A 252,818-nucleotide genomic window follows, 5' to 3' on the forward strand; every position below is an offset into this window, starting at 1 on the left:
TTATTGGCTTGTAAGCCTTCATTTTGTTTAAATCTCGCATTTTTTTTACAGATGAACATGATGGACGAAGATATAAGTGATGTTGATCTGGGTTTTGATGTTGAGCTTGGGACTGTTCAGGTGATTGAACTAAAGTCGGATGATGTATCTTGTGATGAACAAGAGCTAGACGATGTAGAAATCGATATTGAAAGTAGCAAAGCTGATAAGTTTATGAGCATGAAACAAGTAGGTTTTAGACTCGAATTTAATTTCATCATATTATTGAGAGATTATGTTTAAAGTGGAGTATTTGAGCAACAAGGATAAATCTTTGTGGTGTATAAAAAAGGATGATTTTTTTAAGTTTATAGCGGCAGGAGATCACTTTAATTGTGTGCATCTGAGTCTCCAGACTAGCTAGTAGGTATGGATGTGAGGAATTATTTTGAAGGAGGCACAACTTCAGAAAAACTCAAGCAATCAGAGAATTATATGGAAAATATAAGAAATCATAGGAAAAATCTTTAATATCTGTATTTCTGAGGGGGTTGAAGGCTTGGGTGTTAATCCCCCTTCCCTACTCCTACCCTTAGGCACATTCCTGATGATGTAGTTGTGGTAATATAATAGAACTATATCAAAGGAAAAGGATTGATAGTTTCTTTTTTTTTTTTTTTTTTTTTTTTTTTTTTTTTTTTTTTTTTTTTTTTTTTTTTTTTGCAGAAAGTAGTTTTGTTCTCGGAGAACAAGCAAGACCGATTCATGAATTATCTTGAAAATTCTAGATAGATCCAGGTCTTCGGATTTAGGACAAAAGTAATTTTACTTTATTTAAAGAAACAATTCATTTTAAATACAGCCATGTAGAAACAAAATGAAATTCCTGAAAATTGAGCTAAGTATAATAGAATTATCGAATACCCATGCCTTCAATAGTTACAATTCTGGTTAAAATTGACTTGAGACTTAACTGATTTAAGATGGAAGGGGTCTGAATGCTTCAAGACTATCAACCATTGTTATCTACGGTGCAAGACAGAATATGCAGCTGAATTTGTAACTGATTTTTTTTTTAAATGTCTTCCATCAGTGTTTGTAATAATTTAGTTCATCGCATTAATAGGCATAATAGAGTTCACTTTTTATTCAGAAAAGCCACCATGATATTTGGGAAGAGCATAAAATGTGGAATGTAATGGCTCTAATTTATTTGAATTGCATTTTTTTTAGAAGTGGTGCGCCACTTCTTTATTAGCTTCTATTCAAAATAGAATCTAAGTTCATACTTAGTTGTGTTTCTATCTTTCTATCTTGACTTGTTGCATTTTTTGCAGAACTTGCCTGTTATGTTAGTGCTACTGATCTGTTTAATTTCCTTTTGCCAGCGTGTGATCAAAACCATTTGATTAAAAGTTTTCCACATTTCTCTGTGTGAGTGACACTTTACGTCATAATGAACTACATACGGCATTACGAGTGTGTGCCTCTCTTGTGCTCGTTTGCTTCGTATTCAACCAAAACTAGATCTACGTTGCATGGGCAACGTGAGGTATTGCGGCAACCTTTGTTCGGCTTCGCCGAGAAAAGTGTCGCGAGAGCAACACTTTGGTTTTGTTTCCTCCCTTCGATTAATCGTTGAAGTGGTTAATCTGTAAGGATCTTAAAATAAATACTAGGTACACCAACTCGCAAAAGTTGCAAACCCCTTATTGCAACTAGCAAATGTTGCAAAACCCTCATCGCTGAAGATGATTGAAGCCTAACAGCTGATTATTACATACAAGTCCCCTACATGTCTTACCACTGGAACCAAATTGGTCTTACCATCAAATACACCGGAAACAAATAAAGGTACACTAATTAGCAAAGGTTGCGAAACCCTCATTGCCGAAGATCATTATGAGCTAACAGCCGACTGTTGATTAAAACCCCCATTTATGTCTCACAATTGGTATCGGTCTATTTTTGGTTTCAATGTGTACCTTTCTACTGAAGTTGTCAACCCCTTTGAACTTTCAAACTGGTATATCTCATGAAGGGGTTTTTCTACCAAAAAATGGATGACATATACTTTGACCAGCCCATCAAGAGCAATCGACTACTGTCAAAAAAAAATCCATCTGTCTTAGTTAAAAAGTTGACTTTTTTGCCGTAGGCCAAGTTTCTAACGTCATCACTTAGAAAGGAGCAATGACCATTCTTTAGGAATGAGAGAACTTTTAAAGTTTAAGAGCCACATCTGATACCATTTCTGTATCGGCCTAATTTTGGTTTCAGTGTGTGCCTTACTACTGAAGTTGTCAACCCCTTTGAACTTTCAAACTGATATATCTCATGAAGGAATTTTTCTACCAAAAAATGGATGACATATACTTTGATCAAGAGCCAACGACTGCTGTCGAAAAAAAAACTATCGGTCTCAGTTCAAAAGTTGACTTTTTTGCCGTAGGCCAAGTTTCTAACGTCATCACTTAGTAAAGAACAAAAGATAAACTATAATTTCTTCATCAATGAGAGAACTTTTAAAGTTTAAGAGATCTGATACTATTTCTCTACCGCAATCCCAAGTGCAAAAAAACAAATGATAAAATCAGCTGAAATCACGAACAGAAATGGGTAGAAACAATAGATTTTTGGCCCCAGGCAAGAGTTCTACGAAGCTTTCCAAAATACAAAGTCATATTCATCAATCTGTTCTAAGATCCAAACTTTCCGTAAAAACCACTGAGGTTAGATCCTTACCACTTTCTAGGAATAAGCTGAAATCGGGGTGCTAGAAAAAAAAACCGACAAAACCAAAGTGTTGCTCTTGTTATGAGCCCCTCAACAATGGCTGGGTTTTTCTTTTTTAGTAAATCGTCTTTGTAGTTTAGTCACTTTCCTTGTTTGTTTTTAATATTATTGTTATTAATTGCATGATCTAATGATCAGATTAGTTAATTGATTAAGAAAGTGTGTTGACAAAGTATTTGTTGCTTAAGGGGCGTTTCCACCATCCCAATTCAGCTTAGAAAGTTCTGTTGGCTTATGGAAACACACGACTAACAAATTTCAACGAATATGATTGAATAATAAATATTCGTTACCAACAGTTCACGAAACATATAATTTGCTGCATATTTTACGTATAACACGGTAAAATTATAATATAACTATACAAATTTTAAAATATGTAAATATGACTTTTGAATGCAATAGAAATATTGATTTGCCACTATGGGTATCAAAAAGAAGTATTTAAAACATTAAATGAGCAATGCAAAACTGCTAATCCTACAAGTTATCACCGTCATTTTTTTATGAATAAATGTGCAAGTGTTATTTTTATTCTTCAAATATTTGTAAGAGAAATTTGCCAACAATTGTTGGTGATAATTTTCTATTAATTTGTGGAAGCGAAAAATGTTTGTCGGAATTTTGTGCGAGCTTAACTTCCGCATTGGTTCGCTACTACACCATTGTTATCTGAAGATAATGGTTTGTGTTTGATAGGCTTGAAGTGTTGTGATTATTTAAATTCTACTCTATAGTAGAGACAGGATTGAGCGCCAAGTGCTCAAATGACTATCAATGATGAGCGTCAAATGACTATAATTGAGTCATTTGGTTTAGGAGTGGTTTTGGTTCTATTTTTTGGCATAGAATAAGGTTCTTGGTACCAACCCGAGATATTTTTCGTAAAGAAAGTGGAAATGATGGTGGTACTGAAGATTATGGGATTTCGTAGGTCCAAAGCTAAAGTCAGGATTGCCTAAAAAGATAAATTTTTAAGGGATATCAAAGTTTTCTATAAACTAAATAAAAAGTTTTGGCTAAAATTTTGCAAGAATTTTGCTACTTTCAAATCTCATTTTGATGCTAATATAATTTGCTTGTTTTTAGGCGACGAGTAAACACCAAAAATACAATGATAGTTCCGAAGATGGACAGTCTGCTGAAATTTTTTACCGGGGGAACACAGTTGAATGCGACCTCTGTCAGGCATGTTTCCCGCTGAAACGGGATTTACGGGCTCATATCAAATTATGTCATCCAGAACTACGCTACCGTTGCAATATTTGCGATAAAGAATTCAAGCACGAGGAATCGATGTACAGGCATCGTGTAAATGTTCATCCGGTGAAAGAAGTCGTTGTTGAAAGCAACGTTGAAGTTCGAAGTTCAAGTCAGACAGAAGTCCAAGAAACTACTATTATTGAAACGGAAATAAAATCGCAACAAAGTGGAGTCGATAATGTCTATATCTTTGAATGTTCTCACTGTAAGTTGCAGTTTACTCAGCAAAGTGATATAGAAGAACATTTAAGTTTTGTTCATATGGAGGACTTAGAGAATCCGTCAAAATCAGAAATATCTAGTATTCGACCAGATACTCCCGGCGCTGAAAATATATGTGATATTTGCAAATTGTGCTTTTTGACTCAAGAAGATTTGGCAAAACATAAGTGTAGTCAAAAACAGAAGCAAGTATTTGAATGTGGAGACTGTGGGAAGAGATTTGCAACAGAACGTAAAGTGACTAGGCACTTGGCGGTAAGCTTTCATTGGATTATCTATTTTAAAGGAAAAAGATACTTCTGAAAAATAAGGTAATTGAAAACCTTACGAAGGTTTGTCGATTGATTTAACTAGCTGCATCTTCATTAAAACTTCTGTTTTTGTTTAATAATTTTTAGCTTGAACTTCTTTTTATAATACCCCAATGTTTGATTTAGTAGGATTTTTTTTTTTTTTTGAAAATTTCTAAGATGTTTTTACTATGTACAATTTCTGACACGAGTATTTAAAAACCTGGCTTTTAAAAAAAATTGTGGTATTGCACTGTAAGTAAAGGGGGATCTACGATAATGGTAAACAAAACGCAGAAAATATAGTAAGTAAACTTTATAATAGTATATACATAAAAAGAATGGGCTTCTCATTCAGATTGCATGAAATTTTTATTTAGTGCTTCGTCTTTAATTTACCTATTACAAATTATTGTTATCAATACTTTTAATAATTTTGGCAAAAGGGGGGAAATGCTCCGAAAAGGGTACAATATTGATGAAAATCACACCCTACATTCAACGCTTTTAACTTTTTAAGTGAAAGTCTCTGTCTATAAACATACGAAACCCTGTATTGTTTGGTTTCAGTGCGTGATGCAGGGATGTGTGTTTTATCTTTTTGCAGGGGGATCATAACGAGATAGTTGTCGTAGGATATCGGAAGAGGGTTTATTTTAAATGATATCGAAGGTTTCAGGTCTTCTTAATTTAAAAAAGAAGTTATGCCCGAATAAAATGGCGAAATCTAACGTTTTGTGGAGAAACAAAAAAAAAACAAATTTGTCTTCTAGGTAGCCAAAATGCTATTGAGGGAAAATTACTTGATAGTTAATTAATTTTCTAGTTTAAAAAACTACAATGCCGTACACTAAGGGTTCCGTCCCTAAATATGTATTCCGTTGGTGCAAAACAAACGACTATCATAAATAATTGATTTCAGCTTAATTTTAACTGGGCTCGTTCATTTTCGAACTTCTATAATTTATGTTCTATGCTGCAAAGTCATCGACCAACTAAAGGAATCAGTGAAATTTTCTATGTGTCAGAGTGGGCAACAGGGCTGAAGCCCCACAGCATGAATTTCTAGACCATAATCGTTCAGTTTTAGCAAGTGGCCCTTCATATAAATATGCGGAGTGGGAGGGGGTGAGTGTGCTCCTAAGCTCTCATTATTTGGTAGAATATATTTGGGGTAAAAATTCCTTCAAGTGCTGTGCAATATCTTCAGACTAAGTATGCATTACGAGTCCTCAGGGGTAATAGCTCCTCTCTCATTGTGGAAGTAAGATGAATGTAACATAAATATTACATTCATATACTAACCTTTTCAGAAGAATCTATACTGGAAAATGTGAGACCTGATTATGACCTGAATTTTTCGTTATATTGACCCCTTCCCCCCAATCGTTGAGGAATATTATAAAGGAAGGGCATTTTTTAGCAATGGCTGTCGTTTTCAAAGTATTATTACTTGAAAATTAAACTTTGCATGAAAATGATTTTTCAAAAAAAAAAAAATAGTTATGGACCTAAAAACTTAAAAAAAAGAACATTCATCTTAAGTGTGAGGAGTCTTGCCATCCCCGAAGCCTTCCGCTCGCTAAGCAAATTTTATCTTATGCTTATTTGATGGTAGGGTTAGTTTATATGATATATTTAAACTTAAACCAAAAGAGCTGAGGCTTTGGGGCGTGGCAGTTCCCATAATGTAGAATAATGTTATTCTGTTTAATTTTAATATTCATAATTTCTTTCAATAAGAAAAAAGTCCTTTTTTAAATTAAAAGAAGTTTTCTTTGAATTAAAATTATAAATTTAGTGCAAAAAAATATAGTGAAGCCAAATATAGTTGATGTCTAGTTTTATTCTGTTTTGCCATGTGCTTTTCAAACCGCCCTCTTGTGGGCAACATCTTAAAAAAAAATGTTCATATTTTGGTTACTATAAAAAATAGTCATGTGGTATATTTTGAGAATGCCGATATCCATGCAGAAACGTCCCAATATTTGTGGTATGAGTGTTATTTGGACGAATCCCTGTAAAATCAGTCTGTAGGGCCTCTCCCTGAAAAATTAAATACTAGTATCCTTGAAATTTACTTTTTTATTCTTCAACCACCCATCCCCCCCACAAAGGAATTTTTTGCTGACAAAAAGCCAAAAGATTCAGGATGCATCTGAAAAGGGCATTCATAAGTGTCTTGGCTTGATGAATTTCTACTCAGAAAACAGTTTTATAGCTTTATCTGTTCATGATGCCCAAAAATAAGCCCAAGATGTTTCTCGTCTCTGATGGGCGTGTAATTTAAGTGTCAGGTAAACCTCATTGAAAACAGAAACATTCTGAAGATTGGCTGTATCAATATGTGACATCCAAAATCGGGCAAATAAACTTTGTTTTCTCAGATTAGCTGGGACTTGTAGGCAGAGAAAAGAAAACTTCAATAAATGCAATATATATGAAACATGATTGTCATATTGATTAGTGATGTCCAAAACAGACACAAATTTGTTTTATCTCCGGTCAGCTAGCAACTTCCTGAGCATGTACACTAAGTAAAACGAAGTTAAGAACAGGTTTTATCGATATGTGAAACCCAAAAATTGGCCATATATGTTTCTTTAGATCTTAGTTGAAGTTAGATTAACTTAGGTTAAGTTTTTAACTCATTTTCGGATATTTAAAATTTAATCTAACGTAGCGAAATCTAACCTAAGCTAAATTAATTTAACCTAACTTTAAGTTTTACCATCAGAGCTTGCATAAGACTGAAAAGGGTGACTCGCAAAGCTAATTGAATCCAAGCAGAGAAAGGAATTTCGACCATTCAGTGGTGAATGTTGCAATTAAACAGATTTTGGACATTAACGGTAAAATATTATGACTTAAAATTATATTTTGAAATAATTCAAATTCAAGAGACAAACACTTTCTGGCAATTTACGTATTCCATGGACAATGAAAGCGGTTTTGAACTGTAGTTTTAATTTTTGTCTGCAGTAATGTGTATTTTAGCCTGAGCTACAGTAGTGGACGTCCATCAATCTTCACAAGTTTCCAACCTTCTTTAAATATGAATAAGAATTTACTTTATATTGCCAAGGGAATTGCAAAAATGATGCTAAATTAATATCAGAACTCCATATCTAGTGCTCAGGGTAGCTGAATCCTGCTAGAAGTGGTAGAGTAAATATGCTTAGAGTCTACTGTAGCTTCACTATGGTTAACTGAAGTTCAGTGTCTTGATTGTTCATTGACAGACCAGTAAGCCAAATGACAAGATTTCAGTTCGAAACCTGACAGGTTAGATTAAAAAAAGGCATCTTGTCTTAATTCAGCATTGATTCTAACTGTATTTTGAACAGTTTAAATAGATCTGTTCTGCAATAGTCGCTTGTTTGCTTGTTTTCATGCTGCCACTTTTAGATTATCCCATTTAATTACATTAATATGATAAATATGTTTACTCTTTTAAGTTTATATAATGTCTAAGTTTATTTAATTCAGGGAAGATACCATTAAAGGTTCTTTAATGTAAAAAGTAAAAGTATCACTTTAATGTGATAAAAGTAAGCCTTTTATCTTGTGCATTGTTTTTCACCCGTGGCTTTTTTTCTAGGTTCATCAGCAGTTTTTGTGTCCATTTTGTAATAAGATGTTCAGATATAATCACGTGATGCGACGCCATATTAGAACGTGTCATGCTTCAACAAGTGATACGTTGTATTTGTGTCCTGGCTGTGATAAAACATTTGGCTGTCCGGATCAAATGAAGCGACACATGCTAGTCCACAATACGGAAGACCAGAAGAAATTTGCCTGTGATATGTGCCCTATGAGGTTCAACTATAGTCATACACTTAAACGCCACAAGATGGGGGTCCACAACCTTCTCCCACCTGAGAAACTCTTATCCTGTGAATTTTGTACCAAATTATTTAAATCAAAGGATATGCTCAAGCGGCATTATCGAAGTCACACGAATGAGCGTCCTTATACTTGTCAGCACTGTGAACGGTCTTTTCAGTTTGCCTTTGTTCTCCGTCGGCACATGATGACCACACATTCAGCAGAAATGATTGGGATTGATACTTCAGAAAGCAGCGATTTTGTGTATTGCCAAGAAATAGTACAAACAGAAACTCTTGGTGAAATGGACCACGAGGTTTGTGTAAAAACCGATATAACCTAGAAAATAGATTGTTGGTATATCACCAATCCGAGAAACTCTTGTGCCACTGTTAAATCTGGTAGTGACGCCTTGTCTTAATGAATTGCAGGGTTTAAAACCTTCAGAAGCATGGAGTTTCCATATTTTAAATACACGCTTAGTGATTTGGAACGTTCCTACCAACTTGAGGGAATAAAGGGGGAGAATTGCTTTGTGAATCTGATTTTATGGTTGTAGATAAGTAATTAAAGCTGGCTCTTAATAAATAGTTTCTGCCTAAGAGATTAAACATTCTTCAAAGTGTTTCTTTTGACGGATTAATGCTATCTTTCCTGTTAATCACAATGAATTTCGGTTTAAAAATATTCGTGTGTCCCCTTGCAGTTTCCTAGGAACTTGTGAAATAAGATTATGCAGATTACTTGATTGTCTTAGATTAAAATGTTACCAAAACCAATAATATTTGGAGGTTGCAAGATACTTTAAAAATTATTGCAAATAAGTCTAAAACCCTTAAATTATTCATAAAAGAGGGTGGATTGGTGATGTGTTTAATAAAAGAAAGGTTAAGATGGGAAAGTCATGTTTCGCGAATGAAGGATTTTAGATTGACAAATATTGTGCTTTTTGGCCACCCGCCAGGACCTTCTCAAATGGGATGGGAAGAGACCATAAGAAAAGTATTTAAAGGAAATCGGACCTTCATGGGAGTGGTAAAGGGTGGAGACTTAAACAGATTAAGGTAGAATAGCAGCATGTGCAGCTGTGATTGCCTCAGGTGGCTTGATGCTGCCATACGCTGTTTGTAATAGTATATCATAGAAGGGTATGTCTCGATCGTAGTTCGTATCCCATTTCAAAAATAAATTGTGTGCCACACTCAGCTTCACGTGATTGAGCTAGAAATGGCCTGTTTAACAATAGAAGTTTCTAACTTTTGAAAAATATACTTTGCGAGAATAAACAAAGACATCTGCCTTCATGCAGTCTCGCTCGGTTTGTTTATTTTAACCCCGTTTCCTCCTAAGCAAAGGGGCTGTTTAAAATCAATCCCCCTTAAGGGGTGATCGTCTCGAACCATTTATTATAAAAACTTCAAGTTGAAGACATTCAAACATTTATTTGAAATTTAGTGGCCTTTCCACTTAACTACAGAACATACCACGACAAAGTTCCTTTTTTCACTATTCTGTGCTGCAAAACGACGATGTTCGCTCGAAAATATCTAAATTGGTACTGAAACGGCATTTCCGAGATTTCAGACCAATTTGAAATTACTGAAACTTCTCATATAATCTTTTATGACTTCTGCTGCTGAACACCACAAAATATGAACTAAGAATCGAAACTTAAGTAAAACAGTTCAAAATAGGGATGATACCTTTTTATTGGCAGTGAATAGATATAAAATTATTTAACTGGATATTTTGAACACATATTTCAAACACATATCAGTTTTACTGCTGATGATGAACGCTGTATATGTGTTCGAAATATCCAATTAAATAATTTATATCTATTCACTGTCAATAAAAAGGTATCATCCCTATTTTGAACTGTTTTACTTTCGTCATGGAAAGGCAGTGTGGTCTTCCAAGTCATCTAAATCGAAACTTCAGCTATGAACTGCTGCAAAACCAATGCCCAAGCCCCGCCACAGTCAGACTTTTGCTGCAGAAAATTGGAATGGTCGTAACTTAGCTCATAAAACCTGTAACAACACTCGTTTGTTCCAAACTACTGTCTGCTAATTCTATGGCCTTGCATGTTCTATCGGATTGATGATACGGAAAGGAATACTGTGGTTTGAATCTGACATTTTTCTAATAAAAAAAAAAAAGATCATGTCTTACATGCCTAATCTGACAGGCCAATCGTAAACATTCCTCTTAATAGTGGAATATATCCCACGAATCACGCACAGGTCACATGGCACTGTAGTCGAGCGTAATTCATTCACTATACAGAGTGTAACAATAGTGTGACTCTGGCGTAATAAAAAGGCCGACGGTTTGTAGAATCTAATACTTAACACGCACATGACATCAAACGAATTTGTTTGTTGACCTTTCTGGTATCTATTAACTTTCTTTCAAAAACAGTGATGCAGTTTTTGGTTGGGGTTGAACGAAAGACTAAAGCTTGGAAAATAGCTTTCTATTGCCTGTAGACTTAAAAGTCGGAAACTATATGGACACTACTAATAGGTTGGAAATGACAATTTCTCGACCAGTTTCGAGAAATTACGGAAAAATAAAAATAATCGTGAAATGGATGAAGAGGCGCAGCAATAGACACATGCTAATTGTGATGCTTAAGATTGGACCTGAACAGTCAAAAGTGGTTGTTTTCTTCGTCACTTTGAACTACAGTGTTTCATCGTTTTTTTGGTTCTAAGAGTCCCCAAAATAGCCAAAAGGTCATTGAATTTCCAATGCAAGCCTTTTTTTTAGTCTGAAACAATGGGCTTGCCCCCTCCTCCCGCTTCATCTGAAATTCTGTATGACCTGCGAAATCATCATTGAGTTAAAGATAATTTAAACACTAATTCGAGAATTTACTAATTTCGATTTTTCTATAAATATTGGGTATCCAATTCATGGTTTTGAAATGCTATTTTGTCAATGTCCAACTAAGCCTCGAAGAAAAAAGATTTCGAATCAAAGCGTCCTATTCACGAGTTTCTGATCTGGCTTAAAGACGTCTTGAGAAAGAATGGACACTGTGTGTTACTCTGTTTTTGAGGTTACTTGCTTCTGTTCTGGTCCCCCCCTAAACAAAAAGTATCGATATTGAGCAGCTTAATCTAATTACATTAAATTTTTATGTACTTGTCCTGTTCTGTTTTACAGTGTTTGTTTTTGTTTCCTTCTGTTTCTTACTAAAATACGTTCACTTTTATTCTGAACTTCGTGAGTGTATGAATTGAGAGCGTAGCGCTGCTTAGAATTTAGACAAGTCTGTTTTGGTAACTCTGGTATAATTTTAATTGGAATGACATGGGTTAACACGTTTTGTCTATAGCCTTAGAAGAAAAAAAAACATCTCAAAAACGAATATGTCAGTAGGTAACTAAATTGGTAAACTTGTAGAGAGATATACTTCAGAACAAGGTTAATAATCTCTCAATAATAAAACAAGTTTTGCCCTTTTAATCTGTATTGTTAACTATCTATGCATCCCGCGATAAGACTTTAAAATCCATTCTCACTTAGTTTGCTTACGTCTAATGATATTTCTCGAGAACACCTCGTTACCATTCCTTTTTACCTGTTTACCATTCCTAACTTTAATATTACACTAGTGCACATGACTCAAGGGACCCATTGATAGCGGATGCAACGAAGCTATGCAATTAGCCTCGATTAATCGTCAATGGAGTCGTTGGTCACTGACATAAATAAAAATTGAAGGTAAGACATGTAAAGTTATCACTGTGTCTCTTAATAAGTGAACAATTCATTGTCTATTAATTGGATTACCCAATAATTATAATAGACACAGTGGTTTGACTTTTTAGCTTACATTGAATTGTTTAAATATCACCAAAAGCTATTTCCTTAAGTGCTTCTTTGAACACTCCACTCTGTCTGATGAGGTTGTTAGGTAGAGTTGAGGCAACATACTAGATGTGAGTTATTGACTACTATTTTGCTAACTCTATTATCAATTTAAAAACAGGCAACCGAATAACAAATCTGTTTAATGCAAAACGTGATTTATTTTGCTAGGGTAAAAACTCAGTTATAAGCTCGTGTATTAAAACAACATCCATTAGATTTAGCCCTTAATTACGAAAAAGTGGTAACCAGGTAAAATACAAGACTCGGAAAATTTAAGAGAAAACTACGTTGATGGAATTATTCTCCATAACTATTTATGCTATTGGTGCAAATGCTGCCGAAATAACGTCATGAAACCCCAAAGGAAAAAAACCTGTCAGAAAATTCACGGTGTTGAAGAATGCAGAGCAATAAAAATTTGAGAAAGCACATAAATTGGAAGAGGAAATTTGTTATGAAATATTACCCAATATAACTATATTTTGAAGTCTAATGAGTTTGAACCCGAAGAAGTACCCTGTGACTGCGTCTGAGAAGATATTTGCGTTGTGAAATTGAGGAATCGTACGCTTAGAGGAATTGCAGCATAATAAATTACATCATTCCACTGACGTTTTTGAGTAATGGGTGGTTTATTTGTGATTTTTTTTTGTGCGATGTGTAACCTGTTTTGCCTTTATTTTATTATGCCCCCCGCCCCGCCATTATAGCTTGAAATTTGCAGACATGTATATATAATGAATAAGGGTTAATGTTTTGGAATTTGGTTTTAGAACTAAAAAAAAGCATTCTGCTCGTTGATTGAAGCTTTATGTCAAGAGTTTAAAACCATATGATGACCAAGAGGGGGGGGGGGCAGACTAAAGCAACACTTTAGTCTGTTCGAGAAAGCTTTACCCTAGAAGTTCCTGGGGACTTCTAGCTGTCTGGCCGGAAGCCGGCTAAAGCACTTCTGTGTAGACTTGAATCATATTTATTGGTTCCCGACTTGCAGTGGCTGTTCGCCTTTCTAAAGGCCCGGATGCTCTCGATAATTCCAATAACATAAGCATTGTTACATGGAACATTATAGCATTGAAATAAACTTACCGTATTGATATTTTATCTGATGAGTTTAGGGATTTTAAACTTGACTTGTTAGGAGTTTACCAGGGTTGACTTATCACCTAAAGTTAGGGAAGTTCGTGTTGAAAAAATAGGATGTTTATACTGGGAGTGGAAAATTATGACGATTAAGGCACTTCCAAGTCTTTTCTAGGTTGAGAAAGTGTTCATAGCAGAATTTTAGCTGCACACTTTATGAATAAAAGGTGGAGGCACATGCCATGGTGGTATATGTCCCTGTCAAGCTCACTGACGACGACAATATTCATTCGGATGAATTTTACTCACAGTTGCAGGTAGGTGTGCAGCTAAGAGGGAGAGGGTCCCTCCCTCAAAGTTGCAAAGGGTCGGCGCGCAGCGCTGACGCCTTGGAATATAGCTTGTTTTTTGTTTAGGGTATGTATCAGCATTTGTCGGCACATTGGATGATTTTTTCGGTACATTCTTTATACCCTCCCCCCTCAAACTCAAAACCTAAGCTGCGCCCTTGATTACAGGAATAAATAGACAATATTCCATGTAGAAATATGGTATTGCTATTAGGTAACTTTAACGCTCAGGATGTTACACCTAAGAACAGATAGTATCCTGCCTTAAGGGTACTTAGCGTATGCAAGTAAGTACAATTGAAACAAGGGGACAATTGCTTCACCTCCCTGAGAGCATAAATATTTCCTATCCATTGTAGTAAAAGAAATGCTATCCGTATGGAAGACAATAGAAAAAGTGCACTTTGGGACCTAGGTTGCTGTGTTTTGCCCCCTCCCCCTTTGTCTTCATGTAAAATCGTTTTCATTTTAATGAAGATATTACTATCTATCAGAACGTTTAAGGTACTTTAATTTATTACCATAACTTCAAAGCCATCTATTGATAAACTAATAATAGCGCTGTTATACTTTTCGTACTGGATGCCTTGGGGCAACCAGCTATTTTATATGGTATCCTATAGGCTACCACTCTTTGATCTCTAACGCCACACCAGTGTTGCTGACGGCTTCGTTAGAATATGGTTACGGGATCGAACGGTTAAAAGGACCAAGCTATGTGCCAAGGTTGTCATAATCTGTGTCATCACTTACAATTTACATTTCTAGCTATCTCTTTGGAGGATAAACGGACCCCTCCGTCGATATATTAATAACGGTATCTCTTGCAAACTATCTTCCTACCCTGTCTGGGTTCGGGGAAAATAATCCTACACGGTTGGAGAAAATAAATAATTTTTAATCTCCCAAAGGTCAACTCCAACAAAACATGCATCCACAAACTATGAAAACAGACTATTGTGTCTCCTTGTAAGAAAATGAAGAGAAATCCCTGCCCCTTCCCCCTACATTTGTATTGGTTGGTGTCTCTGTGTAGAAAGAGGTTATGAGATGAAATAAATAGAGCAGGAACTTCAAGGAAGGAGTGAGATTCTAAACAGATTTTGGTGAAGGCAGATTCGTCGTACAATGATTTGTCAGAAGAAATAGCTCATCCATAACTGGAGCCTATCAAAACTAGAAGCTCTGGGGTCTGTGTGTCACGTAGATTTTCAATTCAACCCATTTCAAAATGGTATGTGTCTCCGAGGAACTAGCGCAGAAGTATTTTATACGAGTAGAGAGACAAAACTCTTACAGCTATGATTTGCAGTCAAATTTTGGTGTACTTTTCTTCAATACAGATATTTTTAATACATATTCCAGTTATTTTCAATGAAAACCTAGGCACTCTAACCTAAAAATCCTTGCATTATAAAGATATTCATATAAAAGACATTAAGAAATCACAATTCATTTTTTATTTCAATTTTGTCTTCTCTATCGAAATGCAACAGAAACTCAACAGGAGAAGGTTGAATTGCAACAGCAGCCTTGAATTTGGCAATAAACTCTTTTCCAACATAGAAATGAACTTCCCTATTCGAATCATTGAACTTGACAACTCTGAACTCATTTGTCATACCCAACTAAAAAAAAAGAAAATCAAACATAAAAAGGGTTAGATTTAAGGCATTAGGCTGAAGTATGCTTCATGGAAATGACACTTGAAAATTAATAGAAATACTACTTATATGGAACAAAATGAGAACTGGAGATTCGTGGCCGTTTAGCTATTCGTTGCAAAAAGCCGCTTAAGGGGCATCCTCTCCAAAAATACGATTGGACGCTTGATGCCTTGGCCTGGCCCTTGTGAACAATGGTCTCGGACCTTTGGCCCTCAAAATTGTGCAGACTATTGTTTGAAAAAGGCAACAGTTTTCTGAAACAAAATGGGCTCCTCATAATGGGCCATGAGAGGCCATTGAAAAAGCAACACATTTGGTATTACATTAAATAAGAGATACAGGACCCCTTCATATTGTTTTGATCTATAATAACATTTTGAAAAATGTACATACCATTTAAGTAACTCCGTTTTACAAACCCTTTGGAAAATCAATTACGTGCAGCACTGGGAAAATCACTAAATTCTAGGGAAAATCGAAAATACGTGGCCTACCCCGCCCCCGAAAAAAATGGTCCTTACTATCTAGAATCATACTAATTCAGAAGTGTTGATAATCATATCCAGATGCACAATTCCTATGTATTTTGTTTGTGAAGCAAAGGTTTCAAACCAGTATATATATATAAAAAAAAAACAGAAGAGAATATTTATTTATTAGCTCTGCACTTTCAAAAGAAACTTACCTATTTCTTTTTGTATACGAGTTGAGAAAGTATTTTAACAGATTTAATTACCAAAACAGTTGAAGCAAGTCCAAGTCCAATGAATCTGTTCTAAAAGAAACTAATAATAATAATGATAAAAAATAATAAGGATTAATAGCTCAAACTGACCATACAAATTTTGGCCATTGACTAGGGCTATTTTTAAGGAAATTTTAACCAGGCTCATAGTAAAACTATTTGAACTACTTCTACGGTAGTAGTGACAAAAAATCTACTTTTTTGCTGAGTATTTGGTGTGAAACTTATAGTGACAATAAAAAAAAGAAACATCAATGTGTCCCTTTTTTTCAATTTTTACTGGAAAAGCTATACGAAGTTGACAGGTTTGATGTTATCCTCTCTTCTTGATATTGCAGAAGCACCAGAGTTTTTCCGCCACACCTGGTATTTGAAATTCAGACTTTACTTTGGAATTTGTTTTAACCGTAAGCTACCCAGACTCACGGTTATATATATCAGCTGTTCTATGAAAAAAACAGTTTGTATTGGCAAATTTTCGGAAAAATAGCTATAAAATGAATATAAACAGGTTGAAGCCAGTACGATGATTTTGGATCGCTTAAGCCTTTCATATTTAAACTAAAACTAACCAATAAGATGAAATTTTACTGCTTTAAAAATCCAATAATATTTCCATTGAGTGCCATTCTTTGATCAGAAAAATATCGATTTATCTCTTTCATTAGAATAATAATAAATAATGACTTATCACAGCACAAAGCTGTCAAAGGCAAACATACCAGCGCAAAGAGACTAACCAGAACCATGACTATAAACAGCAGTGGAGGGTGACCTTGAGGAGTGGCAACCCTCGAGGGAACCTTAGCGCAATGCATCGAAGGTAATAGGATTGCGTGTGCAGGATTTAGACTCTTCTTGATGAAGAGCATTGCCAAGTGTGGAAAACCATTCTGTGACAACGATGGGCCCAGGATAGCACAATGCCTCCATTCATACCGGAGGTCGCAGAGATTTCTTGTTGTCCCAATCTAAGCCGGCTTAAGAGCTTCGTATATGCTTGAGAAGATGAGTTGGTTCTTGTTCTGCACTGATATTTGGGATTGTTGCTTTTCCTGGTGCCATAGTAATTTCAATGATTTAAATAATGTGAAATTTGGAATCTCTCAACGTTAAAAAACAACCATCGTATTGACATTCTGTCAATTTAGACGCTTTGAACTGGACTTATTGAAAGTTTCAGAAACTCATATCCCATGGGTAGGAAACATCAAATTAGGCGATATTTAATTTATTTACTCAGACAGGAAAGATGGGGTACATAGGCGGGAAGTAGGGCTCATGATGAATAAGGAAGCTGTTAAGTCTTGCTTAGGTTAGAATAGTTTACATGGCAGTATCACGGTAGGACAGCAAACATTATAGATTTTGTTATAGTAAATTGAAGACTGGCAGAATCGAAACAAGATACTAAAGTATATAGGAGTGCTTTTATCGACGTTAAAAGTAAAGATCAACATCTAGTAGAATCTAGGGTTAATTTAAGCCGAAATTTGGGAAGGATAACCGGAATGAGAGTTTGAGCAAAATTTCTAGGAGCAGTTTAATATAAACTGGAGAGTCTAAGATTTGAAAATGTAGACGACGGATGGAATAATATTAGAAAAATAATTTGGGAAGTTTCAGATGATGTCTCAGCTAATTTAGAAACACAGCTAGGAATATTAGTGAAAATGCTTTATGTTTAACAGAGAGAAAGAGAGACCTGTACAAGGACTATTTGAGTGATAGATCATATGAAAATAATAGGAATGTAAAGGAAGTGGAGAAAGCATTAAAATGTGAATTAAGGAGGTTTAAAGTGGAAGCCATGGATAAAACTACTGAAGATCTGGAAGCCAGGAGGCATAATAGTAAATACTGTACCGGCATGCTAAAAAATTGAGGGGGAACAACTAACATGGCCTTGTCCCAGTTAAAGATGGTAACGGGGCTACAATTAGTGATAAGGAAAGAATTAAAGAGAGGCGGGCAGAATATTTTGAAAATGTGCTAACCCGTAATAAAGTCACAGGAAACGATATAGATAAGAATAAAAACAATTATGACACTTCGGAAGTTAAGGAAGATTTATTTTGGGAGGATGAATTAGTGGAAGTACTAAAAGAATCAAAAAAATAATAAGACTCCAGGTGTTGATTGTTTTGTGACTGAGTTTCTATAAATATGGCGATTCTGAAGTTAGAGATAAATTATCGAAGATATTCTTAATATGATTTTGAAAAAGGGCAAGTACCAAGCGATTTTAGGAAAACTTTAATTAACCCTCTAGAACAAAGTTGATTATAGTGAGTGTGGTAATTACAGAGGCATTAGCTTAGTTTCTGTCGGAAGCAAATTACTTAGCATAATGATACTGATGAGACTTGTAGATGATGTACATAAAAGCTTTAAGAGAAGAACAGTGTGGTTTTAGGAAGCGGAGAGGATGCGTCGGCCAAACTTTCACTCTTAGAATTATAAGTGAGAAGTGTCTGATTCATCAGACCCCTTTAGTCCTTAGTTATGTAGATTATGAGCAAGCGTTTGCTAGATCCGATGGAAGAGCTGTAGCGAAGGTTCTATCCTTGCGTGGCATAACAGATAAATACGTTTAAGTGATAAGTCTTATGTGCGAGAACAACATTATCATGGTTAAGGTAGGAAATGAGATTAGTAGCTGGTTTCGTATTGAATCAGCATTCAAGCAAGGTTGCGTTCTATCCCCATTTTTATGAACCATTTTGATGGAATTTCTCTAAGGAGGACAGGAAAGACTATGGGAGAGCACGGAATCAAGTAGGGGAGTAAAACTCTCCTAGACTTAGATTATGCTAATGACTTGAGCATCCTTGATGTAAATGTCACCAAAATGAATGCATTTTGGAGGTTTTAAGAGTTCAGGGTGCAAGAATACTTCTGTTAATTAATACTAAGAAGACTAAGCCACTAAGACTGGGAATCAGCGAATGTATAGAGGTAATGTTAGGCAACAAAAAGATCGATCATGTAGACAAGTTTACTTACCTAGTTAGTAGTATTAGTAAAGACAGTGCATTCAACAAAGATGTTACAAGTAGAATAACCAGGATCCAGGGTATTTTTTCATAATTGAAAAAAATTTTGGAAGAATAAAAACGTAAGTCTGCAAACCAAGATTGGAATATTGGAGCTACAATAATGACAATCGTCAAGTATGGCTCTGAAGTGCGGGCGCTCTAAAAAACGGAGGAGGATTTGTTAGATGTTTTCCAGAGTAATTGTCTACGATTTGTGTTAGGTACCCGTCTGACTGACCGCATTTAAACAGTAAGCTGTACAAAAATGTAGTTCAATCTCACTTCATAGGGCTATAATGAGAAAAAAGGTTAGAATGGCTAAGACACGTTTTGCACATAAAAGATAACACATTGCAAAAGATCGTTCTTTTTAGCCAACCTTCTAGTTCCAAACGAAAAGCAGGTCGTCCCCAAATGGGTGGGAGGAGATCGTAAGGAAACATTTAAGGGAAGTTTGAACTTCCTAAGAGGATGTAAAGAGCGAGGCTTTGAATAGATTTGAAAAGAGAAGCATGCATAGCTGCGCTGGCCTCAGGAGGCTTTTTGCTGCAGTGAGTTGTTAATAGTAGTAGCAGTAGTATTTTATCAACAGGGTTTCCAATCCTTGAGCCCCTTGTAGCAGGCCGGTTTAAACAACAGCTCATGAGGTTTCCGGGCAATGCTTTATCCATTGTACTGCCCCTTTTATGTTTTAGATGGTTCAATATTTTGTAATTGCTTCTTATAAATGCACCAAACTTTCGGATGATTACTGAGACGTCGTTTACTCTCTATGAAGAATCACAACAAGTAGCTTAAAAATTGATAACATCGAAAGCAGAAATCAAATATTCATACTTGAAGGGAACATCCAAACGTCAGCTGCCCTCCTCCAGATGGAAAAAACACAAACAATTTCCAAAGCTCTTCTAGAAAAAAATTGCTTAACCTCCATCAAAATGGACAAATTTCTGTTCCCTTCCCACGTAGAAATTTGTTTTGTATACACTTGGACAGGAGCGTTTATTGAGCAAAAAAGAGCTAAAGTATAAAAATGCCAGATGGTTGTTCCATAAGAAAAAAAGAAAAGGAATAATTAGAAAAAGACTATGGAAAAGGATTACCGATGGAAAAAGCTTTTCTGCCAAACAAAGCTTAAAAAACAAGGCTTACCTCACCATACAACTGCCTAATGTAGCCATTCACCGCTTTTTCGATGTATTTTTCTGATAAAAGCATCCCATTCTTCAAACACTCTCTAAAATGTATACCATATCAAAATGTAATAATAGACAAATCAAAAGACATAGGGGTGTATGTAAAATAAGCTTCATCCAGAGACCCTCATTACCTGGGGAAATCACTTACAAATATTTACGAAAAATTGTAGACAGGTTTGTATCCGAATTATTTTTACACAAACAAATGTCTGAAGTAAGTTAAAAACGATTTGGATAATTTAATCCAAATAAAGAGGGGAGTAAGAACTCCGCGCTGGGGCCTTCCAGATTGAAAATTCTTGCACAATTGAACAGAGTGTCAAAAAGTCTACCTTTCTTACAAAATTTTATTAACAAGGCCTCTTTTATAAATAGAATATTTACATAATTTTGGCTCTTACTGCATGGTTCCATTACTTGTGTCATCACACAGGCACGTTTTTTAGTCTTTAACCCCCAGTACAACAACACAGCAGCTCACGCTCCTCCTCTACCCTTAAGTATTCAAAGCTCCACTCTTTATCTTCTCCTATAAAGTTTTAATTTCCTTTAACTACTTCTTTATACTTTCTTTATCCTATTCAAGGACTAACTTCTTTTTGTTTGGCCCCAGATGGATGATCAGAAAGCACAATATTTGGCAATCTATCATTCTTCATCTGTAAAACGTATCCTAGCCATCTCAACCTTGCTTTCATTATAGCCCTAAAAAGTGGGACCAAACCACGATTTTCCTCCAGCTTGTTGTTTGACAATTACTCTTGAAAACATTTAACAGATCTTCCTCAGCCTTTTGAAGCACTCACAGTTCAGAACCAGACTTGACCACGCTCACTGTCATAGCTTTTCTAATACTAGTTTACAGACTTGTCTTTCCGTTCTTTCAAACTCTTTTCAATTGTAAAAAAAAACACATACCCTTGGCAGTACTACTTTTGCATCTTCAATGCATCCATCTTTACTAATAATCCTTAATACATCTTATTGTTACCATACATAAAACTTCACCTTAATTTTCTCCTAGTTTAGGTGACTTGGTACTCTTAACATTAATCTCCGACCCTATTCATGCTCATACATCTAGTAGAGTTTAACTTCTCACTTGATTCCCTGTTCTCTCTGATTCCCATAGCCTTTATCATATTCTTTGGGACAAAGTTCATCAAAATAATTCACACAAGCAGTGATTCAACATAAGCCTGCTTAACTACTGAATCAACACCAAACTAGCACTAGCCCCACTTCTTACTTCAAATGCAACAATATTGTTCCTGTACATAGCACTAAACGCCTCAAAATACTTATCTAGTACGCGATATAACATGCAAGGACAGGATCTTCACTAAAGCACTTTTACTGGTTGGTTCAAATGCCTGTTCACAATTTATAAAATAAAGACTAAAGAGGTCTAATGATTCAGACATGTCTTATTTATTAATCAAAGAATTAAAATGAGGCGTACACATCCCTCCCTTCAGAAAATCACACTTTTCTTCTCTTACAACTTTATCTACAGCATCTCTTAGTTTAATAAGCATTACCAGGCTAAATAATTTGTTTCCTAAAGAAATCAAGCTACTTCCTCTGTAATTACCACAATCGCTCTTATCACTTTTCTTATAAAGAGGTTTTTGTTCCTCTGTCATTAGTCACTGAAAAATGTACTAACAAGTTTGTGACTGACATGATTAAAATTGCTATGTTGAAATTTTGATCCAACACTATGTGGGGATTCAGGGGTATAAATTGTTGCAAATGTTTTCCTCCAAGTGTCTTCGGCCCTTAAAAACGGTGGTAGAAAATGAAGGAACTGCGGGTATTCAGTTGTCTATCAACGACATATCGACACTAGCTGAGTCCTTCATGGTACATATTCCCAGCATTTCATGCTATTATACAGCCTTCCAGAAGAAACAGGTGAACTAAAGAATTACTTACAGGATTTAAGACGAAATAACAAAATTTGTAAATCAAGGAGCAGAAATGTAATTAATAGTTGTAGTGGTTCTAGGAAGGTCAGACGAGCTATTTAAGATAATTTTTGTAAGAAAAATAATACCAATTGCTTTACTCATTTTAAATAAATAAAAGATAATAAGTAGCTAAGGAACAAAATCTTACAATAAAACAAGGTCAAATTTGCTTAACTTAAAGGTGGTACAGTATGTTTTTACTTATTCTTTGTAGGCTGTTAGCCAAACAGCTGGTGAGATAACAGACATAAAAAAGAATGCAAAAATATAGTACATACTCATTTGTGAAAATAAGTGAAAAAAGCATCCTGCAATGAAAGAATCAAAGTTGCCCCTCTCCTCCTGAAAAAAAAAGTCCTAGAAAATTTCAACTCAATCTTCTAGCCATGAGACAAAACAAAATACACTTGCTAAAATTGTAACTTGGAAACACTTATACCAAAGAAAACAGGTCCCTACCTCCCTCTTAAATCAAATTCTTTATCCACCTTTGCATAAAACCATGACCCCAAGCTTGAGAGTTTAATGTTCTACAATCTGAGGTGACTTTTTCTAACATTGGCTTTACAACCTTGGTGTACTAGTATATACAAATAACCAGATTTCCCATAAATTTATTGTCTTATCAACACAACCAATTATATATAGTTAGTGTTGTAAAATTACCGTAGAATAAAAATTTCGCAAGTAAAATGTGTCAAATTGGTAAAATAAGTTACTCTCTTAAAAAAAAATATGATAAAATTAGTGTTTTAGAGTTGCCCTGTGGCCAGAAGACCGGTTGAGTGTTTCTTTTGAAGCATCACTTCCAGCTTTAAATAAATATATTTAATGATTCTGATTTTCCTGGGCTTAATAAAGGTAATACTCCTTCATCTAGAATTTCATCAATTTAATTGACTCTCTAGTCTATCCCTTTAGTAGTCTTGTTCCCACGGTAATATCATAGTACTTGGACAGTGCATGATTTTGGATATCCATCTTGTAGAAACAAAAAATCAAATTTACCATATTTGGGATCAAAATCATATTACCGTATCATCTTTGGTTCTACATTTACACCTAAGAAATGCTATCCTAGCAGCCTTGCATATTTAAATAGCCGTATTCAGCCACATTTCTCTTATCATATCCATGTTGTTTTTCATTTATTTATAAAAGCACTGAATACAAGTAAAACAAGAGCTAAGAGCTCATATGGCACTTGTGACGAGGCAAGAAGAGCTAAGAGCCAAGAGATCATATGGTATGAGCTCTAACAAAATTCTATGAATCAATAGATTGATTTGAAAAGGAAAATAAGAGGCTTAATGCCGGTCAAGATTTAAAATAAGAGCTCTGAGTCACAAAGTCCTTCTAAATATCAAAATTCATTAAGATCCGATCACCCACTCGTAAGTTACAAATCCCTAATTTTTTCTAATTTTTCCTCTCCCTTTTGCCCCCCAGATGGTCGAATCTGGGAAAACGACTTTATCAAGTCAAATTGTGCAGCTCCCTGACACGCCTACCAATTTTCATCGCCCTAGCACGTCCAGAAGCACCAAACTCGCCAAATCACTGAACCCCTCCCCCCAACTCCCCCAAAGAGAGCGAATCCAGTACGATTCTGTCAATCACGTATCAAGGACATTTGTTTATTCTATCCACCAAGCTTCATCCCGATTCCTCCACTCCAAGTGTTTTTCCAAGATTTCCCCCTCCAACTACTCCCAATGTCAAAAGATCTGGTCGGGATTTGAAATAAGAGCTCTGAGACATGAATTCCTTCTAAAAATCAAATTTCATTACGATCCGATCATCTATTCGTAATATAAAAATACCCCAATTTTCATATTTTCCAAGAATTCCGGTTTCCCCCTCCAACTCCCCCGAATGTCACAGGATCTGGTCGGAATTTGAAATTACAACTTTAAAGCACAAGATCCTTCTAAATATCAAATTTCATTAAGATCTGGTCACTCTTTCGTAAGTTACAAATACCTCAATTTTCAAAATTACCCCCCCCCCCCAATTCAACCAAAAAGAGCAGATCCGGTCCAGTTATGTCAGTCACGTATCTTAGACAGGTTTCTATTCTTCCCATCCAGTTTCATCCTGATCTCACTGCTTTAAGTATTTTCTAAGATTTCCGCCCCCCCCCAACTGCCCCCCCAATTACGCTTGATCCGGTTGATATTTAAAATAAGATATCTGAGTTACGAGGTCCTTCTAAATATGAAGTTTCATGAAGATCCGATCACTCGTAAGTTAAAAATACGTCATTTTTTCTTATTTTTCAGAACTACCCATCCCCCCCCCCAATTGAGCGGATCCGTTCCAATTATGTAAATCACGTATGCAAGACTTCTGCTTATTTTTCCAAACAAGTTTCATCCCAATCCCTCAAATCTAAGCGTTTTCCATCATTTTAGGTTTCCCCACCCCAAACTTCCCCCAATGTCACCAGATCCGGTCAGGATTCAAAATAAGAGCTTTGAGACACGATATCCTTCTAAATATCAAATTTCATGGAGATCCAATCACCCGTTCGTAAGTTAAAAATACCTCATTTTTTCTAATTTTTCAGAATTAACCCCCCCCCCCCAACTACCCCAAAGAGAGCGGATCCGTTCTGGTTATGTCAATCATGTATCTAGGACTCATGTTTTTTTTTTCCACCAAGTTTCATCCCGATCCCCCCACTCTAAGTGTTTTCCAAGTTTTAGGTTTCCCCCTCCCAACTCCCCCCCAATGTCACCAGATCCGGTCAGGTTGAAAATAAGAGCTCTAAGCCACGATATCCTTCTAAATATCAAATTTCATTGAGATCCAATCACCCGTTCGTAAGTTAAAAATACCTCATTTTTTTAAATTTTTCAGAAATACCCCCCCCCCCCCAACTACCCCAAAGAGAGCGGATCCGTTCCGTTTATGTCAATCATCTATCTAGGACTTGTGTTTATTTTTCTCACCATGTTTCATCCCGATCCCTCCACTGTAAGTGTTTTCCAAGTTTTAGGTTTTCACCTCCCAACTCCCCGCCCCCGTCACCAGATCCGGTCGGGATTTAAAATAAGAGCTCTAAGACACAATATCCTTCTAAACATCAAATTTCATTGAGATCCGATCACCCGTTTGTAAGTTGAAAATACCTCATTTTTTCTAATTTTTAAGAATTACCCCCCCCCCCCCCAACTACCCCAAAGAGAGCGAATCAGTTGCGATTATGTCAATCATGTATCTGGGACTTACGCTTATTTTTCCCATCAAGTTTCATCCTGATCCCTCCACTCTAAGTGTTTTCCAAGATTTTAGGTTTCCCCCTCCAACTCCCCCCAATGTCATCAGATCCGGTCGGGATTTAAAATAAGAGCTCTGAGACACAATATCATTTCAAACATCAAATTTCATTAAGATCCAATCACCTGCTCATAAGTTAAAAATACTTCATTTTTTCTATTTTTTCCGAATTAACTGCCCCCCCCCTCCCCCCTCCAGATGGTCAAATCGGGAAAACGACTATTCCTAATTTAATCTGGTCCGGTCCCTGATACGCTTGCCAAATTTCATCGTCCTAGCTTACCTGGAAGTGCCTAAAGTAGCAAAACTGGGACTTTAGGTTTCCCCCCTCCAACTCCCCCCAATGTCATCAGATCCGGTCGGGATTTAAAATAAGAGCTCTGAGACACAATATCATTCCAAACATCAAATTTCATTAAGATCCAATCACCCGCTCATAAGTTGAAAACACTTCATTTTTTCTATTTTTGCAAATTAACCGGCCCCCCACCCCCCCCCCCCCACCCCCAGATGGTCAAATTGGGAAAACGACTATTTCTAATTTAATCTGGTCCGATCCCTGATACGCTTGCCAAATTTCATTGTCCTAGCTTACCTGGAAGTGCCTAAAGTAGCAAAACCAGGACCGACAGACAGACAGACCGACAGAATTGGAGATTGCTATATGTCACTTGGTTAATACCAAGTGCCATAAAAAAGTGGTTTGTAACACTTGAGATGACTTCGATTAACTAAGCACTGGATCATAACAGCAGAACACTCAGTCACTTTCACAGTCATTAAGACCATCTTAAACAACATATGCTGGCAAATGTAGTTCCTCTCCTTCAGACTCAGATTCAAGTGACTGTGCCTGTTTCAAAGCCCCCCAAATAAAAGTTCTGGATACAGGCCTGACGACTATGTATCAATTTCTACCTACACTCTCCCCTCATCTCTCCCTTAGAACTAATTCCTTATTTATCTGAAGATAAATTTTGTCTTTCAAAACAGCTGAAAAATAAAATAAGAATTCTTAAACAAAATAGTCGTTAAACAAAAATAAGAATTTTTTGAAAACACTGTAGTCAGTAACAAACTCATTCAGCAGCAATTGCTGAAAACAAGGCTAAATTTTAGAAAAGGAGACAGAACTTTTGATATTCAACTGACTAAGCCCCCTCCAAAGTTTATTCAAACTCTGCGTTTACATTTTACAATGGAATATAGGGACAATTTCTGATATCTTCTTTCCTTAATTCCTTTGATTTGTCTTAATTTCCTTTTGGCTGCTCATTTTTAAATTTGAAGATATTTTCCCTGGGGGAAATTTTCGGGGAGTTTTTTAGGGGCTCATTTTTAAATTTGGAGATACTTTCCCTTGGGGAAATTTTCGGGGAGAGTTTTTTAGGGGAAGGATTTTCTGGGGGGAAATATTGCGCCATGGTGATTAACTTTTTAGAGAGTTTAACAGGAGGTATTTTTCGGGGGGAGGGAAAACGACTGCCTCTAAGAAGGGCATCAACTAGCAAGAAAGACATGGTCCAAGCGAACATTTTTGTGTATGACTTTGAAAATGCGGTAGTACAGGCAAAAACAAGCATACAAAAGATATACAGAAGATGAGTGTATAAATATTCATATCCATGTATCCATGTATACAGAATATATTCAGAAGATCCATGTATACTGATCCATATCCATGTATACACGTAAACGGAAGATATTCAGAAGATCCATTTATACAGATCTATATCCATGCATCCATGTATACAGAATATATTCAGAAGATCCATGCATACTGATCCATATCCATGTATACACGTAAACGGAAGATATTCAGAAGATCCATGTATACAGATCCATATCCATGCATCCATGTACACACGTATACAGAAGATATACAGAAGATCCATGTATACTGATCCATATCCATGTATCCATGTATACACATATACAGAAGATATATGTATACAGAGGATCCTAAGTTTCGTCTGAATTATCAAATAAGATTTCTGTTGTTTTTATTGAGACTCCTCATGAAACAATCCTTGCTCTACTACGTCCCTTGACAAGCCAATACATGCTATAAAAGTGGTCATGATTTCGTAATAGATATTATTATAGAAACAGCTCCAGTACAAAAAATATCTTTAAAAATAATTGGTTGAAACTAAATACAGTAAAAAGGTCAAAAAAAGAAATAAAATGAAACATAAGTAAATAATATTTTTTTAATTGTCAATATACAATTAGCTGCATTTAACAAAATTGTTTAACTCATTTTAACAAACAGCTTGAAATTTGAATGTTGAGGAGTGGGTTGGGAGATTTGAATTTTGAGGAGGGGTTGTCCCTCATCAACATCCTTAGGGTGAAATTAAATTTTGCCCCAACTCTTTAAAAACAACTCCTGAAACCCAAGGGTTGTTTTATTACAACAATAATAAACTTTTTAAAAGTACTGAAAACATTTAGCATAAAGAGCAAGATGGTGAGGAGGAGACAATCCCCCTCATATATGTAATAATTTCTACTTGTTTTAAGTCTTAATGTTGCTCCTTACTTTTAGTTGAAAAAAGTTGTTTTATTTTATTTGAGTACAAGACTGAAGCTGTTATTCACCTGTTTCTTATCTGCATAAAATCAATACATTTTGGAACAGAAAGCCCTTTCTCAAATATATAATAGTGTGTCTCTCCTGCATATTCTATATTTGACCCCATTTTGGGACATTTTTACTGAATCTGAAAGGCAAGTGTTGCAAAAATCATATTTTAAGTATGCAAAGTTTTTGCTTCAGGCCCCTTGGTGGTTCAAGAATAGGACCATCACTAACCATTTTGGTGTAGTGGAACTGCTTCAGGCCAGGGATGAACAGTTTTAGAAATTGAGAAACCAGTCCTCTTCTCACCCATGGAAGGATGCAATCTTTTAGATTTTGTATCATTAGTAATTTGTATAAATCACTATGACATGTTTGTTATGTTTTCTATCTTATATTGTACTAATTTGTTTTCTAGTTTTTGTTCATAGATGGACAATAAAGAACATACATTCACTCATTCAAAACTAATATAATTGTATTTAAGCTAATATTTCATCATTTTAAAATTATAATTACTTGAACTATAATACATTTTATGTTTCTGATAACAAGAGACTGAAGTCAGACAGACGGCCTTTCACATCAGGTCATACAGCAATCCAAAAAACAAAATTCTATCCAAACCTGTTTTTGCTAGCCTCTTTGCACTTTTTTTCTGTGAAAATTACAGGGTGTCATAAAACAAGTCATAAAATACTGGTAAAATAGATAAAATACGTAAATTACCGATTTTACAGGGTCTGTAAAATTATGGTAAATACCAATTTTACCAGTTACAACACTATATATAGCAGCTTCTATTTGGTCCATTTAGCCTTTCCCTTTTTCCCTATGGTTTATTTAGCCCCCTCTTTTTGGTCCATTTAGCCCTTTTCTATCCTCCTGTAATTCAGAAAGAATACAGTTTCAAGGATCAAACTTTAATTGGTGCCTATGTTGGTACCAGCTTATGCTAAGATAGCCTTGAATGACGTAAATATCAGGTCATTTTTTATTAAAATTATAAATAATGTCAAATGACTATTTTTTGAATTTATTATGACATCAGTGAAGAAAGCTGCAGCTACAGTAGCTTAAAACAGTAGCATAAATATGTACAAAAATTTGCTAAACTAGCACTGGAAAACACTTGTCTTCCACAATAGTCTGCTATTATTATTTGCAAGGCATGTTTTCTTGAGAAGAGGTGAACCAGTAAATATTTACAAAAATTTGCTAAACTAGCACTGGAAAACACTTGTCTTGTAACTGTTAACTAGCCACTGTTGGTTTTTCTACTGTATACTGTTGACTTTCTAACAACCAGTTTTACATCAACTGAATCTGTCTGGTGAACTGTAATTAGAAGCTGGTAAACACCCATAATGGTTAAATTATTCATGGTAAATGGCTAAAGGTTACTGGAAAAGATAATCAAAATGGTGTAGGGGGCTAGGATTTATTTAAAATTGTTAATAAATATTTACATTTTAATACAATTTAGCTGGGATGAAATTGAATGCTTCATTTGATGCCTTTTCAACTTAAAAAAATTGATTCTGGGGCAAAGTACGTCTTGAGTACAAAACAGCCCATAGTAACCAAAAGTTTTAAAATATATTTCTAAAAATCTGTCTGACAAGAAAAACTGTATTTGCAGCTGATTAGAAATCATAATTATTCTTTTTATTTGTCTTAAACTAAAATGTTATTTTGAGAACAAATTTGCACAAAATTACAAATTTTTAAACAAACATGAAATCCCTTCAGAATGATGTTAAAGCAATAAAAAGAAGTAAGCCAGTAGAATCGCCATTGTTGAAACCTTAAATAGGACACTTACAGTTGTTGCCTTCAATAACAACAAAAACGACACTTTTGCATGGGTGGCATTCATGCATTCTCTTTTTCTTTTTTTGTTCTGTATTTTTATTTATTTTGCAGCGTTCTTTTTTGATAAAAGGGCATTGAAAAACGATAGAGAGTTGTCTAAGGTCTTGTTGACTAATAAAAAACTAAAAAACTAATTCTGAATTGTATATGTGCAATGAATTTTCATTATTTGGATAAAGTGCTAAATCAATCAGAAGAAGAGAGTGACTTACTAAGAATTCAATGGACACATACAACTCAGGGTAAATATTTGCACATTAGGAGAAAGGGGGTTAAGTTTGTCTCTGATTCAAATTAATATTGTAATGAGATTCAGGAGAAAATTTTAATTCTAAAGGTATGTCTGTTTTTAGCTCCCTCACAAGTTACTTAATTGGAAAATTTAAAAAATTTAAAAACTATAGACAAGATGGTCTAATGAGTTACCTTTTATGGCCCTATTAAGGGCTCAAAATTGAATTTGCCCCAGAAGTATTTCTTGAATTTAGAAAAAGCATAAGAAAGGTAGTAAGTAATGTATTCACTTTCATTCAAGCTAAATTATGTGAAGATGTATGTGTTTACCAAATTGTTAATGGTTAATGGTCATGAGAAGGGCAATGGGTGAATGGAGGGTCCCAAAACAATTCTAAAAAAACTTTTCAGGGCATAGTTGAAAATCTGGAACCATCCTGATGGTGTTATTTGCCTACCCCAACTAGATTTGTGAACACCAAAAAGCTCATTTTCAAAAATTTGGTAAAATTCTGTTTAGCTACTTTTGACTATCTTGGAAAGGGGTTATGTTAGGAAAATAAAACTTTCAGTACCATATCCAAGGCATGAAACATACTCTGGGAAGGTATTGACAAGCTTCTATCTTAAACATGTCCTGATTTCTTAATCACAGAAATTTGCCTACTTGACAGGTTGAAGTATTGAAATTTTGACAAAACAATGTTTTACCTTACTTTTCAGTTACCAGTTGCTTTTTCTCAGGCTTTAGTTCTAAAAATCCAATTCCTGTCTTTTGAGTAGAATATTAAGCCATATTGATGTTTTTCTTTAAAATACAAGAAATGTATTAGTAGATCTTTGAAACCTCATAAATTGGGATTAGGCAAAGTTGTAAAGCTAAAAACAGTTTTGCTGTACTTCATTGGGTGTGAATATGTGATCATTTCACTACATAAGGAGACTTGTTAAGAAAACCATTCTTACTTCATAATATACAAAATAATCTTAGTTGACATATTTTACAGTGGGAGAGCCTTTATTGCCACTTCTTTTACTGTTGTACAATTTTTCTAAACAAAATTGTGAAAAATAAACACAGATTTGACTATATTTATCTATTTTCAAGGAGTCTATACATGGAAGTTAAACACTATTACCACCATCTACCAAAAAATACTCATGGGCAAATATTGATAAATTAGGTTATGTTAGATTAGCTGGATGGGCCTTGGGCGTATGTTTTATAAATGATTTTCCAAGACTTGGAGAGCAATACACATTGAAAAACGTGATTGAGAAACTGGAAATACAGCAAAAGAAGTGACAGTAAAGATTTTACTACTAGAAAATATGTTAATCAGGGTTATTATAAATAGTACAAAGTAAGAACTGCTTACTTAACATGTCTCCTTATGTAGCAGAATTACAATACATTTATATCCTTTATTTAAGGAAAAGGTCTATTTTGCAAGGATTCATTTTTATAACACAAGAATTTTTAATAGTCATCAAAGGTCACTGTCCTCTAGGCTAGAGGGAGAAGGAGTGGAGGTAGGTACTTCAAATACCTTCCCAGGACATACTTTAATCTGTAGACCCATAATGAAAAGTTCCATTTTCCTAATGCAGCCCCTTTCCAAGATAGCCAAAGGTAACTAAACTAGAATTTTACCAAAAACCTTTCTTTTTTTCCAGTGTGTGATAAGTCCCAGCCCAAGCATCAAGAAAACATATGATTTGAATCTTAGAAGCACAGTACAAGTATCCAATGATTAAAAAGAAGATAATGCTACACTTTGCAAGTTACATCAAGATTAGCAAATGCCAATATGTGAAATATCCTAATTAAATGATTTAGCAGTGGCTTAATTTCCTCTGGATTTGACATATTTCATATTAATTTGAGATCTAACTAAATTCAGAATGATCTAACCTACTCTTGTATATTTCAACTGATAGGAAGAAGCTAAATTAGAGGAATCTTGGATTAAAATGCTCTGGTAATACTTTGGAAAAAGTTGTATTCATGCTGTAAAAGCAAAATCATCTATAAAAAATTCTAAATGATAAGACTTTGGCTATGTTTAGCCACCCTAAACAGAGAATAAAATTTTAATTTAGCTTTTTTTTTGTTTGGAACAGTGTGGTGGATCAATTTTCAGGTCAAATTCTGGTTTAGCTAGCCTACTTTTGGCTATTTTGGAAAGGGTTTAAGTTAGGAAAACAAAACTTTCAGTAGGTTATTGAATCCAGGGCCATGGTTTCTGTGTTAACCATATCCTGATTTCTGATTCAAAGATAGATGAAAGTTTAATGAATTCTAGTTAATGTTACCTCTACTCTCTCTTCTGCTTGAATAAAGTACAACAAAATTGTTTTCAGCTTTACAACTTAGCTAAATCCCAATTTATAAGGTTTTAAAGATATGGAAATAAATTTCCTAAATTTGAAAAAAAAAACATTGATATGGCTCAGAATTCTACTCAATCAACAGAAATTACATTTTCAGAACTAAAGGCAGGGTAAAATTCTAGTTAAGTGACTTTTTGCTAGGCCCTATCTTGGAAAGGGGTTAGGTTAGGAAAAATGAAATTTTTGGGAAGGGGTGTACAGGCTAAAGTAGGCTATATCCTAGGAAGGTATTTTAAAATACCCACCTCTACTCCTTCTCCCTCTAGAGTGCCCTGAAATTCACCTACATGTCAAGGCTATATCTATTGAAATTATGACAAAACCACATTTTACCTTAATTTTCAGTTACCAGTTGCTTTTTTCTGCCTTTGGTAAAATTCTAGTTTAATGACTTGTTGCTATCTTGGAAAGGGGTTAGGTTAGAAAAATGAAACTTTCAGGAATGGGCCTACAGGCTAAAGTATGTCCCAGGATGGTATTTTGAAGTACCTACCTCTACTCTCTCTCCCTCTAGAGGGCCCTGAACTTTGATGACCTTTAAAAATATGTGTGTTATAAAAGTGAAACCTTGAAAAATAAAATTTTACCCCACTAGAACTTTATCCCAAGATAGCTAAAGGTAACTCAACTAGAATTTTACCAAAAGCTTTTCCCTCGTTTCCAGTGAGTGACAAATCTTAGCCTGAGCATCGAGAAAACACATGAATGGAATCTTAGAAGTACGCAATTGAAGATATAATTAATAAATTTATTCTAATAAGTATCAGATGATTAAAAAGAAGATAACATTACACTTTGCAAGTTATATTCATTTTAGCACATTTCGATATTTGAAATAACTTGCCTTTTTATAAAAATAGTACGAATATAACTCTATACGGACGATTTTGGTTTTAGAAATGATACTTTAATATGTGAATTAAGTTGACATCTTCCATCATTCCATTTAAGTAAATTTTTGATATTTTTCATAGAATCAGTTATTATTGTATATCACAGGTAATTTGTATGGAAGCTTGATTTGTGATTAAAATGCAACTACCCTATTTCGATCAGTTCTTGCTAAACTCTCTTTGGAGTTAAAAAAGAGGGTGTGATTTGTGTTTGTGACACTGATTTAACCTATTGACATTTGGTCAGCGCTCTTTGACCTTATTTTCCTTTCATTGTTGGTGTTTCATCTGAAATTATATTGGCCTAGCCTATAGCCCAAGCAGAGAACTTAGAAGTTTAGTGTGTACTGAATGTCCTCAAAGTCGATGTTTACAAACCTCAAAAGTATTGTAAAGGGACTATCCCAGGTAAGTTATGCTCTCTTCTGTGGCCCAACCCTTTATTTATTTTTGAATTAATGATTCTAGGCCTATCAGGAATAAATTTAGCCTTAGTTATTTACCATATAGGCTAGCAAAAATGCTTGAGGTTTATTATATGGCAAAAATCAAACAAGGAAAATAAATTTGGATAAAGATCTAGAATAGCCTTGCCTACCTAGCCTATTGGCTTCAGAAGGAGGCCTCATGTGTAGATAGATTACTAGTTAGCCTGTTCATTTATAGGGGTTTTCAACAATTCATGCCAAACCCCTCTCCAATAATCTTAGGCTATTTAGCCTTCAGAAAGATAAGGTGGACTGCATCCTCCTGTAGAACATCTTATTGTTGAATTGGTGAGGTGACACAATTAGTGGGTGTGGTGTCCTCCTGCTACTTCCAACCTGTGCTACTCCACTCCAAATTGACTGCATTTTTGAAGTAATTAATCAGTTCACCAGTGATAGTCTCATTAGAAAGACTGTTCTAAGGTGGGACAGTACATGCTGAGAAAAAGTTTGTCCTCTCTCTATGTCTAGAGTGCTCCTGTTGCAGCTTTATTGAGTGGCCTCTTGTTATGGTGGCAAGGGAGGGAGTAAAAATGGAGTTAACCATGTTATTTTGGTGCTTCTTCTTGACAGAAATGACATCTCCTCTGTGTTGCTAGTAAACCAATGTGGGTATCTTCAGGCAATGCAGAGGTTCAGGGTAGGGAAGCTGTTGGTGGTGGGCACAAAGCTTAGTTGCTCTTCTCTGTATGCTCTTTAGGGCTGCCACATTTCCCTTGTATTAAGGATTTGTAATGGGTCAGCCAAATTCTGAATGTGGCCTTACAAGAGCATTATATAATTTTCTTATTATCAGAGGATGGCATGATGATATGGTTCATTTGATTAGTCCCAGGGCTCTGTTGGCTTTAGCAACTTCTTGCATAGTGTGCTCATGAAACTTAAACTTCCTGTCAACAATTTTTGGCGTTTGTTTTTGCAGTAAGGGCTATATTTACTTCGTAATCACTTATGACTTAATGTGTGAGATTTCTCACCTTGTTACAGCATTTCTTGAAATCAGCAAGATGATCCTCCTGTTTTGATTTCTTGTATTTCCTCCATGCCTTTTTCTTACTCTTACTGCCTTCTCTTACCTCTTTAGTGAGGAATGGTAATGTTTTTGTTTTCTCTGTGTTTGTTATGGAAGTAAATTGCTTCTCAACTGCAAGCAACCAAGACTTAAAATTGAACCACAAATCATCCACGTTATCACTAACAATCAGATTGTTAATCAACTTCAGACAAGTGTTCCCAGATTTTATCATAATCTGTATAAGATCTTTTTGTCATATTACTTGACCTAGTGGAAACCAGCACCAAAAACATAACACAATTTTGGTCACTAGAACCAATTGCAGGTAAATATTTTAGAGATATGACTGTGTCAGGGTTATTTTTAAATACCTAGTCAGGTGTATTTAGGTTTTGACTATCTCTATAATGGGCTGGTTGATCAGTTGGTTGAGTGAGGGCAAGATTTGCTACAGAATTCAGAGTGATAGAATTCTACAGTGATAAAAACAGAATTTGAACTAGATGAAGCTATTTTACTCACAAGATCAGCCACAACTTGGTGTGAATCATTAGCATTAGATGCAGAGGGGCTTCAATAAATGTTTCCAACAATTAATGTCTCTTCAGGGATTTGACACTCAACAGCTACACATTCCACCCATGGATAAACATCAACATAAGGGAATAAACTCAGTATTTTCTTTTTAAAAGTATTCTTCACATAAATAGTAATGCCTCTCCTGCACCCTTTCAAACAAAATTAGAAAACACTTCATAACCATCAACTGCAATATGGGAATCCTCAAACATTATAAGAGAATTTTTGGGTCAAACTTTTGTTGCACAAAAATATCAATATGCTGATTAGCTAATAGTGCCTTTACCTCTGGCAGTTTATTTGTACTACAGTCTGGATTTGAATGCATCACTTTCAAGAATCTTCTATTTCTTCCTGGATTACTTATTGCCCTGCTGCACTGGGGGTGTGTTTCATTTCCTTCAATGAGAAACTCTGTTGAACATGATACCGCATCTGCATTTATGGATACTGCAATAACCATGTAAAACCATTATTGTCAGGAGAGACACAAGTTGAATAACTAGATAAACTTACGTCACTGACAACACTAGAACTCTAAGACTTAGAACTATTTACAAGGGCAAAAGTCGAAGCTATTGTTCCATGTCATGGGAAGCCTTGGTTGGGCGTCAAGTGCCCAGGACATAATTTTTTGAAATGACTGACAGATCACAAATAACCAAACCAGTTTCACCAGCCTCACTTCTGTGCTTCACATCTTCAACAAGTCTTTTCCTAATCATCTCTTGAAAAATCACTATGAAACTGGACACTCTCCTTTGTTGTCTAGAGATATGAAGAATCTTCCTCTTGATATCCCATTAAGAGACCAGAAAAAGGAGCAGGGCAGGTCAGGACGTGGTACTGGGTGTACTGGTTGAAGCATTTAGCCTTCTGACGTTTGTGATAGGTCCCTGGGTCCAAATCATAAGATGAGCAAATAATATGTGTAATTGCACAAGTTTCATCATCAGCTGGAACAATGCCATACGTTATGATATTCAGTTGACGTTTCTCCCTGTCCTGTTCAGACCTGATTTCCTTCCTCACTTCTGCAGCAAAACTGGGGTTTGCACTTGATAGAATTTTGTGAGCAATATTATGCACATCTTGGGTACTTCATTTTGAGGATAGCTGAGACTGAATATCCTACATATTGTTGGAGATTTCCACTAACGACTTTGTAAGTCCATTTTTAAATCTTCGAGTAGCTTATGTAGCAATTTGTCAATCACCTTCTCAACACTTGAGCTAGATGCAGACATGACTGGATCACAAACTTAGCAGGGTGTGCATTGCCATTCACAACCAACTTTGTCAGTCATTTTTGTGAGTAGTTCGTGTTCATTGGCTGTCATCTTTAAACACTATGCACAGTCATTGCTTGCACTCCCTGTACTTTAGAGCGGATGAATGTTCATCTAATTCTTGAGAGCAGGCTGCACAAAAGTCAGTCCCCTCAGTAGGGCTAATGTGCTTCCTTTTATTTCGTGGTGGTGGTATTAGTAACTTTCCGACTGCTGGCAACACTCTCCAACAAATTAGTAAGATTCTGGCTGACGTTAACTATCTCGCAAGATTTAGTAAATTCGACACTCTTGGTGTAGCCAAAGTAATAGAAGGGGCTAACAATACTGTTCTTTTTTTTTCTACCAATGACGAAACAAAACGATATTCCACTTCAAATTAAATACTATTTGTTAACAAAGGCATAAATGTAAATGGAATGCTGGATATTCTATCGAATATCCATTTAGTCGGAAATTGACTCTTCCAATATTTTCCAATATATGCCTTAATTCGCCACTGCTATTCCAGCAATGGAACCCGGGGAAATTTATTATATGGAATGAATGCTCAAGATCGTCAAAAAACGAATACTTACAGGCGTGGAAGGTATTAAAATGACCCCCTGGTATCTTCAAGATACAGTGTGTCTTGTATCCCAATATCTTCTAGCTCTAGGCTTCTTCATGGGATGGCTAACGGTATTAAGGTGAACCTCTCAGGATTGGCTTATGATTTTAAGTTGAAACTTTTAGGGTTGCCATTACTATTATAATTAATAAAAAGAATTTGTGGATTCAGGTTATTGAAATGGGATAGATGCAATGCCTCATAAATGAAATCGGGAATTAATTTGAAATTTCCAGGGGAAGTTGCTGATGAAGTAAAACTAAATAAAAAAGGACTGTTTTTATGCAAGTTGCCAAAAGGGAATATCAGCAATGTCGGAGGAACGGCTAAGGTTATTAAATTGAAACTTTCATGGCCACCATTACTACTGTAGCTACTACTACTACTGAACTAAACCAAAAGAGTTTAAGAACATCCAGGTTGTCAAATTGACATATTTGCAATGTCTCAGGAACAGAATTAAGTTGAAACTTTCGGGAAATTTGAGAGGTATGTAAAACAAGTCGAAATGCACTTTGTGTATCAAGATTGTCAAAAAGGTATCCATGTCATATCTCAGGAACAGTTATGGGTAATATGCTGTGACTTTCAGGACATGTTGTTAGGGATTTTGAACTAAATCAAAAGACACTATATGTATCTAAGGTTCTTGAAAGAGTGTATTTAATTTATTTTAGGAAGGGCTAGGGGTATTAAACTGAAAATTTGAGGGCATCTTCAGTAGGATGTTGAACAAAATCAAAAGAAACTATGAATTTATGTTGTAAAATGTGTATCTAATATTTCTGGAATTGATAATGATATTGTGATAAAATGTCAGGGAATGTCGAGGGGCATGATTAACTAAATCAAGACACACTGTGTGCATGTAGGTTGTCAAAAGGGCATATCAGTAATATCTCAGGAACACCTGAGGGGACTATGATTAAACTTTCAGGGTTACTGCTGCCACTACTGCTTTTTTTTCTACTGCCAGTACTCCTGCAACTACTTTCTACATCTGTTATGACTATTTATGACTGCTGCTGGGACAACTTTGCCTTTCATTGTTAGTTTGGGAGGGCCCCTTTTAATTGAGTGATTATTTTTTAGGTTTGTTTTATTTTATCTTTGGGACTTTTGTCCATACACTTTTTGCTTAACGTTTATTTTCGTGCACCAAGGATAGTCGAGTGGAGACGTTGACCAAAATATCTGCGTATTTATTTTTCCTTTTTTTTTATGGCTGGAATTATCCTCGTTTTTTTCTGTGTGCTTTTCTTCATTTTATCATGCATAGCCAGTGTGGTTTTTCTGGTCTTTACCACTGCTGTGACTACTACTACAACTAGTTTTATTATAACTAACTTCGGATTTTTCTCAGGCTTCAACATGGGTACTAGTATAGCTTGTTTCCAAGAGTAGTGCACTGAGCAGTTGCCAGGGATCTCTTAAATAAAATGGAAACGGGCTGGGTTAGCTTATTGCTCACATGTTTCTACATTAGTCGCTTGATGTTGATTGACTAGTAACTGATGTTGTTGCCTGTAAGTTGTCTTTCAATAGTGATTTTAGTTGTGTAGAAAGTTTTAAAATTTGATTAGAAGTAATAGTTGTGGTTTCTAAGTGGGCATCTGTACTTTGCTCCAGGGATATCTGAGTTTTTCCCCTTTTTTGAATTTTTGTGTACCAAAGATGATTTCAGCAGCAGATGCCATTGCTTTAGTGCTCCTTGTATTGAGTTGTTTAAGAGACAATTCCTCAGAGTGGTCTATGTCAGCAAGCATCCTGTCAACTACACCTCTTCATTTTGGTCATAAGTCTTCCTTGAAGTTCCATTAAAATTGATTGCTATTTTCCATCTGTGTTGCTTTCCAAGCATAAGTATTCAGTATAAGTATTTCATAGTACTCAGACGAAAATTTCTGTTGGATAGAGACATGATAATTACTTGCAAGGTGACAAGAATCAAAACAGAGTTGATTTGCAAAGATGTTGGATTCATAATATTGATATATTGATAAAAATAAGTGTTAAGGTAGTAGAAAAACAGGTTAGATTTATCAATCAGCCACTTTTTGCATGACTATGGAACCAAATTTATGTGACCTAAATTTAAAAAAAAAGAAAAGAATTAGGCTAAAAGTTCTTGGTGAATAGTTATTTTCTGTCTTGCAAAGTACTTTTTTGTTCAAATTCAATTGTGTATCAAAGCACAAACCTGGCTCGACTTAACAAAATGAGTTTTTTATATTCCAAAAGGACGTTTTAAATCCAATATTAACTAAATAATTTGTCTATTGCCATTTGCAAAATTTGAATGGCAAGGATTTGATATTTTAGCCAGAACAGATTGCATGCTTTGACTATGAAAGGTTAAAATTCAGTGGCAGGTTTGACAAATAAAATAAGCTCAGGTAATGACTGTAAGTACCTCCTAACAAAAAAAAATACTCCAACTGTTGGGCGATTTTGCTCAACTTTGTTGGTAAAGCAAAATACCCAAATTATGTGTGATTTGGCTAATGTTTGTAGGTAAAATCAACATGAAACCGTTGAACTAAGTCTTGTTGTGCAAACATTCTGTGGGGGGGGGGGTGTATGATTTTTACATTTTTTGGTTCGTCTCAAATGTTTTCTACGCGATTTGCCCTATACTGCTTTTGCTTTGCCTTTTTTTTTCAAATTTGCCCCTCTCTCTCTAGCTCCCAAGATTGATCCTTACATATGTGCCTAGTAAACCTGCATCTGTAGCAATGCCTTGGATTGGATTTTTAGGTTAGGTTTCGTCCTAGGAAATAAAAGAAATATTCAAATAAGATGAACCAATAGTGCCATCATATTTGTTTTTGAGGCGGGACACAATTATTTTTCAGGGGCTAGAGCTCTAAAAAACATTTTTTGCATAAAGAACTTATATTCTTTTGAATATTGAAGATCTGCCAAGGTGCCCTGAAGCCCCCTCCCTCCCCCCCCCCCCCATTAGCACCCTTCAGGTAAAAGTTTTGTATATGGAAAAAACAGCCTGTTTAACCATAAATAAATTTGAAACACTGCCAAAAACCTTACAAAATGAAAATAAAAAATGCAATGAAACCCCACCCTGTATTTCTAACAAATTATTGTGTTATCCTGGGTAACTGATATGTATTTGAGGCTAAGAAAAATTGTGCCTCTATCTCTAAAAAAAAGAAAATAAATTTAAGTATTACATAAGACTTTCAATTAAGGCAGTTAAAAATAAACGAAAAAATCCAGAATGTTTTGTTAATTTGTCCAGAAAGCTTTATCAATAAAAAAGGAAAAAGAAGAAAATACTAGACTCGACAGCCAAAACAGTGAAGAATATTTTTTGGTCGCTTTATGTGGAAAGGGGATCGTAGAATTCGGGAATAGGCTTATTCGAGTTGAAAATAGTAGTTTTTAGCGCCCTTTTGGAGGATCGAAAGTGATTGAAAGCCCCTCCTTCGTTGCTGTTTGTGCTACTCGACCTTCGTTACCTTCCCCACAGATATCTGATCAAAAGTTTGAGATAGCCATTTTGTTCAAAATTGTTGAAAGGTCTAATAAATATACTTCCAGATATGACGTGAACCTCGAAGCCCCTGGCGTAAAGGCTGTAAATTAGGCAAATTTTGCAATTATTTACAAATAGGTTTTGTAGTGGAAAAAGGGGAGACGTGTTTGATCGTGGGTCTCTTATTAGCTTCAAATTTTCAAGGATTGTTCTCTAGGCCAAGGGTAATCGGAGGGGGTTAGGGGTTCTAGGAATGGACCAAAATACATTTTGTCCGTGGTTAGTCTTGAACTTGCAGCCATAAGTCCTTGGGCTTAAAGTAACCCCTAATGAAATAAAACCCCTAAGGATACCTAGTGGGACTGGTATCCTTAAAATGATACCAGAAGACGAGCGAAGGATTTTGTCTAATTAGCTTGAAGCTTATATACTTAAATTCTTTGACTAAGGGAACTCCAATTCAGAAAGGAAAAATAGAAACGACAGCCATTGATTCCTCCAATAACGGGGCCTGACAAAGGGCCAAAAACTATTCTGAATGGACTAAAACTTGAACCATAATTTCTTAGGCCAAGGGAACCCTGGTGTACAAAAATAATTTCGGTTGGGGGCATGTTTCTACCCTTAAAAATGAAACCCCAAAGAGGACCAATGTAGCTTGAAACCTATATTCATGTGTCCTTGACCTATAAAGACCCAATACACAAGAAACAATTGAAAATACAATTGGGTTTCCCCCGAAAACGGAAAAGAACGGAAAACGTTTAATTGGCCTGAAATTTTTCTAGAATCACGACTTTGACCAAGATAACTAAAATTAAGTTGAGGACACAGTCTCTCCAAAACTGGGATCTCATAAGGATTAGGTACTTTTTTCTGATTGTCTCAAAACATTTATCATTGAGTCCTTGAGTCAAGAGCCGCAATGTCCAAGAAAATTATTGAAAAAATTCCCTTCAAAATGGGGCCTGTAAAAGCGCCAATATTTTGTTATTGCTTGGGCATGGGTTCCCAATATAGTAGCCTACTAAAAAGCTGTCCAAGGTTTTGCCCGTTTGTCGGTCCTTGTTTTGGAGGGAATCAACATTTTTTTTCATTTTTTTTCTTCATTAGAAACGCCTTAGCCCAAAAATTTGGATAGGTTTTGAGACGATAAGAACTTTAAGGGAGGGGGCTGAAATTATTTTTTGTGTGTCAGGGTTCATTTTGGTCTAAGGGGTTCTGGCCATAAGTTTGAAACTGATCAGGAAAATACCTTCTCCCAAATCCTTCTCAGTCCTAGTTCACAGCAAATACCAAAAATACCCAAAACCTTCTCCCTCCTTGTTCACAGCAAAATGTGTGAATCTTTTGACCCATTGAACGAATACTGAAAGCTTCGAACTAATAGCACACCCAGCATCAAACAAGAGTCTTTTTTTCTATTATAAAAACGGTGTATAGAAATTTGGTAATTTGCATTACGTATGGTCCGTGCCCCCAGGATTTTGGGGTCATGTCATATCGGGAGACATGTCTATCGGACCTTTTGACTATTCTGAAAAAATGGCAATTTCGGGATTGTGGTTGGATGTCTTGTGGGGTGGATTCAAAAAAGGTAGGCCCTACGGGAAGGTGGACTGATGTCCTCCCATCACTTTCATCTAAAATAAGGCACCAAAAGCTTCAATGTCCAGTCGAATGCGCCCCCGTCAGAAGTTTCTAACCACCCCTTCCACACGAAGCGGCCAGGTGAAAACGAATGATGCAGTGAAGACATGAGACTCTTTACTTAGCCACTGCTACAGCTCTGAACATTCATCTGTCAAAAATGGGTCATTTTATTAATGTGGGAGCCTCTCTTCCGGGTTTACATGGGCTTTTATCGCACTGGAGGTATAGTTTTTGGACTATTCAGCCAGGATCATATTCAATATTTTGTTTTGGAGTGGGGTTTTTAATTGTTTTTTAAAAACAAAAATAATTTGGGGAGAGGGGGTTCAAATCCGGTAACCTTTTACCCCCCCCCCCCCGTCAATGCGGCCCTGCCTTCGGTCATTGTAAGAGAGATGACCATCTAATATCATCCGTTCTGTGCTCAAATCCCTGGGAGGGGGGATTATCCATGGGAGACACATTGGTCTTTACTGTTTAAGAATGTAATCGACGTTTAAGTTGCAAAAAGGTAAATTGAGAACATCACGCTGGAATGTCATCCTAAAATTCTGTTTGCATGCATCTATGATTTAAGAACCAATGTAAGAGCTATTTTGTGAACTGAAGATTGTCTAAGTAGCTGAAAATGGTACTGTAAAATCCCTTCCATAGAAAAACTCACCTCTTATCCTTTAACGTTCTGGTGGTTTGTATCTATGGATTTGTAGTCTATGTAGAATTTTTTTTTTGGGGGGGGGGGGCTAAATAATAAAAATAGTCAAATCAACTAAATTATGGCTAGGGTTGTACCAACTAGCACCAAGTTTTCAAAAAGGGGGTTAGCTCAATTGTGTATTACTCACCCGGGGATATGTCAACTTGGGTTCCTGCTCCCTATTCCGATTTGGTACAGTTCTTATAAATGCTTTGATTGTTGATCAGTGTTTTCTTCGAATATATAGACTATGCGTACTTTTAGCTATATTTAAAATTGTATCTTTTTCTTTATGTTGTATTTCTTTTGTGCCTGCTCTGGGTTTATCTTTCCTTCTTCCAATTCATAAGATAGTACATATTACAGCAAGTGATCTGGTCTATCTGAGAAATATGTTCCTCGTCTCTGAAAAATCTAATTTTATGTTAGCTATCTAATTATAGTTTTTTTTTTGCGCGCAGATCACTAGTTGTAAATACACTAATGCCAGATCAAAGTTGTAATGTGTATTATTTTTTACAGGCATCTATTATTGTGGACCCAGAAAAATGGCCATGAACAGTATTCAAACAACGATTGCCGATCATTGTCACGACGAAAGCTATATTCAATTTGATCAAGAAACCGTAGATGCCACCGATATTGACTTTGACATACAACCAGGGATCATGGCAAGTCAAGCACAATCTGCACGTGAATCAGTTCATGAGGTGTCGACTGAAGAGCTGAGAAGGATTCTTGAGCAGTCGATGAAAGAAACGCCTGCTGATTCAAGGCAAAATGAAGAAATATCTTCCAGTCCGGAACATTTAGACTATGGCACCAATGAGCCAATTTCTCTTCCTGGTGATGATAAAATGAGAAGAAAATTAAAATTCTTTTTTATGAATCCAATCCAGAAATGGCAGGCTCGAAGGAGGTTTCCTTTTAAATTACTTTTACAAATTATAAAAATCATTCTAGTAACAGGTCAAATTTACATGTTTGCAGCATATCGATATGGCCATGTGGATTATGCAAGAAATAGTCAGTTATCATTTTTTCATCTTTTTATGAAAGACTGGGATCCCTCTATGGAAACTCCTACCTATCCTCCGTCCAGTGGTCCAGTTCCTATATATATGATTGATGACTTTTACGACTATATAGACTTTGCTGTGATTTCGTATTCTCAACTGGAAGAAGTTGCTATTGGACAGTATTACCATATAAAAAATGACAAATCTATACTCCCAATCTCATTCTGCCGCAAAATGTTTAATGACACAAAAGGTTGGCAGAATAACACGTTTGTGTTTACTGATACTGTTGATGATAGATGTATCGATATCCGTGTTGAGCCAGGACTAGACCAGAATTTTTCTAGTAAAGATTTTTTTAATGAACATGGCTTTGAGGTGAATCTGCGATCACTTGTCAGTGCAAAATTAGACTTGAAGCTTCGAACAGTGAATCTTCGGCCAGTTGGTCCATTTACTGGTCCTGAATGCTATAGATTTGAAATTTTTCTTTCATTTGAATCTGTCCAAAATGGCGGCCATGTTCTTGTCGACTTATCTTCTGAACCGACTCACGTTCATTGCCGTGAATCCAAGCAATTACAATCTATTTACTCAGATAATCATTATGACCTTTTATTGCGACGCCTTATGAATGTGCTAGTCATAATTATATGTTTCCTGTCCCTAATTCTGTGCTTAAGAGCACTTATCTCGGCACAAATCCTCAGAGGTGAGACAGTGCGATTTTTCCGGAAGCGTTTTCAAAAAGAGCTATCATTTGGTGAAAAAATGGAATTCTTAAATAAGTGGTATTTGACAATACTGTTGAATGATATTCTATTACTAAGTGGGTGTATATTGAAAGACCAGATTGAAAATAAGATCGTTAATGACGCATGGTGGGATTTTTGTAGCGTTCTACTTGGGACGGGTAATTTGTTTGTGTGGTTTGGCGTATTGCGTTACTTGGGATTTTTCCGTACTTACAATATCCTTATTGTAACTCTCCACTTTGCTTTGCCAAACGTCTTTCGTTTTTTGTTATGTGCGGCTCTTATCTATTGCGGTTTTACATTTGCAGGATGGTTAATTTTCGGGCCTTACCACTTCAAATTTGGCTCGCTATCAACAACATCTGAATGCTTGTTTTCCCTTCTTAATGGTGATGATATGTTTGAAACTTTTAGGGAATTAACAGCTACCTCTCCTCTTATTTGGTGGTGTTCAAGGATTTACTTGTACTCCTTTATTTCGCTTTTTATCTACATCGTGCTTTCATTATTTATTGCCTTAATTATGGATTCATACGAAACTATAAAATCGTTTTACAAAGAAGGGGGGCCTAAAAGTGATCTGAGGGATTTTATTACGCGATGTGAGGAGCCTTTGCATTCGGGGTTGTTCCGAGTGGAGTCTGAGGGGACTGTAATAAAATATTTGAGGAGAATGCTTTTCAAGGGTACAAACCATAGGGAGAGGGAGAGCCTTCTCCAGTCGTTAGATACTCGTTAATTTTTTAGTGCCAAATTAAACTGCTTTAGTTTGTTTGTTAATTCATTTCTACAATGAATAATGGCTGTTTTTATTTGGAATAAAAAAATTATTGAGACTACCGTGCTTCTCTTTTATGTTTACTTACGGTAGGCTATTTAAGATGTTTAGATAATTTGAACTTTCTTGGCATGAACTGTTGACTTGCGCTGAGTAGAGCAGAAATTCATTAAGGTGGGTGGAGGCACAGTTTGTCAAAACTGCAAAACAAAGGGAATTGTGGGAAAGTTGTGGTATTTCTGATGGTCACCACTCTGAGTCCGCCTCCCCCTTCTCTCTGGGTCATCCAACATCAAAACATATTCCTCGTAAAACCAAGTTTTTTGTTATTGCAATTTGAAATTACAAATTCTGATCCTACATTAGATTGAAAAAAAAAAGTTCTGCTCCTTGGGAAAATTGAAATATTGTATTGCTAAAAATAGAAGCGCGAAGCAGTTTTGATATTCGCCTTTGAATAGTTGTGAAATGTATTACGACTGCCCTGCGTTTTAATTTTTAGTCTTTAAGGTTTGCGGTAGCAGGAAATATGTCTCTCTTAAACAACCAATAATCATAGCAGTGCTTGTACGTGATTAAAAAAAAGAAAAAAGGTTTCCTCAAATGAAACTAAAGAGTAACATCAAAACTTAAAACGAGCAGACATTGTTCCGTAGATGAGGGAACTGCCCCAACCAAGAACCATAGCTCTTTACGCTAAAGTTCGATTTTCGTCACATTTTTTTTAGAAAGACTGTTCAAACGAACAAGTTGTTGAATTTGAATGAGAAGTATTATTAACGTTCTGCGAAACTTTAAAGTAAAGAACGGGGATTGAGGAGGGGGCAGCTCCCCTATCACACAGAATAATATTTGTTCGTTTTCATATGTGTGACTTTTTTAATTTAATTTCTGTTAGTTTTTCATAGAATATCCCGGGTTACCCTAAATGTTGTGATGGCAACCACCCTATACCCGACTAAGGGAGGGCCACTGCTCCCTCCTTCAACTTCCTTGTTACATTCAAGTTTAATATCTGTAAAACAATGCATGGAGAATGATAAGTATCCATAAAGAAAAATACACCCTTCCTAAATTTGTTAGGAGTGTAGGGACTTGAATGCAAAAAGTATTTATAGAGTCATCAGTTCCATGGTTTTAAAGGCAGATTCTCAAGGCTGGACGAACCTGCCTTTTAAGGATGTTCCTTATGGACGCCAGTAGGGATTCGACGCCCTCCTTGAACAAGAGGAAATTAAATATTGTATATAAAATAAGAAATGAGAGATGTTACCATTTAAACTCGCAGAAAACAAAGGTCTTAATAGCGCTTGCAACCACCTCCCCCCCCCCCCCCGCGTCAAGAAAATTTCGAACGAGGTTCATAAGGCCGCGCCCTAAAGGCGTAGACCAAGAATATTCTCGGGAATCTAGAGGGCTATATATATATATATATATATATATATATATATATATATATATATATATATATATATATATATATATATATATATATATATATATATAGTAACCCCCACCCACGTCTACTTCCCCCAAACTCATTGTATATTTGTCTGAAGGCTCAATGAGAGTTAGGAAATTTGGGCACTAAAAATGCACTCTTTGAGATTAATGTATCTGACGCCCTCTCCCAGCTTCCCTCCTTTATGATATCCGATGTGCGCTTAGACACAACTCATATAATTCTACGAAATATCTGTCGGATCAATGTGGTTAAGCAAAGCTTTATTGTAAATGTGAGAAAAATTTCTTTATAATAGAAAGGAGGTATTAGCTGGTAGCACCTTTATTCAGAATTAGCCTAAATGGAGGGAGATGCGCGATTTATTGAGAGTTAGACAATTTGGCCACTAAGATGTGCTTTTTAGGAATATGCCAGCCCCCCTCTAGACTAAGAACCTCCGTCTCTCATTTGTAATAGCCGACACACAATTGCATATCACTGAATGCAATTTCGTGCTAAATCAAGTGAATCAACATCAAGTATTAAGATGAATTTATGCCAAACATTTATGTCGTATAGACTACGTGATTTTACAAAAATGAAAGTGCCACCGCGCGGCATTACTTCCTCTATATCTGGGACAGGGGCGAATCTAGAGGAAAATCCTGTGACAAGGGTTCCAATAAGAAAAATGTTAGGGGAAGATGACAAGGGTACCATAATTGACCAAATTGGCAGATTTAGTTTTAAAAAGGGCGAAAACAAGGAATGAGAGCGCCATAAAAAATGTTTGGGGGAGGGGCCCACCTTTGAAGTGGAAGGCTCAATGTCTAGTTTTTTTTTCGATTGGCTGTATCAGAATCATCGACCAACGGCAACTCGATCCTCTTTGGGACAAGAAATTCAAGATTCTACATATTTGCATATAGGAGCTTGAAACTTCTACAGCAGTATTCCATAATAGCCTACGCTGAATCTGATATGGTTTTCACTAAGATCACTTGCCTCTTTAGGGATGTTTTCTCCCTTTTCCGAAAATCAGGCAAATTTTCTCAGACTCTTAGCTTTTGATTGACAACATTAAGCTCGAGGAATTTTACATATTTGGAATTTACATAAAATTCCAATTCTTCTGATTCATTAATTGTTATCAAAGTTCCGTTTTTTGGAGATTTGGTTACTATGGGCCCTAAGTTTCGGTTATGTGTTTACTAAGACGCTCCTTGCTTATTGTGCGTTACCGCGAACTATTTGACTACTTAAAGTTCGGTGTCACGATTTTGATATATATATATATATATATATATATATATATATATATATATATATATATATATATATATATATATATATATATATATATATATATATATATATATATATTAACTGTCATTTGAATGTCTCAGGATTGGATCTTCCAATGTTGCATATTTGAACTCTAACCAGCCATAAGTTAATATGTTACCGGGAATGTCCGATATTCGTAAATGTCGACATTGGCAGGTGAATGTCCGAAAACCTTTTTTTTTTTCTCCTTGGATTTAGTCAGCGTTGCCCAGTCAACTTTTTCAGTTTCATGCAAGTTTTGATGATGACAGGCTAGGCTAAGTTAGGTTTATAACTAATTTCTGATATTGATAACCAAATTTAACCTAAATTAACATACCCTAACTTTAACGTTTACCATCATATCTTGCGTAAGACTGAAGAACCTGACTCGCAAAGCTAATTGAATCTCAGCAAAGAAACAAGAATTTTGTACATTCACAGGTGAATGTCGATATTAACCAGATTTCCAACGTACACGGTAACACACACACATATATATCATATATGTATGTTTCATAGCTGATAAGGCCATTTACAAAAGACAAAGAGACCGATACAGCTAAAGAAAAAAACTTTCTAATTACGGCCTCTTGGCTTTTCAAATAAAATCAACTTTTAAAATAAAATAAAATCAGATTTAGGGCTCCCAATACCCAGTAGCAGCTTGTCATTGCCGCTATTAAACAAAACTCCTCTGAAGTTCACCAGCTCATTGCACCTAAAATGAAAATGTTGCAATTCATTCTCGTATACCGCACGGCGAGCTACTTAGCAGTCTATTTGAAAAACTAAAATTCATTTCAATCTGTAACTAGTGGGAGACAGTTGATGCGCATTTGAGTCCCAAGTCTAAAGTAATTAAGTGGTAATTGTAATTTAAAATAGTATTCTTCTCAAAGCCTCTCTTTGATACTTCTGCCGAAAAATACGCTAGTTGATGTAGGCTACTATCCAAATCCCATTGCAGGCAGGGGCGTCAATTAAGGACGTGCATTTTTCCCTCCCTAGTTTTTGAAGAATGCCTTTTTTTTGTATTTCCATTAACAAATGCCTTTCTTGGCGTTTCCATTGAATTAAATGAAAAACAACAAATTGTCTCCCTCTAAATCTTGAAAATACATTTTACCCCCTTCGCACTTTCACCAATTGACAACTAAACGCTGTATTTCTTGGTCTTCTGGTATTTTGTTTAAATCTCCGAGAAAAACATTCTCTCCTTCAGTGTGCCCTTGGCCATCACCTGCTTTTTTTTTTTTTTTTTTTTTTTTTTTTTTTTTTTTTTTTTTTTTTTTGAACGGCCTGAGAAATTTTATACGCAGCACCTACACCTTTGTTTTCAGCGGGGCATACAATTTCTTAAAGTACCGAGGCTGAAAATACACCACTTACTAAGCCGGGTTAGGACCCCATACCTCTGCACCGTAATGAAGAACTGGCATCTTCCTTGGTTTGAATTAAATAAAAAAAAAACTAGTTTTTTTAACTGAAAGTAAGGAGCGACATTAAAACTTAAAACGAACAGAAATTACTCCGTATCACAATTTAATTGCAAGCTTTTAAGACTAGGGTCAGGGGCACCAATTGACGAATATGTAGATACTGGGAGAAATGTGTTTTTAATTCCTTGGAAGGAATTGCCCACTCTATTTTGTATTTTTTCAAACAAATGACAGAAAAAATACCTTTTTTAATAATACTGTTTTGAATATAAGGGTATATTCCAAAAAAATTACCTTGTACTGCATATTCTCATCAGTAATTTAGTACAATTTCGATTCTGATTAATATCTACAGTTTCAATTTGGTTAATTTGGCGTAAATTAATATTTTCTCAATAAAAAAAAAAAATGCACTTTGTCAAATAGCTTTTTGATGTCAATTCAAAGAAAGCTTCTCAGGGGAGTTAAAAGAAATCTGACTTGAAGGTGATAAGGACTAAATTAATTTGGGACACACTGACGAACTTATGGTGTCATGTTTATGGATTCCACCAAAAATTAATCGAAAATAATACATTACCCGCTGGCTATTTACTTAGCCAGCGCTAGAGCGCCGTCACTGAAAAGTAGTTGTACTGGGACTTGTAAAATATCGTTCCAACCAGTTTTTTAGTGGGAGTCGATGTATCAAAAATTAGCATATCCATTTTTTCTTAGTTGCGAGAGATAGAAAAAAAAACATTCGGCGAATCTTTTAGTTGATATAAGTACGGGCAGAAGTGACTGCTAGTAAGGAGCGAATTGCCCCAATAGTAACCAAAGCTAAAAAAAAAGATTTGATTACAGTTATTGCATCAAAACAATTGGCTTTTTATGCCGATTTCAAGTTTATAAAATTCATTAAATTTTATCGTCACCCATCAAAATCTATGAGCCTGAGAGCAATTGCCTACTTTTCGAAAAAGAAGGAAACACCCCCGAAAAGTCAAGCAGTCTTAATGAAATTCACATCGTCAGATTCAACATATCAGAGAATCCTAGCATATAGGTTTCACGCTCCTATATACCAAAATATAGAATTTCGGATTTTTTTTTTGCCAAAAGAACCATCAGGGATGCATGTTTTTTGTTCCCAGAGCCGATGGTCCTAAAAGATTGGGAAAAGGCTAAATTTAACGGAAATTAAAGTCCCTTTAATTTCCCTTTCTAGTGCCCTTTTTAATAATCGAAGAGATTTGAGGGCAACTAGCCCCGTTCCCACGCCCCTTTTTGTCTAAAAGACCTCCAAATAAAATTTACAGAATAGCGAAATCAGTAAACTTACAGTTTGACATAGAACCATTTCAGGGCTTTATGGAAGGAGGGGGGTTGGGATGTGAATAAAATGAGAGCCAATATAAAAATTGACGATCTTAGTAAAAATTTACCCTTTAAAACTGGGCACGACAACAGTTTAGTTCATCACCTCCTCAGAACCTACGACTATAATAATAAACTCTTACTTCATTAAATCCAGAAAATGCTATTTGTTATATTTTTGGAGCTGTTTCCCCTTCTCCTTCCCTTGCAATGCCTGGATAGCCCAAGGTTGTATACAAAACTTTGCTGAGTTAGTTGGTTATTTGTTTTTACTTTGTAAATAGAGAGCCATAAGCCTTCAATGCCTATCTTTTTCGCCTCTTCCCGATCAGAAATAGAAAGTTCTAATGTATGTTTTAGAGGTCAAAAGTGATTTGAAGGTAGGGTAACTAGGTCCTACCGTGTCCTTTTCGTTACTATTCCCTCTTAACCCCAAAAGATATACGATCAAACTTTTTAAAATGTCATTTTGTTAGAAATAGTCGAAAGATTGAAACGTATATACTTTAGTTCTTGGACTAAGAGGACAGGTGGTCATAGGAACTTGCAAAGGGGCTCATTCCATTGAAAATTAAAAGTTTCAATACCCTTTTAAAGAGCCAAAAGTGATTTGAGGGCAATAAGCCTCCCTTCCGTGGCTTTTTGCCGCCCAACCCTCTTCTCTATAAGTCCAATGGCCCTTAATAATTTAACTTAGCCGTTGTTCATACTTAGGTTATAGTAGAAAAACCATTAGGGATCGGTCTCTCGGCCAAGTTTCCCAGAGATTCATAAGGGCACAATCTAAAAATGGCACTTAATTCTTGTTATTGAGGAAAAGAGGTTGCAACTGGGAAAAGATAGTCCTTTCCACGCCAGTAGAAATTCTGCAACGTGCATTCAATTCAGCATTGCCATCACTCATGAAGTGCAGTTGAAAAATTTGTGACGCTCACCTGAGAAGGGTAGAAGGGAGCCTCCTCTATGATAAATTTTCCCTTTTATACTCTGAAAGTCGGCATAAAATTACATTGATCTTCGATTTGGGCACCGAACGACGTCATTTGGAAACACGAATTATATTTCCTTATGTTTGATAATAAAAAAACGACTCGATTCAGACGTATTTCCAGTATGCAAAGTATTCAATGGCTCTGTTGGTGCACCCAGTTGCGGAAGCTTAACTTTTCCTGAGGCACACCACATTCCCATTGTTTCGCCATTAAATTTCAGTGCCTTGCAGTAGGGACAAATTTCAGACATAGTCCCGATTGGAACATCTCGACTCAAACTATAATCATCGAAAGGGCAGTACTTGAATGCCAGGCGATTATACACGCGTTGCTTTTGTAATACATCGACACACATTCTTTTTTTCACTAACTCTGTCAGCCACAAGCCTGGTTTCGTGTTGCTCTGTTGGTTCCTCGACACGCCGTCGTTGACGTAAAGCCATAAGCCCGGTTTCACGTAGCTCTGGTGGTTCCTCGTCACGCCTTCTTTTTTACTACCTCTTTCAGCCGCAAGCCAGGTTTCGCGTTGTTCGTGTAATACCTAGACACACTTTCTTTTGGTAATTTCTCTCTGAGCCAGATATACAACATTCTTCGTTATCCCATTGTCTGTGTATATAAATAGATTGTCCGGTTTACCGACTCTAGAACATGCAACATATAATTGTCCATGGGAAAAACTATCCGCATTAAGATCTATACCGCATTTTTCTAATGATTGCCCTTGAGCTTCGTTGATGGCGATTGCAAATGCTAATTCGCAACAGTATTATTGGTACACCTAATAGTTCATAAAAATTCACCATGCATGGTGAATTATCATTCAGTTCACCGCAATGTCCATGTATCATATTTTTTACCACAATGTCATGTAAGCCCCTATCGACATTTACATCAGATATCCAGCATCGCACTGGCCCCAAAAACATTTTAAGTTTACGCTAAAGCTTTTAATTGTTTTAAAAAGTAGAATTGTGGCAAAGAGTCAAACTTTAGCGTAAAGAGCGAGGGATTGCGGGGGGGACAACCCATTTTATATACGGAGTAATTTCTGTTCGTTTTAAGTTTTAATGTCGCTCCTTACTTTCAGCTAAAAAATTTGTTTTTTTTATTTAATTTCTGAACGTTTTTGAATTAATGCATGTTTGGTTTTGGCTCTCCGCACATAAATTATTAAAAGGAAATTTGTATATTAATTCTTTTTTTTTGGCTAAATAGCTTTCTCTTAGTTTTAATCAGAAGATTTTGAGAAATAAGGGGTGGAGAAGGAGGCCTAGTTGCCCTCCAATTTTTCGGTTGCTTAAAAAGGCAACTAGAACTTTTAATTTTTAACGAACGTTTTTATTAGTAAAAAATATACGTAACTTATAAATTAGCAACTTACGTAACAAACTTTCATAATCTTATATTTTTATTATGTATACAAGGGGGTTTGTATCCTCGTTAATACCTCGCTCTTTACACTAAATCTTAAGCTTTGTCCCAATTCTTTAAGAATGACCCCTGAATCAGAAAGGCCGTAGAATAAATAGTTGAAATTACTAAAAATACTTTAGCATAAAGAGCGAGGTATTTATCTCCTCCTAAATACCTCGCTCTTTATGCTAAAGTATTTTTAGAACCCCTCATATGCGTAATAATCTCTGTTCGTTTTAAGTTTCAATGCTACTCCTTCCTTTCATTTGAAAAAAAAACGTTTTCATGTTTATTTTTCATTGTTTTCTTATAATAATGCTAGAAAATCATTCGCCCTTTTCCTTGAATTTTTCTTCCCCCATGACAGATTCCTCCAAGGAAAGATCCTCAAACATAGCCCCTTCCCCTCAGCCCCACCCCCAAACAAAATAAAATCCCCCTGAAAACGTTTGTACACTTCCCAATAACCATTACTATATGTAAACACTGGTCAAAGTTTGTAACTTGCAGTCCCTCCCCCAGGGATTGTGGGAGAGTAAATCATCCCCAAATACATAATTATTACGGTTTTCGACTATGCTGAACAAAATGGCTATCTCAAAATTTTGATCTGTTGATTTCGGGAAAAAATGAGCGTGGGAGGGGGCCTAGATGCCCTCCAATTTTTTGGTCACTTAAAAAGAGCACTAGAACTTTTCATTTCCGTTAGAATGAGCCCTCTTGCGACATTCTAGGACCACTTGGTCGATACAATGACCCCTGGGAAAAAGAAAAAAAAAAACAAAAAACAAATAAACACGCACCCGTGATTTGTCTTCTGGCAAAAAATACAAAATTCCACATTTTTGTAGATAGAAGCTTGAAACTTCTACAGTAGGGTTTTCTGATACGCTGAATCTGATGGTTTGATTTTCGTTAAGATTCTATGACTTTTAGGGTGTGTTTCCCCCTATTTTCATAAATAAGGCAAATTTTCTCAGGCTCGTAACTTTTGATGGGTAAGACTAAACTTGATGAAACTTATATATTATCAGCATTTAAATGCGATTCTTTTGATGTAGCTATTGATATCAAAATTCAATTTTTTAGAGTTTTGGTTGCTATTGAGCCGGGTCGCTCCTTACTACAGTTCGTTACCACGAACTGTTTGATTGGCTTTTGAGATTAATCTAAAATTTGCAAGGAGTTGTTTTTTGGAAGGAGGAATTTAGACCATGGATTTTAACTTAAGGAGGAACCAGGGAAGTGCTGAACAAGTTTTTTTTATAGTATACCTAAGAATCTTGGCCCTTTAAGCTCATTTGGGACTAAAATCATTCGTGTAATGAAATTAATGAAATGAAATGAAATGAAAATTAAAAGATACTATGTTTACCAAGGTTGAAAAAATGGGAGTGTATCTGCAATTTTTGAGGAAATTTTTGTTGACGTAAAGCCACAAGACCGGTTTCATGTTGCTCTGGTGGTTCCTCGACATGCCTTCTTTTTTTACTACCTCTGTCAGGCGTAAGCCTGGTTTCGCGTTTCTCTGGTGTTTCCTTGACACGCCTTCTTTTTTTACTATCTCTGTCAGCCGCAAGCCTGGTTTCGCGTTGCTCTGGTGATTCCTCGATACGCCTTCTTTTTTACTATCTCTGTCAGCTACAGGCCTGTTTTCGCGTTCCTCTGGTGTTTCCTCGACACGCCTTCGTTGACGTAAAGCCGCAAGCCTGGTTTTGCGTTGCTCTTGTGTTTCCTCCTGGTGTTCCGTTTTTGGGGACATTATAGGATAATTTCTTAAATAGCGACGAAGACCACACTGCCTTTCCATATCAAACACCAAAAAACATTCCCTATTGTTCTTCTTGTTTTTTGGTGTTTGAGGATAATTTGTCTTTGACATTAGTGATACTAATGTATATATATATATATATATATATATATATATATATATATATATATATATATATATATATATATATATATATATATATATTTACTAGCTGGGTCTTGGCGGCTTTGCCGCCGGGCCCCAGCACGGCACGCTGCAAGCTTTTATATATGGATTCTCATTGTCGCTTGTGTTCTATTGCAGTTTTTCAAAGATATTTGATTATTAAAGCAAGTCCAATTTCTAACTATGATATCTACTAAGCTTCAAAGTTTTGATTTCTTTTTAAGGTTTTTGAATTCTTGTAATCGTATCAAAATCCTATATTTGCAAAATCCTATATTTGATTATTAAAGCAAGTCCAATTTCTATCTATGATATCTACTAAGCTTCAAAGTTTTGATTTCTTTTTAAGGTTTTTGAATTCTTGTAATCCCTTGTTTTTTAATTTATTTTTTTAGTTCTTTTTCTTTTTTAGTTTTTCTCTTTTTTTGTTTTTTTTAGTTTTTTCTTTCTTTTCTTTTTAGTTTTTTTTTAGTTGTTTACCTGTTTTAGTTTTTTTTATTATTTTATTGTATTTTTCTTCTTTATTTTTTAATTTTATTTTTCTTCTTTATTTTTTATTTTATTTTTCTTCTTTATTTTTTTAAATTTTTTTCTGGAACGTGCCCCATCAACGCGTCTGCAAGGTACTAATTTTTAACTGCGTAAAACTTGCGGATATACAACTGGTAACTCCTCTGATATACTCTGGTAATTCCTCGCCACGCATTCCTTTTTTACTTTCTCTTTCATCGCACTGGCCCCAAAAATATTTTAAGTTTTACTATGAAATTCGTCAGTGATTTCAAATTTTACCGGAACACACGGGCCGTAATGTCATGTCTATGAACCGGTAATTGTCCAGGAAGTAAAAGTTGGTGTATCTCGGCCCAAGATGGATATAAGTAAATGTAATAAATAAATCTGGACGACCATAGAGACGAACATACGTAATAGCATCTTGAGCCTACTCATGCATATGACGCGGACTACCAGCATATGACGTAGGCAAAATATTTACTCTTCCACTGTTAGTGGTATTATCGTCATTTACAACTGCATCTCGCAAATGAATGTATTTTTCAGAGCGGAGCTTGGTCTGATTCAGAAGGATGAATCGCAAAGTTTCTGATTCAATCTTTACATATATCAACGATGTATTTGGTGAAGCAATTGACGGCATTTCAAAATATAATTATGTTCATTCTGACGAATCATTATTCTGCAAGCATAATATTTCATTGCGCTGAATTTCTTATCCATTTCTTTGTTAGTGGCTGGATTTATCAATTTGATATTAAAGTGATAGCCGTTGATTCCATCCCAAAAATGATAGGATATTCTAGGGCATCGTAACATCGATGGGTTTCAGCAATTCTTGTCAACTGATTGTTTCGCCTATAAATGTAAGAACTGATCACCGACCATAACGATTGCCACTTCGTTCATAGTTGGAGCATTGTATCTACGCAGATGTTCACCAGTAGGCGTTTTGTCAGCGAAAATAATAATTTTATGCGTATCAGCAAGCATCAAATCGATTGCTGTTTTGAAGAGACGCACTTAATTCTTGTTATTGAGGAAAAGAGGTTGCAACTGGGAAAAGATAGTCCTTTCCACGCCACTAGAAATTCTGCAACGTGCATTCAATTCAGCATTGCCATCACTCATGAAGTGCAGTTGCAAAAATTTGTGACGCTCACCTGAGAAGGGTAGAAGGGAGCCTCCTCTATGATAAATTTGCCCTTTTACTCTGAAAGTCGGCATAAAATTACATTTATCTTCGATTTGGGCACCGAACGACGTCATTTGGAAACACGAATTATATTTCCTTATGTTTGATAAAAAAAACGACTCGATTCAGACGTATTTCCAGTATGCAAAGTATTCAATGGCTCTGTTGGTGCACCCAGATAAGGAAGCTTAACTTTTCCTGAGGCACACCACATTCCCATTGTTTCGCCATTAAATTTCAGTGCCTTGCAGTAGGGACAAATTTCAGACATAGTCCCGATTGGAACATCTCGACTCAAACTATAATCATCGAAAGGGCAGTACTTGAATGCCAGGCGATTATACACGCGTTGCTTTTGTAATACATCGACGTACATTCTTTTTTTCACTAACTCTGTCAGCCACAAGCCTGGTTTCGTGTTGCTCTGTTGGTTCCTCGACACGCCGTCGTTGACGTAAAGCCATAAGCCCGGTTTCACGTAGCTCTGGTGGTTCTTCGACACGCCTTCTTTTTTACTACCTCTGTCAGCCGCAAGCCAGGTTTCGCGTTGTTCGTGTAATACCTAGACACACTTTCTTTTGGTAATTTCTCTCTGAGCCGCAAGCCTAACCCCACCCCCCTAAAGCAACACGTATGCAAGGTGCTAATTCTTACCTGCGTAAAATTTACAGATATACAACATTCTTCGTTATCCCATTGTCTGTGCATATAAATAGATTGTCCGGTTTACCGACTCTAGAACATGCAACGTATAATTGTCCATGGGAAAAACTATCCGCATTAAGATCTATACCGCATTTTTCTAATGATTGCCCTTGAGCTTCGTTGATGGCGATTGCAAATGCTAATTCGCAACAGTATTATTGGTACACCTAATAGTTCATAAAAATTCACCATGCATGGTGAATTATCATTCAGTTCACCGCAAGGTCCATGTATCATATTTTTTACCACAATGTCATGTAAGCCCCTATCGACATTTACATCAGATATCCAGCATCGCACTGGCCCCAAAAACATTTTAAGTTTTACTATGAAATTCGTCAGTGAGTTCAAATTTTACCGGAACACACGGGCCGTAATGTCATGTCTATGAACCGGTAATTGTCCAGGAAGTAAAAGTTGCTGTATCTCGTCCCAAGATGGATATAAGTAAATGTAATAAATAAATCTGGACGACCATAGAGACGAACATACGTAATGGCATCTTGAGCCTACTCATGCATATGACACGGACTCCCAGGATATGACGAAGGCAAAATCTTTACTCTTCCACTGCTAGTGGTATTATCGTCATTTACAACTGCATCTCGCAAATGAATGTACTTTTCAGAGCGGAGCTTGGTCTGATTCAGACGGATGAATCGCAAAGGTTCTGATTCAATCTTTGCATATATCAACGATGTATTTAGTGAAGCAATTGACGCCATTTAAAAATATAATTATGTTCATTCTGACGAATCAGTATTCTGTAAGCATAATATTTCATTGCGCTGAATTTCTTATCCATTTCTTTGTTAGTGGCTGGATTTATCAATTTGATATTAAAGTGATAGCCGTCAGTTCTATCCCGAAAATGATAGGATATTGTAGGGCATCGTAACATCGATGGGTTTCAGCAATTCTCGTCAACTGATTGTTTCGCCTATAAATGTAAAAACTGATCACCGGCCATAATGATTGCCACTTCGTTCATAGTTGGAGCATTGTATCTACGCAGATGTTCACCAGTAGGCGTTTTGTCAGCAATAATAATAATTTTATGCGTATCAGCAAGCATCAAATCGATTGCTGTTTTGAAGAGACGCACTAAATTATTATTATTGAGAAAAAGAGGTTGCGACTGGGAAAAGATAGTCCTTTCAACGCCAGTAGAAATTCCGCAACGTGCATTCAATTCAGCATTGCCATCCCTGATGAACTGCAGTTGCAAAAATTTGTGACGCTCACCTGAGAATGGTAGAAGGAAGCCTCCTCTATGATAAATTTGCCCTTTTACTCTGAAAGTTGGCATAAAATTACCTTGATCTTCGATTTGGGCACCGAGCGACGTCATTTGGAAACATGAATTATATTTTCTGATGTTTGGTAAAAAAAACAACTCGATTCAGACGCATTTCCAGTATGCAAAGTATTCAATGACTCTGTTGGTGCACCCAGTTAAGGAAGCTTAACTTTTCCTGAGGCACAACGCATTCCTATTGTTTCGCCATTAAATTTTAATGTCTTGCAATAGGGACAAATTTCAGACATAATCCCGATTTGAACATCTCGACTCAAGCTATAATCATCGGAAGGGTAGTACTTGAATGCCAGGCGATTATACACGCGTTGCTTTTGTAATACATCGACACACATTCTTTTTTTCACTAACTCTGTCAGCCGCAAGCCTGGTTTCGTGTTGCTCTGTTGGTTCCTCGACACGCCGTTGTTGACGTAAAGCCACAAGACCGGTTTCACGTTGCTCTGCTCGTTCCTCGACATGCCTATTTTTTTACTACCTCTGTCAGGCGTAAGCCTGGTTTCGCGTAGCTTTGGTGTTTCCTTGACACGCCTTCTTTTTTACTATCTCTGTCAGCTGCAAGCCTGTTTTCGCGTTCCTCTGGTGTTTCTTCGACACGCCTTCGTTGACGTAAAGCCGCAAGCCTGGTTTTGCGCTGCTCTTGTGTTTCCTCCTGGTGTTCCGTTTTTGGGGACATTATAGGATAATTTTCTTAAATAGCGACGAAGAACACACTGCCTTTCCATATCAAACACCAAAAAACATTCCCTATTGTTCTTCTTGTTTTTTGGTGTTTGAGGATAATTTGTCTTTGACATTAGTGATACTAATGTATATATATATATATATATATATATATATATATATATATATATATATATATATATATATATATATATATATATATATATATATATATATATATATATATATGCATATATGTTTCAGGAAAAAATGTTGGTCCTTTTTCGGAAGAACAAAAAAGGAGACGAAATGTTTTCGTACTCTTATCCCTTTCCCGAACATAGTTTTCTGAATTCCCTTAATTCGAAAATTATCCCTTAAAGTTTTAAATTGATCCCCTAGTCGTTCCCGAGATGTCTTTAACAACCTAGATAACTAAATTTAGTTTTAATAACCAAATTTCTACTTAGTTTGATAGTTCAAAAACTTTCGGGTGGGTCGGAAGCATACGGTCTCCCCATCTCCTCCCTCTAACACAAAACACGAAGACTCCCAACCACCAACCCCCCAACACTACGAAATTTTCGGTTCAATCTTTGTCTGTTGTTCTCGGGATATAACATATATGCCAAATTGATCAAATTGATGCATAGTTTCTTTCGATTTACCTCTACTCCTCCCCCAGTCAACATTTGAGGTCTACTTGCCCCCTCCCCCAACAACCCATCATAATTGTAACTAAATTATCCATGCTATTCCTGAGGTATTGCAGATAATTATTTTGATAACCTATGTTGGATACACATGTTAGTTTCTTTCGTTCTACATCGTTACTTCACTGGACATAGATTCTATTTCAACAGGGACACTAAGTGGCATTTTTTTTTAACAAATTGGAGATCAAGTCTTAGACCCTGTGCCTCTACCCCATCCTCAATTCAAGATTTGAGGTCCAATTGTCCCTCCCCAACACTACATGAAAGTTTTAGTTTGGTCCCTTAAGCCGTTCCAAAGATACTGTATATTTACTGTTTGATCACATGACAACACATATCTTTTTTGGCCCCCGATAGGTTTTTGGCATTCTCATGCCTTGTTTTTGCTTTTTTACTCTTTGTTTAAAATAAATTTGTCAGTTTGGTCAATTATTGGCGCCCTTGTCATATTAGCCTCCTTCCAAGATTTTGCTCTAGATCCGTCCCTGCTTCTAATCGTAAGAACTTAATTCCTCGCATGACTGAATTCAACTGGGCGTAACATGGCCACCTTTATATTGAAATGCATATGATACCAGTCTTAAATGGTCGTTTTGGATAATTTGCAATCATTTTCCTTGGTTCTACATGGATGATGTCAATTCTAGTTGCGTGTTTCTTGGACATTTCGACTGTTCTCAGTTAAAATGACCACCTTAGAAAATTTATCGATGTCATGTGAGGCTACAGATTACTCAATAGCAAAGGGACTGAAAGGGTGGTTTCCTACCCCGGGTCAATACGGTCCCTTGACTAGCACTAGAACTTAATTTGTGTTGAGCTTTCGCTCCATATTCCTACAGTCATATACCCTATAGGAAGAGGCCAGGAAGCAAACATAATGGTTTTGAGACATATCTATCTTTACTGAGACAGGACTATTACTTGCACCATGATTAATGAACCAGAATCTAAGCGGGTATTATAGATCAGTTTGTATTGGGGCTTCAGTTTAGGGAACGAATTAAAAAGAAATAAGTGAGTTACGAAATCATAATTTGCAGGAGAATATTAAGACGCTTTAATCCTGGTCTTAATCCCGCCCCCTTCCTTGGCATGCGCCTAGTGTCTGAGAATTGGTTTTCCAGGTAGGGATGCCTAACATGCCAAGGAACTGTATTTTCAGATCGTATATTTCCAGGGAGGCGTGGTTCTTTAGAGCATGCATGGGATGTTTACACCCCTTCCTCTATGTGCAGGTGTGATCATCCTATCAAAAGCCAACGTGACAACAAGCAATCTATTTAGATAATTCGATAAATAGCCTGACGTAATGGGCACACCGAAATATTTATCTGCCCTACTCTTATCACACTGAAGATAAATAAACTTGACAACTTATTTCAATCTAAGGCACTGTGATGAAACATTATATTTTGAGAGCACGACTATAAAACAGGTCCTATCCCCTCTTCCCTCCACTTTGTCGACCCCAATTGCCCTTTACCTGTGTGTGTATACGTATAGGAAAACAAAACAAAAACATAAGAAAATGTCTTACTACAATTTCGCACCAAAAGAAATATACATGTAATTCTAACAATGATGGGTATGACTAACAACCAGAGGGTTTCTTAAGCTCGTTTCAAGTGTTTACTTTGATTCTATCATTCTAATCCACTATCACTGTCAATAAAAAAAGGGAAGAGATTTTTTTTTATCATGTCCGGCATTTCTGAATTGTAGGATTTACTTCAATAATCATACAACCGGAGATAATTTATTTTAAGATCTTCACGGAAATCACACACATTCACCGGATTTTTCAAACATTCGGGCAAATTATTACATTAAGTCAATAAGAATATCTCTTTTGTGCTGCAGGTGTGTTTGCTTGCATGACCACGAACACTGAGAAATAATACATGAACAACAAACGAATGTTAAATGTGTTTTGCAATGCCCATTGTTCACGCCGTGGCCAGTGCTTACTCCCCCCCGGAAAATATCCCCTCAGAAAATACTTCCCCCTGGACCCCCCTCCTGCGGCTGAATTGGTCTCCAATCATTTTTGACTTATAAAAAAAGGACTAAAACTCTCGATTTTTGATCTATTGAGCACCCTCCGACGTTTCGGCGACCATGAGTTGGAGGTATGGATGAAGACAGAGCAGTCCCCATCCTATAATTAATTAATGCTGTTCATTTTGGTGTTTCATGTTAGTCTTTACTTTCATAATAAAGCGTAGACCAGAAATATTCACAGAAATCATAAGGGAGTATAATATCAACTTCACGTTTTTTTAACATTTCTTTTGTAATCCCCCCCCCCCCCGAAAAAAATACCCTGCCCTCCAAAAAAATCCAAATTACGGCCCTAGGGCTTATACATTGATTTCCATCCCCACCATCCCCTCGTGTCTCCCTTAGAACTAATTCTGTATTTGTCTGATGCCGAATTTTGCATCCAAAGAGGAAGAAAGACAAAGTAAACGCCTAGAATTGTTCACCTACGTAGATTTAAAATCTCGATAATTTCATGTTTTTCCTTTAATTTCTAAAATTCTGTTGTAGGTCACCTATATTTACTCATTTTTAACTTTTTGACTCCTCTCCCCAGAAACATTTTATGGTTATGTATGGGGCTTATTGTTCTATTTTCTTTGTCTTTTCTTTTTTTTTCTCATTTTTAAAATTTATGTTTTACTCCCTTCCGTAAAAGCTAGGTTTTAAGAGCAAATTGGCCATTGTGTAATTTTATGTAAAAAAGGAGATAAGACTTATTATTGAGTGAGCTGAATTTTATATTACTTTTCGTATAAATTTTGAAAGATATGGATTTGCATTTTTAAAATGCATGTTTTTAACTCGTGCTCTTTTGGAAAATATGTCAGATTATAATCGTCTAACTTAAACCGGAAATTTCATCAGATTTGGTATGCAACCCCATTTTAAAGAAATTAATCTGTTAATTGTTTCCTTCATAATTTCGTATCATGGTCTGAAATAAATCCTCTCCTTTTAGATCAATTCCTATTTTTCGTGTGATGAATAAATATTTGGTGGTCCATTTGTAAGTTGGTTAGCCAAGTTCAGGGGTGTCGTTTTTTTGTGTGTCGGGAGGGGTAGTTTCTGGGGATAATTGGGGGGATATTACACAGCCCATGCCCCTTGACTCTCTCGATATGGAGCCATCCTGGCCTCTCCCGAATAAAAATGCTAGAGCTACACCCTCGGCAAGGTGTGGGAGGGGGAATTCCTTTCCAGTATATCTCATGTATGGGCCACTAAGTGTTAAAAAGCCAATTAACCTTGCAAAGAAAAAACTGAAGTAATGATGTTTAAAATACCGACACAATCCCTAAGTCTCATAAATTATTTGTATCACAAACATCTGTCTGAATTTACGGCCACAGTCTACTTTATCCTCTCTTCTGAATAACACTATAATAACAAAATTCTTGCTTCACTCCATTCAGAGAATTTCTATTTATTGGATTTTCAGAGTCACCTCCAGCTTAACTGCGTCCTAGCCCCCCCCCCCTTCTTAATGCCTGTATATAACCCCACGCTAAATACAAAAGCCGTCGTAACCAAGTGGTTGGCACGCTGGACTTCCAATCCTATATTCTTCTTGGCAGGTTTTTCAGTTCTGGTGTCACTGATTACTTAGAGTGGGGCAGGGTCAGCAGTATGACTATGTAAGCTGAGCCAGGGGTGTCGTTTGGGAGGGCAGTTGACCCCCAATAATTTGAAGGAACAAAATATTTTACAGTCCATGCCCCTTAAATCTTCGGGTATGAGCCCCTTTTGTTTCCTTTTATAAAAATGCTGGGGATTCGCCCCTGGATTCAGTTAGAGTTGGCCCAACTCCAAATGAGTGCCTGAAAACATCTAGGGGGTGGGGGGGCATGGAAAGTTTTAGATGATTTTCTTCCAACCATGTTTAGTGCGCCCACTTTATATGTGGCTATAACAAGCATTTATAGTCAGAACAACCTTAGTGCTTACAAGCTAGAAGCTTGTTTAATTTAAACCCAAGTTAAATAAGAGAGGCGTGGGGGTGGATCTTGAACCAAATATTGGGAAGGGGGGCAGTGTGACAAGGGCCCCAATGAGCTAAATCTTTGGGGCCAACATGACAATGATGCCAATAATTGACAAATTTATTCTTAAAAAAAAACAGGGAATGAGGGCGGAAGAAAAATACTGAAGGGCCCAGACCACCCCGCCCCCCTGCATCCTCCAGTGGGGAGACATTAGTACTGTAAATGATTTTGATCATGTTCAAGAGGTTTTTTTTTATCACTAATGATTTGTAAATGTTATCTATTAGTTGTTTTCTTAATTTACTTTACTAAGTAGAAATCGACTATAAACTAATTGGTAATATGAAAGAAAAATCCTGAACTTAACCTGTCGCCAAAGGTTTTTCATATATTTCATAGAAAACTAAAAGTCCGGCTTTTTTTTCTGGCCCACATCATTAAAGAAAAGAAAACACATACAATTTTTAATACCCAACCATAATGCCCAACCATTCTTTTCCTTTTAGGTCAACGTCTTATCACGTTTTTTGGTACTTCAAAACATACGATTCTTGTTGAGAACTATGGTTTCCATAGTGAGAGGGCTAGAAGGGAGTGATCACCCACGCAGCATCCGTATTGCAGGCTTAACTCAATATATTTCTTCAAATAAATTAGGTCAAAGGTTAAATTCCTCTTCTATATTCATCTGAAGCATCTAACAGGAAATATTTGAAAATGTTAGCCTAAAAACTTATTTTTTACCATCATAAGATGTGAGGTCGCAAAGCAGCCGAGTCTATGGTGTAGACCAAAGCGCAATAGAAAGAAGATTATGTGAAAAATGTGGTTAGCTTACTCGCAATTGATCGCCTGAGATTGAACACATCTGTGATAACTTAGAGGAGAAGCGACCGTGAGGTAGAGAGTGCTGAGATTCACATGAAGATGCAAGAACATATAAATTACGGTTGAAATCTCCCATTAAGTAAAGCTCACATGGACAAATTCATATTGTCTCCAAAAGCTCGTCAAGGATCTGGAAAAATGAAGGGATGGATCCACTTGGAAATTGGTATACATTATCAATAATAAGATCCTTTCTAGAGTCAAATTCTTTTGAAATTTGATAAGCAGGCACTGACATCTAAAGGTACTTTCTCCAAGAAATATTGGAAACCTTCACAGTCCCTGGCTTGAAACTTTCTAGTAGCTCCTCTACTAAGAAAACCAATGGTTTAAAATTTCTGGGGGAAGTCTGCTTGACCATAGCTAGGTGTTTATTAAGTTTGGGGTGAATATTTCCTCTGACAAGATACGGACACTTCTGCAGAAAGTAGGAGGAATATGGCAGCTGGCTATGCCTCCTAAAATTCTTCAACTTTGTCTTCTTGTCCCTGAAGTTCTCATGTCCCACAATCTTAAAGTAGTTGCCTAGTCAGTTTAAATCTGATCAGAAAGAGAAATTCTGCTTATATTTATGTGGAAAAGTTTGCTGTGAAAGTATTATCGGAGGGGCCATAGCCCCAGTACGGGCCTCTAATTTTGCAGGTTGAAAATTCTTTTATCATTCTGTTTCGAACGACGGGCAATATGTCTACCTTGCAGCTAAAATTTGGTGTGGGTGGGGGAGTGTGTTGGTGATGGACGGTTTAGTGGGCCCCTTTGGTTTTTCCAATCATGCAGATTGATAGCTCTTGCATCATTTCAGCTCAAATAAGGTGATATCTGCACTTTACTGCTTGAAATTTGATGAGGGAGAGCTGGGAGGATCCACTGGCTCACTTTGTTTCTCAAGTAATACAGATTGTAAATACTTGCTTGATTTCACTTCAAACAAGATGTAACACGCATACCTTTATGTTAAAGGCTTGGTGGTGGGAAGGGTGGCTGGTGCTGTTGGAGGAGGGACTAGCTTACTTCGGTTCTCCAATCATACAGATTAAAATAGGTGCTCGATTCCAGTCCAAACAAGTCCATCTTTATGGTGCCCACCAGTCAGTCAGAACCTTGGACTTGGCTCGTTTTTCCACTGGGTTGGAATTTAAACCATTTTTTAATCATATCATCAAAATTTTACTGTTTGGACTTAAGCGGTCAGAGCTTGAAAGCCATGTGATGGGCTGTTCCCTTTACCAGACAAGATTAATAAAAGAAAAAGTTCTAATAAAGGAAAAAAAGTTAATCTTGTGCTAGAAGTATCTTTTTTGTGCAGCGAGTCTTTTTTATATCTCATGTAAACTTATTTCAGTAATTAGTTTTAAATTTCTTTGGGATTGAGTAATAAGCCTAAACTCGAAACGGTTTTCACTATTTGGAAAATCAAATAACTAAATAACAAAAGAACTACTTTTTGGTGAAAGTTTTTGAAATTACAGCTCTACCTGGAAAACTCTCTCCTAACCCAATAGCGTTCAAACTCGCATTATTTTGGCAGGGGAGGTAGGAATGAGAAAACACTCCGGGGTTATAATTTTAAAAATAACGTTTTTAGACACCGTATTCATAGTATAAATGATATACTAGGGACGTTCATATTCCTAGTATATAAGATTTGACGAATTTTTTAGGATCTAATAGACCTTATTATCATTATCTGAATGATTTTTTTCTAGATATGACTGTTTTTTGTTTTAGTTTGACTTTGTTTTTTTACACTTTTACCCAGTTTGAGGAGGATATAATCTGGAGACAACGCAGGGATCTAAGTAAATGCAGAAACAATGGATGTTCACCCAAGTTTTTTAAAAAATCTGCAAAGGACGAGGATTGGCTTACTTATTCATGCTTGCACTTAAGAAGAGACAGTGGCTATTTAGTCCAATTTGGCACCAGTAATACGCTGGACCATATTCGGCTACTGTCATTGGTTTACTGTTTGGGGGTAGATGATTTTCAACCATGATTTGTCCCGTTTGTACCCGTGCTTCTGCAGTCCACCCAAAGGAACGTGGCCTTTCTTTGTTGCGGCATGCCAGGATTTACATTGCATTCCTTACTTTTTCTTCTACTGGGCAGGAAGTTTCAATTCGAGCCACTGGTGGGTCTTATACTCGCCTGGACAACCTATAACTGCCAAACCATCTGGACTTTCTGCTCTTGATGATAGTGGGTAATGAATGTTTCAGACTGCAGAGGCGCCATTTGAGGGGGGGGGGGTCAGGGGTGGGCAAATGCCCACCCCAGATTTTCCAGGGGGCCCAAGCTTCCACCACAAAGGGCCCTTTTCCGGCCATAATTATCCATTATGTCCAACATAATCCATTCTGTTCAAATGATTTGAATCAACTGCACGCCTATTAGCCAAAGAGCGTAATTACCTGACGACCTTTGGGGTAATTACGCTATTTGCTATTAATCATTGTAAACTTTGAAAGTAGGTTAGGTTCATAATAAAAGTCACAAGTTCTGTCAAATGCCCCATGCCCACCCCAAGATTTGGCCCAAATAGCGCCTCTGTCTGACTGAACATTTGCATTAGGTGCTCGTTAATTATTCTTTGGCTAAGTGCAAATGGCCGCAAATGGCTCGACTCTATGCAACTTCTGGTCAGCCATCTTTTGTATCAAACAGTTCATGGTAACAAACTGTAGTAAGGAGCGACCCGGCCCAATAGTAACCAAAACTCTAAAAAACGGAATTTTGATACCAATAGTTACATCTAAAGAATTGCATTTTAATGCTGACTTTAAATATAAAACTTTCATCAAGTTTAGTGTTACCCATCAAAATTAACGAGCCTGAGAAAATTTGCCTTATTTTAGACAATAAGGGGAAACACCCCTTAAAAGCCATAAAATCCCAACGAAAATCACACCATCACATTCAGCGTATCAGAAAACCCTACTGTAAAAGTTTCCAGCTCTTATCTATGAAAATGGGGAATTTTGTATTTTTTTTCCAGAAGACAGATCACGGATGCTTGTTTATTTGTTTGTTTGTTGTTTTGTTCTTGTTTTTTTTTTCAGGGGTGATCGTATCGACCCAGTGGTCCTAGAATTTCGCGAGAGGGTTCATTCTAACGGAAATTAAAAGCTCTAGTGTCCTTTTTAAGTGACCAAACAACTGGAGGGCACCTAGGCCCCCTCCCACGCTCATTTTTCCCAAAATCACCGGATCAAAATTCTGAGATATTCAGCATATTAAAAAAAACGAATAACTATGTCTTTGGGAACAACTTACTCCCCCACACTCTCCGTGGAAGGGGCTGCAAGTTACAAAGTTTGACCAGTGTTTACATATAGTAAAGATTATTGGGGGAAGTGTACAGACGTTTTCAGGGGATTTTTTGGTTGAGAGAAGGGATTGAGAAGAGGGGGTTATGTGAGGGTAACTTTCCATTGAGGAATTTGCCATGGAGGAAGAGAATTTCCATGAAGGGGGCGCAGGGTTTTCTACCATTATTTAAAAAACAAGAAAAAAAATATGAAAAAGTTTTTCAACTGAAAGTAAGGAGCAGTAATAAAACTTAAAACGAGCAAAAATTATTACGTATATGAGGGGTTCACCTCCTCCTAATACCTCGCTCTTTACGCTAAAGTATTTTTGGTAATTTTAACTATTTCTTCTACGGCGTTTGTGATTCAGGGGTCATTCTTGGGGAATTGGGACAAAATTTGAGCTTTAGTGTAAAGAGCGTAATAAAAACATATGAATATAGAAGTTCGTTACGTAAGTTAGTTCACAAGTTACGTATATCTTTTACTAATAAAACCGTTCGTAAAAAATTAAAAGTTCTAGTTGCTTTTTTTAAGTAACCAAAAAATTGGAGGGCAACTAGGTCTCCTCCCCCGCTCTTTTTTTCTCAAAATCATTCGGTCAAAACTATGAGAAAGCCATATAGCCAAAAAATAAATATACAAATTTCATTTTAATTCATGTGCGGAGAGCCACAATCAAAACGTGCATTAATTCAAAAATGTTCAGAAAAGTAAATAAAAAGACAAGTTTTTTTTTACTAAAGTAAGGATTAACATTAAAATTTAAAACGAACAGGAATTACTCCGTATATGAAAGGGGCTGTTCCCTCCTCAACGCCCCGCTCTTTACGCTTTTAAGTTTTTTACTGTTTTAAAAAGTAGAGTTGAGAGAAAGAGTCAAACTTTAGCGTAAAGAACGCGGGGTGGTGAACAGCTCCTTTCATGTACGGAGTAATTTTAATTCGTTTTAGGTTTTAACGTCGGTCCTTATTTTCAGTTAAAAAAAAAACTTCTTTTTTTTATTTATTTGCTGCAAAGAGCAACAGAGTTTTTCTTAGCATAAGCAATGAACTTTTCCCTTTTTTTTTTTATACCAGCAGTTGGTTAAGATAATTATTTTTCTTGGGTTTAACCTGCTTTTTCACTTACGCTTATTTTAAAGGCAATCCATGTTTTAGGTCCGAGAAGGATCCAATTCACTGTCTTCCCAGGATGACAGCGTTTCAATTAGTAGCCAACTTGCGGTTCCGGCTATTGATCTACCTCAAACTGAAGGGTTCATTTGCCCCACTTGTATGAATTCATATTCAACACCCGAGGATTTGCAAGAGCATTACCAAAGTCAACATGTCGGTAAGATGTGAACAGTCAAAGCTTTTAAACAAAACTTTAAATAGAATTTCTGTTTGATATTTGATAGTGCAGACGATTGTCTTTATAATTTGTTATGAAATTTAATTGGTCTATTTTTTCCTCAATTTCGTCCTACACCCAAAATAAATCCGCGTTTAATGTGTTCGTACAAATGGTCGTCAGCATTCTGTTTTGGGTGAAAAAAATGTGTTGATGACCAAAATTGGTCATCAACATTCTTAGTACACATAATATTTTTGGTATTAAAAATAAAACTAAAAATTTAACTTATGTCGATTCTGATCCTTTTTCGGATAAAACAGGTGAATAGATGAGAAAATATAAAATGGAAGAGAAACGAAATTACAAACATCTCGGAACAGGGGACAGTCGTACTCTCTTGGCCTCACTGGATGTTTTAACCTGATGTATTTTACAGTATAATTCTTACGTTCATTAACAACAAATATTTGATCTGGTCGAGCTCTTTTATTTCATTCCAAGGATTGATAAAATATAAACCCCGGAAAATAGTTTTAAGGGGTGGTGCCTGAAAATATTTTTAATGAGTAATTACAAATTTAAAAGCTCAGTACAAAACTAAATTATCTATGATTCAGGTTATATGACACTTATATCAGTGTTACCAGATGGGACGCATTTGTGCCATTTGGTTGCTCGTTCAATATGATTGAAATTTAATTTTTCAAATCGGCACATTTTCTAAGTAATTTCAATTTGAAAATTGGACCCTTGGCGCATTTCCACATGAAAAAAATGGTCGTTTTGGTTTATTTTTACTTTTATTGTTGTGCTATCTTATACCAGGCATCTGGTAACACTCACGTGCACTTCTGCAGATACTCTGCGGAGAGAGAGAGAGGGAGAGAACGAGAGGAGAAGATGTAAATAGAAGGTGACAGAGAAGCAAAAGAAAGTGCAAACTAGTCGAGAGGCAGAAACCATATTTCAAAGCAAATAAATTAAAATGCTAAAGTAGAAGGAAAGGGCCTCATGAATAAAGTTTTAAAAGTTTATTTAATAACAGCAACAAAAGAATGAGTTAGATTAACGCTGGCTAGGGTGGGTCCAAAGTGAAATAGAGGGCATCCATAGGTACTAAAAGGAAATCTATAAATGTTAGAAGGTAGTAGTCGTTACCGTATTGTAGTTCTGGATAAAGAAAAATATACATTTGCTTTTTTTGTTTTTTTTTTTAATATAACCTTTTTTATTCACCGTATAATTTACCTTTAATTTGTTCTTTATAATAAGATCCTTCTTTTCATTTCCTCCGGAATTTAATTTTATTCAGATATTTGCTCAAGAAATTTTTTATTTGTAAATTTATCAAAATATTTTATTTATATTTAATCTAGCTGTCCATATTTTTTATTGTTTATTTTCATCAAATTTCTATTAAATTCATCGTTAATCTTTTGGAATAACTAATTAGAATATAAAAATTGGACTTGAATCTTAGCACCAAATTTACCCCAGTATAAAGCTGGGTAATTAAAAAAGTAAAAGGGGAAAAAGTAAAATCGTTCGTTTACCGAAATCATAACATGGCTGCACTTTAATTCCATTTTATCTGTGGAACTTGTGATTAATTTACAAGCACACAACTGTAACTTGCAGTGAAGCAACATAATATTCAATCATTGGATTAATTCATTTCAGATCTATTTGTTCACTTAACACATGGCAAAAACATCTTCCTGATGTCCGACCCTTGGGCTAGACGTTCAATTCACTCTGGACGCTGGGTATTCAGGCAGTCAAGTGCCAAGCTTTTCTGCTCAACCCTCACTGATTACCTCCAAAACATTGACCTTAAATATTTGACTTCTAAAAATCCTTTTTTGCTGTTTTGATTTGAAACTGAAATAATACTGAGATTTTGCATTAGTGAAAAAGTAGTTAAGTCTTGTTCCAGCAATGAAGGAAAATAAAACACTAAAACTAACCATACAACACCAAAATAACAATAAAATACCAGCAATCAAGTTTTTAAGCAGAGGGGGTTTTACTAGTCAGTAGTGGTTTGCCAGTGACAACTACTTTGGCGTAGTTAAAGGGCAAATTGCGACATTTCGCAATGGATCAACATTGGTTTAGAGCAGTGGTTCTCGAACTTATTTAGACAATGTTCTCCTTTTTACCCACAAAATATTTTAGGGACCCCTTCTCAGTTACCGGTACTAAGTAAACTGTAGCTGAAATATAAATAAATTGGCAGTTCTAGAGTCAAAGGGTTGTCTTTTATTTTTGTTGGCCGGCTGCACACCCCCTACAAATTTTTGCGGACTCCCAAGGGGTACACCTACCACAGTTTGAGAAGCACTGGTATAGAGGATCGCACCAGCTCTCACGAAAACTAGGATCAGATCCGATCGTGATGCGATATGAGAGTTGTGAGAAGAAATAAATATCCAACAGATAAAATTTATCAACTCTCTTATTAGCATTATCCTTGAAGATGAAGTCGGGATGTTGACGTGGTTATTACACTAATTTTGCCACATTTTGTGTAGTAATGCTTTTTCCTGCATATTTGATAGATGCCACCACTGTAGAACGCAAAAATAACTCTCAAACATCATGTCCTAGAACATAGAATTACACCAGCTCTTTCGAACGAGATGTGTACCCCAAGGGAGGTGTGAGAGAAAAATAAATTCTCAAGAGACGGAATTTGCCAACTCTTCTAGTCGGAATTTTTACGCGGTCATCGCACTTATTTGCAACCTTTTCACCTAGTAACAATTTGTCTAGACGCTCACTAGGTGGAACTGTAGACAACAAAACTACGGTTTTTAAACTTCCGTCGCCTCAAAATTTCTATTTAGAAGCAATTCTTCTATCTAGATGGCGGCACTGTATGATGTACAAATCGTGACTGTTCAACCACGGACTGCTCACGAAATGGCAAATTATGTATTATGCTTTATATTATCGCTTATTCAGTTTACCTGAAAGAATGTTTAACTTTTCCAGTTATTTTCAGTTGTTAGTTTAACGAATCATTGCAAAATCAAAAGAATTTCCAGTTTAGATTGATTCCAAATTTGTAAAATGTTAAATGAACATGTTAAAACGTATGAGATTGATTTTGAATAATTACAGAAAGAAAGGGATACGCTTCGCGAAAGGGATCTTATCCCCATGAAAACATTACCATCAAATTCTGGATGACCAAGAATCAGCCAACATAATTTTCAAGTTGCTAACAACGAAAGTACGAATTTAGTTCTTCTATATCCGAAGTGCGTTTCTTATATATGTATCTGTAAGATCTATTCACTAGTGGCGAACGTATAAAACTGTTAGCTGTTGAATTAAAAAAAAATTTAGCTCTAATAAGAATGGAAAACTCCTATAGTTTTGCTACATTTTCGTATAATTTTCTTATAAATCGCCTGTTAAGCTTTTTCCAAATTTGTCCCCCCCCCTTGAACTTTCGGTCCTCTCTCCCAAACTTATTTATTCTTAATATCATTTTTATTTTGTAGCAGCACCTTTACAGCCCTTAACTGGACTCTAGCCTATATATGTGACTTTATCCAGTGTACACCAATGTACAATTTTCTTTTTCAGTTACGAGTTATTTGTGTCCTGTCTGCAAAGAAAGTTTTGACAGTGCTGTCATCTTGGACAAACATTTCGAGAGTGATCATGCAGTCAAGAAGTCCCAGTCACATGATACCAAAGATTTCCAAGTTCTTCAAAATGAATTGTCAGATTTGAGCGCAAGTTTGAGGGTAAGCTTAATTATTTAACGTATATAGCTGTGGACAATATTTTATTGATCTTACGTCTTTTGTTATTACCTAAAAATCTTGTAGTAAATTTTCTCCTGAGAGATGGGTGGATGTTGGAGGGTGCTGGCCCCTAAGAAGTGAGGTCTTTGGGTTTAAGCTCCCCCCTTCAAATCTAAGGAATTTTATTATATTGCCTATAATCCACTTGTATAATTGACTACGCTGGTAATTTTTAGCCATTCACTGATGAAAATTATTTAAATTCTGACAGACAACTTGGGCCTTCACCTCTATACCATAAAAGGCGATTTTGAAGATTCCATCTTCAAATTATCACTTCTACCAAAGTCCTGCAGAATTTGTCTTCATAAATGGAACCGTGAAGGCTATGGTAACAAACAAGAACACAAAACACAACCCAATAGCGATGAAAATCATTATTACATTATTACAATATTACAATATTACGTTATTATATTATTACAATAGACCACCACAATTTTAAATCCAGACAATAAACCTTACTCAATTGAATTATTTATAACAATATGGCTCAATCAAGAAGTTCTTGAGAATCTTTGCCCATTCAAGAAAAAATTTCCTGTAAAAAGATTTGTTTTTCAATAGGTCTTCCTTATTTAGTAGCCACCCGTTTGTTGATTAACGACGTCTTCAAATTGTCCTATCTTAGTTTTTATTTATTTTGATTTTCATCGCTATTGGGTTGTGTTTGGTGTTCTTGGCATGGAGCCAAGCGAGCATTTCTCTTTATGTACTCAGTTTGTTTAATCAAGATGGTGAATTCTATGCGTATTTTATGAGTCTAACCTGTTTTGTTTCACACTGTGGGATCGAGTGGAAACTTTCTGGAATTTTTGTGTGGGGGTGGGGGAAGGGGGATAAAAGGTCAAATGGGGTAAGTAGACTTTAAAATTCAAGTCGGATGGGGAGAAGAAGTTTATTTCTTTGGTCCTCAGAAAAGATTATACGTTGTGTTTTTCTTCTTTTTTTGTTTGTCGTCAGACTGGCTCTGCTGCAAGTCTCCTATATTTTCTATAAATTGCAGAAGCTTTAAATTGCAGATAAACATCCGACATTAGCACATTTATACCCATACATAAACAGGCAGCTTTATTTATTTTACACGCCATTTTTCAGACTGGTGAAACAAATTAATTAACTTTGATCCGAGACAGAAAAGAACCGAATAAGGCAGATCTCCTATCCTCTGTATTGAAGAAGCTTGAATTCCAAAGAATGTTTCTCTACAATGTTTGTCAATGGGAATGTTTAATCGCGTATCCGTGTTTTATTGTAGAAAGGATATAGTGTACCGAGTAACATGCCATAATCTAGGTCACCTCTTTTTCTTCGGCCCTTTTTCTTATTTTTTTTTTTCCACAGGAAGAGAAATGGTATTCCGAGGAACAAGGACGGGAAATTGAACGCCTCCAAAGCCTATTAAAAACAAATGGTGCTGACGACTCTGATCCAATAAAAGGTCAATTATCTTCTATGGAAGCAGCCAAAAATGCGCGTAAGTTTTCAAAAGCCTACGCCAGAAATTTTCAGTTTAGCCGAAAATTTCGTCTAAGTTTAGCCGAAAAATTTCGTCTTAAAGGTTTTAGACGAAGCAACAACGCTGGTTGCAAAATCAAATGTTTCTGTGAAACTGAGAAAAAGCTAATTGGATTTAATATTAGCAAACTATACAAAAGTTAAAATTTGGGATGAAGATGGACATTTAAGATGTAACGATGGTCTTGCGGTCATTGCAGCAGTAGTTTGTGGTGAAAAGACTGCGCAAAAGGTTTTCTAAAAAAAGTTATTAATTTATCTTCAAAATCTATTAATTGCCCATCCAGCCAGTCCAACTTGTTGCTACTCCATAGTACAAGACAATTTTCGTTATGTAAAATTCAATGTAGAGCTCGAGTCTAATTACCATTGTCTACGTTACGGACGAAATTTTTCTGTAAGATTACGTAACGTAAAGTCGTAAGTTATGGTTGTGCAAAAGATTCTATGTGGTACTGTCAAAGCACCATTGCTCTTCAATATATTAACACTACTATCTTATTTAGAATTCTCATAAATATAAACATTCTCTTTGGCATAATTTTCGTCTTTTCGTAGTTTATCCAAACGACTTCTCGAATTTCAACTTTTTCTTGAAGGCCAGTCGCACTTTCAGTTACGAATCGGAATTTATGGAAAATTTATCGTATACCCACACATATTAACTGTTAGTATGATTAAGGCTACCACATTTACCGCAAAATGATTTTTTTTAACTTAGTCATTTTATGCTAGATATTTCTCAGATATCGTGATATGTCAGATATCCTGAAATAATCATCAAAATCCTCATAAATCAAAAACACAAATCACAATCAAAACCACACAAACACAAATTAAAAAACACAAAATAGAAATATCTAGGATTTAAAGCAAGTTGTGCTTGTCATGTACAATTTCCTTGCATAGAATGCATAGAATAGTGCCACCTAAAAACAAAAGGAATTTGGAAGATTCTGCTGCAAAGACAAAAGCTAAAGCATTAACGCTGCCAGGGAGAGGGCAGGTGAGAGTTCTAGTGAACTTTCTCATAAAAAGAAAGAAAATAGCAGATTCTGTGAAAAAGACCCAAATGAAATTCTCAAATTGAAAAGCCTATTTTTCACGGGGGGAGTATTTTCCAGGGGAGGGATACTGTCCGCGGGAGGGTATTTTCCGCAGAGGAGGGTGTATTTTCCGTGGGAGTTCGAAAACGTATTTACAATATTTTATAGCGTATCTTTCATATATACCTGTTACAGAGATATTGCTTGAAGTTGTCTTTTTCCTTTTCTGGAAATTTGAAATTTTACAAAAAAAAAAACTTGACCGGAAAGGGGGCTTAAAAAGAAACTAAAAAAATGATCAACAATTTGTTGATATGCATTTCTGTTACGTTTTTATGATTCAGAAAAAAATTTGGAGGGTTCACCCCCCCCCCCTGAATATGGCCTTGACAGCCGTGTTTACTACCAGAACTGCTACCACAGTACTGTCGACAAACCTACCAAACCCAACAAACCTAGTTCGACGATTTTCATTTTAACTCATTTTTTTATTTCACTATTTTAAGTGCCAAACTGCTATTTTTTTTATATACATGTCATTTAGAAAATCCTAATAGAATTTTCCTGAGGGAGGACTTTCTCAAAAAACCAAATTGTGCAAAATCGTGGATTTTCCATAGGACATGAATTTCCCTTAAGGGAGTTCGATAGATAAAAGAACATGAGGTAGCAGCTCCGTCGGGCCTCCTACCTGTTCCGCCAATGTCAGTAGTTCAAACTGTGACAGGGATTTTAGTGTTCTCGTAAACTTTGGAATGATCCAAATTTTCGCCACATTTTCTATGAAAACTTTTGAGAAAAGAAATAACTTTTTCAGCTCTTTAATTTAAGTTTTCTGGTTTTCTTGGATTCAACATTCAAATACTTTAACTTCTTTGTAAACCCCACTGAATGGTGATGGAGGCCGGAATGTTTTTCATAACCACAAATTCATGTGGATGTTAACACAGGACTGACATATGTTTCGCAAGGCAATTTATCTGCCAACTTTATCAATCTTATTTGCTTTGGCAAAAAATGAATGGATTTTAAAAATTCGAATTTTATCGACAAAACTGGGAAAACTTGTTCAAATTACAGCTGTTGTTATGGAAAATACGAATCTTTATTTAATTGAATAGCTTAACATTTCTGTAAAAGTTTGACTTTGTTTATTTTGCTGTAAAAGTGTCATGTTTTTCATCTAATATTTTAAACATTTCACTTTTTTTGTCCCTTTGTGGTAGGGATATGTCCTGTCCCCATCACAATATCTAATAATAGTAAAGTCTTTAGCCCAGCAAGGTTTTAGCCCAGTGGTTTCCTCAGAGGACTGTCCTCTTGCTTCTTTGTCACAGAAAAGAATGTTTATCACAGATAGAGGGCAATAGTGCCTATCATTATATAGTTGCGACCTAATAAAGAGGGAACCACAGTCCTTACTAACCAAAAATGAAAACAAAATCGTCTTTAAATAAATTTTAAAATGTAAGAGAATCACCATTTCCTCTGTTCAATCAATAATTAATGACGAAAACAAACTTTAGGATATTTAGAAGAAGAGCTGAGAAGCAATTGAGAACGGTGGCAGTTCGAGATAAAAAGTAGGCTATTCTGTTGGAATTCCCATACCCGAAAACTCTCAACCTGAGTGAATCCTCAAACCCTCGAAAACTCTAGTGACTTGAGCAGATACATCCTCAGAAATTGATATTTTATCGTCATTAAATTCTTAAAACTTAATCCTCTTCAACCCTCTCATTCCTAATAGATCCCGACGCTGTGCCGATTTATCGGTTGTGAGCTGGAATGCCGCCGGTATCGTCATGATGGCAACGCGCCGTCTGTCTGTCTGTATTTAGACTATTTTTTTTTTGCAGTGATTTGTTGATTTTGGTGTGGTTAGCAAGGTAGCGTGCTAAGCAACTTTATAAAAGTTTATAATATTAATTTCCAACCAGAAAATGGGGATAAGGGACAGAGTATAAAAGTTTATAATATTAATTTCCAACCAGAAAATGGGGATAAGGGACAGAGCGTATTGGGGGGGGGGGTCTGAGCTCACAAAAATTTTGCAAGACTTCCTTAAAAAGTGTATTCTCTCACTCACAGCAGTCTTCTTGCAGCATAGTTTGATAATTTATCTGAAGTGGCTCAGAGCAATAAAAATTGTCCTCTTTACAGATCTTATTTACTTCTTTACATCTATCAAGATTGTTGCCTTTTAAGATATACTCCCATCATGATCCGTAATTTGTTATTTCCTCTGCTATTCCATCCCCTGGCTCTAATTTCCAGCATATTTCATTGCAGAATTTTTAAGTTTTAATCTTGGGTTTAAGGATTATCAGTTTCCGCCTTTCAAGTGACTATACATGCCGCTATGCGGTTAGAAATTTGGAATTTATAGGAAAACAAAGTTTTATCTTCTGTAAAAATTTCTCCCTTCATAAAACGACCTCTGAATGTAATCTATTAACAAAAGGTTTAACCTGCTTGGCTCTATGACAATATTGAAAAGGCTATTGTTGGGAGCGATTTCGATTTGTTTGGAATTCTGTATACTGAAGACTGAGGGGGGGGGATAATACATTCAATCATTATTTCTGTTTTAAAACCCAGATCAGAACTTTAGCTCAGATCCATTATTCTAAGTTAAGAATATTTCTAAGAAGCCGTGTGTTGAAAGTATATTCTTAAACTCTTGCAGCCAAGGTCGTATTTTGCTTATTTTATTGCTTGCTATTCAACTTCAGCAAAAAAAAGAAAAATGAAATAGGTAAAACCAATAGGAAAACTGTAAATTCGGTAAAAGAATAAATTATTTTAGGTTATAAACAGATTTTACTTACTTAGTTTAAATTGAGCTGATTTGGTGAAACTGCGAAAATCCAAAGTTAACAAATTTTACATTTTACCATATATGTTTCGAAAGTTCACTTGGATTTCGGAAAGAAGAGTGGAACAAGATTAAAATCTTGTGTGAAATTCAGCCAAATCCTCCACTTTTTTTCAAATTTGCCGAATGATTTTTTATTTTGATTCGGCTTTAACTATATTTAATAACTAGACACATCACTACGAGACTTGCTTCGCAGAATTTACAGAATTTCGGTTTTCGGTACTTTTGGTTTCATGTACAAAATTTAGTACTTCCGAATTTCGGACCTTTTCTACTGGACCTAGGAAATGGTATTGAAATCAGATTGAAATTTTGGACTCTCTGACATTTTGCTGCAAATATTTCGTATTTTTCACGGATTCAGTATGGTTTTGGACTTTTGGTCCAAATTTTACCTAAGCTCAAAAATTTTGGTGTGCTGCTCTTCCCCTCCGTTGTGACGCCCTGCTAGAAGGGAAATATAAAGCAGTATCCACTTTCTTTTACATGCATTGTGGTTTCTATTGTTCAAATTCTGTCCTAGTTAAAGCCCCAAAACCGGGCTACAAATGTTTTTTTTCTTCTCCCCCAAACGAGCGGAGTCCTTAGCTTCTTTTGTGTTATATTGAACAGGAAGAAAAAAAGTTGCTTCTTTATTGTGACACACACTGGGTTGAAATAATTGATTCTCTCATTACTATATTTCTTGTATTTAGGTTGTATTTTAGCTGTTTTACCATGATATTAACTAACTGTATCGATTAATGATCCGATTAACGGGAAAAAATTGAGTTCAACTGACTAATACTATGCTATCTGTGACCCCAGGTATTATTCTCCTATTTTACCTATACTAAAGGCCTAAGGATAGTATTCTGATCAGTGTGAAGCCGTTGAAGCTGCTAATTCAATGTCTTATAGTAGACTGACTGGGTCAAACCAGTTGTATCCACAATTCAAAGGTTGAAGCTGTCATTTCTACGTCTTATTGTAGATGACACTGTTTGCGCAATCGTATCTTATCATTTAACCGAATTCCTTACTAAAAATACACTTATAATCCATTAGTCGACCTCTTCATTTAACAAATTTAATAAAGAATAATAAGTGATGATTTAATTAACTATAAAAAAACAGTTCGGCTGATTGATGCTACACCATTTATCGTGCTGGCAGTTTTTCCTCTTCTTTATCAATGCTCATGTAGCACAATGGACTGATGCTCTGCTAGGCAATACGGGCCCTGGGGTTCGATCCCCCTCCCCATAACAAGGTTGGAGGATAAGCTTGCAGCTTGTCCCTGTAAAAAAGACCCAGGAAATGAAACGTGGATTCGACACCCTATGCGCCAGCAATGGCTCTGGAGGATCCGGAGATTTATCTTTCATCCTTTTTTTGGTAACCTGGATGGAAATGTGATCGATGATTGTTTGAATCTATATAATAGTCTGTTTGAGAAGCCAAACAACCAACTTTAAGTCCGTCTTTGAGTAACAAAAATAACAATCATGAAAACTAAATTTAGAGTTCTAATGGGAAATATTAGTTGTATTGATTTTTCGTATCTCCTTTTGCTACATTTGCTTTACGTTGAGCCGAAGATAAAAGAACCACTTTTACCAAATTGATGCATTAGGTATATTTCTAAATACTAACCCATAATGAGCACACTAATATATCCTTAAATATTTTATAGTCAGTAACAAACTATCTAAGAAACCCCCCATCCAGAAAAAATAGTGGCTTAAAAATCATACTTTTTTGTGTTTGGATTGGGTTAACTTAGGCCTAAATGTCAGGCTTGCTATTTGTCTCTGTAAAAAAAAAAACAGGGACTGAAACGTCGAATCGACACCCTCTGTGCCAGCAATGCCTGTGGGGGATCTTTATTTATCTATTTTTTTTATATAATAAAAAAAGAATTGGCGAAACATAAATGGAAAATATTAGTGTATTGATTTTTCTTATCTTTTTTTGCTACATTGTTTTTATCTTTACTGCTATGTTGGCAATTCGAGGCCCTTTGCGCCAGAAATGGCTCTGGAGGATTTTTATCCTTTATCAATGCTAAAGAACTAAGGATCCGATTCTATTTAGTGTCAAGCGGTTGAACCTGCTGATTATCTGTATTATAGTAGATTGACCCTGTCGGCGCAGTTGTATCCGCCCTTCAACCAAATTTCTTAGCTATAACATTGAAATTTAACTCAGTTATTTATAAATCGATATTTTAATTTAACAAATTCAGCAAACAATGATTTTTGTTTCAATTATGCAAAAAAATGTTTAATTAAATATCGTTGCGCTTAATGGGGTAAATTGTAGAATATTTTGTATTATGTTTGATTAAACACTTCTAATAATGGGTCGCTTTTATGACGGTTGAAAGAAGTTCAAGAGAAAAGGAAATGTAAAAGAAAGAAAAAGGAAACAGAAAAGAAGCATAAGACTGTTGTCTTTTTCAGTGGTTTCAGAAGTGATGCTACTTAAAAGACAGCTTACGGAAGCATTGGATAATGTGGCAACCCTTAAAAGGGAGAAAGAAAAAGCAGAAGAAGAGGCCAAATCCTATGCACTTGAAAGGTTAGTTAAGCAAGCAGTATTTTCTTCAAAATGGAGATTCGGCGAGATCAGTCTGTGTTTTAATTGAATAAAAAGTTTTCTTTTCTTACCAAATTGAAAGTGGTTCAGACACAAAACAATAAACCGCAAAAGTTCGTAAATTTTACTCATTTCCTGATATTAAAGCCCTCACAGTAGCGTTGACTTATTAAAAAGCGACGTGTACCATATGTATTAGGATCTTTTTCTCATTTTTTCAGGGTTATAATAGAGAACGGAATATCATAAAAGGTTAGGGAAAATCCCTTTCAATTTTGTAATCTCTGATTTCTTGTATTCTTTGTAAGGGTTGAAAGTGATTGGGAGGTAGCCTGACGTCCCCTCAACGCTCCATTTGTCCTGGATCTCATCGCAGCCTCGCATTACGTTGGGTTAAAATTTCAAGGTAGCCCTTTTAACCTTAACAAAATGTTCAAAATCTAAAAGTATGTGCTTGGGAGACCAGTACAATAACTGTAGCCCATGATTCAATTATACAAACGCCCATTCATCATAGATTACCGTAATATATGTAAGTTTGGGGGCGCTGCTCCCACCCTCTAAATTCTAGGGTTGAATTCGTGCTTAACTGAAAACAAAATATCTTTTAGACAGATTTTTTTATCATAAGATTTAAAAAAAATAAAAATAACAATCAAGTTCTCGTAATAGCAACCTGTTGTTTTAAGTTATTTGTGTTCCTTTTTAAGTTTGACTTTACTGATCCTTTTAATTACTGTTTGTCTTAGGTTTGCCTACTTTATAATTTTATTTCTGTCTTTTATGCTTTCTTTATTTTCTTTGGAAACCCTATTTTTACGACATTCCTTGTTATAATTTTACTAATCTTTGAAAAAAAGTAAAAAGGACATGTGCAGTTATCAACGCCATCTAGAGAAACGAAATATTTAAGCACCCATATTATCACTCACAGTGAAAGGCAATGTAACATTGATTTTATATAGTTACTATTTGTACTATTTTATATATTACTATACTTAATATAGTTTACTATTACTATTTTTGTGTTAAATAATTATCATTAATTCAAAGATTTTGTAAGAAAAAGCAGCCTAAACTAGCGTTTCAAAAAAACTTTAATACAGTCATATTATAGGCAGTGCAATAGCACTGCCTAAATAAAGAGCGAGATGGGCTCAAGGTTATATTCATTTATTTATGATTATTTTTCTTCATCAAGGTACTTTGTATGGAAGAAATTGTCTCAAAACTTTGGAAGGAGCTCATTCGATTGAAAATTGAAAGTTCTAGTATCCTTTTCACGAGTTAAAAAGCGATTGGAGGGCAACCAGTTCCCCTCCCACGCACGTTTTTTCCTCAAAGATATCCGATTAAAATTTTGAAATAGCCATTTTGTCCAGCATATCTGTATGGTCCATTAACTATATCTCTGGGGATTTTACCCCCTCCCACCTCATTACCCTCGGGGCAAGGACTGTAAGTTATGCAATTGACCCATTGCTTATATATGGTATTTGGTATCAGATAAGGGGCGCATGTTCTACCCTTGGTGTCAAAAAGGCCAAGAGTATTCTGGTAAAACTTTCAGAGAATGCTGCGGGGAGTCTTGAACTAAATCAGAACACATGCATGCAGGTTGTAAAAAGGCCATATCTCAGGAAGGACTTAGCGGGAATGATCACGGGGATAATCAATCGATCAAAAGGCAATTTGTGCACGCTACTACTACTACTATTGCTGCTACTAACAAGTACTGCTTCTATTACGGCTACTACTAAGGTTGAGGATATTAAGGTACAAATTTCAGGATATATTGAGGGGAGGTTCTTACTAAATCAAAACACACCGTGCACATGCGTATTCCAGGGTATGATAAGGTGGATGTTCAACTGACGAAAAGCAATATGTGTGCACTACTACTGTTATTTTTGCTACTGCTACTATTAATACTATTACTATTACTGCTACAACTACTACCACCAATACTCCTGCTACTTCTATGACACTAGTGCTGCTAAGGCGAAGGGTTTGAAGGTGAAAATTTCAGAGAATATTAAGGGTTAGTTGAATTAAATCAAAACGCACTATGTGCATGCAGGTTTTTAAAAGGGGTTATCTCTGGAATGGCTTAGGGTATAAACTTTGAACTGTCAGGGAATGATTATTAGGATGGTCAATTGACTAAAAAGCAGTATATGCATGCTATTACTACTACCACTGCCACTACTCCTACTACTACCTCTATTGCAACTTTTACTAAGGCTAAGAGTATTAAGGTGAAAATTTCAGGAAATGTCAAAAGGAGGACTTAGCGATATCCCACGAAATGCTTAAGGTTTTAAGTTGTAATATCCCGCGTATGCTGAGGGGTATGTTGAAAAAAGCGTAAGCTTCTTTCGAAGCTTTTATTAAGCTTGCTTTTGAACAGCAAGTTCAACAGCGAGTTTGAATTTCTTCAACTGCGATTGAATTTTCAGTTAGTTGCCGAATTTCTATTTAGTTGGAAATTAAACAAGTTTGAATTGCCGTTGAATTTTCCTGAATTTTCCTGAATTGCCGTGAATTTTCCTTTTGATTGAAGAACAAGAAAGTTGGATTTCTCTATCCTTGTTATATCTTCTAAGCAAAGTAGATGAATTTCTAACACCATCCGTTCCTTTACTTTTTTCTGATAAACTTCGATAAATGCTTTATAAATACTCCAGTTACATTTTTATTCCTAAATTCGGGGCACCATGTATAATAAAATATCTGATAGAACAAACACAACTTAGAAACAGTAGGGAATATTACACAGTAGGGAAACGTTCTCCTGAATTCTGCCTGTTAAAAACAAGCTTAGTTGGAAACATTTGATCTTTACACAGAAAATTCAAGAGACTTGAATATAACTCATAAAATAATCAGGAATTCCTTGTGATTAGTTCTCACTTTTAACCCTATGATCATTTAATGAATGTTGATAAAAAAAATTTGAATTGATCATCAGAATAAATCAAACACTTAATGAACATAGCAAAACTGCCCTTCATCTTTCACCACCATCATTACAAATAGCTTCAAGGTACGCTTATTCACCCGATCCCTGTTTTTAACGTTGCTGCATAGGCCAACTGGACATCTGCATTTTATATACCTTCTGTCAGTGCTTTTAACTTAACACCATGGATCAAACATATTTGTTAAAGACATAAATGAAAAGAAAAAGTGCTGTCTCAAACGTAGCTTGTGCAACTTGTTTAGGCTGAATATTGAGTTCGCGTAACTACGTCCACTGGGCATCATTCCGGCTCATTCTGGCAGTCTTTTTTTAATGGGAAACCTATTTTGCTCCAATATATGACTTGAATTACGAAGACAATTAGTTCTTGCAGTTTCAGCTAACGAACCAGTTTGTACATGCTAAAATAAGCTGATGAAAAAGTGTTAGTAAAAATATGGAGACAAAAAATAACATTGTTGATCAATTTATCTTGCGTAGTTCGAGCGTAAAAAAAAGTTAAATAGGCTAGTATGTTTCCTTATTTATTACATGGTTGCAGGCTAATTTTCTGTTCTGTGTTTTAGTCCTTTATGTGCTTTATTTTCTTTTCTTTTTTTACTTCTATCATGTTATCTTCTATTCTGTGTCAAGGTTTGTGTTAACAATTATTAGTAACAGAAAAAGTAGCGTAAATATGAAAGAAATTGCACTTTAAAATGGACTCAGTTACGGACGAGGGTGACAAGTTGAAAGGAATTCTGGCTACGAACTACGAATCAAGAGCGCATTTTGGTTTGATAAGTTTTCTGCCAAGAAAATCAGTTTGCACGACTAGTAATAATAATGGAACTTCTTGGGAGAATTGGAATTCTTCTTGGAACTTCTTAATTGAAATTCTTGGGAGGGTGTAAAAAGGGAGGCTCTGAGTTGATTAGTGATGGAGGAGGAGCGTGCATAGCCGTGCTGGTCTCAGGCGGCTGGATGCTGCAGTGAATTGTTAGAAGTAGTAGTAGTAACTATAACGATTTTGTAACTTGACAGTTGATGAGAAATTATGGAAAATACCTTGTAATATAGTCTTTTTTTTTTTTTTACCATCCTAAAATTGCTGCGTCAGATATTTTTAAGTATCTGATATACTATTATTATTTTACCTTATCTTATCATAATTTTTGTAAATGTCTGTTAAACTCATTTTTGAAGGAGTGGAAAGCGGAGTTTTCGACTGGTCTTCGCTGGGCTTTGTTCTCTGTTAATAAGATTTTCATTCATAATCTTCTGTTATTTCCTCTTCGTCTTTCATTTGTTTAAATTTTATTTTGACTTCTGTTTCTATCGAGTTTGGCCAGGTTTATCTTTTAAGCCGTTTAATCTTACCCTAACAATTCTACTTGCTATTTTGGTTCAGTTATAGGTAGTCATTAATTTCTTTTTTATATTTTATGTTTTTTAATTTTGAGGAAATGATATTAAACTTGTTTCAGTAAGGATAGTGAAGACTCTACACAAATCGTTAAGAAAATTATGGAAGAAAACGAAGAATTGCGCAGTAAATATGAAAATTTAAAGATAGACCATTTGAACCAAATCTCAATCCTGAATGATCAACTAACCATATATGGAAAGCAAAATGACACAGACAAAGCCAGGGTAGAAAGTCTGTCAGCAGAATTAGTCAAATTAAAAATGGAAATTAAAGAGCAGAGTGAAGAAATACAATTCAAAGAACAAAAAGAAATTGAATATATGCAGCAAAATGAGGAATTGTCTGTAAAGGTAGGCTAGTAAGCACAAAAAATTCAAGTATGGGAATTATAGACAAGAGGATAATATATTTTTTTATATGTATTATTTAGATTTTTTTTAAATTACATATGATTGGTCATATGAGGGCATCCCACCAATCGTAATCAGGCTTGTGTTGTTACGAAACATATTATTTATCAGGCCCCCCTCCACCTTTCAAAATATTAATTTTTATTGAAATTCTGGACATTTCTTATTTAAATTGTAAAATGCTTTTTTTTTTGTTATTGTTCTATGTAATTTACGCTTCTTTTCTCTGTTGTTGTTTTAGGAGTTTAATGGATATGAAAACAGAGCAGAAAGAAAATAAGGAAAATTTTGAACGCTTAAATGAACACAGTTGCTTTATCCACATCTCCAATACTCGTGAAATGAAGCTTATTTTAATAAGTTTAATATTTTTAGTTTCCTAAACCAAAGGACAGAGGTTCATTTTTTTTCAAACTTTCAGCAAAAGTTCCATAGAATTTCCGGGGTAAAAAGAAAATAAAATCCTCTGGAAAAATCTTTGGTAATTATTCAGTGAATTTTTTTTTTTATGACAGTTGAAAATGTCTTTTAAATTGCAAACACAAAGTGGACTAACACCAATATTGCCATTGAATTTGTACTCATTTTGGTGAAACCTCGTCAAATAGATGGCAGTTTGGTGGTAATAGTTTTTAAGCTTTTTCTTGTGTTTTCTTAAGAAATGCTACGCTCAGCCTTGTTTCCTTGTCAGGAACTTGTTTACTAATTTAGCTCCTAAAATTTTTATATTGCTTCTCCCAGACCTCGCTTATCTGCAGAACTGACTGTAGAACAGATCGCTTTGACTGCAGAAGGAAGAAGAATTTTGTAGATTTTAAGTGGTATTGAGTCTTCTCTCGGTTATTTATTGTTCTTTAGGGGTTGTATGATCGCACTCATCTCTCCATTTGTTGGAGGATCCACATTCACTCCCTTATATCCCGAAGGGCTCGGGTTGTTTGGTGAAGAAATGGAGGTAATAGGTAATAGGAACGGTTCGGAATGATCTGCTCGGGGGGGTTTGCAGACTCAGCAAAAACTTGAAATCGGTCGCTATCGTTCAATCCTCAACACCTTTTCAGTAACGAGTTCCATATCTATGTCTTCATTTCAGACCCGGGAACTGTTATTGCTTCTTCCCAGTGTATATCCAAATTATGTTCATAAACTTCTTCAGGGACGAAAGCTTGTGTTAATGGACATTCTACTGAAAAAAATATTCCAGCATCCAATTACTTATGTGCAAATTCTTATATCTAGCGATAACAACATACCCCACGGGCTGTATTTGCGTCACTAAGATGCACATATCTTTTGCGAATGTTTAAGGTATGTCAGAAGTGAAACCTTCATTTAATGTCCTTTAAAAAATTATGTTGACTTCTTTAATTTCATCGCTCAGGTGTAACAAATATGTTTTTGTAAGGTTTATTCTGTACATTTAAAAAGAGACCAAAAATTAATTTTAAAAAATAATTGTCTTATGGAGGGAAAGAGCGAAGTTGAAACTTTTAACGATCAAAAATTATTACTTCAAAATTGCGCAAAAAAATCTATTTTTTTCAAGATTGCGCAAAAAAATCAATTTTTTTCAAGATTGCGCAAAAAAATTTATTTTTTTCAAGATTGCGCAAAAAAATCTATTTTTTTTTCAAGATTGCGTAAAAAAATCTATTTTTTTCAAGATTGCGCAAAAAAATCTATTTTTTTCAAGATTGCGCAAAAAAATCTATTAAACTAGTTCAAATAAAAAGACTCGCTCTTTCCAGAATTTTTTTTTCCGATACAAATGATCAAAAATTACCCTTTCTCGGAACTCTTGTCTTATTGGAGTGTATTCATGTTCATTAATATGTTCATACTTAATATAATCAAAGCAAAGCAATGCTTTGACCGAACAAGCAGCTATCCACTTTCTGGGAATGTACCAGAAAACTACACAGTTTATACCAAAATTGGAAATGAATTTACTTTATAAGGAAAGAAGGAGAAATCCAGTAGAGGAAGAAGAAAAATAATTTTATGCGACTAAGAATGTATTCATATTTTTTTTTCTTTTCTTTTTTTTGGCTGCTAGGGTACGGTACTTGACTTGACATTTGGACCTCTTATATTCCTTTCGCAACATTTGGACAGAATGGAGACACAATCTTATCTAAACATTTGATGAAGTGAATTAGATATAAGTGATCAAAATTAACACATGCAATTTTCTAGCGGAGCATTAAGTTTTAGATATAAAAACAAAAAATAATTGTTATCTAATTCATTATTTAGAGGTTACTTTATACAGGGAGTTCTCCTGACTCTATTTTAAATATATTGGAAAAATTTAAATAAAATGTGGGTATTTATGTATTATACCAAACACACCCAAGAAGATAAGTTAGGTTAATCCTAATGAAACAATTCTTACGCTGAATAATTGTAGCTAACACATTTGTTGTGCAGGCCCACTGTACTTTATTTTCATACTTATATATTTATAATATACTTATTATATATATAGTTTATATATATTATATATATTTTGTATTACATATATTCTATATTATGTATATACATATACTTATTGCTGTACTTATTATATATTTTCAATGCATTTTAGCAATCTATATTTTTTTTTTCAGTCTTTGTTTCGCTAAAGTTGATTCAATTCTCTACACGGGTTGAAACAGGAGAGACGTATTGCGAGAATAGCTGGAAAATATATAATTCGGACTATATACTTGTACATTAATGGGAGTGGGGGTTACTTAGGGTAAAGTATAGCGGGCCTGCATGAAAAAATGTGTTAGATACAATTATTCTGCATATTATGAAGTAAGAATAGTTCCATTAGGATTAACCTAACCTCACTTCTTAGATGTGTTTGGCATAAGACGTAAGTAAAGAAACATGTTTAGTGATCGCAGGATAATTAATAACTATTTTAAATGACATAAGAGTGGTCAGAAAAGTGAGAGCGCGTGGGGACTTGCACACTTTTTTAGCAAAAAGATCTCTTTTTTGGCCTTGATTTTCACTCTTTTTACGCGTCGCCAGTTGGCAGCCCTGATCTTCAGTGGACCTACCATATTTACAAATAAACAATTTCGCAAGACTTACAGAATTAATTCACAAGCTTGTCTACCTTTAAATAAATGCTGAATAAAAATTCTGTGCAACCACGACAAGAGGGTCTTGTTCCCTTCCCCCCTCCTTACAAAACTTAACCGTTTTGAACACTGCAAAAGAAATAGCATAAAAATAATGCTACAGATTCCTAAGCCATATGAAAAAAAAGGCACGCGACGATCTACCATGTCATATTATCTATGTTATCCTTATTTACAAAAAAAAAGAGAGAAAAGGGCACAAAAGAAAATAAATGACGTCTTTAATGACATACATTCGCATGCACTATTGATCTACTTCTACACGTGATTTCAAGTCACGTTGTATAATTGATCCTTGTTTAAAACAGGAATGTTTAAGCTTCAAGCTCTTATCAACTGGGAAGTATTGGATAATGCTTTTTTATTGTTTTTCTCGTTCTTTCGATATAACATCTTGGACTTAGAACAGTTCGCTTTAGATTTCACCAAAAACGAAGTAATTTTCGATTCTTTTCACCTGACATTTGTAGGTACAACGAGAGGAAAGCCATTGTTGTAGGAAGATGGTGTTGACTTAACACCCCTTTTCAAAATCGCGTTACTTCTACTATAACAACCTCCATGTAATTATTCTGTCTTTCTGTTTTTGAAGTCTTGGCTTCGTCGTTCCGGCGAGGGGGAAGAGAGAGATGGGAAAGGAGAGAGTAAGTGGGTGAGAACTAAGGTACTGTCGAACACAGGCAGTTTTGAAATTCTAGATAAGGGCTAAGCCCAAAGTTGCTTATGCAACCTTTTTACCAAATGAAGCAAGCCTATTACGTTCTTCTAGGGAATGAAGGCAGCAGTTTTATTTCACATTTTCTTCTGCCACATAAGTGTAATATTTATTCTTGAATCTAAAAACTATGTGCATTATTCTTGTATTTTGTGTCATCCAGGGGACGGGGCTGAAATCTTACCTCTTTTTCCTATAATTACCATTGGCTGAAACATTCATAAATATTTATGTATATTTTTCTAAACATTAGGCGGGTGGCAGTTTGCTGGTTTTTTTTTTCAATTATTCACGGAAAATACCAAAAAAGGATTTCAAATTCTATTGTAGATTTTCCTTTTTTAGTGGTATATACCGGTTGTTAAAATTTATGCGGTAAGATTCATTGGGGAATTAATTCTAGGTAGATGTACGTGTTATTGTATATCAATATACCAAACCACATGATTCAGTATACGGGTGGCATGGTTGCTTCAGAGTATAGGGTGACAAAACATCAAGCGATATTTTCAGTGGAAAATTTGCCATGGCATCAATAACTGCTGTCTACCAGAGTTGCCAACTTTTTGGTGCACGAGTTTGTCCCCCGAGCATCCCAAAATGTGTCATTTTTTGCTAAAATGTGTCTATCCAGAAATCTCAAAAACTAGAGGTTATTTCTTGCCAGTTATATTATTGATCAAAAGACGCTTTATAAACCTCCTTCAAAGCGGCCAGTTAACATCAAACATAATCAAAACGAACAAAATCCATATTAAACATCCATAAAAAGTGACTAAGTGTAAAGTCTCGAAACTCGTATAAGCATGTAAATCCCTTACTTTGGAGAAAATATTTACTTACGACATCAGTGGCAAAACCTGGATGCTCAACAAAAAAAGGAAAAAGAAAGAAAGTGAATGTATATATACGAAATAAATTTTCAGTTTGGGAATGTTTTGTTTCGTGTCGTAAATTTATAAAATGTGTCCCCTTTTCCCTTTACAAGTCCCAAATGTCTTGCCCTTCTATGCCATTGTGTCCCCGGACATAGGAATTTGTCCTTTTGTTATGCAATGCGACCAGTTGGCAATCCTGCTTTATATCAGTGGGTCCCCTCATTTCACCAAAAGAACTTGTCCCCCTGAGGGGTTCAACCGTTAAACCCATTTACTGGTTCTTTCAAACATTAACATAATATTAGAATGGTTTTCATAGTCCAGCTGTCCAGGGCACCATTCCATTGGTTGGCAAGGCTCTTTTCGAATCCTTATAGGGCAAAAAATCATTAGAATATAAAGGTTCCCTGAGAAAAAAAAAACACCTTTAAGAAAAAGAAATTCGGAAGAAAAAACGCCTTGAAAGAAAAAGAAATCTAAAAGAAAAACGCATTGAAAGAAAAAGAAATCCTGATGAAAAAAAAACTCTTTAAGTATTACGTAACACCGATGTCTGTACCATCATTATGTAGCATCCCAGTGTGTGATGTCACTATGCAACATTTAAAGTATGCGCTGTCATTCCGTAACACCCACGTGTTCGCTGCCATTACGTAAGACCCACATGTTACCCCTGTCATTAGGTAACATGTTACGTGTCATGTACAAGTACATGACATTTCACGTGTGCGCCCGCAATTACGTAACATGCACGTGTGTACTGTGATTACGTAATATCCGCGTGTGCACCACCATTATGTAATTCCCACGTGTGTGCCCCTCAGTTACAAGCGGGGATTCCCAACGGACCTCTAGTCTAGCATGTTACGTGTGAATGCGTCATCCTTAACATAAGTAAAATATACTTCTGTTACATAAGAACTAAAGAAATCGTGAAGAAAAATGCCTTGAAGATAAAATGTCTAAAAAAAACCCTCTTGAAACGTCTTGAAGGAAAATGTCTTGAAGAAAAAGGTCCTAAAACGTCTTGAAATGTTTTGAAAAGTCTTGAAAAACATCTTGAAGAAAATGTCTTAAAAAACATCTTCAAATGTCTTGAAACGTCATGAAAAAACCCCCTGAAGAAAAACATCTTTAAAAAACTTCGCTTAACTAGTGGACTCTATTATGTAACATGCCTAACCTATTACGTAACATTCGAAGAAATACTGAAGCAAAGTCACGTAAGATTGCGTCACCCTCAACCCCAGTTACGTAACACGCACCTGCATATCTTAGTTCCCTATGACGTAACAAACACCTGCTGGCTCTCATGGAACGACGTGGTAGGGATGCTGTTAAAAGCAGGGCTCCTCTTAAAACTAGGGCACCCTTTAGAACTAGGGATAGGGATGGGATGTGTTCAAAATTATTATGCTGTCACTACTTGTATTTTATGCCCTGTATTTGTTTATAGGTTAAGTGCTTTTTCGTTGTTTTGGTGTAATAACATTATATTGGTGGATATGGTCACTTTTAAATGCCCGTGCCCTACGGAAAAAGAATTTTGCCCCGAAACTAAACAACTTATTATTTTGATTTGCCAAAAGGTTAGAAATGTAGAGTGTACATAAATTTAGAATGTGATTGCTTTTGACTTTGTTAAGACAAAACCTACAGCTGGAGTTTCAGAATGATGATTGGAAACAATTTACCACTGCTGGAAATTATCTTTTGTCGTATATTTTACTGGAAGCCTTAAAATCATGTTCTAAGCAATTATAAAATCGGTATTTCAGGCTAAGAATTCCGCAATTTTAATACAAAGTCACCAAGAAGACTTAGACAAAAAGAAAACTGAGCTAGGCCACTTGGAGCAGCTGTATTTGGAGTCTAAGAGGGCATTAGAGGAGAAGAACATAGCTTTTGAGACTCTCAATTCAAAGTTCCGGGAGGCAGAAGGATCTCTTATCAAGGAAAGTGAAGAAAAGGACATCTTGTAAGTTTCTATATCTTAATGTCTCTTACCGTATTTTCATTTTTACCGAAAAAGAAATAAACGTATTTCTTCTCCGACCCTGTTTTCTGAGTACATTTGCAGTTTGCAACACTCTTTCTAATTCAGTATTCGCTTCTGGAGGAAATTCCATTTTGAGCCCTTAAAGGGATAAAAGAAGTCAAAACAGCCCATAGTGACCAAAATTTAAAAATCTTTTTCTAATAAAAATTGGCTAGTGAGAAAAAATTGCCATTTGTAGCTGATTGAGGAATGATAATTTTATTTTCTTTAGTCTGAATAATAAAATGTTATTTGGAAAACAAATTTGCAGGAATTTTCGAAAAGAGCTAGAAGCCTTTCAAAATTACGTCAGTTTCACTGTGAGATCATTAAAGAATTCCTACAAATTTCTTTTCAAAATATCATTCTACTGTTAGGACTAAGGAAAAAATAATTATGGTTCTTATAACAGCTGCAAAGGGTCATTTTTGCCAACTAGCCAGTTTTTTTAGAAACATGTTTTTAAACTTTTGGTTACTATGGGTTGTCTTACTTTTTGTGGCACCATTAAGGACTCGAAATGGAATTCCCCCTCGAAAGATTATTGAACAATGAAAGAACATGAGAAAAGGTAACATGTGATCTATTCACTTTCTTTCCAGCTAAATTATGTTGAAAACTGCAAATTTACCATTTTCCGAATCATCATTTCTTTTCTCAGTTGCACGTTTGTATCATATAAGACCTACCTAAACAGTGTTGTCAATTCCTGAAAATTTAGGGAGGGGGTCTTGTTCAATATCTACAGGGGGCCATCTTTTTGTTTTAATGAAAATACCAAAAAAGGCATTTTTGAATGAAAATGTCCCTCCCTAAGGGTATTTTCCAAAATATAGTAGGGAAACATAAGGGGCATAGACGCCTTACCCCCTTTCCTCCCCCAAAAAGGACATTAGCCTAAGCTTTGTTTTTAGGTCTCAAATGAAATGAAGCATTTAATAAATATTTTGGGTATGTTTCGATGGTAATTTTCAATGATAAATCGACTTTATCAGTGACTGCAGGAAACGAAAGATCTAGACAGTGACGACAGTCACAATTCCATTTCATATAATGTCCAGCTTGAACTGATAATCAACCCTAGATCTCCAATTTCTAGTTCAGAAGCCGACTCAACCCGGTGAACAGAAACAATGTTCATGCCAAGAGACTGAAACAGAGTAAGATTACATTGAGGTGAAATTAAAATAGAAAGAATTCTACCAAAGTAATAGGAAGTAATAGTCATCATAGCTTCGTTGGTATCATAAGGTATTAGAGGGTATGGATAATCAGGCATGTACGCATCGCGAGTTTCGATCCGTGCCATTACCTCGGTTTTTTTTGGATTTGTCCTATATTATTTCTTATCTTCCGTACACATTTAATTTACTTATTCTTTGTGTTTTTTTTTGTCGAAACCGTGCCTCTATCAAAATGGCCTCTCTTGTGCCCGACGCAAAATCTTGATTAGCGCTCCCTCCTTGTTCCTAAAAAAATTTCATGCCAAATTTCAACAAAATTTTCATTTATTAACGGAACTACTTTCAATTTATTACTTGGTTAATAATTTATGTTTTAATTTATTATTTAATTATTATCAATTGTTTCAGTTTAATTATTTTAGTAATTATTATTTAATTATTTTTAATCTATTTTACTAATTGATTAATAATTTATTAATTATTTCTATTTATTGACTGTGTCCTCAACGCAATTTTAATAAAGGTACAATTTCAAAATTACTAAACGATTATAAGCGTAAGATAATTCATTTGAAATTTTGCGCCCCGAAATTTTCTACGCCCAGGGGAAGTGCCCCCCGTTCCATACCTAAAACCACTTCTACTTGATCAAAACCGTTTCCTTTATTCGTGCCTGATGAGGGGTTTATTTTTAATATTAATATATATAGATTACATAATGTTTATTGACAGACTTTTACCTTGGCTTATCCAACCGTTCGTGATAACGAACACTAATTTCAAAATATGACGTAAAATTTTAATTGAAAATCTTCCAAAATAACACTTAATGATCAGTAAAATTCACATTGCATTAAAAATCGTATTTATATTTCGCAATGTATCCATACTGGTAAAAGATCTGTTCCGTCGTCCTGAAAAAAAAATTTATAAAGTACAATTTTACTGTTGCTCCGAGTCAAAAGAAAACTAATATTAACAGTTGTTACTTGTTAGTAAGATTCTTTTACAATTCCAAATCCATTAACGAAATCGTTCTTGGGCTTTTAACTTGAAATTCCAAAAAACAAATAAAATTACAAATTTCATCGGTACTTGTTAATCATTCGGGAAATCCTCAAGAAGTGAAGTACGGTTAATCTTGATGAAATATACCGAAATATGATGAAGATGTAATACTTTAGAAACAAAATTATGGAAACTACGACAAATAATTATGGAAAGCAGGCCGCGCAGAACGCATTATATCAACTTAACTCCTAACCATCTCAAATATTAATTATTTAATTAAAATACACCTATACCGTAGTTTTTTTTCACTCAATTAAGCAAAATTGTAACCAACTGCTGAGAGGCAAACCGGTTTTCTCAGATCTTACAGAGCAAAATTCTTGAGTGTGTTCCGAATAATTAACAAGTACCATTTCACCATTTAAGAAATGCTTATGTTAAAGGTTTGTATATTATTTCTTATCTTCCGTACACATTTGATTTACTTATTCTTTGTGTTGTTTTTTTTTTGTCGAAACTGTGCCTCTATCAAAATGGCCTCTCTTGTGCCCGACGCAAAATCTTGATTAGCGCTCCCTCCTTGTTCCTAAAAAAATTTCATGCCAAATTTCAACAAAATTTTCATTTATTAACAGAACTACTTTCAATTTATTATTTGGTTAATAATTTATATTTTAATTTATTATTTAATTATTATCAATTATTTCAGTTTAATTATTTTAGTTATTATTATTTAATTATTTTTAATCTATTTTACTAATTGATTAATAATTTATTAATTATTTCTATTTATTGACTGTGTCCTCAACGCAATTTTAATAAAGGTACAATTTCAAAATTACTAAACGATTATAAGCGTAAGATAATTCATTTGAAATTTTGCGCCCCAAAATTTTCTACGCCCAGGGGAAGTACCCCCCGTTCCATACCTAAAACCACTTCTACTTGATCAAAACCGTTTCCTTTATTCGTGCCTGATGAAGGGGTTTATTATTAATATTATTACATAATGTTTATTGACAGACTTTTACCTTGGCTTATCCAAGGTACAATTACACTTAAGGTACAATTTCAAAATTGCTAAACGATTATAAGCGTAAGATAATTCATTTGAAATTTTGCGCCCCAAAATTTTCTACGCCCAGGGGAAGTGCCCCCCGTTCCATACCAAAAACCACTTCTACTTGATCAAAACTTGTTTCCTTTATTCGTGCCTGATGAGGGGGTTTATTATTAATATTATTACATAATGTTTATTGACAGACTTTCACCTTGGCTTATCCAACCGTTCCTGATAACGAACACTAATTTCAAAATATGACGTAAAATTTTAATTGAAAATCTTCCAAAATAACACTTAATGATCAGTAAAATTCACAGTGCATTAAAAATCGTATTTATATTTCGCAATGTATCCATACTGGTAAAAGATCTGTTCCGTTTCCTGAAAAAAAATTTATTAAGTACAATTTTACTGTTGCTCCGAGCCAAAAGAAAACTAATATTAACAGTTGTTACTTGTTAGTAAGATTCTTTTACAATTCCAAATCCATTAACGAAATCGTTCATGGGCTTTTAACTTGAAATTCCAAAATTCCAAAAAACAAATAAAATTACAAATTTCATCGGTACTTGTTAATTATTCGGGAAATCCTCAAGAAGTGAAGTACGGTTAATCCTGATGAAATATACCGAAATATGATGAAGACATAATACTTTAGAAACAAAATTATGGAAACTACGACTAATAATTATGGAAAGCAGGCCGCGGAGAACGCATTATATTAACTTAACCCCTAACCATCTCAAATATTAATTATTTAATTAAAATACACCTATACCGTAGTTTTTTTTCACTAAATTAAGCAAAATTGTAACCAACTGCTGAGAGGCAAACCGGTTTTCTCAGATCTTATAGAGCAAAATTCTTGTGTGTGTTCCGAATAATTAACAAGTACCATTTCATCATTTAAGAAATACTTATGTTAAAGGTTTGTATGTAATTGCGTTTTTGTACTTGTTCTGAGTTTTGAAATATTGTTCCAAATTTCTTGTTGACGATGATGCGTAACGTCCTCCCATCTCTGTAGACTCACAACATTAATTCTTTGTTTACATTGCCTGCCCAAATGTTTCCGCGAATTGTTAATGAAAATGCCCCCCCCCCACAAGGGTATTTTCCAAAATCTAGTAGTGAAACATAGGGGGCATAGACCCTCTATGAACCCTATCCCCCCCTAAAAAGGACATTAGCTTAAGCTTTGTTTTTAGGTCTTAAATGAAATGAAGCATTTTATCAACATTTTGTACATTACGGTCCAAAGATACATAATGAGGCCTTTTGGGTTGACACAACCATCCAGAATGTGATGGTAAGGATTGTAAGTTGTGCTCTGTGGTCTTTGGGCATATAAACTTTTTATGGAAGGGATGGTTGTCTCAACTCTAGAGGATAAGATATTTGAGAGGATATATATTGGCTTATTTGCTTGGAATTATAAAGTTCTAGTTCTCTTTTAAGTGTCAAAAGTGATAGAGGGCAACTAGCGCTTTAACAAATATTTGTTAGTTAACAACGAGTCAAATTACAAATTACTACCCTGCGACGTAATTAACCCGAAACTTAAAAAGAAAAAGGAAATTCTGATTTGTGCTGCATTGAATACTAAAAATTCGATGGAAAATTCAAATTCTTCTTCCAAAAATGTACTTGTGATCCTTACAACTTGTAATTTACGGCATTCTGACTCCACGGGCTAGCAAAGCTTTTTTTTTCGGGGCTAGCGGGTCAACAGAACATGATAGAGATATGCTTAAAGCTCATTCCTCATATCTACGTGCTTTTTATAAATTAATTTAAAGGCTTTTTCCATAAAATAAGTTTTTCAAAGAAAAGTAAAGAACTCCATTAAACAAAAAATGAGCAAAGACAAAATCAAATAACCTACCAAGCGTAAAATTACAACAAACCAGTATCGGTAAATAAATGAAACCCCAAACGAGCAGAAATTGCAATAAAAAACCGAGTCAAACTCAAAACAAGCAGAAATCAACATGATTAGGGCTCAAAACCATTATGCCTTCCAAAGGCCAGAATATAATTTGCTGAAAAATACAATTGAATGTGCATTGTCAGTTTTAAGTTATTAAAAGTGATTGCAGTTATAAAATTGAAAACATTAAAAAAAAATTTCAGGAAGGTGTAAATTATGTTCGTTTTATATTGACAGTCCTTCCAAATATCATCGCTATTTACATAGACTTTTCAGGGGGGGGGGGAATAATAGTTTAAATCTTTTCGGTTTTTCTTTAAGAGTTTATAGTTTGGCCAGCTATTTTTATGCTGGAGAAAAATTTTCAATAATTTTTAACTGCATACACCTTTTTAAAAATCTGGAAACAAATGGCAGTGTTTAATTTAGTTTCATACCTCCTCTAGTTGACCTGAAACATAGAACTTGATACCATACGTGAAAAAATCTATCCATACTCTTTGACAGCTTGGATACACTTACACTCTTTTGATATAGTTTAATTTTAAGAGCAGAAGTAGTAATAGAAGTAGCCCCGAAAGTTTGGACATAATACACTCTGTCATTCTTGGGATACTGCTGAAATGCCTTATTGGTAATCAGCATGCACACAGTGCTTTTTGATTTAATCTTAAGGCAACATTTAGTTTTTAAACATAAAAGGCAAATTGCATAACTATGGGGGGTTGACCTACGGAGTAGCCCTAGAGATACAGTTACAAGAACGTTCAGCTATGCTAAATAATATGGCTATCTTAAATTTTTTTTTTGGAAGTGCTTGGAAAATTATGACCTAAAGAGAAGATTGCCCTCCAATCACTTTTGAATCTTAAAAAGGGTACTAGAACTTTGAACTTTCCACTCAAATTAGCTCCTTTAAAATATCAATGATATTACTTACTATGATAGAGCAGCGCTGCCTATAATATTGCTTATATGCCCTTTTAATACTTGCATGCGTATAGTTTTTTCCGTTTAATTGAAACTCCCCTTTAACGTTTCAAGTTAATGCCCTTAGTGTCATTAGTTACAGTAGCCGTAAAAGTAGTATCAAAAATATACACATAGTGTCTTCTCTGTAAAATCTGTCACACTTACCCTGAAAGGTCTAACTTAATAATGTAAGCTATTACTGTGATATTTTTCGTCACCCTGTTGAAAATCTACATGATCATAGTTCTTTGTGATTTAGTTCAGCATCCGCCTCAATATTCCTTAAAAGCTTCACCTTAATACCCTTAGCTCGTATAGTAGTAATAGTTGTAGTACCAGTAGTAGCTGTATGAGAGAGAGAGAGGGGGGGGAGAGAGAGAGAGAGAGCTGTATATTTAAAAACTATCGTAGCATAGCTAAACTCAGTTTTTTACAAATTCTTACGTTTAAACAAAAATCACACACCACGGCTCAGCATTGAAAATCGATATGAAGAAAGGCACAAATGAGTTGGCGTAACGATTTGTTCGTACTTTAGGGGGTTAGAAGTTTATTTTGTAACTGAGTTCGATTCCGAGTTTCCAAATTGCAGAAACATGTGTTCAAGCCTGACTTTAAGTGGAGGTAAATTCAGTTTCGCGAGGGCTGGATCATAGGGTATGTCGCGGCTTCGGAGTTTAATCCTTGTTGCTCTTTTCTGGACGGACTCTATGTCGCGTAACACGTACGCCTTGCGTATAGCAGATGGACCCCACACCGGGCACGCGTACTCGAGCAGCGGGCGAACACAACACATGTAGGCATGGAGAAGATTTTCAGTATCACACCCAAAACGCCTCATTTTGATAAGTGTCTGAAGGCTTGCATTGGCCTTGTGGACGGTTGAATTAATATGGGCACTGAAACTACAGTCGCTAGTGAAAGTTACTCCTTAGATTTTCATTTCGTTCACAATCGGAAAAGGGACTAGAGGTATATCTATATTCCGCTTCAGAGGGTTGAAAGGAAATGCACCTTGCACCTTTTTTCAACATTCCCTTCAACACACGATGGAATTTTTAACTTAATACCGTCAACCGGTCCTGAAGCATTGCTGATATGTCCTCTTGACAATCTATGTGGGCATAATGTTTCGATTTATTTCAAAACAGTTACAATATTGCCCAAAATTTTTGCCTTAATGCCCTTAGATTTATTAGTAGTAGAGCCCGCAGTTATAGTAGTAGCAGTAGGAGTAGAGTAGAGTGAATAGTAGTAGTCTTAGCTCTAGTAGCAGTAGTAGTAGTTGCAATAATAATAAGCATAGCAGTAGTAGCAGTTGTAGGAGTAGAAGCAGTAGTATTAAGATTTAAATATTGTCCTTCGGTTAGTTCAACGACAACAATTGTTGAAAGTTTTGATTTCACACACGAAACTGCTCCTAAGACATTGCTGATATGCCCTTTTGACAACCTGCATACGCATGGCAGGTTGTTATCCGTACAACAGCAATTTCCATAAATATTATTTGAAAATTTCACCTTCATGCCCTTAAATATAGTTGTAATAGTAGTCACAGCAGTAGTATAACTACTCAACTTAATACAATTAACCATTGTTATGATATTGTTGATTTGCTCTTTCAATAACCTGTTTATTCATATACTTCTTAAAATTTGTATTTTAATGCTCATAATGTTACAAATAATTGCGATAGAAGTAGTAAATGTAGCAATAGTAATAGTTGTAGTACAACTAGTAAATTTTGCAGTAGCAGTAGCATTAGTAGTAGTGTGGACATATTGCCTTTTGGTCAATTCATCCTCCCCTTAAAGTATTCTGTGAGAGTTTCAACTTAATGTACAAATCAATTCTTAAGATACGCTATTTTGACAATCTAAATGCACATAATGCCTTTTGTTAGTTCGAATTTGCTGTCAATATTCTCACAAATTATACCTTCCTAGACTTACGGTATTTTTGGTGGTAGTAAAAGTAATTGCAATGTTAGTGTTGTATTAGCAATAGCAGTAGAAGCAGCAGTATTAATAGCAGTAGCATGTGCATATTACTTTTTGGTCAGTTGAACGTCGCTGTCATGATGCCCCGGAAGTTTCACCTTGACGCGTTAAGCCGTTCCAAAAATATTGTTAATGTGCGCTTTTGAGACGCTTTTGACGCCCTTTTCACCTTAATACTCTAAGCCTTACAATTTGTTGCAATTGAGGTAGTAGTTTGAGTAGGTTAGTAGCAGTAGTAGCATAAGGAAAAGTAGCAATGGTGTTAATATTAGTAGTGACATAGATATATTACCTTTTTGTCAATTGATCTTCCCCTTTCAGTACTCTCCGAAAGTTTCAACTTAATACCCAATTCAATTCGTGAGATACGCCCCTTTGCCAATCCGCATGCGCATAGTGTGTTTTCACTTAGTTCAAAATCCCCTCAATATTCTGTCAAATTTTCACCTTCATCCGTGTAGCCTTAATTGTACTGTTACAGGTTCATTTTGCCTGTTGGTCAACTGAACATCCCACTTATAATGCTCCTGAAGTTTCCTCTTGATATAATAAGCCGTTCCTGAAATAATGCTGATATGACCGTATTAGCAATCTCTATACACATAGTATATTTTTATTTAGTTCAATTTTCCCCTCAACGTTTCCTCAGATATTTTTTTTCAATATCCTGAGCCTTAGTAGTAATCGGTATAGAAGTCGTAGTTTTACTGATAGTAGTGGTAGTAGTAATAGTACTTGTAGTATCAGTAGAAGCAGCAGTAGTTGTTGTAGTAGCGTGCAAATATTGCCTTTCTGGTTAATTGATCATCTCCCTTATTATTTCCTGAAAATTCCAAGTTAATATATTCAGTCATTCCTGAGTTCCACCCTTTTGACAACCTATATGCGAATAACATGTTATGATTTAGTTCAACACTCCCCTCACCATTCCCTGAAAGACTCATCTTAATTACCTTCGTATTTTGGGAAAGTAGAAGTCAAACATGCATACCTTTTTTCAATAACGTATACTACATTTAAAGAATGAACAAACTGCATAACTTGCAGCCCTTGCCCTGAGGCCTCTGGCGGGGGGGGGGGGGTCCCAGTGCATAATTACTAAACCTTTCAACAATGCTAAAAAAAATTGATTTCGTAAAACTTTGTTTGGATGTTTGTTATGGATAATGATGGGGGGGGGTACCCTCAGATCACTTTGACTCTTAAAAAGGGCTCTAGAATTTCCAATTTAAAATCAAATGAGACTCATCTGAATTTAGTACAACCGCCCATTCCATAAAACTTTATATGCCCCAGGGCATAACTTAAAGCCCTTGCCCCAGGGTTATGGGGGGTCTTGCCGACACTGGAGGCATTGTTATATGAAATTGCCATCGCACAATTTCAATCAGATACATTAAGGCAAAAGAGGGGTAGTTGGAGGGGGATTAGTAGACCTTCATCACTATTGACTCTCAAAAGAGAACTAGAACTTTCAATTTCCACCAAATGATCCACCTCTAAAGTTTATACAACCATCCCTTCCATAAGATCCTTAGATGCCTCAGGACTATAACTTATAACCCTCGCCCTCATGTTCCGATGATTTGCATCAACCCCAAAAGCCTTTTTCTATGATCTTCGGTCTATTTTGAATAAAATGACTGTCTAAAAATATTTTATTTAATGTATTTCGGGAAGACACGACGTGTTGGGGAGGGGGATAGCTAGCCTCTGATCACTTTGACTCTTAAAAAGGGCACTAGAAATTCAGATTACCAATCCAATGAGTCCTCTCCGAATTATATACGACCACCCTTTCTATGAAAACCTTATATACCCCAGGGGCATAACTTACAACCCTTGCTCTGATAGCTCTGGGATAGGGGATGTCTTCCTCAAAGACATAATTTCCGGACCTTTTAGCTGTAGCGAACAAAATAACTATCTCCAAATTTTGATTGGATGTCTTTGGGGAAATAATGAGCATGGGGGGGGGGCTGGTTGCTCTCAAATCGCTTTTGACTCTTAAAAAGGGCACTATAACTTCCAATTTCCAATCAAACGAGCCCCATCTGAAGTTTATATGACCACCCATTCTATAAAATCTTTTATACCCCCTAGAGAATCACTTACAACCTTATCCCCAGGGTGCTGGGGGGTTTTGCCAACCTTAAAGACATTGTTATATGTTGAGCAAGATCACTATCTCATAATTTTAATCAGATTCATTTGGTGAAGAGAGGTAATGGAGGAGGCAGGAGTAGCTGCCCTAAATCACTTTTGACTCTTAAAAGAGAACTAGAACTTCCAATTTCCAGCCTAATGAGCCTCCTCTAAAGATTATACAATCATCCCATCCATGAAAACTTTAAGCGTCCCCAGGACATAACTTACAACTCTTGCCCCCAGGCTCTAGGGGCTTGTTTCAACCCAAAAGCCTTGTTATAATGATATTTAGACTATTTTGAATAAAATGCCTATCTCAAAATTTCTATTAGATGCATTTCGGTAAAATACGACGTGTGTGCGTGTGGGGGGGGATGGTAGCTGCCCTCCAATCACTTTTGACGAAAATTGGCACTAGAGCTTCTGAATGCCAATCCAATGAGCCCCCTCCGAAGTTTATACGGACGAACTTTTTATTAAAACCTTATATACCATAGGACATACATTTCAACCCCTGCCTTGAGGGCTGGGGGGATTGGTCATCTTCAAAGACATAATTTCCGGACATTTCAACTACGTTGAACAAAATGACTATCTCAAAATTTTGATTGGAAGTGTTCGGGGAAATGATGGTTCTAGGAGGGGGGGGGGGAATTACGTAAAGCAAGAGAGAAAGGATATAATAAATGAAAAATGAAATAAAATTGGTGAGAAAACGAGGATTTCGGCATTTGCCCTCCGATCACTTCTGACTAATAAAAAAGGGCACCAGTCCTCTCAATCCCCAATCGAATGATCCCTTTTAAAAGTTTTCTGCGACAACGCTTTTTATAAATACTCCAAGGGCATAACTTACAACCCTGTTCCTGCGGGATGTGAGGGGGTGGGGGGGGGGCTTGTCACCTTCAAAGACATAGTTTTCAGACCTTTCAACTACGTTGAACAAAATGGGTACATCAAAATTTTGATCGGAAGTTTGGGGAAATGATGGCTGGGGGCATTTGCCCTCCGACCAGTTTTGACTATTAAAAAGGGCAATAGCCCTCTCAATTTCCAACCGAATAAGCCCTTTTTGATGTTTCTACGACAACGCTTTCTATAGAAGACTTTATATACCCCCATGGGCATAGCTTACAACCTTTACCCTGAGGGCTGTGGGGGGGGGGTTGTCATCTTCGAACACGAAATTTCCGGACCTTCCAACTACGTTGAGCAAAACAAATGTCTCAAAATTTTAATTGGATGCGTTTGGGGAAATGGTGGGCGCGGGAGGGTGGTTTGTTGCTCTTAGATCACTTCTTAATAATCTAAAATCGGATGAGACCTTTTAAAGTTTCTACAACTCCTTCGGTACGAAGTGCCTTGGTCTAAGACAAACAAACAAACCAAAAGAAATTACAATGCGCCAATATCGTTCTTTGCTTAGGCTGCGCTATTTTGCTGCCTATGATTCTACCATCTGCAAGTGCCATATGGCACTATTGGATCATGTCTCAAGGGCTAGCGGGCTACCAGAATATCGTAGACAGATTTGTAATAGCTTATATAAAAGATATTACACATATGTACGTTCTTCCTAAAAGTTCCACCATCTGCAAGTTCCAAATGGCACTAAATACGGCATTTTTTGGATCCAAGTCTTTACTTTTTGATTTGTGGTAGTTTTAAGCTTGGAAGATTATTTGACTTTGTTTCTGCTCATTTCTGGTTTAACAGAGCTCTTTACTATTCTTTGAAAAAACGTGTCTTGTAGAAGGTTTTTTTTAATTAATTCTAAAAATAAAGTATGACTAGCAGTTAACAGCGAAAATTAACAGCGAAACTTTGCAGAATCTAGCCTCAATATAGCATGGGCATATTGTCTATAGGTACAAATCAGGTACAATAGCTTCCTAGCATACGGGAGATATCACGCGGAGCTAGCGAAATAATTGAATAATTAAAAAACAGGCTAGTTCCTTGCAACTTATCATTCCCATTATTCTCATCTTTTGTTTTTAAGGAGAGTCCATTAACTGTAATGAAAATAGGAAAAATTCTTTGCAGCTGTTTAAAGTACAGATTTATCTTGTTTCCAAATAAATTCAAGTAACGTAAACAACTCATTTATCCCTTGTTTCTTGTTAACATACTCTCTGCCAAGACTGTTACCTATTGCACAGACGAAAGTATTGATCTGTTTATATGAGAAAAAGTTGGCAAAGCTCTCTTGGCAACATGTTTAATCACGTTTTCGTTTTAACGAAATAGAAACCTTTGGTTTTACGAATGATCTAATTGTTTAATTTTTGGTTAGCCTTAGCCTTGTATTTGGCTGTTAAATTAAATATTGGGTTTTAAGATAATTTATTTTTTTGGTGCTTTCGTGTTAAACGAAATACCCTCAGGAAGTGAAGTTACGTTAATTCCAATAAAATATACTAAAACATGATGATAATACAACACTTAAGAAACAAAATTATGGAAACTATGACAAAGAATTGTGGGAAGCAGGCTGCACAGAATGTATTATATAAAATACCTAGCCTAACCCTTTACCACCTCTAAATATTATATATTTAATTAAATATACCTACATCGCAGATTTCTCACTGAAATTCAGCAAATCATAACCGCTTTAAACCGGTTGTGTCAGATCTTTTACAGCGCAATTCTTGAGGATGTTCTGTTTAATAGAGAGTAACTTATTTTTTTATTTTGTTGCCTTTAACTTGAGAAAATGAGCCTTTCAGAAACGAATTTTGCTTTACATTTTTTAGCTCTAATATTAGAATATATTAATATATAAAAATATTAATATATGAAAATATATTAATATATAAAAATTATGAAAATTATTATTAATTATTATATATTAATTATATATTATTATATAAAAATTAAAAAAAATATATAAAAATTATTAATATATAAAAATATTAATATATTTTTTACCTCTAAATATTATATATTTAATTAAATGTACCTACATCGTAGTTTTCTCACTGAAATTAAGCAAATCATAACCGCTTTAAACCGGTTGTGTCAGATCTTTTACAGCGTAATTCTAGGATGTTCTGTTTAATAAAGAGAACTTTTTTTTTTTGTTGCCTTTGACTTGAGGAAATGAGCCTTTCAGATGCGAATTTTGCTTTACATTTTTTTTAGATTTAATTTGACGCAAACTGAATTAGCTACTTTGCGTTCAGAATGATATTCTCTTAAAAAAAAGTTATATGAGGGGGTGAACCCCCTCATATACGTAATAAAACATGAGAATACAGAAGTTCGTTACGTAAGCTAATTTGTAAGTTACGTATATCTTTTAATAATAAAAACATTCGTAAAAAATTAAAAGTTCTAGTTGCCTTTTTAAGTAACCAAAAAATGTGAGGGCAACTAAGCCTCCTCCTCCGCTCCTTTTTTTCTCAAAATCATTCTATCAAAACTATGAGAAAGCCATTTAGCCAAAAAAAATGCAAATCTCGTTTTAATTATTCATCTGCGGAGAGCCAAAATCAAAACATGCATTGATTCAAAAAGGTTCTGAAATCAAATAAAGAAAAACAAGTTTTTTTAGCGGAAAGTAAGGAGCGGCATGAAAACTTAAAACGAACAGAAATTACTTCGTATATGAAAGGGGCTGCCTCCTCATCAACGCCCCGGTCTTTACACTAAAGTTTTTTACTATTTTAAAAAGTAGAGTTAAGAGAAAGAGTCAAACCAAACTTTAGTGCAAAGAGCGGGGCATTGAGGAGGAAAAGCCCTTTTCATATACGGAGTAATTTCTGTTCGTTTTAAGTTTTAATGCCGCTTAAAAAAACTTGTTTTTTTTATTTTCTTCCTCAACGCCCCGCTCTTTACGCTAAAGTTTCTTACTGTTTTAAAAAGTAGAGTTAAGAGAAAGAGTCAAACTTTAGCGTAAAGAGTGGGGCGTTGAGGAGGAAAATCCCCTTTCATATACGGAGTAATTTTTGTTCGTTTTAAGTTTTAATGTTGCTCCTTACTTTCATTTAAAACAAGAGCTAAGAGATCATATGGCACTTGTGACGAGGCAAGAAGAGCTAAGAGCCAAGAGATCATATGGTATGAGCTCTAACAAAATTCTATGAATCAATAGATTGATTTGAAAGGAAAATAAGAGACTTAATGCCTGTCAGGATTTAAAATAAGAGCTCTGAGTCACGATGTCCTTCTAAATATCAAAATTCATTAAGATCCGATCACCTACTCGTAAGTTATAAATACCTAATTTTTAATTAATTAAAAAAAATTAAAATTGTTTAAAAATTTAAACAATAGGATTTTGGCCTTATTTTGGATAGAATTGTTGTTTTGTATCACAAAATGGCTGAAAACGCCGCTTTGCTCTGGAACAGTCATTTTGGCTAAAATAAATGTCTATGTTAACCGTTATTTTGTAGGACTGCCTGATGGCTGAAAACGCCACTTACTCTAGGACAGTGTTTTTTGGCAAAAATAAATATTTGTGTTGGCCGTCTATTTTGTATGACAACGTGCAACTTCAAAAACGAATCTGCCACCGCATGGCATTACTGCCTCTAAAACTCGAGGCTCAATATGCGTATAGATTTCCGATAGTTCTAAATCAATTAACTATGTCAGAATTTTCAAACAGTAGCATTTTGGCCATCTTTTGGCTAGAATTGTCGTTTTGCCCCACAAAATGGCTGAAAAAGTCTTTGCTCGGGCACAGTTTTTTTTTTTTTTTTTTGTTAATAAAATAAATGTCTATGTTAGCCCTTTATTTCGTAGGACTATCTGCAACTTTAAAAAACAATGCGCCACTGTACGGTATTACTGCCTCTGAAACTCGAGGCTCAATATGTGTAAAGATTTTCGATAGTTCTAAATCAATTGACCTTTTAGAATTTTCACACAAGAGATTTTTTGGAATTCTTTTTGCTAGAGTTGTTGTTTTGCATTACAAAATGGCTGAAACAATGGTTTACTCTGGCACAGGCTTTTTGACTGAAATAAATATCTATGTTAGCCCTTAGTTTATTGGGCTGCTTGCACATTTTGAAACCAATGCGCTAGTGTGCTTTATTGCTGCGTCTTAAACTGGAGGTCCAGTATTCGTTTATTTTTTGATAATTTTGAATCAGATGACTATTTTGGAATTTTAATACAATAGTATTTTGGCCTTCTTTTTGTTAGAATTGTTCTTTACATCACAAAATGGCTGAAAACGCCACTTTGCTGTCGGACAGTCATTTTGGTTAAAATAAATGTCTATGTTAGTCATTAATTTTGTAGGACTACCTACAGCCTTAGGAGTGAATACAACCCCGTACAGGGTTACTGCCTCTGAAACTGGACACTCAATTTGCGTATAGATTTTCGATAATTCTAAATCAATCAACTATCTCAGAATTTCCACACATTAGCTGTTTTGGAATTCTTTTAGCTAGAATTACTGTTTTCACTACTAGATGGTAGGAAACGCCGCTTTGCTGTGGGACAGTCTTATAGGCTAAAATAAATGTCTGTCTTAACCGTTTATTTTATATTACTACCTGCACCTTTAGAAAATAATACCCCACAATACGACATAATTGCCTCTGAAACTGGAAGCTCAATGTGCATATAGTTTTTCGAATCAATTGACTTTCTCAGAACTTTCAAGCAAGGTCAATTTTGGCAATTATTTTTCTTCGTAAAACTTATTGTATGCTAATTTTTCTTATGAAGCTTGTTGTATTTTTGTTTTATCTTCATGAAAGTTGTTTTATGTTGATTTTTTCTTCTTGAAACATGTTGCATATTACTTTTTACTTTTTCTTCGCGAAACTTGTTCTACTTCTTTTGTTCTTTTTCTCTTCGTGAAACTCGCATTTTTTTTTGTTCATGGAACAAGTTAGGTTGATTATTTCTTGGAGATACCTGTTGAATGTCAATTTTTTCCTCGTGAAACTTGTTGCACTTTTAGGTTTTCGTCGTGAAAATTTGTTGTACGTTGGTTTTTCTTTCATGAAACTTATTTTATGTGATATTTTTCTTCGTGAAAAATGTTGCATATTGTATGTTGATTTTTCTTTGTGAAACTTGTTGGATGCTGATTTATTTGAAACTTGTTGCATATTTGTTTTTTCTTCTTGAAATATGATGCGTGTTGATTTTTTTTCGTGAAACTCGTTGTGTGTGCATTATTTCTGCAGAAAACTTAATGCATCGTGATTTATGTATTCGAGAAACCTGTTAAATTTTTTTTCTTCTTCATGAAACTTGTTTCATGTAGATTTTTCTCTTCATGAGACTTGCACATTGATTTTTCTCCTCGTGAAACCGGTTATTTTGCATCACAAAATGGCAGAAAAGTTTGACGAACTTGACAAAATGGAATAAAGTTTGACGAACAATAATCAGCAGGCAACAAGTTCGACGAACAAAACCGATTTCATGAGGAGATAAATCAATGTACAAGTTGCAAGAAGAGAAAAATCATCATTCAACAAGCTTGGTGAAGAAGGAATAAAAATATAGCAGGTTTCTCGAAGACATAAACCAAGATGCATTAAGTTTCTTGAAGAAATAATCCACATGCAGCAAGTTTCACGAACACAAATCAGCATACATAATTTTTCACGAAGAAAAAGCCAACCTGCAACAAGTTTCACGAAGAAAAAATATTATGTTAAATTAAGTTTCACAAAAGAATAAATCAACATACAATAAGTTTCACGAAGAAAATATAAAGTTAAACCAAGAACAAAAAAAGCACGCAGCAAGTTCCACGATCAAAACCTGTTTCATGAGGAGATAAGTCAATGTACAAGTTGCATGAAGACATAAATCAATGCACAAGTTGCACGAAGAGAAAAATCATCATTCAGCAAGCTTGATGAAGAAGGAATAAAAATATAGCAGGTTTCTCGAAGACATAAACCAAGATGCATAACGTTTCTTGAGGAAATAATCCACATGCAGCAAGTTTCACGAACATAAACCAGCATACATAATTTTTCACGAAGAAAAAGCCAACCTGCAACAAGTTTCACGAAAAAAAATATTATGTTAAATTAAGTTTCACAAAAGAATAAATCAACCTACAATAAGTTTCACGAAGAAAATATAAAGTTAAACCAAGAACAAAAAAAGCACGCAGCAAGTTCCACGAACTTGCTTTATTCCATTTTGTCAAGTTCGTCAAACTTTTTGTGATGCAAAATAACAATTCTAACCAAACGAAGGCCAAAGTTTATTGTGTAAAAATTCGGAGATAGTTTACTGATTCACAACTATCGCTAATTTATACGCATACTGAGCCCCGAGTTTCATAGGCAGTAATGGTTTACAGTGGCGCAATCGTTTTTAAAGTTGCATGTAGTCCTACAAAATAAACGGCTAGCATTGACACTTATTTTAGCAAAGAAGACTGTCCCACAGCAAAGCAGTGTTTTCAGCCAGTTTGTGGTGTTAACCACCAATGTCAGCCAAAAGAAGTCCAAAGTGCTATTGTGTTATAATTTGGAGATAGTCAATTGATTTAGAATTATCGCAAAATTATAGGCATATTGACCCTCGAGCTTCAGAGGCAGCAATGCCGTGAATAGCGAGTTTGCGTCTAATGGTGCCGGTAGTCCTACAAAATACCTGTTAATATAGACATTTATTTTAGACAAAATGACTGCTCCCCAGCAAAGCTGCGTCTTCAGCCATTTTGTGATACAAAACAACAATTTTAGCCGAAATATGGCCAAAATGCTATTGTTTGAAAACTCTGAGATAGTTAACTGATTTAGAATTGTTGAAAATCTATATTCGTATTGAGCGTCCAGTTACAAAGACAGTAATACCGTACGGTGGCGTATTCGTTTTAAAGTTGCAGGTAGTCTAACAAAATAAACGGTTAACATAGATTTCTATTTTAGCCAAAAAGATTATCCCACCGCACACGCGTATCCGTGGTCTTTCTTCTAGTTTCTAGTAAAAAATGCAAAATTCTTGATTTTTGATGAATGGAGCTTTGTAAAATGTGAACTAAATCGTAAATAAAACTTCACTTCTAATAACAACGCTCCTGTCTCTGGAATTGATTGCTAGGGTTGAGCTAACCACATACTGTCATGTTGGGGTGAATATGCATAGTCTTGGCTCAAAGAAACTATGTATTTTCATTAAAACCTCCCAGAAATAACCGAATGCAAAAACGGGTTGCCTTTTCTTGCAGGTGCGTCTAATAGAGCGATAGAAACGATGCATTTACATTAAGACCTCTTAGAAGTATTTCTTAGTATTGCTTAAATTAACCTCTAATTATAATCCACCTCCCTGTAAATGATTGTTAAGGCTCCCACCTTTCTTTAATTCATGATTCTTTTTGCTTATGCTTTAGCCTTTATAAGCTTTTTTACGTTTTGTTTTTTCGCTTGTTGTGTTTTAATTTCTTAGTTGTTTTTTAATAATAATTGTAGAGAAGTTTTTTTAATGTGTATGTACAAAAGCCTCCATTCTTTAGATTTCTTGTTCCATGATAAACTTCAATACGTAATATTCACGTTATGAAATATCTAAAGCTAATGCTATGTAATATCTGCTATATAACTTAACCTGTCTAGGTCACTTTAGAAAATTAATAATACTTCAATATGCAGGTGTATCTACTAGAGCAAAAATCAAAAGCATTGGGATGCTTTGCTCTCCTCAATCATTTCGTTTAGAAATGATCGGAAACTTGTGAACCATTTAATCGTTCTAGAAGGCGGGCAGGGAATTCCCCTGTCCTTGCAGTAGGTTATCACATAGAAAGTATCCCTCGAATCAAAATACGATGAATAGTTTGCTGGTCCAGATGTTTAACGGCTCGTGTCTAGTCATTGGGGGAATCTCTGGTCCTATACTAGATTCCTAAAGCGGACAAAATCTTCAGATAATAAAGTTTTCACAAAAAACGCCTCGAAAGAAAATGACATCTAAAAAAAACTAGAAGAAACGCCTTGAAAGAAACAGAAAATCTCTTAAAGTATTATGTAACACCAGTGTGTGCATTATCATTATGTAACAACCTACGCGTGCCCTATGCAGTTACAAGGGGGGGGGGGGTCCCCCGCGTGACTAACGGACTCTAAGACGTCATATTGCGTAGCAACTAAAAGTAAACAAAATACATTACGTAACAACCAAAAAACAACCTATGATGTAACAAGCATATGCATCTCTGCATCCTGTTACGTAGGTGTACTATACCGTTACAGTTGTGCTATGGTATCGGGCAAGACCCAGGTGCGCGTAGTAACGTCTGGAGGGACTAGTAGCTCCTTTTATGCAACCCCAACGAATGTCTTTAAAAGCAGGGGGCATATTTTCTAGGGAAATTGACTACGGATTGTTCTTAGTACCTGGCTGAGTGACTGTACCATTAGGTTGTACGAAAAAAGTGGTTCAATCCCGCCCTTTTAGGTTATAATGAGAGAAAGGTTGAGATGGCTAGGGCACGTTCTGCGGATGACATTCTGCCGAATATTGTACTTTTTGTCAACCGCCTAGGACTAAATAGAAAGCATGTAGTCTGCGGTGTGGGCGGGAGGATGTCATAAGGAAATATTTAAGGGAAACGGGAACTTCCTGGGAGGTGTAAAGAGGGGGGTTTTGAATAGACTGGGACGGAGGAGGAGCTTGCGTACTTGTGTTGGCCTCAGGTGGCTTGGTGCTGCGGTGAGTTGTTAGTTGCCCTGTTTTAACGAAAAGTTATACTGACTTCTGTAATTTCTTTACCTAACTTTGACAAAGATTTTTTTAACGTTTATAGTGTATTTCATTAAAACCTAAGCACGAACAAAAATTTATTAAAACAACAACAATATACCTATAATAAACAATACAAGCATTCTTGATGCAAGTAAAGAGAGAGGTTGAATCTTAAAACGAACAAAATTTCTGCTTCGCGTTTTATGTGACACATTTTTGAAATACTGGTTCGAATACACTTGCTTATGACATTTCTCTAAATTTGTAAAATTCTTGTAAAAACTGGCACTCTTCTGAAAATTAAGCTTTCGTGAGTTTTTAGATAATTAAAGTTTTACGGAAAAATTTATTGATTTCATGGCCGTTAAGACTATTTGGGCTTTATAAATTAGTCTTTTATTGTCTAATGGCTTCTTAAGGAATTTAACTGCTCCTAAATCTGTTGTGTTGTGTCGGATTTTTGTTTTCAGTAAAGCACTAGTTTTTTAGAATTTTCCGAATGTTGAGAAATGTGACCATCCAGTTCATTTGTAACATTGTTTCAAGGATATGTTGCGTAAACCGCGAAGCAGAAATTTTTGTTCGTTTTAAGTTTTAACTTCGCTTTTTCCTTTTATCAGAAAAAAAAATGTTTTTAAAATTAATGCTTTATAAAATTTATGTGGAATGCAAAATAAAAATAGTATCTAAGCCTGTTATTCAGAATGTTGCATAATATGTTTTGTCGCTAAATAAGTTAAATCGTAAGGCCAAAGTTATAAATAAATGTGTGAGGAACTGCAACAACAACAATAACAAGAAAAATACGTTTTACATCATTGATAAATATCAGCGGACCGAGTTTCGCTTGGCAAAGCAAATTTTATACATTAAAATGTTGTTTGGCATAATCTCCTTTTAATACCAGATGGTAAAGCTGGTAAAAATATTTCGACCCAGATATCAAAGGCTTGGCGAGTCTTTATCAGTCTGAAAAAGGCGCTATGGGCCAGACGTGAGATCTTGACAAAAAACCAAGGTCCAAGTCTACATAGCATCCTTGAGAGTTTTACTACTGTACGCCTGCAAGACATAGCCGCTCAAGGCTGAAGATGCTCTGGACGCGTTTGTTCACCGCTGCCTTCGCTATATGTTTCAAATCCACAGAGGGTGTAGAGTTTCCATATGGCGAAGTAAAAGGCCGCTATGGCCAGTCTGAAGAGCTATCCTTCACTATCAAAAGACGCCACCTAAAACTCATTGGCCACACCATCTGTCGCCCCAAAGTTAGGATATGTCGAGACGCCTCATCTGCGAGCCAGCACCATCCTGGAGACGATATTGGGGAGAACAGATAAAAAGTCTTTATACAAATTCAAAGAGGACTGTGAACTCTCAGCAGGCTTCCGGAGGCATGACAGGACATGGGACAGAGACTACATTTGACAGATTTAAGTGGTTGTCGGAAGCAATTCCAAAGTTCATTGGTGCCGGGCAGGAAACTTCTCCATCTAGTTCCCGCCATAAGTAAATTAAGTATTCCACCCTTCCGAAGAAAATTCCCTCCGAGAAATTCTGCGTAATACTCCCCCAGGAGATTCCTCCCCTTTCAAAATTTCCCCAGGAAAATTGCCTTAGGGAAATACTCCCGGGAAGATTACCCACAGAAAATTTTCCCCTGGAAATGTTCCCTACATCTTGAATTGAGAAGCCAAAGAGAAAGTAAGGCAAATAAAAAGAATATAGGAAAGAAAGTATTGTAGAATATTCAACCTGTATTCCAAAATACAGGTAGGATATATGGTATCCTACCTGTTATTTAACCTTATATTTCTGGTATCCTACCTCCTACCTCATATTTCTTTTAATTCTTTTTTTTTGTGTTTTTTAGCGGCTGAAGTTGAGTTGCCATAGTAGGGTAAATAAAGACTATGAAAATAAGTTTTCTTTCTTATCGAAAGTACTAGGGGACTTAGCATCGCTCGCTGAAAAGAAAACGTTTTTCTTATGTTTTTTAAGAGCTTTAATTTCATTTTGTTTTATTCGGCACATATTTTTGCATATTATGCCTACAAATTATTCCATAGTATCGGTAATCAAATGAAATTGTAATGTGGTTTAAAAATGATTAGCACAGACGCTCATCTTCAGCAAAATTTATTATAACTATTCCAAGTACTCGTGATATCATTCATATGAAAAGCTTGGAAAAATGCTGCTTCAGTAAAGGTCGATCAAACAGTTCGTGGTAACGAACTGTAGTAAGGAGCTACTACTACTACTACTACTAATAACTCACTGCAGCACCAAGCCGCCTGAGGCCATACAGCTACGCACGCTACTCCTCCAACCTAATCTATTTAAAGCCTCCCTCTTTACACCCTCCCAGGAAGTTCCCATTTCCTTTAAATCTTTATTTATGACATCCTCCCAACCCAGACAAGGACGACCTGCTTTCCGTGTAGCCCCAGACGGTTGGCCAAAAAGGACAATCTTCGGTAATCTGTCATCCTTCATCCGTAGAACGTGGCCTAGCCATCTCAACTTTTCTTTCATTATAACCCCAGAAAGCGGGATTGAACCACACTTTTCGTACAACCTACTGTTTGAAATACGGTCAGTCAGCCGGGTACCCAGAACAATCCGTAGGCAATTTCTCTGGAAAACAACTAGTAAATTTTCATCTGCTTTTCGGAGTGCCCATGCTTCAGAGCCATATTTGACCACTGTCATCACTGTAGCTTCCAATATTCTAATCTTGGTTTGTAGGCTTATCTTTCTATTCTTCCAAACTTTTTTTAACTGTGAAAAAAACACCCTGAGCTTTAGCTGTTCTACTTTTAACATCTTCACTGCTCCCACCATCTTTACTAATAATACTACCAAGGTAACTGAAGCTCCCAACCTGATCAATCTTTTCGTTACCTAATGTCACCTGTTCATCTTCCCGGCTCAATAGTAACCAAAACTCTAAAAAACGGAATTTTGGTACCAATAGCTACATCAAAAGAATCGTATTTTAATGCTGATTTTAAATATATAAGTTTCATCAAGTTTAGTCTCACCCATCAAAAGTTACGAGCCTGGGAAAAATTGCGTTATTTTAGAAAATAGGGGGAACACCCCCTAAAAGTCATAGAACCTTAACGAAAATTACACCATCAGATTCAAGCTCCTATCTACAAAAATGTGGAATTTTATATTTTTTGCCAGAAGGCAGATCACGGATGCGTGTTTATTTGTTTGTTTGTTTTTTTTGTTTTTTTTCCCAGGGGTGATCGTATCGACCCAGTTGTCCTAGAATGTTGCGAGAGGGCTCATTCTAACGGAAATGAAAAGTTCCAGTGCCCTTTTTAAGTGACCAAAAAATTGGAGGGCACCTAGACCCCTCCCACGCTGATTATTTTACCAAAGTCAACGGATCAAAATTCTGAGATAGCCCATTTTATTCAGCGTAGTCGAAAAACCTTATAACTATGTCTTTGGGGACGACTTACTCCCCCGCAGTCCCCGTGGGAGGGGTTACAAGTTCAAAACTTCGACCAGTGCTTACATATAGTAATGGTTATTGGGAAGTGTACAGGCGTTTTCAGGAGGATTTTTTGGTTGGAGGCAGGGTTTGAGAAGAGGGGGATATGCTGGGGTAACTTTCCATCGAGGAATTTGTCATGGGGGAAGAAAATTTCCATGAATGGAGCGCAGGATTTACTAGCATTACTTAAAAAAAAAAAAACAATGAAAAAATAAATATGAAAAAGTTTTTTTTCAGCTGGAAGTAAGCAGTAGCATTAAACTTAAAACGAACAGAAATTATTACCCATATGAGGGTCTCACCTCCTTCTAATACCTCGCTCTTTACGCTAAAGTATTTTTAGTAATTTCAACTATTTATTCTGCGGCTTTTGTGATTCACGGGTCATTCTTAATGAATTGGGACAAAATTTAAGCTTTAAATTCATTCTTAATGAATTGCGAACCCCCTCATATATGTAATAAAAACATGAGAATACAAAAGTTCTTTACGTAAGCTAATTTATAAGTTACGTATATCTTTTACTTATAAAAAGATTCGTAAAAAAATAAAAGTTCTAGTTGCCTTTTTAATTAACCGAAAATCGGAGGGCAACTAGGCTTCCTCTCTCGCTCTTTTTTTCTCAAAATCATTCGATCAAAATCATGATAAAGCCATTTAGCCAAAAAAAAAAATATATACAAATTTCGTTTTAATTATTCCTCCGCGGAGAGCCAAAATCAAAACATGCATTGATTCAAAAACGTTCAGAAATTAAGTAAAAAAAAAACAAGTTCTTTACACTAAAGTTTTTTACTGTTTTAAACTGTAGAGTTAAGAGAAAAAGACAAACTTTAGTGTAAAGAGCGGGGCTTTGAGAAGGAAAAGCCCCTTTCATATACGGAGTAATTTCTGTTCGTTTTAAGTCTTAATTTCGCTGCTTACTTTCATTTAAAAAACTTGTTTTTTTTATTTAATCGCATTAAGTATCTAAACGAATTTCTATTATTCTATAGAGACTTTGGAGTTGTTAGATATCTGAGAAAAAACGTCCCGCCTGCCAAACTGAGTTTTTAAAAAGCTTCAAGAATAAATGCTATCTATATCCTTGCTTCTCATGCCCTGGCATTAACTGAGATCATTTTGTTTTTGCAGCCTTTTCGTAATAGGGAAAATTGATAATAGCGGATCTTACTAATGGAGGAGGGTTCCAAGGAAATTTTGGACGATAATGTCTGAATTTTCACTGTGCTTGGTCTTCCGCCAACGCAAATATTATTTGTCGTAAAACCCATTAAATAGTAAAACACCGGACTTGACGGAAAACAGAGAACAAAAAAAGAAAACCAATGGACTTCATAACAAATAAATAGAAACGCCACTTAAATAAATAACAAATAATATCAAGTTGTCTTCAAGTCTTATTCAAATTATCAACTCTCAACTATATACGACGCACTAGCACAGGATACCAACCAAGGAAGATCCACTATTTTTCTCTTATCTTTTTCATTCAGTGAAGTTGTAGCCTCCTTGGTGTCCACAACGCTTGACCTCCAACTATCCATGGATTTCAGTACAGTTGAGGGACTTAAGCAATTTTACCCGAGATGGGGTCAGGATTTGACTGATTTGGATGGAATTGAGCTGGCTGGAGAATCCATTTGGTTGGAGAGCCCATTTTTATATCTCACGAATGATAAATGTTTTTTCAACAGGAAGTAAATCGTGTTTCTGCTTTTTATTCTGTATTTGGCCAATTTTACTGAAAGTCTTCAAATAGTCGCTAAAAAAATTAAATATAAATAAAAGGAATTGAAATTTATGAACATTATTATTTCCCCTCCGTGAAAAATGCGTAGTTGGCAAGTTTATAGATGAAAATCACATATCTGTTTTGGTTATAGCCCTCCAAAATCTGTTCTGATAGCTATTGGCCTATTACTCTTGTCTGTTTCTTTTTCAAATAATCCTAGTTCAAGGCTTTCTGACTTCTTGAAAACTGGGGAGCCATGGCTCCACCCTCAATTACCGCCTCCTTTCCAGTTGCTAAATTTAAAATTCCTTTTTTTACTTTCAGAGAAAAGAAAGCTCAACAAATATCTCAAGAGCTAATAGAAGCTAGAGACACTATAACACGCTTAGAAGGCGAACGGAAGGAGCTTCTGAGTCAAATTCAGGATGGTGAAGGAGCATCGACTGCTATCCAACAGCTTCAACAGGAATCCGTGAGCTCCTCTTCTTTTGCTCAAAATTACCCATTAAAGTATTCCAATCTAATTGCTAACAAATGCTGATAGTGTCTAATTGCGGACAAAGTTAGATGCAGAAAATCTAGTTCTCGCGTTATTAAAAAGAAACTTCCTCATAGTCTAAATCAATTCTTAACGTGTTTGCTACTATAATTTTGCAATGATTATTACTCAATTAAGACTGACTTTTTTTCTATCTTTTTAATAGAATCTCTAACTTCTTCTTACTAAATAAATGCTCCTTCAGAACTAAATCATTAGATATTAAGGAAGTTTCTGAAATACCGTTATACGCTATAGTGCTCACCATATTCTTTTACGCTAACCTTAAATGATGACAGTGATGTAAAAAAAGGTAAAAATTCCCCATTTAGATTTTTGTTCTCGGATCTTTTACGCTATTCTGTGTGCTCATGATGTATTGCCCACCTGCAACTTAATGCGTAAGCTCAGTGATCTTACATAAACTATGAAACTGCAAAATCTAAAGACAATTTTTTCCGAATAAAGCTGTCAGGCCGATTAAATGAAACTATTTAATGGACCAGTTAGACTTGCAAGTTTTGGACTCATGTTCAGGATTTACGTTTACAATGGAACATATTCCAAATAATCATGGTAATAATTTCATGGTGGCGCTTAAATCACTTTTTATGTTTATGAAATTCCATATTCTATTTAGCTAAACATTGTAAAGCCTTTCATTTTTTCATAGAAAATTTTGGTATTTCAGCCTAAATCTAACACTTGTCCAAAGTCTTACTCAAATAATTTAATCACAGGTCAAGAATTCCAATTCCTAATTCTTGACTGTATATTAGTTCTGAAACTAAAAAACAAAACAAGAAGAACATATCATGTACAACTTCACCGAAAACTAGGTTAAGTTACGAAACTAGGTCACTAATTGATAGTAAGTTTCTTTTTATTTAAATATACCAAGTCGATTAGATCTCTTCTAAATTTATTCTGGTATTTATAATGAACAAAATAATAATAAAATGAATAAAATAACAATCAGAGAAATAGAACTTTGTTATTGACTTTGAAAGTTGCTGTGTTATTTAGAGTAAGAGGGAGATGAGCACAAAATAAATTCAGAAACCCCAACTTCTGTACGCTATTTTGTATATTGTTTTACCTTATTAGTGTTCTGCAAATTTGATTTCAGAAATCTCCCTATTGCTTCATTATTTTCTGTATCATTTCTTACAACCCGTCCGAATACAACTTAAGTTGAGGCAACCGCAACTTAATACATTCTCGAAATGCCCTGCCAATCTCTTCTTAGCGCTCTCTTTAGCATTAACTCTTCACCTCGAAATACTTGAGATTTGAGCTTTTCCCTCATAACTCCCCATATTTTCCATCGACGTATAATGTGTGTATTTTTGCGTTTTTTGGATTTACGTAGGCGTGTAGCTCCCTAGTATGGAGAAATTTTGCAATTTTTGTTTTTAAAATGGTCTTAGAACCACGTTTTAGACTTACATTCAAATCGTATCAACAATTTGACTTATTCGTCTCATACACTAGGTTTTATTGGATTTTTTGCTTTAGTTGACCAAAACGACATGCTTGATTTTACCCAAAAAACAAAGGCATTTTATGTAAAAGTGATCAGTATAATCTGTACAACCGATCCTGGATGGACGAAATTTTCTCCTAAAAAGGTAAGGCATCATAAAACTTGGGAGAAACTGTTGATTTTTCGATTGTATTTTTTTTCCACTTTTCGCTTAAGCTTTTATGCACCAAATATAATTGAAGGCAACAGATCGCATGTGCAATGAAATTCAGGTGAGTGATTATATTTTTTTTTATCAAACAGTTCGTGCCAATGAACTATAAGTAAGGAGTGATGTGTCTCAATAGTAACCGAAACTCTAAGAGACAGAATCTAGATAACAATAGATGCATCAAAAGAATCGAATTTTAATATTTATTCAAAATTTTTAAAAATTCACCAAACTTAATGGCACCCATTAAAAGTTACTAGTCTAGGAAAACTTGCCAAATTTTTGAAAAAGGGGGGAAAACCCCCCAAAACACCAGGCGATTTTAATGAAAATCACTCTATCATATTCAACATACCAGAGAATTGTATTGTAGAGTTTTCAAGCTCCTATGTACAAAAATGTGGAATTTTGCATTTTTGTCAGAAGAGAGATCACGGATGCGTGTTTATTTTTTATGGGGGGGGGGGCATTGGGGGGACCGGAAATCTTAGAAAATACTTAAAGCGGAGAGATCAGGATGAAACGGGATGGGAAGAATAAAAGCATGTCTAATGATACGTGACTGACATAACCGGACCGGATCTGCTCTCTTTGGTGGAGGTGAGGGGGGGGGGGGTAATTTGGAAAAATGAGGTATTTGTAACTTACGAAAGGGTGACCAGATCTTAATGAAATTTGATATTTAGAAGGATCTTGTGCTTTAAAGCTCCAATTTCAAATTCCGACCAGATCCTGTGACATTGGGGGGAGTTGGAGGGGGAAACTGGAATTCTTGGAAAACGTGAAAATTGGGGTATTTTTATTTTACGAATAGGTGATCGGATCTTAATGAAATTTGATATTTAGAAGGAATTCATGTCTCAGAGCTCTAATTTCAAATCCCGACCAGACCTTTTGCCATTGGGGGGAGTTGGAGGGGTGAATCTTGGAAAACACTTGGAGTGGAGGAATCGGGATGAAGCTTGGTGGATATTATAAGCAAATGTCCTTGATACGTGATTGACGTAACCGTACCAGATTCGCTCTCTTTGGGGTAGTTGGGGGTAGGGTTCAGTGATTTGGCGAGTTTGGTGCTTCTGGACGTACTTGGACGATGAAAATTGGTAGGCGTGTCAGGGAGCTGCACAAATTGACTTGATAAAGTCGTTTTCCCAGATTCGACCATCTGGGGGGTGAAAGGGAGAGGAAAAAATTAGAAAAAATTAGGTATTTATAACTTACGAGTGGGTGATCGGATCTTAATGAATTTTTATATTTAGAAGGACATCGTGACTCAGAGCTCTTATTTTAAATCCTGAACGGCATTAAGCCTCTGATTTTCATTTTAAATCAATCTATTGATTTTTAGAATTTTGTTAGAGCTCATACCATATAAGCTATTGGCTCTTAGCTCTTCTTGCTTCGTCACAAGTGCCATATCAGCTCTTAGCTCTTGTTTTTGTTCCTTTTCGGGGTGATTATATTGAACCAGTGATCGTAGAAGATCGAGAGAGGGCTCATTCGATCGAAAATCAGAAGTTCTAGTGCCTTTTTTAAGTGAACAAAAATATTGGAGGGAAGCTAGGGCCCCTCCCATACTCATTTTCCGCCAAGTCACCGATCAAAATTTTGTGATAGCTATTTTTTCAGCATAGTTGAAAAGTATAATTACTATGTATTTGAGAATGACTTAACCCCCACAGTCCCTGGGGAAAGGGCTGCAAGCTATGAACTTTGTCCATTACATTCTATAGTATTGGTTATTGGACTGAGATGCTTTATGGGGGATTTTTCTTTTGGAGCTACACAGGAGGATCTTTCCATGGAGAAATTTTTCATGGAGGAAGGGAATTTTCCATAGAGGGTGAGCTGGACTTCCCAGCATTATTAAAAAAAGGATCAGAAATTAAATAAAAAAACAAGTTTTTTTCAGCTGAAAGTAAGGAGCAACATTAAAACGACCAGAAATTGTTGCGTATATGAGCGGGTTCGTCTTCTTTTTAATGCATTACTCTTTACGCTAAAGTTTTTTTAGAACTTTAAAACAGCATATTGTTCTAATTAAACGGCCTTTAGTACTCCAGTAGGTCCACTATTTCAATAGTAGACCTATATTTATCAGTGATGTTGCAGTTGCAATCACTCATTCTGCCTTCTATCCCGATGAGATCAAAACCTAGATCTGGAATTTTCCATAGAGGAGGGAGTGCTGAATAACTGGAACAAAAATCAAACTTAAGTTATTATAAGGTTATTATTAGTTAAAAAAAAGTAAAATTAATATGCAAGTTTCATTGTAATTATTCATGTACGGTGAGCAATCATCAAAACCTGCGTTAATTCAAAAACGTTAAGAAACTAAATAGAAAAAACTAACTTTTTAACTGAAAGTAAGGAGCGACATTAAAACTGAAACAAACAGAAATTAATCCGTATATGAAAGGGGTTTTACCCTGCTCAACGCCCCGCTCAGTACGATGAAGTTGTTTTATTGTTTAAAAAAATAGAGTTGTGAGAAAGAGTCAAACGTAGTGAACTAAGTTTTGGATTTACTGTGCTCATGAGGTGAAAATTTTTCTATATATGTTCACTATAATCAGTGGCGTCAATTCACGAAAATGTAGAGGGGGATGTAGGCTGTTTTTCAGCACCAATAGAAGATTTGTTATTTCTTCAATTGTTCATTTGAAATATCCCCCTAAAAGGTATTTTTCAAAATATATAGGAGACCATAAAGTATAGGGGGCACAGAACAACATCTTCCCCCTCCCCCAATTGACGCCACTAAGTGTGATTCTTTCACCAGAGAAGGATTCACTCCGCTATTCACTTTTTTTTTTTTTTTTTTTTTTTACCTTAATGTCGTCAGACCTTAAGAATCTGGCAAAATATCTAAAGAAGTCTTACTTTACTTGGAATGAATATTTCCCATTCTTGTTGTGGATTTTCTCAGCTTCACGATCAATAAAATTATTTCTGTCTGACAAATTTCGTACGATGGTGATTAAGGGGTTATTTACTAAGACTTGGGGTGTCTATCTTAGTTTTACTCGGACAGTCTTGCATTGTTATGAACTGATGATGCGTGTAACGTAACCAAACTGTGTCAACCCTAATTTCATTATTATTTCACCTTTTTTTTTATAATCAATAGTTTTTTCTGCTTACCATAACATTGACAGTTCAGTATTTTATTGTGGTCTCTTTTGTGAAGGTAAATATATAAAAGAGTCAATATGCGATTTTTTTTTTCTGTATCTACCCTTCTCTGTATCCTTGTTAAAGAACAAGGAATCTTGCCTTCCCAAGAAATACTGGAGACCTTGTTAGAGCTGAGCTACCACTAAAGAAAAAGAAAGAAGAAAAAAGAAAAAATAATTTTGAAAGGACTCTCAATAAGCCTATCAATGTTCATTTTTATGGTACTGAGGTCGGATCACATTCAAAATCTTCAACCGTATACGACAATGATAGATCCCTTGGTCAATCGCTTTAATCCCCCTCCCTCATTTAAAGTGTTTGAAAGGGCTCTAAATGATCAATGCTAGTTCACTTATAATGCACTGAATCATGAATTGGCTTGATTCAATATGACAAGCTCAAGTCCGATCTGTTAAAATTAAAAACTGTGTTTCCGTGTTTACTGGCTTTCAACTCTAGAGAGAGAAAAAAGAATTGAGACCAGACTGTGACAAATTTTGCTTAACCTGGAGCTACGCAATATTTTAAAGATAAAAGTAATAGCGAAACTTTCGAAAGTCTGGCCACCGTTCTTTTTGTAATCTCTGAGACCGTATTCTGCCAAGTTTTACAGTCAGAGTTCCTTGTAAATGGAGTCGTGCAATATGGACTACGGACTAGCCAAATTGACTACGGAATAAGTAGTGAAAACTAGCGAGAATCTGGTCTCTGCTCTTTGTATTATCCCTCAAGGTATCCAGGGGGCAGGCTCAAGAGGTCGTAAAAACGTAACAACATACAAACACATTTTTGTGTTTGTATTGTGTATGTAAAAACCCCGAAAAAATACCTCCCACCAAAAATCCTGGATACGCCCTTACTATCTCTGTATTTTCGACAGACTATCAGTCAAACTTGATTTGTACAGAAAAGTTACCAACAATTATGAAGAATTACCATCTGAAAGAAACAAGCACTACAATATCTTGGGTTATATAACAAAACTGTATTTAAAATTCCAAGAACTATTGCATTTGCATACATATAAGCTTCATTGGGACCAGAGACAATGGGGTCGTTTGGGGAGGGTGCAGTCCCCTCCCCGAAAATTGGGATAAAAAATGACCTATACCCCATGTCCCTTGACTCTCTAGATGTGAACCCTCTTATCCCCTACCCCCCAATAAAAATGCTGGAGCTATGCCTTAGGCCAGAGACAAGACGACCCGAAATAATAGGCTTCTAAGTTCTCCAATGAATTCGTAAGTTTTCGTTTCTGTAGATTAGGATTCAGTCAAACTCAGTGTGAAAGTCCCAACAAAAATTTCAATCGGTGGAGTCATTTTCTTCCTCCAAAATTTGGAAAATACCTTTTGGTTATTTTCACTAAAAATGCTCTTTTCTGGCATTTTCACTGAAAAAAACAATATTTCTCTTTCTTAGATTTTGAAAAATATATTGTGCATCCCCTTCATTTTCGTGGATTGACGCCATTAATCCAGAGCTCCTCTGAAAAAAATAAAAACTTATGTGGTCATTAGCTCTCAACAAAAACTAGCAATAAATTGGATTTGCACTGGAAAGGATTTGTATCTAAATTGCCATAAGAACAAAAATTCGCTATTTTTAACAATATGATTACTAGATGACAAAACAAACACTTTCCTTATAAAAGTTGGAAATATTAAATATCCAAAAATTCTAGTTGCAATCATTGTTTTGTTGTTTGTTATCGAAGTTTTGCAATATATGACGCAAAATAATAACCAATAGAAAGATTGGGAACATTCTGGAAATCCAATGAAAAGTGGTCTTACAAATACGTCAGAAAAATATTTTTGCTATAAATACCGCCATTTTGAAAAGTAGATCATTGTTTGGAAAACTGTTAGACTGTTGAAACTTACTGATAGTGAAACATATTTTGTGCTTCAGAGGTATTTTTTATTCTTTTACATAGAATGATTTATAAATCTGTTCAGTACGCTTTTAGTTTTCTGTAGGCTATCTTATGGACTAGGCTCTTCTTTGGTTTCCACTGATGCAGCCTGGCTAGTCTTACTTGAAAACAGGTGAAAATTATTTTTTCCTAATAGGCTATGCTAATCTTGAACGGGTAAAATGCTAGTTAGGAGTCTTGGAACGTGGCTGGGCTATGAACAAGAGGTATTCAGGGACATAGGCTAGTCTATATACAGACTAAAGTAGGCTTGGCCTTTGTCTAGGGAAGGTGTTTCTGTCTTTAGCCTCACCCTCCCCCTATATAGGCTATAATGCTCACATTTGATCATCTATAGCCTGCTGCACAGTTTATACTATTTGCTTGTTTGTAGTCTATAGGCCTATAAAACTAAATAGGTTATTACCAATTTGAGTATGCCTAGGCTGGCTAAGGACTCAAGCATTAGCTGCATTTGTTTCCATTTGCTGTTCTTATTTTTAGGAAGATGTTCTGTAAAATTCTAGTTAATTGACTTCTTGCTATCTCAGAAAGGGTTTAGGTTAGGAAAATGAAACTTTCAGGGATGAATCTGCAGGATAAAGTATATCCCGGGAAGGTATTTTGAAGCAACTACCTCCACTCCTTCTCCCTCTAGAGGATCCTGACCTTTGATGACCTTTAAAAATATGTGTTCTATAAAAATGAAACCTTGCAAAATCGATCTTCTGCTTAATTGAAGTACAACAAAATTGTTTTCAGCTTCATAACTTTGCTCAATTCCATTTTATAAGGTTTTAAAAATATGCAAATATATTTCCTAAATTTTGAAAAAACATGTTGATATGGCTCAGAATTCTACTCAAATAACAGGAATTGTATTTTCAGAACTACAGGTAGAGAAAAAGCAGCTAGTAACTGAAAATTAAGGTAAAATGTTGTTCTGTCACAATTTCAATAGGTATAGACTTGTCATGTAGGCAAATTTCAGGACCCTCTAAAGGGAGAAGGAGTGGAGGTGGGTACTTTAAAATACCTTCCCCGGACATACTTTAGCCTGTAGACCCATCCCTGAAAGTTTCATTTTCCTAACCTAAACCCTTTCTGAGATAGCAAGAAGTCAATTAACTAGAATTTTACCAGATGTTCTTAGTGTAACTCTTAGGCTATAGACTATTGTGTTTTACTTAGACTCTTAAAAAACGTTGTTTTAGCTGAGAAAAGCTAATAAGAGTATCCTTAATTTCAAACCTCATAGAATTTCTATCAGCCAGATAGAATGTAAACCACAAAGAAATTGGAAAGGATAGTTCCAAATGCAGCTAAACGAGTATTAGGGTTGCAAGAGCAGGATAGTGATTCTGACAAAGAAATCTAGCTAGAAACTGTAGGCCTAGTAGCCAATGTGGTAAAATTCTGGTTAATTAAGACTTCTTGCTATCTTGAAAAAGGTTTAGGTTAGGAAAATGAAACTTTCAGGGATGGGTCTGGAGGCTAAAGTATGTCCTGGGAAGGTATTTTGAATTACCTACCTCCACTCCTTCTCCCTCTAGAGGGCCCTGGCCTTTGATGACCTTTAAAAATATCTGTGTTATAAAAGTGAAACCTTGTAAAATAGATCTTCTGCTTAATTGAAGTATAACAAAATTGTTTTCAGCTTCATAACTTTGCTCAATCCCATTTTATAAGGTTTCAAAGATGCACAAATATGTTTCCTACATTTTGAAGAAAAAAACCATTGATATGGCTCAAAATTCTACTCAAATAACAGGAATTGCATTTTCAGAATAAAAGGAGAGAAAAATCAACTAGTAACTGAAAATTAAGGTAAAATGTTGTTTTGTCAAAATTTCAATTGGTATAGACATGTCATGCAGGCAAATGTCAGGGCCCTCTAGAGGGAGAAGGAGTGGAGGTGGGTACTTTAAAATAGCTTCCTGGGACATACTTTAGCCTTTAGAACCATCCCTGGAAGTTTCATTTTCCTAACCTAAACCCTTTCCAAGATAGCAAGAAGTCAATCAACTAGAATTTTACTACCAATGTGATGGCAGGAACTTCACAGTTGGGCTATGTTTTGTTCTTGCTGGGGAATTTTTTAGAACTGACAAAGGCTAGAATTAAATTGAAGTTGTGATCATGCTATGCTGAAAATTTTTCTGAAAGAGTATTAAGTATAGAAAATTATGTAATTTTTTGTATTGCTGATTCAGTGAACTTAGTTTTTAAATTCCCTGTTTCAAAGCATTCAGAAGATCTAAACCAACCATGGGCATATTGCTGTTACAAATGGTTTTATGAGATACTTGAATACCAACTTCAATTTAAATCAAGCCATGGCTAATTGGAGGGCAAATCTGGCATGAGTTTTTTTATTGTAAAAAAAGATGTAATTTCACTTGTGAATAAAAAGGCATCAAGTGAAGCATTCACTTTCATCCTGCTACTTGGTAACTTAGACCAAATTTTTATCAAACCAATTGCACTAGCTAAGAAATAGATATAGCCTATGCTATTTTTAGAATCAGATTTCCACCATGAATCTAAATCTGAACATTTCCATTTTAAAATATCTTTACCCTTCCCTCTCTTATAGAAATATGTGCCTTGAATTGTTTAAATGAGATTGAACTCTCTCTTATTTTGACATACTGTTAAATCAATTTAAAGAAAAGTGATTTGTAGAGAATTCAGTGCATATCCTATATACTATTTAGGGTAAATATATCACAGTTCATATCATTGACTTACCATTGAAGTGAACATACCACTCAATGCCTTTTTTATGATCTTTACAAATATAATTGACTATTGCAATTCAACAAGCACTTTTTAACCTAAACTAATCTTATTATAAATGATTGGCACTGAGAAAATATAGTATTATCTTGCCAAAAACAACTAAGAAAATGGTACTGAGAAAACATGGTATTATTTTGTTAAAAAAGACCAATAACTCATACTTTGGCAAAATTCTAGTTTATTGACTCTTGGCTATCTTGGAAAGGGGTTAGGTTAGGAAAATGAAACTTCCAGGAATGGGTCTAAAGGTTTAAGTATGTCCTGGGAAGGTATTTTGAAGTACCCACCGTCACTCCTCCCTCTAGAGGGCCCTGAAATCATGACAAGTCTTTACCTAAAGTTGCAAAGCTGAAAACAATTTTGTTGTACTTCATTTAAGCAGGAGGTCTATTTTGCAAGATTTCACTTATAACACACATATTTTTAAAGGTCGTCAAAGGTCAGGGCTCTCTAGAGGGAAAAGATGTGGAGATGGGTACTTCAAAATACCTTCCCTGGACATATTTTAGCCTGCAGATTCATCCCTGAAAGTTTCATTTTCCTAACCTAAACCCTTTCCAAGAGTGTCAAAATTCAATCAACTAGAATTTACCCATACTTTAGTTAAAAAATTTGTCATTTTTAAGAGCTCAAAAAGTGCTTAAATTTGAATTTGTGATAGAAGTGATAATTATATTTGTAGAGCATAAAACAAGGCACCAAGTGGTATGTTCACTCTATTGGCAAGTCAGTAATATGAACTGTGATGTTTACCCTATTCAGGGTATACATTTGCACATTAGGGGTGGGTGTGCTGGTAATGATCATTTATGATCAAAGTGAACATTGTTTTTGGGTTCAGGATGCAATTTTCATTCTGAAGATATGCCTAGTTCTTAGCTATCTTAATATGAATATTTGCTGTCAACTTTAAAAATTTCCTCAGGATGTACAAGTGTTTTTCATGGAAAAATTTTTGATTTTTTTTTTAGAAGTTAATTTTACACAATGGTGTAGGTTATGTTTTGTTCCACTTACCTTTTGTGAGGTGTTTCAGCCCCTTAAGAAAATTTCTGCAATTTTTTCAAAATAACATTGTACTGTTAGGACTAATGAAAATAATGCTTAACATCCTGAATCAGCTACAAATGGCAATTATTTCTCAACTTTATTTTTTGGAAACACGTTTTTAAACTTAGTTATTATGAGCTGGGAGAGTTTTTATGGTACTTGGTGTCTAAAAGTGATATATAGAGATAGTACATTCTGTTGGTTGGTCTGTCTGTCCTGGTTTTGCTAGTTTAGGCACTTCCAGGTAAGCTAGGACACTGAAATTTGGCAGGCATATCAGTAACCAGACCAGGTTAAATTAGAAATTTGTTTCCCTGATTTGACCATTTGAGGGGGGACAGTTAAAATCAGAAAAATGAGGTTTTTTTAACTTACGAATGGGTGATCAGATCTTAATGAAATTGGATATTTAGAAGGATATTGTGTCTCACAGCTCTTTTTAAATCCTGACCGGATCCAGTGACATTGGGGGAGTTGGGTGGGACCTAAAATCTTAAAAAATGCTTAAGAGTTGAGGGATTGGGGTTAAACTTGGTGGGGAAAATAAGCAGGAGTCCTAGATACATGATTGACATAACCGGAACGAATCCGCTCTATTAGGGGAGTTGGGGGGAGGGTTAACTCTGAAAAATTATAAAAATGAGATATTTTAACTTACAAAGGAGTCACTGGACCTTCATGAAATTTCATATTTAATTTGACCTCGTAACTCAGATCGCTATTTTTAATCCTGACTGGATCCAGCATGATTTGGGGGGGGGACTGGAAATATTGGAAAATGCTTAAAGCAGAGATCAGGATGAAACTAGGTGGGAAGAATAAGCACCAAGTCCAAGATATATGACTGATATAACTGGACTGGATGCACTCTTTAGTTGAGTGGGGGGGGGGGAGTAATTTGGAAGAATTAGAAAAAATGAGGTATTTGTAACTTACGAATGGGTGATCAGATTTTAATGAAATTTAATGTAAAGAAGGACCTTGTGCTTTAGAGCCCTCGTTTTAAATCCCGACCAGATCTGGTGACATTGGGGGAGTTGGATGGGGAAACCAGAATTCTTGGAAAACGTGAAAATTGACGTATCTTTATGTTACGAGTGGGTGATCGGATCTTGAAACTTAATATATAGAAGAATCTTATTTCTGATGCTCTATTTCAATTCGAATTGGATCCAGGGACATAGGGGGTTGGAGGGGGAAACAGAATTCTTGGAAAATCAGGATGAAACTTAATTGGCAGAATAAGCACAAGTTATAGATACGTGATTGGCATAATAAGCACAAGTTATAGATACGTGATTGACATAATTGGAACGGATCCGTTCTCTTTGGGTGAGCTGGGGATGTTAATTTGGAAAAATCAGATAAACTGATGTATTTTTAACTTACAAACGGGTGACCGGATCTTAATGAAATTTGATATTTAGAAGAAACTCATGTTTCATAGAGCTCTTATTCCAAATCCCGACCAGATCTGTTGACATTGGGGGGAGTTAGGGGGAGAAACCGGAAATTTTGGAAAATGCTTAGAGTGGAGAAATCGGGATGAAACTTGGTGGGTAGAATAAGGAAATGTGGTAGATACTTGATTGACGTAACCTTACTGGATCCGCTCTTTTTGGGGGAGTTTGGGGTGTGGTTCAGTGCTTTGGCAAGTTTGGTGCTTCTGGATGTGCTAGGACAATGAAAATTGATAGGTGTGTCAGGGAGCTGCACAAATTGACTTTATGAAGTCGTTTTCTCTGATTCGACCATCTGGGGGGCTGAAGAGAGAGGAAAAAATTAGAAAAAACGAGGTATTTATAACTTACGAGTGGGCGATCGGATCTTAATGAATTTTGATGTTTAGAAGGAGCTCGTGACTCAGAGCATTTATTTTAAATCCTGACCGGCATTAAGCCTCTGATTTTCCTTCTAAATCAATCTATTGATTTTTAAAATTTTGCTAGAGCTCATACCATAGGAGCTCTTAGCTCATCCAGTCTCATCACAAGTGCCATATCTCTTAGCTCTTTTTTCTTGGGGTTGGAGGCAAATGTAGACTACTGGTTTCTGCCACACTATCAATTCCATAAATATTGCAATTCTTGCTCAACAATGTTACAATTTAAGCTAATTTTGCTGCATTGGGTGCTTGTCCCCTTTATTCTGATAGATAACCCTGCAGTTACTATGGGTTGTTTTGAGTCTCTTAATGGCTATTTTTTTTGTAGCTAGATAATGGTAATGTGTAATTTCACTAAAAACGGTATTAGCCTTGCAAAACTATTAGAATCACACATTTTACAATAGCTACTTAACAGTTGTAGACTAGGCTTTGTGATCTATCTGCATCTTATTCAGGTATTATATGCTAGCTATTTGGTGGGGTTTACAAAGGTATTAGGCTACTATGGGATGACAAATTTTTCAAAATGGTGGAACTGCAGTTCAGGCTGAATCTGTGATTAGGGGGTGGTTTACATCAGAAAAATGATTGCAATATTAGAATATAGTATACGGAATCTTGTGGTACTAATTTTTTTTCATGTTTCCTTCAGAAGTGGTCAACCTCTATACATTACCCTGATTCCGAATGTCATTATTACTGCCCCTTCAAATATGCCTTGTCCCCTTAATACAGCCAAATACATCTGAAAGCTATACGCAGAACAGCTGATCTTGTCAATTTTTTAAAATTATATAATCATTCCACTTGTAAATGCAAGTGTACTAATAAACATGTAGCATGTTTTTATTAATCTATATTCACTTTCATTTTCATCTATTCTCAAATTGTAAGTAATATCCCAGACCTGAAATTCTCATAAATACACTAGGGTTATGTACCTGATTAGTGTGATCTTGAATAAAACAGGTGATTTGGGCTAGCCTATTTCTGAAGATGCTAGTAGTTTTAAAAAAGCAACAAACAAAATTGTTAGTTTAAATTAATACCATTCATAGATTTTCTATTGATTGATCTATTTTTTGGCTTGGTTTTCCCTTCGTCTTCTGTCAACAGTGGTAAAGACAGACTTGGACATCAACAAAGGCAATGTCCACATTTCTTTTATATTCTAGACTTTTGTGCACCTGCTGTCGAATTGTATGAATTTGTCCAGTAGTTGACTGTCCTGGTGATAACTTGCTGGGGGGCAGATAACTTGCTCCCTGCTCGTGGAGTAACATGGCTTAAGTTTTCTGGATACAATGAGCAGTTGTGCCATGATTGTTAGATTTTTGCTTTGCTTCCTTCTCTCTTATAAACTTGTGCACAAGTATGCCGTTCTTCAAATGCAACAGCAACATTTCAGTCTTATTACAATAGTGTAGTCAGAAGATCAGATGATGGACAACCTTGTTTCTGGATTGCTTATTTAAGACTACACGTCCCGATTTTGTTATTGTTCTTCAGCTTTTGGATTGCAGCTGAAATTCTTTTTTTCAACTACTACCATTAGGGGTGCGTGTATGATTAGCTGCAGTAGCAACAAATTGGTCTTCAATTTGATTGGACAGATCTGTATTTAGTAGTTCTTGAAGCTTGTAAGTGATACTGGGGCATCTATGTCATTTTTTTCAAGAACTTGGTATGTCATTTTTTTTGTCAAGATCCCTAAGTCTATCAGTAGCATGGTGTTGCACCTTTCTAGTTGCTTATATGCTGTCATGTCTGGTCAGCCTTCTTGTCTGGTTAATTAAGGTAAGGAGCCAAATGCTAATCCAGTCTTCCCTCTTGTCCTGCTATATTCTAGCAATCTTAGTTGCAGCCAGTGGTGTAAGTAGCCAGTGTCCAGGGGGGGGGGCAGTGAATTTTACTGGCTGGTTTGGATGATTTTGTTATTCCGATTTTTTTATATACTGACTGATCTTCCATGTTGCTGTGCCATAACTTGTTTCGATCGACCTTTTTACCTAGTAAAATAAGAGTCATGAAAGTAGTCATTCTTTGCGCCACAATTTTACCGACTTTTTTTTTTACCTACTCACAGAAAACATTGGGGGGTGTCTCCTCATGCGATGTAAATGCAACTGGTTGCAACTGCAAGACCGTTTCTTTCTGAAGACCCTCCGTGCACACTCACTATCATCAAGCTTCTCACGGGTATTGAATCTGTAGTGTATCTTGACCTAAAACCGCTTAGCAAGAATAGGCTCATGCTGAATGCAGTTGTTTCAATTTTCTCAGGTGATAGGCTATTCTTTGTAGCATTAAAGCAAAGCGTGGTTTTAGCTACAAACAAGCCCATGGCTTTTCCAGAGTTCTGCAGCTTTCAACTTCTGCTTGTTTGAAAAATTCAAATAGAACATGAGGTTCTCAGCCAGAAGTTCTCAAGCAATAGTAGGGAACAGTTTAGATCTCAAAATGGTGACACCAGCTTCTATCAAAACTGGATACATTTACAATAGAAAATAACAATTTATCAGACCAAAATAGCTCACCAACAAGTTTTCAACTGAAAATACGGTGCAAAATTAAGGCTTTAAAACGATCAGAAATTATTGTGTAAATGATGGATCTACCCCTTCCTCCACCCTTGCTCTTAATGCTAAAATCATGATGTTACTTTATAAATTTATTGTAAAATTCAATGGCCCTTGTGTGAAAGTAGTCTTTCCTAAAGAATCAAGACAAAAAGTCTTAACTTTATTGTAATGAGCCAAGGGGACGAGGAAGATTATTGTCCCTCCTATACGAAATGATATCTGTTTTTGTTCAATTTTTTGACTGTTTTCATGCCATAAATTTCCCCCCTTCTTTTCGTGTCTCCTGGAAAATTATCCAGAAAAATTTTGATTAAACTAATGAATTTATATGCATATGTGGAATCAGCATAAAGTCATTTGGGTAAATGTTTACTTTTGTTCCAAGTGCTCTAAAGTGCGTATTACTGCATATAGCAAAGATTTTGACAATCCCATATTGTTTCCTTGTCATTATTAGAGAAGCGAATCCATTTCTGGTTGACCCTCCTCCTCCATAGGGCAAACTAAAAATGCATATGATGATGTGTATGTCCTTATATTTTATGTGTTCACCATCAAAACGTGATCGTTAAGATTATTTATATAACGTGATCGTTAAGATTATTTATATAACGTGATCGTTAATATTATGTATAAGTTATAGTACTGACATTTTCAGGGAGAAAATAACTAGTAGCAAATGAACAAGATTGATCACGTTTTGATGGTGAACGCGTAAAATGTAAGGACGTACTCATCACGAAATGATGAAATTCACCATAATTCCAAATTTGTATCCCTTATAGTGGATTCAAAATTATATTTTAAGCCTTTCACTCCAAGAAGTGATAACACAATGGTTTTTTGTGCACATAAAACATATTTTATATATAATATGTTGTAAGAAACTTGAAAATTTAAATTGATTTGTTTGGCTCCACTTTGTTGCTTTACATTAATTACACAATTTATAAACCAAGTTTTGCTAAAAATGCTTTTTGGATAAAAATGTAGTTAATCAATAACATAAAACTAAACAAAAAATATGTGTATTTACTGGGTGGTTTACCTCCATTCTGACCTTAATTAGAATTTTGCCTTTGAATTACCATAGCTGAGCTGACAACACTTAAAATTCAAAATAGGAAAAACGTAACTAAAATGTAAGAATTTGTTTAATTCGAAATACTACAATATACAAATAGGAAGCCTTGTTTCACAACCACCTTCTCTTCCTAGACAGCTTTTTATGATTTCAAAGTCTTCCTTTTTTTTCAGGTTGAATCATGCAGATTTTCGTGAAAACGCTCACAGGAAAGACAATTACGCTTGAAGTCGAGCCTTCAGACACAATTGAAAATGTAAAAGCAAAAATTCAAGATAAAGAAGGCATTCCTCCTGATCAACAGCGTCTGATTTTCGCTGGCAAGCAGCTTGAAGATGGTCGTACTCTGTCTGACTATAACATACAGAAGGAATCGACACTTCACTTGGTTCTTCGTTTGAGAGGGGGTATGCAGATTTTTGTTAAGACCTTGACGGGAAAAACAATTACTCTTGAAGTAGAGCCATCTGACACCATTGAGAATGTTAAGGCCAAGATCCAGGACAAAGAGGGCATTCCTCCCGATCAGCAGCGTTTGATATTTGCTGGTAAGCAGCTAGAAGATGGCCGTACACTGTCTGACTATAATATCCAGAAGGAATCCACCCTCCATCTCGTTCTTCGTTTGAGAGGTGGTATGCAAATTTTTGTCAAAACCCTTACGGGAAAAACCATAACTCTAGAAGTCGAACCATCAGATACCATTGAAAATGTGAAAGCTAAGATACAAGATAAAGAAGGCATTCCCCCTGACCAGCAACGTCTCATTTTTGCTGGCAAGCAACTTGAAGATGGCCGCACCCTATCCGATTATAATATCCAAAAAGAGTCGACACTTCACCTTGTGCTTCGATTGAGAGGTGGCATGCAAATTTTCGTCAAAACCCTTACTGGGAAAACCATAACTCTCGAAGTTGAGCCTTCAGACACTATTGAAAATGTAAAGGCTAAAATTCAGGATAAAGAAGGTATTCCCCCTGACCAGCAGCGTCTTATTTTTGCTGGTAAGCAGCTTGAAGACGGCCGTACTCTCTCTGATTATAACATACAGAAGGAATCAACGCTTCACCTTGTGCTTCGTTTGAGAGGTGGTATGCAAATTTTTGTCAAAACTTTGACTGGGAAGACCATTACTCTTGAAGTAGAACCATCTGATACTATTGAGAATGTCAAGGCTAAGATCCAAGACAAGGAAGGCATCCCTCCTGACCAGCAGCGTCTCATTTTCGCTGGCAAACAGCTAGAAGACGGCCGTACACTATCTGACTATAACATCCAGAAGGAATCCACCCTCCATCTTGTCCTTCGTTTAAGAGGTGGTATGCAAATTTTTGTTAAAACCCTTACTGGAAAGACCATAACTCTTGAAGTCGAACCATCAGATACCATTGAGAATGTCAAGGCAAAGATCCAAGACAAAGAGGGCATCCCTCCTGATCAGCAGCGTTTGATATTTGCTGGTAAACAGCTAGAAGATGGCCGTACATTATCTGACTATAACATCCAGAAGGAATCCACCCTCCATCTTGTCCTTCGTTTGAGAGGTGGTATGCAAATTTTCGTTAAAACTCTTACTGGAAAGACCATAACTCTTGAAGTCGAACCATCAGATACCATTGAAAATGTGAAAGCGAAGATACAAGACAAAGAAGGCATTCCCCCTGACCAGCAGCGTCTTATTTTTGCTGGCAAACAACTAGAAGACGGCCGCACACTATCTGACTACAACATCCAGAAGGAATCCACCCTCCATCTTGTCCTTCGTTTAAGAGGTGGTATGCAAATTTTTGTTAAAACCCTTACTGGAAAGACTATAACTCTTGAAGTCGAACCATCAGATACTATTGAGAATGTCAAGGCAAAGATCCAAGACAAAGAGGGTATCCCTCCCGATCAGCAGCGTTTGATATTTGCTGGTAAACAGCTAGAAGATGGCCGTACATTATCTGACTATAACATCCAGAAGGAATCCACCCTCCATCTTGTCCTTCGTTTGAGAGGTGGTATGCAAATTTTCGTTAAAACTCTTACTGGAAAGACCATAACTCTTGAAGTCGAACCATCAGATACCATTGAAAATGTGAAAGCGAAGATACAAGACAAAGAAGGCATTCCCCCTGACCAGCAGCGTCTCATTTTTGCTGGCAAGCAACTTGAAGATGGCCGCACTCTGTCCGATTATAACATACAAAAAGAATCGACACTCCACCTTGTCCTTCGATTGAGAGGTGGGATGCAAATTTTCGTCAAAACTCTTACTGGAAAGACCATAACTCTCGAAGTTGAGCCTTCAGACACCATTGAAAATGTAAAGGCTAAAATTCAAGATAAAGAAGGTATTCCCCCTGACCAGCAGCGTCTTATTTTTGCTGGCAAACAGCTAGAAGACGGCCGCACACTATCTGACTATAACATCCAGAAGGAATCCACTCTCCATCTTGTCCTTCGTTTAAGAGGTGGTATGCAAATTTTTGTTAAAACCCTTACAGGAAAAACAATAACTCTTGAAGTTGAACCATCAGATACTATTGAGAATGTCAAGGCTAAGATCCAAGACAAGGAAGGCATTCCCCCTGACCAGCAGCGTCTCATTTTTGCTGGCAAACAACTAGAAGACGGCCGCACACTATCTGACTACAACATCCAGAAGGAATCCACCCTCCACCTTGTCCTTCGGTTGAGAGGTGGTACGCAAACCTCTGGCAAGACCTTTATGACAGAACTAACTCTTTAAAGTGACACTATGAGGCTCCATTGATAACGTCAATTGTATCAACCAGAAGTGTTAAATTTTTGATTCTTTGGCTTCGAAAAACATTTAAAAAATTTTTGTTTGGATTCTTTGGATTTTTTTTTTTTTTTTTTTTTTTTTGTTATACAATCGATAGATTAAAAGCTTGTGCACAGTATTGGTTCTTCTTTTTCACTTAGTTATCCAATGATTGAAATAATTTGTTAAAAAATAATTGGATGAAGGGTTGAATCGAATCTGACTTGAAAAGCTGTTTCCAAGGGCTGGCAGGCCATTTGGGCGGCTTTCCCTAAAATGTGCATAGCGGAGATACGCTCTAACTGGTCCATCACCTAGCCTGTAGTTTTCATTCTCACTTTATGCTTTTGAATTAGAGTAGTTTCTTTTTTTATTATTTTTTAAAAGGTAGCTTATTTGATGGGCTGACTGAATGATCCGAGAATAGTACAGATGGTTTAATGTAAAGCACTAAGCCAACTAAAGCTTCACTATGATTAACTACAGTTAAAGATGCAATTAGACATTAACTCAAAATCAGATAGGTTTTAAAAAATCAGTTCTGAGGATAATTTCGAGTGGTCTTGGCAGTCAAGATAACGTGATCTTTCTCCGAATTGCCAAGCACAGACAGAAACGATAGGGCAGGTGTCCAGCATTGAAGTGGACTAATTTCGAGAAAGTAAAAAGGTATACGGTAAATTTAATTCTGGTATTTTACCACCAGTTGACAATGACAGTAAAGGGGGTCTATAAAATAGTGTATGCTTTCAGCAAGCCAATCTTATGGCACACGTTTAGCACTAATATCCACAATGCCAAGTGCTCCTTGTGAAAAAAAATGGATGTATACTATTGCAATCAAAATTTTTCGGTGTTCTTGTACATTGACTGAGCTAAAAGATAAATCGGCTTTCCTATGAAATATAGAACTTGTATCATAAATTATATTTAATTGGAGCCATAAGGAGGGTGAAATTGTTTGACCTTACACGACAGATACTCAAATTTCTCTGGTCGTTAATTTTATCTGAGATATCACCTGAGGTTGTACATTGCACAGTGTATGTATATGCCACCAAATTTGATGCAAAGTATACTCATTGACTCATTGACTCAACTAAATTATTCTGCTACGCCAGGGGTACACATACCACAATGAGAAACATGGACGTAAACGTTAGCGTGATTTGAAATTGGCGGTTGAAGAAACTTCAGCCCTAAGCATCTCCCCATCCTTGCGTACGTTTATTGCCTTAGCCAATCCTCCAAGTAAATTGTCAGCCCTTGCCCCCTGTCTCTAAGCAATAACTGAACTTTTATGTTGAGTAGGGGTGACGGGGTGGGGCAGTCTGCTACCTTCCCAAGAAGACTTAAGTTCGGACATGTTTATATTCAATTTATTCAAATAAAACAAAAACTAAAAAGAACACAAATAATGATAAAGATCCTACGGAAGCAAACTTGTTGAGGACCATAACAAAAAAAATCGGAAACAAATATATGACGGTTTCTGATAGGAATTCTTTTTACAGTCCCTCCCCTTGAAGAAATTTTGCAGCATCCCTACCAGAAAAATTCCAAAGAGCAGTATTGTATACAAGTTTCTTTGATTGTAAATGAGAAATTACAATTCAACTGGAAATTTTTCTTTTCTTTTCCATTGTATCATAAAAATTCGGTCAAGGTAAGGTTTGTTTTCAATCTAGGTTGTTTTTCAACGCCAACTGGCTGAGCTTCGAGATGCATCAACTCATCAGCTACAAGAAGTTCAGAAAAGATTACAAGAAGCTCAGAAAATGCTCTATGATTCGAAACATGAAGTAGAAGTTGTAGTCCAAGAAAAAAGTAGACAAGAACAATTGCTGACAAAAGCACATCAAGAAATTAAGCTTGAAAAACTTAAAAATGAAAATATTGTCAATGAGCTACAAAAACAGGTCTGTGTGTTGTTTTTATTTTTAACGCATAAAAGTTGCTAAGACAATTGGCATGGCGGTTTTCATAAGTAAGGTCCCACAAGCAAAACGAAGGTGGGAAATTGAAAAGAAGATAATGTCATATCCTAACGAACGGTGTATCTCATATTTTCATAATCCTACTGGAAAGCAAAATATATATTTAAATGTCTGTAATAAGTTTTTCGTGAGGAAGGATAATAATGATTTCTAAAAAATCGTAACTTGGTATTGAATAATTTGTCCTTAATTTCTGCTAACAGTGAACATTAATACTTATTCAAATTGAAAGGTTTTGTAGCTGAACTTCAGTTGATATTAAACGAGATACATGTCCGTAATGTTAGAAAAAGGATTGAGGTCGTCTTCTACATTCTTGTTAAATTTGGAAATCATTATCGTAATTAAAGATTTTGCTAAATAACAACGAATTGATTCTTCCATTCTTTCTTAGACCGTATGAACCAGAGCAAGCAACAGGGAATAAACTTTTGGAGTTACAACCATGATTTCAATGCCTAAAAATTTAGCGTAACTTCAAAATTTGTAGATTTCTGCTTCTATTTTTTTTCTATCTATTTAAGCTCCATTGGCAGGTTATTCTGCATTAATCTCTCGATTTCCTTATCAGCTTTAGCAGCTGCCAGGTTTTACTCACCTTAATTCTAAACCTAATAGAATGATTAGTAACAGAGTTTACTCTTCTTCAAAAATCAGAATATTTTTTTGTAAGAATAAGTATATTTTTGAATACTTTTGGGAAAAACTCAAATTAAAAGATCAATTAAATTGCATGCAAAATGAAACAAAATACAGTAAATTTTAAACGACTGGGAATAATCAATAATACAATTTAGTTATTATACATATAATCGTAAAAAGAAAATCAAACAAACCAAAATTACAGAAAGATTTATTGCTTTGGAAGATTGTAACACATGTAGACTTGTCTCTATGCAATGTCCTACGCCTTAGAATAGTTTACAGGAGGAGTAGAGATGCTCAAAAATCATCCTGCCTGAATAGATACCATGTTTTGATTTTTATAATAGCCATGTAAAATGTACCTCTTTCATAACAGGACATTCTCTCCCTCGGAATTAATCCCCTATATATTCAAGCATTAAAAAAAATAGATTAGCGAAATAAAAGCAAAATTTAAACTTAACTATCCAGCTGTCAAATTGACCCTCTTTCTCTTTATTGTCCTATTCAACTAAACAAGATGAACAGGCTAAAAAAAAAAAAAATTCGTCCCAAGAGAAACTTATCAAATATTTTTGATAAAAAATTGGAAGTAAAAATTTACTTTTGCCAATATTCACCAAAACTAAAAATGAAATTCCCATGACAATTGTTACACCGGCAGTAATTGGTTTTTGCGCTGGTTTTAAATATGTAAAGTGCTTTCAGTTTATTGTTACCCCACCCAAAACCAAACATCTGAGAAAATTTGCCTGATTTTCGAAAAGAAGGGAAACACCCCGCAAAACAGCAAGCGATCTTATTGAAAATCCTTTTACTAGATACATCATATCAGAGAACTCTACCGTAGACGTTTCAAGCTTCGAGCTTCGATCTTCAAAATGTAGAACTTCGTATGTTTATTTTTAAGGAAAACATCGTCAATGCATTTTTATTTGTTTTGTTTTTTCCCAGGGGTGATGGTATCAAGCCGAAGGTCCAAGATAATCGGGAGGGGGTTCATTCGAATGTAAATTTTAAAACTTTTTGACCATACAGATTGGGCCAGGGGAAAGTCTTGTTTTCTGCCATTTTAGGGCACCAAACTACGACTTTCCCCCGAAGAGGACGAATTTGCAATCAATTTAAAGTTTTGAGAGGTTAATTGATTTCAAAGTACCAATTGCTATTTTTCATGCTTCCCACTTGCAAAAGAAGTAATATCACACGGTGGCAATCCTGGATTCAACCAAGTTGATTCGCTTTATTTGTAATGAAATTAGGCTACGTTTGACGATCTATGATTGCGTATCAGCTGTCATAAGAGGGGGGGAGGTTAGTCTTTGTTTAAGTGGGGGTTGAGTAGTAAATTTTAATTGACAAACTGCTTACTCTTCATGAGGCTTTAGATAAATGTTGAAAGAGGTAGGGGGAAATAGGAATTAACTATAATGTTTTTCTATACAGCTCAAATGATGCACTCCCATATCTACTTGCACAGAGGTGGAAAACGCAAGGCAAGTCATCATCAACTCTGCCAGGAAATTTCTATAGAGTGGAAAATACTGCCAGGAACTTAGTTTTCAGCAATTTTAAATTGTAATAATTTTCTTTTTCTATTTATGTGAATTAATTAAAGGTATTTAAACAAATGTATGTAATGTATTTATAGATAAGAAAATACTATTGTAGAGGCTGTGATAGCTTGATTTATGTAGAAGATCAAAAGTCTCACAGAATTTCCATTCATACAAACAACAATACTCCTTTTCATCCAGCCGAAATTCTTTAGTAGGCATATCAACAAGGAATTTCTACCAAAATTGCTATTCATCGCCAATTTTTTAAGTATATTCAAATTTTATCCAAAATTGAAATTCCAAATTTAAACATAGGACGGTACTAATCAATTTACATTTATTGAATTATACATTCTAAAAGCAATTAACCAGGGGTTTAAGGGACCGGTACCTCAAATTATATCTTGGTTAGGCCTGGGTATGATTTGGACAACAATCAGAAATTAAATAAAAAAAGAGCTTTTCAACTGAAAGCAAGGACGGATTCGAAACCTATTTGAACAGATTATTCTTTATATGAAGGGGGCTATCTCCTCTTTAATCTTTACTGTGAAGTTTGGTTTTTATTCAAATTTTTAAAGAAAAATTGCAATTGTAAAAAAAGATTTTTCAAAGCACTAAAAAACGTTTGCTTAATGAACAAGGTGTTGAGAAGGGGGCAGTCCCCTTCTATACAGAGTAATTTCAATTTGTTTTAAGTTTTATACTTGCTCCTTACTTTAGTTAAAAACCTTTTCTATTTGTTTAATTACATTTCATAAAACTTTTTTCATGAAAAAATATTTGGTCGAAATTGTAATATTCAAAGTATTGATGGCGCGTTCGGGAGCGGCAAGATCTATATTTGCCCCCTTCCCCCCTCCCCTATGAGAAAAAAACGCCAGCTCTGGGTCTAGTCATAAATATCCTCCATTTTTTTCGCTCAAATATTTTTCGGGATAAGAAAAACATAAAAAAAAGTGATAAATTCATTCTTAGTTTATGGATTTCCTCTACATAAAATTTTCTGGTTTTTACTGAACGAACCCAAGGATGTCCTCATTTACCGTCTGTTCTGAAGTGAAGCTTTTTCTATTCAAACGATCCTTCAAATAACAGAAAAGGTGGAAGTCTGTTGGAACATGATCTGGAGGGTATAGTGGATGAAGTGACACAGACCAACTCAGTTGAAGAATTTTTTCTCGATAAACCTTTGCAGTGGCCTTGCATCGTCATGCCGCAGAATGTCTCTTTTACGGCTGACGAGCGCAGGACGATTTTCAATAGTTTTTCTTGAATTCTTAACAGCTGCTGAACATACATGTCTACAGCAACAGGTAGTGGGAGACGTTGATTGTGATGTATTGAGTTTCTCTGCTAATTTTCTTGTTGACTGATTCGGAATTTCAATTATAGTTTCAAAACAATTAGTTGCTGAACAATTTTGATTTCAAAATCTAAATGGTGAACCCTTCTTGGTTTTGTCTTTCAAGACTGTATCTTTAGAATGAAACCTTGTAAACCAATTCCTTACTACACAATCTATTGTCACTTCTTAATCGTGAACTCTGCATAGTTTTTGAGTCATAGTTGCTACTAGGTGTCTTGTTTAAATTCTCGAAGCATCATATGTCGAAAATATAGCCATACAGGCCCTGCTACAATATACCGCTAGAGGTATACAGTGGCATCGATTGACGAAAGTTTAGGGGAAGGGGCAAAATGTATTTTTCAGTATCTGGGGGGAATTTTTATACAATTTTTTTTTTCATAATTTTGGTGGGAGGCACAGGCTTCCTGTCCAAGTGAATAGCTTCACTTACCTAAGTAGCATCATAGACAGTTCAATAGAGTAGCCAAAGTAAAGGGTGATAAGTCTTCTTTGTATTACTTATTTATTTTATCTTATTTTTCCACCAAGCCACTTCGTATGAAGGAGTTGTCTTAGAAATTTTGGAAGGGGTAAATTCGACTGGAAACTGAAAGCTGTAGTGCTCTTTCTAAGAGAAAAAATGATGCAACCAGCCCCTCCCCTTTCACTCGCCCTTTTCTGCTGCCCTTCCCCCAAAGACATCAGATCAACATTTTGAGAAATTCATTTGGTGAGGGTAGTTGAAAGTTATTGTATATGCCCGAGGAACGACATGACCCCCAACAGCCTTTGGGGCAAGGGGTTTAAGTTATGCAAGTTGCACACTGTTTACATACAGAGTTTGTTATCGGGTTGAGAACATGTTCGACCCCTGCCCTGGGCCTAAAAAAAGGCTCCAAAAGGGTATGATGATGAAACTTTCTGGGAACGTTGAGTGGGATGTTGATTTAAAGCAAAACAAACTGTGTGGATGTACGGGGTCAAAACGTTGTGTCAGCGATAGTTCAGGAACGGCTGGGGTATTCAGTTGAAACTTTCAGGGACAATATTTGTTGCTACTACTGCTATTGAACTAAATCAAATTTTTCTGAGTGATTTCAGGTTTTCAAGATTGTATAGATTCAATGTCTCAGGATAAAATATGGTATTAACTTTTAGAGTTGAGGTGGATGCAAAACAAAATCAGAAGGCGCTGTGTGCATGCAGGCTGTCAAAAGAGCTTATCAGTAATATCTCAGGAATAGCTGGGGGTATTAAGTTGAATCTCTTGAGGCTATACTAAATCAAAATAGTTTAAGTACATCAATTTTGATAAAGTGGCTAAGATGCAATACCTGAGAAGCGGAATGGGGAACTAAGTTGAAAACTTCTGGGAGAGTTAATGGGGATGTAAAACTAAATCAAAAGACACTATGTATGTACAAGATGTGAAAATGAATAGCAATATCTCAGGAACTGCTAAGGTTATTAAGTTGAAACTTTCGGTACTACTACTATTACAACTACTGTGGAACTAAATCAAAAGAGTCATCTAGACTGTCAAAATGGCATAGGTCTATTTATCATTCAGTGGCTAAAATTAATCTTTGGATATTATTCCCTAGGTTTACCGAGTTGATGGTTATTTTTACTGAATGATTAATGATATTAACAATCATGGCTGTATCTATGGTGAAACAAGAAGCGACTGGGTCAAAACCGCTGTATTACTTAAATCCCAAAGAAAGAATACCTGACAAATGTCTATATAATATATTACAAAGTATGGTCCATTGTACAGCTATATTCCATGAATGTTGGGTACTTAGTCTTATTTTCTCAACTTTCTCTAAGTAACATGGTTTTGGGCTTTTTCCCAAAGTCATTTTTTTGTTTCTAATGCAATTCATTACGCTAAATTCTCAATTTTTCTATCAGCCACAGTTTGACGTTTTTGAATAAAAAACAATTTGTCTGTTTAGGGTTACCAAAAAAAAAAATTCATTTTGTACGTTTATTATAGAATATCCTCAAAATAAATATATGTTTTTAGTATTTAATAGCTATTTTTGGGCATTTTCCCCTATTTTTACTGAATTCTTTTATGGAGGCTGAAGATTAGAAGTCTATTCAGTCTTTTGAATGTGAAAACATATCAATTATTTGCCTGGCAGGTGTTGCTAGGCAGCAGTGGCTGCGGTTGCTCTATTCGGTATTTAAATAGCTTGTTCTTTGACATTTTCATTTTGTTCAACAGAATGGCATTTTATTTGTTTTTTAGATATCAATATGTCAAGACCAAATACAGAAACTTGAAGAAGTCAGCCAAGAGAAGTTTAAGGCCGAGAATGATCTCAAATCCCTATCAGTAAAATATGCACAAATTGAAGAAGAAAGAAAGAAAACCGTCTCAGAATTGTACACGCTGAATGATGAGATTCAAAGCTTAAAATGTGAAATTAAAAACTTACAGGATCAAATATTAGTCAAAGTTCAAGCAGGAAAGAAAGCAGAGGATGAAGTTCAGCAGTTAAAAGAACAAACTGAAGCATTAAAAGAAGACATAAAAAGAGTAAAACAGGAATTTAATTCGAAGGAGAGGGAATGCATGAATATCAAATTGACGTTGGAAGAGACAGAAAAGAATCTTAGTTTATCAATGGATCATAATTCCAGTTTAAAGACTGAAATTGATGACAAATGTGATGAAATACAGCGTCTAATGGATGATTTGAAGGATAAAGAAAAAGAGATAGAATCGGAAAAGGCAGAAATCGAAACTCTAAGGAAAGAAAATGAATTGGTGAGAAACGAAGTTGAAGAAAAAGATATTCAAAACAAAAAACTGATAAATGATATGGGAACTCTGAATAAAGAACTAGAATCTAAAAATGACGAAGTTGAGAAAGGAAAATCAGCACTGATAAATCTAGAGAAGAACATACTAGTCTTGAGAAAAGAAATGGAAAATAAAAATTTGGAATTGGAGCAAATTGAAAGTAGGAAAAGTGAGTTGATTGCAGAATTGGAGGCCATGAAAAAGGCGAAAGATGACTTGGAGTCATCTCTTCAAAATCTTTCACAAGTGAGCGTTCTTTGTCACCCTTTCATTAACTTTTTCTGCTGTATTTCTGTATTTGTTATATAATTGCAATTCAATTTAATTAACTAAAACAGAAGATTGAAATTTAGACTGATTTTACTTCATAAGCCTAAGAAAAGACAAACCTTTTATTCTTCGATTGAAGCGTCGAAGAAAACGGCAAAGATTTTGAAATTTTATGTAAATAGTGCTAAAAGAAATATAACTAGGAATGCGGCGCTGCGAGGGAAAGGAGATCAGGGTTTTGAAGCTCCCCCTAAGGCTTCGATTAATTTCCTGGAAAACTCTTTAAAGTAAATTTTATCTTTTAATTTTCACGATTTTTTTGGGGGGGAGGGTTCTTAAAAGCCCCTACCCACTTTGGACCAGGATTGCGAGTTTTAACCCGCGTCAAAATTGGTTTGGGCCTGCGCGCATATATAAATTACTCGTATTATGTGTATAATAGATACGTGAAACAAAATATTCTATTTTACTGTACAAAATCACTGCTTGTTACAATTTAAATCTAAAGATAGACTGGACTAAAACTAATGAATTATTTAATTAACTTATAAGAGGTAGTTCAAGGGTAAGGCTTATAACCCTTGCCCTGAGGGCTGTTGGGAGTTGTCATCCTTAAAGACCTAATTTTCGGAAATTAAACTAGGCTTAAGAAAATGGCTATCTAAAATTTTGATTGGATGTGTTTGGGGAAATGGTGTGTTTAAGAGGGGGGGGGTAGTTGCCCTCTAATCACTTTTGGCTATTAAAAGGGGCACTAACCACTTCAATTTCCAGTCTACTAAGCCCTTTTTGAAGTTTCTACGACAACAAATGGCCATCTCAAAATTTGTGTCAGATGTATTTTGAGAAAATACGAGGTGTGTATGGGGGAGTATCCGCCCTCTGATCACTCTAAATCTTTGATTACCAATTTTTCATTACCAATCCAATTAGCCCCTTCCGAAGTTTACACGATCACCCTTTTTATATAAACTTTAAATGCCCCCGGGCCATAACTTACAACCCTTGTCTTGAGGGCTGTGGGGGTATCATCCTCAAAGACACAATCTCCAGATTTTTCAACAATGTTTGGAAGTATTGCTCGCACCTTGGCGTTGATAGCTGTTTGAGGTATCCATTTAGGTCATGAATGTATACAAAAATAAATAGGGAACCTAACACAGATCCCTGTGCCACACCGCAATATACCAACATCTCTTCTGACAGGAGAGCAAAGAGTATGGCTGTACCCAGCCATACTCTTTGCTTTCTCCCCTGAAGAAATGAAGCTATCAATTTTAGGCTTTTATAACGGATTCCAGCATTTTCAAGCTCAGCCAATAAAATCTCATGATCAACACCGTCAAAAGCCTTCATAATATCCAGAAAAATTAAACCCACCTTTAAATCTAAGTCTTAACAAATGTAGTCAAAAATAGGAAAGCATGCTCTTTAGGCATATTTTTCCTAAAACCAAATTGACAGAAGTGAAAAAACCTTTTTTCTTTTAACTAATCCATCAGTCGTCTATAAATCAATTTTCAAAAACACGAGAAATCAGTGGAAGTACAGATACCGGACGGTTCTTGCCCATATCTTCCTTATCGCCTCTTTTATACAGAGGAATAACCAACGCACTTTTCAAGCAATAGGGTACACCGCAAATTCAAAACATTGGTTAAAAAGTTGCAACAGATGACTTGACATAATCAGGTAAATTTTTAGAACTATTTAGAAGGTTATCAAGTCAATTCCAGGTGCTATTTTTTTGTACTTTTCAAAGTATTCTCAAGTTCAAGCAATCTCACGGGTTGAAGATAAATGGTTGTATCACTTGCTTCAGGAAGAAAATTCTGGTATGTACCATCACCATTTATGCGCTCCACAGATGTCAGTATTTTTAGCCCTACTTTTGAAAAGCGGGCACGGAAGTTATTAGCCACACCTATCTCTGACTCCCACGGCAGATTACCAGGAATTATTGGTTCACTATTTAGGCTTATTACCGACCTAATCAGTTGCCAAGTTTTAGCCGGGCCTCCTTCATAATCTTTAGATTTCTTTGCATAATAGTCCATTTTTGCTTTTCTTAAAGATTAACTTTTTATTCAATTCTTTATAATGTTGTTTGTCAGATGCTGAACCTCAGAGTCGCGCACGTTTCATACATCACTTGCCTTTTTTCCATTGAGGCTAGTAATCCTTCTGTATTCCAAGGTTTGATTGGCAACTTATATCTTAGCTTTGTCTCTTTAAAATCCAAACACTCTTGAAATAGTAATTTTACCTTTTCATACCATTTACCAAATTTGGTATCAATGTCATTACTATCCCGAAGAAACTAAAAATCTGTACCTTCAAGCTTCCGCCTAAACTTCAAAAGCACATTTTCATCAACAAAAGGCACTTTTGACACACTTTCGTTGAAATATTCTTCAAGAATAGCAACAGCTGCTTTGCATGATTTTAACTTTGGCCGGAAGATTTCATTGGAGAGGGGGTATCCGTTAGCAGTAATATGATGGAGATTGTCCCTAGATTTTTTGTCCACTCCCTAAGGTTTTCGAAGTTTCTTTTCGGTAAATTCATTGAGAAATATCTTTTTTGGTATTTTAACTGAAAATCTGCAAAATAATTGAGTTACCCCCCTAGTATTTAAGAAATGTATTCCACCCACTATAATTTCGCGAACTGGCATCCTAGGCTTGCACGCCCCCCTTAGAGGCGGGTGTATGTGGCATCAGGGGACTTGTCCAGGGGCGTATCCATTGGTTTTTGGGGGGGTACAAAAAATTCTTTTGAAGAAGCGCATCGTAAATTTGTTAATTTGCATTTTGTTACGTTTTTACAGGTCGGAAAAAATATTTCAGAATTTGGGTTTCCATTCACAGCTTACCCAGCCGTTGTGCATGTTCTATTAGTGTAGTAATCTAGTCTAAATAAAAAAAATAGTTCGTCTTGCTCATCTCCCCCCCCCCTTGTGCGAAGGCGAGATTAAAGCAATCTTTTAGTGCATATTAAAAATAATTTTTGAAGTCATTATTGCATAATATCTTTCTATGAAAGGTGCAAGGAGGCTGGTTACTAACTTATTTATAACTTATGACATTTTCAGGCCAATGATAAGCTTGAAGACTCTTTGCAAATGTTAAAAAGCGAGAAAGAGTCCTTAGAATCATATATTGTGGAAATTAAGGACCAAAATAAAGAAAACGAAGATCGATGGAAACAGACTCAAGCAAAATTGGAAGAAAGCGCTTTTGCCTTGAAAAAAGAGGCAGATAAAGCACGGATTGAATTGGTAAGAAAGCTTTTCCTTTTTTAAACCAAGCACATATTTATTTCGTTCAAAAGAACGGTTTTTTTTTATTTAAAGATCCGAATGGCAGCTTTCAAGCCGTTTTAGTTGCGCATTTTTCCTATTTTTGTAGTCATTTGAAATGCTGATATCTTTACAGTTTGATAATACTGTTCTTAGCGTCCTTCTTTTATTTTCTTTGGCTTATCTTTAGGGCAATTAGTTTAATAGCGATACTAAAGGCAGCTCTACAAGTTTTGTGAACGATTATTTATCGCGGAAAAGGTTTTTAAACAGGAAAAAAGATAGGAAAAAAAATTACTGATATAGTAATTCTTTAGAAGGTTTTTGGACCAAAACAATATGTGGATTGAACAATTTTTTTTGGTATTGGCTTTTACACGGGAGTGTGTACGCGTTTAGACCATATTCAAGTACCAAATCATACTTTTTTTTTAGCATCATTAAAGCAATAGCATAAGAACGACTGAAAACCCAACCAAAAACGGGACCAGTATTCCACAATTAGGACCTAAATTGAAACTATTTATGCAGGAAAGAGCCCTTAGACAACAGTTTGGGTACTCTGCATGTCCGTGTGAAACGATTTATGCGCAACTGTCTCTTATTGCTTGAAGGAGGAAGGACTTAGGAAATGGCCCTTGAAAAATAGCTTTGTTTCCCTTGTCTATATTAAAGAGTTTATGCGCACTTTACTCTGATTGGTTAAAGAAAAAATGCACAGGAAAGAATGTAATAAAAAAATAAGGAAACAACAAAATAGACTTTCCCCTGGCTGTCTCCAGTGCTTAAAAAAATGAGAATGAAAAAAGAAGAAAAAATCAATAACATTTCAAAGTAATGAAGAATGAAAACTAAACCTGTGCATCTATGCAGGAAAAGACCTTGGAAAACGGCTTTGTTTGGTGCTGAACGTCTATATGAAACAGTTTTCTTTAAGGACATATTTTATCGAAGAGACCTGTTGACTCTTACTGCATATTGGGTAAACTAGCCCGGGAACTTTGCCCATATCAGGTATTTTGATTTGAATGGTTCCAACAAAAAATAAAAAGTATATTTAAAAGCTCTCTGAGCCCAATATCATTAGATTATTAAATATGCTATGTTTTGCCAACGCTATGTTTAACGTTAAACTTTTGTTTAACGTTATGTCACTGCGTTCCTTTTTTGCGTTTCGTAACTGATTGGGTTTGCTTCTTTACTTTACTTAAAAAATATCAAGACTGTTTCAAAAATCCTAAATGCTTCAAGTTACGTTTGAAAATGGTTTTATTTCATTAGAAATCCATTGAAGAAGAATTTAAAAGAGAGAAAGAAGAGAATTTGTTGCTCATGAAAAATCTTCGAAGTGACCTCTCTTTTACTAAACATGCACTGGATAGCTCGGATCAGAAGCTGAAGGCAGTCATGACAAATCTTGCTGATATCCAAGAAAAGTTGGATCAAACTGAAGGGCAAAAAATAGGTTAGTGCTGTTCATTTTGCTTTGTTCCACTCTTCCTACTTTTGCTTATTGAATGAACAGCATTCTCCCTTTATACTTTGAAAAAAATCTCTTTTCCTTAGTTGTTTTTTTTGTTCCTCTCCCAGTAAAGCTAATTGTTTTTCTCTTCTTCCTTTTTGATTTCAATGGATAGCCTTTTTACCTTATACTTTGAAGACAATCCATTTTTCTTAATTGATTTTTTTTGTTCCTCTTCGAGTAAAGCTAACTGTTTTTGCTTCTTCCTTTTTGATTTCAATGAACAGCATTTTTTCCTTATACTTTGAAAAAATCCATTTTTCTTCGAAATATTATGCTATAATAATATTATAATAAGAGAACTTATAATACAAAGGAAGAAAGAAAAAATGGACTTCGTAAGAAAGAGGTCTACTTTCGTTTTCTTTTACAGGGGAGGGGCTAAATCTGGCTCGAACCTTGTATTTATTGGCAAGTTGGTAGACATTAGAATTTAAGAAAGGAACACAAAAGAAAACTAATAATAAGCCAAATAGAGATCTACAAATAGTCGTCTAAAATCAAAAAAGTTCCGTTTTAATAATTTGTTCGAATATGCTGCCTTTCTATTTAAAATGAACATACAAAAGTATATAACAACGGATAAGACTTTAAATTAGGTCAGTGACTAAATAGAACTATAGAGCTGAATGTTTATTATTGGATTGTTTAACTGTATTTCTATTTATCTTTATTCAAATTATTATATATTGTATTTATATTTAAATTGAAACATTCGGAAATATTTTTTTTGTGTTATTCACTAGTCTGAATTATAAGGTTTACTTGAAATAAGTGCTAAAAGATACTAGATAATGGAACAGAATTCTTGAAATTAGAATCTTAAAAGGAAAGAAACTACATAGCTTATATGCACCATTAAATATTTTTTTATTTTAATATCGTAAAAAAAGCGCTTCATCGTAGGCCCCAGGAAATTGGAGCGTTAACATGATTATGTACTTATAAGCAAGGTTTTGTAATAAAAATCAATTTTATTAGGAATTAAAGAAAAGTTTGTTACTTTATTCTTCTTTAGTGTGCATTAATGACGCCATCTATTATAGAGCCTTGTGAGGTGTCGCGTCCCAATAGCATGATTTTTAACGCATTTTTTATTTTTAACGCATTTTTTATTTTTAAATCGTGATTTCAAGTAAAAAGTAAATAAATAGCAAACAGGGACAAAATTCTCTAGTCACATAGACAACAACTGTTATTTCTCAAATCACAATTTAGGTTTTATTCACTCCTATGTTTTGATTCACTCCTATGTTTCATACTGATTCATGGTATGGTCAAGCAATTTTCATTCTAATTTCAAACAGGTTCAGATCCTTCAGAACAAAGTGATGTGTCTTTTTAAGGTATGCTTAGGGGGCGTAAACAACACTTCAGGTTCCATAAACAAAATCCAAGTGCATAATGAATGACAGTAACGTGATTACCAGCTAGGAATTTGTGACCAACGTTGGAATTAGAAAAGTCCCGAGGCTTTTTGTGATAATCTAATAACAATAGAGCTCCCCATAATTAGGGGTGTAGTTTCACTGTGATATAGTTAGTAATTAGTGAACATAATTAGTGAAAGTGATAACTCGTCATGCTGATGATTTTGATTTCCTAAGGCTTTTTTGTGATTATTAAATTTAAAAAAAGTTTTTTAAGTTAAAGTAAGGAGCAGCATTAAAGTCTTAAACGAAGGGGAACTATTCCATACTTTAGGGGGATTGCTCCCTCCTAAATAACTCGCTCTTCAAGCAAACATTCCTTAATACTTTACAAGCTTATCGTTTCAAACTTTAATGTTGCTCTTACTTTCAGTCGAATAAACATCTTTTTTCATGAAATTTCAGATCGTTTTTCAAATACTGCCGGGAAATCTGGCTCCCCATCTATGGAAAATTACCTCCCTCTATAAGACGATCCTCCATTGATATTTCTTCTCATGCCTCCCCCCCAGGATAATTACATTGTCGCTGAGAATACCCCTGGATATTTTTTTTGCGACGATTCCGCCTGAAACATTGTCCTTGATTTACTTTCATTTAAAAATGACTTTGATATCCGATAATTTTTCAAATCATGCTGGAAATTCGCAATCCGTGAAAATTTTTCCTCGGAAATACTCCATTCCCGTGGAAAGTTCTTATTTTACAGCTTGTCAAACATCACGGGCCGTTTTAAGAGCTTGCCTGTATTAAACATTGGTTTAAACTTTTTTTTTCGCTAAACTTGGAATGTTTCAGAGTTGGAGTTTATTGTTTCGTCTGGAGCAGAAGAGAGGAAGGCTCTCTTGGATCGAATTCTTTCGGCTGAAGATGAACTTGAGAAAATAAATAGCTTGTTTGCTGAAAACAAGAAAAAACTTGACGATAGTCAGGGAGCATTGCACGAACTTGGACGTGAAAACCAACTCTTGAAGGTACATTGAAGGCTCTGCTGTTGTATAAATGGACTAAACCGTAGCTTGGACTATTTTTGCATCAAAGTTCAAGTATAAATACTAATTTGTTTGTGCTGGATTTAGGGAGGAGGGGAACCCCTGGTGGATGAGACTGGTTAAACTCAGCACAAATACATTTTGGAATAGTGAAATTAATATTTGAACTAGAATTTTGTTTTGCGAGATGGTGAAGTGTATATGTTAGATATTCTATTAGATAATTGGTGTTTGTCCTTTTTTTTAAATTTTATACTTCATCCACCCCCCCCCCCTTCCGAGAAATACGACATTTGTTTTAGACATTTCGAATTACCAATTTCCATTTCCATTACCAATTCTTTCCTTTTGCTGCCTAAAGTAATGTTCCAAGGGTAGGAATTGTTTATTTCTTGAAAAAACAGTGCAGTTGTTTCAAGCTTTTTTTTGTAGAAATCAGATCAATAAGCTCTCATTTTATTTAAAGCAAAAACAAATTTCTTTTGTTTCATTAGTTTTAAGTTTAGTTACCATTTATTTTTTTATACTGCCTAAATAAATGTTCCAAGGACAGGAAATCTCTATTTCTTTAAAATACATTGTAGTTGTTTTAAACTTTTCTCTAGAAATCAAGTCAATGAATTCTCATTGTATTTTACGCAGAATTCAATTTTGCGGTTTTTTATGTTTTATTAGATTTTATTAGATTAGACCTCTCATTTTATTTAACGCAAAATTTAATTTTGCATTGTTTGATGAATTATTAGATTTAAGCTTAGTAGCCAATTCCTTTCTTTTGCTACCTAAAGAATTTCAAAGAGAAGTTTATTTCTATAAAATACAGAGTAGTTGATTTAGGCTTTTTCCTAGAAATAAAGTCAATAAGCTCTCATTTTATTTCATGTAGAATTTAATTTTGTGTTTTTTTTAATGTTTTGTTCGATTTAAATTTACTAACCAATGCTTTTCTTATTCTGCCTAACTTAATTCTTTACAGATGGAAAACTCCAAATTCACGGGACGAAAATGGGCAGACGATAGGGAGACAACTCACTGTCTCAACTGTCGCAAGGAATTCACCCTTACTCTGCGCAAGCATCATTGTAGAAATTGCGGACAAATCTTTTGTGCCGACTGTTCCTCCAAAACTGCCCAGGTTCCAAGTGTCAAGGGGAAAGCTAGAGTTTGTGATGCATGCTACGATGACCTTGGATCTCGATGAATGGCATTCTAATTTTAGTTATCTTGCTTATTGTAATTTTGTTAAACATGTCATTATAATATATAAACTATGATTAGAACAACAGGAGATGAAATGACGCATTGAAGACTCATCATCGTCATAAGTGAATGCAATATCACAATATATAAATAGTTGGACAATTCTTGATTTTCTCATACTGTTTCAAGGATTAACATATGGAAAAAAAGAACAATATTCAATTCAGATTGTTGCGTAAACAATGTCAGAATAATGGTCTAATAAGTCCATTGCCATGTGTGAAAATTAAAATATTTACCTAGCTCCACCTACAGTAAAATATATAGTCTCTGAAATCCCCTTAGTACTAATCTTTGAAGTACCAAGGACATTAGAATAAAGGGGGCAACCCTTTTGCCCCCTTGCCCCATCTTCTGTCTTCATACCTGCCCCCTTTTTTCCTTCGGCTGCTTTGGTTGCAAAAGATTTTTCCTTTGGTTGCTATGGTATTTCTTTTGGTATGTTAATTTGAGTTTTTTTTTTGTTGCGTAAATTCTCTCCTCTTGTCACACTTGAGTCACACTTGAATCAATGAATGAAACAACCGAAAAAATGCCTTGTTTACAAACAGATCCGACCTCAAGGTTGCGCAATCTATCTGCAGCTGATCATCAAGAGTTACAGCAAGATATAGATAGAATATGATTTAGATAGAATGGATAGACTAGATAGAATGAAGATAGAAATGCGAATTATAAAGAATCGGCAGTAAACAAAAAATAAAATAAAAATAAACTAATGACTGGATCTATTATCGAGAGAAACACATGAAAAAAATAATGGATAGAAAGCCAAAAGGTCAAAATCTATTTCTTTGCTTTCTTTTGCTACTTCTCCCTCTTGTCTTAACATTTGAACATTTCTTCCCAACTTCAGAGAATCATCACTATCAGCACAATTGGATAGCACCAAGAAACCAAAACACGCTAACAGAACAAAACAAAATGTGTTCGGTAATTTTTGGTAATGTATTTGGAAAATTTGATAACAAAGATAAAGTTAAAGCCTAAACTGTCTCAACCTCTTTTTTTTCCTATTCTTCTTTAAAAGCTGAACAGTGCAATTCGCGCAATTTATCTGCAGCGGACCATCGAGAGATGCAGCAATCATAGGTTCAGTCGGGCTATCGATCAAATCAAGGGAATTGGGAATATGTAAAAACTGAATAATAAAAGTGGTATTGTTTTATTGGTTAGCTCAACTGATCTCCCTAAAAAGAAACTTTCGCTTGTAAGTCACTTAAATAACAATGTCAAGTGTTAAATTTTATTAATATCCATTTTACTGCGTAGCTTAGATTTAGGACAGTGTTTGTCTTTTGCCATAGCAATAAGGGGGGTTATAATTTTAAGAACTTTATGGTGATATATTTCATTTACTACTGATTTCTCAAATACGTTTCTTATTTCCAAACTTTGCGCCTGCCAAGCGTAAACTACATAGCTGCTTATGGAGGTCTTTTTCATTAAAAACTTAATTCCTGAGTTTATCCCTAAAAAAAATGTATATGGTTGTGCAAGTTACCTATCTCCAATTCTCACACCAATGTAATCATGTTCTACAACACGAAGTCTGTCATACCACCAATTTTAATAATGTGGAATTTAATACGTTGTAGCACCTCTGTTTCTAGGAGTATGCCTGGATCCAAGACTGACATGACGAAATCAAATCAACTTTGGAAAAATTTCATGTATGGGAAGATTACTCATCTTTAATCGACTGGCAGGGTGAAACAATTCCCAAGAAATGCTTTATGAGTTTTACAAGAGATTTGTTCATTCAAAGATTTAGAATGTCATTGAATCGTATGGAGGTTGTAGTAAGACCTATCATGGTAAGATAGAAATAATTCAAAATGTGGCAAGCAAAATTGCCATGAGGCTTCATGCTCAGTGCCCATCTTACAAATTGTAACACTTAACTGGCCTGCCCTCTATTTTAGAAAGATGGAATATAATGACCATCAAATATTACAGCAAGACACAAGTGACACGTCACACGAGTATGATATTTTTAAGCTCACTTTTGCCAAAGATTGTATTTTGCATAGTTTGGATACTTTTTCAATAATGTATTTGACATAGTGACGATGGTCCCTTTTTGGACGCTTGACTCGATCAGTTTCAGTCATTTTCATGTCCCTGCAGGATGAAAAATGTCACCTCCAAATGTTTCACTTGAGTTAATGCCCATGCAAAAGACAAATTACCTTTCAATCCAAATACACACACTTTTTCATGAGAAAATGACCCCTTTGTATTCAGACTCTCCAACTTTACACTGAGGGTTCAGTGAAGGGCAGCAGATGTGGCTTTGCGTTTGTTATCCCAAGCTATTCACTGAATATAAAAACCAGACTTCTTGATGATATATCCATCCTCACTGCAGAGCTGTCGGCCATATAAGAGGCTTTAAAGGTCGTCAATGTAAGTCCACAAGCTTCCAGAGGAGTAGTATTGCCCTCAGACTGCAAAGGCGCGTTTCAGCTCGTTGATAATATCTATTGGACTGCCATAGATATAGACCAGAAGACAATAACAGATTAATTAATCAGTCTCCAAAACAGCCTTATTAACATCAAGTTCTAGCTCCTTGTATAATCCAATCAACCCCAATTCAAAGGCTCAGACCTTCAGAGACAGAAGGAGAGTTTCTACAAAAACAAAAAAACCCCTTCTATTCTTTATTTCTGCCAAGGACAGATAATATTCTTTACTATAGAATCAAAAGCAACTCTTTGATCCCGAGAAAAGAGGAGTGTACTTTGCATCAATGAGCCGATCAATTTTTCAGATTTTGCAACTCTATTCCAGAATCCATGAATAACTTGATTTTTGAATGTGAATGCATCCATCAGGAAGTAATCAATACTAGAAAAGTTTTCAGTGAGGTAAACCCTCAGTCTGACTTCAACGTGTTGCTGCTTTCAAGCCAACTAGCTAACACTGAAAAACATCTAAACAAAGGTATCTTCGATTTCCCGTGGTATAATAATATGTGCGAGCAGATGGTAGCAAGACTTAAAATCATGATTCCAGACCATAAGACCATAATCATCTCCAGCTTGAAAATCGTGGTGAAGCCAAAAGGAGACCGAAGTGGACTCCAGAAGGCTTGACATTCCAAGAAGACGAAGTTTCCACTTACTCAGTTGAAAGAATAAGATTTCATTTTCAGTGTCCTCGGTACATTAAAGGATTAAGTTATAATTTGGATATAATAACAAAAGTATGTTTTGGTCTAAATAAAACTCAAATATTTCTAATTAATGAACTGGTTTTACATTTTTCGTCGTTTTAAAATGTTAGCGTCAAAGCACTTGATTAATTTTTTTGTATCTTTATTAGGATAATATAAACAAATATAAGTTTTTTAAGTACACAAATCTTACTTTTTCTTAGTAGCAAGAAAAAGACTATCTCTTAGTTTTATAATATTTGTAGATAGTTTTTTTATTATTATTATTATTAAAGTTTTACTCTTAATGAATTCTTAAAATTTGTGGTCGTCAGTAAATCTTATGTTTCATGTTACTACTGAAGTCGTCTCGTATGGTCCATCTCCTTTAAGTAGTTGTGCCTGTTCACAAAAAATTAAGAGTGAAAATAACAAAGGAAACAAGAATTCTTAGTAAAAATAACCCACAAAAAGGGTGTAGGGATGACAAAATCGAGGGACACAAACCCCTACCACCAGTTGACGCCTGGCTTGGGTGCTTCAAGCTGCTCCTGTATTTATTTAGCATGTTTCAAGCAGAAATGGCTAACCACTATATATTTACCCAAAATTATTTCCTTCTCCCTCAGATTTGAAAAATACATTTTTGCCCTCCTTAATTTCAATACACCGACACCACTTTTAACAATGTAGACTGTTTACTTATATCATTCATACATTCATATAACATTAAGTTCCCTCTTTTCTCCTCTAACGTGAAAATATTAAGCCAAAATTATGTTTAGTCAGTAAATTTCTCATAGTGTGACTCGTTTCTTCCTTTTGATTATTTGTTGTTTGTTGTTAAACTAATAGGAAGATAGACTTGCTCTGTTGAAAACATGTGTTTGGAAAGTAAGCTCCATTTCTTCATTAAAGATACAACCCTTACACAATTTTTTGCATGAATCCTGCAACAGTCCAGGCTTTTGTCAGAGAATTGTACAAGTTTGTATACCCCTTTTATAAAATGTTGCTACTTGCGTTGTCAGCAATGCGGTAGCATTCTATTTCTGCTTTTTAAAATTTCTTGTCTGCACGTGACTCTCTAAGGTGTCAAAATTTGCTTGGCATTGACTTTAAACACTAACAATGTCCATCTTTATCCACCAATTGCTCTTTGGTTCTAAGGGTATAATAAGTAATCCAGGTTTCATCTTCCAGGAATATCTGCAATAAAAATGAATTTCCACTCTCATCATAATGTGTCATAAGCAATCGTGTCAATAATGTGTTTGTTGTTGTTTGTTGTCAAAAACATTTGTTGTTTTGGTGTTATTCAGAAAGAAATTTAGGCACCAAACATAATTTACAATGAATACCATAAACTCTTTGTAAAATAAAGGTGCCGAATGCCAACATTCAGGAGCTTAAAAGATTTTGAAAAACCGTTTGTTTCTGCCTCGTAAGTGTTAAATTTAATCGGCTTGATTATTGTAAATGGATGTGATAATTTCATTACGCAAATACAAGTGCAGGAAGATGGCCAAATACCAGCGCCCAAAAAAACCCAAAATCATTTTCTCCTTACTGTGCCTGGATATCAATTAGCTCATTTTGGAATTACAATTGCTGAGACAGAGTGTACAAGCTCAAAAGAAAATATGGACTTTGAAACATATCCGTGTGTACCCATGCCATGTGCATTTTGCTAAGTGTGATGCATGTTTTTTTAAGTTTTTATTTGAAAAGAAAACTATTGAAAATTTAATGTATGAAAATGGAAAATTAAAAATTTAATATTTAGTTATCTCACAAGTTGAGAATTCTGGGCGCCATGGACTCTGGATGCTTAAGTAAATGTTTTGGGTCCTTGGGGCTATAGGAGCTGGGTGTCAAAGTAATGTTGGTTCACATTCGGTGTCATTTGAAACTGAAAAAGCGTCAACTTCGAAATGGTGGTAACTGTAAACCACTGCCTTATTTTTTGACACCTCGCTTAAATTAAAGGTGCTTATAGTGGCCACTTACCTCTAGGCAAATAGTTCCCATTCACACGAATATTCTATTACTACTAGTACTACTACTAATAACTCACTGCAGCACCAAGCCGCCAGAGGCCAACACAGCTACGCATGCTCCTCCAACCTAATCTATTTAAAGCCCCCCTCTTTACACCCTCCCAGGAAGTTCCCATTTCCTTTAAATCTTTATTTATGACATCCTCCCAACCCAGACAAGGACGACCTGCTTTCTGTGTAGCCCCAGACGGTAGGCCAAAAAGGACAATCTTCGGTAATCTGTCATCCGTAGAACGTGGCCTAGCCATCTCAACCTTTCTTTTATTATAGCCCTAGAAAGCGGGATTGAGCCACATTTTTCGTACAACCTACTGTTTGAAATACGGTCAGTCAGCTGGGTACCCAGAACAATCCGTAGGCGATTTCTCTGGAAAACATCTAGTAAATTTTCATCTGCTTTTCGGAGTGCCCATGCTTCAGAGCCATATTTGACCACTGTCATCACTGTAGCTTCCAATATTCTAATCTTGGTTTGCAGACTTATCTTTCTATTCTTCCAAACTTTTTTTAACTGTGAAAAACACCCTGGGCCTTAGCTATTCTACTTTTAACATCTTCACTGCTCCCACCATCTGTACTAATAATACTACCAAGGTAAACTGAAGCTCCCAACCTGATCAATCTTTTCGTTACCTAATGTTACCTGTTAATCTTTACTTATTCCTAGCCTTAGTGACTTAGTCTTCTTAACATTAATTTTCGAGCCTATTTTAGCACCCTGAACTCGCAAAACCTCTAAAAAGTCATTCATTTTGCTCACACCTTCATCTAATATGCTTTAATCATCAGCATAATCTAAGTCCAGGAGCGTTTTCCCTCCCCATCTGATTCCATGGTCTTCAATTGCCTTTTCTGTGCTCCTTAAGACGAAGTCCATCAAAATGATCCATATAAAGGGGGATAAACACGACCCTGCTTAATTCCTGATTTAATACAAAACCAGTTGCTAACCTCATTTCCTACATTAACCGCAGCAGTATTATTCTCGTACATAGAATAAATCACTTCAATGTATTTTTCTGGTGCTTTTACTAAATGGAATTCGAGACTGAGTGCTTCAATTCAAATAGAAGATGGGGCTCGCCAAGGGAGCGTGCTATCACCTAGCTTATTTAGTTTGGCTATTGCCGATGTTATGGATCGCCTCTTGCCCATTCCGTTTCTTAACGGTGTGGAGATAATGCGTCTCGCGTGCGCTGACGATGTATTGCTTATTAGTCGAACGTGCGAAGCTCTTCAATCGAATCTTGATAGGCTCTAATATTGAATGGTTTTTTGTAGTATTGGTCTGTAATTGTCCAGTTTTTGTTTCTACCGGTACTTTTGCTATTTCTTGCGTTCATTCATTTATGTACATGGGAGCACAGTTTGCGTGTACGTTACGTCAGACACAAGAAGCAATATGAGGTCAAATAGTGGAAGGATTCCGGTCTAGTTATTGTTCGATTTTACCAAATCGGGGCAGATTTTGCCGAGAAGATCTTGGAACGATTTTCTTGTCTCGTCTTGCGCCCCACGTTACGTATTTGTCGGGAGTGCTCTTCCTCATGACATGAACAGACATGTCGCGTCTTAAAAAAAATTATTTTAAGGTTTTGCAAATATTTCCTATGTCTTCCTTTTAGGCACAATAATTCAGAATTCCCATATCTGGGATCCTTTCCATCATTTAGTTAGTACTGAGCTCCGTACTAAGCGTAAATCGGCATCATCAAATTCGCGCCTTGTGCCTTTTTTTTGGTGAATAGTGCTTTAAGTGATTTCTAATGTCTAAATTTTTTTGTCTTATTTGTTATATTCTCCACTTTTTCCTTTGTGTTTTTATAGTGGGTCAATAAAAAAGAAAAAAGAAGATGATATGACACAATACAGAAATCTATGCCTCTTTGAAAAAAAAAAAATCGTTTCCCGCGTTTTCTGAACGATAGAAATTGTTTTGTTTTTGAGCCATTCTGAAATTTTTTTTTTATCTCTTAGGGAGTCGCTAAATCCTGGGGATTTACAGCTCACTTCGGTAACAATTGCTTACCAACCATAATGGAGTTAATGGTTGGTAATGTAAGACTATTTCTGATTTATGTGTCGGTGTTTGATAACAACAGTGTCTCTGTAGATGCATTAGATTGGGACATTGCGCCTAAATTCAGCAAAATGGCCATACAGGCCACCATACATTGCTTTGCGTCCAATGGAACTTCCTAAGTCAAAATTGGGCCGCTATGGTCAATGCCCGTCACATTGGGTAATGCAAGCTTGACGATTAGGGCCAGACAATTTATACAGAACTAATCCAGATGGTCAAGGTTAATAACCTATAGAAACTACAAGAGCATTAATTCTTTGCTTGGTTCAGAAAATTTCATTAAAAGCTTTGTAGAGATACAAAATACAAGCACGCTTTGGATTTCTGTTCATCTAGGAACGCAAGTATTTTACTGGTCTTTTCTTTGAAGTGAGAATATCCTGCTCCATATCTTCTACCATGCCTAGTTTTAAAAAAACATGTATTAGTGACGGCCATTGCTCAAGTACCCTTGTAATTGCTTGCTCCATGGACAGCCAGTGGATATTTACTATTTGATGCACCCTTTGGAAATTTGTTTGAGTAAACTCTTTTATTTCTTGCAGCTAAACAATTCTTTTGGATCCATTTTCAACTGAACTGATTGAATCCTTCAGAAAGATCTCTAGACTTTAAGGAAGTAGCTTCATCACGTGGGTAACACACAGTGCGAGAGAGTTGCTAATACAACCCATGGTAAATAGTTTAGGTAGAGTTTATTTTTTCCATCTTTACTGAAAAAGAGCCCTCCAAGGCTTGGATCAGCGCCTGTATTACCCGAGGTGTTCTTACAGCCTCCAATCATATTTTTTTAGCCCAACATCTAGTTCACCAGAGCAGCCTATGATCAAAACCTTCTGACTAGAGCTAGACGCGTCATGGACCGCATGTATCTCCAAAAGTTCATACTTCCTAAATCACGTTTCTGGATGCTTGCTTCTGACAGTAACAACCAGGAATCTCGCAATTCCTCGATCCGTTTATATCAAACTTCCAATTTCCTACTATTCCAAAGCTTAAAAACAGCTTATACGGTACACAAGACTATTTTATATGATTTAGCTATGATGATCCTTTCAATTTGAAAATTTGACCCAAAAGATAGAAAAGTGTTACAAGCTCTTAGAAGCGTCAAAATGACACCAGCAAAATCTTACGCTGTAAGCACTGTTTGTAAATCTCCAAGCAGCGTTAGAGTTATCACTAGGTCAAAATAAAATCATTGAAATTTAGAGAAAAAAATCGTTATATGAGCAAAAAGTCGATTGATTTAAAATTTGAACTGTTCCTTGTTGAAAGAACTAAAAAAGGTTTGGTTTCTAATTATCTAAGTCATTATTAAAGTTTAAGATAAAAGATTTAAGTTAAAAGTTTTGAAATAAAAGTTTATTTCATTATAAAAGTTTAAAATCTAAGAATTCGTGGAAACGCTCTTAATTTAGTGAGATCTTGTTTATAAGAAAGAAGTTTTACAGTCCAATTTGGGGAGGAATCATCTCCTGTTTTTCCTTTAGAAAATATAGGGGTTCCACAAGGGTCTCTATTGGGGCCATTACTTTTTTTTATACATAAAAGACCTTCCAAATTGCATGCCTTCGGACGATGAATTTCCAATATTGTTTGCAGATGACACAGAAATTAGTTTGAAGGCAGGCAACGAGGAGGACCTACGAGCGGCCCTAGAAACTGTTTTTTTTTAATGTAAATTATTTGTTTCATGCTAATCGACTAATACCTTACCTAGGAAAGTTGGAATTCGTGGTTTCTGGGAGAAGTTTGAGAGCAGTAAAGCGTTTGTCATTTAAAACTATTAATACTGGAACTTCCTCCATAAAAAGAGTGGATGTATTTCGATATTTAGGTATCTACAGTGACTCAACTATGTCTTTTAAGGCGAATATCAATAAACTCAAGGCAACAGTGTTCAGGAATCTCGGTTGTTTGCATAGAGAAAAGTTCTTGCTTCCTTACCAAATAATGAGAATTTATATTTTTCATTAGTTAAATGCTATTTTCAATATTACCCGACTGTTTGAATGTTTGACATTCCATTCGCATTTACGAAGACTCCAAATTGTCCAAAACAAGTCAATAAGAATCATGGACCATTTTAACACACCTTAGGAAGACACAAGAATTATCCGATACCAAAACATCTTTTTATTTCTTAATAAATAATAAATAATTTTTTATTTCTTAATAAGGTGGACAAATTTTCCACCTTAACATAGGCATATGGGTTTTAAAAATCTAGCGTAGAGATAATTTTTTTCAATAATATGAAACTCTTGGCTGAAAATAAACATAGCTATTTATCAAGAGCAAGGAATAAGTTTCCTTTTATTAAAAATGAAAGATCAGGACTAAGTCAAGATATCAACTTCCTGAGATTGCCAATAAATATAAACTATTTGATTTAATAAGTGAAGAACCATCACTCTATACATATAAAAAGAAATTGAAAGAGATAGTTCTTTCTGCCTATAATAGTGGGGACTGAATGTAAAGTGATTTGTTTATAATTTAGTTTATAAGTCCCATCCATGTCTCCAAGAGTCGATTTTTTGTCGCTTCTTCTCTCTCTCTGTCTTTTTCTATTTACTCCGTGTGAGTTATTGAGGTGTAATTCCTTTGAGGTGTAATTCCTTTTTTTTTCTCTATTGTTAAAGCAGACAAAATGAGTTGTCCACCCGTCTCCTTTGTATAAGATTTATGTAAATCGTTTCTTGTTTAATAAGGTCAAATCAAATCAGAATTATAACTTCTTAAGAAACCATCATAGGCAAAAATTTTCAATACTGAGAATCGAATCCAGGCCAACTAGGTGAGAGCAAGCTATCCTACCCAGTAAGCCAAATAGGATTTTTCAAAATAATGTATGTGATAAACGAAACTTGTGTTAAATAGCCCATTATATTAAAGAATGAACTGTAGCCAATAGTAAAAGAAGTGTCTGGGTTCTAGCAAAAGTTAGCAACCTAGTAAGAGATGATCACATCCAATACTAAGAAATATAATAGCTCATTATTCTTAAAAATATCGTCAGATCAATTATTAGAACTACCTTTTCTGAAACTCTTATATAGAAAACTTACCGTATCTTATATAGCGAGGAAAATCTACTGGCTTGAAAAACAAGAAACGTTGCTTGAACTACGATATTCTGCATAAAAGACATTCTTTTCCTTCCAATTTTCCACATCTAGACGGGCACTGGAACATCATAGTGAGCTGTTTAATGGCTCATTTGAAAGAAAATTGATCTATTTACAAACTTTTTGAACAATTGGAATCAGTTTTTTTTTTATCAAAAACTGTATTTATCTACAACACTGTAGTAACTGTTATATTAAAGAACGAACTATAGCCAATAGTAATGTCAGACCGAAAAACAATTTGCACTATTAAAGTCGCCTTATGTCTTGGCTTGAAGCTGAGTTGCAATAATAGCTAGCAACCGATCACGTCCAATACTAAGAACATAATAACCTAAAGCTCTTTAAAAATAGTGTCAGATCAACAAAAAGATGTATACTCTAAGAACCGCCTTGTCCGAAGCCTCTATATATGAAAGCCAAAAAAAAAAGAAAAAAAGATATTTTCTGAGAATTTTGAGATTGTCAACTCATTCGAAAAACAATATGCTTATTGAATCTCCTGTTTCAGAGGTAGTAATGCTGTAAGGTGGCAAATTTGTCTCTAATGGTGCATGTAGCCCTACAAAATAAACGGTTAACAGAGATGTTTATTTTAGCTCAAAAAGACTTTTCCATGGCAAACTGAAGTTTTCAACAAGTTTGTGGCGTAAAAGAACAGTTCTGGCCCGAAGAAGGCCAAAAAGCTTCTGTGTGGAAGTGGACATTTTTGTGTGGACTGATTCGAATATATTCTCTGAGGCCAACCTGACTCTTATACATAGTAATGATGGATAGCAATAAGCTTACCTAAGCTATGGATGTCAGGTGACTGATTTTTTCAAACGATAATTCTGACTTGTACATTGATTTTCCTCCCTGTGATACTAATTTTCTGCTTGGAATTTATCCCGTGCTGATTTTTGTTCCCAAAACTTATTAAACACCTATTTTTCTCTTCGTGAAACTTGTACGTTGATTTTTGATGCCTGTTGATTTTTACTCTTCGTGAAGCTTTTACGTTGATTTTTCTTCTCTTGAAATGCATTTTGATCATGAAACTTGTTGCGTGCTTAATTTGATTCGTATAACTTGTTGTGTGCTGATTTTTCTTTTTGAAACTTGTTTTATCTTGACTTTTCTCTTCGCGAATCTTGTGCAATGATTTTTTCTCCTTGTTAAACTGAATTTGCTCATGAAACTTTTTGCGCAATAACTTTTGTTTGTATAGCTTGTTGAGTGCTTATTTTTGTTTTTGAAACTGGTTGAATGTTCAATTTATCTTTGTGAAACTTGTACATTGATTTTTCTCCTCGTCATTCGTCAAGCTGATTTTGTTCATGGGACAGTCAGATTTTTGTTTGTAGTACTGTTTGGATGCTGTCTTTTGATCGTGAAGCTTGTTGCATGTTGTTTTTCCTCTTTGTGAAATTTGTATATAAATTTATCTTCTCTTGAAACAGTTTTTTTTATAAGACTTGTTGCGCGATTTTGTAAATGGAACTTTTGTTGCAGGCTGATTTTTGTTCGTGAAACTTGTTGCATGATGTTTTGTCTTTTCAAGAAACTTGTACATTAATTTGTATTTCATGAAACAGATTTTTTTCATGGAACTTGTTGGGCGCTGGTTTTTTTCGTGGGACTTGTCGAGTTATCGTGCTGACTTCTGTTTTTTAAACTTATTATATGTTCAATTTTCTCTTCGTGAGTCTTTAACTTCGATTATCCTCTTCATTAAATTTTTTTTTCAAGAAAATTTTTGAGTGCTGATTTTTTTCACGAAACCTGTAAGAGGTAGATTTTTCTCTTCGTGAAACTTGTACACTGGTTTATCTCACGGTGAAACTGATTTTGTTTTAAGAAGTCATTGCATCATGATTTTTGTTCGTGGAACTTGTTGCATGTTGTTTTTTCTCTTTTTGGTAAAACTTGATCATTGATTTTTTTTTTATTCCAACTGATCTTGTTCATGGAGCTTATTACGCGTAGATTTTTCATTCGTGAAACTCGTTCCGTGTTAATTTCTCTCTTCGCGAAACTTGTACGTTGATTTTTCTCCTCGAGGAACTGATTTTGTTCATGGAATGTATTGCATGCTGATTTTTGTTCGTGAAACTTCTTGACTGCACATTTTCTTAGAAGTTGTTAGATGTTACTTCTTATCTCTGCGGATCTTGTACATTGGTTTTTCGGCCTGTAAAACTGATTTTGTTCATGGAACTTGTTGTGTAATCATTTTTGTTTGTGGAAATTGTTGCATGCTAGTTTTTGTTCAAGAAAATTTTTTCATGCTAATTTTGATCGTGAAAAAGTGATTTTTTCATCTTGAAACTTATTTAATTCTTAGAACTTGCGTACTGATTTTTCTCATGAAACTTGTTTAATGTTTCTCTTCGTGAAAGTTGTATATTGGTTTTTATTCTCTTTAAAAGGATTTTTTCAGGAAACTTTTGGCATGCTGATTTTTGTTCTTTGAACTTGTTGCGTGCTAATTTTCGTTCGTGAAAGTTGTTGTATGTTTTTTTCTCTTCGTGAAACTTGTATATTGATTTTTCTCCTCATGAAACAGAATTTTTTATGGAATCTGTTGCTCTCCAATTTCTGTTCTTGAAACTTACTGAGTGCTGATTTTTGTTCTTGAAACCTGTTCAGTGCTGATTTTCGTTAGTGGAACTTGTTGCATAAGGTTTTTTTCTTTTCGTGAAACTTGTAAATCGATTTTTCTTTTTGCAAAAGAGATTTTGTTCATGGAGATTGAGCCTGCTGACATTTTACTCGTGGAACTTTTTTCAAGGAACTAGTTGTGATTTTTTTTCGTGGAACTTGTTGAGTGCTGACTTTTGTTTTTTGTTCATTTTTCTCTCCGTGAAACTTTTATTTGGATTATTCTCTTCGTCAAACGGTTTTTTCAGGAAAACTTTTGTGTGCTGATATATTTTATGAAACTTGAAGGAGGTTGATTTTTTTTTTCTTCGTAAAATTTTTACACTGGTTTTCTCCAGGTGAAACTGATTTCTTTCTACGAACTCGTTGCATCATAATCTTTGTTAGTTGAACTTGACGCAATTTGTTTTTTCTCTTTGTGGAACTAAAACATTGATTTTTCTCCTCCTCGAACAGATTTTGCTCAAGGAACCTGGTGCGTGCTGATTTTTGTTAGAGGAACTAGTTACCTTCTCATTTTTTCCGTTAAACTTGTTGCATGTTGATTTTTCTCTTTGTGAAACTTGATCATTGATTTTTTATCCCAACTGATCTTGTTCATGGAACTTATTACGTGTAGATATTTGTTTGCGACACTCGTTCCATGTTAATTTTTCTCTTCGTGAAACTTGTACGATAATTTTCCTCCTCGAAAAAACTGATTTCGCTCATGGAATTTGTTGCGTGCTGATTTTTGCTCATGGAACTTCTTGACTGCAGTTTTTTTTTAAAACTTGTTGCATGTCGATTTTTATCTTTGTGAATCTTGTACATTGGTTTTATCCCCTGTAAAACTGAGTTTGTTCATGGAAATTGTTGTCTACGGATTTCTGTTCGTGAAACTTGTATGTTATTCTGTTTCTTGATGAAACTTGTAAATTAATTTTTTTCTGAAACCGTTTTTATCATAGAACTTGTTGCGCGCAAAATATTTTTTTCATGGAGTCCTGACTTTCGTTTTTTAAACGTGATATATCTTCATTTTTCTCTCCGTGAAACTTTTATTTCGGTTATTGTTTCCGTTAAACAGTTTCCTTTAAAAAAAAAAATTTACATGCTGATTTTTTCCTAAAACTTGTCAGAGGTTGATTTTTCTCTTCTTGAAACTTGTACAATGGTTTTTATGCAGGTGAAACTGATTTTGTCTAGGAACTCGTTGCACCATGATTTCTGTTCGTTGAACTTGTTGCATGTTGTTTTTTCTTTTTGTGAAACTAAAACATCGGTTTTTCTCCTCGTGAAACAGATTTCGTTCATGGAACCTGTTGCGTGCTGATTTTTATTAGAGGAAGAGTTGCCTTCGCATTTTTGTTCATAAAACTTTTCGCATGTTGATTTTTCTCTTTGTGAAACTTGATCATTGATTTCTTTTTATCCCAACTGATCTTGTTCATGGAACTTGTTGCGTGAAGATATTTGATTCGTGAAAGTTGTTCCTCGTAACTTTTCTCTTCCTGAAACTTGTACTTTGATTTTTCTCAACGAGAAACTGATTTCGCTCACGGAATTTGATGCGTGCTGATTTTCGTCATTGGAACTTATTGACTACCAATTTTTTCGAAACATGTTGTATTTTAATTTTTGTCTTCGTGAATGTTGCACATTGGTTTTTCTCCACGTTAAACTGATTTTGTCAACGGATATTTTGTTCAAGAATTTTGTTTCAAGGTTTGTGGAACTTGTTGCATGCTAGTTTTCATTCATAAAACTTGTTTCGTGCTAATTTTGATTGTGAAACATTGATTTTTTCATCATGAAACTGATTTTATTCTCAGAACTTGCGTGCTGATTTTCCTCCGTGAGACATGTTGCATTTTGTTTTCTCTCTTCGTGAGTTATACATTATTTTTTATTCTCTTGAAACGGATTTTTTCGTAGAACTCGATGCGTGCTGATATTTGTTCCTGGAGCTTGCTGCGTGCTCATTTTTGTTCGTGAAACTTGTTGCATGTTTTTTTCTCTTCTTAAAACTTGTATATTCATTTATTTATTTGAAAATCCGTCAATCATACGAAATGAAAAAGACGGAGTACGAACATGTAAATATAAGAAAATATATAAGAACATATCAGAAGAGACATAACTAGAAAGAGACTCAACTAATAAAAGGGCAAACAAAATAGCACTAAAATGAATAAAATGACTAAATTTTCAACTGCAACATAAGGGTCAGTTATGTAATACTTTTTAATGAGGATTGAGTTTCTGTACCAGGGAGGAAAACGTAGGAGGTATTTAGCAAAACGGAAGAAAAGCGCACGGATTTTAGACAATTCAGCCTTCGAGAATAGTTTCCAAAATGGTACCAGGTGCAGAATATGAGGTAAAACAGTAGCGTTATATAGGCTGGCAAGGAGGGGGCGGCTAAAACGGGATTTAGCAGAGACTATGGAAGCATACGAGCCGGAGATTCGTCGATTGAGGTGTCTGATCAGTAGAAGACGTGTATGCCTTAGAGACGGGCCAATAGGGACTCCAAGGTAATTTATGTGGTCAGCAGTATTCACGAGATTTTCACAAAAAAGCAGTGAAGGCACGTGTGGTGTTTTTTGCCAATTGAAGAGAACTATCTCGGTTTTCTCAGGGTTAAAACTGAGGCCAAGTTTTAGATATTCGATTTTAAGTGTTTCAAAAATGTCAGAAGCTTTTTGCAATGTTCTACTTAAGTTCAAGACGTCGTCGGCGTAGCATACTAAGGAGGTGTCTATAGAGGAAAGAATGCATGAGGTTGGGCAGTTATCTTGTGATTGAAGAACATGATTATTGAACAAATGAGGGGAGGAGACAGCTCCCTGGCGGGCACCTTTCAAAACGGGGATCAATTTTTCATGAGGCCGGGGAGGCAAATTTTTATCGGGAGGAAGCTTTAGGCGAATGGACAGCCTCGAGTACATATCACGTAGGGATCGAACTATGCAGGGATTCAGACCTCGTTGTGAAGCTCTTAATAACATTGCAGCGTGAATGAGTGAATCGAACGCACGGCTGATGTCATGACTAGCAAGACTATGCTCTCTCCAGAAAAATCCACATCGAGTAGCACACTCACTACAGCCGTCAAGGCATCAGCACAACCAGTGCGGCACTTAAATCCGAATTGACGTGGCGGGTTGTAGCATTTAGTTTACAGTTCATTAATGAATAGAAGCTCGAATAGTTTACATAAGGATGTGGCGACTGTAATGGGGCGGAAAGACGAGCTTTGATGTCATTTTTCCCTTTCTTCGGAATGGGGGTAAGATCCTCTACGCAGAAGGATGAGGGAACAACACCTTGCGTGAAGATCATCTGCATAAGAAGCGACAGATGCATAGCGAGAACCAAACCACCATGTTTAATATGGATAGCGCTAACACGGTCAATTCCGCAAGAAGACATACTTTTCAACCGACGAATTGCTTGAATAACTGACTCTAAACTGACAACAAAATCACCGTGCGGAAGCTTATCAAGGAACTCATCCAATTCTCTCTCGTACATGTCTACAAGCTGGGGATTAGGAGCAGAAAATTCACTCGCATAATAAGAATACCAATCCTCGACAGGGATTCAGACGGCGACAACAGAGGGGTAGGCTTTGCCAAAGATACAGACTTGAAAAAAAATTTCGATCCTGTTTTGCACAGGCGGAATAGATATCAACGAGAGATTTGCGGTGGAGGGAGAGCTCCTTCGAGAATCTACGCTTCGTAGTCAGTCTGATGCCATTAATGATACCAGATCTTGGGCGCCCACAGTCTTTCCATACCGAAAACCAGAATTTTGCTCGATGACCAGCGGCTACCAGCGAATGATTTTCGGGCCATTTGTGCACCATCCCTTTACGAACTTTTACTTTAGGTACCTCTAACCTCTCAGCATGAAGGAGAGCGTGACAAATTTCAGTACAAATAATATTGAGACAAATTTGGACTTTTTCTTTAGAGAGATCTTTCGGTTTTTGGAGGAGATTAAAGGGAATACGGATTTTATTAAGAATTTCTTCTGTCACCAGAGCAAATAGTTGCTTATCAGCCTTAAGCCAATCAAGACGAAATTTAGGCTATTGACTTTCTTGGCGGGTTTGGTGACAATTCGATGAGACAATATGTACAGAAGACGAGATAGGAAGGTGGTCAGAAATTTGATAGTCCGTTACTACCCTATCATTTTGAACAGTTAAATTATGGGAAATGGCAACATGGTCTAGATTTGACACACTGGAGGAGCTGTGAATATATGTAAAATCCCTATCTTTTCCTACCACAGCAAGGTAATCACCAAAAAGATTCTTAATCAAAGAGGTACGAGATGATTGTAGAGAAGAAATCTCAGAAAGATTGCAGTTGAAATCTCCAATTACTACACAAGAAAAACCCTGGCGCTTAATTTTAGATATACATAAATTTAGTTTCTCACAAGAAAGGGCAAAAAGACGTTCTGAACGCTCATCTTTATAATCTGTTGGCAAATACACATTAATAAATACACAACTTTCAATTCGTACTGCGAGAAAATTGTCAAACTTTTCGAATAGACTGGACAGAACACATGACCGAACAAACGAAGCTAGGCCTCCTGAAGGTCTTCCTCGGCTGCCGCTCTGTTTAGCTGGGACTTTGTAGGCCCTCGTGGTATGATTCAGTTCTAGCAGGTTTTCACTTTGAACGGTAATAAAGTGCTCTTGAATGCACACTACATCATGTTCGACACTTAAATCACTAAGGATCGGGAGCTTCTCAATGAACGAACCATTGATGTTCCATGACATGAAGCTATAGCACTTGCTCATGATTTCTGTAGTTGCCTGTTTTTGGGACAACTAATACTGTAGCAGGTATGACCTGGCACTTTACACTCTACACAAAAAGGGAGTTTTGAGCAGGGAGCTTCGTGCGTGGAAATGTGCTCATGCAAGGCACATTTTGGACATGTTGATGGATTTTCACAGTTGGAAGCTAGATGGCCTATCCTGTGGCAGTTGAAACAACGGCGTGGAAGGAAGACAAATTCTTGGGCTTGTAATCGTTCATAGCCAATTCTAACCGAGTTTTCAAGGATAACTTCAAGATCACTCCGCGTCTGAAAATATACTTTATATGTTCTCGACTTTCCACACTGGGTTACCTTCGTACATTTTGGTATTAATTCTTCGAGCTTCGAGTGATCGATATCCTCCGGCACGCGCTTGACCACGCCGATATAAGCAGATTCTTTTAATGAGGCATTTAGACTTGGGCTTGATGTTTTCATAGTTTCAACTATTTTCGTGGCTGCTGTCTTAGTTCGAACGACAAGTTTCCACTCGTTTTTAGTGCGCTTTAATTCCATAACGTCTTCCACAGAGTTCTGGCATATGGAGTCCAAGAAAACCTTGCGTTCGTTTGGGCCTTTAAGGTCAGTTGGTGGGTTTTTCACCATAACAGCGTATGACGGCTTTGAGGGGGGTGTACAATTTAAGGATTGTTGAGAGGGCTTAGGCAGGCTCATTTGAGGGTGGGTTAGCGTTGCTAGAGCACCGTCCAACTTCCTAGACATTTCGTTTATTTTAAAAATAGCTGTGGCACTAACGGCATCGCCTATTGCGGGAACTTCACAGGGGCTGAATATCACGAATTTAGGAATGTTCACTTTTTGCTTCGCGGCGTTTACCAAGGTTTTCGACATTTCGAGAATATTGTCCTCATCTTTGGCACGGATTACAACTCTATTAGGCTCATTAAGTTCTGTATGGAGAATATTGATTTTCTCCCCGTGAAGTCGAATTTTTCATAGAACTTGCTGCGCGCTCCTTTCAGTTCGTGGAACTTGGCGAGTGCTGATTTTTGTTCACGAAACTTGTAACATGTTGGTTCTTCTCTTCGTGAAACTTGAACATTGGTTTTTCTTCTGAAATTCGTTGGATGATGATTGTTGTTTGTGAACTTTGTTGCAAGTGTTTTTTTCTCTTCGTGAAAGAACGTTGATTTTTCTCCTCATGAAACAGATTTTGTTCATGAAACCTGTTGCGTGCTCATTCTTGTTAGTGGAATTTGTTGAGTGCTCATTTGTGTTCCTAAAACTTATTGCACATTGATTTTTCTCTTTGTGAAACTTAATCATTGTTTTTTTTTATCTTTGCCCAACTGATCTTGTTCATGGAATTTGTTGCGTGCAGATTTTTTATTCATGATACTCGTTCTATGTTAATTTTTCTCTTCGTGAAACTTCTACATGGATTTTTCTCCTCGAGAAACTGATTTCGTTCATAGAACTTATTGTGTGCAGATTTCTTATTCGTGAATTTCGTTCCATGTTAGTTTTTCTCTTCGTGAAACTTGTACCTTAATTTTTCTCCTCGTTAAACTGATTTTGCTCATTAAACTTGACGCACATAGATTTTTTGTTCGTGGAACTTTTTGAGTTCTGATTTTGTTCTTTGAACTTGCTGCGTGATGTTTTTTTGTGCTTTTTAAACTTGTTGTATGTTTATTTTTCACTTCGTGAAACTTGTATAAAGATTTTTGTCCTAGTGAAACTGATTTCGTACATGGAACCTGTTGCAATCTGTTTTTTTCGTGGAACTCTTTGCGTGGTGATTTTCGTTCGTGAAACTTGATGTGTGCTGATCGTGGAAATTATTTTGCTCATGGAACCTCTTGCAATCGGTTTTTTGTTCGTGAAACTTGTTACATGCTCATTTTCGTTCGTGAGACTTGTTGCATATCAATTTATCCCTTCCTGAAACTTTTACCTTGAATTTTTCCTCGTGAAACTGATTTTGTTCATGGAACTTGTTGCGTGCTGATTTTTGTTCGTGTAACTTTTTGTGTGCTTGTTTTTGTTTATGAAACTTGTTGCAAGCTGAAATTTTTTCTTCATGGAGTCTGTATATTGATTTTTATCCTCATGAAATGTATTTTGTTCAGGGAACTTGTTGCGAGCTGGTTTTTGTCTTGGAGCTTCTTGTGTGCTGATTTTTGCTTTTAAAACTTGTTGCAGATTGAATTTTATCTTCATGAAACTTGAACACTGGTTTTCCTCCTCGGATATCTGATTTTGCTGCTGGAACTTGTTTCGTGCTAGTTTTGTTCGTGAAACTTCTTGAGAGCATATTCTTGCTCTTGAAACATGTTGAATTTTATCTTCATGAATCTTGTGCACTGGATTTTCTCCTCAGAAAACTGATTTCGTTCATGGAGCTTGTCGTGTGCTGATTTTTATTCGTAGAACTTCTTGAGTGCTGATTTATGTCTTTGAAACTGCAAGCATGGTGATTTTTTTTCGTGAAACTTGTACATTGGTTTTTCACCTCGAGAAATTGCTTTTGTTCATGGACTTTGTTTTGTGCTGATTTTCGTTCGTGAAACTTGTTGCATGTAGTTTTTCCACTTCATGAAAGTTGTACATTGATTTTCCTTTTTGTGAAACAGATTTTTTCATGGAACTTGCTGTGCGCTGATTTTTTTGCTTGTGAAACTTGATGAGTGCTGATTTTTTTGTTTTAAATTCTCCTCGCTGAACAGTTTTTTTCATGGAATTATTCTTCGTGCAACTTGTATATTGGTTTTTCTCCTCGTGAAACTGATTTTGTTCGTGGAACTAGTTACATGCTGATTTTTGTTTGTGGAACTTTTTTTTACACCGATTTTTGTTAGTGAAACTTGTTGCAAGTTTATTTTTCTCTTTATGTAACTTGTAGATTAATTTTTCTTCTCTTGAAAAATTTTTTTATTGAACTTGTTGCGTGCTGATTTTTGTTCGTGATACTTGTCTTACGTTGATTTTTTTCTTCGTGAAACATTTATGAATGATTTTCTCTCCTAGTTAATGTGATTTTGCTCATGAAATTGTTGCGCAATGATTTTTGTTCGTGTAACTTGTCGAGTGCTTATTCTTGCTTTTGAATTTGTTGCATGTTGATTTTTCTTCGTTAAACTTGTAGATTGGTTTTTCTCCTCATAAAACTGATTTTGTTCTTGGAGCTTGTTGCGTGCTGATTTTTGTTCGTGAACTTGTTGCATGTTGTTTTTTTCTTTTTTGAGTTTTAACTATTTGTATAATATTTCTTTTTTATTTCCTAGTAAATGAAGTTCTTTTTTCAGATCTTGACAATAGTCCTTCAAAACCGTTTGGCAATTATCCAAGTATTTTAAATCTTATCTGTAACTCACTCTACATTGTAAAGTATCTTTTTTTCTACAGTTTTGTTTTCAAATGTTTGAAAGTTTGAGAATTAGAACATGTAACGTACCGTCTGGAAATTACCTTAAAAGGTAGAAAATTTTAAAGAAAATTGGATAGTTGATAAAATTAATTCGTAATTATACACGATTAAAGCTGAAATTTTGTGTAAGTAATAGGCTAGATAATCTGTATTTATTGTTTTCAAGACTTCTGTTAAGTCAAAATCAGGTCTCTACAAAGTAGGCTAGTTGATTTTTAAGCTGGGGAGTGACCTAGGTACAATATTCTGTTTTCATTACTTTCCCCTATACTTCGAAGGACCCGAAGCGACAAGCATGTAATAAATTTAGGGTGTACCAAAATAGGAAAAAAAATGTCAAATGCTAGATAACATTGGACAATTTCTTCATCAACACTAGCACTAGTTTCCATTCTAGTAAGCTTTGTCCATTCAGGTGCATGGGATAGCCCTCAAAAATAAGGTAACATGGGTAAACCAATCGATTTTGGGGCTAGGATTTTCCTAGTTTTCCTATGGTACAGATTGATGTCGTATGGCAGAAATGAGCAAGCATTTTTGAAAGTGAAAAGCAAATCTATTGTTTAGCATGGAAAAGTTCGCGATTTGGTAGTTTTTGTCTAGAATCATCAGTTTTTACCTAGCACAAGTAAAACTTTGTATAGGGTAAAACTAACACGAAAGAGGAAGATACTTGGCAAAAAAATACACTTGTCATAGAGATCTGGCTTGCACAAATGCAAGTTATCAGGGCTTTTAAGTGAAAATTTTGTACATATCATTGGAAAACTTTTCCTTGTTCCAATCACTTTTACTGCTCAGTTTTTCCATGTTTGTACGATCTCGCACGTAGAATCATACGTGCAATCTCAGATCGCTTACAGTACAGAACAATGTTTACAAAATTCACAGAAACATTTACAAAAATTCAAAAATTTTGTCAATAGTAATTTTCATATTATATAACAAACAATTAATTCAATAACAAGAAAATTTTGGGACCAATTTCCGCCCTTCATATTAATTTTAAACTATTACTGAAATAATTGACCTAAACAAAGGCATAATAAGGTAAGTATAAAAGGTAAAAATTATACCACCTATAGATTATAGGAAATAATATATTTTCATTTTTACCTTTCATAATGCGCCTTTGCGGAATTTCGTTTCCCATTCATTTCTAAAATTTGACAGACTATTTTTAAAACTAATTATAATTCATTAGTTACTATTTAACTAGGTAATATCAATTAAATAATTGATCATTACAATATTCATTAATTAACTAATGTAATTAACAAACTATATAGAAAACAAGCTATGAAAAACTGATAATAAACCTAATTTCTGAATCTTCCTTTCTCCATTGTTTTCTAAAATGCAGCATAGGCTAAATAATCAAAGCAATGACAAGTTGACAACTATAATAAACATAAAAAATTCATTATTTATCTTGTAAGAATAGTGTAATCAATAGTGTTGCTTCCTACACAAGAACAGTTCTTGTTAACTCGTGCGTAAGTTTAACTAAAATTTTAATAATTATGCATATTCCTTCCACAAGACGACAGTAGCATCAAATCAAACCTGTCAATATCTTTTTTTTTTTTAATTTCGTTATTTAGTTTTATGGACACACTGATTTTGCCTTGAACCGCATAGATATCATATACAATTTTTTAAATGTCATGAAAAGAAACAGGAGAGGGGTATTCCTAGGTACACGGGAAAATTTTATAAGGACAGAGAACTTGAAAAGCACTTCAATAGTACAACATGTATTTACATAACATCAAGTTTACTCAATTACTATATTATATTCAAGTTGTTAATTAGGTCTCTTTTCCTCCTCTTCTTCTCTCAAGAAATGAAGCAATTTTAACTGAAATTAAGTCACATTACAATTAGGTGTTCCCATTTTCGTTTTTCTTGAACATCACAACAAATCTATGTGTATTCCTGTGGTTTTGCAACTTCTTATGACTTGAAAATACAAGACCACATTCTTGGCACTGATTAGCATTTTGTTTATCGGTATGTCTTCTTGTATGGTCGTTCATAAGGGATTTCCGAATTTTAACTCCACATATTTCACACACAGTCATTGGTTCAGTAGGAATGTTTAAATGATATCTGATATGTTTGTTCAAAGTCTGCTTATGCGAGAATGCCTTCCCACAATGTTGACAAATGGAAGACTGTTCACTGTGCTTCGATCGCATATGATACCTATGGTGGACAATTGTTGGAGAAATGTTTCCACAAACTTCACACACAATGCGCTCGACATCAAGACCATGAATGGAAGCTCGATGTAATCTTAATGCAGGCTTAGTACTGAAGGAACAAGAACAAACTTTGCAAATGTGCTCACTCTGAGTTTTTTTATTCACATGCGTTCTAATAACATTCTTTGATTGCAACTCCTTCTCAAGAAAATCTGGGCACTTTTGACCGTGAGAGAAGTCCAATTTTTTTGGCTCATGAATTTTTTTTGACGGGTCGTTTATCATATCCACGTCTTCTATGATTCGTTTTTCAATGGAAATATAGTTTACAGCTTCGTGATCTGCTTCATAAAAGTTTGAACTTATAGCAGGCATTGATGCGTCTATCTCACTAGATTTTACTTCACATTCAACAACTTCACCAATATCTGATTGAAAGAAGTATAGGGAATCTCTATCACTGTCGTCAACCGTCGCAACTCCGTTGCTACAATCATTGGTTTCTTCAGAACATTTAACATCACAGAGCTTAGGAGTTCTATTGTCTTGACATTGCAGTTCTACACAACATTCACTGGGATTGAAAAGAATGGTACCATAGACACTATGCACATGAGACTCAGTCTTGAAGCAAAATCCACACACTATTTCAGAATCTTTTGCGCCTAAATTTGCCTTCAAAACATTAGGGCTTAAGGAAAGTAAACCTTCTACATCAAGCTGCACCATTTGAAAATTAATTCACTGCAAAAAAAGAGAAGAATCTTTTGTAATCAACACTGAAGTGGATAATGGATGCATAATGTAGAAAACTATAGAAAGACAAAAGTTGGAGAAGAGAAGGCAGTTTATTGTAGCCAGTTAACCTTTGCAAACTCTCTTTGATAAAAATATGTAGTTAAATGTCTAAAACTAATGCTATGTCCTCTCAGCAATACTCATTAGTTATATATTTTTTTCTAGCTAACACTCGGGCACTGGATACTAGATTAAAGCTAGAATCCAGGAAAAGAGAAGTACCTAGCTTTGGTAAAGAGCTTCCAGACTTTTTTCTAGACAAATTCACTTATTTTCTAGTATATACACTAACACATGGAAATCTTGAATAATTTAATGATAATGAGCAACCAGATTTAGTAACAATTTTTCCAGGAAATGGTATTTGTAGAAGCAGTACAATCGTATGTTTTTTTCGGAAGAAAAATGTTTGCTTTGAACAAAAAACATTTGAACAAAAAAAAACGTAATGTGCAAGAATAAATACAAAACCATGTGGTGAGATTTCAAAATATATACAGGTTAGAAAACCCTGTCAAAATCCCAATGATTCTTGAAGAAGATAGTATAGCAGTGACAGCACCAAAAGATAAAGTTAAGATACCCTTACTGAAAATATGATGGCTCATACAACCATCAAGGAACTAATAGGACAATGCTAGACAGAAATAGAGTGAACATAAAGAGAACTTAAAGATGCTTGTTTTTGTCCACCAGGGCTAGCAGGCTACCGAAAGCTACTGCTAGTATTTTGTACTTTTTATAAATTTATCGTAATAACTCTATACTGAAGTGTCATATGGAACCAAAATTGGCAATTATTGGTGCCATTTCAGGATTAGAAAGGCTGGAAATCATAACAAGCAGCGGAAAGCGTGCCGTTGTAACCTCCATGGCTAAAAATACTTAACCTGGTGTTTGCAATCTTCCCCTGATTTATGCTCTCCGTCCCAGCTTCCTCAAGTGACTAAAAATTAAAAGCGCGTTTTGAAGAAAAACTGACTAATGACAAAGTTCATTTTTTTCTTTTTCATCTTTGCTTTCATGAAAACAATTGAATTTTTTCTGCAGCTGCCCGAAGATATCCAAAGTCAAAACCCAAGCTTCACCCTGAGCGCTATTACCTTCTTTGGTTGTGGCTTTTCATTTTGTGGTACGTACACTGAGCTGAATACGAAACGTTCATAGCCAATCAGAAGTTTCACCATAAGAACCACCACATATTTTCTAGATTTTGCAGATTGCAGATGGTAAATAAGAGCTCTGCGAGTGGTACTTATCACATTGCTAGCAAAGAATTTGGCTTCCATAACCGCCCTTATGATCCTTCCTTTGACAGTCCAAGGCTCCTGTACCATCGCTAGAAACGTTTGTGTCTGCAAAAATTATATTAAGCAGGCTGACAGCAATGCAAATTGATCGGACACCACTCAAGATCCCGCAGGTCATAAGCTGGACTCTTTCCAGCATTAGAATATGTTAGAGCTTTAGTCAAGTTTGACCCTCATTTAAGCTTCGTCTGTCTTTGTGAGAGCGATGAATTTACTTAACTGTATTACTCTCATCTTCATAATATAATGAACCATAAGCCATTGCTGTCTTTGGGCCACTTGGAGTCCACGAATGTTAACTAAGATTCATTGTCATTTTGCAGCAAACTTTCCCATCAATGCTCACTCAATCCACCGATGAAGATCTTTCATTCGTGAATTGTACAATTAGTATAAACTTTTCTATTCCTTTTCTATTAAGGAAAAATTACCTTAACCTTCTTTTTTTACCACTAATTCGGGACCTTTGTTCACAACAAATTTATTTCAAGGCTTGGATGTGAATGTTGCCTCGGAGGATCCCCTTGCGCAAACCTTCAACCATCCCCTCTGGTTTGCGATCTTTTGCTAATTGAATATACGCCAAATTATTCGTCGTCTGACAGGGCATTCTCTTGAGCGGTCACCTTAAACTCGGGTCGCTGTCTTGATGGTGGTCTCAGAGAATGGAGGACCCCAAACTTTAGCACCTTTCCCCTTTCTCTCAATTCTAATCTAGAGTTTCACCTTGGAAATTCGTTGCTTACTTCTACCCTAGTTATCCCGAGTAGTTCAAGGTACACAGAAAAATTTTATATGGATTTCCTCTGAGGGATATTTATTCTCAAATATTTAAATTACAAATTACTTTTAAAATACCATAAGTTCATACAAAATTTAAAAGACACTTCTATAGTTGTCAAGTTGTTAATTACGTTAAGGCAGGACGGACTCTCAAGAAATCTTCCTATACCTCCCATGTCAAACATTTGGAGTTTGCCTGACGTTCCTGAGTTAGTGATTTCGGCGGTTTTTATGTCAATAGAAATAAAAAAATCTGATGAATATTATGATTAAATCTTAAAGCCGACAATATTTTTTTATAATTCCAAAATAATTATAAAACCTGTTTCGGGTTTGCATTCTAGATTGCTATGGCTTGACATTGTCGTTGTGGGGTATCAAAAAATAGAGCAAAAAATTTTCTATTCAACAACTAGAAACTTATTTCTATAATTAGACACTTATTTATATAATATATACGTCCTGGCTGCAGTCCCTTCAAATACTTTACATATTTGTGTTCCGAAGTTAAAAATTCCCCTCAGAAGATTAGATTCAGCTGTAATCGAAGCGTGTGAGAATGCATAAATTACACAAAGGGACTAACCACTCGGATTGTTCAGGAGCGATTCAGTAAAGCATTAGTTAGTTGTAACCTGCTTAAACAGAGTCTAGAGAATAAGTAGGGTGCAGACACCAAAATGCCGGTTAATAAATATATAAGAAAATTGTATTGTATAAATAATTACAAGAAGAATAGCTAAGGATAAGCTGCGTCTAATCCTAGGGATAAACTAAACACAGCACAAGGGCCGAATAAGAAGCAAAGGTCTTATTTTAAAAAGAACGACTTATCGTTTTGGTTATTATTGTACCATTAAAATAAATTCAGGACAAATTAATGTATTGTAGTATAAGTAAAATTTTGCATAATCTTCGTACTGAAATAAGAATTAAAGATATATATAACAAGCTAATTAATAACTAATTTGAACGAAACAAAATGTCCCCAGGGTATTTAAATTTGTTATAGCAAGACTCGAGTCTTGCTGTAGAACTACCAAAGCAGTCAATGACCAGTCTCAAGTCAAAGGCCTTTCAAAGAAACAATTCAACCCCTTAGTAATTAAACCCCAATAAAAATCACCCATACCAAAGTAGTCAATGACCAGTCTCAAGTCCAAGACCTTTCCAAGAAACAATTCAACCCCTTAGTAAATAAACCCCCATAAAAATGGTCACAACCCCAATAAAATTCTTACATAGTTCTTGTTATTGACGACAGTAACATGGACAAAAAAAAGAAATAAGTGAGGGCTCAATTTGCCAAATGTGCGGGCCCATCGTGAAAAGTTGAAATTAAATTACCGTGCTAGAGGCAGACCAAACATTTGTTTATCAAAATATTTGTTAGAAGGCTAAACGGTTACTTCGGTTCACGAAGAATCAAGTTCCAAAAAAAATTGGAACAAATTCCCCTTTTGAAATGAAAGTTAGCACTTCTGGAAGAAATTTGGGATCAGACCTACTGAAAGGGTCACGCTGGATTGTGGATCTACCTTACCTTTTTGAGAATTATGAAAAGCTTGTGATTCGCCACATGTAAGTTTTTCTTTGTCTCTCATTTTAGGTCATTGATTTACTGCTATCAAAATTATTAGGATGGGGAATTATTCTGGGTTACAATTAATACAACTTGTACCTTAGTAATGTTTGATAATTCTCTTTTCTACTATAGAGAAAGAATGTTCGATAACTTTCAAAGATATTTTCATCCCAAAACAACAGAACGCTCCGACAGTATCTGTTTAGGTTGGTTTAATTTCACTATTTAATTTAGAGCTTATATAGAACAACCGGCAGTTGTTTCGCTATTTCTTTAACAATCTCATCTTCGTACTCACATCTCCTCTTTCGTCATTCAAGTTCTGACTCTTCTCTTGTCATTTTTCACGGGTTATCTATCACATTATTTTCAAACTACGGTTTAGACAAGACAAGATTTATTTCTACAAAATGGCTATCACAAGCCCAAAAGGGCTAAATTCACACTGTATTGTCAATAAAAAAATTAAAAAGATGGTGAATGTCAATCAGTAACAAATATCAAACCAGTTTAAACTCATAAAATTACAATCAGTAAAAAAGTCAAACGATAAAAAAGTCTTAAATTAAAACAGGGGAAAAAATTGAAGAAAATGACAATTTAGTTTACCTAGCAAGAATTGTAAAGTTTGCAATTGCAAAATAAGCACTCAAACTACAAGTTAAAAGTGGAGTGAGAAGAGGGGATCGTTACTAATGTAAAATTTCAAGTATGTGAAGGATGAACGTTCTTCTATATCTTTCAGTGGAAACTCTTATTGGGGTAAGAAGGGAGATTTTGTTGAAATAGGACGTGGGGCAGAGGAGGATGCAGGGGGGCGCCCTCCCCCTGACATAGTAGTAGATTCATGGTTGGAACCACTTGCTCTGGTTCGGTTTGGGACGATTTTTTTTGTATTTGGTTTTTAATAGTCGAGTTTTTAATTATTAAGGCTGTTTCTTTTTGCAAACAAGTTTGAAACAAGGTTTCAGTTACTTTTTGCAGTCTCTCTTAGGTTTTATTAAAGACACATGAACCCAAAAAGTATTTAATTAAATTTAGGTTTATCAAGGGAAAATGTCCATACTACCGCAAATGCCAACTGGGAGGCAAAAATCTTCATTCGTAATAACAAGGAGGGGAGATTTAAAATTCTGACTAAATCCGCTGCTAATAGTAGCATTAAAAAGCATTATATTTCTATTTCTTTGTTCTATTTTTCCTGCTACACCATAAAACGAACTATTATTTAATGTTTACTCAACAATTAGTTTCAAAAATGTATGATACCAATTTTTTTTTTGACAATACAAAGTTTAACTAACTCGCAATAGTCGCCAGAAGTGCAAATGCTACAAATTATGCAGAAAAGACAAAATATATTATTTTTTTTTGTAGAGGGTGAACAACCTTTTAATTTGTTTTTATGGCGAGGTGGATCTTATAAACTTACTTTTTTTGTATCAATATTTCTAATCGACTTTAATTTCAACAGAACTCCTCAGATTTTATATTAAATTAGTTCATGTCCAAGTCTTTGTCCGCTACCTACCTACGACTTAGAAATTGTTGCCCCTTTCCTTTAAATTGCTGGTATTTCTTTGTCCACAAGTCCCCCCCCAAAAAAAATCCTGGATCCACCCCTGACGTGGCGGGTGGGTAAATGTTCACTAGGGAAAAGGGAAGTAGTACAAGGGTTGTGCACGGTATTGTTGGCAAAAAACAAGAAAATTTGTACTCTCATTTCCTTAAGGGTGACTAGATTTGTTCTCCGAAGAAGGGAAATGTAAGGCCCTTTACCCTGTTTGAAAATAATTCTTAGAGACGTTTTTTGAACTGCCTCTATTCTGTCCTAGAGTTCATTGGAGATGCCAGGATGCCAAACCGAAAAACAGAAAAAATATGTATTAATTCAAAAACGTTCAGAAATAAAATAAAAAAAAAGTTTTCTAACTGAAAGTAAGCAGCGACATTAAAACTTAAAACAAAAAGAAATTACTCTGTATATTAAAAGGATTTTTCCCTCCTCAACGCCCCGCTTCTTACGCTAAAGTGTTTTTTACTGTTTTAAAAAGTAAAATTGAGAAAAAGAGTCAAACTTTAGCGCAAAGAGCAAGGCGTTGATGATGCTCAAGACCCTTTGATATACGGAATAATTTCTGTTCGTTAATGTCGCTCCTTACTTTCAGTTAAAAAACTTCTTTTTTTCATTTTATTTCAAACATAAAGGGAACTTACCAGGAGAGGTAATTTCAAACAATTCGTGGTAACGAACTGTAGTAAGGAGCGACCCGGCTCAATAGTTGCCAAAACTCTAAAAAAACAGAATTTTGATACCAAGAGTTACACCACAAGAATCGCACTTTCATGCTGATTTTAAATATATAATTTTCATCAAGTTTAGTCTTACTCATCAAAAGTTAAGAGCCTGAGAAAATTTTCCTTTTTTAGAAAATTGGGGGAAACACCACCTAAAAGTCATTTAATCTTAACGACCATCAGATTGTATCCAGATTACCATTAGATTCAGGGTATCAGAGAACCTTACTGTACAATTTTCAAACTCCTATCTACAAAAATGTAGAATTTTGTATGTTTTGCCAGAGAACAAATCCCGTATGCGTGTTTATTTGTTAATTTTTTTTCCAGAGGTGATCGTATCGACTCAGTGGTCCTACAATTTTGAGAGAGGGCTGATTTGAATGGAAATGAAAAGTTCAAGTGTCCTTTCCAAGGGACCAAAAAATTGAAGGACACCTAGGCCCCCTCCCACGCTTATTTTCCTCAAAATTGTCCAATCAAAATCCTGCGATAGGCATTTTATTCAGCATAGTTGAAAAACCTTATAACTATATCTTTGGGGACGACTTACTCCCCCACGGCCCCTGTGGGAGAAGCTACAAGTTAGAAACTTTGACCAGAGTTTGCTTATAGTAATGGATATTGGGAAGTGTACAAACGTTTTCAGGGGGATTTCTGGTTGGGATGAGGGTTGAGAAGAGGAAACTTTCCAAGGAGGAATCTGTCACGGGAAAAGAAAATTTCCATGAAGGGGGGGGGGGGGCAGGATTTTCTAGCATTATTTAAGAAAAAATAATGAAAAAATAAATATGAAATAGTTTTTTCAGCTGAAAATAAGGAGCAGCGTTAAAACTTAAAACAAACAAAAAATATTATACATATAAGGGGTTCATCTTCTCCTAATCACTCACTCTTTACGCTAAAGTATTTTTAGTAATTTCAACTATTTATTCTACGGCCTTTGTGATTCAGGGGTCATTCTTAAGGAATTAGGACAAAATTTAAGCTATAGTGTAAGGAGCGAGGTATTCACAAGTGGGCGAATCCCCTCATATACGTAATAAAAACACACGAGTATAGAAGTTCTTTAGGTAAGCCAATTCGTAAGTTATGTATATCTTTACTAATGAAAACCTTTGTAAACAAGAGCTAAGAGCTCATATGACACTTGTGACGAGGCAAGAAGAGCTAAGAGCCAAGAGCTCATATGGTATGAGCTCTAACAAAATTCTAAGAATCAATAGATTGATTTAAAAGGAAAATCAGAGGCTTAATGCTAGTCAGGATTTTAAATAAGAGCTCTGAGTCACGATTTCCTTCTAAATATCAAAATTCATTAAGATCCGATCACCCACTCGTAAGTTATAAATACCTAATTTTTTCCAATTTTTCCTCTCCCTTTACCCCCCAGATGGTCGAATAAGGAAAAACGACTTTAACATGTCAATTTGTGCAGCTCCCTGACACGCCTACCGATTTTCATCGTCCTGGCACGTCCAGAAGCACCAAACTCACCAAATCACTGTACCCCTCCCCCCCCAACTCCCCCAACGAGAGCGATTCTGGTACGGTTACGTCAATCACGTATCAAGGACATTTGCTTGTTCTATCCACCAAGCTTCATCCCGATTCCTCTACTCCGAGTGTTTTCCAAGATTTCCCCCTCAAACTCCCCCAATGTCAAAAGATCTGGCCGGGATTTGAAATAAGAGCTCTGAGACATGGATTCTTTCTCAATATCAAATTTCATTAAGATCCAATCACCTATTCGTAAGATAAAAATAACCCAATTTTCACGTTTTCCAAGAATTCTGGTTTCCCCCTTCAATTCCACCCAATGTCATAGGATCTGGTCGGAATTTAAAATTAGAGCTTTAAAGCACAAGATCCTTCTAAATATCAAATTTGATTAAGATCTGGTCACCCTTCCGCAAGTTACAAATACCTCATTTTTCCAAATTACCCCCCCCCCCCCCCCAGCTCCACCGAAGAGAGCATATCCGATCCGGTTATGTCAGTCATGTATCTTAGACAGGTTTTTATTCTTCCCATCCAGTTTCATCCTGATGTCTCCGCTTTAAGTATTTTCTAAGATTTCCGCCCCCCCCCCCAATGACGCTGGATCCGGTTGAGATTTAAAATAAGAATCTGAGTGACGAGGTCCTTCTAAATATGAAGTTCCATGAAGATCCGATCGCTCCTTCGTAAGTTAAAAATACGTCATTTTTTCAAAATTTTCAGAATTAACCTCCCCCCCCAATAGAGCAGATCCGTTCTGATTATGTAAATTACGTATCTAAGACTTCTGCTTATTTTTCCACCAAGTTTCATCCCGATCCCTCCAATCTAAGCGTTTTCCATGATTTTAGGTTCCCCCACTCCAAACTCCCCCCAATGTCACCAGATCTGGTCGGGATTTAAAATAAGAGCTTTGAGACACGATATCCTTCTAAATATCAAATTTCATTGAGATCCAATCACCCGTTCGTAAGTTAAAAATACCTCATTTTTTCTATTTTTTTCAGAATTACCCCCCCCCCCCCATTACCCCAAAGAGAGCGAATCCGTTCCAGTTATGTCAATCATGCATCTAGGACTTGTGCTTATTTTTCCCACCAGTTTCATCCCGATCCCTCCACTCTAAGTGTTTTCCAAGATTTTAGGTTTCCCCCTCCCGACTCCCCCCAATGTCACCACATCCGAACGGGATTTAAAATAACAGCTCTAAGACACGATATCCTTCAAAACATCAAATTTCATTAAGATCTGATCAACCGTTCGTATGTTAGAAATACTTCATTTTTCTATTTTTTCAGAATTAACGCCCCCCCCCAAATGGTCAAATCAAGAAAACAACTATTTCTAATTTAACCTGGTCCGGTCCCTGATAATTTAATCGTCCTAGCTAACCTGTAAGAAACTAAAGTAGCAAAACCGGGACCAACAGACCAACAGAATTTGCGATTGCTATATGTCACTTGGTTAATACCAAGTGCCATAAAAACTAAAAGCTCTAGTTGCTTTTTCGAGCAACAAGAAAATTGGAGAGCAACTGGGCCTCCTCCCCCGCTCCTTTTTTCTCAAAATCGTTCGATCTAAACTATGAGAAAGCCATTTAGCCAAAAAAATAAATATGCAAATTTCGTTTTAATTATTCATCTGCGGAGAGCCGAAATCAAAACATGGATTAACTAAAAAAAGTTCAAAAATTAAATAAAAAAACAAACTTTTTAAATTGAAAGTAAGGAGTAACATTAAAACTTAAAACGAACAGAAATTACCCCATATATGAAAGGGACTGTTCCTTCCTCAACGCCCCACTCTTTACGCTAAAATTTTTACAGTATTCAAAAGTAGAGTTGAGAGAAAGAGTCAAACTGAGAAAGAGTCTTTCATATACGGGTTTTTTTCTGTTCGTCCTAAGTTTTAATGTTGCGCCTTACTTTCATTTAAAAAAGCTTGTTTTTTATTTAATCATAAAAAAGTACGGATAAAAGTTCTGAAAGAATATCTGCAAAGGCTTTAGAGGATTTGAGAAATTGATGAGCTAATTCGATCCTCATAACTCATAAAAGCATATTGATATTTTTAATCATACTAATAAGAACACTGTGGATTACTCTAATAAAAATCCAAACGACAGTTGAGATGCAACTGAACTTGGGGCACGGATTTTTACTTTGAATTTGATTTTAGGGAGTCAATTGAGGCTTAATTTTTCTTGGAATTCGGTTAGTAATTTTTCTTGGAATTTGGTAAATCGACACGGGTCGATTTAGAGGGCATTTCCCGTCAACCCCAAAGAATTTTGTAAAATTTTAAAATACTTGGCTTTTCTGATTGGTAGTTTCAGGACAGCTTTTGGCCCGCTTACATACATAAATAAATTTCGGTGGTTTAATCTGACAATGAAATACAACGAACTTTCGGTTAGATTGTATAATTTCCACTTCTCACACATTTCTAGTTATATTTTATTTCATATTTTAATTAACCTACATCGCTCACTACTCTACATACTACCAATCCTTTCTGAAGCTATAGCACTTTCCTTTCTACCAAAACAATAAAATCGCTACTTTTCTATTTCACTTCCTCACAACCAATTAGCTTTTTATTTACAGGTGCCAAGACATCAATTTGGTTTCAAATATGATGTTTTCTAAATAATATAGAGCTGGATTGCGCTCAAGATTCATCTTCAAATGCGAATCATGTCATGAGGAAGCCACAATTCACACAGAAAAGCCCCTTGCTCCTCGAAGGCTTAAACAAACTGACTCAATGGAAACCATATTCTAAAAACGGAAAAGGACTGATTTCGATAGTGTGCATACTATCAGAAAGAAATACAAAACAGAAACAGGAACATTAAGCGTCATCAAAGAGGTAGTGGTTAGTGCAATAAATGGTGGAATGACTCACGCCCAGGTTCAAGAACTTTTCTTTACGGTTAGAATAAATAATCCGTCTCAAAAAGCCTTTACGAAATTTGAGTAGAATTGGAAAAAGTTCTATTTGACTATCTTATCGAAAATGGGAAAACCGAGCGAAGGATGGCACCGGAAGCAGGTGAGAAAATTCACCCAAATGGAGCTGTAGAGACATGTGTTATAGCTGATGGAAGCTGGTGTATACGAAGCTATGGGAATAGGTATCGTTTACTCTCAGGCTGTGGAGTGGTGATAGGTTTCTGTTCGAAGAAACTCTTAAATCTAGGAATTAGAAACAAATATTGCAGTACTTGTGTGAAATACAGGCATCAAGTAAATAGATCTGTTCCTGACCATACATGTTTTATGAACTGGGAGGGGCCTAGTACAGGTATGGAGTCAGGTATATTAGTTGACGCATTCCAAATAGCAACAACCATACACAATCTAAGATATGCTCGATTTGTTTCCGACGGCGATTCGAGTACCCATTCTGAAATTATAGCAAGGGTACCATATGGCAGAAATGTAGATAAAATTGAGTGTGCTAATCATGCGTGCAAATGCTTGAAAAACAGACCATATAAGAAGCACCATGAATGCAGAAGATTTCTTAGTGCCGCAATAATAAAGAAAATGTGTGATTTGGCCAGAAATGCAATTGCATGTGCCACCACAGAGAAGAAAAGCGTTTTAAATCTTTTACTGTTTTAAAAAGTAGAGTGAGAAAGAGTCAAACTTTAGCGTAAGAGCAGGGCGTTGAGGAGGGAGCAGACCCTTTCATATAAGAAGTAATTTCTGTTCGTTTTAAGTTTTAGTGTTGCTCCTTACTTTCAGTTAAAAAACTTACTTTTTAATTTAATTTCTGAACGTTTTTGAATTAATGCATCTTTTAATTTTGGCTCTACACAGACGAATAATTAAAACGAAATTGGTATATTTTTTTTTTGGTTAAATGGCTTTCTCAAAGTTTTGACCGAATCACTTTGAGAAAAAAAGGAGCGGGGGAGGAGGTCTCGTTGCCCTCCAATTGTTTTGGTTACTTAAAAAGGCAACTACAACTTTCAATTTTTTACGAACGTTTTTGTTAGTGAAAGATATACGTAACTTACGAGTTTAGCTTACGTAACAAACTTCTGTATTCTGTTCGTTTTTTTAATGCTGCTCCTTACTTTCAGTTGAAAAAACTTTTTCATATTTATTTTTTTATTGTTTTATTTTTAAATAATGCTAGAAAATCCTGCGCTCCCTTCATGGAAATTTGCTTCCCCCCTGACAAATTCCTCCATGAAAAGTTCCACCAATATAACCCCCTGTTCTCAACCCCTCCCCCAACCCAAAAATCCCCCTGAAAACGTCTTTACACTTCCCAATAACCATTACTATATATAGGCACTGGTCAAAGTTTGTAACTTGTAGCCCCTTCCACGGGGATTCTGGAGAGTAAGTCGTCCCCAAAGACACAGTTATAAGGTTTTTCGACTATGCTGAATAAAATGGCTATATCAGAATTTTGATCCGGTGACATTGGGAAAATAATTAGCGTGGGAGGGGGCTAGGTGCCCTCCAATTTTTTTGGGGTCACTAAAAAGGGCACTATAACTTCATTTCCGTTAGAATGAGCCCGCTCGCAACATTCTAGGACAACTGATTCAATAACATCACTCCTGGAAAAAAATTCCACATTTTTGTAGATAGGAACTTGAAACTTCCACGGTAGGGTTCTCTGATACGCTGAATCGGATGGTGTAATATTGGTTTTATTACTTTTAGGGGGTATTTCCCCCCATTTTCTAAAATACGGCAATTTTTCTCAGGCCCGTAACTTTGGAAGGGTAAAACTGATATATTTAAAATCAGCACTTAAATGTAATTCCGTTGATGTAGCTATTGGTATCAAAATTCCGTTTTTTAGAGTTTTGGTTACTATTGAGCCGGGTCGCTCCTTACTACAGTTCGTTACCACGAACTGTTTGACAAAATGAAGTAAATTGGTCACTTCGCTATGAGCAATTATTTAAATTTTACCTTTGTAAAATAGGTCTGCATAAAGTAAAAACCAAAAACATCTACTTTTTACTTGTAATTTCCACAAGTTAATACCACAACCTGGCAAATAATGATGACCAGACCACAGGCACGCACGCAGGGGAGGGATTCACACACCTCAACTTTGTAAAATGCTTAATATTCTCAGCGAAATGTTTAATTTTCCCGTGTTTTCCTGGTATTTCTTTCGTAAATGTTGAACCCCCCTCCTCCCAAAATAAATTCTCGAATAATGATTTCTCTAATTTTTTCCTCGAATAATAGTTCTTTTGCAAATAAATATTCCTATTTACTTGCTTTTTACTCATATTTACAAAGAATAGCAATGCAATAATCGTAATTTTCAGTGAGAAACCCCTTGAGTTTAATGAGCGGCAGTGAAAACTGATAACCTTGAGTGTTTGAAAAATTTGCCGCATATGAAAAATAATGGACTAGGGAGTACAATGTCTGGACATCCGCTAGGCCTTAAATTAGATCTTTTTTTCCTCCTCTTCTTCTCTCAAGAAAACAAGCAATTTTAATATAAACTAAGTTACAATACAATTAAGTGTTCCCATTTTCGTTTTTCTTGAACATCACAACAAATCTATGTGTATTCCTGTGTTTTCGCAACTTCTTGAGACTAGAACATACTAGACCACATTTTTGGCACTGATTAACATATTGTTTATCGGTATGTCGTCTTGTATGGTCGTTCATACAGGATTTCCGAATTTTAACTCCACATATTTCACACACTGCCATTGGTTCAGAGGGAAGGTTTAAATGATATTTGATATGTTTGTTCAAAGTCTTCTTATGCGAGAATGCCTTCCCACAATGTGGACAAATGGAAGACTGTTCACTGTGCTTTGACCGCATATGATACGCATGGTGTTCAGTTGTTGGAGATATGTTTCCACAAATTTCACACACAATGCGCTCGACATCAAGGCCATGAATAGAAGCTCGATGCAATCTCAATCTAGTCTTACGACTGAAGGAATAAGAGCAAACTTCACAAATGTACTCATTTTGAGGTTTTTTATTCACATGCTTTCTAATAACATTCTTTGATTGCAACTCCTCAAGAAAACCTTGGCACTTTTGACCGTTAAAGAAGTCCACTTTTTTTAGCTCATGAATCTTTTTCGGTGGATTGTTTAGCAAATCCTTGCCTTCTATGATTTCTTTTTTAATGGAAATATAATCTACAGCTTCGTGATCTGCTTCATAAAAGTTTGAACTACTAGTAGGCATCGATGTGTCTATCTCACTAGATTCCACTTCACATTCAACCGGTTCACCAATTTCAGATTGAAAGAAGTATAGGGTATTGTTATCACTGTCGTCAACTGTCATAACTCCGTTGCTAATATCATTGATTTCTTCAGAAATACATTTAACATCAGGGGAATTAGGAGTTCCATCGTCTTGGCATTCCAGTTCTACGCAACATTCGCTTGGATTGAAAAGAATGGTACCATAGACACTATGCACATGAGACTCAGTCTTGAAGCAAAACCCACAGACTATCTCAGAACATTTCACACCTAAAGTTGCCTTCAAAACATTAGGGCTTAAGGAAAGTAAACCTTCTACATCAAGCTGAACCATTTGAAAATTAATTCACTGCAAAAAAAAGAGAAGAATCTTTTGTAATCAACACTGAACGGGATTATGAATGTATAGTGTAGAAAACCATATAAAGAAAAAAGTTGGAGAAAAGAAGAAAGTTCATTGTAGCCAGTTAACCTTTGCAAACTCTCTTTGATAAAAATATGTAGTTAAATGTCTAAAACTAATGCTATGTCCTCTCAGCAATACTCATTAGTTATATTTTTTTCTAGCTAATACTCGGGCACTGGAAACTAGGTTAAAGCTAGAATCCAGGAAAAGAGAAGTACCTAGCTTTGTTAAGAGCTTCCAGACTTTTTTTTTACAACGAATTCCCTTATTTTATAGTATATACACTTGAAAATCTTAAATAATGAGCAGTAATGGAAGCGGTGGAGTACGTAATGCCGTAAGTAGTGGAATTCTAAAAATAAAAGATTAATTTATGAGGCTCTCAATAGTCTGTCATCAACAATGGTATCAATCATTTTTAGTACATAACTGTAGGCGATAGTGCGTATCCACTGTCATGTATTGCCTATGAACATACCAGGTTTTTAGTGTTTGCTGTGGGGAAAATGTTAGGTCTCGGATTCCATTGGGGCATTGATTTCGATGTCGGAGCCCAAGGTCTTTTTCATGGTGAACTCCCAAGTTGGGAGCCAGAATTGGCAAAGGACGAAGAAGATACCCTAGAAGTCAAAGTGCAGTGACGTCAAGGGATTACGAGACTGGCTCAGTCTCTTTCGCCAAGGCCATCCTCATGCCCTTGCAGAAAGATTGGGTGCAGCTAAGCAAACCTACCCCAGAATTAGGGTATTTTCTGACCGTATGCTTATTACCGAACTCACGAGTGTGGAACATTGCTGAAGGTGGGATAACTAGGGTAGAAGCAAGCCATGAAGGGACCAATTTCCAAGCTGAAACTCTAGATAAGAATTGAGAGAAAGGGGAAAGGTGATAAAGTTCGGGATTCTTCATATCCGAGACCACCATCAATATAGCGACCCGAACTTAAGGTTCCCGCTCAAGAGGCTGCCCTGTAAGATGACAAATAATCTTGCGCATATCCAATTAGCACAATATAGCAAACCAGCGAGGATGGTTGAGGGTGTGTGCGAGGGGATCCTCTGAGGCAACACACTAATCCAAGCCTTAAAATAAATTTGTTGTGAGCAAAGGTCCCAAATTAGTGGTAAAAAAAACAAGGTTAAGATAATTTTTCCTTTATAAAAAAGGAAAAGAAAGGTTAACATTATTTGTAAAATTCACGAATGAAAGATCTCCATCCGTGGAGCGAGTGAGCATTGATGGGAAAAAACTACTACGAAATGACAATGAATCTTAGTCAGCAATCGTGGACTCAAAGAGCCCAAAGAAAGCAATGGCTGATGGTCCATTGTATTCTAAAGATGAGAGTAATACAGTTAAGTAAATTAATCGCTCTCATCAAGACAGGCAAAGATTAAATGAGGGTCAAACTTGACTAAAACTCCAACATTTTGCTTTGACTCAGTTTTAAGAGTGATTGAATGCTGCGTGGAGGATAATTTTTTAGGGGAAGACACCAACCTTTACAACCAGTTGTGGGATACTGCTTCAAGACAGTGATCAACACAATCAAATGCTCAACAACTGACCTTTGTCTAATTTCTTTATTAATTATATTCAAACATGAAGCTTATTTTGCTGGTGGTGTGGATTCTGAACATCTTCCAGCGTAGGTTTGAGATTCTCTATAGTTACCAACAGTAAAAGAAAAAGTGTCCTGCGGCTGTGTAGTGGGTTTGATCTCAGCTTGGTAAAACGGAACCCAGGGTTCGAACCAAACTGTAGCAACACTAATGGGGCCGACGTAAGGATCTTAGTAGTCAAGAAGCGTTGTTAATTCAGTACAGTTAAAATGTCCTGTGATAACATAGTAGGTTTTATCTCACCTTTGTACTACAGAAAACAGGGTTCGATCCGAGCTGTAGTAACATAGTAGGGCCAACGCAAGGGTCTTAGCAGTCAAGAGGCGTCATTAACTCAATACAGTTAAAAGTTTGGTAATGAATAAGAGAAGAAACCAACCTGCATTAAACAATAAAATACAGAGGAATAAGGTAATTATAATCGTGAGAAGATGTGTCCTCCAAGAAACAAAGAAAGCCAGGCTAAATTAATTGATTGACTACTGTTAAATTTGAGAAGAAAAAAAGTATCCATATCATGCTGGGCGGAAATGCAAGAAACCATTCTTATAATAGAATAAACCCAACATTATCCCACAAAATGGAAATGAGTAATCATTTCATGATTACTCATGAGCAATCAAATGCATTCTAATAGCATGCTTTGATAGCAACCCTTTCTTAGGGAAATCAAACTGAAACAAAGGGCATGTAAAGATTCCCTTTCCACTGTCCCTCAGTCCTTGCGCTTCAATTTCATTTTAGATAGCATCAAAGGGTGATTTTACCTAAACCCAATTTTGTTCAGTGTTCCTATCCTATCGCGATAACTTGTGTGAATTTTCATGATATGCCTGGACAAAGAGGCCTTCAAAAATTTATTTTTGACATAAGTTATAGATTTACTGCCATCCTGGATTGCTGAAATTCTACTTGCAATTGTTCTCATCAAAGGAGTTATAGCCTCCCTTTTGTGTGCTTTCTAACATGTCTTGATAATTGACACTGTCTGTCACAATTTTTGTGTAATAAACAAAACTTTATTTTTGACTTAAGTTATAGATTTACTGCCATCCTGGATTGCTGAAATTATACTTGCAATTGTTCTCATCAAAGGAGTTATAGCCTCCCTTTTGCGTGCTTTCTAACATGTCTTGATAATTGACACTGTCTGTCACAATTTTTGTGTAATAAACCAAAATTTATTTTTGACATAAGTTATAGATTTACTGTCATCCTGGATTGCTGAAATTCTACTTGCAATTGTTCTCATCAAAGGAGTTATAGCCTCCCTTTTGCGTGCTTTCTAACATGTCTTGATAATTGACACTGTCTGTCACAATTTTTGTGTAATAAACAAAAATTTATTTTTGACATAAGTTATAGATTTACTGTCATCCTGGATTGCTGAAATTCTACTTGCAATTGTTCTCATCAAAGGAGTTATAGCCTCCCTTTTGTGTGCTTTCTAACATGTCTTGATAATTGACACTGTCTGTCACAATTTTTATTACATTTATAACACTGAATATATGTCTGAAGGATTTTTATCCTTCCTAGATGACAACTGGAAAGCATGGGAACATTGTCATCTTGTGCAGTTGCATTTGTAGATGAAGCAAATACAGACTCTTGATTATCCATAGTTGCTTCTGATGAGAGCTAAATAATTCGTCAAATGTGATATATTTCGTTGGAATCTTGGTCAGGATTCACAAAGATATGGCTTTGAGCATGTTTTTTGAAGTTGCCGTTATTTAAATGATGACCACTGCTATTTTTGTTCAATGAAGATTTGGCTTGAAAGGTTGGTTCATACTCTACTTTACACAGATCCATAGAAGCCAACGGAGGTTTTTCCTACCTAGAAGCAGAGCACTGAAATGAAAAATTCAGTTGATCTTCACTACCACTGTTCATAGATTGTGCACCTACAATGAATTCAGGAAACAACTTTTAAATATTATCTTTAACATAATCTTCATCAACAATACCGCAGTAGTCAACTTTATGAGCTATTTTTTTGTCCACAATGCAGCCAGTAGATAGTTGATATTCTTATCAAGAAAATGCTCTTTAACACTGGTATCACTATTCAACTTTGAAATGTCACAGGTTTGATTTTTTGAATCCTGTATGATTTAATACTCTTCGTGCGTCTCTTTACCAATGAATTATTAAAACTGGCTTTGGCATATTGCTTCTTTGGAGCTTATGCAATTGCCTGATTAACAACATTTCTGCTTTGCAGATATTGATGTAGATTACCAACAGAAGACACTTTAGAATTACTTTTCTTAATATACGGTGGACCAGAAAAAAAGAGTTTGCATTGATTGGAATAGCATAGAGGGGTCAAGCAAATCACTGGCAAGTCGTTCATAACAGCATAAAAATAAGCTACCCTGATGGAACTTACACAACTGCTGATGAGAATAATCAATATTTCACCCGTATCTGGACCTCATTTCCTTCCCGACACAAGCCCAGAAGCCTGAAATTACTTGACTCCTGCAGAGATGAAGGTGAAGTTGTTTTCGATAAGATGACAACCTATAAGACCCTGATGATGGTGAAAGTAAACAGTTCTGCTTATCCAGACGAACTTCCGCCCAAACGGATTCGAGAACACGCCTTTTTCATTGTGAAACCAGCTTGAGTGCTGATAAACCCGTGCTTTCATATTGGGATTTTTCCAGCTGTTTGGAAGAAAGCTAACGTTAGAGTAATTCCTACGGTTACTAACCCTCAGAGCTGTGACGAACATAGACCTATTTTACAAACACCAAGCCTGGCAAAAGTGGCCAAGACCTTTATCATGAGGGTCTTTCTGGATCAAATCAACGAATCTATCGACCCGAGATAGTACAGTGGACTGAAAGACTGTATTACCTCAGTGTATCTAGTGCGGATGTACGATAGTCACCTCAAGTGGGTCGAAAAGGGTTAAAGTTTTGTCGACCTTAGTGCCACAGACTTCCGAAAGGCTGTCGATTTAATTAATCACATTGTAGCTGCCCTTAATCTTAAGCTAATGGGGGCTAAGAAAAAGACTCTTACACTCGTGTTGGACATTTTCAGTCAGAGGATGCAGCGTGCGCTTGCTCTCTACGAAGGTGATAGTAATTCCAAATGCTCCTCATCCACTTGTGGAGCCCCTCAAGGCACTAAGCTAGCAGCTATTGCATTCTTGTTTGCAATTAACTTCCTCGTAGCTGACATTGACGACCGCTACATGTTCGTGGACGACTGGTCATTTATCCTGAAACGTTTAGTACAAAACAGAGTTGTGATGCCACAATTCAGGTCAAATTTTTTTTAGTGTTTTCACAATAGAATGCGCGGATCTATATCTTGAGATCAATCAGAACAAGTCGAAGATAGTGCGCTTTGACCCGCTATAAAGCGATGTTAGGGAGCCAAATGTTCGATTCCCTCAAAGAAACAGTATCAAAATCCTTGGAGTTACTTTCTCCAATGACTTTAGTTTTGCTGCACATGTCGAAAACGTGGTTAGAGTGAAAACACTAGTCTACAGACTTTAAACGGTATGCGTGGGTTCAGTATGAACACTGTAGGTGCAATACGTCCACCCTATTCTGGAATATGCGTGCCCTTGGGTGTCCTCAGCACTTAGAACAGTGGATCTTTCTCAGAAGCTTGAATCAATTCAGAAGCGAGCGGTATCGATCACCATGGGCAGCCGTGACATCCCCTACGAAAAGGCTCTGGAAGTACTAGGATTGCCGTCACTCCCAAACTCGGAGGAAACCCTAATAATGAGTTTTGGAAAGTTTTTGTTCTCTAAATCTCAGCACCATGACATACTACTTGATCAACCTGTACCATCAAGAACAAGAAAGCAATACAAGTTAGTTCCTGTTAAAGCAAGAACAAACCAATGTGGTAATTCTTTCGTCCTGGTTTTTGTCAAATGTACAATAAGAGTTAATGTTTATAGTTTGACTTACATTTACAAGTGTAGTTTGATTTTGAATATGTTATAAGAAAAAACGCTAATCAGCGATAGGTGCCCCGTTTTGCTATTAAACATATGTAATACTACTACTACTACTTAATAATGCGAGTATTGTTTTTCCGAATTGCCAATAAACCACTCATGAAGAAAAGACGATTTGAAATTGAAATAAACCAATTATATTCAAAATTGCTATTTCCCAAGTAGGGACAGCTCTGTGACACGGTTTGTTGATTAAATACCAAGGGGCTCTGCCCTTGGGGTCCCTGACGCCAGTACACTCATTTTGTTGTGCATTTCTGGCCTTTGGCTTGCTTTGACTGATATTGTGCCTGATGCAAATTTTCCTAGATTCCTGCATCTACCAAATTGCTTGAGAGTGCTTATTAACCCCCTTTTGTCCCTGCTTTGAACTTTAGCTCTGTGCCTGCTTTTGATTTATATTGCTTGCTTAATTTATATTGACTGAACGCCCCCCTCTCTGCTTGTAGGCTAGCTTATTTGTTTTATTTATTTGACATTTTGATTTCCTTTGTGATTTGATTTTGTTGATTTTCCTGATTATTTTTAAACCATTGTGTTTTCCTTTTCCTTCTTTTGTTGTTCTTTTTTTTTGTGATGACTGAAAGGTCAGTTAGTAGGCCTAGTCCTGCCACCCCTGACCCAAATAACTCTAGTGTTAGGATTTTGGCTTTAGGTGTTGAAGGTCCTAATGAGACCCGTAGGGTTCTGAAATTAGGTAGCAGAACAGTTATTGCAAGAAAACTGTTTGAACACCTCCAAAATCATGAATGCCAGGGCCATTATGGTTCAATGCTAGAAAGACTTGGACCAGATGGCCCTATTATCATAATAGCTGCAATCCAATCAGTAGCTACTGCTATACTTTCTATTACAGATATAGCAGTTAATGGTTGTAAAGTAAAGTTTGTGCTTAGTCCTAGTTCCAACCCTGCTTCAATCAGAAATAGAAAAGGTATTGTTTTTATCCCATCTGAGGAGGTCACCAATCTGGATGATTTTGTCAAGGAGGTCCAAGTTGACAATAGAATAGAACAAGTGACACTGGCCTTTAAAAACCCAAACCCTTCTGTTATTCCCTTGGTTTGCACCTTCAATTTGGATGTTCAGTTCCTTCTGAAAATCTCTGTCTGGGGTGCAAGGTATACAGTTAAGCAGTTTATCCCCCGAGCAATACAGTGCTTCAATTGCCAAGGTTTTGGCCACATGGCTTCAAATTGTCGCAGAGACAGAAGATGCCTACTGTGTAGTGGACAACACACCCATAATGAATATCCCCAATCCAAAGCAATAAAGCAAGATCAGACTCTCAAGTGCCCAAACTGCAGTGGTAACCATGCTGCTAATGCTAAGGAATGCCCAGTATTCATGGAGAAGAAAGCAATTGTCACTTGTTCTTTCACCAATAATGTCCCCATGAGGACTGCTGCTGAGGCCTTGAAGAAGGGACTTCCAACACAGACAAAATATGTCCCTATGGCCAATAAAGACTCCTTCCCTGCTTTGACACCTAATCACCATCCAGTTGAGGACCTAAACAAGAAGTATATGTCCATGTTTGAAGGAGTGGCAAGACAGATCTCTGATCTTACCCAGATATTAACATCCCTTTGCAAACTGGTCTCAAAGATACTCCCAGCTGGTTTTGAAAATGCTGCTCTCAGCCTGAACAACATTGCTGAAAACATAAACAGAGTGGAATCAAGCCCTACAACCAGTAATGCCTCTCCACAAACCAGCAGCCCAGGAAAAACTGAAAGAAAACGTAAAGGCAAGGAGACTATACCTAGCCCAGAAGGTTATAGTAATAAGCTACAGAGACCCAGGTTAGCCCTTTCAAACACCAATGTCTAGCTCCCTTTCAGTGTTCCAATTAAATATACGGGGATTCAACCATGCCAAAAGAAAAGAACTCCAAAACATCTTAGTCAGGCATGCTCCTGATGTTTTTCTACTTCAAGAGACCTTTTTAAAACCAGAGAATACTTTCTGTGACTTCAAAGGGTACAATATTGCCCGTTGGGACAGAGTCCATAAAACTGGTGGTGGCTTACTGTCCCTTGTGAAAAATGACCTAGCCTTTAAAAAACATAACCCCAGTCCACAAGGGGAGATGGAGGTTGGTATAATTGACATAAAACTACTTGGAAGTGATAAGTGGATTAGTATTGCTAACTGTTATGCACCAAAGACAAATAAGTTCTCCCTGAAACAATTCAAACTGATTGTGAATGCATGTGGCCCTGTAAAAATAATTAGTGGGGACTTTAACCTACACCACAGAATGTGGGACAGTGTATCACCTGAAGGTTCAATTGCTACCTCTTTAACCAATTACATCCTGGAACCCCAAAATAAGTTGTCCCTTATCACACCCACAGACCTAAATACACGGCTGAACCCACAGACAGGCAAGTACTCAACCATTGACCTCACTTTCACATCAACAGATATGGCAAATAGTGTAGAAATCCAGAAACCCTGCGACTTTGACTCAGACCATGAGATTATATCATTGAAACTGGAGATTAACCCAGTAAGGGCAGGGTACCAACCAGTGAAATTGTGGAAGTTCCAAGAAAAACTCTGGGACTCTTGGAAACACAACTTAAACCAAAAGGCTTTGGAAATTAAGACAATTGATGAGTCAGTGGAATCACTGTCTAATAAGATTACTTCAGCTATCATAGCCTCCTCAGAAAGAATATTTGGCTACAAACAACCTCATCCAAAAAGACAAAATTCTACTCCAGGATGGAACAGTAAATGCCAGAAAGCCTATCTAGAGACGAAAAAAGCAAAAAATAATTTCTCTAGATACCCCTCAATTGAGAATAAAATAGTTTTTAAGCAAAAGACAACAGAATTCAAAAAGACACTGAAAGCTGAGACACAAGATGGATGGAGAAGGCTCATTGAAGACAAATTTAGCCACAACACTCCTGTTCAGGAGCTATGGAGAAACTTCCAGATTTTTTCAGGCAAAAAAAGAAGGAACCCCATCCCTGCAGAAATACAGATGGGTAGGTCCACAGAATCTTCAACCAATGGTAAACATAATCTCTTCTTAGAAAAGTTTCTGAATGTAGTTACTCCATTATAGTCCACACCCCACCAACCTAGTCCCAAAAATAGTAATGCCCCTTTTCCCTTTTTAGCTCCCTGGAAGTCAAAGACGCCATTTCAAAGCTCCAGCCTGGTGCAACTGGCCCTGATGGAATTCACAATTTGATGCTGAAAAATTTGCCAGATTCATTTGTTGAGCTACTGACAGAGCTATTCAACAGATCTGTCATAGAGTCAGCAAGACCATCTGAATGGAATAAGGCAATAGTGATCCCACTTCTCAAGGCAGGCAAAGACCCTAAGCTGGTTGATTCCTACCGCCCCATATCTCTCACTTTTTGTGTTGCAAAACTAATTGAGAGGGTAATAAAACAAAGAATTTTAACCCCTTTATCAGACCACATCCAAATTGAACAGCTTGGCTTTTTACCTGGAAGAAGCACCACAGATGCCCTAGTTAGACTAGAGCATCTAATAAAACTTAGTTTCAAAAAAAGGAAAAGCTGTCCATGTAATATTTCTAGACATGGATTCAGCATTTGATAGAGTTGATGTGGGGCAACTAATTAGAAAGCTATCTGTAATGGGTTTACCAAATCTACTGGTAAATTGGATCCACCAATTCTTGATGGGCAGGGAGGTTCAGGCTTCCTTGGGTGGCTCCTACTCAGAGTTTAAGAGAAAAGCTTATAACATTGGACTCCCTCAAGGATCTGTTCTAAGCCCACTTCTCTTCTCGGTGTATTGCCATGATATAAGCCTGGAAAATGTCCTTGGAGCAGAGCTGTTTCTGTATGCTGATGATATTGCTGTTGCAGTTGTGGGGAGAGACCCTTTATGCTTACAGTCAGCCTCCCAAAAAGCGGTAGATACACTATCAATTTGGGCAAATAGTAATAATATGGTTTTCTCAACCCATAAGTCAGTTAGTGTGTTGTTCCACAAAATGCATAACCTGGCTGCTTTCAAACCACAGGTGAAACTGAATGGACAAGAGATTGTAGTTGCAGAACATGCACGCTTTCTGGGAGTTATGTTTGACCATAAAATGACATGGAAACCCCATTTGGATGAGCTGATTGGTGGTCTCAAACAAAGACAGAACTTCATTAATGCTCTCTGCCTTGGAAGAAGAGGTGCCCCCACAGCCTTTGCCTCAACTATTGTCAAGTCAGTGGTGATATCCAAGATAGACTATGGATCATTTATATACGGATCAGCTAAGAAATGTCTCCTGAAGAAACTTGACACTACACTTCATGCAATCTTAAGAAGGGCCCTTGGTGGCCTAAAATCTACTCCTATTGTAGCTATGTATTGTGAAGCAGGAATCCAGTCCCTTCACTCCAGAAGAAAATACCTCCTTGCAAGATATTTTGCTAAGAAAATAAGACTCAGGAACCATATTATCTACAAAGAAATTATTAGCCACCACAACCCTGACATCCACTTTAAACCAACAGAGATGTCTTCTTTCCAGAGATTCCTTTGCCTTCCGGGCATGGAAGAGTTCATAGAGAATGGCAGGCTGACTGTCAATTTGGATGATGATTTGTCTAGTGCCTCCAAGGGAATTAAGGAATTGATTATTCGTAAGATCACCATAAAAAAAAGGAGGGCCTCCCCCAAGCAGTGATGAAAATCATATTCCTGGGAAAGCTGGCAGAATATGAGGAATACATTCAAGTTTATACAGATGGCTCAAAGACAGTAACAAAATGCAGTTGTGCAGTAGTTATACCCTCCCAGAGCCTGTCTCTTTCATACCGTTTACCCCCTAACCTAACAATTTTCTCTGCAGAACTTATGGCAATTAAGTTTTCACTTCAAGCCATATCAAGCCAAACAGAGAGCAAACACCAGAAGTATATTGTCTGCTCTGATTCACTTTCAGCGCTGGATTACCTCTCACACCAGCAACACCAAGAAAGAAATGTTGCCATTGAGATTGAAAATTTGGTTACTCAACTTGCAAAAAAGGGTATATCTGTTCTATTCATATGGGTTCCAGCACACTGTGGTATAAAAGGAAATGAACTAGCAGATCAGGCTGCAAAACAAGCCTCCCAACTAGGCCTGATCACCCAAACCCCTATCACTGGTCCTGAACTTCTTTCTTCAATTAGCTCAAAAATTTTTGAAGAAGAAGAGGCCTGGCTCCATTCTTCTCATACTCAGCTCCTCGATCTTTATGATTATAAGCAGCCTTCAAAAGAAATGTACCTCACTTCTCGCATCCTTTCTACCTGCCTATTTCGTCTTAGATGTGGCCATGCAAAGACAAAATCAACACTATTCCAATGGAAAATGGCTCCATCCCCCAACTGTGACACTTGTGGAGTGTATGAAGATATACGCCACATCATCTTTAACTGTAGAAAATACGAAAAAGAGAGAGAAGTACTAAGAAATTGCTGTGAGAAGGCATTTAGTGCATTCACAATGCGTTTTGTTCTGGGACATCACACGTCTCCTCCTTGGGCTAAAAAACTAAGCACAAACCTATTATGCAGATTTGTTAAGACTACTGGTTTGGTTCATTCCCTATAATTTTTTTTTTTTTTTTAAATTATTATTACCTGTTCAATAGGATTTTTAGAATTGCCCCATTTATCATTTTAGGTTTATTTTATCGACATTTGGTTGTATTGTTATTGGTTATAATGTGTAAAACTTGTATTACTTTTTATTATTGTGTTGTACATGTATTTTAATTGATGTTTGAAAATGTATAGTTGCAATATTTTGATTCCCGTTTTTCAACGCAGGCAGTTGCTGCAGGCAAATAACCCCCCTCCATTAGCAAGTCAAGCGATACTGTTCTGGCTCAGTGAATAATGACTAAGTGACACCCAAGCAAGCTAGTGATCATAGAAGGCACAGAACAACTGAGTGATACGAACGCATATGACCTATTGGTCGAACGCGTCAAACCCCAAACAACAACAACAACAACCACTCATTCTGTCATTATCAGAAACTTGTCGGTTTGTATCCGTACTAATTTCTTGAATCATTGTAGAGAGACTATCCCAAACAGCACCTTTCACCACTAATTCATCCATTATATCAAAACTAATGCCTTAATAAATTTCACTTATTCTACTTTTTGATCTCTTAGAAACTGAAATTTATGTTTTGAGTATTTTTTTTTCTCTTGGGATATTCCATTGGAACCATTCTGAGTCAATACATTTCTAGCAGCACTGCTTTCAAGGTGGACCAACTCAATACAACATTTGCTCATAAGGATGTTTCCATATACATTGTGCATATGATCCTTGGCTTCCAGACAAAAGCTAGTTCATTGCTAGTTCTTGAACCCAATTTCGAAAATAACATCAACATAAGTTGTGCCTTATTTATATGTTGGTTCCAAAAACTCAACCTTGTATACAAGCTCCTCCTTGAACTTTGGTGGCTCGGGGGTACCACCTTTGCAGATTATCTTTCAAAGTTAAGGGAATGAGACAGATAGACTCGACTAAAAATAAAAAATGAGGTTATCTTCTTTATCAGAAGGTTCTGGAAATTATTTCGGTTTTGTCCCAAATTGAGCAAACAAGTTATTTTTAGAGCCTACTAAACGTAAACTAATAATAAAAAAAGAGTTACTCTGTCGAAAATTCAATAAAAGGCATGTTTGGAAAGTAAGTTCCATATTTAAATCTAAAAAAACGAGCAAAAAAGGCAACAAAATTCATCTTACAAAAAACTACAACACTTACAAAATTTTTTACATGATTCCTACAACTTTCCAGGCATTTGTCACGGCATGGTACAAGTTTTTGTATACCTTCTTCAAAGAAAATTGCTGCCTGCATTGTCAACCATATAGTAAATTTGTCTTTCAGTTTTTTATCACTTTTTATGAACTGACTACCAAGAAAAGACTTCAAATAGAGAAACAGATAAAGTCACTAGGAGCAAGGTTGGGGCTGCATGGAGGATGGTCAACAATGTCACAAAAAAAAATTGTGTAGGGGGTTCATTTTTCAAATTTGTAGTATGGCATCAGGCATTATTGTGAGCAAAATCCATGCCTTTGTGAGCATTTCTTGACACTTGTTCTGTATTACATACACAGACAGATTTAAAGCTGTCAGCACCTGGACAATTACAGAATCTGATGCCTTCCAGTAAACAAACCATTTAGATAACATTCTCGATATTTTACTTCAAATAATATATTTATTTATTGCACATTTAGAAAATTGTTTTACTATCCTTATTGCATTTTTATTTATGTAAATCCTAATAAGAACAATATGGTTAAGAATAAAAGGCTCATCTTCTTTTCTTTATGTACCTATTTTGCTTAAATATAGATGATTAAACAAATTTTGCATAAACATAACACTGATACTTGTTACCAATCAGTGAGACCATTAAGTAGTTTCCTTAATTCTGGGAGTGATTTAACCCGGGAAGATTTAGTTAGTTGGGTGTACAAAATTCCTTGTTCTTGTGGAAATTTTTATATTGGTAGAACTCTTTAACAATTTATTGAGCATCAAAACTCAATAGAAAAAAACCCTACAATTAAGAAAGCCACTTGAAACTTTTGTTTTGGCTCTGGCTGAACATACATTTTTTCATCCTAAACATTTTAAGCAATTTGATGAAGCTGTAGCTATTTCTAATGATAGGTTTTTTTTTTCTCAATGGGCAAGGGAGGCTATAGGAATTAAAAAAAACATATGTTTCTTAATCTTTCAATAAATAGAGACACGGGGAATTTAACTATTGACCCAATTTAAGACCGTCTTTAGGAAAAAGAACCAATAATCAATAAGGGAATTAAAATTTTACATAATCACCAGGGGACAAGATTACCTACTGGATCAAAAAGAGTTGCTTCAAATATTAGCTAACAAGATGATTATTTCACAACAGAATAGTTAACTTAGTTTCAATTTTCATAATTTTTCCTCAGTTGCTTTGATGTTCTCATTGAAGTAACTCTAATAGGTTCTTTTCCCTATGTGGATCAGCAGCGACAACTGTATTTATCATTATTGGTGATGGTTTTATTTGTTTTTAGTTTAGTGTTTTTATTGTGTGCTGAGGATGTCTAGTTTAGATACTGGCGAAATCCACGTTATTTTAGCCTTTCATCTCTTTTCTCTCTACTGACCACAGTCTCATTTGAGGTTTTTTTGTGGAGTTTTATCTCTCTTAGTTGTTTGTTGTCATGTCTGGCCAGTTCAGCTTAAGAACTTTCATTAATAATGAATCCTGCTGAATATGAAATTAGGTCTGTAATTTATTTTCTGAATGCCAGAAATATTAAACCTGTTGACATTTATAAATAAATCTGCAAAGTTTATGGAAATAATGCAATGAGTGAATCAATAGTGAGAAGATTGGTTCAACAGTTCAAAGAAATGTATGATTAGTTTCATGATGAAGAGCAAAGTGACATCCATCAGTGGTTAATAATAAGGTTGTTTATGCAGTTAATGAGAATAATAAAGAAAATCATTTACAATGTATGCTCTTGGTCTTGAATTTCTACAAGTTTCTTTGACAGTAATTTATGAGATCAAAAATTAAAAACTGGGTTTTCACAAATTTTGTACTTGTTGTGTGGCTAAGATTTTTTCTGAACAGCACCAAAACAACAGATGGGAAGTGCATTTGATTCTTGAGACATTATGATGGGATTGGTGATTCATTTTAATTGTTCATGATCATTGGAGGATGAAAACTCGTTTGCTTATGGTACAGCAACTGACTGATGAAGGCACACATTGTCACTGGCAGAAGTCAATACCTTGAAGAGTCATGTGCATAGAATTTTGGGAAAGACAAGGCATTTTATTGATTGATTTTATGCTCTGAAGAGAAACAATCAATAGAGAAGTTTACTGTGAGGTGCTTAAAACAGTGCTAAGTAATCAGGGAGAGATCTAGAGGGACAGCCTGCCCATGTTGCTGGCTCAAGCCACTTTTTGATGTGATCAGGTAAAATTTGAAGCCTAATTTTCCAGCTCTGGAATGCACCAATGTATGCATTGTAGATTTGTTTAACTACCATATGCCTGTATCAGCTCCTTCTTATGAAAGAAGACATAGTAAATTATAGTTACTTAAAGACAATTTTTGAACAGGAAAGTTGAACTAGCCTACAGTTGAAAAACTTTGGAATAATCTATATGGAATATGATTCTGCTCTTCTATGTGAAGACATTATTATGAAAACATTTGCTGGAAGAAAGCATGTAAAGTCAAGTTTTAATCTGCATGATAATATTGATTGTGCATAGTCTAAATTGTATGTGAGCTGTGTCACCAGTGAAATGTTGTTAGCTGGAACCTTTTATTCTTAACTATATTCTTCATATTAGGATTTACATAAATAAAAAAAAGTAATAAGGATAGTAAAACAATATCATAAATGTGCAATAAATAAATACATTATTTGAAGTAAAATATCAAGAATGTTATCTAAATGGTTTGTTTACTGGAAGGCATCAAATTCTGTACTTGCCCAGGTGCTTACAGTTCTAAATCTGTTTGTGTGCGTAATACAGAGCAATTGTCAAGAAACGCTCACAAAAGGCATGGTTTTTACTCACAATAATCTTTGATTCCATACTACAAATTTGAAGCATGAGGATGCCTAGTTTAGATACAGGCGAAATATCCACATTATTTTAGTCTTTCATCTCTTTTCTCTGTACTTGCTTCAGTTTTTTTGTGGAGTTTTATCTCTCTTTGTTGTTTTTTATTCATTATTAACATTGCCAAATGTATTACAAATTGTGCACACACACTAGTGAGCTCAAAATAGCATCATTGACATGTTGGTCAGTTATTAGCTCAAAACTGACCAGCCTGATAAAACCCTGGGATACCAGCTAATATTCAATCTTTCAAGCCTTGATTGCCATCAAGGTATTTTAGCCCTTGTCAAAGCTTTGTGTTTTCGTCAAACCTATGCAATTATTACTTCAACCAAAAAGACCTCAAAACAGTATGGTTTGACCTTTGTGAAGCTGAGAACTTGCATAATGTTTAGATCAGGGTGGGATGCATCTACAGAAGCCCCTCATCACCATCAATGTTGGTATTTGAGTGGGCAATTGCCTTTGTCTTTGAAAAAGCTACCACCAACTTCAGAGGAAACCTATTCATTGAAAATAACCTGAAAATACATCAATCAAGAAAATAACCAACAGACTCGGCAGGAAAATGTTTGTTGACTACAGATCCATTAGAGCTGATTTATCTAATGTTAATTGGGACACTATCCTTGAAGGACCTGTGGAAGACAAATGGAACATCTTCAAACCCCTTCTTCCCAATGCAGAGAAACAGCACACATTGGTTAAGATGATCCCCAAACCTAAGACCCTACCATACATGACCAGGGAAGTCAGGAAAGAGAGAAACCAAAAATCCTGCTACTGGAGGAAGTGCATAAAGCTACCTATGCTAAGCTTGCTGCTGTGTGTAACAAACTGTGCCAACTGACAAAGCAGTTGCACCTGGACTTTGAGTCCAATTTGCAGACAACTGCAAACAAAAACCTAAGAAATTTTAGAACTATGTCTCAAGGAAAGATCATAACCACCACAACATGAAACATCTGGCAAGGGAAGACAGTAAAAAAACAGTTTATTGAATGCATACTATTTTTTAAATTCAAAGAAAAAATATAAAATAATGGAAGAACTAAAGATAAAGTTATCTTCAATAGGCATTAATATCTTCAATATGCATTAAGCAGAATTATTCTGTATATTGTGAAGTAAGAATTGTTTTATTAACATGTTTCTTTATGTGGAGCTTATGTCCTGGGCTTACACTGCCTAGTTTGTTTTTAGGATGAACAAAATCTTTACCTGTAGAAGAAAACCAATCAGAAAGTACAATTTTCTTATTTTGGGGTTCCAGAGATCTATAGCCTCTAATGTAGAAAATATCAAAATCTTTTTGAAACATTTACCACCTTAAAGAATTTTAGTAAAATTTGTTACCACTTTTTCAAAAAGATGGCTTTGGGTTTTGTAAATGGGCTTGCCAAATATTCAGTCAAAAATGGTAATTCAGTGCCATTTAAAAACTCTAAAACTGTAGCCTAGTTGAAAACTCCATTTGCATGTTTATCCAAAGCATTCTTATTTTTCAAAATTTTTATAGAAAAATTGTACATGATTAAATAGATATTGGTTCTCCCCATGCAAGTGTGTTTACCAAGATTATTCTGCACAGTATGAAGTAAGTATTGTTGTTTGGGGTATAACACGTTTAACTAATAGGTCATATGCATTTGTATCACTTGATTGTTTTGTGCCTTCTGTAATCATCAGCTTGCTTGGGTGTCACTTTAGTCAATATTCACTGAACCACATCATGTGGTTCAGCTTATCTGACTATTGGTATGGGGTTATTCACCTGTAGCAAATGTCTGCATTGGAAAACACGAATCACATTGATCCAGCTGTGCTTTCTTATACAGTAATTAAAATACAAATACAAAATGCAAAGTTACATCATTCTTGTTATATACTTCAAAATATAAAAATTTAAGCAGATAAGGTATATATAATATGAAAGCAATAAAATGGTAAATGTGATAACTCTTAAAATGAACTATTATAAGAGTGAGAAAAAAGAAATTGGTAAAATTCTAATTTTGCTACTTTTTGTTATCTTGGAAAGAGTTAGATTAGGAAAATGAATTTTCCATGGGCAGGTCTACAGACTAAAGTATGTCCTGCAAAGGTATTTTGAAGTACATAATTCTACTCCTTCTCTCTCTAGAGGGCCCTAACCTTTATGACCTTTAAAGGCTTTGTGTTGTAAAGTGAAACCTTGCAAAATAGATCTACTGCTTAAATGAAGTACAACAAATTAGCTTTAAGCTTCACAACTTTGCTCAGTCCCAATTTATGAGGTTTCAAAGATCTGCAAATACATTTCCTAAATTTAGATAAAAATGCACTGGTATACCTGAAAATTCTGCTCAAGTAACAGGAAGGTAATTGTATGTTCAGAACTAAAACTACAGAAAAAGAAGCTGATAACAGAGAAATATGGTAAAATGTTGTGTAGTCAAAATTCCAATAGGTGGGCTATAGACTACCCTGTCCAGTAGGCAAGTTTCTAAGACTTAGAAATCAGAAGAGGGTTAACATAAAATCTTGCTAATACTTTCCCACAGTTTATTTTTTTTAGCTGGGTTCATTACTAAAATTTTTAACTTCCTAACCTAGCCCATTTCAAAAATACTAAAAAGTAGCTAAATTATTTTACCAAAAGATCTTATAGAGAATGGACAAAACCAGTAGTATGAAGAAATCTACCAAAAAGGTTTGTGCTTAGTGACCTAGCCCAAGAAGGGGACATGTGATGTGCCAGAATAAAACACATTGTGAATGTCTTCTTGCACAAATTCTTAAGTATTCCCTTCCTTTTTCGAATTTCCTACAGTTGAAGATGATGTGACTTATCTCTTCATACACTCTACATGTGAAGGAGTTGGGGGATGGGGCCATTTTCGGCTTTCTTAACATGGTTTTTTATGTGGAGCTTATGTCCCAGGGTTACACCTAAAAGTGCCTAGGTGGATTGAAAACTGAAAAATATTACAGCCACCAAAAGAATATAAACTTGCAAAGTTTTATGGGTAGCTTAGCAGGAACATCTCAAAATATTTTCCAAAACATTTACCTCCTTACAAAATTTCGATACAAATTCGTTGTACGTTACTGCTTCTTCAACAAGATGACTTTTGGCTTTGTAAACGAAATTGCTGAATATTCAGTCGAGATATATTCATGTGATGCCATTAAAAGCTCAAAGATGCCTTTATTGACTGCTTACGACTTGATTTGAACATAATTAAAGATGATATCACAAAATAAAAAACCATGCCTTTTTCTAAAAAGATAATGCGTTTTCTAAGCGATAGTGATTGCTTTATTTTTCTGCTATTCCGAGAAGTTTTTTTGAGGGAATTGTTTAATCCAGAAACTTCCTAGTGTTGCCAGATCAGAGAGGGCGGATTATGCTTCCTTGAGCTCAAAATTATGCTTTTTTTGGACACATTTATGCTACGCTTCTATATTTTCCCAGGTTTCACGAAAAAGTTGATCAGATAAGACAAGTCGAATTCTGTCTTATCTAAATAAAGGTTCTGAATAAAATATAATCTGATAATAACAGCTTAATAATTTATTCTTAACCCGCTAAGAGAACAAAAGCGGGGTATAAACAAAGGAGGCAAAGAAAAAGGTAAAATAGCATAGAAAATAAGTAAAAAGATTTTTTTTTATGTCCAGGGGAGGGATCTTGGTTTATAATTTGGTTCACGCTTGTCTTCTTTTTTTGCAAGTCATCTTTATTCTCGAAGCGGTTGGCGGCATTTGAAAACATAGTTTCTTACATCATCATTAGATTAAACGTCAGATACACTAGAAAAGAAAGAAAAAATGCGGTTCATATTCAATGATCTTCTTCATATTCGCTTTCGGATTCGACTTCTTGACCAGGGGGTGGGGTAGCTACGTAGAGGTTATTGGAATTGTAGAGTTTGATCTAATTGTCTGTAGGGACATATTTGTAGCAAACTCTATCTTTTGTTCTTAGTCATGATTTTGTGACCAGCATGGCTTCAATACTTTCTTTCTTCAACCTATTCGACTATTTCGTCTTGACATCACTGATCCAGTCTGCGTTCGAATGCGATACGGAGAGCACCCTCTCGGCGAGTTCTTCCAGATCTGGAACACTCTTTCGTCGGTAAAGTTTCTCATTTCGCGTATTTTTCTCCACATCAAGTCTGTAGTAATTTTGCTCATATCTATCTTTTCGGAGTTACTAAAAGCATATGGTAGCTTGCGCCACTGGGACTCAATATCTGTGAGTTTTGGCATGAGACTTGGAAATCGGTTCACTACGACACCGAGTGACCTAGTGATTTTGGTAGATTAGAAAAAAATATCTGATCAGCATAAGCTTTTCACAAATCTTTTGGAGTTTTGGCGATAGTTTGGTGTCTAGTTGGTATGCAGTAGCTATCAACCCGTCCTTGAACCATGAACCATTGCATATGGTTGAAAAGGCTATGCCTAATTGCAAAGCAAATCTCTCACCGTTCACCACTGACAACAACAACATGAAACCCCTTTAAATCTCAAAATTTCATCTAGCAATCATCTTCACCAATCCAATCCAATCAATCACCACATGTCTTTAAATTCAAATATCTTACGTGCGCTTTTCTTTGCCATAGACCATAGACCACAGGATCAGAACAAAAAAAATACCAGATGGTTCGTAGTCTGTCACTGTGCCGAAAATTTTACTTTAGTTTGTTCGAAAAATTCGATAAACCATCTTTCGTGTTCGTTTTATTGGTGTTACGTCATGAATTGTTCTACATCGTCTTAGATTATGCTACAATTATGCTATCTTAAGGAGGATTATGCTTGGATGCTTTTGGTTCCTAATTATGCTACGTTCCGCATAATTATGCTACATCTGGCAACACTGAGACTTCCAGCTGTGACATGCTGCGCTGTCATTCCCCATATAAAGTCCAAGGTTTTGAAATTTGTTACTTTTGCAATCCGATTTCCAAATAGTAAAAAAACATTCTTTACTGAAGGATTTTATTCATTAGCCAATAAGTATGATACGAAAACAAGTCTTTAAGAATCAACAAACTTTTTCTGACTTAAGTACACAACATCTTATCAAGTTGTTAATACTCGTGATAATACGGAGTGGTGATATCCTTTTGGGGAGAGGTCAAATACCGCAAAAAGGACAGAATATATACACATGAAACGGAAAGCTTGGTTACACATTTGAGAGTTGTTCTTGAAAGAACTGAGTTGCAATTTAAGTATTTTCTCAGAACCTGATTTTTTGCTGTGGATTATAGAACTGTCTTGTCAGTCAATCTGTATGTAACTACTGAAATAAATTTATTGTTTGTATGTCATGTTTGCTTATGAATCCAAATACCATGTATTATTTCCGTGGTCTTTAGGAACGCTCTATAGGGATTCTATGCGATAAAGTAAGACCCATCAACCCCTAAGATGATTCTTTTGCCAAAAATTTCGGACATTATCAATAGCATAGCTCTATCTTACTCTTTCACTTGTTTAACACCTGTAATATCGCTCCTATAAATGAAACCCTCATAATATAGCATTGTACTTAATAAACCCATCAACATATTCCATTTAACAACTCCTAGCCTCGTAATATTTGGCACAGCCTTAAAAAAAGACAATCACGAGAACTTTGAGTATCTTGAGGGCCCGGTAAAGTAAACAACTGCATTTACGTTTTATTTTTATTGTATGTTTATGTGCTATTTATCTTTCTTTGTTTTATCTACCTTGTCCTAGAATAATTGGATCCTTAAAGAAAATAAAATAAAACATCAGTAAAATTAACAAACCGACTAAATACTTTTATATTTCTTTTGTGATATTTCTTGTACCTTTCAATTCCTTTTCATAAAAAGAGAACAAAGTACAATAATAAAAATTGTTAAAAAACAAAAAATAACTTTTACAATGTCGACAATTAATAGTAACTTCAGTAGAAATAGCAAAATCGTTGATTAGCTCAATATCCACTTAGTTCAATTTATTGCAATGACAAAAATTGACTCAAAAGTAGTGAAAAACATGCTACTTTCTAAATTAAAAAGTCAGGCACTGACTTTTTTAAAACATATGGAAAATACCGTAGGCATAGAAGCAACCTCTACAATTAAATCTAGAACTACTCGAAAAAGCCTTTATAAAAGGGTTCATTGCCACCAGTTTATCGAATAAACTCAAACACGGGATAGTTACATTCGAACAAAAACGAGACATGAGAGAGTATTTACACAAAATTGGAATCTCAACAGAAGCATGATTCGGGCATGTGAAGAGGGAATTAATGAAAAATATTGCTTAATGAATTCAAACAGGGACTCAACCCTAAATTGCACCGTTTATTGATTGTAAAAAACATTGAATATTTGGAATCAGCAGTCCAGGAAGTAGAAATAGCGTGTGAAATAGACATTGTTGTCCAGCCCACAAAGTGTTACGCGTGTAACCGCTTAGGTCATATAGAAAGAAACTGTTTCATAAATAACAGTTACCACCCCAATTTAAGAGGGACGAGCAATCGTTGGTCCAGGGGGACAAACTATAGTAGGTATACAGCAAGAGGAAATCGAAGGAACACCTCATTAACACAAGTTAATCACAGAACCACAAGCCAAAATTTTTAACGCGATATATCTTGGTATTTCATGAGAGCAAATTCGACTGGAAATAATTGGAGTACAAGAGGTAACTATAGCAATCGTCGTTTTTTGATTATTATTCCGCAATTAATATGAATCAAACAAACGATAGTAAAATGAACGAACGCTCTCCACTTAACAGCTTGGTATAAAAAAGAAACGATACAATCCTCCAAAACCCGTAGGACGAAATTTCGGCGGCAGATATTTTGACAGGTCCCCACCTGTGATTATACCATTTTTAGGTGCAGCCAATAAAAAAATGATACCAATATTCAATGATTTTAGTGTAGCTAATATTATTTTTCAGCCCTTATAGTTTCGGGACAACAGTACATGTAATAAACGCATCCGTGTAAAACAAATTACCAAAGAAACTTTCCTACTCAATTCATAATTTGTAAAAACTTCCCATATGAGGCAATAATAGGTGCCAACTTTTTGAAAACAAATAAACTATTATTAGAATTCACCGATACAAAAGGAAACAGAAGAAGCGTAGATAGTATACTAAATAACGCGGTAAAAGTAAACATAGGCAATATGAAGGAAGGTAGAGAAAAACAAATTCGGGAAATTTATAATTTATAGGAAAAATAGCAAATGCAGAACCTGTCATCAAAGTACCAAAGGATAATGTTCTAAGTTAAATAGATAAAAACCTTGATGAAAAATACTGTGTATTTTTTTGTACGTGACACTAAAATTCCTTAAAAATTGATGCAGAGAGTTCAAATATCACAAATGCTTGAACCAACTAATGACAGAATTGACATTTTGGGGGTCTCACCACTGGAAGATGTACCCAAAAACTTAGCAAGTGACAGAACAGATTATAAGCTACGAAAAGGGGGAAGGTCACATTAGGATAACCAATACCCATGAAAACGATTCAAATACCCTAAGCAAAGGGACATACTTAGTGGAAATACAAGTAGTATCAGAAAGAACATAAATAATTAGAAGAAGTCGGAGGAAAACTTAGCAAAAAGCATAAATAATCAGAATAACAAGGAATACCCCCATATCCAAGACTTAATTTCTTGAAAAATTTGGCTTAAGCCACATCACTAAAATCCCATTAAAACAAAAATTATGCAAGCTGCTCTGGAAATTCAAAGAGGTTTTTTCCATATCCGAAGGTGAAATAGGCCTAATCCCGTTGTACGAAAAGGCAATCCAAACTACAGGGTTACCAGAGGTTTGACAGCCCTACCGTATTCCATACAAGCATAAGGACTTGTTAAATAATAAAATCGAATAACTTGAAAAAATGAAATAATAAGACCCAGCATAAGTCCATATTCTGCACCTGTAATTCTAGTCCCAAAGAAAAATAATGACCTCAGATTAATCGTAGATCTTAGAGCATTCAACAAATCAGTGGATAGTTACAAATTTTCTCTAAATAGATGAAATACTAGATTCCATCTCAAATAAGAATAAAATATTTGATTCCCTACATTTAACACAGGGATACCGTCAAGTAAAAATAGCCGAAGGTGATGTATATAAACTACAACAGAATAAAGCTCCTATGAATATTTAAGAGTGGCTTTTGGACTCAAAACGAGTTCAAGCGCATTGTGTAGACCATTACTTCCCTTATTAAGAGGTTTAAATAACATAATTCATTTCGTTGATGACGTAATTTACATGAATAAAAATGCAGAAGAAAATTTTATGACCCTGACCAAAGTCTTCGAAAATTTCAGAAAAGAAAGTTTGAAATGTCGACCAGAAAAAGTAAATTTGCTTCAAATAAAAACTAAATTTTTGGAAGTAGTGTAACAAAAGCAAAAGTATTACCAGACCCCGAGAAATTAAAATCAGCTAGAAACCTTAGACCCCCCAAACCACTAAACAATTTAAAGGAATTCTGGGATTAATGGGTTATTTTCAAAGATTTATACGAAATTACGCCCAGGTCGCAAAGCCCCTAACTGACCTTACAAGGGGAAAACCACGAAATATTATTTGGTCCAAAAAGCTTAAGCTTCCTTAGACTACATGAAAGCACTTATTTCTGAACCTATCTTACCATTACCAGACTTTCAAACAGGACAATTTGTATTTACAACAGATTTCTCAACCAAGGGAATTTGGGCAGTCCTCTCAAAATAATAAATGGGGAAGAAAAAGTTAAAGCATAGGCATCTCGTACCCTAACGCCAAGAGAAAGCAATTACTCAGCTACCCAGCATGATGCACCAAATAATTTCCTGGAATTAGACTAATTACAATGACCCCTGTGTTTAGTAAATTTTATGAGAGTTTTCGGCCGGTAGGTTAAAAAAGCTGGTAATTGAGTTTTTTGATCCTAGTCAGTTTCAAAACATGCCCAAAACGTTACTGCCCATTATCTTGAATTTTGAAAACTGTTCACAGACATCTGGATGAGCCTGAACGCTGGATCAGCCTGATAACAATTGACCTAAGAAAGCTTTTGACCTAATTTGTCATAGTGCACTGGTAAAGAAGCTCCTATCCAAGTTTACTATCCAGCCTTTTTTTTTATAGCGCGAATTATAGCTAATTTCCTTGCAAATAAAATACAGCGTACCAAAAGTCAAATTTTTCTGGTGAAATACCTATATTTTGTGGAGTGCCTCAGGGTACAATACTGGGCCCACTTCTTTTTCTAATCACGATAAATAATATGGCAATAAGCATACTAGATTCTTCAAAGGATGTTGATGATTTATCTATTGCAGAACTGTGCTATAAAAATATTAAAAGCAGTACATCTACCACCATGGCTGATATATCGGATGATACTGCGGTAGACAAGATGGCTGTTAATGTCCAGAAGTCTATTGTGCTGAATTTCTCTTTTTTTAAAAGCAACCCAGAAGTTTGCCCTCCCCTTCCTCCTTCCAGCCATGCAACTGAACTTAAACGACTTGGAGTGTATTTTACTGCTGATTTAAAGTTGGAGAAACATACATAAATGATCCTCCAGAGAGCTATTGCAGGTATTAGCTCCCTAAAGCAGTGGTCTCGACACGGATTTCCTTCAGATCACCTTTTACAAGTTTATACTCCTTTTACACGGTCTTGCCTTGAATACTGTTCCCCCGTTCCGCATTACGGCCTAACGCAGGAGCAGTCGAGCGGGATTGAGAGAGTTCAATGTCGGACATTGTTGATAGTTTCAAAAGCGACCAAAGTCCCATACTGTGCCCTCCTTGAACATATTGGCCTAGATTCTCTTGCTAGCCGTCGACAAAAACTGTCAATTGCTTTTGACACATGGGTGTTGAACCAAATCGAGAAAGACCAACAAGAGCAGTGGCAGAAGCTGTATCTCATATACAGCCAATTAATGTGTCACAAAACAGATATATGAAAAGCTTCGTTCCTTATTTGTAAAGTTTTTTAGAGTTACTGCTAGTAACCAAGATTATCTAGAGCTTTAGTTCGTTAGTTATATTGTTATATATATATATATATATATATATATATATATATATATATATATATATATATATATATATATATATATATATATATATATATATATATATATATATATATATATATATATATATATATATATATATATATATATATATATATATATATATATATATATATATATATTTATATATACATATATAAATATATATATATATATATCTATATATATAAAAATAAGTTGTCTGTGGATGGATGGATGGATGTGTCAGGTGACGTCACCTGAAAAAACTGGATCAGGTGACGTCAAAACTGAAAAAACTAAAAAAAGGCAAAAACTACAAAAAAAACTAAAAACTAATAAAAAAAATAAAAAAGCTAAAAAACTAAAAAAAACTATAAAGGTAAAAACCAATAAAAAACTAAAAAAAAAACTGAAAAAACTAAAAAAAGGCAAAAACTACAAAAAAAACTAAAAACTAATAAAAAAAGTAAAAAAGCTAAAAAACTAAAAAAACTAAAAAAACTAAAAAAAGGTAAAAAACTAAAAAAAATAAAAAATAAAAAAAAACTAAAAAAAAGGAAAAAACTGAAAAATAAGCTAAAATAAAGGTAAAAACCAATAAAAAACTAAAAAAAAAAAGGAAAAAACTAATAAATGACGACACTCAAAGAGAAAGCGACCAGGACAAAAGGAATGTTCGATTAGCAATCAACAAAGCACCGGGACACAGGGAGTATAAATGACGACCAGGACATAAGTAAAAAAAAAAAACTATCTATATATATAAAAATAAGTTGTCAAACTAAAAAAAGGCAAAAACTACAAAAAAAATAAAAACTAATAAAAAAGCTAAAAAACTAAAAAAACTAAAAAAAAGGCAAAAACTACAAAAAAAACTAAAAACTAATAAAAAAAATAAAAAAGCTAAAAAACTAAAAAAACTAAAAAAACTAAAAAAAGGTAAAAAACTAAAAAAACTAAAAACTAAAAAAACTAAAAAAAAGGAAAAAACTGAAAAATAAGCTAAAATAAAGGTAAAAACCAATAAAAAACTAAAAAAAAAAACTGAAAAAACTAAAAAAAGGCAAAAACTACAAAAAAACTAAAAACTAATAAAAAAAGTAAAAAAGCTAAAAAACTAAAAAAACTAAAAAAACTAAAAAAAGGTAAAAAACTAAAAAAAATAAAAAATAAAAAAAAACTAAAAAAAAAGGAAAAAACTGAAAAATAAGCTAACATAAAGGTAAAAACCAATAAAAACTAAAAAGAAAAAAAGGAAAAAACTAAAAAAAATTTTCATCTAAAAAACTAAAAAAAACTAAAAAAGGTAAAAACTAAAAGAACTAAAAAAGAAAAAAATAAATGACGACACTCAAAGAGAAAGCGACCAGGACAAAAGGAATGTTCGATTAGCAATCAACAAAGCACCGGGACATAGGGAGTATAAATGACGACCAGGACATAAGTAAAAAAAAAATTAACAAAACTAAAAAGAAGGTAAAAACTACAAAAAAACTAAAAAGAAAAAAAAACTAAAAACTAATAAAAAAACTAAAAAATCTACAAATCTAAATAAACTAAAAAAGAAAAAAAAGGAAAAAAATAAAGGAGAAAAACAAAACTAAAAAACGAATGTATATACAGACCGGTACACCGGGATACAAATGACGACCGGGACACAGGGAATATAAATGACGACCGGGACACAGGGACACAACTACAACGGGGACACCGGGGGAAACAGGGGGATATAAATGACGACCGGGACAAAAAAACTAAAAAGAAAAAAAAACTAAAAACTAATAAAAAAACTAAAAAATCTAAAAATCTAAATAAGCTAAAAAAGAAAAAAAAGGAAAAAAATAAAGGAGAAAAACAAAACTAAAAAACGAATGTATATACAGACCGGGACACCGGGATACAAATGACGACCGGGACACAGGGAATATAAATGACGACCGGGACACAGGGACACAACTACAACGGGGACACCGGAGGAAACAGGGGGATGTAAATGACGACCGGGACACCGGGACAGGGAATGGTCGATTAGCAATCACCATCAACAAAGCTCAAGGGCAATCATTAGAATCATGAGGTATAGATCTGAATACAGATTGTTTTCCCATGGACCATTATATGTTGCATGTTCAAGAGTCGGTAACCCTGACAATCTATTTATATGCAAAGACAATGGGACAGCAAAGAATGTTGTATATTCGCAAGTTTTACGTAGTTAAAACCATATATATATATATATCTATCTATATTCACAGGTGGGACATAGGGACACAACTACAATGGCGCGTAACTATTATGGCGCGTAACGACTTACGCGCGGGGGGGGGCTTGGGGGGGGCGCGAAGCGCCCCCACCAACTAGGTGTTGGGGTGGCGCGAAGCGCCACCCCAACAGCTAGTATATATATATATATATATATATATATATATATATATATATATATATATATATATATATATATATATTTATATATATATATATATTTATGTTTTGGCGACTAAACGAATATTCAGCTTGTCCGCTGCCCGTTTTGAAACTAAATTGAATTGAATTGAATTATTATCAATAGTTCATCACCTGGACTAATTTTGACACTATTATGTAGGTAGAAAATTTAATTTACGTTCAGACCACAAAAGCTTACAATATTTACAAACTTTTAAAAAGCCAACGGGATTTCTTGCGCGTTGGATACGTAAAATTTAATACTTGGATCACGAATTTGAACACCTTAAAGCAAACAAACGCTCTCTGCGACTACCTGAGCAGATTTCTAGACGATGGTCCCTTAGAAGGTGAAACCGAAGATATAAATGCATTTAAGTCAAAATATGCCCCTAAAAGCAGAAAGCTAAAGCTGAATACAGATAACCCAACCAAGAAAAGAAACAAATATGGTTTACTTTCATTAAACAATGTAAAAGAATGTCAAAGAAAAGACAAAATTTGTGCTGTCTTAATCGATCGTTTTTTATACGATAGAGAACTGCCAAATGCCATGAAGACATTAAAAAAGAAATAGATACATTTCTATTATGATTTATATGAGAAAATATTATGTGGAATTGTAACAAATGGTAGTAATAGAAATCAAACTTCCCTTATACCAGTTTACCTCCAAAGTTTAGAAGCCCCTGCATTTGAATTCTTTTATTCGGAACTGGGTGGACACCTTGAAATTAACCTTTCATAAGCTAACACAGGCCATTTTGCTAGTTTTACCTTTGCTAAAGCGCTGAAAAATCAAAGTGCCTATATCACGAGTAAAGCCAAAGCCAAATTTTTCCATAACTTTGGAATACCAAACACTGTAATAACTGATAACGGAGTAATTTTGTCCCAAAATTAACTAACTATTTAATGTCCTTCCTCCACATAAGCAAATCTATAACAACCCCATACTACCCTCAAGCCAATAGTAAAATCGGAAATAGACACAAATTATTTTTTAATATCCTAGGAAATTACACAAAGGATAATAGAAGAGATTCACATGAAACTTTTCATTATATAACAAATGCAACTAACACGGCATTCTCCTAAAAAACATAAACAGTAACCCTTTCAACATGCTATTCGATCGCGACTTTCGAATTCCCTATAATGAAATTGTAGAGTCAAGACATAATGATTCCGAGGACTACAAACAAGAATTTATTAACAGTTGGAGAAAAACCTATAAAATCGTAAAGCTAGAAGTTGAAAAAAAAAAAAAAAACAAGAAGCCAACAATTACAAAATATTCAGGGAGAACTTAACTTTCAAGTAGGAGATCGTGTTTACTGAAGAAATGAAGTAAAAGCCGACGACAAGAAGCTCTCTGATCAGTACTCTGAGCCGTACAGGGTAATATAAAAGTATGATAATGGCATAACTTTTAAAATGTCTAACCCCAAATCTGGAAAAACCTACAAGGCACACGTTAGTCGCACAAAAAGAACAAAATTTACAGAAGAATGGGCTTCACGTCCCACAAAGTGTGATTCCTCAGACGCTGAGAACAAATCGCCACGATCAAGACTAAGGGAATTGAAACAGTTTAATGTTAAACAAGGATATTTCGAAAACAATAGCGAAGAAGAAGATTTCAATGACTTCCTAACATTGACAAATATGGTCACTGCTAAAAATAAGACCCCGATCGCATAAAAATGCAAAATAAGCGATTGATCTTCCAGTGAAAGTTCAGAAGGACTGGATTATACGATTTCCCCAAAATCCCAGTTTTTCCCGATAGGATCTCAACCCCATATTCCCCAAAACGATTCCCAGATGACTTGGTATCGCCTCCAACGCCTATAGAAATATCTTTAAATTATATGATGAGCTAAACAAGTCTGTCAACACTCCTGGTTACCAAGAGTCGGAACACCCCTACCAGCCACAAAATAAGACTTTGCTTGACGTAAACGACAGTAAATTATTCTATTAAAACCAGGCAAAGCATATTTGCAGAAAATCCATAGACACACGAAGAACTATATCACGACATAACGGTATCCAAAGCCAAGCCCAAAAAGTGGATATCCTGGAAAGAAACTATGATGTGAAAGATACCCCATCCTCCTGAACACAAGGGTTTCAAACAATTGAACCACCCCAAGAAAACGTTTTTTATTCTCCAGATTCGCGAGAATACTTTAACTCCCCAAAATCAAAAAATTAACAAGGAAAATTGATAAACAGGCCCTCTCCTTCCAGGAGAGCGTTAACTTTCGAAGGAAAAGAAGGGTCCACACGGAGATCTCAAAACTCTTCTTCTAGAGACCTAAATAATAAATCGTCAGACACAATTTCTTCGGAAACTGACATCGAATCAGACCAAGAAGCACTTAAAGACTTGGAGAAACCAATACCAGCCTCCACGGCATCAAGCGTGAAAGAAGCAAAATTAAGAGGTCATAAACTTCTAAGGGAATAGCCTTGGAAATTCGACCTTATAACTTTAGCAAAACCGAAGAAAAGCAAAGCTCAAACAAGCGACACAAAAGTTACCATAAATTTATATTGTAATAGTTTTTATTACAAAACTAATAAAAAAATCTGACAAATTGGAATATTGATAAACAAGCCCTTTATTTCTATCTACTGAGAATTTTTTAACAAAATTATTAGATGACACATTAAACAAAGCGAGAAAATGAGACACAATAACCAAAATCAGGAAAATGAACAAAATATTTTAAAATTAACGCCATAAGACACTTGCCTATATGCAATCCCTTGATCAAAAATCACTAAATCACAAATAATTTTCAGGATCAGGCAAGAAAAAGTTAAATTAAATTAACGAACTTTGTATCCACTATAAGTAAATTCCAATGGAAATTAATAACAAACTATAATCTGAGCTTTCGTATCACCAAGCTAACAGAAACTAATTTTACGATAACCTCTTTCTACAAGCTGAGTAATTTCTCCCGCAGTATGTTTTCTTCTTTTTACAACATCTTTTGCATTAAAGTTTCTAAATAAAGCCAAAAGTTGCGCATATCTAGTAGAAGAGCATAGATAGGTCAAAAGACAAAACATTTAGCAGTAGAGTAAATACAAGTCAATTTGAAGAGGCGTCTTAAGCTTCGGAGGGTATTGTATGGTCTGATATTGTTTTTGAATTCATACACAATTTCATTCATACACAATTTCGGTAATGTTTATTCATGGCTATCTCTTCGTTTCGGCCTGATAAAAAATTTCCAATATAATCTTTCAAGACAATGGCAAAAGCAATTCTTGATACAGAGTTCGTATCTATAGCCCACACAAAAGAAAATGTTATATATTCCGCAGCTATATTAGTCATGTAAGAACGCAATGAAGAACTATTTGCCAAAAGTTGGTATCTAACTACGACCTACAGAAGTTTTAGCCACATACCTATAAATATGGACTGAAATTGATAAACAGGCCCAAATATCACCCTGCTAGGGGAGAAGTAGGAATTAAATATGCTAGCAGAAAAGAAACAAATGGGATGTTTGAACTAACAATAAAAAGATTGCAGAGACAATACAACATTCTCTACTGGTTTTGTTAAGGTCCACCTCACACTGATCATGTGTTGATAGACAAGTATCAAACTCCAAAAATTTATAGAAAAATAGAAGCAAATCCAAATTACATAAAATACGAAGGAGTACATCACCCTTTACTTGAGACATGCTACTATAAGAAATTTTATATGATCCAACTTTCCCAGACTATGATTTAGGTGACAAAGTCGTTCTAAAGCGTAGAAAATCAAGCCAATCCATGGAGGATGCATACAAAAATAAAAAGTAATCAAACAAAATCGCATTCTATGGACAGTAAAAGAAGTAAAGGATACGGCATTAGACTTTACAGTCCCTACCGGCGGTGCTGATCTCCGTTTCTTGGCCCTTCAGCCAGGAAGTGCAATGGGGGTTGGGGGCCAGCCATCCTGTGATTTCGCACCCCCTTTCTGTTTACCTTCCCCAGATTTCACCAGGTACCCATTTAGAGCTGGGTCGACTCGAACCCACGTCCTCTCAGACAAAGGATCCCGAATCCTGTTGTCTAGTCATCCAGTTATTGTTGTATGAACAATACAACAATATTATTTCTAGATCAACCCTGAGCAGAACCCCATGCCAACAACGAAAATTTTTCTTAGCTTAATGACCAGCTTTTTTAACTAACAACACTAGCAGTCAATAACAACAAATTTATTAAGAAAAGTCTTAAGCAGTCTAAACCTTAGTAGTGCAAGCCCCTTCCAAAATAAAAAAATGGCAGTACATCCCTTAGAATTAAACAACTCGATAGGAGAAAGGAAAAGTTTGCTTAACACATCAAGAATAGACCATGAGCTGAATTACCAAATTTTTCGAGCGGACCTTCAAAGAAGCGGTAAGAAATCTAAATTATAAAACCCTGGATTCCATTTTGCAAACACCTCTCATTCTTATCAATAATTCAATAATGGAAGCAATAATCTAGCTGATTTCAGTTCTTTCCCACCAAGAGTCATTAGAGAGCTGTCATTATAATCAAATATTTGCGTCTCTAACTTTCGAAAAATTGCTAAATAGGGCACCCAAGAAGGCTTACCCCATAATCGCAACACTAATTGGCAAAAATCTATGGCTTGAATACAATGAAGAAGGGCTTATGATTATCTGGTCTCTGAAATTTCTGTCAATATTATTAGAAAATAATTATAATTTGTTAGAAAAACAAAACTGGCTCCTTATTCTATTTAAAGACTATGTGAGCCAAAATCATGTGGAGTAAAGAACAGGTCAAGCAATTTGTATGAACAGGATTATTATTATCTACGAGAAAAGAATTAATTATACCAATTCCTTGTATTGCCATAAACAGCTGACACATAATATAGTTCGTATTAGCTCAAACCAACCAACATTACCAAAACTATGCAGAAAAAAATACATCTAAATATAGGGAAAATTAAAATAATTTACACCCTGAATAGTATTCACCTCCCTAAATGCCTTAAAAAATATTTGATGTATATTTCTTGATTTCTTAAAGGGTAACCAAATGTTCAAATTAAAGTTCACATTCCTGAACATATCAAAGTTGGAACACAATACAATTATCTACAGATACGGACCTATTTTGAATATCCTGAATTATTCCCAAAAATTGCGATTCACAATTTCTTAATAGATGAATAATTCTGTTAACAAATAGCCTAAATAGATAGCACCAGTTTTTCAATGTAAATTGATATATAAAATTTAGATATCAGGCTCCCTATAAAAATAAGGGTGCAAGAAAGAAAAAATAAAAATAAAAAAGGAGCCACTAAAAATAAGTCCTAAAAACACTCCCAGTCCTGAATAAATAGAAACAAAAGACTTTAATTGAGTGATAAAATTCCAGATTCCATTTAAAAATCAATGAAATCCTGAGTATGTTTAACAACGACAAAAATTCAGACTCCGTGTCAAAACAAAACAAGTTCTGACTTAATCAAACCTAAATCAAGCTAAGCTTACTTTTCTTTTTCATTTTCTCTCCTTTTTCGCATTGTTTTTATTTGTATATGTACTGGGGATGCAACCCCAAACAAGCTGTGCTTCAGGTCATTTGCTTGTCTTGCTTATTTCTATTAATAAACCCATCTCCCTCTCTCACTGGATAAAAAAAAATTACAAACTATTTTTTTCATTGGTTACAAAGATAGGTCAAGTCTTATTGAATAGACTAGGTGTAATTACAAGCGAAGTCAAAACCGTTGCATTTTAAAAGCAAATTAAAGCTTGGTCTAAAAAGCGAGGAGTCTTGATTTGGTATAGAAAGTAACTAGGTGTAAAATCTAGGTAAATAAGCGGGTTAAGTCCTCACATGTATTTTCTGATCTAACTTTGAGTCTATCAATTTTTCAAAATGCTTTTGTTAAAAGGCAACCTAGAGCCCCATTGGGTTCTGAAACAAAAAAAGGGAATTTAAAAAAATAGCAATAGTAAATTGCCAACAATCTCGGCTGAAGTATTATTGTTGGGGTTTGGGGCAGGGTGAACTCCAGTACTGTTAGGGCTACACTACTTATTAAAACTGCTTTTGGTAGTTTTTATCTTGTAAGTAAAATAATTGAGAATAGTTGGCTTTTTTTATAAAGTATCTTATTGTACAAAAAAATATAGATTAACATGTTATATTTTTGCAAAGCAATGTTTTAGTAGCATCAATGTTTTCCAAGCTTGAAAAAAAAATGACATTAAGTATTAAGTTACGATAAAACTTTGCTTATTAGTTTTTATAAGAGAGGAAAGTACCGAAGTAAATATATACTAGGGAACTGTAATAGTATTTTTGAAATATTATTAATTAAAAATATATAATTTATGTAAAGTTAAAAAAATGTATTGAATTTTTTCATTGGTCTATAATTTTATTTATTCTATACTTTTTAGGACATGTAAAATGGAATTAATCAAACAGTTCGTGGTAACGAACTGTAGTAAGGAGCGACCCGGCTCAATAGTAACCGAAACTCAAAAAATGGAATTTTGATACCAATAGCTACATCAAAAGAATCGCATTTTAATGCTGATTTTAAATATATAAGTTCCATCAAGTTTAAACTTACTCATCAAAAGTTACGAGCCTGAGAAAATTTGCCTTATTTTAGAAAATAGAGGAAAACCCCCAAAAAGTCATAGAATTTTAACGAAAATCACACCATCACATTCAGCGTATCAGAGAACCCTATTGTAGAAGATACTATCTACAAAAATGTGGAATTTTGTATTTTTTGCCAGAAGGCAGATCACGGATGCGTGTTTAATTGTTTTTTTTTGCATTATTCCAGGGGTAATCGTATCGGCCCAGTGGTCCTAGAATCTTGCAAGAGGGCTCATTCTAACAGAAATGAAAAGTTCTAGTGCCCTTTTTAAGTGACCAAAAAATTGGAAGGCACCTAGACCCGCTCCCACGCTAATTGTTTTCCCAAAGTCAAAGGATCAAAATTCTGAGATAGCCATTTTATTCCAGCGTAGTCGAAAAACCTTATAACTATGTCTTTGGGAATGACTTACACCCCCAGAGTCCCTGTGGGAGTGGCTACAAGTTACAAACTTTGACCAGTGCTTACATATAGTAATGCTTATTGGGAAGTGTACAGACGTTTTCAGGGGGATTTTTTGGTTGGGGGAGGGGTTGAAAAGAGGGGGATATGTAGTGAGAAATTTCCACCAAGAAATTTGTCATGGGGGAAGAAAATTTCCATGAAGGGAGCGCAGGATTTTCTAGCATTATTTAAAAAAAAACAATGAAAAAATAAATATGAAAAGTTTTTTCAACTGGAAGTAAGAAGCAGCATTAAAACTTAAAACGAGCAGAAATTATTACGCATATGAGGGGCTCACCTCCTCCTAATTCCTCGCTCTTTACGCTAAAGTATTTTTAGTGATTTCAACTATTTATTCTACGGCTTTTGTGATTCAGGGGTCATTCTTAAAGAATTGATAAAAAATTTAATCTTTGGTGTAAAGAGCGAGGTACTGACGAGGGGGTGAACCCCTCATATATGTCATAAAAACATGAGATTAAAAAAGTTCGCTACGTAAGCTAATTTATAAGTTACGTTTATCTTTTACAAATAAAAACACTCGTAAAAAATTAAAAGTTCTAGTTGCCTTTTTAAGTCACCAAAAAATCGCAGGGCAACTAGGCTTCCTCCACCGTTCCTTTTTTCTCAAAATCATTCGATCAAAACTATGAGAATGCCCTTTAGCCAAAACAAAATAAACTTGCAAATTTCGTGTTAATTATTCTTCTGCGGAGAGCCAAAATCAAAACATGCGTTGATTCAAAAACGTTAAAAAATTAAATAAAAAAAGTTTTTTTTTTAGCTGAAAGTAAGAAGCGACATTAAAACTTAAAATGAACAGAAATTACTTCGTATATAAAGGGGCTGCTTCCTCATTAACACCCCTCCCCCCCTCTTTGCGCTAAAGTTTTTTACTGTTTTAAAAAGCAGAGTTGTGAGAAAGTGTCGAACTTTAGCGTAAAGAGCGGGGCGTTGATGAGGAAGCAGCCCCTTTCATATACGAAGTAATATCTGTTCGTTTTAAGTTTTAATGTCGCTCCTTACTTTCAGCTAAAAAAACTTGTTTTTTTTTATTTAATACGCTTAGGGTCAAGTGGTGATTTAACTTAATTAAAAAAAAAAACAAATGAGTTTTCATAATAAATAATAAAGATGATTTGTAAATATGTTGTTTTACTGTAAGAGATAATTGCCCTAAGGTTTTTGTCTAATTGCAAAAATCTTCAGGATAAGATGTTGAAGGCAGATCCTAGAATTCTGGTTAGGAATAAGGTATATTAGGATTAAGTCCCAAACAAGAGCGAGAGCGCTTATTGTAAGTTTATTTTGGAAAGGTTAGATTGTTTTGATTCGAAGGGTTACTTATTGATTTTTTGTAAATAATTTTAAATTATATTCTGTTATATTTGCCAAAATATTAGCCAAATATTGGCTAAATATTTTAGCCAAAATATCTGAAAAAATTCAGAATATTCTACTCTTTTTCTTAGCGAGCCTGTTGTTAAGGCTATCCAATTAGGATAAAGTCGTTAGTAAGGCATGGAAGCCTTAATAAAAACGTTATTAAGAAAAAATGTGACTGAGAATAGAATTCCATACACTATTAATATGAAACTTTTTTTAGTTCCCATACTAATTATTCAGGGAGCTATTTAATTTATTATCCATTACGGTATTAAATTTAATATTTTTATATTGATTTAATAAGACTAATATTTTATAGAGTGCCTGGTAAAGTGTAGCCCTAATGATACTGGAGGTTGCCTCACCCCAGACCTACACAAGAAAATTTCAACCAATATTGCTGGTAATTTTTTATTTTTTAAATTTTATTTTCTAAAGTATGAAATATTTTTTTATAATAAGTATTGTACCCCTAATTGCACTGGAGGTCACCCGGTCCCATTTCTAAACATCAAAATTCCTGCTGATGCCGTCGGCACAATTTATTGTTTTTATTTGTACAATTAAAAGATTTCATATCCCTTTTCTAATAATTTTTCACTTCTAGAAATTGTGCCTCATACATATATGTAAATCATTCCTTTCAGTTTATTGCCATGTATTGTATTCACTATTCAGCATGATTAACGCCATTGATCAAAACTAGAATGTTTGGCTGAACACTATTAGTAAACTGATACATAATCAATGATTATGAATCATGAATAGCATATTTTTCAGATAAAAAGACTACCTTCCAAATATTGAATATTGACTAATAAACATGAATTTTAGAAAGCAAAATGAAGATCATAAGAATTTTGATGAGCATTTTTATTCATACAAATTAACAAGACTCCGCAAAACACGGAGTAATATTCAGACATGAAAATTCGCTTTTATCCAGTCACAATACGTGGAAGATATTCGTGAAACTAGATCCTTAGCCGTTCGAAATATTATTCCAACAAGTAATGAGACTGGAGAAAAATACTAACGAAATAAAGGAATCCATTCTTCAATTTCTACGGTCAGACAAAGGATTACAATCAAGTAAGGATGCGCAGAAGAAAAGAAAGGATATAATGTTCCCTACCATTCCCAGACTCAAATAAGACAAAATAATAGAAGACTTTGATAAGAGAATGGCTGAAATTGACAAAGCCATAGGAATAAACAAAGAAAAAGACAGACAAAAAAGATCAATAAATGAAAACCCGACCTCTTCAATAAATCATATAAAGAATCCAGACACATAGAAACCAACTAAACACCCCTCAAAGGAAAAAATATTCTATGATGGAAATTAAACATTATTAAATGAAATACCGAATACATAGAATTTCTTCAAGGGATTGTGGCGCAAACCAATATTATCCAATATCGTTTACGAAAAATCAACAAATGAAGCCATTGCAAATGTTATAAATAAGTCGTGAGTCACATATGAAACCAAACCGACTGACATCAAGCCGACGAGATAAAATCTATCGCAAATATTTCACAATACTCATCAGAAACCATACCAACTGCAATTCAACCAACTCAAATCGAATCAAATATTGTAACACGGAGAAATAAAATACCAGAAATAATAGAAGGTACCAAAGGTACAGAAATAACGACAAATTCTACTAATAATTTCAGAAAACCGATACACAAACTTAAATGCCATTATTTTTGTAAGAAGGTAAACGTAACAATAAGAAAATAGAGAAAAATAACAAAACCTGTCATACCTCAGTACTTCGATCAATAATAATATGGAAAAAAACTCCAGCAAAGCGCCAGAAACTTCAAAAAAAATAATTTCGAAGAAATATTCAACAAAACCTATATTTTGAGAAGTCCATACTCCAAACGGAGAAAACACTAAATCCAAAACTAAACATAGAACCTCAACAGATATGGAAGCCTTCCTATTACTATACAGGCAAAGGTTGGAAGCATTATTCGAACTATTTAACACAGAAATACAAAAGTTTGAACAAAGCATAAACTGTATCTTAGAAGTAGTTTTTTGAAAAGGTAAATATCGAAGATCAACTAGCCTAATTCCCATTGTTGGCAAACTTGCGTCTCGCCTAAACAGTTTTTCCACCCAAGAAAATTTAAATATACTAAAAGAAATGTGAAAAGACTAAACACAGCCATGAATACCACGCTACATGTAAAAAAAAATACAAGCAAGCATAGACAACTCTCAAAAAGGCGAAATTAAGATAGTTTCCAAGGACCATCAACACAATTATTATTTGAGAAATGAAGTAGATAGAACAATTTCTGATTCAAACTTGATGATGATTTCGATAGATATAGTGACGATGTCATTGGCTACTGATGTCAGTTAGTTCTAACTCGCAATGTTTTCCCTAATGGGTGGAACCCTATCAACGACTTAGTAGACCCCACAAGTTAGCAAAAAATATACTGGATGAAACAAAGACCCACTTAACGTTTTGCCCCTATTTGCCAGTAGAACCAGAAGTAGAAAACCTATTTCTATATCACACCAAACTGAAGGTGCATATCACCAAAATTAATCATATTAACTGTAAACAATAAACAGTCCGTACATGATTTATAGAAAATATCTACTTTTCACTTTAACATTAAGGAAACTTCCATGAGCATCATGTCAAAAGCAGAATACATGCTTATTGATTAGAAAAGAAGTTATTGACCAGGGCAGACGTTGGCAATTGTCCAAGAATTAAAAAACTGCGTCTCATTCAAAAACTTAGTTTGCCAACTAACGCTATTTTTGTAAGAATCACAAAAACAAAATATTCCTAACTCATGTGAACTTTCAATAGTAAACACAAGGAGAGAAACATTTATCAATCTACAAAATGTTCTGAAAAAGACAGTAGGAAACCTATCCTGTTACAATAATACTAAATCGACCCCAGTTGTGGACATGAACTGCTCTTCAAGCACGTTGGACTGATACCTATTAAACAATGTTGCAGACTGGTAACCAATGAGACAAATGTAAAAACACCTTTAATCACAATAAGAACACACATCGTAAGCCCAAAAGTAATACAATTGCAAAAACACCTTTAACCACACTAAGATCAAATATCTTAAGCCTAAAATTAATAAACTTTCAAGGAATAAATCTGTCGTTCACAATCCCAAATATAAACAATGAGAAATGAAATTCATACATCTGGCCAGACAATGAGAATATTAAAGGTACAATGCAATTGACAAATTCTGAAATTCTAAAGGAGGCAACAATTACAAATACCACTCTTCACTAAAGAAGACCAAAGGTTAATAAATGTAGAAAATCAATATGGATTATTTTCGCCAAATTCCTGGTATAATATTATAATAACTATATTTCTGGTATTTTTCATTTCACTAACAAAAAGAGCACTGCAAACGCTGAACTATGAAAAGCTCTTAAAACTGCGAAGAATAAGACCCAAACATAAGACGACTGATGCATAAGAGATGCATCAATTATACACCACTGCAACCGATGATATTTAAGCCATTAACACAGGGAAGATACAGAAATACAAAAGAATTAAGATGCCGTCTCTTGTATATACCAACATCTAGTCCCTATAATAAGTGAATATTGCTAATATATAAGTTGAGCGGCTATGACACAGTGAATTGTGTTTCTTTTTGGCGCAGCCATACATACAGTAATAAAAGTAAAAATTTGGCAAAAAAATATTACATGTAAAATAAGACCTCTAACAATTACCAAGTAGTTAGCTATTTCATAAAGAGTGTTCTTGTATTCACTGCCACAATACGATAATTAGTGGTGAAGTAATAATCCTTAAAATATTACTAATTATGTATTATTTACAATTTTGTTAAACTGATTTTACCTATTTTTATGTGCAATTTTACTTATTGAGAATGTGATTCTGCCAAGAAATTTTATTTCAAAGACTAGTATACTATGGCAACGACCGACCACCCATCATGGTCAAAAATCAAATAACGAGTAACATCTATTGTTATGATTTATCAACCATCGAAGAATGCCCGAAAAACCGCAAAACCACCTCGTAACTATCAACAAAGACAAAAACGCCTCAATAATCCCAGTCAAACTATGATTATTCAATAATCACCTTCAATCCAATTCTTACTATGAAGACAACAAAACTATGTCGACCAAAAAGAAAGCATCTACAACTGAGAATATACACGAACTGATATCGAACTGATACTGGGTAAAACTTGAAGCGGTATATTAAAGAAACAAGACACATACAACACATACGGCAGTACTCCAACAAGAACCATGAGCAAATCAAATGATCGCCTGCAACCGAGCTATAAAGAAACCCAAAAATGGCAACATCATTAACAATCATGAAGTTAAGAAATGTATAACGTAAGCTTCTATGTTATCACTTATGAATCGACATATCCAAATCAGGTTTTGATAACTTTCTGAATCAAACAATCTTTCAAAGATGAAAATCGGAAGAAATTCTTTAGTTAATTTAACGATTTTTTAAGAAACAATACAAACTATAACAAATCTATTGAACAGTTTAGACATTAAACGTAGTATGAGGTGAAAGTGGAACCGGGAAAAACTAAAAACTTTTATAAGTAGAAAAAACACTAGTAGACCAAACCAAAAAGTGAGATGGGTAGACACATGACAAATTATGGCATAGATATGATATAAAGAGACATAACAAACTTAGTGATGAATTATACTAAGAATGTGCCAGTAGTGATTTGCAAAATGTTATAAAACTAACTTAGTGGAGAATTATGACAAATATGCCAGTAGCGATTTGCAGAATATTATAAAACTGACAGGTGTTTTTAATTGTGAGGTAAATTTAACTTATCTGTTATGCTTTAATATTATTGAATACCTTATATCAATTGGAACTATAGTTGGATTGAAATCAATTTTGATAAGAATAAGTAGGACTTAAGAAAAAGTTACCGATTGAAACCAGGTATTCACAGTGTAAGCCTGTAGCTTTGTTCAAGTGTATTATATTAATTAAGGTTGTAGGAGTATAAGCTTCATGGCGTTAAGTTTCCATTAATATTACCTTATGCATCATATTTAAAGGTTTAAAAATAAAAATAATGAACATAAATAAATACAGTCTGTTGATGTAGTTCAATAGCTATTCCACGGTGAAGGAGATATAAGGATGAATTTTTAAAAATTTATAAACAATATCAACTCCAATTTTTTCAAATTAAGATAAAATATTATAACAATGGGAGGTTAGTATGAATGACGAGGATATCATTATACGATGGGAAGGGGGATATGTGAAATACAGCCCTATAATTCCTCCTATAAAATCCAATGTTAGAAAATTTATTACTTTTGTAATCGGATTTTGAAATAGTGAAAAAACATTCTTTCTTGAAGTATTCAATAAATTAGCCAATAAGTATGATAAAAAAACTAGCCTTTTAGAATCAACCAACTTTTCATGACTTAAGTACACAACATCTTATCAAGATGTAAGTACTAGTGATATTATGGAGTTGTGTAATCCTTTAGGCGAGAGGTCAAACACCGCAAAAAGGGCAGAATATATGCACGTGAAACAGAAAGCTTGGTTACACAGTGGAGAGTTGTTCTTGAAAGAACTAAGATGCAATTAAAGTATTTTTCCAGAACCTGGTCTTATGCTTTAGATTATTCAAGTGCAATGTTAGTCAATTTGTCCTGAAATAAAGTTACTGTTTGTATGTAGTCTTTGCTTATGAATCCAGATACCAGGTATTATTTCCATGGTCTTTAGAAACGCTCTATAGGAAATCTATGCGACAAAGTATGACCCATAAACGATCATTGACAAAGTAAGACCCATCATCAATATGATTCTATTGCCGAAAAAATTGGACATTATCAGCAGTATACCTCTATCTTAATCTTTTACTTGTTTAACCCCAGAAAAACCGCTTCTATAAATGAACACACCCATAATGTAGCATTCCACTTGATAAACCCATCGACATATTCAAACTAATCAGACCCCCGTAACACAGCTGACTTTGAGACCAACTGTTAAGCGTCCATTATAGAGGTTATAGTTGAAAGTATACAGAGCAGATCCTTAAAATGCCATAATTAATTACTCTGCCCTACCCCTCTCAACTCAAGTTTAAGAAAAAAGGAGAATAAAAGTAGGTAGCCTCTCATCCGTGCCCCCCTCAGCTACTACGGCTGGGATAACTGTCCCGTTTTACCCCTCCCCTTGAATGAATGTAATAGTAATAGACTATTCTTGATTAATAAATTGATGTTTGATTTTATTAGTGTTTTTCTTTAGCAGCACTAGAATGGATCAGTGTATATAAATTTACCTGAATACCTTTAGTAGACATACTTTGCTTTGCAAATTTTAGGACCAGCCAATGGATTCCAGGAAGTAGGAGAATGAATAAATGAATGACTGTATTTAAAGCCATTTTTCAGGCCGTATACGTACATATACAACAACAAACAAACTAAATTATGTAACAATCGACATTCGAATAATAAGACCCTTCCGGACAAAATTTCCCACTGCTACTATATTTATTTTTTACGTCGACTTCAAAGTTCCAAGAAGGGGCTCACGACCACCCACACCAATAAAGCTCCCTTTTAGCTCATTTAGCCCCTGATACCTGAAAAGAAAAAGGTCCAGCTCATCAAGATCAGCGCAAATTGGGCAAGTATACTGCATTTCTGGGAGAAACCTATTTTTCCAAACACTAAATATTCAGCTGTTAAATCTAACAGAGCGTGCAGCTCCAAATTGGATCTGGCGACCAAGGCAATATCATCGGCAAATGATAGTAATAATAATACTTTATTTCCAAGGTATTCGGCAAGATCATTTATAAAAATAGCAAAAGTTTTGGTGATAGGGTACTACCCTGTTTTACACCTTTTACATTAAAAAAAAAAAAAAACTCTAGATATACCGCTTCCTGCTATCTTTACCACATTTCTCGTCAAACAATACATCGAGAGAAGAGCCCCTAAAAAGGATGGCGGAATTCCTGTTCCTAAAAGCGTTCTAAACAGAATTATACGGTCAACATTGTCAAATGCTCTACTTAAATCAAGAAAAGCCACGTACAACTTTCCGTCTCCCTTGCAATACTTACTAATCAATGCATTTAGAACAAACATTCGATCAGATGGTGAGTATCCTTTACGAAAATCGGCTTGCTCTTCTCTCAGAATTTGCCTCTCATCCAGCCATAATTCCAGCCTTTTGTTTAAGATTTTGTCCAAAATTTTTCCAAGACAGTTTCCTAAGCTGATTGGTCGGTAATTATCGCACAAACTATCGCAAATTATCGCACAAACTGGCGCAGACACACCTTTAGTTTGTTTTATGGCATCTTCTACTTCTTCCCACTGGATTTGGCGACAAAGGTGATAATCTTCTTCCAGTAGGGGGTATTCAGTGTGGTCACAAGAAGGGGTTCTAACTTCTTCTGCCAGTTTTTTTTTTAAATCGGGTGGGGGCTGTTGTGTGCCAGATGCTATACCTGCTTCTAGTTTCTCAAAGAAAGGGGGCCACTCGTCTTCCTGCGGAATACATTTGGGAGCAGTCATTTTTTTTTATGAAACTCTTCTCCAGAATTCCTGGAAATCAGTTGTCTTATAGAAATGCGCAAGTTCATTTTGTTCCCGCCATCGAAACTCTTGTTTCGATGGCGGGAATTCCAGTTTCTCAGTTTCCTTTTTGGATTTTTTAACATATTCTAGCATGTGATTTAATTCTTCCTTTTTCCGTTCACATTCATTGTCGAAAAATCTGCTTTTTTGTTTCCCCCTTTTTTGCATCTTTTCAAGTAAAGGACTCCGTATCAGCTCTGCAAATTTTGAAGAAATTTCATTTACATTTTCCGTATTTTCCTCAATCTCACATGCTAGGACATTCAACTGCTGTTCCATCGGCTCCGAGCAAAAATAATCTTTTATTCGGGTCACATCTTTCTCCACCCACTCACACAGTATTCTTGATTTTACCAAGCCAGTGCTACTCGTTCCTGTTCCAAATGTCTGATGCTTTAGTTTTTCTCTTTTCCGCTGATTTTTACTAATATTTGTCGACTGAAAATGAAAAAATTGATGGAAAATGGTCAGAACCAGCAAAATCCACTACCTCAAGGCTTAGGGATTTAGGTGCGGGTCTACTGTCCACCAAAACATAATCAATGACACCAAAATTCATTCCGGAAATGCAGGTAAACTCACCGCGTCCCGCATCATTTTAAACCTTCCATTTCCAATGACTAGACCAAATTCTCTGCAAATGCCCAACAACTTCCTTCCACATTGGTTAACTTTTCTTTTCACACCTTGTCTCCTCCTTGGAATTTTGTAGCTCTCTGGAATCCTCGGTGACGTCAAATCATTTCCTGAAAGAGAAACAAGGGCAATTTCTGGTTCTTCTGACGTATAAGCATTTAATTCACCCATCAAAACCAAAAAACTCTTCACTATATTTTCTCTGTAAATATTCCAACTCATTTTCAATCAAAGTCCACGTATCTTCTTTCATATAACTACTATTCTGTGGAGCAACACATATGCAACCTAGGACTATCTTCGATTCATCATGACACTTAAAGTTTAACCAAATAATGTTCTCAGATTCACTTTCTATTCTATGACAAACTTCGAAACTCTGGTTTTTCACAAAAACCGCGACTCCGCCGTAAAAACGTGCATTACGGGAAATTTGCCAGTCAGCACGGAAAACTGTGTAATCTTTAATCAACAGATCCTCCGAAGGCGGGGACCATGTCTCAATTAAACATGTTACATCACACTTCAAAAAAGACTCATTTAGACACTGTTGTTTTTTACTCATTAGGCCTTGGACGTTCCATGTCGTAAACTGAATTAGTCGTACACGGTCTTCTTCCTATTCCTCGAAGTTGAAAGGGCTCCTTCGTCTATTTCTGAGTGAGCGGCGTGGGGGTTTTCAACCAAGGCCTCGATCTGGTGGGTCACGAGTTACGTTATGACGATCCTGCCTGTGACGATCTTCGGGGCTGATTATCTCTTCTAAACCTCGTTTACTCGTGGCTCTGCTCATTCCGAGTTTCTTACCGTCTGCCTGGCTAATAGCCTGGTCATGTGTGAAACTCCCGCTACGAAAATCCGAGTTTACCTCTAATATTTGTTCCCCACTTTCGCTTTCAATTTTCGCGTTAGATCCAGTGTACTCTTGCGCTTGAGATCGCGCTAATTCTTTTGCTTTATTTCTTCCATTATTTATAATTTTTCCTGATTCATGTTCATACGTGAATATTCACCGTCTACAAATAAACGAGGGCCCCTGAATTTCACCTCACGGTCCTCTTTGATTGCTTTCTGCAAAAGTGGTTTCAGAGCATTGCGAGCAATTCTCTCGACCCGTGTATAATCCGTAGCTAGGGAGATACCGCAACTCTGGAAGCGAACTGAGTTTCGCAAAATCAAATCTCGCAAATATTTTATTGTGAACTTCACAAAAACTGGACGGATATCTCCTTGTTTTTTAGTGTTCAAGTGGAATGCGTCATTTATGTCCCATCTCCTGATCTCAATCTGTGGCAAACAGCCGGAGATGACCTCACTGAGTTCATCCGCAAGTGATCCCCTAGGTGGGTTTAAAGTTATAAAAATTTTTTTATAACAAATCAGGTTTGACTGTTTTGCTTCTTTTTCTAACCACTCTGCGCGCCTCTGCGATTCGTCTATCTTTTCTTTTATTTTCTGGATGTCCTCCGTGGTTTTCGATTGTGACGCCTCATTTTGCTTTATTTGGTAGGATATGGTTTGCAGTTCTTCCGCTATCGACACAAGCTTAGAAAGGCCCCCAAGCTGGTCTTCTATATTTTCTCGGACGCTCTAAAATATCCAGATTTGTTTCCTGTTGAACAGACATTTTGGTTATGTAAAATTAATTTAAATTTACTTATTTCAAATAGGGACAGGCTCACGCAAGCAGTGACAATCACTTTGTGGTCAGTGACCGATGGGACCTGCCTGGCTTATTTCCCACCGTACTCCGACAATCGACAGATCTGGTCTAGAGTTCCACAATCATTCGCAAACAGAAAAAGTCGTTCCGCAATTTCCAAGCCTTCCTTATTACAAATATATTTCACTTATTGCGAAACTTCAATAATCACTGACAGTCACTGTATTTCAAATGTAATTTATTCCAAACTTTAATCCTGCTTCAAAATTATATCGATGCTCACAGGTCAAATGCCAAACGATAACTGAGTCCTGGTTGAACTTCGTTCAAGCAAGGATGCTAGGGCTGTTTTTAAAAAAAAGTTTTTAAAAAAACATTATTTAGTTCTAATTATCACGATTTAATGTAAGTTTATTTACATATACATATTTTCTCTCTTGTACTCGTATTTTGCTGAAGACGGCCCTTGGACATAGGGCCGAAATATTCACAGAACTGATTTCCACTGTCTTGAAAAGATTTTCCCTATTGTTTCTACTTTTTATTTGTCTGTTATGAAAAGGCAGTGCGGTCTTCGTCACTTTAACTTCTAATTTCCGTTCGAATCATCCATCTTCTGATATTCTAGGAACCCTGGGCTGACACGATCATCCCTGGGGGGGGGGATAAAATAAAAACGCATCAGTTATCTCACTTCTGGCAAAGAATATAAAATTCCACATTTTTACAGATAAAAGCTTGAAACCTGTATAGTAGGGTTCTCTGATACGCTGAATATGATGGTGTTATTTTCATTAAGATCACTTTATGTTTAGGGGGTGTTTTCTCCTTTTTGTCGAAAATCAGGAAAATTTTCTCAGGCACATAACCTTTGAAGGATAAGCATGAACTTGATGATAATTATATATTTGAAATCAGCATATAAAGCCGATTCTTTTGATATATCTATTAATATTAAATCTTTTTAAACAGTTTTTTAGTTTCGGTTGCTATTGAACCGGGTCGCTCCTTACTTTGAATAGACAGTTTTCTCATATTTTCTTTTCGTTGTTATTAAGTATATAAAGGAGTTGCCCCTCCTCAGTACCTGAATCTTTATCTTAAAATTTTTGTTAATTTGTAAAAAGCTTATTATTCTAATTGAACGGTCCTGGTGTGTCAGGAGTCATTACTAAATAATTGGAACAGAAAGTCAAACATTAATGTAAAGAGTGAAGTACTGAGAAGGGGGCAACCTCCTCATATAGTTATAATTTCCGTTCGTTTTAGGTTTTAAGGTTGTTCCTTACTTTCAGTTGAAAAAAACCTGTTTTTTTATTTAATAAAAAGCATACAATATCTTTGGTTTATTATCACACAAAAATCATACTTAAGAAGCTGGTTAAAATAATGTTAAATGCTAAGATTGGCCAAAAAATAACACAAACAAATTATTGTTTATGTTGGCCATTATTTAACTAGATTCAAATCTTAGCATAATGAGTGAGGTACTGACGAGGGGAAGAAACTCGCCAATATTCGAGACATGAGGGGGTTCGCCCCCTCGGCAAAACCTCACTCTTTATGCTAAAGCTCGAACTTTGTTCCAATCCTTTATGAATGCCTCCTGAATCCCAAAAGAAGTCTAATTAGAATAAATAGCTCTTTTGAAATTACTAAGAATACTTTTGCGTAAAGAGTGACATATTGACGAGGAGGCGAACCACCTCATATACATAATAAATTCTATTCGTTTTAAATTTTAATGTTGCTTCTTACTTCCAGTTGAAAACACTTGTTTTTTTTTTAAATTTAATTTCTTATTGTTTTCTGAATAATGCTAGGAAATTCAGCTCCCAGTTCATGGAAAATTTTCTCCCCCAGGAAAAGATCCTCCGACATAACTTTCTCCCCCGATCCCCCTACCCACCAAAGAAAATCTGGTGCTTCACAGTCCCCCGAGGACTGTGGGGGATTAAGTTACCCTCAAAGACATAGTTATTAGATTTCTCGACTATGTTGAACAAAATGGCTATCTCTAAATTTTGATCCGGTCACTTCAGGAAAAATGAGCGTAGGATGGGGCCTAATTACCCTACAGCTTTTGTCACTAAAATAGGCACTAGAAATTTTAACTTCCGTTCGAATGAGCCGTCTCGTGACATTTTAGGACCACTGGGTCATTACAACCACCCCTGAGAGAAAAACAAAAACAAATAAACACGCTTCCGTGAACTATCTTCTGGCAAAAAATAGATATTCCCCATTTTTGGAGATAAGAGCTTGACACCAGCTTGACGTCTTCTCTGCTACGCCAAATCTGATGATGATTTTCATTAAGATTCTATGTGGTGTTTCCCCAAAATAGGGCAAACTTTCTCAGGCTCGTAACGGTAGGCCTAATTATTATTATTATTTAAGAATTAACGACACTTCTTGACTACTAAGGTCCCTGCGTCGGCCCTGCAGTGCATTACTGCAGCGTGATTCGATCTCTGGGTCCCGTATTACCAAGCTAAGGTCAAATCCACTGCGCCACCACAGGACTTGGATCTTCAAATCAATGTTACCGCCGAGTGTCTTGAACTCCTATCCTTCAAATTTGAAAGAGTACATCATAGCCACTTCGCTGTGGTAACTGGGTAGGCCTAAACTTGATGTAAATTATATATTTAAAATTAGCGTAAATATCCGATTCTTTTGATGTATCTATTTGATTCAAAATTCTGTTTTTCAGAGTTTCGGTTACTATTGAACCTGCTCCTTACTTACAGTTCGTTATCACGAACTGCTTGATTAAACGTCTATCTACGGTGGCGTGGTAGCCTGGTAATGTTTCAGTAGCTTACAGATGAGCAGACGATTTATGAAACTTACTAAGAAAGTTGGGAGAGGGACCGTACAGGAGGGGTTCTTGGACATCCAGTTAAGGGTTCTGGTGTATGACTATTATAGTAGTACATGTTTTGTACTTCAGACCTTTTACACTTAATAGGTGGCACCAAACGTGTTATTTTCAATGCTATATCGCACTTACGAATGGTAGAATTGATATATATATATATATATATATATATATATATATATATATATATATAGTTGGAAGAATTTAATTATTAGTAGAATAAGAAATAAAATATATTCTAACTTAAAAAATAGTAACACTAAATCATTATTTTATAATGCGAAGATTAAACAAGCAATTGCTAATCTAAAGAATGAATTTGTAATTGTGCCAGTGGATAAAGCTAATAATAATTTTACCATAATTTGTCAGAAGCTGTATTGTGATATCTTAAAAAGGGAGTTATGCACAGCTAATGTTTACGAAAAGGTACATATAGAGGATGAGAATTTAATTGAAAAGACTGAAGAAATACTTTTTAAAAATTTTAATATTAAAATAAATGACAATGATAAAAAGTTCCCTTTCCTATATTGGACTGTAAAATTTCATAAGAATCCCCCTAAACCAGGGTTTATTGCTGGAGCAGCTAAATGTCCAACCCGCATTGCTGCTACTGACCTTTCTTTAATTTTAAAGGAAATTGTAAATAAACTTAAAACCTATTGTTCTGGTATTAAAAAATTTTCGAATTTTAATCCATATTGGAGTGTTAATAATTCTCTGTAGGTGATAGATTCTTTAACAATGGTTTCAGCTAAAAGAATTGAGTCTTTCGATTTTGCGACAATGTATACTAATTTATCACTTAATGTAGGGTTTGATAATTTAAAAACTGTTATCAAGAAATCTTTCCTCTTATCTAGTAAAAGATTCTTAAAAATAGACATTTATAATAAAAAAGCTATATGGACAAAGTGCTTTAATACTACAGGTAACTTGAGATGTAACAGCTTGGATATGATTTTTGAGTTATTGGAATTTGTTTTATACAATACTTACATAAGATTTGGGGGTGAATTCCCATGGGGGGGAGTGCCAGCCCATTTATAGCTGACTTGTTTTTAAGTCAACTAGAATATAAATATATGATGGATAAAAATAATCCAATTAATTTAAAACATGCTTTGTCAAATAATAAAAGATATTTAGATGATATTTTGGTCTTAAATTGTAAGGATTTCATTGATGTTTCTAAAAATATATATCCATCAGAGCTTATTCTTGAGCCTAGTCATGGCGCTGGTCATGAAGATCATTTCTTAGATTTAAATATTAATATTTGTGATAATAATAAATTAAGTTTTAAAATGTATAATAAAACGGATGATTTTGATTTTGAAGTAATTAGTTTCCCATTCCCTGAAAGTAATATACACTCAAATATCACATATTCAGCGTTTTTCTCACAGTTACTTCGTTATGCAAGGATTTGTAGTTTTTATATTGATTTTAAAAATAGATGTAAAATCTTAAGCCAAAAATTGATATCAAGAGGTTTTTCTGCAAATAAATTAACTTGGCAATTCAAAAAATTTAGTTTTCATTATAACAAACTTTTAAATAAATATCAAAAGAATTATCTAGAAATACTTAAAGAAATTTTCTACTAATTTCGGAGGTTCGAGAAATGTTGTCGCAGCGCCATTTATTTTGAATTGTGTTTATAATTGAGCGGATTTTCTTAAAAATTAGCCACATGGTAAAGATGAATTCTATCATTGTTTAATTCATTCAGGTTTTTTGCAATGTGTTAATATTTGTGATTTGGCAAAATTTATAATATTTAGTTTACCTATTGTTGCTAAAGGGAGGGATATATTAACAGGATAAGCTTGTTTTGGTTTTACTTGGTTGTTTTACATTTGCTGTTTTTTTTCTTTCATAGGCATATATTTTGGGGGTGATACCTGACGCGGGGATGCCATGGATATTCTGTGGTAGCCACAACACTGTGCTGGGTAGAGAATTTAGAGTGGCGAAACCCTATATAGGCCAGAGTATTCTCCTGATGAGCCCTTATGTTGGGTGTTGCCTCTGAATTATTTGTCTATATTATTTTTTCTATTGTATGGTAAATGACGACTTATACTTATTGACGACATGACTGCCTGTCCATTGATTATTCTTTATGGTTGATTGTGTGTGGCTATGCTGTTTGACCTATGTGATTGAATGGATGAGTAGGGTTAAGGCCTCATTCAAGTGCTGGTCTATATTAATCACTAATTTAGGAAAACAGTCTTCCTCTTCTCCTTCTGTCTCTCTCTCTTTTTTTTTTTGTGTGTGTGTTTGTGCTGTTGCATTGGTGATTTCTCTTTTCATGATATATATATATATATATATATATATATATATAATACACGTAAATATGAGCAATAGCTTCCAAATCAACCACTGAACATAACTCTAGTCCCAGATTCTCCGTTGAAACATGGCACCAAAAGTGCCGTTTTTAGTGCCATATGGAACTTGCAGATTGTGGAATTTATAGGAAGAATGTAGATAAGAAGTAAAAGAAAAACCGAGAGGCAGATCAGTGCTACCAATTCAAAAAAGGGAATTTCCTTGTTGTTCAAGGAGGTGGACTGTAATTTCCCTGTACAAGGTTTTCAAAGATACCAACGGTACATTTTTCAATTTGATCTGACGCCATTTTCAAGGGGTTTCATGTTTTTTTTTCAAAATCATAAATTTCTTTTCACGATTAACTTTTGCTTTTACGACAGACCAAAATAATAGTTACCATTCCTGAATAAATATCAAATCATAATTGTTTTTCACAAGGCAATTTTTTTTATACTTTTTAACGTTTTTTAACTTTTGGTTACTATAGGGTGTTGTTCGTTCTTTAATAGGTTGCAGCTACCGATACAACCATGATAGATTCGCACTAATATACCCCACACTGGCAGTTCCTATCAGAGTAGTGAATTTCCATAAAAAGTTCCTGACTCTTGATCATCTTTGTGCAGCTCTTCAGGAACAAACTTGAGATAAATATGTTATTTCAATACCGACGTTGAGTTAACCTGTTTGTTGTGGGCTACATATTTATGTTAAATCTTTGTCTTTTTTTTGTTATTTTCTTTTAATCTGCAACCCCTGTAGTTTGTACAGTTTTGGCAGGTAATAAATATAGAGTTAATGAAAAATGTACATGGTGTTCTTTGATTTAGTTTATTATCCCCCCTCAACTATTGACCGAAAATGTCACCTTAGCACCCTTAGCCTTTGTAGTAACAGTAGGAGGAGGAGGAGTACTAACATGCACATACTGTCTTCCGGTTACTTCAACATCCCTGTCAACATGCACTGAAAGTTTCCACTTAATACCCTAAACTGACTCTGAGAAGCTGTTGTTAATCCCGTTTGACAGCCTACATGCACATCCTGTAGTGCTTTGATTAATTTCAACACCCCCCTCAATGTTGCATGAAAGTTTCACTTTGATATCCTTAACCTTAGTAACAGTAGCACTAATAGTGGTACGCATTTGGTGCGTTTTTATTATTTCGAAATCCTCCTTAAAATGCCCTAAAAGTGTCACCTTAATACTTTAGGCCGCTGCTGAGATTTTTCTTAAAATATCACGTTAGTAGTAGCAGTAAGAGGAACAGCAGTTGTAGTATTAGCAGCAGTAGCATGCACATAGTGCCTTTTGGTTAGTTCAAGATACCCCTAAACATATCCTGAAGTTACAAATTAATACTCAAAGCCGTCCCAAGATACTGCTGACCACCTTTTTTTTTGCTTTTGACAACCTCCATGCACATAGTGTGTTTTGATGTAGATCAAAATTCCCTGGAATTTCCACTTCAGTAGCTTTCATCTCAGTAGTAGTGGTAGCAGCAGCAATGTACACATAGTGCCTTTTGGTTAGTTCGACATCCTCCCAAACATACCCAAAAAGTTTCACTTTAATACCCCTAAGCAGTTCCTAGGACGATGCTGATACGCCCTTTTGACAATCCGCATTCACGTAGTCTTTTTCGTTTTAGTTCAACATCCCCTCAGAATTTCCTTGAAATTTTCACCTTAATACCCTTAGTAGTGGTGTAGCAGTAGTAGCCACAGGTGAAAATTTCCTTGAAATTTTCACCTTGATGCCCTTAGTAGTAGCGTAGCAGTAGTAGCAGCAGTATAAGCGTTAGCATGCACATAATGCCTTTTGGTTAGTTCAATATCCACTTCAAGTTTCAACTTAATACTCTTAGCCGTTCCATTGCTGTTACGCCCTTTTGACAACCCGCATTCACGTAGTGTTTTATGATTTAGTTCAACACCCCCTCAAAATTTCCTTGAAATTTTCACCTTAATACCCTTAGCAGTGGTGTAGCAGTAGTAGCAGAAGTATAAGTGTTAGCATGCACATACTGCCTTTTGGTTAGTTCAACATCCACTTCAAGTTTCAACTTAAAACTCTTAGCCCTTCCATTGCTGTTACACCCTTTTGACAACCTGCATTCACATAATGTGATTTGAATTAGTTCAACACTCTCCTTAACAGTCCCCGAAAATTTCACACTCCTATAACAAATCCTATATGGGCAAAATTGCATAGCTTGCAGCCTTTGCTCCAAGGACTTTGGAGGGTGCTATCCAAAAGTTTGGATCGGATGTCTTAGGAGAGAGGGCAGCAAAAAGGAGCGTGGAAAAGAAGCTTTCCCCTTCGCAGTTGTTGCGACGGCTCCTTCCATACGAAGTGACTTGGTGAAAAAAAATCGCTCTTTACTTAGGCAGCGCTGTACTGCCTGTGACATGAACGATTATGACATGCCTCGGGCATCCATTCTGATACAAGTTACGCATGAAACCAACACATACGTTAGACATATTTCAAAAGTGCTGAATATTTGTAAAGACCCTGGTAAGTGCTTAACCTGTTTTATATATTAATTTATTACATCAAACAAGCCATTCAAGCCATACTAATCGTTAGTAAGATACGTTAGGAACCTGATCAGTATCGTAGTGGGATTTGAATGTTTATTCTACCAAGCTTTGGTATATACAAGGGAAACGAAGGTACCACATAATAGTAATAATAACAATAAAAAACACAGATAAAGAATCATAAAAAAAAAACAGATACAGATAATCATAAAACAATCAAAACACGACAGCTTTGCTACAGATGCTGAATTAGACCAATATGGAACAATTTCACCTTAAGGCAAAAATCATCTACACACAACTTGATTTCCCTTTGAACTACATACACCAATCGATTGCTCTACGTAAGATGTAGGCTTTGGTTAAATTTTCAGAGTGATAAGTCCTATTTTTCCTGAGGTATACAAAAATGGCAAAAAATTTAAAAATAAGCAATTAGCTAAAATAGGCCTAGGTGTCCTGCGGTGACGCAGTGGGTTTGACCTTAGCTTGGTAATATGGGACCCAGAGATCGAATCATGCTGCAGCAATGCACTAAAGGACCGACGCAAGGACCTTAGTAGCCAAGACGCGTCGTTAATCTGATACAATACAATAGGCCTAGGTCTTTGGTTTCTAGATCCTCGCACTAAAACATATTTAAGCAAAGTATTTGTACTTCTCCCAATCTTCACTTGATAATTTAGTTGTTGAAAATTAATGAAAGCTGAAAATTAAATTTGTTTTCATGGAAACATTTCAAATAATGGACATCTCCAAGTTTCTTGTATATGCCATATATGTAGATGAAGGACAACGTAAAAAGACATTTGTAAATACCAACTGGATGGATTTGAAAAACATTAAGATATTAGTTAGCAAATGCTCTATGAAGAAAGAGCCTATGAAGTAATGCCCCCCCTCCCACCTCAAGGCTCAAAATTAATTAAATAGGTATCCAAAAGAAAAATAAGTCCGATTCTATGATGCTACTTATTTATAAATTACAATACTTTATTCCTGCCCCAACAAAAGGGAGTATTTGTGTGTATGAATCCTCTACTTTCACATTCAGATTTCTGAATCTATATATATAAAAATAAGTTGTCTGTCAGGTGACGTCATGTTTCTGTGTCGACTGACGTCATGAAGTTAGTTGTCGTCATTTTTGCTATGACGGTGACGTCATTAAAGATATTTAAGACATATATGTTCACGTAGAAATCTATTAATGTTTAAGTTTAAAATGACTGATAAACTTACAATGGCAAAAGCCGATGAAGATGCTCAAAGAGTCTATGCCAAAAAACTTGCTGCTGATAGAGAAAGTCAGAAAAGAAAGCGTGCCGAGGAATCAAAAGAACAGCAAGGAAACAGGCTTGAGGCTGATAGAGAAAGAAAGAACAGAAAGCGTGCCGAGGAACTACCAGAGCAACGCGAAAGCAGATTTGCTGCTAAAAGAGAAAGTGAAAAGAAGGCGTGCCGAGGAATCACAAAAACAGCAAGAAATCAGGCTTGCTGCTGATAGAGAAAGTAAGAAAAGAAAGCGTGCCGAGGAATCAGAGCAACCTGAAAGTTATCGCCTGGCATTCAGGTACAGCCCAGTCGATGATTATAGCTTCAGTAGATGTGTTCAAATCGGGACAATGTCTAAAATTTGTCCCTATTGCAAGGCCTTGAAATTCAATGGTGAAACAATGGGAATGTGTTGCGCCTCAGGAAAAGTTAAACTTCCTCTATTGGCTGCACTACCTGAGCCATTGAAGACTTTCCTTACTGGAACTACGTCAGAATCTAAGCGTTTTTTGTCACAAATCAGAAAATACAACTCATGTTTCCAAATGACATCATTTGGAGCCCAAATCGAAAATCCAGATCAATTTATGTCTACTTTCAAAGTAAAAGGGCAAATTTATCATAGAGCAGGGTCCCTTCTACCATTCTCAGGCGAGAATCATAAATTTTTACAATTGTACTTCATCAGTGATAGAAATTCTGAATTGAATGCACGTTGCGAAATTTCTCCCAACGTTGAAAGGACAATCGTTTCCCAATTGAAACATCTTTTCCACGAAAATAATAATTTAGTGCGTCTGTTCAAAACAGCCATCGATTTGATGCCTGCTGATACGCATAAAATTGTTATTTCCGCTGACAAAACGCCTCCTGGCCAACAGGTGCGTAGATACAATGCTCCAACTATCGACGAAGTGGCAATCGTTATGGTCGGTGATCAGTTTTTACCTCGAGATATTATTCTTCATAAGCGAAACGCTCAGTTGTTTAGAATTGCTGAAACTCATCGATGCTACGATGCCCTACAATATCCTATCATTTTTTGGGATGGAGCCGACGGCTATCACTTTAATATTAAATTGATGAATCCAGCCACTAACAAAGAAGTGAATAAGAAATGCAGTGCAATGCATTATTATTCCTATAGACTAATGATTCGGCAGGATGAAGAAAATTATATTTTAAAATGCCGTGAATTGTTTCACCAATTTGTCGTTGATATGTATGCTAAAATTGAATCAGAACGTTTACTATATATCCGCCTGAATCAGACCAAGCTCCGCTCTGAACAATACATTCATTTGCGAGATGCAGTTATAAATGACGGTAATACCACAAACGTTGGAAGATAAACAATTTTACCTTCGTCATATGCTGGCAGTCCCCGTCATATGCATGAATATGCTCAAGATGCTATTGCGTATGTTCGTCTCTATGGTCGTCCAGATTTATTTATTACATTTACATGTAATCAATCTTGGGACGAGATACTGCAGCTTTTACTTCAAGGACAATCGGCGGTTCATAGGCATGACATTACGGCCCGTGTCTTCCGGCAAAAATTGTAATCACTGATAAACTACATAGTAAAACTTGAAGTGTTTGGGTCAGTGCGATGCTGGATGTACTCAGTGGAATGGCAAAAACGAGGTTTGCCACACGCACATATACTAATCTGGCTACATAAAAAAATTACTTCGAACGAAATTGATGATGTGACTTCCGCTGAAATACCTGATTAAAATGTCGATAAGGGGTTACATGATATTATTGTAAAAAATATGATACATGGACCTTGCGGTGCACTGAACGAAAATTCACCATGCATGGCCAAAGGAAGGTGCACAAAGCAATATCCTCGACTTTTAGTATCCAACACAATTACTGGCAATGATGGTTACCCACAATATAGAAGAAGATCTACTGAAGATGGCGGTAAAACAGCAATAATAAAGAAGCGTAACGGTACCACCATCGAAGTAGATAACCAGTGGGTTGTTCCATATTCCCCATTATTATCAAAAACATTTAATGCACACATAAACGTTGAATACTGTAACTCCGTAAAGGCAATCAAATACATATGTAAATACGTCAACAAAGGCAGTGACATGGCAGTTTTTGGCTTGCAGCCCGAAATCAAAGATTTCGACGAAATCGTATAATATCAGGCTGGAAGATACATAAGCAGTAATGAAGCTGTTTGGCGAATTCTTTCATTTCCGATACATGAACGTAGTCCAGCTGTTGTTCACTTAGCGGTACATTTACAGAATGGTCAACGTGTTTATTTCTCGGAAACCAACGTGCAACAAAGAGCCCTGAATCCACCGGATACAAAATTAACAGCTTTTTTTGCGCTTTGCAAAAATGATTCTTTTGCAAAAAAACTGCTGTATACTGAAGTGCCTTCGTATTACACGTGGAATACTAAGAATAAAGTATTTGAACGTCGAAAACAGGGTAAGTCAGTCGACGGCCAACCTACCATCTTCAAAGATACCACGATAGGAAGACTCTACACCGTTCACCCCAATCAACATGAATGCTCCTTTCTACGTCTCCTTTTGGTGAATGTACCCGGTCCGACATCCTTTGAGTATTTGAGAACTGTAAACGGTACTATACATGACACTTACCGTAGTGCATGCCAAGCTCTGAATTTATTGGACAATGACCAACACTGGGATAACTGCATCAATGACACGTGCGAAACGTCAACCCCAAGTCAAATTCGTGCATTGTTTGGCATCATTTTAACAACTTGCTCTCCATCAGCTCCTACAGAGTTATGGGAAAAATATAAGTCAAAAATGTCCGAAGATATACTCCATCGAAAACAGTTAGAGACGTCAGATATGACTTTTGATTTTCCATCAGAAATTTATAACTACACTTTAGTTATTATAGAAGATTTGTGCGTACGTATGGCAAAGAAACCTCTTCAGGATTTGGGAATGCCTTCACCTAACCGTATCGCTGCTGTTTTGACATGTGTAGAATTGGATCGTCAACAAAGTTACAGTACGAGTGATCTATTGTCGTATGTACAAAATAACATTTCCAAGTTAACGTCGGAACAAAAAGACATTTATGATACGATAATGCATTGTGTCGATAACAACGTTGGAGAAATTTTCTTTTTGGATGCGCCAGGAGGTACTGGTA

The 252,818-nt window shown here is 35.5% G+C and overlaps 5 protein-coding genes across 9 annotated transcripts in view; 3 read left to right on the forward strand and 2 right to left on the reverse strand.

Annotated features, from left to right (window-relative positions):
• The window catches only part of LOC136031111 (PR domain zinc finger protein 5-like), a 53,632-nt gene extending 44,647 nt beyond the window's left edge, over window positions 1-8,985 (forward strand). For both annotated transcript variants that reach the window (XM_065710421.1, XM_065710420.1), the window contains 3 exons: window positions 52-228; window positions 3,865-4,515; window positions 8,152-8,985. In XM_065710421.1, coding sequence (XP_065566493.1) covers window positions 52-228; window positions 3,865-4,515; window positions 8,152-8,724 — 1,401 coding nt within the window. In that variant the 3' untranslated portion in view covers window positions 8,725-8,985. The remainder of the gene's footprint in view (window positions 1-51; window positions 229-3,864; window positions 4,516-8,151) is intronic.
• Window positions 8,986-33,623: 24,638 nt separating this feature from the next.
• On the forward strand, window positions 33,624-155,888 carry LOC136031107 (early endosome antigen 1-like). 2 transcript variants are annotated; one of them, XM_065710415.1, is made up of 14 exons: window positions 33,627-33,991; window positions 70,375-70,549; window positions 74,150-74,313; window positions 75,718-75,850; window positions 82,263-82,380; window positions 86,848-87,139; window positions 93,708-93,907; window positions 119,536-119,683; window positions 140,409-140,639; window positions 146,533-147,336; window positions 150,455-150,640; window positions 151,943-152,126; window positions 154,412-154,587; window positions 155,582-155,888. In XM_065710415.1, the coding sequence occupies exons 1-14, from the start codon at window positions 33,935-33,937 to the stop codon at window positions 155,804-155,806; spliced, it is 3,093 nt and encodes a 1,030-aa protein (XP_065566487.1). In that variant the 5' UTR covers window positions 33,627-33,934; the 3' UTR covers window positions 155,807-155,888. The 2 variants fall into 2 exon arrangements, with proteins under 2 accessions (XP_065566488.1, XP_065566487.1); XM_065710416.1 differs by lacking the exon at window positions 140,409-140,639 and having other exon boundaries at window positions 33,624-33,991.
• On the forward strand, window positions 126,414-138,859 carry LOC136031108 (polyubiquitin-C). Its single transcript, XM_065710417.1, has 2 exons — window positions 126,414-126,542; window positions 136,124-138,859. Exon 2 carries the CDS (start codon window positions 136,132-136,134, stop codon window positions 138,682-138,684), a length of 2,553 nt encoding a protein of 850 aa, XP_065566489.1. The 5' UTR covers window positions 126,414-126,542; window positions 136,124-136,131; the 3' UTR covers window positions 138,685-138,859.
• A 23,022-nt stretch (window positions 155,889-178,910) lies between the features above and the next one.
• On the reverse strand, window positions 178,911-186,000 carry LOC136031113 (zinc finger protein 718-like). Its single transcript, XM_065710425.1, has 2 exons — window positions 185,632-186,000; window positions 178,911-180,120 (listed from the first exon to the last, which is right to left on the reverse strand). The coding sequence occupies exon 2, from the start codon at window positions 180,103-180,105 to the stop codon at window positions 179,053-179,055; it is 1,053 nt and encodes a 350-aa protein (XP_065566497.1). The 5' UTR covers window positions 180,106-180,120; window positions 185,632-186,000; the 3' UTR covers window positions 178,911-179,052.
• A 7,108-nt stretch (window positions 186,001-193,108) lies between these two features.
• Window positions 193,109-213,315, reverse strand: LOC136031112 (zinc finger protein 718-like). 3 transcript variants are annotated; one of them, XM_065710423.1, is made up of 3 exons: window positions 212,634-213,315; window positions 196,675-197,750; window positions 193,109-194,228 (listed from the first exon to the last, which is right to left on the reverse strand). In XM_065710423.1, the coding sequence occupies exon 3, from the start codon at window positions 194,211-194,213 to the stop codon at window positions 193,161-193,163; it is 1,053 nt and encodes a 350-aa protein (XP_065566495.1). In that variant the 5' UTR covers window positions 194,214-194,228; window positions 196,675-197,750; window positions 212,634-213,315; the 3' UTR covers window positions 193,109-193,160. The 3 variants fall into 3 exon arrangements, with proteins under 3 accessions (XP_065566495.1, XP_065566496.1, XP_065566494.1); XM_065710424.1 differs by lacking the exon at window positions 196,675-197,750 and having other exon boundaries at window positions 212,838-213,314; XM_065710422.1 differs by lacking the exon at window positions 196,675-197,750 and having other exon boundaries at window positions 212,634-213,314.
• Window positions 213,316-252,818: the final 39,503 nt, after the last annotated feature.

This window comes from Artemia franciscana, chromosome 9 (assembly GCF_032884065.1).
Source record: "Artemia franciscana chromosome 9, ASM3288406v1, whole genome shotgun sequence".
In the NCBI taxonomy this organism is placed as follows: Eukaryota; Metazoa; Arthropoda; class Branchiopoda; order Anostraca; family Artemiidae; genus Artemia; species Artemia franciscana.

Bases quoted from the DNA above. Each gene is read 5' to 3' on its own strand.
- LOC136031107 (XM_065710415.1), top strand. From the start codon at position 33,935: ATGTCCTCAAAGTCGATGTTTACAAACCTCAAAAGTATTGTAAAGGGA. The intron at 75,851-82,262 runs GTAAGTTTTCAA...TGTCTTTTTCAG, and splicing joins GGAAGCAGCCAAAAATGCGC to TGGTTTCAGAAGTGATGCTA. The intron at 119,684-140,408 runs GTGAGCTCCTCT...TTTTCAATCTAG, and splicing joins AACAGCTTCAACAGGAATCC to GTTGTTTTTCAACGCCAACT.
- LOC136031108 (XM_065710417.1), top strand. From the start codon at position 136,132: ATGCAGATTTTCGTGAAAACGCTCACAGGAAAGACAATTACGCTTGAA.
- LOC136031113 (XM_065710425.1), bottom strand. From the start codon at position 180,105: ATGGTGCAGCTTGATGTAGAAGGTTTACTTTCCTTAAGCCCTAATGTT.
- LOC136031112 (XM_065710423.1), bottom strand. From the start codon at position 194,213: ATGGTTCAGCTTGATGTAGAAGGTTTACTTTCCTTAAGCCCTAATGTT.